Consider the following 288,358-nt stretch of genomic DNA (forward strand, 5'->3'; position numbering starts at 1 on the left):
CCTTCAATAGATGAATGGATAAAGAAGATATGGTCCAAATATACAATGGAATATCACCCAGCCATCAGAAAGGATGAATACCCGCCATTTGCATCAACATGGATAGAACTGGAAGGGATTATGCTGAGTGAAGTAAGTCAACCAGAGAAACACAATTATCATACGGTTTTCTTCTTTCTTTTTTTTTTAAGATTTTATTTATTTGACAGACAGAGATCACAAGTAGGCAGAGAGGCAGGCAGAGAGAGAGGGGGAAGCAGGCTCCCCAGAGAGCAGAGAGCCCGAAGCAGGGTTCGATCCCAAGACCCTGGGATCACGACCCAAGCCAAAGGAAGAGGCTTTAACCGACTGAGCCACCCAGGTGCCCCTTATCATACAGTTTTACTCATATGAGGAATGCAAGGAATAACATGGAGGACCATAGGGGAAGGGAGGGAAAACCGAATGGGAAGAAATCAGAGAGGGAAACAAGCCATGAGAGAATTTGGACTCTGGGAACCAAACTGATGGTTACAGAAGGGAAGGGAAATGGGGTAACAGGGTGATGGGTACTAAGAAGGGCACGTGTTGTGAAGAGCACTGGGTGTTATACACAACTAATGAATCATTGAACACTACATCGAAAACGAATGTTGTACTATATGTGGCTAACTGAACATAATAAATAAATAAATAAATATGATTTCTAAATGACAAACAAATAATGGGAACAGAAATTCAGATTTGTAAGATGAAATGTTCTCAAGATCTGTTTCACAGCAGTGTAAATACACTTAACACTACTGGACTTTATACTGAAAATGCTTAAAATGGAAAAATCAATGTTCAATTCTTTACAATTTTTTAAAAGTACATTCTGTATGATTCCATTTTTATATTTTACTCATTTATTTTAGAGAGAGAGTGTGTTGCATGAGTGTGGTGGGATAGGCAGGAGGGGAAAGAGAGAATCATGAACCCACACTGCACTGAACACAGACCCTACACTGGGCTTGATCCCACACCATGAGATCACATCCTGAGCCAAAATCAAAACTCAGTGGCTGCGCGCCTGGGTGGCTCAGTGGGTTAAGCCGCTGCCTTCGGCTCAGGTCATGATCCCAGGTCCTGGGTTCGAACCCCACATCGGGCTTTCTGCTCATCAGGGAGCCTGCTTCCTCCTCTCTCTCTGCCTGCTTCTCTGCTTACTTGTGATCTCTGTCTGTCAAATAAATAAATAAAATCCTTAAAAAAAAAAAACCCAGTGGCTTAACTGAGCTCCCATCCACCTCCATAGACATTGGCATTGTTTCATCCGCTGCTATTTCCACCACTGCTGTGTTGAACTCTGTTGAAAATGCATCTATGAAAACCTGTGCCAGAGTTTCCAGGGGTGAGTCCAAGTATAAGCCCTGCTAGGTGATGGGTGCACCTGTGGCCTAGGATGGATGCTGCTCACCATTCTCCCAGACGGGGTGTCCATCACCCTTCTCTCCAGGGGAACTGCAGGAGACCCCCCTGTGCTCAGGCACCTGAGGTCCACCTGACCCAAGAACTCACCTTCTCTAGCAGAGGACAGATGGGGCTTCCTTCTCTGGCTAAGAATATGAACCTTGATCCCAGGAAAGGAGAGCTCTGCTGGAACTCCTGGCCTAGTTAGGCAGCTGTGCCCACTGTGTATGTGACAGAGCCAGAGCAGCTGGGTGCATTGAGGGAATAAGGCCTTAAACCAGCCTTGTGTGGGGCAGTATGGGAGCAGCAGCCCCTGCTTCTTGGGTAGCAGTGATGTAGTGATGTGTGCAAAAGGAGGGAGGCCAGGGTGGAGCCTTCTTAGCCACATCACAGTCTCTCCCTTGGTCCTGAAACCAGCAGGAAGAGAGCACTGAAGACAGAGACTCCAGGGGGATTCCCATCCAGGGAAAGGGGGCCTGATGGAGGGCACTGAAGCTGCCAGCCCTGCCGACCACAGGCCATTGGCACAGGATCACCTTTGGCACTTCCTTAGCATGTTGTCTGTGTTCGTGTGTGGATAGTGATTGACCCATTGGTGCACTTCCAGAGTCAGACTAGAAACCTTCCAGTGCCTGCTCATGGGTCAGAGGACCCCATGCCCAGAGAAGCAGAGGATGTCCCTTTTTCTCCAGAGCTGGAGAAGGCAGCCACCACCCTGGGGCAGAACCTGGTTCAGGCATATATTCTTTCTGAAGCCCCCACTTTCAGTGGGCATTGCTGCACCTGAGAAAGGCCCCCTCAGCCCCAGAGTCAGGAGCCATAAGGGGCTGTCTCCCATCCTGGCCCAGGATCATGACTAGAAACAATCCTGTCTTTGAGAGGACAGGTCTCCTCCAGGAGCCAGAGAGAGGACTGGCCCCTCCCCCTTCCCAAGTCCAGGACGCCCAGGACCCTGCACGAGAAGGAGTCATGGAGAGCGTATGTGTCTTGTCAGCCCAGCAAGTGAAAGAACCAAACCCCAGTTCTCAGGTTCTAACAGAAACAGAATTTCAAATGTACTGCTTGGGGGCAGCCACCTCCCCCTCTTACATGGCCTTGAGGACCCCAGGAAAAGTCTTCCTTGCTCTCCTGCCCTCAGAGTGAGGAGCCGATCCCGTGTCCCAGGGTTCCCACCCTGTCCCACTGCTGAAGAAGAGCCACACATAGGGACCTTGTGTCAGGAGTGTGGTCTCCCAGGGGACTGGCAGCTGTGTGGAAGGGCTGAATGGCTCTGGGAAGAGGGATGCTCACTGGCAACACTGTGCACCATCCCCCACAGCACTCTGCAATCCAGGCTCTGTGCCCACCATAGGTCAATCACCAGCATCCCATATGTTCCTGCCACAGGAGTGATCACTCAGGATCACCGCATTGCACAGAGGTGGAGAGCGAGGCCCAGAGAGAGGAGGCAAATGACTCCAGTCACAGGGCTGCTCAGCAGAGGGGCTGGAAGGCCAGCCCTCCCGAGCCACCACTAGCCCAGCCAGGGACTCCCTGAGCCCAGAGTGAGCCCTCCCCTGCCTTCCCAGCCACACACCGGCCCCTGAGCTGGATGATGGGCTGTTCTTCTTGGCTCTGAGGCTGTTGCTGACCAGCTAGGAGAGGGAGTCCAGCTGACAGGACAGGCTATAGCTACAGGACAGAGTGATAGTCTGAGCTAGCACAAACCACATTCTGATCTTCTCCCGGAGCCTGCCTGGGAACTGGAGTATGGATACCCTAGCGGCCAGCACACAACAGGATCTGTACAGACCAGGAAGTCATGGCCCCCAGGGAGAGTCCATCTGCCCTCTCCCTGCTCCTGCCCCATATCACCTCTCTTCACTATGGGGCTCCAGGACCTGAAACCAGGCCCCATAGGGCTGGCTTGGCTCCAACTTGTAATGAGCTTGACGCGTCCTAGAGCAGCTGAATTTCCTAGGGCTTGAGGGAGGACTGGCTGCAGACAAGGACTGGGCTGGGGGAAATGCGGGCCCTCATGGAGGGTGAAGGAGGGGGCAGGGGCTAAGTCCTGGGACCACTGCTTATGTCTAAAAAGGGCTGAAATCCATGAGTATCCACAGGGTCCCTCATTACGGTAACAACACCCTCACACTTGGGCATCCTGGTGGTGGCCCCCTCCTCCCTGTCCTCCTTCCCACCCCTCTGACTCTAGCCAGGGCTGAATCCAGGGACAGGCTAGACCTCTGTCCCAGGGTACAACCAGGAAGACAAAGCAGAAGGAGGAGAGGAGAAGTAGAAGGGACAGACTGATCTTCTCCCTGCCCTGAGTCAGCCTCCATTGACATCTCCAAGTCCTCTGGCTCAACCCCACATTTAGCTGGACCCTGGAAGGGAGTCTAAATTCCAGACCAGCTGGATGGGGGGTATTCACTGACCTTTGCATCCCCAGATGTCCAACCCACCTGGCCTTGCACCCTGAGCCTTGCTTCCCAGGGTAGGCATGGTTCTGGTGCTCAGCAGACTTTGGGGCCACAGAGCACTTGGCAGTGGTGAGGGAACATGGGGGACCAGTCAGGTATGGAGCTATAGGTCATGTACACATCCACCATAAGGCTGGGTCATGGTACAGGTGCTATGTGCAGGTCTCCTATGCACACCTGGCCCTCTCGGAATGGAGGTCTGTATGCCTGGTGCACCTTTCCTCCACCTCCACCTACCCCTGGAGGAACGGTCAAGTTCAAACATTTCCATGTCCAACCCTTAGGGACAATTGAGAACCAGGGGTCAAGAGAGGCAGGGACTGGCCCAGGACAAAAGACGGATACAGAGTCCAAGGAGCAGAGCTTCCTTCCAGTCCTAGGCCAGCCCCAACTGTCCCATGAGGTTTTCTTGGAGGGTGAGAGCCCCTCAGATCCTCAGGGTAGCTATCCACCCCATCCCATGTGGGGACATGACCTCAGGCATCCCCAGACAGGTAGAGGCATATGTGCTTACACACACACGCACACACACCACTCTGACTGCCAAGCTAGGGATCAGAAGGGGAGTACACCCTGGGAACAAGGTGGGTGACAAGGGGGAAAGAAGAAAGAGCTTGGAGAAAGACGGGCCATGGGGTCAGGGGCATCAGGACTCCTGGCAAGGACCGAGATCCATAGCATGGGGAGGGGAGACAGAACAGGCTGATGGTCAAGTGGTCTGCAAGGGGCCCAGGGGTTTGCCAGGGCACTGGGTGAGGATAGGGTCTCGGGTCTGGTGTCCATCACCACCCTGGACTACTGGAAGTAGGAAGATACCCCTCAGTGTGGACAGGGCTACAATGCAAAAGGCCTCCCCTTACTCTTCTATCAATGGGGCCATAGAGACAGGGTGTCCCTAGGCTCCCACAGGCTTGTAGAAGAGCCTGACCTTGAATCTCCAGCCCTGGCCCACTATACTCCCAGTCTTGGGAAAGTGCTTTGTACTCCCTCGAGGTCCTTCTGAGCAGAGGACAGCCTGGAGGCTTGGGGGACTGAGGAAGTGGGCTTACAGAATGTGGCAGAGCACTAGAACCACTGGTCTGGGGATCAAGGTCAGGACCCTCCTTGTTGCAGCCTCAGGGTTCTCATTTGGAAGAGGTTCCAGAGTCAGTGCTCTGGTCAGGGTGAGAAGGCCTTAGGAAGGAACCAAGCACCAGCACAGGAGAGGGAAACAGGGACAAGGGAGGCTTCTGAGCTTCCTCATATCACCTCTGGAGCCCACAGATCCTGCTCCTGTGAGGCACACAAAAACAGAGCCAGAGACAAAGACAGAGACAGACACTGAACACAGGAGAGAGAGAGAACCAGGAGAAGTCACAGACTTTCCTCAATCAGCTTGGAAATTACATCTAAACATTTTGTCCCATTTTCACAGTCACACAGGCCATCCACCCTGGGGGGAGGGATTCCACAGGGATGTGTGACCAGGATTTGGGAATGCCCGAGAACCACTGTGGAGACTGCCCAGCATATGGGCACAGAAGAGGCCCTTGGACTGAAACCTAATGGAAGCCCCTGGAAGTCTGTGTCACCAAGGTCAGAATCTGTTCACTGCAACCTTCCCACAGGTGATGGGACACAGGCAGGAGGAGGGTGGCTTTGCCTGGATCCCAGAACAGGTCCAGGCCCCTCTGGGCTGTGTTCCATGCCCCACCCAGCCCTTGCATTGCCAAGTGTGTGCACTAGCCTCCTGTGATAGCGAGTATGGAAGATATATAGAGGTCCTACCCCTGATGGCATCCCTAGAAGTAGAAGCCAGAACACCCCCAATGTGCAGATAGGGAGACTGGGGAGGCTCTGAGAGCCACAGGGTTTGTCTGGAGACACAGTCCTGGGCAGGAGCAGGAGCCTGGTCTGAACCCAGCTCTGTGTCCTCACAGCGGGGACAACAGCTGCACCCAAGCCTCCCAGGGGCTGTGGGTAGACTGTGTGGGTGTCACTGTATAGATGGGGCATGGGCGGAGGGTGAGCCTTGAGCAGCTGGGGGAGGGGGGACCTCAGGGAGCTCTGGTGTGAGGAGGAAGTCGGGTAAGGAGCCCCCAGGCAGTGCTTACCTCACTTCCTGACAACAGAACCCAACAGAATTTGGAACCCACATAACCAGGCACCCACATTCCAGAGACAGCCCCCTGCCCAGCTCATTTCTTTGGAGATCCTCAAACAAACAAGATGTTCTTGTGTTGAACACCAAAGTCCAGAGGATGCAGGCAGGGGACAGCATGCCCAGCAAACACTTCCCCTTGCCCCGTAAGTCGTGTCAGGGCTCCCCGTCGCCTCTGGCCATTTGTCAGGAAGAACCAAAAGGTGACACTGGGAGGCTCAGAGTCAGCCAGCCCCACACCTTCTGATCAAACTGTGTAGTCCCGGGTCTACTCCCCGTGTGTGTGTGTGTGTGTGTGTGTGTGTGTGTGTAAAGAGAGCTCATGGAGGGTGTAGACACCCTGAGCAGGAGCAGGCTGATGAGGGGTCAGATGCCTGGTGGGCAGGTCATGTTCACACCCCAGGTTAAGCCTGGCTCGGTGGGTCGGGGGGTGGGGGCTGCACCCTTCTGCCCAGCGTTTATCCTGAGGGCCCTGTAGGGATGGGTTACTGATGCAGGTGCAGGGCTGGGCACACACAGGTGTGTGTGTGATCTGGGAGCAAGAGGGCACCCTCAGGGCCACCCAACGCCGGCCAATTCTCACTAGCGTTCTGCCCAAATCGGTCCCGATTTGGGCAGAATGCCTGTGAGAATTTGCCAGAAAACGCAAGGGGAACTCGCTTCGAGCGCCACACGTCTGCAGGGCCGCCCCCTGGCCCTGCCTGGCATCCCAGGTGGTCGCGTCCGAACCCCACCAGAAAGCCCTCCGGGAGTCAGGCGCGGGCGAGGTGACGCCTCCTGCCCCTCAGCCTCTGGCGTTCACCTCCCTAGTGCTGGCCGATGGTGCCTGGCCTGCCCATAGGCCAGTGCATGAACCCTCTCCTGCTTTCTCAGCCTTCCGTTTCCAGGGTCCTGTCCCCCAGGGCCTCCAGCTGGGGAACCCTGAGTCCCGCCTCAGAACTCCCCCTTCCGCTGCGGCACAAACGGTGTCTTCTGCGGGAAAACCCTCAGAGGGAGAGAAACATTCCTGCCCCCACTGAGCCCAGCCCAACCTTGGGCGCCGCAGCGGTCCAAGCATTGGAGGCAGACGCCTGGCCACAGCCCCTCCCTCAACTCTGCTCCGGGAGAGCTCCCCTGCGCCAGGGCCCCCAGGTGAGCCACGTCTCTCAGCGTGATTTCTGGTAGCAGCGACATGCCCCGAGTGGAAAAGTTCCCTCGGCCACAGCTAACAGGGCAGTCCGCAGGGCTGCCCAATGCCAGCCAATTCTCATGAACGTTCTCTCCATGTTGATCCCGATTTTGGAGCGGAAGTAACCTGGTCTCCCTTGTAAACCACCCCCACCGTCATTGGTCTCCCTGTCCAGAAACCCAGATTCTGCCACACTGCAGGATGCATTTCCTCATCTCAACCTCGATGGGAGCCCGCTCAGCACTGGCAGATCAGAGCCATTCCCCAAGGCCATAACCCTAACCCTATGTTGCGTTTTCAGGCTTCCTTCTACAGGACCTGTCTCGCAACCTCTCTGGCTTAGGAATCATGAAGTCACACCGTAGGAGTCCACCTGCCATCTAAAAGATAACCAGTCTGTTTGGAGCTGCACAGGGCCATCAGAGCCAGTGAAAAATTGTGTGTCCCCAGGAGTACTCCCCCAAGTTCTGCTGCCCTCTGGAACCTGATGCGCCGCCTGACCACCATCATCAACTCGGCTCCTCAGGGAACAAACCTCCAGACCAGCAGTTTGGGCAAGCCACACCCCTTCCTCAGCTCTCCTCAGGGACCCCTGTCAGCTCTAGGCAGACCTGGAACTCCCCTGCCTGCTGCAAAGCTCTGGGATCTCCTCTCCTTCTTCTCTATTGACATTGGCCCAAGGTTTTCTTTTTTTTTTTTTTTTTTGGCCCAAGACTTTCTTGACAAAGGGGGAAGGCTAGCTCCTGACTGCTTAACACCTCCTTTCCTCTTCTGCCCTATTTCTCTCCAATTACCTTTGTACCTGGGCAAACTGGAAGGAATATACCAATGGAACACGGACATGCTCTGACATCTGAATCTTCCTGGCAGCTTTCTGAGGGCTCCTTATGCAAACAGAATCTAGTGTAGCATAACACAGTGTGTTTGCAAATGATCCTCAAGAGAACAAGAGAGTGAAAATCACTCCATTTTTACCTCCCTCTTCATGAAGTTGAACATGGTCTTCTTTCCTTCTTGACTTCAATTCCAATTTGTTTCCATGCAGTGTTCGTTCCTTTGCTTCAGGAGTAGGATTTCATGATTCCTTGCCTGCACAGAACACCCAGAGCTCATCACAACGAATGCCCTCCCTAAGAGCCATTACTCATTGAACCCTTCCCCTCCACACCCCTGCTCTCTAGCCGCCGTCAGTTGGTGATCTAAGCTTGAGTCTCTTTCCTCATTGACCGATCTATCTCCCCTCACTATATTCATGTTTTCTTTTTTTTTCTTTTTTTTTTATTTATTTTCAGCATAACAGTATTCATTGTTTTTTGTACCACACCCAGTGCTCCATGCAGTCCATGCCCTCTCTAATACCTACCACCTGGTTCCCCCAACCTCCCACACCCTACCTCTTCAAACCCTTCAGATTGTTTTTCAGAGTCCATAGTCTCTCATTGTTCACCTCCCCTTCCAATTTCCCCCAACTTCCTTCTCCTAACTCCCCATGTCCTCCATGCTACTTGCTATGCTCCACAAATAAGTGAAACCATATGATAATTGACTCTCTCTGCTTGACTTATTTCACTCAGCATAATCTCTTCCAGTCCCGTCCATGTTACTACAAAAGTTGGGTATTCATCCTGTCTGATGGAGGCATAATACTCCATAGTGTATATGGACCACATCTTCCTTATGCATTCGTCCGTTGAAGGGCATCTTGGTTCTTTCCAGTTTGGCGACCGTGGCCATTGCTGCTATAAACGTTGGGGTACAGATGGCCCTTCTTTTCACTACATCTGTATCTTTGGGGTAAATACCCAGTAGTGCAATTGCAGGGTCATAGGGAGGTTCTCATTTTTAATTTCTTGAGGAATCTCCACACTGTTCTCCAAAGAGGCTGCACCAACTTGCATACCCACCAACAGTGTAAGAGGGTTCCCCTTTCTCCACATACCCTCCAACACATGTTATTTCCTGTTTTGCTAATTTTGGCCATTCTGACTGGTGTAAGGTGGTATCTCAATGTGGTTTTAATTTGAATCTCCCTGATGGCTAGTGATGATGAACATTTTTTCATGTGTCTGATAGCCATTTGTATGTCTTCATTGGAGAAGTGTCTGTTCATATCTTCTGCCCATTTTTTATATGATTTTTTTGTGTGTGTTGAGTTTGAGGAGTTCTTTATAGATCCTGGATATCAATCTTTTGTCTTTACTGTCATTTGCAAATATCTTCTCCCATTCCGTGGGTTGCCTCTTTGCTTTCTTGACTGTTTCCTTTGCTGTGCAGAAGCTTTTGATTTTGATGAAGTCCCAAAAGTTTATTTTGGCTTTTGTTTCCTTTGCCTTTGGAGACATATCTTGAAAGAAGTTGCTGTGGCTGATATCGAAGAGGTTACTGCCTATGTTCTCCTCTAGGATTCTGATGGATTCCTGTCTCACATTGAGGTCTTTTATCCATTTTGAGTTTATCTTTGTGTACGGTGTAAGAGAATGGTTGAGTTTCATTCTTCTACATATAGCTACCCAGTTTTCCCAGTACCATTTATTGAAGAGACTGTCTTTTTTCCACTGTATATTTTTTCCTGTTTTGTCGAAGATTAACTGACCATAGAGTTGAGGGTCCATATCTGGGCTCTCTACTCTGTTCCACTGGTCTATGTGTCTGTTTTTATGCCAGTACCATGCTGTCTTGGTGATCACAGCTTTGTAGTAAAGCTTGAAATCAGGTAACGTGATGCCCCCAGTTTTATTTTTGTTTTTCAACATTTCCTTAGCGATTCGGGGTCTCTTCTGGATCCATACAAATTTTTGGATTATTTGCTCCAGCTCTTTGAAGAATACCAGTGGAATTTTGATTGGAATGGCATTAAAAGTATAGATTGCTCTAGGCAGTATAGACATTTTAACAATGTTTATTCTTCCGATCCAAGAGCATGGAATGGTCTTCCATCTTTTTGTGTCTTCTTCAATTTCTTTTATGAGTGTTCTGTAGTTCCCCAAGTATAGATCCTTTACCTCTTTGGTTAGGTGTATTCCCAGGTATCTTATGGTTCTTGGTGCTATAGTAAATGGAATCAATTCTCTAATTTCCCTTTCTGTATTTTCATTGTTAGTGTATAAGAAAGCCACTGATTTCTGTACATTGACTTTTTATCCTGCCACATTACTGAATTGCTGTATGAGTTTTAGTAGTTTGGGGGTGGAGTCTTTTGGGTTTTCCATATAAGGAGTCATGTCATCTGCGAAGAGAGACAGTTTGACTTCTTCATTGCCAATTTGGATACCTTTTATTTCTCTTTGTTGTCTGATTGCTGTTGCTAGGACTTCTAATACTATGTTGAACAAGAGTGGTGAGAGTGGACATCCTTGTCGTGTTCCTGATCTCAACGGGAAGGCTGCAAGCTTTTTCCCATTGAGGATGATATTTGCTGTGGGTTTTTCATAGATAGATTTGATGAAGTTCAGGAATGTTCCCTCTATCCCTATACTTTGAAGCGTTTTAATCAGGAATGGATGCTGGATTCTGTCAAATGCTTTTTCTGCATCACTTGAGAGGACCATGTGGTTCTTCTCTCTTTTCTTATTAATTTGTTCTATCACATTGATTGATTTGCGAATGTTGAACCATCCTTGTAACACAGGAATGAATCCCACCTGGTCATGGTGGATAATCTTTTTAATGTGCTATTGGATCCTGTTTGCTAGGATCTTGTTGAGAATCTTAGCATCCATATTCATCAGTGATATTGGTCTGAAATTCTCCTTTTTCATAGGGTCTTTGCCTGGTTTGGGGATCAGGGTAATGCTGGCTTCATAGAAAGAGTCTGGAAGTTTTCCTTCTGCTTCAATTTTTTGAAACAGCTCCAGGAGAATAGGTGTTATTTCTTCTTTGGAAGTTTGGTAGAATTCCCCAGGGAATCCGTCAGGTCCTGGGCTCTTGTTTTTTGGGAGGTTTTTGATCACTGCTTCAATCTCGTTACTAGATATCGGTCTATTTAGGTTGTCGATTTCTTCCTGGTTCAATTTTGGGAGTTTATAGTTTTCCAGGAATGCATCCATTTCATCTAGGTTGCTTAGCTTATTGGCATATAACTGTTGATAATAACTTCTGATGATTGTTTCTACTTCCTTGGTGTTAGTTGTGATCTCTCCCTTTTCATTCATAATTTTATTAATTTGGGCTTTCTCTCTTTTCTTTTGGATTAGTGTGGCCAATGGTTTATTGATCTCATTGATTCTTTCAAAAAACCAGCTTCTAGTTTCATTGAAACGTTCTACTCTATCTCTGGTTTCTACCTCATTGATCTCAGCTCTAATCTTGATTATTTCCCTTCTTATGTGTGGAGTTGGTTTGATTTGTTGTTGATTCTCCAGTTCTTTAAGGTGTAGGACAGCTGCTGTGTTCTGGATTTTTCAATTTTTTTGAGGGAGGCTTGGATGGCTATGTATTTCCCCCTTAGGACAGCCTTTGCTGTATCCCATAGGTTTTGGACCGAAGTGTCTTCATTCTCATTGGTTTCCATGAATTGTTTAAGTTCTTCTTTGATCTCCTGGTTGATCCAAGCATTCTCAAGCAAGGTGGTCTTTAGCTTCCAGATGTTTGAGTTCCTTCTGAACTTCTCCTTGTGATTGAGCTCCAGTTTCAAAGCATTGTGATCTGAGAATATGCAGGGAATAATCTCAGTCTTTTGGTATTGGTTGAGTCCTGATTTGTGACCCAGTATGTGGTCTATTCTTGAGAAGGTTCCATATGCACTTGAGAAGAATGAGTATTCTGTTGTTTTAGGGTGGAATGTTCTGTATATATCTATGAGGTCCATCTGGTCCAATGTGTCATTCAATGCTCTTGTTTCTTTATTGATTTTCTGCTTCGATGATCTGTCTATTTCTGAGAGAGGCATGTTAAGATCTCCTACTATTAATGTATTTATATCAATATGACTCTTTATCTTGATTAAAAATATGGAACGCTTCATGAATTTGCGTGTCATCCTTGCACAGGGGCCATGCTAATCTTCTCTGTATCATTCCAATTTTAGTATATGTGCTGAAGCAAGCACTATGTTCATGTTTTCTTTCTGAAATTCCATAGAAGTCAAATGATAGGCTATTGGTCATTTCTTCTGATTTTGCTTAGCTAAATCCCCTCTAGATCCTTCCACATCCTTGCAAATGGTAAGATTTCATTCTTTCTGAACCTGGATCCTATTCCATTAAGAATATGTGGGAAATTAGATATCTACGCTCATATATATATATATATATATATATATATATATATATATATATATATATATCCCTCATCAGCGAAAGGACATTGGGAGCCTCTCCATCGTTTTGCTATGGTTGATAATGCTGGTGTCCATATCACCGTGCTTGTATCCCATTGAATGTGCATTTTTGTGCCCTTTAGGGAAGTACCTAGGAGGGCAACTGCTGGATCCTAGGGTTGTTCAGTTCTTAGCATTCAGAGGAACCACCATGCTCTTTTCCAGAGTGGCTGCAACAACATGCATGCCCACCAACAGGGCAGGAGGGTTCCACTGGAAGCAGAACATTCCCTGCCAGCAATTTCCTAAGGAGGAAACAGAAAACCTGGGGGATAACATGACTCACCCAGCGTCCGGCAAGCAGCCCCAAAAATTCACCCCAGGGTTCCTGACGCCATGCCCTGAGACGTCATCAGAATGCCCCTATCTAGTGGAATTCCCAAAGACTCTCCTCTGACTCCACCACCCATAAAACTGCGGAGAAAGGATGCCATGTCCAACTCTCTAGATGGTCCACTGAGTGGAATTAAAAAGTCAAGGTTCCCTTTTCAATCGTCCAAGACTCCTTGGAATCCTTTTGAATGTTCCCTCTGCCCTCATCAGAACTCTTTGGATAAAAAAGACAAATCCATTCGGATCCATCCCCGTGGACAAAGGAGAAGCCATCCTCCAAGCCTCTATCTGACCACAAACAGCCACCTCACTCTAGATGCCGGCTATTTCACCACAGCCTAGGACCCATGGAATCAACATTGTTCAATGAAGGAATGCATTCTAGGTTCCAAACACACACCGAGTCCATCTCATCTTCCTTTTCAAATCCAAGAGATTGCCTAGGAAAGAGATGTACCAAACACCTTTGTGAGCCAGAAATAAGCAGAGAAAAGGAGATCCCCTGCCAGGTGCTCCCTACAAGGAAACTCAGGAACCCTAGCACCCACTTCCAATTGCTGACAGCTGCATTTGTGTGACTTTTGGGCTCCACTGCAGATGAGAGAAAACCCAGGATGTTTGGGGTGAAAGAGAAGTTTTACCTCCAATGCTGGCGTGGATGTGCCATTGTGCCCCACGGGCCTGCTGTTTTCTCTGAATGCTGACGTCCTGGGACAAGCTGCATGATGGACTCAGATGCTCATTTCCAAACTTCAGGTCTTGTGGAGCCAGAGCGAAGAAGGGTTGTCAAGTGTGGAAATGTAGGAGCCTTCCACCTAAAGCCTGCACACCTGCTCCAATTCTTGGGAGAAGGAGAGACACATGCTTGTTTCTTAAGTGGTCATTCACTTCCTTCTCAAGCCGGCCAATGCCCTTGTCTTTTTGGAGAAGCAAATAGACTCTTCCAAACAGACACTCAACTCCTCGGTTCCCAAGGCACCATGGGTCGGGTTGGGTTCCCCCAGCTCCAGACCCCCACCGGGAGGACCCTCCTGAGCCATCCTGACACACATTCCCATCAACCTGGGGCAACGGGGCACAGAGCTGACTGAGTGGGGGCCTGGCTCCAGTGGTTCTTACCACCACTCTTGAGCCTGGGGAAACAGAGTCTTCAGCTCAACACCCCGTCCTGTAAAAACAAGCTGCAGGGCCTCCCGTTTCAGGGTCTCTCACCCAGCTCTTCCCCACTGCCCTCAGAGCCAGCAGGCTGCACAGGCTCTTCTGGTGTGTTTCCCACGGCAGCTCGCCACTGCCTCCAGTGGTCCCAAGCCGCATTGCCATGCCTTCCGGGGTCTCTTGCTCCACAGCTCACCACTCCCTCCAGTGGAGAAAACTAGCACTGCCGGCCCTTCCACAGACTCCTAATGCAGCTCACAAACCCTCCACAGCTCTGAAGCCACACTGACTCTGTCCCTCCAGATTGGGGACCTCTGGGCCACACCCTAGGAGTCCACCTGCCACCCAGGAGGAAACCGTGCCATTCAAAGCTGCACCTTTGAATGGAACCCTAGGAATGGAACAAACCTGCATGCCTCCCTGAGGACACCCCCAACCTCAATGGCCCCCCCTGCTCACAAACTCACAGCCTGACGTGCTTCCTCACCCCCATACTCAACTCAGCCCCCAGGGCTCCCACCTCAGCGCTGACATATCGGGCCTGAATACCCCTAAGCCCTAACCCAAACCCTAGGTTGTGTTTTCAGGCTTCCAAGCCTAGAGAATGGGCCCCCAAGCCCTCCAGATTGGAGACACCTGAGCCATACTCCAGGACTCTGTCTGCCACCCACAAGGAAACCGTGAAGATTGGAGCTGCGCAAAAAACTCAGAGCAGGAGAAACCTGCATGCCCCCCTAAAGCCACCCCAACCATCAGCGGACCCCGGCTTTAAAGCAGGCCCTTGACTCAGCCCTGAGGGAAGCCCGCCTCAGCGCTGGAATATTGGGCCTACCATGCCCCTAGGCCCTAACCCTACCCCTACATGGAGGTACAGGCTTCTGTGCCCAGAGTGCTGGCTCCAAACACTGCCAATTGGGGATGCCAGAGACTCACACCGGCACTCCTGCCAGCCTCCTATGGTGAAAAGGTGCCATTTGGAGCTGTGCAGAAACCTCAGAGTGGGAGAAACCTGCATGCCCCCTGAAGCCACCCCCAGCATCTGCGCTCCCCCTGGACCCAAACCGAGACTCTGACCTGCCGCCTGATGCCCACCCTCAATTCAGTCCATCAGGGAGTCCACCTCAACACTGGCAGATCAGCCTGCCATGCCCCTAGACCCTAACCCTAACCCTAGATAGTGTTTTCAGGCTTCCATCCCTAGAGGCCTGACCCTCAAGCCCCCCAGATTAAGGACCCCTGAGCGACACCCCAGGACTCCTCCTGCCACATGGGAGGAAACCTTGCCATTTGCAGCTTGCTGAACCCACAGAGTGGAAGAACCCTTCATGCCCTCCTAAAGCCACCCCCACTATCGGCGGCCCTCCTGGCCATAAAGCCAGATATGCCGCAGCACCAATGAATGCCCTCAACTCAGCCCTGAGGTGAGCCCACCTCAGCGCCGGCAGATCAGGCCCGTAATGCCCCTAGTCCCTAACCCTAGTTTGGGTTGTCAGGCTTACATTCTGAGGGGTCTGGCTCCCAAGCCCCCCAAATAAAGGACCCCTGAGTGATGCTCCAGGACTCTGCCAGCCACGCGGTAGGAAACTGTCCCTTTGAAGCTTCCCTGAACCCTCAGGGGGAGAAACCTGCATGCCCCCCTAAAGCCACCCCAACTGTCAGAAGCCCCCCCCCCATAAAGCCGGATTCTGCTGCACCACTGGATGCAAGCACTCAACTCAGCCCTGTGGGGAGCCCACCTCAGAGCTGGCAGATCAGGCCTGCCACGCCCCTATACCCTAACCCTAACCCAAGGTGGGGTGTACAGGCTTCTGTGCCCAGAGGGCTGGCTTCCAAACCCACCAGACTGGGGACACCAGAGACTTACGCCAGCATCTGCCAGCATCCGCCAGCCTCTTAGGGTGAAATGGTGCCATTTGGAGCTGTGCAGAGACCTCAGAGCGGGAGAAACCTGTAAGCCCCCCAAGGTGACTCCCAGCATCAGCAAACCCCCTGGACCCAAACCCAGACTCCAACCCACCTGAGGCCTGCCCTCCACTCAGCCCACAGCAGAGCATGACTCAGCACTGGGAGATCGGGCCTGCCGTGCCCCTAGGCACTAATCCTAACCCTAGTTTGGGTTTTCAGGCTTCCATCTCAAGAGGCCTGGCCCCCAAGCCCCCCAGATTAAGGACGCATGAGTGACAACCCTTAACTCCACCCGACACATGGGAGGAAATCTTGGCGTTTGGAACTGCGCCAAACCCTCAGAGGGGAAGAAACCTGCATGCACCGCTAAAGCCACCCCCACCAATGGTGGCCCCCCTGGACAAAAAGCCAAATTCCACTGCGCCGCCAGACACATGTCTTCAACTCAGCCCTGAGGGGAAACCGTTTCAGCACCAGCAGATCAGTTGTGCCATGTGCTAGGCTCTAAACCTAACCCAAGTATGGGTTTACAGGCTTCCATTCCGAGGTCCTGGCCAGCAAGCCAGATTCTGCCACGGTGCCAGTTTTAGGGGGGCATGCAGGTTTTAGGGGGCATGCAGGTTTTAGGGGGCATGCAGGTTTCCCCTCCGCTAAGGATTTGGGGCAGCTCCAAATGGCACAGGTTCCTACCATGTGGATGGTGGAGTCTTGGAGTGTCGCTCAGAGGTCCTTTAACTGGGGGGCTTGGGAACCAGAGGGCTTTCTGGCCATGTTGGCCCCTTGGAATGGAAGCCTGAAAATCCAAACTAGGGTTAGGGTTAGGACCTAAGGGCATTACAGGCCACATCTGCCAGCTCTGAGGCAGGCTCCCCTCAGGGATGATTTGAGGGCATTTGTCCAGCACCATGACATAATCCGGCTTTATGGCCAGGTGGACAGCCTATGGTGGGGGTGGCTTTAGGGGGGCATGCAGGTTTCTTCCCCTCTGAGGGTTTGGTGCAGCTCCAAGTGGCCCGGTTTCATATCGCATTGCCAGTGGAGTCTTGGAGTGCCACTCAGGGGTCCTTTATCCGGGGGGCTTTGGAGTCAGGGCCCTCGGAATGGAAGCCTGAAAACCAAAACTAGGGTTAGGGTTGGGGTCTAGGGGCATGGCACAACTAATCTTCTGGCAATGAGATGGGATCCCCTCAGGGCTGAGTAGAGGACATGTGTCCATCAGCGAAGCAGAATCCAGCTTTGTGGCCAGGTGGGCCGCTGATGGTGGTGGTGGCTTTAGGGGGGGATGCTGGTTTCTCCCCCTCTGAGGGCTCGGAGCAGCTCCAAACCACAAAGTGTCCCCCCAGCTATTAACCCAGATTCCGCAGCATTGCCGGACGCATGCCCTCAGCTCAGCCCTAAGGGAAGCCTGCCTCAGCACCAGCAGATCGGGCCTGTAATGCCCCTATGCCCTGACCCTAACCCTAATTTGGGTTTTCAGGCTTACATTCTGAGAGGCCTGGCTCCCATGACCCCCGGATGAAGGACCTCTGAGTGACACTCCAGGACTCCACCAGCCACCCAGGAGGAAACCGTGCCATGCAGAGCTGCAGAAAACCCTCAGACCTGGAGAAAGCTGCATGCCCACCCTGAGATCATCACCCACATTCGGCGCCACACTGTGCCACAAACTCAGAAGCTGACTCCCAGCAAGAATTCCTCCTTCAGCTCTGTCCCTGGAAAGCTACCTTGCACGTAGTTCCTTGGTGGAATCACTTGGGGCCGGCCCACTTTTCCGGATGATCAAGACACACACCTAGCGAGAAAGCACTCTAGACCACAGGCGCCAGCCCAAATCATCGCCCAACAAAAGAAAATTCTCATGAGCTTTCTGCCCAAATTGATTTGGGCAGAAAGCTTGTGAGAACTGGCTGGAAAACCCCCGGCAAAATCACTTCCTGCAGCACATGTCTGCAGGGCCTCTGCCTGGGCCTGGCCTGGGATCCCAGGGCAGCAGGAGGAAAGCACCAGGTGCATAAACTGGAGAAAGATGACACAGTGCACAGTTGGTGGTTTTCAAGTAACATTGTCTCCCCTGATCCTAGAAGCATTTCCCCAAACCTGGTGGAGGGGGGTGGTGAAAGTGCTATGTGCTCCACTCTTGAGAAGCCAGTCTGGGTTCTCACGGCTGTCCCCTGGCTTCAGAAGCTAGAACCCTCTTCAGAGCTCTGTGGAGGCAGAAGGGAAACAGAAGTGAAGTAGGAAGAAACGGCACGGGACAGACAGTGCCCTGCTTCAAAATGTTTGCAGACGACTGTAGTATGACCAGGTGTTTGTGAAAGCAAGGTTGGGTGGTATCCATATGCTGCAGAGAGTACCCCACTCAACTGTGTGTGTGTCTGGACACATAGGATAAGTGTCATATGCCCAAGCCTGAGAGATAACCCTGTGGAGGAACCATCTCCACCTCGCCCACCAGCCCTGCATGTCGCAGAGCGGAGGGGAAGGAAGGCATAAGGAGCATGCCACAGACTACTCTGTGAAGCAACGCTGGGGGAGACTGTCCCTCCACAGGGATGACTTCTCTTTCCTCTGGAAAGACACATTTTCTAACATGTCCTTGACAGCCAAAGGAAGGGGCCATGTCCCTGAAACTGAGAAACAGCATCCCCAAGAAGCTGCCCTTCCACCAGCTTCTTGCTGCCTGAAGACAGAAGCATTTCCCAGCATATATGAGGAAACATCGGGAAGAGGTCCTGCATTTCCCTCAGAGAAAGGAGTGTGCATGGAGTGCTGCTTTGACAGGCAGCTTCCTTTGGGAAGGAAGGAACGTTTTCCACAGGCCGTGGGGCAGCCTGAGGGAAGGGCCTACCTAAAGGGCTTCCCCAAGAGAAAGACGGAGCACTGCCAAGGTGCCAGTTTTCATTTACATCTCCTCCCCTGAAGCTGGAAGCATTTTCAGGACTGAGGCCGAGCGTGCTATGGGCTCAACTCTGAGAAACACTTCTGGATACCATGCAGCTTATGGCTGGAAGCTGGCTTCTGGAAGATAGCAGTGTTTGCAGACTTTTGTGTGGACACTGCAGGGAAATGGAAATGAAGTGATGTGGGAAGAAATGGCACTGGACAGAAAGTGCCCGGCTTCTAATGCTTTCCCAGACAACTGTAGCCCATTCAGGGGGTTGCGAAAGCAGGGGTGATGGGTCCATGATCAAAGGAGCAAGATTGATACAAAGCGAAGGTCAAGCAAAGCTTTATTTTGTGCCAGCACCGAGAATCAAACTGACCAGTCAGGGCTGCCTCTTACAGAGAGGGCGACCCCTCCCAGCCTCACAAACTAACTTTTATGGAGCAAAGGCCATGTGTGAACCTGGTCACACACAGGTGGCCAACTGAATTACAATTCACCCTATAGTAGCTATTTGAACTAGCCTATCACTCTGGTCAGAATTGGTGCCCAAAAGGTGCCCAAAAGGCAGGGCCCACATTCTTTGGTGGTTAGGGAGGTGCTTTACTGATTGGATGTCTCCACCTGCCTGCATTCTGGGCTCTCTTATCTCCCCCTGACCTGACACATCTTGGTATATGGACTCTGTTATCAGGGGCTGGTCGGCCATATTTTACTGGTTTCCCAGACTTGTTTCTAAGTAAGTTCCTCTGTGGGGGGGGCAGGGTCAATCTAAGTTTACTACATAAACAACAAAATGGCTATTTAACCGAGATGGAGTCACTCTGGCTACGTAGGCCCTTACAAAGGGCAAGTTCCAGGTAGTGCAGAGAGTACCCTAGTCAGCTTGTGGGGGTGGGGAAAGCCTAAGGTACTGCCATATTCCTACCCCCAAGCAGTAACACAGTGGAGGAACCGTCCTTCATGCCCACCTGTGCTACATGTTCCTTAGAGGGGCAAATGCATAAGGAGAGCGCCCCACACTCAACTCCATGCAGCAGTGCTATGGGGAGACCGTGCCTCCACACGGTTGCCTTCTCTTTCCTTGGGAGAGTGTCGTTTCACAAACTGGGTGGGACAGCATACAGAAAGGGTTGTTTACCTAAGGCTGAGAGACAACGCCACCCCCCAGCCCCCAAGAACCTGACCTTCTGCCAACGTCTTGCTGCCTGAAGACAGAAGCGTTTTGCAGAGCATGTGAGGAAGAAAGGAGAAGGGGCCATGCACGTCCCTTGGAGGCATGCGTGTGCCTGAAAGGCAGCTTTGAGCAGACATCTTGTTTCAAGAAAAGAACATTTTCCAGGCTCTCTGGGGCAGCAGGAGGAAAGTGCCAGGTGCTTAAACAGGAGAAAGGTGACATACTGGTTTTCAAGTAACACTGTCTCTCCTGATCCCAGAAGCATTTCCCCAAACCTGGGGATGGGGGAGGCGAAAATGTTATGGGCTCCACTCTGAGAAGCCAGTCTGGGTACAGCGCGACTCTCAGCTGACCCCTGGCTTCTGGAAGCTAGAACCCTTTTCACAGCTCTGTGGAGGCTGAAAGGAAACAGAAGTGTAGAAGGAAGAAATAGCATGGGACAGATAGTGTCCTCTTTCTAAATGTATTTCCAGATGACTGTTGAACAATCACGTGTTTGTGAAAGCAATGGTGGGGTCTGTATATTGTAGAGTATCCCACCCAGCTCTGTGTGGAAACATATGTTAGGTGGCATATACCAAACCCTCAGAGACAACTACTGTGGAGAAACCGTCCATCATGCCCACCTGCCCTATATGTTCCAGAGCAGAGGGGAAGGCATAAGGAGTATGCCACACACTCAACTGTATGAAACAACACTGGGAGAGACTCTCCCTCCACAGGGTTAACTTCTCTTTCCTTTGGAGAGTAGCGTTTTCCAAAGTGTGTGTGACAGCTTAAGGTAAGGGCTATGTATATAAAACTGAGAAACCAGGCCCCAATAACCCTGCCCTCCCACATACCTCTTGTGGCCTGAAGACAGAAGCATTTTCCAGAATGTGTGAGGAAGCACTGGGAAGGAGCCATGCACTTCCCTCAGAGGAATGAGTGTGCACGGGATGTACCTTTCGGCAGACATCTTGTTTTGAGAAGAGAGGAACTTTTTCCAATGGCTGTGCAGCAGCATGAGGAAAGTGTCAGCTGCTTCCCTAAGAGAATGGAGGAAAACTGTAAAGGTACCAGTTTTCATTAACATCTCCTTCCCTGAACCTGGCACCACTCTCAGAACTGGGGGGCGAAATTGCTATGTGTTCAACACTGACAAACAACTCTGTGCAAATTTCAACTGACAGCTGGCTTCAGGAAGATAGAAACTTTCTCAAACTTCTGTTGATGCTGAAGGGAAATGGTCAGGAAGTGAAGTAGGAAGAAATGGCACTGGGAAGAACCATCTTCCTTCTCACGTCTTTCCAGCACATCAGAGTGTTTGTGAAAACAAGGGAAAGTTCCATATACTGCAGTTTCTTTGTCTTCTGTGTGTGTGGAAGCGTTAAGTAAATGTCATACACCTAACACTGAGAGACCACTTTGTGGAGGAACTGTCCTTCAAGCCGACCTCCCCTGCATGTACCATAGGATGGGCGAAGCATAAGGAGAGTGCACAGACTCAACTCCAAGCAGCAACACTACAGAAAGACCATCTCTCCACATGGTTTCCTTCTCTTTCCTTAAGAGAGAAGTGTTTTCCAAACTGTGTGTGACAGCATAAGGAAAGGGCTGTTTACTTAAGGCTGAGAAAAAATGCCCCCAATAACATGCCCTTCCATGAAGCTCTTGCTGCCTGAGGACAGAAGCATATTCCAGAGTGTGTTAGGAAGTACTGGAAAGTGGCCATGCAATTCCTTCAAAGAAATGAGTGTGTGTGAAATACAGCTTTTGGCAGACGTCTTGTTTCAGGAAGAGAAGAATGTTTTCCAATGTCCGTGGGGGCAGCATGAGGAAAATGCCTGGTGCTTAATAAGATAAAAATGTCAAACTGTAGAGATACTGGCTTTCAAATAATATCTCCTCCCCTAATCCTAGAAGCATTTTCAAAACTTGGGAGGAAAGTACTATGTGCTCAACTCTGAGAAACAAGTCTGAGTCCGGTGCAACTTAAAGCTGACATCTGCCTTCTTGAAGAGAGAAGCATTTTCAAACTTCTATGTCAATGCTGCAGGGAAACAAATGAAATGATGTAGGAGAAACGGCACTTGGCAGAGAGTGCCTTGCTTCTAACATTTTTCCAGATGACTGCAGCACGTCCAGGGGGTTGTGAAAGCAAAGGAGAGTTCCGTATAGCGCAGAGAGTACCCTAATCAGCTGTGGGTGTGGAAGCCTGTGTTAAGTAGCATATATGGAGCACTGAGAGACAACCCTGTGGAGGAATGGTCCATCACTCCCACCTGCCGTGCATGTTCCAGAGGGGAGAGAAAGGCATAGGGAGAGTACCACAGAATGAAAGATGTGAATCACATATTTCACCATATACCACATACCACACTATGAAATAACACTGGAAGAGACCCATTTCTCCACAGGGTTAACTACTCTTTCCTTTGGAGAGTAGCATTTTCCAAACTGTGGCTTCTGGCTTCTGACTTCTGGATGATAGAACCTTTTTCAAAGTTTGTGGACACTGAAGGGAAATGGTAATGTTGTGAAGTAGGAAGAAACTGCACTGAATAGATTGCACCCCGCATTCTATCATCTTTCCAGATATCAACAACATGATCTGGTGTTTGTGAAAGCAAGGGAAGTTTCCATATACTGCAGAGTATATGGAGTTGGGAGTGTGAAAGGCTAGGTTATGTGCCATCAATATACCTACTACTGAGAGACAGCCCTGTTGAGGAACCATCTTTCACACCCACCTGTCCTGCACGTTCCAAAGAGTTGGCAAAGTCATATGGAGAGTACCACAGACTCTGCGAAACAACACTACAGAAAGACTGTCCCTCTACATGGTTACCTTCTCTTTCCTAAGGAGAGAAACATTTTCCAAACTGTGTGTGACAGCATAAGGATTATGTATGGGGCACTTCCCTTATGCCTTCATACATTCATGAGGAAAGTCCTCTGTCTTCATGATACCAGATGTTGGTTGAGACTTTTGTGCTACATGAACTTGTTTCTCTCATTCAAGTATATGTCACTTTCCTTTTGATTTCCCACACAATTTGGAAAACACTCCTGTCTTCCTGAATGCTTTTCATGGAAGTGCTCTTTTTCTACAGTGTTGCTACTCAGAGATATGTCCATGTCACTTTCCTTAGGCAATCACACACTTTTGGAAAGTGCTTCCATCTTCAGGAAAGAAATTATTCATTGAACTTTTCTTACACAGTGCTGTTTCTTAGATTTAAGTGAAGGGTCCATTGTTTGGGCTTCCAACAGAACATCTTCAAGAAGCAAGATATTAGTGGAAAGACACATTCTATCCACCCTTGTTTCCCAGAATTCAGTGCCTGGCACTATCTTTCTATATTCACACACACGTTTGAACTTGCTTCCACCTCCAGAAGAGAAGACATGAGTTGAAATTCAATTTCTCTCCTGCATTGTTGCTTAGAGTTACATTTAAGGCACTTTCCTTATGCTTCCGGATACTCCTTGGAAAACACTTCTCTACCTTCGTGAAACCAGAAAGTAGTCCCAAATTGCCTTCTATACAGACTGGGTCCTCTGAGTTAAGTATGTTGCACTTTTCCTTATATTTCACACACATTTTGGGAAGTACTTCTTGTGTCTGGAAAGAACTGGTTTGTTGAAGGACAGTTTCTCCAGTGTTTTCTTAGAGGTAGGTCTATATAGGGCCCTTTCCTTAAACTTCAACACACATATTTGAAAATGTTTATACCTTCCTGGATTAAGATCACAACAAACTTGTTTCTCAGAATGAAGTAAATGGCCCCTCCCTTAAGGTTTCATACACACTTTTGCAAACGTCCCCATCTTCATGACAGAAGATGTGAGTTGAAAGGAGGTTTCTCTACACTGTTCTCTCTGAGTGTTATGCATGTGGCACTTCCCTTATGCCTTCTCACATACATGTGGAAAGGCATCTGTCTTCATGGTATTAGATGTTAGTTGAGACTTCCGTGTTTCTCAGAGTCAAGTATATGTCACAAGTTTCCTTGTGCTTTCACACACAAATTGAAAAACACTCCTGTCTTCCTGAAAACTGCTCATGGAAGGCTTCTTTCCCTACAGTACTGCTTCTCAGAGTTATGTCCATGGCCTTTTCCTTAGGCTATCACATACTTGGAAAGTGCTTCCATCTTCAGAAAAGATGTTCTTTGAACTCCTTTTATTATAGTGCTGTTTCTTAGAGTTAAGTAAAGGGCACGCTGCTGGCACTTTCACCTGTACATTGAAAATCTGTTCATTCTTCATGAAACAAGATATTTGTGGAAAGACATATTCTATGCAGACTCGTTTCCCAGAGGTAAGTGCCTGGCACTATCTTTCTACTTTCACACACACATTTGACAATGCTTCCAACTTCAGGAGAAAAGACGTTAGTTGGAATTTGGTTTCTTGCCCCATTGTTGTTTGGAGTTACATATAGGGCACTTTCCTGTCACTTCCAGATGGCGTGGAAACGCTTCTCTACCTCCGTGAAACCAGAGTAGTACAAATATGCCTTCTATACAGACTGAGTTTTCTGAGTTGAGTATATTGCACTTTTCCTTTATGTTTCAGATACACTTTGGGAAGTACTTTCATCCTCTGGAAAGAAGTTGCATTGAAGGACAATGTCTCCACAGTAGTGTGGTTTCTTATAATTAAGTCTATATAGGGCCCTTTTCTTAAACTTCAACACACATATTTGAAAACCCTTGTTCGAAGATGCATTCACTCTACACAGCAAACTTGATTCTCAGAAAGAAGTAAATCACACACAATATTCCCAACACCTCTATCTTCATGACAGAAGATGTGAGTTGAAAGTAGGTTTCTCTACACTGTTTTCTCTTAGTGTCATGTATGGAGCACTACCCCATTATGCCTTCACATGTACATGTAGAAAGTCGTCTGTCTTCATGATACCATTTGTTGGTTGAGACTTCTGCGCTACACAAACTTATTCCTCACAGTCAAGTATATGTCACTTACCTTGTGCTTTCACACACAATTTGGAAAACACTCCTGTCTTCCTCAATGCTGTTCATGGAAGACTGCTTTCTCTACAGTGCTGCTTCTCATAGTTACGTTCATGGCATGTTCCTCAGGCCCTCACACACACTTTTGGAAAGTGCTTCCATCTTCGGGAAAGATGTTCATTGAACTCCTTTTCTTATACGTGCTATTTCGTAAAGTTAAATATAGGGCATGTTGTTTGGACTTCCGACAGTACCCTGGATATTACTTCTATCTTCATGAAACAAGAAGTTAGTGGAAAGATGCATTCTACGCACACTCATTTCCCAGAATTTAGTGCCTGACACTATCTTTCTACTTTCACACACACCTTTGAACATGCTCCTACCTTCAGGAGAGAAGACGTTAGTTGGAATTCAGTTTCACTCCCGTGTTGTTGCTTAGGGTTATGTTTAGGTCACTTTCCTTACACTTCCAGACATAACTTGGAAAATGCTTCTCTACCTTCATGAAACCAGAGAGCAGTTCAAATTTGAGATCTATACAGACTGGGCCCTCTCAGTTTTGTTTATTGCCCTTTTCATTATGTTTCAGACACATTTGGGAAGTACTTCTGTCCTCTGGAAAGAACATGTTAGTTGAAGGACGGTTTCTCCACTGTTGGTTCTTAGAGTTAAGTCTATATAAGGCCCTTTTCTTAAGCTTCAACATACCTATTCCAAATGATGGCACTGTGGTGATCTTCCATGAGGACTGAGTTGAGGACTGCATTAGGGTGAGTCTCCAGCTTTCAGTGTAGCCAGGTGTTGCTGAGGGTTATGGGTGAGGGTTCAATTTTTGCTAAAATCCTGCCCTGCCACTCCATTCTGGGGGTTGCCTATGGCATGGTCTTACTACTTCTGTACTACAACTTGAATAGTCTGACATTTGCTAGGGGACCCAAATCCATTGTGCCCTCAGACTGAAGGTTCAGGCCCCATCATTGCCACAGCCAGGGCTAGGATTATGGTTCCAGTCCATGGTTCCAAACAATAGGGGCCGAGTCAATGACAGTGAGAACATTTGCCTGGAGACTGAGTTGAGGATGACCTTGAGGGTGAAGCTCCTGCTTCTAGTTTGGTCTCATTGGGATGCTGCTAGTGATGATGAAGCTTAGGACTTTTCACTAGAATCATGCTCTCCCGAGAGAACCCAGAGACTGCATGTGGCACAGTTTGCTTCTGTGTTCTTGCCTTTCACAAATCCATTGTAACCTTGGAAGTAGGGTTCAGGAACTGTCAGCCCCAGATGCTGTTCTAGGATTAGGATATGTGAATGGGAGGCAGTTAGAGCCTATCTAATGGAAGTAAGGGGGCCTGCCCTGAGGGCTATGTTTGTGGCTAACATGAGGGTGAAGCTCCAGCTTCTGGTTTAGCCTCCTGGCGATGCTGATGCTGTTGGTCAGGATGAGATTTTTTAAAGAATCCAACCTCCTGCTCAAAAGCAGGGTTGCAAGATGCAGGGTTTCCTTCAGGTGCCTGCCTCAGTGGTCAGCCATTTTCCAGTTGTCCCAAATCCATTGAGCTCCCAGATTTTTTTTTTTTTGGTAGTTGCCTTCAGTGCCCTGACCAAGGCAAGAGTTAGACTCATGGTCTGGGAGGTAGTAGGAGTCTATCCAATGGCAGTGTGGAGACCTGCTGTGGGGCCTGAGTGGAGGATGAGCATTCCAGTGAAGCTCAGGGTTCACTGGGGCTGGGTCTCAGGGTATAGGCCTATTGTGGTGTTGGGGGTCAGGTTTTTGCCAGAATACTGCTGCTGTCTCAACTGTGATGTTGGCCCTTGGCCTGGCTTGTTTCTGAATTCTTCACAGAGGGGTCCTATGCCTGTCTTGCATCCCCAGTCCCATTGTTCCTCAGACTTCACATTCAGGCCAAGGTAGGGCCTGAGTCATGCCTAGGGTGAGGGTGAGAATCTGGGAGATGCTTGTTCCCTAAACCATGACATTGAGAGGATGTGCCTTAAGGACTGAGTTGAAGGATAGCACTAAGGAGAGCACCTGGCTTCCCACTTGGCCCCAGGGAGATGCTCCTTGTCTTTGTGAGTTTCAGGGTCTTCACTGGAAACACAGTCTATCTCCAACAACATCCTCCAGGGCTTGTAAGTTGCAGGGTTTTAGCCTTCTTTGTTCTTGCCTAATTAGCCTGGTGTTACCCAGTAGCCCAACTTCCATTCAGGCTTCACAAGTAGGATTCAGGTCTTGTCAGGGCCACAGATAGGTCTAGGGCTAGGGATATAGATCCATGAAGAGGTTAGGGGCCAGTGCAATGGTGGTGCACAGTCTTATTCTGAGGGCTGAGTGGAGGTCTGCATTGCACTGAGGCTCAGTCTTCAGGGTTCACCTCAGGAGGATGCTCATAGTGATGCTGAGGTTCAGGTTTGGGGCTTGAATTCTGTTGTCCAGCCACACCTGGGGGTTTCAAAGGGCAACGTTTCCTTCTAGGTTCTTTACTAAGGAGTCTGGCATTAGTCAGGTGAACCAAACTGATTGCACCCTGAGGACTAGGGTTTGGGGACCTTTAGTTCCACAGCCAGGGCTAGGGTTAGAGTTACGTATGATCTGGGAGATGGTGGGAATCTATCTGATGGGAGTGTTACAAACAGTCTGGGACATGGTGGGAGTATGTCCCGCACCAGTGTAGAGATCTGCCCTGAGGCCTGATTTGAGGGAAGCTTTAGGGGGAAGCCAGGGTTAGGGACCGATCTCCAGGGCTAGGCCCGTTGTGGGGTCCAGTGTCAGGTTTTTCTCAGAATTGTGCTATTAGTTCCAGCCTTGTAGTTGTCTGTGCATGTTCCTTTGACATTTTGGGAGGAATTGCCTGACAACATTCTTTTGTCCCACCTCCCTTCATTCCTCTGACTTTCAGTGGGAAGAAGCCTTCTACAGAGGCTCCTTTCTCAGACTTCCTTGTCTTCCTTGTCATTCACACACACTTTTGCAAAATCCTTCTAACTTCTGGAGATAAGATTCTGGTTCAAAGATGGATTCTCCACAGTGTTGTTTTTTAGAGTTAAGTGGATGGCACCTAGACTTCCACACACACATTGATAACATCTGTATCTTCATGAAACAAGCTGAAGTTGAAAAGTGTATTCTATTTTTTAATTAACATATAATGTATTATGTATTTCAGTGATACAGGTTTGTAAATCATTAGTCTTACACAATTCACAGCACCCTGCATAGCACATACCCTCCCTAATATCCATCACCAGGCACCCTATGCCTCTCCCCTCCCCTCCAGCAACCCTCAGCTTGTTTCCCAAGATTAAGAGTCTCTTGTGGTTTTCTCCCTCCCCAGTCCCATCTCATTTCATTTTCCCTCCCTTTTCCACACTCCAATCCTACCTCTCAAATTCCTCAAATCAGAGAGATCATATGATAATGTATTGTATCACATTGATTCATTTGCAGATGTTAAATCAACCGTGTAGCCCAGGAATGAATCCCACTTGGTCATAGTGAATAATCCTTTTGATGTACTGTTGGATCCTATTGGCTAATATTTTGGTGAGAATTTTCACATCTCTGTTCATCAAGGATATTGGTCTATAATTCTCTCTTTTGATGGGGTCTTTGTCTGGTTTTGGGATCAAGGTAATGCTGGGCTCATAAAAGGAGTTTGGCAGTTTTCCTTCCATTTCTATTTTTTTGGAAGAGTTTCAGGAGAATAGGTATTACTTCTTCTTTAAATATTTGGTAGAATTACCCTGGGAAGCCGTCTGGCCCTGGGCTCTTGTTTGTTGGGAGACTTTTTAAAATATTTTATTTATTTATTTATTTGACAGAGATCACAAGTAGGCAGAGAGGCAGGCAGAGAGAGAGAGGAGGAAGCAGACTCCCCACAGAGTAGAGAGCCCGATGTGGTGCTTGATCCCAGGACCCTGGGATCATGACCTGAGCCGAAGGCAGAGGCCTTAACTCCCTGAGCAACCCAGGCGCCCCTGCTGGGAGAGTTTTAATGACTGTTTCAATCTCCTTACTGGTTATGGGTCTGTTCAACTTTTCTATTTCTTCCTGGTTCAGTTGTGGTAGTTTATAAGTCTCTAGGAATGCAAAAATTGTCATATTTGTGGGCATATAGTTGCTCATAATATGTCCTTATAATTGTATTTCTTTGGTGTTGGTGGTGATCTCTCCTCTTTCATTCATGATTTTATTAACTTGGGTCCTTTCCCTTTTCTCTCTTTTTTTTTAAAGTCTGCCCAGGGGTTTATCAATCTTATTAATTCTTTCAAAGAACCAACTCCTAGTTTCGTTGATGTGTTCTACTGTTCTTTTGGTTTCTGGTTCATTGAGTTCTGCTCTGATCTTTATGATTTCTCTCCTTCTGCTGGGTTTAGGCTTTGTTGCTGTTTTCTCCAGCTCCTTTCGGTGTAGGGTTAGGCTGTGTACTTAAGACCTTTCTTGTTTCTTGAGAAAGGCTTGTATGGCTCTATATTTTCCTCACAGGACCGCCTTTTCTGTGTCCCACAGATTTTGAACAGTTGTGTTTTCATTATCATTTGTTTCCATGAATTTTTTCAATTCTTCTTTAATTTCCTGGTTGACCCATTCGTTCATTAGAAGTATGCTCTTTAGTCTCCATGTATTTGAGTTCTTTCCAACTTTCCTCTTGTGATTGAGTTCTAGCTTCAGAGCATTGTGGTCTGATCCACAATGGATCAGAGAATGATCCCAATCTTTTGGTACCAGTTGAGACCTGATTTGTGACCAGAATGTGATCTATTCTTCAGAATAGGTCTTGTTTTTTATCCATTCTGATGTCCTGTGTCTTTTGATTGGGGCATGTAACTATTGAAAGATATGAATTTAGTGCCATTGTATTGCCTGTAAGGTGATGTTACTGTATATTATCTTTGTTCCTTTCTGGTCTATGACTTTTGGGCTCTCTCTTTGCTTAGAAGACCCCTTTCAATATTTTCTGTAGGGCTAGTTTGGTGTTTGCAAATTCTTTTAGTTTTTATTTGTCCTGGAAGTTTTTTATGTCTCCTTCTATTTTCAATGATAGCCTAACTGGATATAGCATTATATATTCCCATATTAGGGAAATTCTCTATTATAATTTGCTCCAATATACCTTCTGCCTCTCTCTCTCTCTCTTTCTTCTTCTTCTGGGATCCCAATTTTTCTAATAATGTTTTGTCTTATGGTTTCACTTCTCTTCTGAATTCTTCCCTTGTGGTCCAGTAGTTGTTCATCTCTCTTTAACTCAGCTTCCTTATTCTCCATCCTTTGATCTTCTACATCATTAATTCTCTCTTATGCCTCATTTATCCTAGCAGTAAGAACCTCTGTTTTTTATTGCACTCCATTAATAGAGTTTTTAAAATTTCAACTTGGTTAAATTTTTGTTCTTTTATTTCTCCAGAAAGGGATTTTATTTCTCCACACAGGGATTCTCTAATACCTTCCATGCTTTTTTCTGAGCCCAGTGAGCATCTTGATAATTGTCATTCTGAACTCTAGTTCTGACATATTACTAATGTCCATATTGATTAGGCCCCTAGCCATTGGTACTGCCCCTTGTTCTTTTTTTTTTTTTTTTTTGGTTGTGAGTTTCTCCACCCTGTCATTTTATCCAGATAAGAATACATGAATGAGAGAACAAAATACTAAATGGGTGTCAAAGACTCCAGAAAAATATACGTTAACCAAATCAGAAGATACCTGAAACTGGGGGGAGAAGAAAGAGGGGAAAATTAAAAATTTTTTAAAAATTAGACTGGTGAATAGAACAGAGCCATCCACTTGATTTTGGGTGTATTCTTGTCTCTTAGAAGAAACTACCTCCCAAAATTTTAAAGAAAAACTTATATATAAACAAAAATAAGGGTAAATGCAATGAAGGGATGGAATATGACTGTAAAGATAAAAACTAAACAAGATTCTAAAAGAGGAATTGATAAGTTGGCTGGAAAAAGAAAAAAAAAGAGGAGAGAATGTGCTCAGGCTGGAGAGTAGAACAAAGCTCTGTGCTAGATTTATGGTGTATTTTGATCTATGAGAAGAAATTGTTTCCCTAAATTAAAAAAAAAAAACCTTTATGTATATAAAAAATAGGGTTAAATACAATAAAGGGATAAAATATGACTATAACAATGAAAATTTAAGATTTTTAAAAAGGGTATTGATAAGATAAAATAGTTTAAAAACATTAAAAGAGGAAAGAGGAAAAGTTAAAAAATGCAATAAGAGAAAAAAATAAAATTTAAAAAATTTAACTTTGAAATACTAAAGGATCATGGGGGAAAGGCCATGAATTCTTTGGGTTGCTTTCCCCTAGCTCTGGAGTTCAGCAGCTCTCATTGATCGGTGAACTTGGCTTGGATGGTTTTTGCTGATCTTCAGCGGGGGGGGGGGGGGGGGGGGGGTTGTTGCACTGATTCTCAAATGTCTTTGCCCAAGGAGGAACTGCACCACCCTTGCCAGGGGCCAGGCTAAGTAATCTGCTAGGGTTCACTCTCAGGAGCTTTTGTTCCCTGAACATTTTCCATAGAGCTTTGGAGGATGGGAATGAAAATGGCACCCTCCCAATCTCCAGCCCCATAGGAGCTGAGAGCTTGGGGCCCTGCTCCTCAGTGTGCCCTCAGAGAAAAGCAGTCACTCCCTTCTCCCTGGTCTCTGGCCGCACTCTGTGGTCACCTGGCCTGTGACCATGCATTTCTATCTCTAGCACATGGTCCCATTTGGAGTCTCCAAACCCAGCAGATTCCTGCCACATGCTTCTGCACCACTCCTCCCAGAGGAGGAAAGAGGGGGTCTCTCTGGGTCTGCCACTTGTGGGGTCCCTGCTCAAATAGCAGTGGCCTGACTGAACCTCAGATCATGGTTTAAGGTAACCCTGAGCTGAGAGCCCCTCCTTGGTTCCATCTCTGTAGCCAGCTTCCCCACTCTGATACCTGGGAGATCTGTCACACTCAGACACCCTAGGTCTTTCTGTAACCCCATGCATCCTGTGACCACACTGTCCCTGCGAGGGCTTCACCCCCACTTAGCCTCTGGAGCAATATCCCTCAGTGGAGCAGACTTCTAAAAGTTCTGATTTTGTGCTCTGCAGCTCCGCTGCTTGCCAGGAGCCAGCCCGTCCCCCCACAGCCTATCTTCCCATTGCTTCAGATTTACTAGTCCACACATCCTACCTTCCAGAAAGTGGTCAGTTTTCTGTTCCTAAAATTGCTGCTCTTCTTCTATTTCCTGTTGAGTTTGTAGGTGTTCAGAATGGTTTGATAACTATCTAGCTGAACTCCTGGAACCTAATAATATTTCAGTCTCCTATGCCTCTGACATCTTGCTTCCTCCTGGGTTTTCTGTAGAGTATTGTGTTATTTGTTAAGAGTGGAGGTTTGACTTCTTCCTTGCTGATTTGGATGTCTTTTATTTCCTTTTGTTGTCGGATTGGTAAGGCTAGGACTTCCAGTAATATCTTGAACAACAGTGATGAGAATGGACATCACTGTGTGTTCCTGACCTCAGTTTGTTCCCATTGAGGATGAAAAGAGTTTTCATATATGGCCTTTAAATACTATATTTCCTTTATCGCTACATTGTGAACATTTTTTTTATCAAGAATGGATGCTGTATTTTGTCAAATGGTTTTTCTGCATCTACTGAGGATTATATGTTTCTTATTCTTTCTTTTATTAGTGTGGTGTATCACTTTGATTGATTTTTGTATGTTGGGCCACCCCTACATCTCAGGAAAATAATCCCACTTGGTCATGGTGAACAATCATTTTAATGTATTATTGGGTCCTATTGGCTAGTATCTTGGTGATAATTTTTGTATCCATGTTCATCAGGGATATTGGTCTGTAATTCTTCTGGGTGGGATCTTTGGTTTTGGGATCAAGGTAACTCTGATATCACAGAATGAATTTGGAAGTTTTCCTTCCATCTCTACTCTTTGGAACAGTTTCAGAAAAATAGATATTAATTTTTTAAATATTTGGTAGAATTCCCCTGGGAAGCTGTATGGCCTTGGACTCTTGTTTTTTGGGAGATTTTTGATTACCACTTCAATTTCTTTGCTGGTTATGTGTTTGTTCAGGTTTCCTATTTTCTCCTGTTTCAGTTTTGGTAGTTTATATGTTTCTAGGAATGCATCCATTTTCCAGATTGTCTAATTCCTTGGCAAAAAGTTCTCAAGTACACAATCTAACCCTACATCTAAAGGAAATGGAGAAAGAACAGCAAAGAAAGCCTAAACCCAGCAGGAGAAGAGAAATCATAAAGATCAGAGCAGAAAACAATGGAATAGAAACAAAAAGAACAGTAGAACAAATCAATGAAACTAGGAGCTGGTTCATTGAAAGAATTAATAAGACTGATAAATCCCTGGCCAGACTTTTAAAAAGAGAGAGAAAAGGGAAAGGACCCAAATTAATAAAATCATGAATGAAAGAGGAGAGATCACAACCAACACCAAAGAAATGCAAACAATTATAAGAACATATTATGAGCAATTATATGCCTGAAAATGCTGAAAAAGCATTTGACAAAATACAACATCCTTTCTTGATCAAAACTCTTCAAAGTATAGGGGTAGAAGATACATATCTCAATACCATCAAAGCCATCTATGAAAAACCCACAGCAAATATCATTCTCAATGGGGAAAAACTGAGAGCTTTTCTGCTAAGGTCAGGAACATGGCAGGAATGTCTAATATCACCACTGTTATTCAACATAGTTCTAGAAGACCTAGCCTTGGCAATCAGACAACAAAAAGAAATTAAAGGCATCTGAATCAGCAAAGAAGTCAAACTCTCACTCTTTACAGATGATATGATACTTTGTGTGGAAAACCCAAAAGACTCCATTCCAAAACTGCTAGAACTCATACAGGAATTCATTAAAGTGGAGGATATAAAATAAATGCACAGGAATCAGAAGCATTTCTATACACCAACAGCAAGACAGAAGAAAGAGAAATTAAGGAGTCAATCCCATTTGCAATTGCACCCAAACCATAAGATACCTAGGAATAAACCTAACCAAAGAGGTAAAGAATCTGTACTCAGAAAACTATAAAGTACTCATGAAAGAAATTGAGGAAGACACAAAGAAATGGAAAAATGTTCCATGCTCATGGCTTGGAAAAACAAATACTGCAAAAATGTCTATGCTACCTTAAGCAATCTACACATTTAATGCAATCCCTATCAAAATACCACCAATTTTTTTTCAAAGAAATGGAACAAATAATCCTAAAATTTATATGGAAACAGAAAAGACCCCGAATAGCCAGAGGAATGTTGAAAAAGAAAGCCAAAGTTGGTGGCATCACAATTCCAGACTTCAAGCTCTATTACAAAGCTGTCACCATCAAGACAGCATGGTACTGGCACAAAAACAGACACATAGACCAACAGAACAGAACAGAGATCCCAGAAATAGACCTTCAACTCTATGGTCAACTAATCTTTGACAAAGCAGGAAAGAATGTCCAATGGAAAAAAGACAGTCTCTTCAACAAATGGCGTTGGGAAAATTGGACAACCATATGCAGAATGAAACTGGACCATTTCCCTACACCACACATAAAAATAGAGTCCAAATGGATGAAAGACCTCAGTGTGAGACAGGAATCCATCAAAATCCTTGAGGAGAACACAGGCAGCAACTTTTTCAACCTCAGTCACCGCAACTTCTTCCTAGAAACATTGCCAAAGGCAAGGGAAGCAAGGGGAAAATGAACTATTGGGACTTAATCAAGATCAAAAGCTTTTGCTTTTGCACAGCAAAGTAAATAGTCAACAAAACCAAAAGACAACTGAAAGAATGAGAGAAGATATTTGCAAATGACATATCAGATAAAGGGCTTGTATCCAAAATCTGTAAAGAATTTGTCAAACAACTCCCAAAGAACAAATAATCCAATTAAGAAATGGGCAGAAGACATGAACAGACATTTCTACAATGTCATCCAGATGGCCAATAGACACATGAAAAGATGCTCAACATCACTCGGCATCAGGGAAATACAAATAAAAACCACAATGAGATACTACCTCACACCAGTCAGAATGGCTAAAATTAACAAGTCAGGAAAGTACAGATGTTGGCGAGGGTGCAGAGAAAGGGAAACCCTCCTACACTGTTGGTGGGAATGCAAGCTGGTGCAACCACTCTGGAAAACAGCATGGAGGTTCCTCAAAATGTTGAAAATAGAACTACCCTATGACCCAGCAATCGCACTACTGGATATTTACCCTAAAGATACAAATGTAGTGATCTGAAGGGGCAGGTGCACCCAAATGTTTATAGCAGCAATGTCCACAATAGCCAAACTGTGGAAAGAACCTAGATTCCATCAACAGATGAATGGATAAAGAAGATGTGGTATATATACACAACGGAATACTATGCAGCCATCAAAAGAAATGAAATCTTGTCATTGGCAATGATATAATTGGAACTAGAGGGTATTATGCAGAGTGAAATAAGTCAATTGGAGAAAGAAAATTATCATATGATCTCTGATATGAGGAATTTGAGAGGCAGGGCGGGGGGTTGTGGTGGGTAGGAAGGAAAAAATGAAACAAGATGCAATCAGGAGGGAGACAAAACATAAGAAACTCTTAATCTCACAAAACAAACTGAGGGTGGGGGCTAGGGATACGGTGGCTTGGTTATGGACATTGGAGAGGATATGTGAAATGGCAGGTGCTGTGAAGTGTGTAGGCCTGATGATTCACAGACCTGTACCCCTGGAGCAAATAATACATTATATGTTAATTAAAAAAAAAAGACTCTACCCCAAAATTGCTAGAACTGTTACAGGAATTCAGCAAAGCCACAAGATATAAAATCAATACATTTCTATACACTAACAATGAAACAGGAGAATGAGAAATCAAGGAATCAATCCCATTTACAATTGTACCAAAAACCATAAGATACCTCAGAATAAACTGAACCAAACAGGTAAAAGAACTGTGCCCTCAAAACCAAAAAGCACTTAAGAAAGAAATTGAGAAAGGAACAAAGAAATGGAAAAATATTTCATTGTCTTGGACTGAAAGAACAAATATTGTTAAATTGTCTATACTACCCAAAGCAATCTACACATTCAAAGCAATCCCTATCAAAATACCATCAGCATTTCTCAAAGAGCTGGAAAAAATCCCAGAATTTGTAAGGAACCAAAAAAGACCATAAATAGCCAAAGAAATGTTGAGAAAGAAATACAAAGCTGAAGGCATCACAGTCCCAGACATCAAGCAATATTACAAAGCTGCAGTCAAGAAAGTATGGTACTGGCACAAAAACAGAAACAATAGATCAATGGAACAGAATAGAAAACCCAGAAATGCATTCTCAGCTCATGGTTAGCTAATCTTCAACAAAGCAGGAAAGAATATCCAAGAGCTGGGTGGGGGGAACAAGTCTCTTTAGCAAATGGTGTTGGGAAACCTGGACAGCCACATGTGGAAGAATTAAACTGGACCATTTTCTAACACCATACACAAAAATAAACTAAAAATGGATGAAAGACCTAAACGTGTGATAGGAATCTATCAAGATCCTAGAGGAGAACACAGGCAGTAACCTATTTGATGATGGCTGAAAAACTTCTTCTTAGGCATGTTTGCAGAGGAAAGGGAAACAAAAGTAAAAATGAACTATTGGGACTTCACCAGGGTAAAAATTTCTGCACAGCAAAGGAAGCAAACAACCTGACTAGAAGACAACCTATAGAATGGGAAAAGATATTCACAAATGACATATCAGATAAAGGTCTAGTATTCAAAATCTATAAAGAACTTATCAGACTCAACACCCAAAAAACCAAAAAAGTCCAGTCAAGAAATTGGCAGAACACATGGTTAGACACTTTTCCAAAGAACATACAAATGGCTTAGAGAATCATGAAAAAAATGTCCAACATCACTCATCACCATGGAACTATAAAAACAAAACCACAATGAGATACTACTTCACACTGGTCAGGAGGTCTAAAATTAACAACTCAGGAAACAACAGATGTTGGTGAGGATGCAGAGAAAAAGGAACCCTCTTACACTGTTGGTGGGAATGCAAACTGGTATAGCTACTCTGGAAGGTTCCTCAAAAAGTTAAAAATAGAGCTACCCTATGACTCAGGAATTGCATCATCAAGTATTTTTCCAAAGAATAGAAAAATTATGACTCAAAGAGGCATGTGCTCCCCAATGTTTATAGCAGGAATGTCCACAATTGCCAAAATATTGAAAAAGCCTAGATGGTCATCAACTGACAAATGGATAAAGAAGAATTGGGGTGTGTGTGTGTGTGTGTGTGTCATGGAATATTACTCAGCTATCAAAAAAAATGAAATCTTGCCATTTGCAATGATGAGGATGGAACCAGAGGGTATTATATTAAGCTAAATAAGTCTGTCAGAGAAAGACAAATACCATATGATTTCACTCATATGTGTAATTTAAGAAACAAAGCTAATGAACATAGGTGAAGGGAAGGAAAAATAAAATAAGATAGAGAGAGAGGCAAATAAAAGAGACCCTTACCTAAAGGAAACAAATTGAGAATTCCTAGATGGGAAGTGTGTTGAAGAAATAATAATTGGGTGATGGACATTAAGGAGGGCACTTGATATAATGAAATCTTATGTTATATGTAACTGATGAATCACTAAACTCTACCCTGAAAAAAATAATATACACTAACTAACTTTAATTAAACTTTTAATTGACCTTTTACAAGGTCAATTAGATTAGGCACTTATTTCCTGTGGGTTTATTTTTTTTTAAGACTTTATTCATTTATTTGACAAACAGAGATCACAAGCAGGCAGAGAGGCAGGCAGAGAGAGAAGAAGGGAAGCAGGCTCCCCACTGAGCAGAGAGCCCGATGGGGGCTCGATCCCAGGACCCTGGGATCATGACCTGAGCTGAAGGCAGAGGCTTTAACCCACTGAGCCACATAGGCGCCCCTTTCCTGTGGGTTTAAATAGGTTTATCTTCTATAATAAAGTTTGATTTCAGAGCTCCTTAATGGCATAACCATGGCATAGTATTAAAATGGTCATTTATAAAGGTGTTTTCAAATAATTTCAAACCTCAGAAAACTTGCAATGTCTAATATACCTTCATTCAGTGGTTATTGATGCACATTTGCTTCTTCACAGAAAATTCTCCAGTGTATTTTTCCCAGTTTAGTTACAATTTAACTCAATGATAGTATACAACTCACACATCAGGCTAACAACAATGTTGAAAATCTAATCCACAAACACACTTCAATACAAGTATTACCAAGTACAACAACTACATAAAAATATGAATCTTTCTTCATTCTGATTCTGAGACTATTCCTTATTTTCATAAATTTGATTAATTTCAGGAGTTCAGATTTCTTCAACCTCATCAGGCAGTTTCAGGCATCATTGTAGTCTTGATTTTAGAGGAAAAGTTTGCAGTGTTTTACCATTGATTATAATGTGAACTGTGACTTTGTTGTATGTGGCCTTTATCATGCTGAGGTATTCTACTTCTATGCACAATTTTTTGGTGGTTTATTATGAAAGGATTTCATATTTTGTCAAATTTATTTTTGCATCTACTGAGATGATATGATTTTATCTTTAATTCTATTAATGTGATGTATCATATTTATTGATTTGTATGTTTTGAACCATACTAGCCCCTCAGGAATAAATGCTACTTGGTCATGGTGTATAATCTTTTTAACGGTTTTTTTTAATTTGGTTTCTTAATATTTTCTGAGAATTTTTGTACCTATATTCATCAAGAATATTGATCTAAAACCTTTTTTTTTACTTCTAGAGTCCTTATCTAGATTGATAACAGTGTAATGTTGGCCTCATAGAAAGAGTTTGAAAGTGCTTCTATTCTTAAATTTTTTGTAAGGGTTTGAGAAGTTCTTCATTAAACATTTGGTAGAATTCACCAGCTGTTTAGTTCCAGGGTTTCTGTACAATTGGTGTTTTCAGAATATTATAGTACACCTTATAGTGGTGTATTAAGTGTAGCATGGTGTAGTGAAGACCTACACTTACTGAAATAAAATATTAAACATTATTTTTAAAACATCTTTCATATTGGGGCACCTGGGTGCCTCAGTGGATTAAAGCCTCTGCCTTATGCTCAGGTCATGATCCCAGGGTCCTAGGATTGAGCCCCACATCAGGCTCTCTGCTCAGGGGTGAGCCTGCTTCCCCCCTCTCACTCTGCCTGCCTCTCTGCCTACTTGTGATCTCTCTCTGTCAAATAAATAAATAAAATCTTTAAAAAAACCTCTTTCATATTAATGCCTTTACAGAGTGTGTTACATGCAACATTCATGAAGACCATATTTTTTGACTGAAATCATACTGCTTTTATGTTATCATATTTTATCACTCCTAGAAAACTACTTTAAACTTTGAAACAATCCATGTAACATGCACCATAGTGTGGTGAACATATATTTCATTTAATAATGCTATACGTACTCACATATACAACTAGCATTCCTTCCTTTTATACCTGGGCATTTGCAGAGTGTATTAAATTGACTTTTGTAGTGGGAGTAGAGTTCCTTGTTCCTTGGACATGGCTGTATTGAGATCAGATCACTTGGAATACCCAGGAAATTGGTCTGAGCATTGGAAGAAGGATTTCCATGGTTGGAGGGATATGGTATGGCAGGTACAAGGTGTGTGGAAGTGAATTGGGGGAGAGAAAGCTGCCATCCTGCAAAGCGGAGGGAATAATTTCCATGGGGAGAAAAAAGAGAGAGAGGGAGAGAGTGGCTGAGAGAGTGTGGTGTAAGATTCACACAAGAAGCTGGGGAGCTGTGGAAAACATTTGGTCAAATTAAGCATCTGTTTTAGTCCTGGGTGTTCTCTACAACTAGTGTTTTCAGAATATTATAATATATCTTATACTGGTGTACTAAGTGCAGTGGTATACTACTTCACTTGGTACACAGGTTTTTGCAGTGAGTGTAGCTCAAAGTCTGAGATTTTGGAAGTACACAAGTTTTGGCTGAACAGAGCTATAGCATGTACACCTGTAGAGAAGGATGGCTCTGGTCCAACAGTGTACACAAGGTGGTGTAGGGATCTCCTGGGTCACATAGAGAGAGATCATTCCCCTTCCTGGAGTACATTTGGAAGAGGGTATATTGCCTCTCCAAGGATGAAAGACCGTGCAGGCACCAGAAAACGGGCTCCCATTGGCAGGGCAAAGAGGCATGCACAGAGGGTGGATAACCTAATCATTGCTTTTTGTTGTCTGCACCATAGATTCTGCACACTGCACAGACATAGACTGTTTTTGTGGTTCAAAGGGCACTAATAAGAACACAGAAGGGCTTTCATCTGAGGAGGGAGCAGATCCAAGGAGTGCCAGGTCCTTTAAGATTTGGAGCTTTGAATCCCAGCCATGTACAAAAGATAAAAAGCAGGAGAGCTGTCCAGACAGGCATGCTGATGGCCCTCAACTTTTTGCAGGGCTTCCTGAAATGGAGATGTTAAATCCCCTGTCCATGGACAAGAGATTGGGGTAGCACTATTTTACCATTGCTACAAATACAGTTGGACTGCAGAGAACAACACAGCAACACCCAGTGAAGATAGAAGCCCCTTACATCAAACCCTGCCACCCATGCTTGGCAAATGTCTTTTTTTTTTTTAAACTGGAGAAAGATTGACTCAAAGCCAGCCCAGCAGACCTCTCCCCTAGAGGGGCAATACAGGCAGCATGCCATAAGCCCCATACAGTGCCTCACAGCATCCCCTTCAGTTCCAGTGGAAATAGGACAAGGCTGTATTTTTTTTTCTTTCTTTCTTTTCTCTCTCTCTTCCTCTTTGAATCGGGCTTATGCTTTCTGATTTGTTTGGTTTTCGTTCCATCTCCTTTTGGTTTTTTTCTTCTTTTTTGGATCAGTCTTCTTTTTTTTTTTTCTTTCCTTTTTTTTTTTTATAGGATCACCATTTTTATTTTATCTTATTTACTTTATTATTTTCTTTTCTTTTTTCTTTTTATTATTGTGTTATGTTAGTCACATAAGATACATCATTAGTTTTATGACGCTGTGTTCCAAGATTCATTGTTTATGTACAACACCCAATGTTCCATGTAATACATGCCCTCCTTAATACCCACCACCAGGCTCACCCATTCCCCCACTCCCTCCCCTCTAAAACCCTCAGTTTGTTTCTCAGAGTCCACAGACTCTCATGGTTCTTCTCCCCACTCTGATTTCCCCCAATTCACTTTTCCTTTCCTTCTCCTAATGTCCTCCATGTTATTCCTTATGTTCCACAGGTAAGTGAAACCATATGATAATTGACTCTCTCTGCTTGACTTATTTCACTCAGAATAATCTCCTCCAGCCCCACCCATGTTGCTGCAAAAGTTGGGTATTCATCCTTTCTGATGGCTGGGTAATATTCCATTGTATATATGGGCCACATCTTCTCTATCCATTCATCTGTTGAAGGGCATCTTGGTCCTTTCCACAATTTGACTGTTCTGGACATTGTTGCTATGACCATTGGGGTACAGATGGCCCTTCCTTTCACTACATTTGTATCTTTGGGGTAAATACCCAGTAGTGCAATTACAGGGTCATAGGATAGCTCTATTTTTAATTTTTTTGAAGAATCTCCACACTGTTTTCCAAAGTGGCTGCACCAACTTGCATTCCCACCAACAGTGTAAGAGGGTTCCCCTTTCTTCACATCCTCTTCAACATTTGTTGTTTCCTGTATTGTTAATCTTTGCCATTCTAACTGGTGTAAGGTGGTATCTCAGTGTGGTTTTGATTTAAATTTCCCTGATGGCTAAAGATGATGAACATTTTTTCATGTGTCTGGTAGCCACTTGTATGTGTTCTTTGGAGAAATGTCTGTTCATGTCTTCTGCCCATTTTTTGACATGATCATCTGCATATTTTCAAACCAAACTGCCCTGAAACAGGAGCTCAATCATAAGGGAAAAATAGGAAGAAATTAAAACACTTGAAAGTTAAAGAGCTTCCTGCTCAAGAATGATTGGGTCAACCAGGAAATCAAAGAAGAACTTAAACAATTCATCAAAACCAATGAGAATGAAAACACATCATTATGAAACCTATGTGATACTTCAAAGGTGGTCCTAAGCCTCACTCAAAAATGTAGAAAAATCCCAAATGTACAAGCTAACCTTACAACTAAAGGAGCTGGAGAAAGAACAGTAAATAAAATCTAAACCAAACAGGAGAAGAGAAAAAATAAAAATTAGAGAAGACCAATGAAATAGAAACACCAAAAACAGTAGAGCAGATCAATGAACTAGAAGCTGGTTCTTTGAAAAAATTAATAAGATTGATAAACTTCTAGCCAGATTTATCCAAAAGAAAAGAGAAAGGACCCAAATTAATAAAATCATGAATGAAAAGGGAGAGATCATGACTAACACCAAGGAAATAGAAATAATTATTAGAAATTATGAACAACAACTATATGCCAATAAATTAAGCAACCTGGAAGAAATGGATGCCTTCCCAGAAACTTATAAAATACCAAGACTGAAACAGGAAGAAACAGACAATCTGGATAGACCAATAACCAGGAACAAAATTGAAAGAGTATCAACCCCCCCCCCCAAAAAAAACCTCCCAAAAAACAAGAATCCTGGGCCAAATGACTTCCCAGGGGAATTCTACCAAACGTTTAAAGAAGAAATAATACTTATTCTTCTGAAGCTGGTTCAAAAAATAGAAGTGGTGGTGGGTATTAGGGAGGGCACATATTGCATGGAGCACTGGGTGTGGTGTAAAAACAATGAATACTGTTAGGCTGAAATTTAAAAAAAAAAATAGAAGTGGAAGGAAAACTTCCATACCTTCTCTATGAGGCCAGGATTACCATGATCTCAAAACCAGGCATAGACCCCATCAAAAGGGAGAATTACATACCAATATCCCTGGTTAACATAGATGTCAAAATACTCAAGATCCTAGCCATTGGATCCAACAGTACATGAAGGGATTATCCATCATGACCAGGTGTGATTTATTCCTGGGATCAAGGGTGGTACAACATTCACAAATCAATCAATGTGATAGAACACATTAATAAAAGAAAAGACAAGAACCACATTGTTCTATCAATTGATGCAAAAAAGCATTTGACAAAATACAGCATCCTTTCTGATTAAAACTCTTCAGAGTATAGGAATGTAGGGAACATTCCTCAACTTCATAAAATCCACAGTAAATATCATTCTCAATGGGGAAAAGCTGAGAGCCTTTCCCATAAGATCAGGAACATAACCAGGATGTCCATTCTCACCACTATTGTTCAACATAGTACTAGAAATCTTAGCAACAGCAATCAGAACACAAAATGAAAAAACAGTATTCAAATTGGCAAAGAAGTAGTCCAACTCTCTCTCTTTGCAGAAATATGATACTCTATGTGGAAAACTTAAAAGTCTTCACCCCCCAAGTTACTAGAACTCAAACAACAATTCAGTAATGTGGCAGGATAAAAAAAAGCAATGCACAGAAATCAGTTGTTTTTCTGTACAGTAATAATGTAACTGTAGAAAGAGAAATTAAGGAATTGATTCCATTTACAATAACACCAAAAACCATAATGTATCTAGGAATAAACCTAACTAAAAAGATAAAGGATCTGTACTCTAGAAACTACAGAACACTTAGGGGAAAAAATGAGGAAGACACAAAAAGATGGAAAAGTATTCCATGCTCAAGGGTTGGAAGAACAAACATGGTTAAAATGTCTATGCTATCAAAGCAATCTACATTTCCAACACCATCCCTATTAATATAAAATTGGCATTTTTCAAAGAGCTGGAACAAATAATTTTAAAATTTGTATGGAAACAGTAAAGACTATGAATTGTCAAGGGAATGTTGAAAAGGAAACCAAAGCTGGGGGCATCACATTGCCTGATTTTATGCTCTATTACAAAGCTGTAATCACCAAGACAGCATGTATTGGCACAAAAACAGACAAATGGATCAGCGGAACAGAGTATAGTGTCCAGAAATGGACCCTCAACTCTATGGTCAACTAATCTTCAACAAAGCAAGAAAAAATATTCAATGGGAAAAAAGACAGTTTCTTCAATAAATGGTGCTGGGGAAATTGGACAGCTATACATAGAAGAATGAAGCTCAACCTTTCTCTTACACCATATACAAAGATAAACTCAAAATGGATGAAAGATCTCAATGTGAGAAAGAAAACCATCAAAATCCTAGAGGAGAACACAGGCAGTAACATCTTCAAACTCAGCTGCAGAAAATTCTTGCTAGACATGTCTCCAAAGGCAAGGGAAACAAAAACAAAAATGAACTTTTAGGACTTCTTCAAGCAAAAAGCTTCTGCCTAACAAACGAAACAGTCAACAAAACTAAGAGACAACCCACTGGTTGGGAGAAGATATTTGTAAATAACATTACAGATAAAGGGTGGTATACAAAGTCTATAAAGAACTTCTCAGGGTAGTTCCAGTCTATAAAGAACTTCTATGGGTAGTTCCAGAATTCATGAGAATTCTGGAACACTGAAAAGAAATTTTAAAAATAAATAAAATAGTCATAATTCAAACTGCAAAAAAAAAGAACTTCTCAAACTCAGCACCCCAAAAACAAATAATCACATCAAAAAATGGGCAGAAGACATGAACAGACACTTCTCCAAAGAAGACATACAAATGGCTAAGAGACACATCAAAAAATGTTCAGCATCACTAGTCATCAGGGAAATTCAAATCAAAACCATATTGATAGAGGAAGAGGCAAGATGGCGGAGAAGTAGCAGGCTGAGACTACTTCAGGTAGCAGGAGATCAGATAGATAGCTTATCTAAAGATTGCAAACACCTACAAATCCAATGGGAGATCAAAGAGAAGAAGAACAACAATTCTAGAAACAGAAAGTCAACCACTTTCTGAAAGGTAGGACTGGTGGAGAAGTGAATCCAAAGCGTCAGGAAGATAGACCACAGGTGGAGGGGCCAGCTCCCGGCAAGCAGCGGAGGAACAGAGCACAAAATCAGGACTTTTAAAAGTCTGTTCCGCTGAGGGACATTGCTCCAGAGGCTAAACCGGGGTGAAGCCCACGCGGGGTCAGCGTGGCCTCAGGTCCCGCAGGGTCACAGAAGGATTGGGGGTGTCTGATGTCACAGAGCTTACAGGTATTAGAATGGGGAAGCCGGCTACAGAGACAGCCAAGGAGTGAGCTCTCAGCTCAGGGTTACCTTGAACTGGTCACAGGCTTAGTGAACTCAGAGCACGGCTGGAGGCCAGGGAGACGGGATTAATTGGGCACTGTTCTCTGAGGGCGCACTAAGGAGTGGGGCCCTGGGCTCTTGGCTCCTCTGGGCCAGAGACTGGGAGGCCGCCATTTTCATTCCCGTACTCCGGAACTCTACGGAAAGCGCTCAGGGAACAAAAGCTCCCGAAAGCAAACCTCAGCCCGGCCCCTGGTAAGGGTGGTGCAATTCCGCATGGGGCAAAGACACTTGAGAATCACTACAACAGGCCCCTCCCCCAGAAGATCAACAAGAAATCCAGCCAGGACCAAGTTCACCTACCAAGGAGTGCAGTTTCAATACCAAGGAGAGCAGCGGAATTCCAGAGGAGGAGAAAGCAAAGCACGGAACTCATGGCTTTCTCCCCATGATTCTTAGTCTTGCAGTTAATTTAATTTTTTTTCTTTTTCAATTTTTTTCTCTTCTTCTCCTAAATTTTTTTTAACTTTTACCCTTTTCTTTTTTAACATTTTTAACTAGTTTATCTAATATATATATATATTTTTCTTTTTTATATTCTTTCTTTATTCATTTTCTTTTTTTAATTGTTTCTTTTTTTGTTTTTTTGGAACCTCTTTTTATCCCCTTTCTCCCCCCTCACGATTTGGGATCTCTTCTGATTTGGTTAAAGCATATTATCCTGGGGTTGTTGCCACCCTTCTAGTATTTTACTTGCTCCTTCATATACTCTTATCTGGACAAAATGACAAGGCAGAAAAATTCACCACAAAAAAAAGAACAAGAGGCAGTACCGAAGGCTAGGGACCTAATCAATACAGACATTGGTAATATGTCAGATCTAGAGTTCAGAATGACGATTCTCAAGGTGCTAGCCGGGCTCGAAAAAGGCATGGAAGATATTAAAGAAACCCTCTCGGGAGATATAAAAGCCCTTTCTGGAGAAATAAAAGAACTAACATCTAACCAAGTTGAAATCAAAAAAGCTATTAATGAGGTGCAATCAAAAATGGAGGCTCTCACCTGCTAGTATAAATGAGGCAGAAGAAAGAATTAGTGATATAGAAGACCAAATGACAGAGAATAAAGAAGCTGAGCAAAAGAGGGACAAACAGCTACTGGACCACGAGGGGAGAATTCGAGAGATAAGTGACACCAACGATGAAACAACATTAGAATAATTGGGATTCCAGAAGAAGAAAGAGAGAGGGCAGCAGAAAGTATATTGGAGAGAATTATTGGAGAGAATTTCCCCAATATGGCAAAGGGAACAAGCATCAAAATCCAGGAGGTGCAGAGAAGCCCCCTCAAAATCAATAAGAATAGGTCCACACCCCATCACCTAATAGTAAAATTTACAAGTCTTAGTGACAAAGAGAAAATCCTGAAAGCATCCAGGGAAAAGAAGTCTGTAACATACAATGGTAAAAATATTAGATTGGCAGCAGACTTATCCACAGAGACCTGGCAGGCCAGAAAGAGCTGGCATGATATATTCAGAGCACTAAACGAGAAAAACATGCAGCCAAGAATACTATATCCGGCTAGGCTATCATTGAAAATAGAAGGAGAGATTAAAAGCTTCCAGGACAAACAAAAACTGAAAGAATTTGCAAAGACCAAACCAGCTCTACAGGAAATATTGAAAGGGGTCCCCTAAGCAAAGAGAGAGCCTAAAAGTAGTAGATCAGAAAGGAACAGAGACAATATACAGTAACAGTCACCTTACAGGCAATACAATGGCACTAAATTCATATCTCTCAATAGTTACCCTGAATGTAAATGGGCTAAATGTCCCAATCAAAAGACACAGGGTATCAGAATGGATAAAAAAAATAAAACCCATCTATATGTTGCCTACAAGAAACTCATTTTAAACCCAAAGACACCTCCAGATTTAAAATGAGGGGGTGGAAAAGAATTTACCATGCTAATGGACATCAGAAGAAAGCAGGAGTGGCAATCCTTAGATCAATTAGATTTTAAGCCAAAGACTATAATAAGAGATGAGGAAGGACACTATATCACACTCAAAGGATCTGTCCAACAAGAAGATCTAACAATTTTAAATATCTATGCTCTAATGTGGGAGCAGCCAACTATATAAACCAATTAATAACAAAATCAAAGAAACACATCAACAATAATACAATAATAGTAGGGGACTTTAACACTCCCCTCACTGAAATGGACAGATCATCCAAGCAAAAGATCAACAAGGAAATCAAGGCCTTAAATGACACACTGGACCAGATGGACATCACAGATATATTCAGAACATTTCATCCCAAAGCAACAGAATACACATTCTTCTCTAGTGCACATGGAATATTCTCCAGAATAGATCACATCCTCGGTCCTAAATCAGGTCTCAACCGGTATCAAAAGATTGGGATCATTCCCTGCATATTTTCAGACCACAATGCTCTGAAGCTAGAACTCAATCACAAGAGGAAATTTGGAAAGAACCCAAATACATGGAGACTAAACAGCATCCTTCTAAAGAATGAATGGGTCAACCAGGAAATCAAAGAAGAATTGAAAAAATTCATGGAAACAAATGATAATGAAAACACAACAGTTCAAAATCTGTGGAACACAACAAAGGCAGTCTTGAGAGGAAAATATATAGCGGTACAAGCCTTTCTCAAGAAACAAGAAAGGTCTCAAGTACACAACCTAACCCTACACCTAAAGGAGCTGGAGAAAGAACAAGAAAGAAACCCTAAACCCAGAGGAGAAGATAAATCATAAAGATCAGAGCAGAAATCAATGAAATAGAAACCAAAAAAAAAAAAACAATAGAACAAATCAACGAAACTAGGAGCTGGTTCTTTGAAAGAATTAATAAGATTGACAAACCCCTGGCCAGACTTATCAAAAAGAAAAGAGAAAGGACCCAAATAAATAAAATCATGAATGAAAGAGGAGAGATCACAACGAACACCAAAGAAATACAGACAATTTTAAGAACATACTATGAGCAACTCTACGCCAACAAATTTGACAATCTGGAAGAAATGGATGTATTCCTAGAGACATATAAACTACCACAACTGAACCAGGAAGAAATAGAAAGCCTGAACAGACCCATAACCAGTAAGGAGATTGAAACAGTCATCAAAAATCTCCAAACAAAAGCCCAGGGCCAGACGGCTTCCCGGGGGAATTCTACCAAACATTTAAAGAAGAACTAATTCCTATTCTCCTGAAACTGTTACAAAAAATAGAAATGGAAGGAAAACTTCTAAACTCATTTTATGAGGCCAGCATCACCTTGATCCCAAAACCAGACAAGGATCCCATCAAGAAAGAGAACTACAGACCAATATCCTTGATGAACACAGATGCAAAAATTCTCACCAAAATACTAGCCAATAGGATTCAACAGTACATTAAAAGGATTATTCACCACAACCAAGTGGGATTTATTCCAGGGCTGCAAGGTTGGTTCAACATCCGCAAATTAATCAATGTGATACAACACATTAATAAAAGAAAGAACAAGAACCATATGATACTCTCCATAGATGCTGAAAAAGCATTTGACAAAGTACAGCATCCCTTCCTGATCAAAACTCTTCAAAGTGTAGGGATAGAGGGCACAACCTCAATATATCAAAGCCATCTATGAAAAACCCACCACAAATATCATTCTTAATGGAGAAAAACTGAAAGCTTTTCCACTAAGGTCAGGAAATCGGCAGGGATGTCCATTATCACCACTGCTATTCAACACAGTACTAGAAGTCCTAGCCTCAGCAATCAGACAACAAAAGGAAATTAAAGGCATCCAAATCAGCAAAGAAGAAGTCAAACTATCACTCTTTGCAGATGATATGATACTATATGTGGAAAACCCAAAAGACTCCACTCCAAAACTGCTAGAACTTGTACAGGAATTCACTAAAGTGTCAGGATATAAAATCAATGCACAGAAATCTGTTGCATTTCTCTACACCAACAAGACAGAAGAAAGAGAAATGAAGGAGTCAATCCCATTTACAATTGCACCCAAAACTATAAGATACCTAGGAATAAACCTAACCAAAGAGGCTAAGAATCTATACTCAGAAAACTATAAAGTACTCATGAAAGAAATTGAGGAAGACACAAAGAAATGGAAAAATGTTCCATGCTCCTGGATTGGAAGAATAAATATTGTGAAAATGTCTATTCTACCTAAAGCAATCTACACATTTAATGCAATTCCTATCAAAATACCATCCATTTTTTTCAAAGAAATGGAACAAATAATCCTAAAATTATATGGAACCAGAAAAGACCTCGAATAGCCGAAGGAATATTGAAAAGAAAGCCAAAGTTGGTGGCATCACAATTCCGGACTTCAAGTTCTATTACAAAGCTGTCATCATCAAGACAGCATGGTACTGGCACAAAAACAGACACATAGATCAATGGAACAGAATAGAGAGCCCAGAAATGGACTCTCAACTCTATGGTCAACTAATCTTCAACAAAGCAGGAAGGAATGTCCAGTGGAAAAAAGACAGCCTCTTCAATAAATGGTATTGGGAAAATTGGACAGCTACATGCAGAAAAATGAAATTGGACCATTTCCTTACACCACACACTAAAATAGACTCAAAATGGATGAAGGACCTCAATATGAGAAAGGAATCCATCAAAATCCTTAAGGAGAACACAGGCAGCAACCTCTTCGACCTCAGCTGCAGCAACATCTTCCTAGGAACATCACCAAAGGCAAGGGAAGCAAGGGCAAAATGAACTATTGGGATTTTGTCAAGATCAAAAGCTTTTGCACAGTAAAGGAAACAGTCAACAAAACCAAAAGACATCCAATAGAATGGGAGAATATATTTGCAAACGACATATCAGATAAAGGGCTAGTGTCCAAAATCTATAAAGAACTTAGCAAACTCAACACCCAAAGAACAAATAATCCAATCAAGAAATGGGCAGAAGACATGAACAGACATTTCTGCAAAGAAGACATCCAGATGGCCAACATACACATGAAAAAGTGCTCCATATCACTCGGCATCAGGGAAATACAAATCAAAACCACAATGAGATATCACCTCACACCAGTCAGAATGGCTAAAATTAACAAGTCAGGAAATGACAGATGCTGGCGAGGATGTGGAGAAAGGGGAACCCTCCTATACTGTTGGTGGGAATGCAAGCTGGTGCAACCACTCTGGAAAACAGCATGGAGGTTCCTCAAAAAGTTGAAAATAGAACTACCCTATGACCCAGCAATTGCACTACTGGGTATTTACCCTAAAGATACAAACATAGTGATCCGAAGGGGCACGTGCACCCGAATGTTTATAGCAGCAATGTCTACAATAGCCAAACTATGGAAAGAACCTAGATGTCCATCAACAGATGAATGGATAAAGAAAATGTGGTATATATACACAATGGAATACTATGTAGCCATCAAAAGAAATGAAATCTTGCCATTTGTGACAATGTGGATGGAACTAGAGGGTATCATGCTTAGCGAAATAAGTCAATCGGAGAAAGGCAACTATCATATGATCTCCCTGATATGAGGAAATGGAGATGCAACATGGGGGGTTAAGGGGGTAGGAGAAGAATAAATGAAACAAGATGGGATTGGGAGGGAGACAAACCATAAGTGACTCTTAATCTCACAAAACAAATGGGGGTTGCTGGGGGGAGAGGGGTTGGGAGAGGGGGGGTGGTGTTATGGACATTGGGGAGGGTATGTGCTATGGTGAGTGCTGTGAAGTGTGTAAACCTGCCGATTCACAGACCTGTACCCCTGGGGATAAAAATATATGTTTATAAAAAATAAAAATAATAATTTAAAAAAATGTATTGATAATTAACTCCCTCTACTTGACTTATTTCACTCAGCATAATCTCCTTCATTCTTCTGTGTATGTTGCTACAAAAGTTGGGTATTCATCCTTTCTGATGGCAGAGGGGGTGACACACTATGAGAGACTGTGGACTCTGAGAAACAAACTGAGGGTTTTGGAGCAGAGGAGTGTGGGGGGTTGGGTGAGCCTGGCGCTGGGGGTTAAGGAGGGCACATATTGCATGGAGTACTGGGTGTGGTGCATAAACACTGAATCTTAGAACACTGAAAAAATAAAATAAAATTGTAAAAAACCAAATTGAGATACCACCTTACCACTTAGAATGACAAAAGTTAACAAGGCAGGAAACAACAAATTCTAGTGAGCATGTGGAGAAAGGGGAACCTTCTTACACTGTTGGTGGGAATTCAAGCTGGTATAGTCACTCCAGAAAACAGTATGGAAGTTCCTCAAGATGTTAAAAATAGAGCTACCCTATGACCCTGGAATTGCTCTACTGGGTATTTGCCCCAATTATACAGATGCAGTGAAAAGAAAGGCTCCTACACCCCAATGTTCATAGCAGCAATGTCCACAATAGCTCAACTATGGAAGGAACTGAGATGCCCTTCAGCAAATGAATGGATAAAGAAGATATGGTTCATTTATACAATAGAATATTACTCAGCCATCAGAAAAGATGAGTACCCACAATTTGCATCAACATGGATGGCACTAGAGGGGATTATGCTAAAAGTGACATAAATCAAGCAGATAAAGACAAATATCATATGGTTTTATTCATGTGGAACATAAGGACTAGCACAAAGGACATTAAGGGAAGGAAGGGAAAACTGAAAGGGGGGAGTCAGAGGGACAGACAAACCATGAGAGACTATGAAGACTGGGAAATAAACTGAAAGCTTTAGAGGGGAGGGGGGTGGGGAGATGGGGTAGCCCAGTGATGGGTATTAAGGAGGGTATATGTTGTAATGAGCACTGGATGTTATATACAAATAATGAATCTCTGAACACTATATCAAAAACTAATCATGTGCTCTATGATGATTAACATTACATAACAAGAACAAAAACTATTACCCTGATTCTAAAGAAAAAAAGGAAAGGAAAAAAAGAAGCTATAAACATTGGGGTAGAGATGGCCCTTCTTATCACTACATCTGTATCTTTGGGGTAAATACCCAGTAGTGCAATTGCAGGGTTATAGGGAAGCTCTACCCCAATGTTTTTTTTTTTTTTCTTTTTAAGAAAACTTTTACTTTCATCTAAGCAATTTTACATTTCAAAATGTCACCTTGAACTAATATAAAAGACTTTAAAGATAAGTGATTGTGACTAAGGCATGTTGGGGAACACCAGAGCTCTTTCCTTTCAAAGGTTGGGGCATCTTATGATGTATTTTGTACAGAATTTAATTAAAGACTTAAAACAACAGGGGATTAAGACTATTTGGTTCAAGCTGGAAAAGAGATAAAGCCTAAGAAAGCATAAACATAAAAGCATAAGAGGAAGCATAAGAAAATTGGGGATTATTTTCATGTTGAAAGGCAAAAGAGTACAACTTCCTTACTTGGGGTTCAATATGAGTGTTCAAGAGCTACATCTGCAAATAACTAGCTATTTGCCATGGTCGCCAAACTGTGGAAAGAACCAAGATGCCCTTCACAGACGAATGGCTAAGGAAGATGTGGTCCATATACACTATGGAGTATTATGCCTCCATCAGAAAGGATGAATACCCAACTTTTGTAGCAACATGGACGGGACTGGAAGAGATTATGCTGAGTGAAATAAGTCAAGCAGAGAGAGTCAATTATCATATGGTTTCACTTATTTGTGGAGCATGACAAATGGCATGGAGGACAAGGGGAGATGGAGAGGAGAAGGGAGTTGAGGGAAATTGGAAGGGGAGGTGAACCATGAGAGACTATGGACTCTGAGAAACAATCTGAGGGTTTTGAAGGGGTGGGGGGTGGGAGGTTGGGGGAACCAGGTGGTGGGTATTGGAGAGGGCACGGATTGCATGGAGCACTGGGTGTAGTGCAAAAACAGTGAATACTGTTACGCTGAAAAGAAATTTTTAAAAAATGCATTAAAAAAAAAGAAGTCTGATCCAAAGAAAAAAGAGAAAATGAAATGAAACTAACAAGCAAGCAAACAAAAAAACTATAAGCCTAATTCCAAAGGAAAAAGAAAAAGTACAAAAAAGTAAGTTAAAAAAAAAAAAATACGGCCTGAGCCTATTTCCACCAGAACTGAAGGGGATGCTTTGAAGCACTCGATGATTAGTAGACTTAGTGCATTTGGCCTGTTACCTGTTTTGCTCTTCTGGGAGAGAGGTCTGCTGTGCTGGCTCAGAATCAATCCTGCCCTTGTTAAAAACAAAACAAAAGGGTTGGGAGGCTGAGGGAGCCAGGTGGTGGGTATTATGGAGGGCACGCATTGCATGGAGCACTGGGTTTGGTGCATAAACAATGAATTCTGTTACACTGAAAAGAAATTAAAATAAATAAATAAATAAAATTTAAAACAAAACAAAACAGTTACCAAGAATGGGGTGGGGAGGCTTATGGAGGTAGATGTAAGCAACTCCCACCTCCACTGGGGGCCACTGTGTTGCTCTCTGATGTCTGATTGTGTTGATAGTGGGAGTAAAATGATGACATCCCCATCTCTCTTTCCTAGACAAAGGGTCTCACACACCCTGCTGTTCAGGAGGCACTCGCAGGAGATCGAAGGCTGTTAGTGTCAGTACTCAGTTGTCCTGCATTGTATATTTGGCAGAGTTGGGATTCAAAACTTCAAATCCTGTGCCACTCAGTTCCCCCCAGGTTTTCTTCTTGCCAGAACCTGACACCTCACTCTCAACACTTCTCTCCCAATCTCCCTTTTCTCTCTGTGGAAAGGGTTCCCTCTGTTCTGCAGCACAGCAGGTTTTCTCTCCCCCAAATCACTTCCATGTACCTCACACCTGCCTCCAACTGTGGAGATCCTTCTTCCAATCCTCAGGCCAATTTCCTGGGTGTTCCAAGTGATCTGGCTTCAATACAACTGTGTTTGAGGGACAAGAAAAGCCCAGAATCCCCCTACTTCTTCACCATCTTAACTCTTCTCTCCCAATATTAGATTGTTTTATACCATATTTTATGCCTATGGCTCATGAACAAATCCCCTAGTTCTTTCTTTCTTTCTTTTTGTTTTTTAAACAAATCCCCTACTTACATTCAGATATATTTTAAGATGTGCACTGGAAGTACAGCCAGAGGTATAGTTTTTAAAAAATCTCACAGCTCATCAACACTATTTACACTGTGCTATATATTCCTTTGTTTTTTTTTTTCATTTTAGCAAATATTTATTGAGTGGAAATTCTGTGCTAGTCTTTATTATTATAAACACTGAGAATACAGAATCTAACAAGATGGTCAAGGTACCTGCTCTTAAGGAGTTAACATTCTAGTTGGTGAACATATACAATAATAAAACAAATTTTTAAAACTAGTACAGTTAAGTACTGTAAAGATCATCTCACTGGAAGATAGAATTGAAAGTGATAGGTTCTACCGTACACAGAAGTGTGAGAGGACTACTTCTTACGCTCTTTTTCCTTCTTTATATTGGTGCACACTTGAGTCTGTAATGTTTCAGAAACAGCCTTCATTTTATAAAAATCTATTATTTCTTCTTCCAATTGTCTTCTCTCCTCCTCAAGTCTCATTGTCTCTTCTTGCTGGACTCTTTTAAGATGCTCAAACTTTTCCTGTAGCTGGGGAACAAATGTGCAGTTATGACTCAAAGCATTTTATTCCCAGGTGGCACATTCCCAGGAACATGCTTGTCTTTTCTACTGGTTATCAAACAGACTACATCAGAGTAGAGTTTGATATTAATAACAGTTTCAAAGTTTCATACTTAAAGTAAAAAATCAGGTATGGAATTTCTTTTAATTTTAAATGTGTCCCCATTGAACCAAATGGAATAAAACACAAAGTTATGGAAAACACTCAATTGTAGAAATTTTTCCTAATGAGGTAATATTTTTAACTCTACATTTTACCATAAATCTCTTTGACTAAAATTTGATAAATCCCTGTCCACTAAAAGTACATACATTAAAATATGACATGGATTATAAAATATTTCTTGACACTTAATTGATAAAGGCATTCTTTAGCATAATTATAGGAAGGAACAAAAACCTCATTCAGTTACTTTTTACTTGCTTCTGAGATCTTATTTAATCTGTGGTACTTAAAATGAGCCCAATTAACCATAGGAAGGAAATAATATCACCTTACTTTCCATTACAGAAAGGCCTGCGTCTTTAGCATGAATTTATTCAACATAAGGATTGCTTGTATGCATCAGAGGACATATTATTTTTAAAGTTATGGTTACTATGATGTAAAAGTATGAAGGACAGCCTTATTTTCAGTTTAACCTTTTGAAAAGCAAACAAACTAGGAGCTTAAACTGCCATAATATTAATTAGCTAATTTATATGGCTATGAAGAACACAAGAACATTGTTAATACTATGGGTTCTCAACTCTAGATGCCCATTAGAATCATTCAGTAAGCTTGCAAATCTCCCAGTGCACAGGTTGTACACAGATCAGTTGCATCACACTATCTGGAGTGGAAACCTGAATGTCACAGCTTTTAAAAATTCCTAGGTGATTTTAACGTGCAGCAAATTTTGAGATCCATGGTGTAAAAACAAAGATTACTTTTTCCTCTGCTGCAGTTGGATATCTCTTAGAATTATATTTTCATCCCTGAGAAGGAAATGAATATCGACACACAAGTAGAAAAGCTGGGGATGAGACAGTCTGGTATCTATAAATGAGGGCAAAATCAGAAAAAAAAGTTTCACCTAAACATGGAAGAGTGAGTCTTGGAAGGAAGATAGCAGTGGAATAGGAGGACCTGAGCTTACCTAATCCCACAAACACACCTAAATAACTATCTAAACATGCCAAAAATCAACCTCAAGAGTGACAGAACAAACTCCACAACTAAAGGGAGAGAGGAGGCCACTCGAAAAGGTAGGAGGTGTGGAGATGTGATTTTGGGGAGAAATGGATCACAGGTGCTGTGAAGGGCAGAGAGCTGTTGTCACAGAGAAATGGCATGAAACAGAGGACCACATAGGGGAACACACCAGGAGAACATTTCCCCAAAGCCATTGGTTTGGAAAGTAAGAGTGACTGAGCTTTGTGAGTTCTTGCAAACTGTGAGGCTTAAAGCCTGGAGTTTTAAAGGCCAGCAGGCTTGGTTGGGATAGAGCCCTGAGGGCACTGCCCTGCTCCTGGAGAGAGGATATACAGACAACCCAGGGGCATATTGCTTGGAAACAGCAATCTGAAGAACACCTGGGGCACATAGGTGAAAGATTATTTATTCTTCTCAGAGTGCATACCTGAGAGGCAGCATTCACTGAGACTTCTCTCCAGGAACAAAGGAGCTGGCTGGCACCATTTGCCTACAAGTTACTCAGCATAAACACAGAGCCACATGCTGGAACAGATACAGCACTGACCCTGGCTTCCTAAGTTCTTTACACCAAGCCCACCCCTCTGCATTCTGGCAGGACTGCTCTTCTTAGTCAAGCTTCCCTCAGTGTAGTGGGCCCCTCCCTCAGAACACCAGCACAAACTTCCCCCCATACCACGTCTCCCCACCGAGCACTTCAGGGCCTTAGTTCTGAAGGAAATAGTGTCTGGTCTCATTTCACAAGCAGACCAGAGCACATCTAGTTAAACCTCACCACATTCAGACCAGAGACCAAACACTGCCCACTCTTGGCAAGGAGTGCCCCTGCAGAGGAATGGCCTCATGGATAAATTATCCAAAACACAACAGCAGAGTGCACACAGGACATGCTGGAGACACTCTCTGAAGGCCAGGACTGGGCACTACATGATCTTTTCTTCATAAGACCATTACTTTCAGGAGCAAGAGACATAACTAGACCTTTCTAACACAGAGAAGAAGGTAGAGACTTGGTCAAAATACCAAAACAAAAGGATTTATCCCAAATGAAAGAACAAAGTAAAATCAAGTCATAGAGTGAAGCAAAAAAGATATAGGTAACATGCCTAATGGAGAATTTAAAGGACCAGTCATAAGGACACTCATTGGGCTTCAGAAAAGAATAGAAGACATCAATGAGACCCTTACCACAGAGATAAAAGAGTTTTAAAAAAAGGAAGAGAGGTAAGATGGCAGAGGAGTGGGGTGACCCTAAGCCTGCCTTGTCATTGGAACACAGCCAGATAAAGATTGGATTATTCTCTTTTTCTTTAAGATTTTATTCATTTATTTGACAGAGAGATCACAAGTAGGCGGGGGGGTGGGGAGCAGGCTCTCTGCTGAGCAGAGAGCCTGATGCAGCGGCTCCATCCCAGGACCCTGAGATCATGACCTGAGTCAAAGACAGTGGCTTAATCCACTGAGCCACCCAGGCGCCCCAAGATTGGATCATTCTAAACATCCACAGAAGGTAGGAACTGTGGAGAGTTGATCCATGGGAGAAAAGAGCAGAGGGTGCTCCCCAAGAAAGGGAGCCCTGACTGAAGAGGGAGTAGCAAGAGAGAAGAGGAGAAAGAGAAAAAGCATGGAAAAAGAGAGATGGAGGAGAAAAAAAGTGAAAAAACAGACAGGTGTCTTTCACACAGTGAAAATATGCACAAGAAAGCTATTGCTCAAAACCATTCATGGAGGGAAAAGAGAGGCTTACATTACCACCAGTTTTCTGTAGACAGCAGAACACAGATTCTGAGGTATGGGAAGTTTGCAACACACCCAGTTTCATGCTTGGGGAACTGAGTGGTGTCCTTGTGTGGGAGCAGAGCTTAGCTCCAGCAGCTGGCAGCCTCAGCTCCCCCTTGAGAAGCAGTTCCCCTGCCTGGAGTGCATTTGGGAGAGGTGACATGGCCTCTCTGTGGGCAAAGTTCCTGTGGGTGTCATTAAAGAGTCCTGCCCACCAGTATAGGAACAAAGATACTGGCTGAGAGGTACAGACGCTGACAGTTCTGACTGGGTATTGCAATTTACCATAAAATCTCGTACACTGCTTTCTGTGACAAGCCAACTCCAGCCACAGCTTGAGAACTTGAGTGCATTTGGGAGAGGTGACAGGGCCTCCCCACAGGCAATGGACCCTGAGGGCACTATTGAAAGATCTGGCCCATCAGCACAGGAACAGACACCAGCTGAGAGCTACAAACCTCAGTGCCGTGTGTGTTGCAATTCACCATAAGCTCCAAAGTGCTGCATGATCCTGCCACTATCTTCTGCTACAAGGCAGCAGTAGCCACAATATTGGGAAAACCTCCCCAGAGAATCAGTGTGGGTCGGCCTTTCCAGGGTCTCTGAAGTGTGGAGTTTTGAATCAGCAACTTTACAGGTAATACAATGGCACTAAATTCATGTCTTTCAGTAATTACTCTGAATGTAAATGGACTAAATGCTCCAATCAAAAGGCATAGGGTATCAGAATGAATAAAAAACAAAAGACCCATCACCATGATGTTTATAAGAGACTCATTTTAGACCCAAAGACACCTCCAGATTGAAACTGAAGGGGTGGGGAATCATTTATCATGCTAATGGACATCAAAAGAAACCTGGAGAAGCCATCCTTATAGGAGACAAACTAAATTTTAAACCAAGGACTGTTGGGGACCTGGGTAGTTCAGTCTGTTAACCCTCTGTCTTTGGCTCAAGTCATGATCCCAGGGTCCTGGGATCAAGCCCTGTATCAGGCTCCCTGCTCAGCACAGGAGTCTGCTTCTCCCTCTCCCTCTGTCCCTGTTCTTGTGCTCTCTCTCTCACTCACTCTCTCTAATAAGTAAATAAAAGATCTTAATAAAATAAATAAATAAATAAAAATTTTAAAATCTTTTAAACCAAAGACAGTAATAAGAGATGAAGAAGGACACTATATCATAATAAAGAGATCTACCCAAAAAGAAGATTTAACAATTGTAAAATATTTATGCCCCTAACTTAGGAGTAGCCAAATATATAAGTCAATTAATAACAAACATAACAGAACTCACTGATAATATTACAATAGTAGAAGACTTTAACACCACTCTTAGCAATGGACATATTATCTAAACAGAAAGTCAACAAGAAAACAAGGACTTTGAATGACACACTGGGCCAGATGGACTTCACAGATATATTCAGAGCATTTTATCCTAAAACAGCAGAATACATGTTCTTTTCTACTGCAGATGAGACATTCTCCAAAATAGATCACTTATTAGGTCACAAATCATGGCTGAATAAGTACAAAAAGACTGAAATTGGACCATGCACCTTTTCTAACCACAATATTATGAAACTAGAAATCAATCACAAGAAAAAATCTGGGAAGACCATGAATACATGGAGGTTAAGCAACTTTCTACTAAACAATGAATGGATAAAACAGGAAACAAAGATGAAATTTTAAAAATACATGGAAACAAATGATAATGAAAACACAACCATCAAAAACCTATGGGATGCACTTAGAGTGGTCCTAAGAGGGAAGGATAGAGTAATATGGGCCTACCTCAACAAGCAAATAAGGAAAATCTCAAATAAGGAACATAACCTTACACATAAGGAAGGTAGAAAAAGAACAAAAATTATTCCTAAAGCCAGAAGGAGGAAGGAGATAATGAAGATTAGAGCAGAAATAAATGATAAACAAAAACAGTAGAACAGATCAAGCAGAAATAAATGATATAGAAACAAAAACAGTAGAACAGATCAATGACATTAAGATCTAGTTCCTTGAAAAAATTAATACTATTGATAAACCCCTAGCCAGACTTATCAAAAAGTATAGAGACAGGACCTGGATAAATAAAATCACAAATGATGCAGGAGAAATAAGAACTGTAGGAACACGAACAATTATAAGAGAATATTATGAAAAATTATATGCCAACAAATTGGATAATTGAGAAGAAATGGATAAAGTCCATTTGGATATCAAAACTGAAGCAGGAATAAATAGAAAACCTGAACAGACCAACAGCCTGCAAAGAAATTGAATCAATAATCAGAAAACTCCCAACAAACAGACTTCCAGGACCAGATGATTTCCCAGGCAAATTTTACCAAACACTTAAAGAGGAGTTAATATCTTGTCTTCTCAGACTATTCTAAAACACAGAAGAGGAAGAAAAACTTTGAAATTCATTCTATGAGGCCAGCATTACTCTGATACCACAACAGATAAGGACTCTAATAAAAAAGAGAACTAAAAGCCAATATCCTTTATGAACACAGATGCAAAAATTATCAGTAAAATACTGGCAAAACAAATCCAACAATACATTAAGAATACCATTTACCACAATCAAGTGGGATTTATTACTGAGCTGCAAAGGTGGTTCAATATATACAAATCAATCAATGTGATACACTATAGTAGTAAAAGAAAGGATAAGAACCATATGACCTTTTCCATAGAGGCAGAAAAAGCAAATGAAAAAGTATATCAATTCATTAAAAAACCCCCAACAAAGTAGGATTAGAAGGAATGTAATTCAACATAATAAAGCCCATATATTTAAAACCTACCACTAATATAATCCTTAAGGGAGAAAACAGAGCTTTCCCTCTATAGTCAGGAACAAACAGGGATGTCCACTCTCACCACTCTTATTTAATATAGTACCAGAAGTCCTAGCCATAGCAATCAGACAACAACATACTCTATATGGAAAACCTGAAAGATCCCCCCAAAACTGCTAAAACTAATAAGAGAATTCAGTACATTCGCAGGATACAAAATCAATGTACACAAATCTGCTGCATGTCTACACACCAATAATGAAACATCAGAAGGAGAATTTTTTTAAAAATCTGATTTATAATTGCACCAAAATAATAAGATATCTAGGAGTAAGCCTAACAAAAGAGGTGAAAGATCTATACTCTGAAAATGATAAAATACTGATGAAATAAATTAAAAATGACCATTTTTAAGCATGGAATGGAAAAACACTCATGCTCATGTGTCTGGTTAAAAGCACTTAAAAAGAGCAAAAAATCTTAAGGTGCAACTGGTGGAATTGGATGGTCATGGGCACGGGCCTAAGCCCATGAACCCAGGGCAGCCACTGCCAGCAACCACCCATGAAGGAGAGAGTGCAGCAGAGCCTCCAGTTCCTGGTCCTTGAGCCCCCGGCTGTGCACTGCTTGTACCACTGCTCAGCTGGGACCACCCCGGCCCACATTTGAGGGAGTCTGGTGGGCATTCTCTAGAACCACACCCTTTTGCACTCCACACACTGAATGACTAGGATCTGGCTGTGCTCCCCTCCACATCCCATGCCTGAGAGACCTTGATGTGGGTGCTAGCTGGCAGTCTCTAGGACCGGCCAGGTTTCCAGAGGCTGGACACTCCCAGTCTATGCCTGAAGGAACTCAGCTTGATCTCTAGTCGGGATCTCTTAGCTGCTGCAGCCCCATGACTGAGCACACCTGGCATCGTGGGCCTAGTCCCCAGACAGCAGTCCCAGCAAAGGCAGCCAGCAGAAGTGGGCTCCCTGGACCAATATTTCTCATGGTTTTAGTGGTGCAGGGGTGCAGAGACAAGTGGGCACTTCAAGCAAACCCTGAGATGGTGACTGGGGACGTGCACTGCCTGTGGGAGGTCACACAGCTCAGTGGAGTTTGCAGAGGGGAAGTCTGTGTGTTCTGGACCACCGAGAGTGGAGTAGACTGAGGCTTCTCTCTGAGATGGAGGTCTGGGTGTAGTTTGCTTTACACTAAGCCTCCAAAAAGCCAAAAAGCCACAAAAAGCCGCCAAAGAACAAAAAACCTCCGGAGAACAAAAGCCTGAAAAACCGGTTTCACAGAGACCAGCCCCTTGATTGGGGGCAGGAGGACTCAACCCAAACAAGACTGACTGAAAAACAATGAGGCAGGACCCTCCCCTAGAAAGCAAACCAAAAGAATGAGAGGACAACCACCACAGGGGCCCATAAAACTGTAAAACCCCAACATCGGGAGAAAACAATATATTAAGCTCCTGGTATTGCCCTAAAACCTGTATATTTCATAGATACAACTTTTTTTTAAAATTCATTCTCATGATTCTTGCTCTTTTAATTTCTTTAACCTATGTGCCAGTACAACTAGAAGTTTAATACAACATACTCCATAATGTTTTAACTTGAACTTTTTCCATACATGTACCTGTGTTTTTTTTTCTTTTTTCTTTTTCTTTTAAATACATATAGATACAAGCTTCAAGATAATCCTTTATCCCTATTCAATACTACCCCTACATAGAAACCAGTTTTAATCTCCCTTTATCTCTGGAAAGCTGATTCCTTTAACAAAAATAACAAAATATACCAAGGAAGAGACAAAATAACCTTCCTCACCCACATCAAGGATTTATAACCACCCTCCTAGCTTTTTCTTCTGTCAGTGTTTCTGTGTATTTGTTTTGTTCTGGTATTATATAAATCTTATTCTTACAGTTCATTTTGACTGGGTTCTTGTCATTTACTTTTGTGGGACTTTTTGTTTGTCCGTTTTTGTTTATATATCTTACGTTGGGGGCTCATTTTGGCTGGGTTTTTCTTTTTTTCTCTCTCTTTCTCTCTCTTTTTTCTTTTTCTTTCTTCTGATTGCTCCAAAACTTTCCAGGGTGCACCTTGCCTGGATCATGGTTGATATATTCAGCCATACATTCCCTCAACCACCTCTCACTAAAATGACTAGGAGGAGGAACACCCAAGAGAGGAAAAATTCAGAGACTGTGCCGTCTCCCACAGAACTATTGCATATGGACATAAGCAGTATGTCAGAAAGGGAATTCAGGGTAACAATTATTCAGGCAATGGCTAGGTTGGAGAAAACCATTAGTGACAACATAGAATCTCTAAGGGCAGAAGTGAGAGCTACCAGGCCAGAAGTTTAAAATGCTATCAGTGAGATCCAATCTAATCTAAATATTCTAACAGCTAGGGTAACAGAGGCAGAAGATAGAATTAGTGATCTAGAGGACATACTGATAGAGAAAAAGGATCAGGAGGAGGCATGGAACAAACAGCTTAGAAGCCATGAAAACAGAATTAGGGAAATAAATGATGCCATGAAATGTTCCAATGTCAGAATAATTGGGATCCCTGAGGGAGTGGAAAAAGACAGAGACTAGAAGATATAGTTGAACAAATTCTGGATGAAAATTTTCCCAGTCTGGGGAATGGAACGAGCGTACATGTCCTAGAAGCAGAAAGAACACCCCCCAAGATAAACAAAACCAGAAAGACCTTGAGGCATTTAATTATGAAACTGACAAATTGAAATTTTAGATAAGAGTTTCTGAGCACAGTTGCGGGGAAGATTTTCCTTACATATAGAGGAAGGTCCATCAGAAAAACATCAGACTTCTCCACAGAAACCTGACAAACCAGAAAGGGCTGGCAAGACATATTCAGGGCACTAAATGGAAAGAACATGCACCCGATAATATTTTATCCAGCAAGGTTGACATTCAAAATGGATGGAGAGATAAAGAGCTTCCAAGACTGGCAAGGTTTAAAAGAGTAGGTGACCACCAAGCTGGCACTACAAGAAATATTAAGGGGGGGGGGGGTTCTATAAAAGAAGAAAGAACCCAATAGAGAACAGAAATTTACAGAGACAATCTATAGGAACAAGGACTTCACCAGCAACATGATGTCAACAAAAACGTATCTTTCAATAACCACTCTCAACATGAAGAGCCTAGATGCTCCCATAAAATGGCACAGGGTTGCAGATTGGATAAAATGAAAAGACTCACCCATATGCTATCTACAAGAGACCCCTTTGGAACGTAAAGATACATCCAGACTAAAAGTGAAGGGATGGAGAAGCATCTTTCATACCAACAGGCCTCAAAAGAAAGCTGGGGTAGCGATTCTCATATCAAATAAACCTGATTTTAAACTAGAGACTGTAGTCAGAGATACAGAAGGACACTACATCATCTTTAAAGGGTCTATTCACAGAGAAGATCTAACAATTGTAAATATAATGCTCCCAACATGGGAGCAGCCAACTACTTAAGCCAACTGTTAATCAAAATAAAGAGTCATATTGATATGAATACATTAATAGTAGGGGATCTTAACATACCGCTTTTGGTAACAGATCATCCAAGCTGAAAATCAATAAAGAAACAGCTTTGAATGACACATTAGACCAGATGGACTTCATAGATATATACAGAACATGCCACCCTAAAACAACAGAATACTCATTCTTCTTGAGTGTACAAGGAGCTTGTCCAGAATAGACCACATACTGGGTCACAAATCAGGGCTCAACTGATACCAAAAGATTGAGATTATTCCCTGCACATTCTTAGACCAAAATGCTTTGAAACTGGAATTCAACCACAAGAAAAAGTTTGGAAGGAATTCAAACACTTGGAAGCTAAAGACCACCCTGCTTAAGAATGTCTGGATCAACCAGAAAATCAAAGAGGAACTTCAACAATTCATGGAAACCAATGAGATTGAAGACATATTGGTCCAAAACCTACGGGATATGGCAAAGGCAGTCCTAAGGGAGAAATACACAGCCATCCAAGCCTCACTCAAAAAAACTGAAAAATCCAGAATACACCAGTTCTCTTTACACCTTAAAGAACTGGAAAATTAACAACAAAATAAGCCAACCCCACACATAAGAAGGGAATAATCAAGATTAGAGCAGAGATCAATGAGATAGACACTAGAGATACAGTAGAACACAACAACAAAACTAGAATCTGTTCTTTGAAAGAATCAATAAGATCAATAAACCACTGGCCAAAGTAATCCAAAAGAAAAGAGAGAGGGTCCAGATTAATAAAATTATGAATGAAAGGGCAGAGATCATGACTAACACCAAGGAAACACCAAGGAAATTATTATCAACAGTTATATGTCAACAAGTTAAGCAACCTAGGAGAAATGGATGCACACCTGGAAACTTATAAACTTCCAAGACTGAAACAGGAAGAAATTGACAACCTGAATAGACTAATATCTAATAACGAGATTGAAGCAGTGATAAAAACCTCTCAAAAAATAAGAGCCCAGGACCTGACAGATTCTCTGGGGAAGTCTAACAAACATTAAAAGAAGAAATAATACCCATTCTTCTGAAGCTGTTTAAAAAAATAGAAACAGAAGGAAAATTTGCAGACTCGATCTATGAAGCCAACATTACCCTGACCCCAAACCAAGCAAAGACTCCATCAAAAAGGAAAATTTCAGACCAATATCCCTGATGAATTTGAATGCCAAGATTCTCAACAAGATCCTAGCTAATAGGCTCCAACACTACATTAAAAACATTATCCACCATGACCAGGTGGGATTTATCCCTGGGATGCAAGGGTGGTTCAACATTCTCAAATCAATTGATGTGATAGAGCAAACCAATAAGAGAAGAGATAAGAACCACATGGTCGTCTCAATTGATGCAGAAAAAGCATTTGACAAAATACAGCATCCATTCCTGATTAAAACACTTCAGAGTATAGGGATAGAGGGAACATTCCTCAACTTTGTAAAATCTATCTATGAAAAACCCACAGAGAATATCATTCTCAATGGGGAAAAGCTGACAGTCTTCCCTTTGAGATCAGGAACACGACAAGGATGTTCACTCTCACCACTGTGGTTCAACATAGAACTAGAAGTCCTAGCAACAGCAATCGGACAACAAAAAGAAATAAAAGGTATTCAATTTGGCAAAGAAGAAGTCAAACTCTCTTCACAGATGACATGATACTTTATATGGAAAACCCAAAAGACTCTACCCCCATAACTATAGAACTCATACAGCAATTCAGTAATGTGGCAAGATACAAAATCAATGTACAGAAATCAGTTGCTTTCTTATACACTAACAATGAAAACACAGAAAGGGAAATTAGAGAATTGATCCCATTTACTATAGCACCAAGAACCATAAGATACCTGGGAATAAACCTAACCAAAGAGGTAAAGGATCTGTACTCAAGGAACTACAGAACACTCATGAAAGAAACTGAAGACACAAACTGATGGAAGACAATTCCATGCTCATTGATCAGAAGAATAAACATTGTTAAAATGTCTATGCTGCCTAGAGCAATCAATACTTTCAATGCCATGCCGATCAAAATTCCACCAACATTTTTTAAAGAGCTAGAACAAACAATCCTAAAATTTGTATGGAACCAGAGGAGACCACGAATTTCTAAGGAAATGTTGAAAGAGAAAAAACAAAACTGGGGGCATCACGTTGCCTGATTTCAAGCTTTATTACAAAGCTGGGATCACCAAGACAGCATGGTACTGGCACAAAAACAGGCACATAGACCAGTGGAAGAGAGTAGAGATCCCAGATATGGACCCACAACTCAGTGGTAAAATAATCTTTGACAAAGCAGGAAAAAATATTCAGTAAAAAAGACAGTCTCTTCAATAAATGGTGCTGGAAAAATTGGACAGCTATATATAGAAGAATGAAACTTGACCATTCTCTTATACCATACACAAAGATAAACTCAAAATGGATAAAAGACCTCAATGTGAGGCAGGAATCCATCCAAATCCTAGAGGAGAATATAGGCACAGCAACTTCTTTCAAGATATGTCACCAAAGGCAAAGGAAACAAAAGTGAAAATGAACTTTTGGGACTTCATCAAGATCAAAAGCTTCTGCACAGCAAAGGAAACAGTCCAAAAAACAAAGAGGCAACCCACAGAAAGGGAGAAGATATTTGCAATTGACACTACAGACAAAGGGTTGATAATCAAGATCTATAAAGAACTCCTCAAACTCAACACACACAAAACAGATAATCACAACAACAACAACCAAAAAAATGGGCAAAAGACATGAACAGACACTTCTCCAAAGAAGACATACAAATGTCTACCAGACCCATGAGAAAATGTTCATCATCACTAGCCATCAGGGAAATTCAAATCAAAACCACATTGATATATGACCTTATACCAGTTAGAATGGCAAAAATTAACAAGACAGTAAAAAAACGTGTGTTGGAGAGGATGTGGAGAAAGTGGAACCCTCTTACACTGTTGGTGGGAATGCAAGTTGGTGCAGCCACTTTGGAAAACAGTGTGGAGATTCCTTAAGAAATTAAAAATAGAGTTTCCCTATGACGCTTCAATTGCACTATTGGGTATTTGCCCCAAAGATACAGATGTAGTGAAAAGAAGGGCTATCTGTACCCCAGTGTTCATAGCAGCAAGGGCCACAGTTGCCAAACTGGAAAGAACCAAGATGCCCTTCAATGGATGAATGGATAAAGAAGATACAGTCCATATATACTATAGAGTGTTATGCCTCCATCAGAAAGGATGAATACTCAACTTTTGTATCAACATGGGTGGGACTGGAAAAGATTATGCTAAGTGAAATAAGTCAAGCAGAGAGAGTCAATTATCATAGGGTTTTGCTTGTTTGTGGAGCATAAGAAATAACATGGAGGACATGGGGAGATGGAGAGGAGAAGGGAGTTGAGGGAAATTGGTGGGGGAGATGAACCATGAGAGACTATGGATGTTTAATACAACATATTACATAGTAACTTTTTAACTTGAACTTTTTCATACATAGACTTTTTCCTTTCTTTTTCTTTCTTTTATATATATATAGATAGATAGATATAAGCTTTTTTTTCCTATTCAATATTACCTTTATATATACACCAGCTTTAATTTCCCTGTATCTCTGAAAAGTTGTGTTCTCTAACAAAGATAACAAGATACACCCAGGAAGAACTGAAATACACTTACTCACCCACACCAAGGGATTATAACCATCCCTCCACCTTTTTATTTTGGATTTTTTTTCTTTTGTTGGTCTTTTTGTTTCTCTGTTTCCTTTTGTTTCCATACTTTATAAATCTTACTCTGGGGTTCATTTGGTCTGGGGGTTTTGTTTGTTCTGTTTGGTTTTTTTCCTTTTTCTTTTCTTGGACTTTTGTTTGTTTGTTATGTTTTTGTACTTTATAAATCTTACTCTTGGGGCTCATTTTGGCTAGATCTCTTTTTCTTTCTTTTTTTTTTGGTCGTGACTTCTGATTACTCCAAAACTTCCCAGGGTGCCCGTTGCCTGAAGGGTGGTTGATATTTTCACCTATACAGCCCTCAACCACAACTCCATAGAATGATAAAAAGGAGGAATTTCCAACAAAGAAAAAACCCAGAGACAATGGTATCTCCAGCATATCTGATGGATATGGATGTAAGCAAGATATCAGAAATAGACCTTAGGGTAGCAGCTAGGAAGACAATAGTCAGGCTGGAGAAAAGTATTAATGGCAACATAGATTTGTTAAGGGCAGAAGTGAGAGAAGATGTGGCAGAATTTTAAAATGCTATCAATAAGATACAATCTAATCTAAATTCTCTAATAGTTAGGGTAAATGAAGTAGAAGAACGAATTAGTGATCTTGAACACAAACTAATAGAAAAGAAGGAGCAGGAGGAGGCCTGGAACAAACAACTTAGAATCCTTGAAAACAGAATTAGAGAAATAAAAGATGCCATGAAATGTTCCAATGTCAGAATTATTGGGATCCCTGAGTGGGGGGGGGAGAGAGAGAGAGAGGACTAGATGATATAGTTGAGCAAATTCTAGCTAAGAATTTCTCTAATCTGGGCAATAAAGCAATCCTGTCCTAAAGGCAGAGAGGATATGCCCCAAGATCAATGAAGGCAGATCAACCCCCAATCATGTAATCATAAAACTCACAAATACATTAATACAAGAATACATTAATTGTAGGTGACCTTAACACTCCACTCTCAGCAATGGACAGATCAACTAAGCAGAAAATCAACATAGAAACAAAAGCTTTGAATGACACATTGGACCAGATGGACCTCATATAAACATACAGAACATGCCACCCTAAAACAAAAGAATACTCATTCTTCTCAAGTGCACATGGAACTTTCTCCAGAATAGACCACATACTGGGTCACAAATCAGGGTTCAGCCAATACCAAAAAACTGAGATTTTTCCCTGCTTATTCTCAGACCACAATGCTTTGAAACTGGAACTCAACCACAAGAAAAGGTTTGGAAGAAATTCAAACACTTAGAACCTAAAAAACAGCCTGCTCAAGAATGTTTAGGTCAACCAGGAAATCAAAGATGAACTTAATCAATTAATGGAAACTAATGAGAATGAAGACACATCAGTCCAAAACCTATGGGACATGGCAAAGGAGGTCCTAAGATGGAAACACATAGCCATCCAAGCCTCAATCAAAAAAAAGAAATCCCAAACGCACATACTATATTTACACTATGAAGGAATCAACAACAAATTAGACCTACCCCACGCATGAGAAGAGAAATAAGATTAGAGCAGAGATCAATGAATTAGGAACCAGAGATACAGTAGAACACATTAATGAAACTAGAAACTGCTTCTTTTAAAGAATAAGATCAATAAACCAATAGCCAAGCTTATCCAAAAGAAAAAACAAAGGACCCAAAATAATAAAATTATGGATAAAAGGGGGAGATCATGACTAACACTGAGGAAATAGAAACAATCATCAGAAATTATTATCAACAGCTATACATCAGTAAGTTAATCAATCTAGAAATTGATACATTCCTGGAAACCTATAAAATTCCATGACTGAAACAAGAAGAAATAAACAACCTGAATAGGCCAATAACCAGCAATGAGATTGAAGCAGTGATCAAAAATCTCCCCCAAAACAAGAATCCAGGACCTGATGGATTGCCTGGAAAATTCTACCAAATATTCAAAGAAGAAATAATACCTATCTCCTGAAACTGTTTCAAAAATAGAAACAGAAGGAAAACTGGCTTTCTATGAAGCCAGTATTACCTTGATCCCCAAACCAGGCAATGATCCCATCAAAAATGATAATTTCAGAACAATATCCCTGGTAAATATGGATGCCAAGATTTTCAACAAGATACTCACTAATAAGACCCAATAGCACATTAAAAGGATTTATCCATCACAACAAGGTGGGATTTATCCCTGGGATGCAAGGGTTGTTCAACATTAGAAAATCAATCCATGTGATAAAATACATAAATGAGATAAAAGAGAAGAACCACATGGTCTTCTCAGTTGATGCAAAAAAACATTTGACAAAAATATAGCATCCATTCCTGATTAAAACTCTTCAGAGAATAGGGATAGAGGGAACATTCCTCAACTTCATAAAATCCCTCTATGGAAAACCCACAGTAAATATCATTCTCAATGGGGAAATGCTGAGAGCCTTTCCCTTAAGATGAAGAACATGACAAGGATGCTCACTCTCACCACTATTGTTCAACATAGTACTAGAAGTCCAAGCAACAGCAATCAGACAACAACAACAACAAAAACAACAAAATTTATTCAAATTGACAAAGAAGAAGTCAAAGTCTCTCTCTTTGCAGATGACATGATACTTAATGTGGAAAATCCAAAAGACTCCATCCCCAAATTATTAGAACTCATAGAGCAATTCAGCAATGTGACAGGATACAAAATCAATGTACAGAAACCCGCTGCATTTCTATACACTAACAATGTAACTGAAGAAGGAGAAATTAAAAAATCGATCCCTTTTACAATACCACCAAAACCATAATATACCTAGGAATAAACCTAACCAAAGATATAAAGGATCTGTACCCTAGAAACTACAGAACACTTATGAAAGAAACTGAAGAAGACACAAAAAGATGGAAAAACATTCCATGCTCATGAATTGGAAGAATAAACATTGTTAAAATGTCTATGCTACCCAAATCAATCTATACATTCAATGTGATCACTATCAAAATACCATTAGCATTTTTCACAGAGCTGGAATAAACAACCCTAAAATTTGTATGGAACCAGAAAAGACCCTGAATTGCCAGGGATTATTGGAAAAGAAAACCAAAGCTGGGGGCATCACAATGCCTCACTTCAAGCTATATTAGAAAGCTGCAATCATCAAGACAGCATGGCAGTGGCACAAAAACAGACATGTAGATCAATGGAACAGAAGAGAGAGCCCAGTAATGGACCCTGAACTCTATGGTCAAGTAATCTTGGACAAAGAAAGAAAGAAAAAATAACCAATGGAAAAAAGACAGTCTCTTCAATAAATGGTACTAGGAAAACTGAACAGCCATATGCAAAAGAATGAAACTAGACCATTCTCTTACAACATACACAAAGATAAACTGAAAATGAATGAAAGACCTCAATGTGAGACAGAAATCCATCAAAATCCTAGAGGAGAAGATAGGCAGTAACCTCCTTGACACTGGATACAACAACTTCTTTCAAGACATGTCTCTAAAGATAAGGGAAAGAAAAGCAAAAATGAACATTTAGGACTTCATCAAGATCAAAAGCTTTTGCACAGCAGAGGAACAGTCAACAAAACTAAGAGGCAATCCACTGAATGGGAGAAGATATTTGTAAATGACATTTCAGATAAAGGGCTGATATCCAAGATCTATAAAGAACTTCTCAAACTCAACACTTACAAAAGAAATAATCCCATCAAGAAATGGGCAGAAGACATAAAGAAACACTTCTGCAAAGAAGATATACAAATGACTAACTGACGCATGAAAAAATGTTCAACATCATTAGCCATCAGGAAAATACAAATCAAAAACACAATGAGATACCATCTTATAGCAGTTAGAATCACAAAAATTAACATGACAGAAAACAAGTTTTGGCAAGGTTGTGGAGAAATGGAAACCCTCTTGCACTGTTGGTGTGGATGTAAGCTGTTATACCCACTCTGAAAAACAGTGTAGAGGTTCCTCAAGACATTAACAATAGAGCTATCCTATGACCCAGCAACTGCACTACTAGGTAGTAACCCCAAAGATACAGATGTAGGAAATAGGGGCCATATGCACCCCAATGTCCATAGCAGCAATGTTCACAATAGCCCAACTGTGGAATGAACTGACATGCCGTTCAAAAGAAAAAAGGATAAAGAAGATGTGGCGCATATATACAATGGAATACTACTCAGCCATTAGAAAGGATAAGTACTCACCATTTGCATGGACATGGATGGAACTGAAAAGGATTATGTTAGCTGAAATAGGTCAAGCAGAGAAAGACAATAATCATATGGTTTCACTCATAGGTGAACATAAGGAATAGTGTGGAGGACCACAGGGGAAGGGAGGGAAAACTGAATGGGAAGAAATCAGAGAGGGAGACAAACCATGAGAGACTCTGGACTCCAGGAAATAAACTGAGTGTTGCAGAAGGGAGAGTGTGGGAGGATGGGGTAGCCTGGTGATGTGTACTAAGGAGGGCATGTGTTGTGATGAGCACTGGATTTTATATGTGACTAATGAGTCGAATACTACATCAAAAACTAATGATGTGGGGGCGCCTGGGTGGCTCAGTGGGTTAAGCCGCTGCCTTCGGCTCAGGTCATGATCCCAGGTCCTGGGTTCGAGCCCCACATCGGGCTTTCTGCTCAGCGGGGAGCCTGCTTCCTCCTCTCTCTCTCTGCCTGCTTCTCTGCCTACTTGTGATTTCTCTCTGTCAAATAAATAAATAAATCTTTAAAAAAAAAAAAACTAATGATGTACTACATGTTGGCTAACTGAACATAAAAATAATTCCTCAAACCTAAAAAGAGGGAGACAGAGAGAGAAATACAAATCAAAACCACAGTGAGATACTATCTCACACCATTCAGAATGACTAAATATAACAACAATGGAAAAATTTAATGGCAACATAAAAAAATAGTAAAACTTGACCACTTTCTTACACCATACACAAAAATAAATTAAAAATGGATGAAAAATCTCAGTATGACATAGAAAACCATTAAAATCCTAGTGAAGAATGCAGACAGTAACCTCTGACATCAGCCATAGCAACTTATTTCTAGTTATGTCTCTTGAGGCCAGGGAAACAAAAGCAAAATATTTGCACTTAGCAAGATAAAAAGCTTCATACAGTGAAGAAATAACAAGACTAAAAGGCAACTGACAGAATAGGAGAAGATATTTGCCAATGACTTATCTAATAAAGTGTTAGTATCCAAAATAAGCGACCAACTTATAAAACTCAACACCTCCCCCCCCAAAAGCACAAATAATCCAGTTATAAAATGTGCAAAAGACATGAATAGACATTTTTCCAAAGAAAACATATGGGATGGCCAACAGACATATGAAAAGATGCTCAACATCACTCAGCATCAGGAAAAAAAATCAAAACTACAATGAGGTATCACCTCATAATTGTGAGAATGACGAAAATTAACAACACAGGAAACAAGAGGTGCTGGTGAGGATGCAGAGAGAGGGGAAACTTCTTGTACTGCTGGTGGAAATGCAAACTGGTGCAGCCACTCTGGAAAACAGTATGGAGGTTTCTCAAAAAGAAAAAATTGTAACTACCCTACAGCAATTGCACTACCTAGGCATTTACCCAAAGGACATGAAATATAGTCTCAAAGGGTTACATATACCCTGATGTTTGTAGTAGAATATTTAACAATAGCCAAAATCAGAGATAGCCCAAATGTCCATCCATTGATGAGTGGATAAAGAAGAAGTGGTATGTATATACAATACAGTACTACTCAGCCATCAAAAAGAATGAAATCTTGCCATTAGCAACAACATGGATAGAGCAAGGATGTATTATGCTAAGTGAAATAATTAACTCAGAAAAAGACCAGTACTATATGATCTCTCTCATATGTGCAATCTAAGAAAGAAATCATATGAACATATGGGGGGGGGAGGGAGTGAGGGAAACAAGTCATAAATGACTTTTAATGATAGAGAACAAACTGAAGGTTAATAGAGGGAGGCGGTTGGGAGTTAGGCCAGATGGGTGATGGCTATTAAAGAGAGCACTTGTAATGAATTCTGGATGTTTTATGTAAGTAACAAATAACTGAATCCAGAAACCAGTATTGCACTCTGTGTTAACTAACAAAAGAAAGAAAGAAAGAAAGAAAGAAAGAAAGAAAGAAAGAAAGAGACTCTTAATTATGGAGAGCAAACTGATGGTTACCAGAGGGAAAGGACTGATGGAAATTAAGGGCTGTAGTTGTCATGATGAGCCCAGCATGGCATATGGAAGTGTTGAATCACTATATTGTATACTTGAAACTAATATAACACTGTATGTCAACTAACTGAAATTAAAATTAAAAAGATTTTAAAAATGAAAAGAAAGCTGAACTAATCTCTAGTAATGTGGTAGATGTACAAACTTATCAATTTTTAAGTATTTAAAATTATAAAGTTGTAATTTTGAATTCTAATATATCTGCTAGATGTGCTTAAAAGCTTATTTTATCTCTGTGAGCCTCCACTTCCCATGTCAGCTAATCCTAGTTTCTGTCTGCTTATTCGGTTTTCAGTGATTAAGTTGTGCCTTTTCTGGAGAAAGCCTAGTGGGCCTGCTACCTGTCACTTTGTTCTGTATGGATGCTTTTACAGTCCTGGTCATTTTATTTCTGTCAGAATTTTTTCCTATAGCCATTCATTAATCTCTGTTAAGAATTTTGCCAACTCTGGGTCCGCTCTGGGCTGCCGGCTCTGAGCGCAGCAGCCCTGGCAGCTCCTCCTTGGCGGCCCTCTGCCACTGCCATCGCTGTGGCCGGCAAAGGGAGATTTAACCCGAAGGCCAGAAAGACCAGGGAACCTGCTGCAGAGGAAGGCTTTTGGGGTTCCAGCGTCTGCACCTTCAGAAGCTGCGCTGAAGCCTTGAAGTGCAGCCTCTGCGATGTGAGGGAAGGTACCTCCACCAGAAGATCTACGGGAAACCCAGCCAGGACCAAGTTCACCTACCAAGGAGAACGGCGGAATTCCAGAGGAGAAGAAAGCAAAGCACGGAACTCATGGCTTTCTCCCCATGATTTTTTAGCCTTGCAGTTAATTTAACTTTTTTTTCTTTTTCAATTTTTTTTTCTTTTTCTCTTCTTCTGCTAAATTTTTTTAACTTTTACCGTTTTCTTTTTTTAACGTTTTTTAAATAGTTTATCTAATATATATATATTTTTTCCTCTTTTTATATTTTTTCTTTATTGGCTTTCTTTTTTTTAATAGTTTTTTTTTCTTTCTTTCTGAACCCCTTTTTATCGCCTTTCTCCCCCCTCACAATTCGGGATCTCTTCTGATTTGGCTAAAGCATATTTTCCTGGGGTTGTTGCCACCCTTTTAGTATTTTACTTCCTCCTTCATAAACTCTTATCTGGACAAAATGACAAGGCGGAAAAATTCACAACAAAAAAAAGAACAAGAGGCAGTACCAAAGGCTAGGGACCTAATCAATACAGACATTGGTAATATGTCAGATATAGAGTTCAGAATGACGATTCTCAAGGTTCTAGCCGGGCTTGAAAAAGGCATGGAAGATATTAAAGCAACCCTCTCGGGAGATATAAAAGCCCTTTCTGGAGAAATAAAAGAACTAACATCTAACCAAGTTGAAATCAAAAAAGCTATTAATGAAGTGCAATCAAAAATGGAGGCTCTCACTGCTAGGATAAATGAGGCAGAAGAAAGAATTAGCGATATAGAAGACCAAATGACAGAGAATAAAGAAGGTGAGCAAAAGAGGGACAAACAGCTACTGGACCACGAGGGGAGAATTCGAGAGATAAGTGACACCATAAAACGAAACAACATTAGAATAATTGGGATTCCAGAAGAAGAGGAAACAGAGAGGGGAGCAGAAGGTATATTGGAGAGAATTATTGGAGAGAATTTCCCCAATATGGCAAAGGGAACAAGCATCAAAATTCAGGAGGTTCAGAGAACCCCCCTCAAAATCAATAAGAATAGGTCTACACCCCGTCACCTAATAGTAAAATTGACAAGGCTTAGTGACAAAGAAAAGATCCTGAAAGCAGCCCGGGAAAAGAAGTCTGTAATGTACAATGGTAAAAATATTAGATTGGCAGCAGACTTATCCACAGAGACCTGGCAGGCCAGAAAGAGCTGGCATGATATATTCAGAGTACTAAATGAGAAAAACATGCAGCCAAGAATACTATATCCAGCTAGGCTATCATTGAAAATAGACGGAGAGATTAAAAGCTTCCAGGACAAACAAAAACTGAAAGAATTTGCAAATACCAAACCAGCTCTACAGGAAATATTGAAAGGGGTCCTCTAAGCAAAGAGAGACCCTCAAAGTAGTAGATCAGAAAGAAACAGAGACAATATACAATAACAGTCACCTTACAGGCAATACAATGGCACTAAATTCATATCTCTCAATACTTACCCTGAATGTTAATGGGCTAAATGCCCCAATCAAAAGACACAGGGTATCAGAATGGATAAAAAAACAAAAACCATCTATATGTTGCCTAGAAGAAACTCATCTTACACCCGAAGACACCTCCAGGTTTAAAGTGAGGGGGTGGAAAAGAATTTACCATGCTAATGGACATCAGAAGAAAGCAGGAGTGGCAATCCTTATATCAGATCAATTAGATTTTAAGCCAAAGACTATAATAAGAGATGAGGAAGGACACTATATCATACTCAAAGGAACTGTCCAACAAGAAGATCTAACAATTTTAAATATCTATGCCCCTAACGTGGGAGCAGCCAACTATATAAACCAATTAATAACAAAATCAAAGAAACACATCGACAATAATACAATAATAGTAGGGGATTTTAACACTCCCCTCACTGAAATGGACAGATCATCCAAGCAAAAGATCAACAAGGAATAAAGGCCTTAAATGACACACTGGACCAGATGGACATCACAGATATATTCAGAACATTTCATCCCAAAGCAACAGAATACACATTCTTCTCTAATGCACATGGAACATTCTCCAGAATAGATCACATTCTTGGTCCTAAATCAAGTCTCAACCGGTATCAAAAGATTGGGATCATTCCCTGCATATTTTCAGACCACAATGCTCTAAAGCTAGAACTCAATAACAAGAGGAAATTTGGAAAGAACCCAAATACATGGAGACTAAACAGCATCCTTCTAAAGAATGAATGGGTCAACCAGGAAATCAAAGAAGAATTGAAAAAATTTATGGAAACAAATGATAATGAAAACACAACAGTTCAGAATCTGTGGGACACAACAAAGGCAGTCCTGAGAGGAAAATATATAGCGGTACAAGCCTTTCTCAAGAAACAAGAAAGGTCTCAGGTACACAACCTAACCCTACACCTCAAGGAGCTGGAGAAAGAACAAGAAAGAAACCCTAAACCCAGCAGGAGAAGAGAAATCATAAAGATCAGAGCAGAAATCAATGAAATAGAAACCAAAAAAAACAATAGAACAAATCAACGAAACTAGGAGCTGGTTCTTTGAAAGAATTAATAAGATTGATAAACCCCTGGCCAGACTTATCAAAAAGAAAAGAGAGAGGACCCAAATAAATAAAATCATGAATGAAAGAGGAGAGATCACAACGAACACCAAAGAAATACAGACAATTATAAGAACATACTATGAGCAACTCTACGCCAACAAATTTGACAATCTGGAAGAAATGGATGCATTCCTAGAGACATATAAACTACCACAACTGAACCAGGAAGAAATAGAAAGCCTGAACCGACCCATAACCAGTAAGGAGATTGAAACAGTCATCAAAAATCTCCAAACAAACAAAAGCCCAGGGCCAGACGGCTTCCCGGGGGAATTCTACCAAACATTTAAAGAAGAACTAATTCCTATTCTCCTGAAACTGTTCCAAAAAATAGCAATAGAAGGAAAACTTCCAAACTCATTTTATGAGGCCAGCATCACCTTGATCCCAAAACCAGACAAGGATCCCAACAAAAAAGAGAACTACAGACCAATATCCTTGATGAACACAGATGCAAAAATTCTCGCCAAAATACTAGCCAATAGGATTCAACAGTACATTAAAAGGATTATTCACCACGACCAAGTGGGATTTATTCCAGGACTACAAGGTTGGTTCAACATCCGCAAATCAATCAATGTGATACAACACATTAATAAAAGAAAGAACAAGAACCATATGATACTCTCCATAGATGCTGAAAAAGCATTTGACAAAGTACAGCATCCCTTCCTGATCAAAACTCTTCAAAGTGTAGGGATAGACGGCACATACCTCAATATTATCAAAGCCATCTATGAAAAACCCACCGCAAATATCATTCTCAATGGAGAAAAACTGAAAGCTTTTCCGCTAAGGTCAGGAACACGGCAGGGATGTCCGTTATCACCACTGCTATTCAACATAGTACTAGAAGTCCTAGCCTCAGCAATCAGACAACAAAAGGAAATTAAAGGCATCCAAATCGGCAAAGAAGAAGTCAAACTATCACTCTTCGCAGATGATATGATACTCTATGTGGAAAACCCAAAAGACTCCACTCCAAAACTGCTAGAACTTGTACAGGAATTCAGTAACGTGTCAGGATATAAAATCAATGCACAGAAATCAGTTGCATTTCTCTACACCAACAACAAGACAGAAGAAAGAGAAATTAAGGAGTCCATCCCATTTACAATTGCACCCAAAACTATAAGATACCTAGGAATAAACCTAACCAAAGAGACTAAGAATCTATACTCAGAAAACTATAAAGTACTCATGAAAGAAATTGAGGAAGACACAAAGAAATGGAAAAATGTTCCATGCTCCTGGATTGGAAGAATAAATATTGTGAAAATGTCTATGCTACCTAAAGCAATCTACACATTTAATGCAATTCCTATCAAAGTACCATCCATTTTTTTCAAAGAAATGGAACAAATAATCCTAAAATTTATATGGAACCAGAAAAGACCTCGAATAGCCAAAGGAATATTGAAAAAGAAAGCCAAAGTTGGTGGCATCACAATTCCGGACTTCAAGCTCTATTACAAAGCTGTCATCATCAAGACAGCATGGTACTGGCACAAAAACAGACACATAGATCAATGGAACAGAATAGAGAGCCCAGAAATGGACCCTCAACTCTATGGTCAACTCATCTTCGACAAAGCAGGAAAGAATGTCCAATGGAACAAAGACAGCCTCTTCAATAAATGGTGTTGGGAAAATTGGACAGCCACATGCAGAAAAATGACATTGGATCATTTCCTTACACCACACACGAAAATAGACTCAAAATGGATGAAGGATCTCAATGTGAGAAAGGAATCCATCAAAATCCTCGAGGAGAACACAGGCAGCAACCTCTTCGACGTCAGCCGCAGCAACATCTTCCTAGGAACATCACCAAAGGCAAGGGAAGCAAGGGCAAAAATGAACTTTTGGGATTTTATCAAGATCAAAAGCTTTTGCACAGCAAAGGAAACAGTTAAAAAAACCAAAAGACAACTGACAGAATGGGAGAAGATATTTGCAAATGACATATCAGATAAAGGGCTAGTGTCCAAAATCTATAAAGAACTTAGCAAACTCAACACCCAAAGAACAAATAATCCAATCAAGAAATGGGCAGAGGACATGAACAGACATTTCTGCAAAGAAGACATCCAGATGGCCAACAGACACATGAAAAAGTGCTCCATATCACTCGGCATCAGGGAAATACAAATCAAAACCACCATGAGATATCACCTCCCACCAGTCAGAATGGCTAAAATTAACAAGTCAGGAAATGACAGATGCTGGCGAGGATGCAGAGAAAGGGGAACCCTCCTACACTGTTGGTGGGAATGCAAGCTGGTGCAACCACTCTGGAAAACAGCATGGAGGTTCCTCAAAATGTTGAAAATAGAACTACCCTATGACCCTGCAATTGCACTGCTGGGTATTTACCCTAAAGATACAAACATAGTGATCCGAAGGGGCACGTGCACCTGAATGTTTATAGCAGCAATGTCTACAATAGCCAAACTATGGAAAGAACCTAGATGTCCATCTACAGACGAATGGATAAAGAAGATGTGGTATATATACACAATGGATTACTATGCAGCCATCAAAAGAAATGAAATCTTGCCATTTGCGACGATGTGGATGGAACTAGAGGGTATCATGCTTAGCGAAATAAGTCAATCGGAGAAAGACAACTATCATATGATCTCCCTGATATGAGGGAGAGGAGATGCAACATGGGGGGTCGAGGGGGTAGGAGAAGAGTAAATGAAACAAGATGGGATTGGAAGGGAGACAAACCATAAGTGACTCTTAATCTCACAAAACAAACTGAGGGTTGATGGGGGGAGGGGGTTGGGAGAGGGGGTGGGGTTATGGATATCGGGGAGGGTATGTGCTATGGTGAGTGTTGTGAAGTGTGTAAACCTGGCGATTCGCAGACCTGTACCCCTGGGGATAAAAATATATGTTTATAAAGCTGGAAAAAAAAAAGAAAAAAAAAAAAGAAAGAAAGGATGAATCCCCAAGTTTTGTAGCAACATGGACGGGACTGGAAGAGATTATGCTGAGTGAAATAAGTCAAGCAGAGAGAGTCAATTATCATATGGTTTCACTTATTTGTGGAGCATAACAAATAGCATGGAGGACAAGGGGAGATGGAGAGGAGAAGGGAGTTGAGGGAAATTGGAAGGGGAGGTGAACCATGAGAGACTATGGACTCTGAAAAACGATCTGAGAATTTTGAAGGGGTGAGGGGTGGGAGGTTGGGGGCACCAGGTGGTGGGTATTGTAGAGGGCACGGATTGCATGGAGCACTGGGTGTGGTGCAAAAATAATGAATACTGTTATGCTGAAAAAAATAAAAAAATTAAAAAAAAAAAAAGAATTTTGCCAACTCCTCAGTTTGCACAACCAATTTTTGTATGGTTTTTCTTGAGGGAAGATATAACTGAAGAACTGGAGAAAAACAGATGTACACAAATAAGGTAGGGGAAAAAACAGAGGATTTAAATTATTGATTTGGTTTTTGGTCACTTTGTACTCTGGGTTTAAGTTATCCTAAGATCCAGCTATACTGTCTGTTCTTAGATTCCATAGGAAACCCTTGAATACTTCTAAATTTTACCTTTATCTTTAAGATAACAGAATTTTTATTACTTATAGTTCAATTAACCATGATTGAGACATCTGGTATACAGCACCTAGTCACTATCTTGCTTCTATTGAAAAAGTTCAATTTACCTATTTCTGCTCTAAACTAAATTCTTAAGTTAAAACCACATTCACTTGAGAGAATGATATTTTTGATTCCAAATATATTTTTGTTAAAAAGGCATTGGTGCAAATAATCAAAATTATATAAGTAGTCTTTTTTTAATTTCTTTGGAAACATAAAGAAATGAAATGAAACTCACATGATTCATCAACTAAAAGTTCTTGAGGTCTTATGTTAGTGAATATTTATCCACTTACTTATAAAAGGGAAGAAAATTTTCTAATGCAGTAGCACTGTTAGAGAGTAATGACTCTTCACGGAAGTCAGTAGCTTGAATTTGCTATAAATTAAAATTTATTCTTGAAAATTCAAATTATAAGATAAAATAAAGGTAAATAGGTCATACAAAATTGTTTTCATTTTTTAAAAAAGAGAATTAGATATTCTAGAATAAAATAAAATTGCTGATTCTAATTTTTAAAGCTTGTATTCAAACCTATAACATAAATAGCTATCTTTTTTTAAATTTCTTTTCAGCATAACAGTATTCATTGTTTTTGCACCACACCCAGTACTCCATCCAATACCTGCCCTCCTTAATACCCACCACCTGGCTCCCCCAACCTCCCACCCCCCACCCCTTCAAAACCCTCAGATTGTTTCTCAGAGTCCATAGTCTCTCATGGTTCACCTCCCCTTCCAATTTCCCTCAACTCCCTTCTCTCCATCTCCCCATGTCCTCCATGCTATTTGTTATGCTCCACAAATAAGTGAAATCATATGATAATTGACTCTCTCTGCTTGACTTATTTCACTCAGCATAATCTCTTCCAGTCCCATCCATGTTACTACAAAAGTTGGGTATTCATCCTTTCTGATGGAGGCATAATACTCCATAGTGTATATGGACCACATCTTCCTTATGCATTCGTCCGTTGAAGGGCATCTTGGTTCTTTCCACAGTTTGGCGACCGTGGCCATTGCTGCTATAAACATTGGGGTCAGATGGCCCTTCTTTTCACTACATCTGTATCTTTGGGGTAAATACCCGGTAGTGCAATTGCAGGGTCATAGGGAAGCTCTATTTTTAATTTCTTGAGGAATCTCCACACTGTGCTCCAAAGTGGCTGCATGAACTTGCATTCCCACCAACAGTGTAAGAGGGTTCCCCTTTCTCCACATCCTCTCCAACGCACGTTGTTTTCTGTCTTGCTAATTTTGGCCATTCTAACTGGTGTAAGGTGGTATCTCAATGTGGTTTTAATTTGAATCTCCCTGATGGCTAGTGATGATGAACATTTCTTCATGTGTCTGATAGCCATTTGTATGTCTTCATTGGAGAGGTGTCTGTTCACGTCTTCTGCCCATTTTTTGAAAAGACAGTCTCTTCAATAAATGGTGCTGGGAAAACTGGACAGCTATATGTGGAAGAATGAAACACGATCATTCTCTTACAGCGTACACAAAGATAAACTCAAGATGGATAAAAGACCTCAACGTGAGGCAGGAATCCATCAGAATCCTAGAGGAGAACATAGGCAGTAACCTCTTTGATATCAGCCACAGCAACTTCTTTCAAGATCTGTCTCCAAAGGCAAAGGAAACGAAAGTGAAAATGAACTTTTGGGACTTCATCAAGATCAACAGCTTCTGCTCAGCAAAGGAAACAGTCAAGAAAACAAAGAGGCAACCCACGGAATGGGAGAAGATATTTGCAAATGACAGTGCAGACAAAAGGTTGATATCCAGGATCTATAAAGAACTTCTCAAACTCAACACACACAGAACAGATAATCATATCGTAAATAGCTATCTTTTGAAAAATAGAAAATATTCTCTAAAATCATCAAATACACCTAAAAAATACACCTGAGATTAATACACCTAAAAATGAATACAAATTATACCAGATTAGCATACTTGCCTCTTTTTCAGATTCTTTAAATGTTGTTTCTTTCTCCTTTACTCGCTGCATAAACTTTTGTTTCAGTTCTTCTTCTTCCCTCTGACATTGATCATAGAACTTTTGTCTTTTGGCTTCATAGATCTCCTGAAAACTATAAAAAATAATTTATTACTATCATATTAAAATGGTAATATAAATAAACCTGTAAAAATATATATTGTATGTTAAGTCCCATGTAAGGACATTTACCAACATTTTCTTCATGTATAGAAATAGAAATTTTTATGTCACGAGATGTAAAAAAGTGAGTTTTAGTATTGAAGGATATATAGACTGTATGTCTGAAGAGGAGTAGAAGTTTAAAACGTTGTATTAGTGATTTCTTGTTATCATCATTTTTCAATATATCATACTACTTCACATCTTTTGATAATAAAATTTGGGGAAACCTCTACTTTATAAGGTTCTTATTTAAAATAAATCTGGGCAGGGATGCCTGGGTGGGACAGTCAGTTAAGCATCTGCCTTTGGCTCAGGTCATGATCCTAGGGTTCTGGGACTGAGTCCCACATTGGACTCCTTGCTCAGCAGGGAGTCTGCTTCTCTCTCTGCCTATCACCCCCCCCCAATTTTGCTCTCTCTGTCTCTCACTCACTGACAAATAAATTTTAAAAGTCTTCTAAAAATAAAAAAAAATAAAGCCAGGGGTGCCTGGGTGGCTCAGTGGGTTAAAGCCTCTGCCTTCGGCTCAGGTCATGATCCCAGAGTCCTGTGATCGAGTCCCACATCGGGCTCTCTGCTCAGCAGGGAGCCTGCTTCCTCCTCTTTCTCTCTGTCTCCCTCTCTGCCTACTTGTGATCTCTGTCTGTCAAATAAATAAAATCTTTTAAATAAATTAATTAATTAATTAATTAATTAAAGCCAGGCATCATCATCATCACCATCATTGCTAAAATAATCAAAATAATATGGTAGTAGCACAAAAACAGATACATAGATAAACGGAACATTATAGAGAGCCCAAAAACAGACCCAGGTTTATATGGTCAATTAATATATGACAAGAGAGGCAATAATATACAATGGGGGAAAGATAGTCCCTTCAATAGCTGGTACTGAAAAACTGAACAGCTACATGCAAGAGCATGAAACTGGACCAGTTTCTTATACCATACACAAAAAGAACCTCAAAATTAATTAAATACCAAAATGTGAAACCTGAAACCATAAAAGTCCCAGGAGAAAAAATAAGCAGTAATCTCCTGGATGTTGGCTAACATTTTTTTACCAACATTTTCTAGCTATGACTCCTCAGGCAAAAGAAACAAAAGCAAACATAAACTATTGTGGCTACACCAAAATAAAAGGTTTTTGTACAGTGGAGGAAACCATCAACAAAACAAAAAGGCAACCTAATGGATGGGAAAAAATCATTTGCAAATGATATATCTGATAAAAGGTTAATAACCAAAATATATAAAGAACTTATATGACTCAACACTAAAAAAATAATAAACTGATAAAAAATGGGCAAAGAACATGAATAAACTTTTTTCCAATGAAAATATACTGATGGCCAGAAAACATGAAAAAATGCTCAACATTATTATCATTAGGGAGATGCAAATCAGATCACAATGAGATATCACCTTACAACTGTCAGAATTGTTAGAATCAAAAAGACAAAAATTTTAAAATGTTGGTAAAGATGTGGCAAAGAGGAACCCTCATGCACTGTTGGCTAGAATGTAAATTAGTGTAGCCACTGTGGAAAAAAGTATGGAGGTTCCTTTAAAAATTAAAAATAGGGGCACCTGGGTGGCTCAGTGGGTTAAAGCCTCTGCCTTCGGCTCAGGTCATGATCCCAGGGTCCTGGGATCGAGCCCCACATCAGGCTCTCTGCTCAGAGGGGAGCCTGCTTCCCACTCCCTCTCTGTCTGTTTCTCTCCTACTTGTGATCTCTCTCTCTCTCTGTCAAATAAATAAATAAAATCTTTTAAAAAATTAAAAATAGAAATGCCATACATTCCAGGAATTCCACTACTGGTTATTTATCCAAAGAAAGTGAAATATTAATTTTAAAAAATAGATGAAATATATGAATTTTTGTGTTTATTTCAGCATTATTTACCATAGCCAAGATATGGAGGCAAACTAATTTTCCATCAATAGGAGAATGGATAAATAAAATGTGGTGTGTGTATGTGTGTGTGTGTGTGTGTGTGTGTACAGAATATTACTCAACCTTAAAAAAAATCTTGCTATTTGTGACATGAATGGACCTAAGGGTACTATGTTAAGGGAAATGTCAGACACAGAAAGAAAAATACCATATAATTTCATTTATATGTGGAAACTAAAAAACAAAACAAATGAATAAATAAACAAATAAGAAAAGGAGAAACAAAAGAATGAATCCAGAAAACAAACTGGTGATTGCCAAGGGGAAGGATAATGGGAGATTGACAAAAATAGGTGAAAGGGAGTGGGAGGTACAGGCCTCTGGTTATGGTATAAAAAGTCATGGGATGAAAGGTACAGCATAGGAAATATAGTCAGTGGTATCATAATAGTGTTGTATGGTGACAAATGGTGGCTATACTTGTAAGCATAGCATAATGTATAAAGTTTTCAAATAATTATGTGTACACTTGAGAATAATGTAATATTGGGTATCAACTATACTTCATTTTTAAAAATTGACTTTGAGTGAAAAAAATCTGGTTTGCACATCTTTATTAAAAAGTCCATCTCTTCTCCCAAAATAAAAGTATAAAAATTAAGTCATATATCTTTCAAAATTTAATTCAAAGACAGTCAGTTCAATTTTGTTTGTCTTCAAAGTACCTAAAAAATCAATATACCTGCTCATTCCACACTGTCATCCTTTGCAGTACAAATCCTATTCCTCTTAAATATAACTAAATACACCTGCTCTTAAACTATTTTCATTTGACTTCTACAATATTACTGTTGCTTTTCCTCTTTCCTTCATCCAACATTCAATGCCCTTTGCCATCCTTCTCAATATCCTTTGCCAATCTTTATTAATCTTTGCCAATTTTGAAAATCTCCTTCATGAACATCTATTTCATATAAAATACAAAAATGAAAACAATAATATTTTTCTTTTGGAAACACATTTCAGCATATATTCATAGTGAATACTCATATTTGAGCATATAAGTGGTCCCTTGAATTACATTGCTGCTAATAACTCTATCCATCTGTGATGATTAATAAACATATAATTCAGGATGACCCAGAATGTGAAATGTACAGTTATTCTCATTCCCAAATGATTGAATCTCATGGTTGTAAGGGATTTCTAAATTACCCATTAGCTTGTTCTGACAAGATCTTCTCCACTCACCTAAGTGGCTTGTTGTCTGGACCCACATCAGTAAAGCCCATTTTCTTCAGTTTGCAGCACCTATAGCGTTCATAATGCTGAATGTGCGTTTGTTCTTTCAGGTCTTCCATATTTTTACAAAGAAGCATATCCCGGAGCTTGACAAAATCACAGTGATTTTCATTTTCCACTAGGCAGAAAAATAAGAAAACAACACCACCCATTACCAATCCTTGACACCCAATAAGTATTCCTGAGTGAACATATGCATGAAAAGCACATTTAAAATAACAGCTAAGTGATTTTTATAATTAATAGATATAATTCTTTGTAACTGTAACTATGATTATATGGTATATGTCTATTATAGGCAGAGTTTATTTTTGGATAAGGACATTTGCTTTATATTTATTAGCCAATGAATAAATAAGGAACTGAATTAACGTTCATATTAGTGTACAGTGTAGTTTTTGTTAATTAGTTACGGTGTAGTTAATTAGTGTACAGTGTAGTTTTTTGTTAATGATTGTTAGCATTTTACAAACTGCACCCAAGGTATTTCACAGAGCCCTAACAAAGACTGTTATATAATTTCACTAAAGTAAATAATTTCATTAATGTAAATCCTGTTACCATGAGGGCATTAAAATTATGCATGATTTAGTTCTCAAATAGTATATATATCCCATATTCATGAAACCAAATTAGCAATATTTAAAATCAATCAACAAATTTACATGGCTCTCTCCTGTGTTTGTCATATCCAGACTACTGAGCATTATATATATTTTATTGTGCATGATATTGCAACCAAATTTAATATTCATTAAGATATATTGTTTATAAGTATGTTTCATATATTTAATTTTTAAGAAACCAATTAATAAAATAATATTTTGGAAACTTAGTACAAGTGGAGATAATCTAATCCCCAATAATTTGTATTACAACTATATAAACCAGAGAATAAATGACTGCCTGTTATACTATTTCAACCATCACAATGTTAGATAGCTAATAAATATTTAAGCATAATGTTTCCAAAGGTAAATTACCTTTCTTTACTTTAAAAATAGTTTACCATCCTTTTTGTCTAGTAACCTCTCAAAAATGCTTTATAAATTAAGCAGTAATTAATTTATGCAACAGGTTTTAAACACTGTTATTTATGTTTCAATGTTGTTCAAAGTTCTTTTGTTCATGTCACTTTCCAACATTCTGAATGTAATTCTGTATGCATAGAGAGATAGCATGCATATGTCAGATTGGGGTAAATGAAGAGGTTCTAACAAACATCTGTGAATATTTTTCTAAAGTACCACTTAGGAAACTCCTATGAGAATAAATTATAGTCAAAGTAAGAATTCACTTAAATGGAAAAGAATTTGTGCTCTTCATGAGTAACCCTTCATTTATTCTTTAGCAACAACTACCAATATTGACTCAAGTTATAATATTTTAAGACTATGAGAACACACACACACACACACACACACACACACTTTCCAGAGCAAACCTGCTCACTTTCATCACATTTACCTTGTAAAACTCCCCAAGGGTACTGACGGCCTCTGACCATTCTTTTTCCAACTTTAACTTCATCCATACTCCCTACTACAGCAAAAGGTAGTTGTCCCTAAAAGTAAGAACAATTTCAGTTATGTTCCCTTATAACAATATGGCCTACTCTGTTATTTTTTCCTGTTATGGAAATCAATAGAGACAAGAATATCATAGTAAGTTTATTCAAACAAGGCATTACCCAGTCTTGGATTTTAAGACTTGGTAGTATATATATGCAAATTAATTTTTGCAAGCATTATCATCCAGCCATGCACACAACTGAGTAGAGCCTAAAGTATCTACTGAGTAGAGCCTAAAGCAAGGGATTCTGCTGTGGGAAATACAAATAAATATTTTTACTAGACACAATTTTTTCCACATTATCCTTACCATGAAACACAAGTATGTGGAGGAAATAATATGTAAACAACTTTTAAGTCCAGTATACAAGTTAAAATGGAAAGTATTAAGAAAAAACTATAATAATTAGTTAATGGATATACAGAGTATATTAATAAATATACTATATATGTCTAGTGAATTCTAAATAAAATTAAAAGGTCACTCCAGGAAGTGAGAGTCAGAGGGATCTGAAAATTAATGTGAAACCAAAGGGAGATTGGGGGAAATGATAAGCAAAGTAAGAAGAATAACCATAGGTAAAATAAGGTTTTGAGCCATATGTAAAGATGGCAGAAATATGCAAGAATAATTCATGATCTGTCAGAATTACATAGATTGACTTAATAGAAGGGTTGATATACAAGAAATGTTAAATATAAAAATCATTAAACATCATGTTGAGTATTAAATAATTAACAGTATTTATTAATCAATTTTGGTTTAAAAAAAGTATTCCCTATGAATTCCTAGAGGTAAAATTAGAAAGGTCAAAATCTTTAAGACAAAATCTAAAGAAAATATAACACAGAAGAATAAATAAAAATTTTGTGAACATTGGGGTAGAGATGGCCCTTCTTTTCACTACATCTGTATCTTTGGGGTAAATACCCAGCAGTGCAATTGCAGGGTCATAGGGAAGCTCTATTTTTAACTTCTTAAGGAATCTACACACTGTTTTCCAAAGTGGCTACAGCAACTTGCATTCCCACCAACAGTGAAAGAGGGTTCCCCTTTCTCCACATCCCCTCCAAACTTGTTGTTTACTGTCTTGTTGATTTTTGCCATTCTAACTGGTGTAAGGTGATATCTCAATGTGGTTTTGAGTTGAATCTCCATGACGGCTAATGATGATGAACATTTTTCGCATGTCTGATAGCCACTTGTATATGTTCTTTTTGAAATGTCTGTTCATGTCTTCTCCCCATTTTTTGACGTGATTATCTGTTTTGTGTGTGTTGAGTTTGAGGAGTTCGTTATAGATCTTTGATATCAGCCTTTTGTCTGTAGTGTCATTTATGAATATCTTCTTCCATTCCGTGGGTTGCCTCTTTGTTTTTTGGACTATTTACTTTGCTGTGCAGAAGCTTTTGATCTTGATGAAGTCCCAAAAGTTCATTTTTGCTTTTGTTTCCTTTGTCATTGGAGACATGTCTTGAAAGAAGTTGCTGTGGCTGATGTCAAAGAGGTTACCGCCTATGTTCTCCTCTAGGATTTTGATAGATTCCTGCCTCACATTGAGGTCTTTTATCCATTTTGAGTTTATCTTTGTGCATGGTATAAGAGAAAGAAACAGATAAGTCAAAATAAACAGATAATCACATCCAAAAATGGGCAGAAGACATGAACAGACACTTCTCCAAAGAAGGCATACAAATGGCTAACAAACCCATGAAAAAATGTTCACCATCATTAGCCATCAGGGAGATTCAAATCAAAACCACATTGAGATAGCACCTTACACCAGTTAGAATGACCAAAATTTAAGACAGTAAACAAGTGTTGGAGAGGATGTGGAGAAGGAGGAACCCTCATATACTGTTTGTGGGAATGCAAGTTGGTGCAGCCACTTTGGAAAACAGTGTGGAGATTTCTTAAGAAATTAAAAATAGAACTACCTTATGACCTGAAATTGCATTGCTAGGTATTTACCCCAGATGTAGTGAAAAGAAGGGCCATCTCTTCCCCCACTGTTCATAGAAGCAATGGCCACAGTTGCCAAACTATGGAAAGAGATGCCCTTCAACAAACGAATGGATAAAGAAGATATGGTCCATATATACAATGGAATATTATGCCTCCATCAGAAAGGATGGATACCCAACTTTTGTATCAACATGGATGGGACTGGAGATTATGCTGAGTGAAATAAGTCAAGCAGAGAGAGTCAATTATCATATGGTTTCACTTACTTGTTGAGCATAAGGAATAACATGGAGGACATTGGGAGGAGAGAAGTGAGTTGGGGGAAATCAGAGGGGAAGAAGAACCATGAGAGACTGTGGACCACGAACCATGAGAAACAAACTGAGGGTTTTGGAGGGGGCAGTTAGGTGAGCCCGTGGTGGGTATTAAGGAGGGCACATATTGCATGCATTACTGGACGTGGTGCATAAACAATGAATCTTGGAACAGTGAAAAAATAAAATATAATAAAATATAAAAAGATACTGTAGACTTTTTAAATAGTTTTACTCTTTTTTAAGTTTTTATTCAAATTTCAGTTAGTTAACAAGTAGTGTAATATTAGTTTCAGGTGTACAACGTAGTGATTCAACACTTCCATACAACACTCAGTGTTCTTCACAATGCACTCCCTAATCCCCATCACCTATTTAACCCATTCCCACAACCCATCTCTCCTCTGATAACTATCAGTTTATCAACAGTTAAGAGTCTGTTCCTTTCTCTCTCTCTTTCTTTCTCTATCTTTTTCCTTTGCTCATTTGTCTAACCCTAAGAAACAAGACAAATGAGCAAAGGAAAAAAAATTCCACATATGAGTGAAATCATACGGTATTTGTCTTTTTCTGACTAACTTATTTCCCTTGGCATTATACTCTCTAGCTCTATCCATGTCATTGCAAATAGCAAGATTTCATTCTTCTTATGGCTGAATAATATTCCACTGTACATATGAACCACATCTTCTTTATCCATTCATCTATTGCTGGACACATGGGCTGCTTCCATAATTTGGCTATTGTAAATAATGCTGCTATAAACATAGAGGTGCATGTATCCCTTTGAATTAGTGGTGTGTGTTTTGTTTTTTTTTTTAATTTGGAGGGTAAATACCAAATAGTGCAACTACTAGATCATAGGGTAGCTCTATTTTTTAACTTTCTGAGGAATTTACATATTGTTTTTCCTGTTTTGCTTCTTATACTCTAGTTTTCTTTATTTCCATTTACATTTTAATGTTTTTTCATGCCTCCACTTTTATTTTTTTTATTTTTTTTTATTTCTTTTCAGCGTAACAGTATTCATTGTTTTTGCACCACACCCAGTGCTCCATGCAATACGTGCCCTCCCTAATACCCACCACCTGGTTCCCCTAACCTCCCACCCCCACCCCTTCAAAACCCTCAGATTGCTTTTCAGAGTCCATAGTCTCTCACGGTTCACCTCCCCTTCCAATTTCCCTCAACTCCCTTCTCCTCTCCATCTCCCCATGTCCTCCATGCTATTTGTTATGCTCCACATATAAGTGAAACCATATGATAATCCATTTTTAATCTGCCTGTGTCTTTAGGTCTGAAGTGAATCTCTTGTAGAAAACATATGGGTCTTGCTTTTTTATATGTTCAGTAATTCTATGTCTTTGGATTAAAGTATTTAAAATATTTACCTTTAGCGTTATTAATGATAGATACTTATTGCCAGTTATTAATTGTTTTATAATTGTTTTTATAGTTCTTCTCTGCTTCCTTCATCCATCTCTTGCATTCTTCCTTTGTGGTTAAATGTTTTTCTCTAGTGTTATTCTTCTATTTTTTTTTCTTTTTAATATCTACTTTAGATTTTTGGTTTTTTTCTATTAGTTTTATATATAATATCATGTGTATAGTAGCTTATATTAAGTTGATGATCACTTAAGTTTGAACCCATCTTAAAATAACTAAATTTCTATTCCCCCTCCCCACATTTTAAATATATTATGTCATTTTTTACATTATTTTATCTTATAAATTCTTGACTTCATATTTGTGGATAAGATGATATGGGTTTTTGTTTTGTTTTGTTTAAATTCAAGTTAGTTAACATATAGTGTATTATTAGTTTCAGGGGTAGAATTCAGTGATTCATCAGTTGCATATAACACTCAATGCTCATTACATCAAGTGTCCTCCTTAATGCCCAACACCCAATTACCGCATCACCCAATCACTTCCCCTCCAGCAACTCTCAATTCATTCCATAGAGTTAAGACTCACATCTGTCATTTCCTGGCTTGTTAATTTTATCCATTCTGACCAGTGTGAGGTGGTATCTTATTGTGGTTTTGATTTCTATTTCCCTGATGCCATGTGATGTTCAGCATTTTTTCATATGCCTGTTGGACATTTGTATATCTTCTTTGGAGAAATGTCTGCTCATATCTTCTGCCCATTTCATGGCTGGATTATTTGTTTTTTGGATGTTGAGTTTTATAAGTTCTTTATAGTTTTTGGATACTATAGTTTCCAAACTATAGTTTTGGATACTTTGGATACTAAGCCTTTATCTGATATGTCATTTGCAAATATCTCCTCCAATTACATAGGTTGCTTTTTAGTTTTGTTGATTCTTTACTTTGCTGTGTAAAAGCTTTTTATCCTGATGAAGTCCCAAAAGTTTATTTTTGCTCATGTTTCCTTTGCCTTTGGAGACATGACTAGGAAGAAGTTCCTGGGGCCAGGGTGAAAGAGGTTGCTACTTGTGTTCTCCTCCATGATTTTGATGGATTCCTGTGTCACACTTAGGTCTTTCATCCATTTTGAATTATTAAAAAAGTATTTATTTATTCATTTAATTTGTTTATTTATTTTACAGAAAAAGAGAGAGAGAGCACAGGCAGGGGGAGTAGGAGAGAGAGAAACAGACTCCCCACCAAGCCAGGAGCTTGAGCAGGGCTCAATCCCAGGAATCTGGGATTACAACCTGAGACAAAGGCAGATGCTCAACTGACTGAGCCAGCCAGATGCTCCTGAATTTATTTTTGTGTATGGTGTAAGAAATTTGTCCAGTTTCATCCTCTTACATGGTACTTGTCTGATTTCTCCAACACCATTTGTTGAAAGACTATCTTTTTTCCATTGGATATTCTTTCCTGTTTTGTCAAAGGTTAGTTGACCATAGTGTTGAGAGTCCATTTATGGGTTCTTTATTCTGTTCCACTGATCTATATGTCTGTTTATGTGTCAGTACCATCCTGTCTTGATGATTACAGTTTTGTAATATAGCTTGAAGTCTAGAAATGTGATGTTTCCAGCTTTGCATTTCTTTTTCACCATTATTTGGACTATTTGGGGTCTTTTGTAGTTCCATACAAATTTTAGAATTGTTTGTTCCACGCATGCTATGACTTTTAAGTACAGAAGAAAGAATTGAAATTTAAGTCTCACTACAAGGTTGATCTCTTCAAATATGATTTGAGGAGAAGTTAAGATGACAGAAGAGTAGGGGGAACATAAACTTCCCTCATCCCTTGGACACAGCTAGATAATTATCAAAACAATCTGAGCACCCAATAAATCAACCTGAAGGCTGAAAGAACAAAAATGCAAGTCTACAAGTAGAAAGGCAAGCACCTTCTGGAAGGTAGGAGGTGCAGAGAATGGATTTGGGGGAGATAAGACCTTTGAGGGCTGAGGAGAGGAGGGAGCCCTGCTTACCAAGACTCCACATGGTATTATAAGCAACAGAGCATAAAATCTGAAGTTTTATAAGTCAGCCACCACCAGTCATGACTGGCTTAAAGGCACTTTAGTGGGGAAGGAGGGCAGGGACTGGGAAATGGACAGCATGGTCTGAGAATGCCCTGTGTCACAAGAAGAATGAGTCGTGCCAACAAGCTACACTGTTTCTAGGCATAGGAGGAGGGAATCCAGCTGAGGGTAGTGATACCAGATCCCAGTTCTCTTCTTCTTGGCACAAGCTCTAAATTGCTGTGCAGTAACATGACCACTTTCTTGGGATGGGCCAGAAGATGGCTAAAGAGCCATGAGACCCTGACCCAGAGGACTAGCTTGGGTCTTCACCCTAGAAGTCCCTAAAATCTTAATTTTGAAACCCAGCCACACACCTGAGATAAACAACACAGACACAGGCAGGGTGAAGGCATGGATCTGAAGAAAGGCAGGTTCAAGAGGGGGTGATTGCACTTCTGTGAAGGCTTCCTGAAGAGTGGTGGATGTAAACTCTCAGCTCCAGGGCTAGAGAGCATGGTTCTATAATTTTCACCCACCCATCAGTGCTAAAATTCTTAAGGGAGCAAACCTCCATCTAACAGAGGTTGGAGCAGCATACACCAAGCCCACCCTCTGCACCTTGCAAGTATATCTCCACTTAGGCAAGCCCACCTGAGAATCAGCATGAGGCCTCTCCCCCATAAGACAAGCAGAAACAACTCATACACAAGTGTACTGATCATAGAGTACTACAAAGCCTCATCTCTAGAGGAAATAGAATCTACTTTCCTTCTTATTTCTCTTTTAATTATTTTATTCCCTTTTTAATTGTTTATTATTTTTAGCAATATATAAAATATATAAACACATTTATATATTTTATAATATATATTTTATATATAATATATATTGTATATTTTATATATTTTAAAAATATATTTATATATAAAAGAAAGATTATATATATATTATCCTTCTCTTTTATTTTCTTGTTTTTTTTTTTGAGATCTAGCTTCTTCTTCTCTTTGGGGGGGAATCTAGCTTTTTTTTTTTAAGGGTTTCAAACATTGTCTGACTTTATTTTCTTTCTTTTTTAAATTTTTTTAATTTATTTTCAACTTAACAGTATTCATTGTTTTTGCACCACACCCAGTGCTCCATGCAATCTGTGCCCTCTCCGATACCCACTACCTGGTTCCCCCAACCTTCCACCCCCCACCCCTTCAAAACCCTCAGATTGTTTTTCAGAGTCCATAGTCTCTCATGGTTCAGCTCCCCTTCCAATTTCCCTCAACTCCCTTCTCCTCTCTAAGTCCCCTTGTCCTCCATGCTATTTGTTATGCTCCACAAATACGTGAAACCATATGATAATTGACTCTCTCTGCTTGACTTATTTCACTCAGCAGAATCTAGCTTTTTTTAACAAACAGACCAAAACACAACCAGGATCTAGTTTGTTTTCTTTTCTTTTTTTTTTTTTTTTTGAAAAATGGAAAAAATGATAAGGCAGAGGAATTCATACCAAAAAAAAGAACAGGAAGTAGAACAAGTGGCCAGGGATTGAATCAATACAGATATAAAAAAGATGTCTGGATGAGAATTTAAAAACAACAATTATAAGGATCTTAGTTGGCCTTGAAAAAAATCAGAAGAAAATAAAGAATCTCTTAATGTAGAGATTTAAATTAATGTAATGTACATTAAATTTAATGTAAATGAATTAAAATCTATTAAGACCAAAATTAAAATACTAAAACGGAGATGCAAACCCAAATGCAGGTCATAAAATGGAGGATAGATGAGTAGAGGAATAATTCAGCTATATAGAAGATAAAATTATAAAATAATAAAGCTGAAAACAAGAGGGAAAGAAAGGTAATGGATCATGAAGGTAGGCTTAGGGAAATCAGAAACTTATTAAACTGTATTAACATTTGTTTCATAGGAGTCCCAGAAAATGAAGAGAGAGAAAAAAGGGCAGATGGTTTATTTGAACAAATTATAGATAAAAACTTCCCTAATATGGGGAAGAATGCAGACATCAAAATCCAAGAAGCACAGAGAACTCCCATTAATTCAACATCACCAATGCATATCACAGTCAAATTCACAAAATACACAGACAAGGAAAGATTCTTGAAAGCAGCAAGGGGGGGAAAGGCCTTACTCTACAAGAGAAGGAAGATCAGGTTTACTGCAGATTTGTTCACAGAAACTTGGCAGGCCAGAAGAAAGGATATACTCAACATGCTGAATGGGGAAAATAGAGAACAAGGAATTCTTTATCCAGCAGTACTGTCATTCAGAATGAGGGAGAGATGAAGAGTTTTTCAGACAAACAAAAACTAAAGGAGTTCATGACCACTAAACCAGGCCTGCAAGAAATTTTAAGGGAGACTCTTTGAGTGGAGAAAAAAAGACCAAAAGCAACAGACTAGAAAAGACCACAGAACATGATGAAAACCGCAAACTTTACAAGTAGCACCATGACAATAAATTCAAATCTTTCAATAATCACTCAGAATGTAAATGAGAACAAAATGTGCCAATCAAAAGACATAGGATGTCAGAATGGATTTTTTAAAAACAAGATCCATTGCCTACAAGAGATTCATTTTAGACCTAAAGATACCTGCATATTGAAAAATGGGGGGATGGAGGCCAGCCATATTTGTATATGACAAATTAGATTTTCAAATAGAGACTATAAGAAGAGATGAATGAGGGCTTTATATCATAATTAAGGGGTCTATGCATCAAGATGATTTTGCAATAGTGAATATTTATGCCCCCAACTTGGGAGCACCCAAATGTATACATCAGTTAATAACAGATGTAAAGAGACTCATTTATAATAACACAATAACAGTAGAGGACTTTAAAACTCCACTTACAGTAATGGACAAATTATCTAGGCAGATGATCAACAAGGGAACAGGAACTTTGAGTGACACACTGGACCAGATGGACTTAACAGATATATTCAGAACACTTCATCCTAAAGCAGCAGAATACATATTCTTCTTGAGTTCACATGGAATTTTCTACAGAATAGATCATATACTAGGTCACAAATCAGCCCTCAACAAGTACAAAAAGATTGAGATCATATCATGCATATTTCAAGACCAAAATAATATAAAACTGGAAGTCAACCACAAGAAAAAATGTGAAAAGATCTCAAATACATGGAGGTTAAAAAACATCCTACCAAATAATAAATGGGTTGGGCACCTGGGTGGTTCAGTGGGTTATGTGTCTGACTTCAGCTCAGGTCATGATCTCAGGGTCCTGGGATCAAGCCACACATTGAGCTCCCCATCAGCGAGGAGTCTGTGTGACCCTCTTCCCCTGCCCCAGCCCTCACTTGTGCTCTCTCCCACTGTCTCTCTCTCTCTCTCTCTCTCAAGTAAAGAAATGAAATATTTTTAAATGAATGGTTTAACCAAAAATTAAAGAAGAATTTTTTAAAAACATGGAAACAAATGACAATGAAACCACAAGAGCTGCAGATCTTTAGGATGCAGCAAAGGGAGTCCTAAGAGGGACGTTCATTGCAGTGCAGACCTAACTAGAAAAGCAAAAGTCTCAAACACAAAACGTAAAGTTAAACCTAAAGGAGCTAGAAATGGAACAGGAAATAAAGTCTAAAACCAGCAGAAGAAGGAAAATAAGATTACAGCAGAAATACATGATATAGAAACACACGAACAAAAGAGTAGAAAGATATTTAAAACCTAAGAGCTGGTTTTTCAAAATAATTAACAAAATTGATAAATACCTAGTCAGATATTCAAAAAGAAAGGTAAAGGACGCAAATAGATAAAATCACGAATGAAAGAGGAGACATCACAACCAACACCACAGAAATACAAATAATTATAAAAGAATGCTATGAAAAATGATCTGCCAACAAATTAGGCAATCTGGAAGACATGGATAAATCCCTAGAAACATAGAAACTACCAAAACTAAAGCAAAAAGAAATAGAAAATCTCAACACACCCATAACCAGGAAAGAAACTGAAGCAGTAATCAAACATTTCTCAACAAACACAAGTACAGTGCTAAATGGTTTCCCAAGGAAATGCTACCAAGCATTTAAAGAATTAATACATATTCTTCTGAAACTGCTTTACAAAACTAGAAATGTCAGGAAAACTTACAAACTCATTCTACAAGGCCAGCATTACCTTGATCCCCAAACAAAGACCCCACTAGAAGAGAGATTTACAGATGAATATCTCTGATAAACATGGATGCGAAAATTCTCATCAAGATACTAGTTAATAGGATCCAACAGTACAATAAAAGGATTATTCACCATGACCGCATGGGATTTATTCCTGGGCTGCAGGGGTAGTTCAACATCCACAGATCAGTCAATGTGATACACCACATTAATAAAAGAAAGGATAAGAACCATATGATCTTCTCAGAAGATGCATAAAAAGCATTTGGCAAAATACAGCATCCTTTCCTGATAAAAACACTCCATAAAGTAAGTACAGAGGGAACATACTTTGACATCATAATGGCCATATATGAAAGACCCACAGCTAATATCATCTTCAATTGGGAAAAAATGAGAGCCTTTCCCCCCTATAGTTAGGACCAAGACAAGAATGTCCACTCTACCAATTACCATATAACTCAATACAGGAAGTCTTAGCCTCAGCCATCAGACAACAAAAAGATGTGAAAGGCATCTAAATTGGCAAGAAAGAAGTCAAATTTTTACAATTTGCAGAGGATGTGATAGCCTATCTGGAAAAAAAAAAATTCCACCAAAATATTGCTGAACTCACACAGGAATTCAGCAAAATCGCAGGATAGGAAATCAAAGTGCAGAAATCAGTTCCTTTTTTTAATTTAAATTCAATTCACATAAACAATAGCACAGAGGACCATAGGGTAAGGGAGGGAAATCTGAAGGGGGAGAAATCAGAGAGGGAGATGAACCATGAGAGATTATGGACCCTGGAAAACAAACCAAGGATTTCAGAGATATGGGTGGAGGGGGTTACAGGGTGATGAGTATTAAGGAGGGCACAGGTTATGATGAGCACTGGGTGTTATACATAACTGATTAATCTGTTGTACACTACATCAGAAACTGATGTGTACTATACAGTGGCTAACTGAACATAATAAAAAAATCAATTAATTCAACTAATAAATTATTGAATACTACATCTGAAACTAATGATGTACTCTATGTTAGCTAATTGAATTTAAATTAAAAAAATAAATTCAATTAACAAATATTGTATTGGTTTCAAAGTAGAGTTCAGTGATTCATCAGTTGTGTATAACACCCGTGGCTCATTACATCAGGTGCCTTTCTTAATGCCCATCACCCAGTTACTCCATCCCCTCCCACTTTCTCCCCTCCAGCAACCTTCAGTTTCTTATCTTTGATTACGTCTTTTAGGGTTTGTCTCCCTCTCTGATTTCATCTGGTTTTATTTTTTCTTCTATTCCCCTATGATCCTCTGTTTTGTTTCTTAAATTCCACATATCAGTGAGATCATATGATAATTGTCTTTCTCTGACTGACTTATTTTGCTTAGCATAATACCAGCACCCCTGTCCTATTCCTGACCTTAAAGGAAAAACCCTCAGTTTTTCCCTGTTGAGGATGATATTTGCTGGGGTTTTTTTGTATATGGCTTTTATGATATTGAGGTATGTTCCCTCTATCCTTACACTGTGGAGAGTTTTAATAAAGAAAGAATGGTTATTTTGCCAAATTGTTTTTATACATAAATTGAGAGGATTGGTTCTTGTCCTTTCTTTTATTACTATAGTGTATCACATTGATTATTTTTGGACGTTGAACCACCCCTGCAGCTCAAGAATAAATCACACTTGGTCATGATGAATAATCCTTTTAATGTACTGTTGGATCCTATTAGCTAGTATCTTGATGAGAATTTTTGCACCCATGTTCATCAAGGATATTGGTCTGTAATTCTCCTTTTTATTGGGGTCTTTGTCTGGTTTTGGAGTCAAGGTAATGCTGGCCTCATAGAATGAGTTTGTAAGTTTTCCTGACATTTCTATTTTGTGAAGCAGTTTCAGAGGAATAGTATTAATTCTTCTGTAAATTTTTGGTAGAATTTGCCTGGGAAGACATTTGACCCTGGATTCTTGTTTTTTGGGAAATTTTTCATTGTTTCTTACATTTCTTTGCTGGTTATGGGTGTGTTCAGGTTTTCTATTTCTTCCTAGTTCAGTTTTGGTAGTTTATAAATTTCTAGGAATTTATCCATATCTTCAAGATTGCCTAATTTATCAGCATATAGTTGCTCATAATGCTTTTATAATTACTTACATTTTTGGTGTGTTGGTTGTGATTTCTCCTCTTTCATTCATGATTTTATTTGTTTGGGTCCCCTCTCTTCTTTTTTTGAAAAGTCTGGCCAGTAGTTTATTGATCTTATTAATTCTTTCAAAGAATGAACCCTTACCTTCGTTGATCTGTTCTACTCTTCATTTGGTTTCTGTTTCATTAATTTCTGTTCTACTGTTTATTAATTCTCTTCTGCTGATTTAGGCTTTATCTGCCATTCTTTCTCCAGCCTCTTAGTTGTAAGGTTAGGTTGTGTATTTGAGACCTTGCTTATTTCTTGAGAAAGACTTGTATTGCTATTTTATTCTCTCTTAGGACAGCCTTTACTGCCACCCAAAGGTTCTTTTTGTTGTTGTTGTTGTTGTTTGATTGTTTTTTGTTTGTTTGTTTGTTTGTTTTTTGCAGCTGGACCCTTGGCACCAGAAGATAACACCCCCTGGGGCTCCCCCCCCACACACATGCCTCACCAAGACAGTGAAAAAACATTAAGAGTAGTGGTATTTCACTGGTGGTGCACAAGGCCAATGGAACACACCCTGCCCTCTCACAGGGACAAAGGGACACCGGGGCATCCCATTTATCTTCCAAAGATTTTGACATTGGAATGTTTCATGGCATCCTTTATTTCCCTAATTCTGTTTTTGTAGCTTCTAAGCTGTTTGTTCCAGGCTTCCTCCTGATCCTTTTTCTCTATCAGTTTGTCCTCCAGATCACTAATTCTATCTTCTGTCTCAGTTACCCTAGCTTTTAGAGAATTTAGATTAGATTGGAACTCATTGAGAACATTGTGAACATCATCCCTAGTGGCTTTCACTTCTTCCCTAATCAATTCCATTTTGTAATCAAAGGCTTTCTCCAACCTAGCTATTGCCTGGATAATTGTTAGGCTGAATTCCCTTTCCAACATACTGTCTATGTCCATATCCAATAGCTCTGATGCAGAAGGCGCAGTCTCTGAATTATTCTTCTGTTGGGCATTCCTCCTCCTAGTCTCCTAGTCATTTTGGTGAGAGATGGTTGAACGAATGTGCAGCTGAATGTATCGACCATGGTGCAGGCAGGGTGCACCCTGGAATGCTTCTGAGCAATCAAGAGTCCCCACCAAAAGGAAAGAAAAAAGAAAAAAAGAGAGAGAGAGAGGGAGAGACAAGATGGCGGGGAAGTAGGAGGCGCCGTTTCAACCTGTACCCTAAAGTGAGCTGATTACCTACCAAAGAACTCTGATTCACCCACGAAATCAGCCTGAGATCAGAATTATACATGTCTGGATCTCTACAGGGGCAGAAGATGCCAGTGGGCAGGTAAAGTGGAGTGGGAAGGTCGGACTGATATCGGAAGATAAACAAAATGGGGAGGGAGCCCCCAGAGGCAACCGACTAGAAAGTAATACCCCAATATGAGAGTGCCCTGTGTCTGGGGACCATCATTAATTTGGAGTCTGGTTGAAAGTACTCAAAAAGAGCAAAGGATCACGGGGGGAAATTGTGGGAATTGGGGCGGCTAGGGACAGGGGCTTAAGTCCCCGGATCCGGGACAGCCTCCCCTGGCGCTAAGCCAGAGAGAGTGCAGCGGAGAAACCAGGTCTTGGGCCCTGAGCCACCAGCGCGCCCGAGAACGCTTGGGGTCCATCTCCTGTGAGGGGCTGGGAGCCTCACCAGATGGCAGAATGTCACGCTGTCCTAACAGAGCCTGAGATGCGAGTGCCCCACACCCTCCCCTGAGAGAGGTGCATGCAAGCCCGGCACTCTTAGATCCGGAAAGACCAGGCACTCCCAGCCCAGGCCAGCAGGAAAATCTCAGTGTGGGATTGCTGCTTGGAACCTCTCTGGCGGTCTGGAGCTGCCCAGACAGCCACTGCTGCCCTGGTTTTGGGTACAGCAGAAGATCCTGCGTCCCCAGGAACTGCGACTCAGAACCTGCTCTGCCAGCAGCCAAGGGGGAATTTATATGGGCTCTGCAGCACCCACAGGGGAGCAGACTGGGGCTTCTCTCTGAGAGGAAGGTCGGGGTGCAGTTTGCTTTCCTCTAAACCTACAAAAACCATCAAAAGCTGTCACAGCAAGAGAAAAGAATTGAACAAACATAAAAACCTCCAGAGAACAAAAGCCTGAAAAAACCGGTTTCCTCAGAGCCCACCCCCTTGAGGGGGGCAAGAGGACTTAACTCAGAGAACATCATTGACTGAAAACCCACGTGGCAGGCCCCTCCCCCAGAAAACCAACCAGGAAAGAAAAAAAAAAAAAAGACTACAAGAAAACAACCACCACTACTTCATAGATACAACTTTTATTTTTAACTCGTTCCCACTATTCTGGTTCATTTTTTTTATATAGATAATTTTTTAACCTACTTACCATCACAGTGAGATGTCCAGTACATCAAATTCCATAATAACCTTCTAACCTGGACTTTTTCATACATACACCTGTGTTTTTCTTTTGCTTTTCTATTTTTTTAATTTTTTTTTAAATTTTAGTTTAGTTTAGTCTAGTTTATTCCTTTTTTATTTTTATTTTCTAATATTCATATAGAGTTAAACTTCAAGGTAATCCCCTTTCCCCAATCAATGCTACCCCTATAGGTAAACCAATTTTTAATCCCCCTTTATCCTAGAAAAGTTGAGTCCTTTAACAAAGATATCAAATACATCCAGGAAGAATCAAAATAACCTTTCTCTCCCACACTGAGAATTTATAACCACTCTCCCATCTTTTTCTTCCACCAGTGTTTCTGTGTATTTGTGTTTGTCCTGATAGTATATAAATCTTATACTTGGGGTTCTTTTTGATGAGGTTCTTCCTTATTTTGCTTATATATAAATATATTTTTTCTCTTGTCATATACTTTTATCAGTCTTTTTGTTTGTCTGTTTTTGTTTGTATACTTCATAAATCTTACCTTGGGGCCCATTTGGGCTGAACCTTCTCTTTTATCTTCCCTTTTTTCCCTGTCTCTCTATCTCTCTCTTTTTTTTCTTTTTCTTTTCTTTTTTCTCTCGTTTGCGTGGGGAATCCTGATTGCTCAGAAGCGTTCCAGGGTGCACCTTGACTGCACCACGGCCGATACATCCAGCTACATCCGTTCAGTCATCTCTCACCAAAATGACTAGGAGGAGGAATGCCCAACAGAAGGAAAATACAGAGGATGGGCCTTCTGCAACGGAGCTAATGGCTATCAACATAGACAATATGTCGGAACGAGAATTCAGGCTAACAATTATTCAGGCAATAGCTAGGTTGGAGAAAGCCATGGATGACCAAATGGAATTGATTAGGGCATAACTGAAAGCCACCAGGGAGGATGTTCACAATGTTAGGGCAGAACTGAAAGCCACCGGGGATGAGGTTCACAATGCTCTCAATGAGTTCCAATCTAATCTAAATTCTCTAAAAGCTAGAGAAACTGAGATAGAAGATAGAATTAGTGATCAGGAGGACAAAAAGATAGAAAGTATCAGGAGGAAGCCTGGAACAAACAGCTTAGAAGCCACGAAAACAGAATCAGGGAAATAAATGATGCCATGAAACGTTCCAACGTCAGAATTATTGGAATCCCTGAAGGGGAGGAGAAAGAAAGAAGTCTAGAAGATATAGTGGAACAAGTTCTTCATGAAAATTTTCCCAATCTCGAGAATGAACCAGGGTTCATGTACTAGAGGCAGAACGGTCACCCCCCAAGATTATAGATTCCAAAAAAACATCAAGGCACCTGATAGTAAAAATGAGAAATCATAATTGTAGATAAAATCTCTTGAAAGCAACTAGGACAAAGAGGCTCCTTACGTACAGAGGAAAGCCCATCAGAATAACGTCAGACCTGTCCACAGAGACCTGGCAAGACAGAAAGGGCTGGCAAGATATATTCATGGCACTAAATGAGAAGAACATGCAGCCAAGAGTACTTTATCCAGCAAGACTGACATTCAAAATAGATGGAGAGATAAAGAGTTTCCAAGACCACCAAGACTTAAAAGACTATGCAACCACCAAACCGACACTGTAGGAAATATTAAGGGGGGGGTTCTATAAAAGAGGAAAAATCCTAACAATAGCATTGAACAGAAATATAGAGACAATCTACAGAAAGAAAGACTTCAAAGGTAACACGATGTCAACAAAAATGTATCTATCAATAATCACTCTCAATGTGAATGGCCTAAATGCACCCATAAAATGACACAGGGTTGCAGATTGGATAAAACAACAGGACCCATCCATATGTTGTCTACAAGAGACCCATTTTGAACCTAAAGATACACCCAGACTTAAAGTGAAGGGATGGAGAAGCATCTTTCATGACAATGGGCCTCAAAAGAAGGCTGGGGTAGCAATTCTCATATCAGATAAATTAGATTTTAAACTAAAGACTGTGTTCAGAGATACAGAAGGACACTACATCATTCTTAAAGGGACTATCCACCAAGATGATCTAACAATTGTAAATATCTATGCTCCCAATATGGGAGCAGCCAATTACATAAGAAAACTATTAATCAAGATAAAGAGTCATATTGATATGAATACATTAATAGTAGATCTTAACACGCCTCTTTCAGAAATAGATCATCGAAGCAGAAAATCAATAAAGAAACAAGAGCATTGAATGACACATTGGACCAGATGGACCTCATAGATATATACAGAACATTCCACCCTAAAACAACAGAATACTCATTCTTCTCAAGTGCACATGGAACCTTCTCAAGAATAGACCACATACTGGGTCACAAATCAGGACTCAACCAATACCAAAAGACTGAGATTATTCCCTGCATATTCTTAGATCACAATGCTTCGAAACTGGAGCTCAATCACAAGGAAAAGTTTGGAAGGAACTCAAACACCTGGAAGCTAAAGACCACCTTGCTTAAGAATGCTTGGATCAACCAGGAGATCAAAGAAGAACTTAAACAATTCATGGAAACCAATGAGAATGAAGACACTTTGGTCCAATACCTATGGGATACAGCAAAGGTGGTCCTAAGGGGGAAATACATAGCCATCCAAGCCTCCCTCAAAAAAATTGAAAAATCCAGAATACACCAGCTGTCTCTCCACCTTAAAGAACTGGAGAATCAACAACAAATCAAACCAACTCCACACGTAAGAAGGGAAATAATAAAGATTAGAGCTGAGATCAATGAGGTAGAAACCAGAGATAGAGTAGAACGTATCAATGAAACTAGAAGCTGGTTTTTTGAAAGAATCAATAAGATCAATAAACCATTGGCCACACTAATCCAGAAGAAAAGAGAGAAAGCCCAAATTAATAAAATTATGAATGAAAAGGGAGAGATCACAACTAACACCAAGGAAGTAGAAACAATCATCAGAAGTTATTATCAACAGTTGTATGCCATAAGCTAAGCAACCTAGATGAAATGGATGCATTCCTGGAAAACTATAAACTCCCAAAATTGAACCAGGAAGAAATTGACAACCTGAATAGACCAATATCTAGTAATGAGATTAAAGCAGTGATCAAAAACCTCCCAAAAAACAAGAGCCCAGGACCTGACGGATTCCCTGGGGAATTCTACCAAACTTCCAAAGAAGAAATAACACCTATTCTCCTGGAGCTGTTTCAAAAAATTGAAGCAGAAGGAAAACTTCCAGACTCTTTCTATGAAGCCAGCATTACCCTGATCCCCAAACCAGGCAAAGACCCTACGAAAAAGGAGAATTTCAGACCAATATCACTGATGAATATGGATGCTAAGATTCTCAATAAGATCCTAGCAAACAGGATCCAACAGCACATTAAAAAGATTATCCACCATGACCAGGTGGGATTCATTCCTGGGTTACAAGGATGGTTCAACATTCGCAAATCAATCAATGTGATAGAACAAATTAATAAGAAAAGAGAGAAGAACCACATGGTTCTCAGAATTGATGCAGAAAAAACATTTGACAAAACCCAGAATCCGTTCCTGATTAAAACGCTTCAAAGTATAGGGATAGAGGGAACATTCCTGAACTTCATCAAATCTATCTATGAAAGACACACAGCAAATATCATCCTCAATGGGAAAAACCTTGCAGCCTTCCTGTTGAGATCAGGAACACGACAAGGATGCCCACTCTCATCACTCTTGTTCAACATAGTATTAGAAGTCCTAGCAACAGCAATCAGACAACAAAGAGAAATAAAAGGTATCCAAATTGGCAATGAAGAAGTCAAACTCTCTCTCTTTGCAGATGACATGCCTCCTTATATGGAAAACCCAAAAGACTCCACCCCCAAACTACTAGAACTCATACAGCAATTCAGTAATGTGGCAGGATACAAAGTCAATGTACAGAAATCAGTGGCTTTCTTTTTTTTAAGATTTTATTTATTTATTTGACAGACAGAGATCACAAGTAGGCAGAGAGGCAGTTAGAGAGAGGAGGAAGCAGGCTCCCTGCTGAGAAGAGAGCCTGAAGTGGGGCCTGATCCCAGGACCATGGGATCATGACCTGAGCCAAAGGCAGAGGCTTCAACCCACTGAGCCACCCAGGCGCCCCAATCAGTGGCTTTCTTATACACTAACAATGAAAATACAGAAAGGGAAATTAGAGAATCGATTCCATTTACTATAGCACCAAGAACCATAAGATATCTGGGAATAAACTGAACCAAAGAGGTAAAGGATCTGTACTTGAGGAACTACAGAACACTCATGAAAAAAACTGAGGAAGACACAAAAAGATGGAAGACCATTCCATGCTCTTGGGTTGGAAGAATAAACATTGTTAAAATGTCTCTACTGCCTAGAGCAATCTATACTTTTATTGCCATTCCGATCAAAATTCCACCGGTATTTTTCAAAGAGCTAGAGCAAATAATCCTAAAATTTGTATGGAATCAGAAGAGACCCCGAATCACTAAGGAAATGTTGAAAAACAAAAATAAAACTGGTGTCATGACGTTACCTGATTTTAAGCTTTACTACAAAGCTGGGATCACCAAGACAGCATGGTACTGGCATAAAAACAGACACATAGACCAGTGGGACAGAGTAGAGAGCCCAGATATGGACCCTCAGCTCTATGGTCAAATAATCTTCAACAAAGCAGGAAAAAATATACAGTGGAAAAAAGACAGTCTCTTCAATAAAGGGTGCTGGGAATACTGGGTAGCTATATGTAGAAGAATGAAACTCGACCATTCTCTTACAGCGTACACAAAGATAAACTCAAAATGGATAAAAGACCTCAACGTGAGGCAGGAATCCATCAGAATCCTAGAGGAGAACATAGGCAGTAATCTCTTCGATATCAGCCACAGCAACTTCTTTCAAGATATGTCTCCAAAGGCAAAGGAAACAAAAGCCAAAATAAACTTTTGGGACTTCATCAAAATCAAAAGCTTCTGCACAGCAAAGGAAACAGTCAAGAAAACAAAGAGGCAACCCACGGAATGGGAGAAGACATTTGCAAATGACAGGACAGACAAAAGGTTGATATTCAGGATCTACAAAGAACTCCTCAAACTCAACACACACAAAACAGACAATCATATAAAAAAATGGGCAGAAGATATGAACAGACACTTCTACAATGAAGACATACAAATGGCTATCAGACACATGAAAAAATGTTCATCATCACTAGCCATCCGGGAGATTCAAATTAAAACCACATTGAGATACCACCTTACACCAGTTAGAATGGCCAAAATTAGCAAGACAGGAAACAACTTGCGTTAGAGAGGATGTGGAGAAAGGGGAACCCTCTTACACTGTTGGTGGGAATGCAAGTTCATGCAGCCACTTTGGAGCACAGTGTGGAGATTCCTCAAGAAATTAAAAATAGAGCTTCCCTATGACCCTGCAATTGCACTACCGGGTATTTACCCCAAAGATACAGATGTAGTGAAAAGAAGGGCCATCTGTACCCCAATGTTTATAGCAGCAATGGCCACGGTCACCAAACTGTGGAAAGAACCAAGATGCCCTTCAACAGACGAATGCATAAGGAAGATGTGGTCCATATACACTATGGAGTATGATGCCTCTATCAGAAAGGATGAATACCCAACTTTTGTAGCAACATGGACAGGACTGGAAGAGAATATGCTGAGTGAAATAAGTCAAGCAGAGAGAGTCAATTATCATATGGTTTCACTTATTTGTGGAGCATAACAACATGGAGGACATGGGGAGATGGAGAGGAGAAGGGAGTTGAGGGAAATTGGAGGGGGAGGTGAACCATGAGAGACTATGTACTCTGAAAAACAATCTGAGGGTTTTGAAGAGGTGGGGGGTGGGAGGTTGGGGGAACCAGGTGGTGGGTATTAGAGAGGGCACGGATTACATGGAGCACTGGGTGTGGTGCAAAAACAATGAATACTGTTACGCTGAAAAGAAATAAAAAATTAAAAAGAGAGAGATAGAGAGAGAAAGGAAAAAAAAAAGGAAAGATAAAAGAGGAGGCCCAGCCCAAATGGGCCCTAAGGTAAGATTTATGAAGTATACAAACAAAACCAGACAAACAAAAAGACCAATAAAAGGAGATGACAAGAGAAAAAATAAATTTAAAAAAAATTTTTTAAACGATCTTATCAAAAATAACCCCAAGTATAAGATTTATATACTACCAGGACAAAAACAAATAAACAGAAAGACTGACAGAAGAAAAAGATGGGAGAGTGGTTATAAATTCTCAGTGTGGGCAAGAAAGGTTATTTTGATTCTTCCTGGATGTATCTTGATATCTTTGTTAAAGGACTCAACTTTACCGAGATAAAGGGGGATTAAACCTGGTTTACCTGTAGGAGTAGGCTTGATTGAGGAATGGGGCTTACCTTGAAGCTTATCTCTATATGAATATTTTTTAAAAATAAAATAAAATAAAAAATAGAAAAGCAAAAGAAAAACATAGGTATATGTATCAAAAAGTTCAGGTTAAAAGGTTATTATGGAATTTGATGTACTGAACATCTCATTGTGATGGTAAATAGGTTAAAAAGTTATATATATTAAAAAATGAGGGTTGCCTGGGTGGCTCAGTGGGTTAAGCCTCTGTCTTCAGCTCAGGTCCTGATCCCAGGATCCTGGGATCGAGCCCCACATCAGGCTCTCTGCTCAGCAGGGAGCCTGCTTCCCCCTTTCTCTCTGCCTGCCTCTCTGCCTACTTGTGATCTCTCTGTCAAATAAATAAATAAAATCTTTAAAAAAAATGAAAAGAACCAGGATAGTGTGAACGAATTAAAAATAAAAGTTGTATCTATGAAGTAGTGGTAGTTGTCCTGTGTTTTTGTTTTGTTTTGTTTTGTTTTGTTTTTTGGTTGGCTTTCTGGGCATGGGGCCTGCTGTTTGGGTTTACAGGCAATGTCCCTAGAGTTAAGTCCTCCTTCACCCATCAAAGGGGTGGGCTCTAAGGAAACCAGTTTTTCAGGCTTTTGTTCTCTGGAGGTTTGTTTGTTTGTTTGTTCCTTTGGACAGTTTTAGGAGGTTTAGAGGGAAGCAAACTGCACCCAGACCTCCCCCTCAGAGAGAAGCCTCAGTTCTTTCCCATCTGGGGGCTCCAGAACACATAAATTCCCCCTCTGCCACTGGCAGAGCACGTTCCCAGTCATGGTCTCTGGGGTCATAGAACTCCCACTTGTACCCAAAACCATGAGAAATACTATCTGTGGTTGTCTGGGCAGCTCCAGACCACCAGAGATGTCCCAAGCAGTGATAGCGCACTAAGATTTTCATGCTGGCCCGGGCTGGGAGTGCTCAGACTCTCCAGGTCCTAGAGAGCACTGGCTGGTGCCTGCCTGCACCTCTTTCAGGGGAGGGTGCAAGGTGCGAGGCTATGGTTCCTGGGACTGGAAAGGCTCCCTCACCCTCATGGGCACCGCCACCCAGGCACTCAGGCACGCTGGCAGCTCAGGGACCTAGACATGGCTTCTTCGCTGTAGCTCAGCACCAGCGGTGGCTATCCTGGGTCAGCGGGCTTAAGGCCCTGTCTCTAACCACCCAATTCCCCCAATTTCCCCCTATGATCCTTTGCTCTTTTTGAGTGCTTTCAACTAGACCCCAAGTTAATGCTGGTCCCCAATCACAGGGTACTCTTGTATTGGGGTATTACTTTCCAGTGGGTTGCCTCTGGTGGCTCCCTCCCCATTTTGTTTATCTTCCAATATCAGTCCAATGTTCCCACTCCGCTTTACCTGCCTACTGGGATCTTCTGCCCCCATAGAGATCCAGAAGCATATAATTCTAATCTCAGGCTGATTTCATGGGTGGTCAGAGTTCTTTGGTAGGTAATCAGCTCACTTTAGGGGACAGGTTGAAATGGCGCCTCCTCCTACTTCTCTGCCATCTTGTCTCCCACCCCCTCCCAAAGGTTTGAACCATTCTGTTTTCATTTGTTTCCATGAGTTTTTTTTTTAATTCCTCTTTAATTTCTTGGCTGACCCATTCATTCCTTAGCAGGTTTCTCTCTAACCTCCAAGTATTTGAGTTCCATTCCGATTTCCTTTTGTGATTCCTTTCAAGTTTTGAAGCACTGTAGTCTGAATATATGCAGGGAATAACTCCCATCTTTTGGTATTGGTTGAGAACTGATTTGTGAGTCATTATGTGACCTATTCTGGAGAATGTTCCATGTGCACTCGAGAAGAATGTGCATTATGTTGCTTTAAGATGAATGCTCTGAATATATCTGTGAAGTCTATCTGGGCCCATGTGTCATTCAAAGCCTAGTTTTCTTTTAATCTTCTGCTTAGATAATCTGACCATTGCTGTGACTGAGGTGCTAAAAAAAAAAAAAAGTCCCTTCTACTATTGTATTATTATCAATGTGTCTCTTTAATCTTGTTATTAAGTGGTTTATATAATTGGTTGTTCTCATGTTAGAGGTATAAATATTTACAATTGTTATATCTTCTTGTTGGATAGACCAAGATAGAGTGTCCTTCATCTCTTATTACAGTCTTTGATTTAAAATCTAATTTGTCTAATATAAGGATTGCTACTGCAGGTTTTTTTTTTTAAATCCATTACCATGATAAATATTTTTCTACCCCTCACTTTCAATCTGGATCTATAAGACTCTAAAATCAGTCTTTTGTATACAGCAGGTGTATAGGTCTTGCTTTTTTGTCCAATCTGATAACGTGTGTCTTGACTGGAGCATCTAGCTGATTCACATTTAGAGTAACTATTGAAAGATATTAATTTAGTGCCATTGTATTACCTGTACAGTCAATGTTTCTGTATATTGACTGTCCTTTTCTGGTCTATATTACTTTTGGGCTCTCTCTTCACTAAAGATCCCTTTTAATATTTCCTGCTGGGCTAGCTTAGTGATCACAAATTCTTTTAGTTTCTCTTTGTCCTAGAAGCACCTTTTCTCTCTTTTTTTGAATGGCAGCCTTGCTGGACAAAGTATTCTTGGTTGCATGTTTTTCTCATTTAGCACCTGAATATATCATACCACTCCTTTCTGGCCTGCCAGGTCGCTATGGATAATTCTGCTGCCAGGCTTATGTGTCTACCCTTTTAGGTTAAGGACCTCTTGCCCCCAGCCACTTTCAGGAGTTTCTATCTCTGAAATCTGCAAGCTTCACTACTATATGTTGAGGTATTCACTATTTTTACAGAATTTGACAGGGGTCCTCTCTACTTCCTGGACTTGAATGCCTATTTCCTTCCCCAGATTAAGGAAGTTCTCCACCATGATTTGTTCAAATGTACCTCCTGCCCCTCCCTCTTTCCTCTTCTCCTGGGACCCCAATTATTCTAATATTGTTTTGCTTTATGAAATCACTTATCTCTCAATTTCTCCCCCTTATGACCCAGTAGTTGATTACCTCTCTTTTTCTCAGTTTCTTTATTCACCATCATTTTGTCTTCTAAAACACTAAATCTCTATTCTGCAACATTTATTCTAGTAGCTCGAGCCTCCATTTTTTATTTCATCTCATTATTAGCATTTTTTAATTTCAACATGATTAGATTTTAGGTCTCTTACCTCCCCAGAAAGGGATTTTCTACTGTCTTCTATGGTTTTTTTAAGGCCAGCCAGTATCTTTATAATCATTATTTTGAACTCTAGTTCCACGATCTTACTTATATCCATACTAATTAAGTCCCTGACAGTCAGTATTGTCTTTAGTTCTTTTGGGGGGGAGCGATTTCTTGCATGAGAGAAAAAAGCAGTAAAATAGCAACAATGACCCCAGAGAAATACACACTAAACAAATCATAAGGGACCAAAAACCAAAAAGAGAGAGAGAGAATATAATCAGACAGCTGAACAGAACAGAACAATAAATAGATTCTGTATGTATTTTGGCCTGTTTGTTAGAAGAAACTAGATCCTAAAATTGTAAAGAAAGAAATACTTATACATACATAAAAATAACATTATATATATAAAGAAGATGTAGTCTATATATACAATGGAACATTACTTAACCATCAGAAAGGATGAATACCCAACTTTTGCAACTACATGGGTGGGACTGAAGGAGATTATGCTGAGTGAAAGAAGTCAAACACAGAAAGACAATTATCATATGATTTCACTTACTTGTGGAACATAAGGAATAACATGGAGGACATTAGGAGAAGGAAGGGAAAAATGAAGGAGAGGGGGAAATCAGAGTGGGAGAGGAACCATGAAAATCTATGGACTATAGGAAAGAAACTGATGGTTTTCAGAGGGGAGAGGTATGAGGGGATGGGTTAGCCCAGTGATGGGTATTAAGGAGGGCATGTATGGTGTGGAGCACTGGGTGTTATATGCAAGCAATGAATCATGGAACACTACATCAAAAACCTATGATTACCATATGGTGACTAACATAATAAAATTTAAATTTTAATTAACTAATAAATTAATAAAATTTGTAAACATCTTTAAAATAAAATTATATACAATGAAAGGATAGAATGGAACTGTAAAAATTAAAATTAAAATTTTTTTAAAAGTTGATAAAATAGAGGAGTCAAGATGGCGGAGAAGTAGCAGGCTGAGACTACTTCAGGTAGTGGGAGATCAGCTAAATAGCTTATCTAAAGATTGCAAACACCTACAAATCCAACGGGAGATCGAAGAGAAGAAGAACAGCAATTCTAGAAACGGAAAATCAACTACTATCTGAAAGGTAGGACTGGTGGAGAAGTGAATCCAAAGCGACTGGAAGATAGACCGCGGGGGGAGGGGCTGGCTCCCGGTGAGCGGCGGAGCAACGGAGCACAAAATCAGGACATTTAAAAGTCTGTTCCGCTGAGGGACATTGCTCCAGAGGCTTAACTGGGGTGAAGCCCAGGCGGGGTCCGCGTGGCCTCAGGTCCCACAGGGTCACAGAAGGATCGGGGGTGTCTGAGTGTCACAGGGCTTACCAGTATTAGAACAGGGAAGCTGGCTACAGAGACAGAGCCAAGGAGTAAGCTCTAAACTCGGGGTTCCCTTGAGACGGTCGCAGGCTCGGTCAGCTCGGAGCGCGGCCGGAGGCCAGGGTGACGGGAGTAATTGGGCGCTGTTCTCTGAGGGCGCACTGAGGAGTGGGGCACCGGGCTCTCGGCTCCTCCGGGCTGGACACCGGGAAGCCGCCATCTTCATTCCCGTCTTCCAGAACTCTATGGAAAGCGCTCAGGGAACAAAAGTTCCCGAAAGCAAACCCAGCAAACCTGAGCAGATTACTCAGCCCGGCCCCGGGTAAGGGCGGTGCAAATCCACCTGGGGCAAAGGCACTTGAGAATCACTACAACAGGCCCCTCCCCCAGAAGATCAATGAGAAACCCAGCCAGGACCAAGTTCACCTACCAAGGAGTGCAGATTCAATACCAAGGAGAGCGGCGGAATTCCAGAGGAGAAGAAAGCAAAGCATAGAACTCATGGCTTTCTCCCCATGATTCTTTAGCCTTGCAGTTAATTTAATTTTTTTTCTTTTTCCATTTTTTTTCTCTTCTTCTGCTAAATTTTTTTAACTTTTACCGTTTTCTTTTTTAACGTTTTTTAAATAGTTTATCTAATATATATATATTTTTTTTTTCCTTTTTATATTTTTTATCGGCTTTCATTTTTTAATAGTTTCTTTTTTTTTTTTTCTTTCTGAACCCCTTTTTATCCCCTTTCTCCCCCCTCACGATTTGGGATCTCTTCTGATTTGGCTAAAGCATATTTTCCTGGGGTTGTTGCCACCCTTTTAGTATTTTACTTGCTCCTTCATATACTCTTATCTGGACAAAATGACAAGGCGGAAAAATACACAACAAAAAAAAGAACAAGAAGCAGTACCAAAGGCTAGGGACCTAATCAATACAGACATTGGTAATATGTCAGATATAGAGTTCAGAATGATGATTCTCAAGGTTCTAGCTGGGCTCAAAAAAGGCATGGAAGATATTAAAGCAACCCTCGCGGGAGATATAAAAGCCCTTTCTGGAGAAATAAAAGAACTAAAATCTAACCAAGTTGAAATCAAAAAAGCTATTAATGAGGTGCAATCAAAAATGGAGGCTCTCACTGCTAGGATAAATGAGGCAGAAGAAAGAATTAGCGATATAGAAGACCAAATGACAGAGAATAAAGAAGCTGAGCAAAAGAGGGACAAACAGCTACTGGACCACGAGGGGAGAATTCGAGAGATAAGTGACACCAAAGATGAAACAACATTAGAATAATTGGGATTCCAGAAGAAGAAAGAGAGAGGGCAGCAGAAAGTATATTGGAGAGAATTATTGGAGAGAATTTCCCCAATATGGCAAAGGGAACAAGCATCAAAATCCAGGAGGTGCAGAGAAGCCCCCTCAAAATCAATAAGAATAGTCCACACCCCATCACCTAATAGTAAAATTTACAAGTCGTAGTGACAAAGAAAAGATCCTGAAAGCAGCCTGGGAAAAGAAGTCTGTAACGTACAATGGTAAAAATATTAGATTGGCAGCAGACTTATCCACAGAGACCTGGCAGGCCAGAAAGAGCTGGCATGATATATTCAGAGTACTAAATGAGAAAAACATGCAGCCAAGAATACTATATCCAGCTAGGCTATCATTGAAAATAGAAGGAGAGATTAAAAGCTTCCAGGACAAACAAAAACTGAACGAATTTGCAAATACCAAACCAGCTCTACAGGAAATATTGAAAGGGGTCCTCTAAGCAAAGAGAGACCCTCAAAGTAGTAGATCAGAAAGAAACAGAGACAATATACAATAACAGTCACCTTACAGGCAATACAATGGCACTAAATTCATATCTCTCAATAGATACCCTGAATGTAAATGGGCTAAATGTCCCAATCAAAAGACACAGGGTATCAGAATGGATAAAAAAACAAAACCCATCTATATGTTGCCTACAAGAAACTCATCTTACACCCGAAGACACCTCCAGGTTTAAAGTGAGGGGGTGGAAAAGAATTTACCATGCTAATGGACATCAGAAGAAAGCAGGAGTGGCAATCCTTATATCAGATCAATTAGATGTTAAGCCAAAGACTATAATAAGAGATGAGGAAGGTACTATATCATACTCAAAGGAACTGTCCAACAAGAAGATCTAACAATTTTAAATATCTATGCCCCTAACGTGGGAGCAGCCAACTATATAAACCAATTAATAACAAAATCAAAGAAACACATCGACAATAATACAATAATAGTAGGGGATTTTAACACTCCCCTCACTGAAATGGACAGATCATCCAAGCAAAAGATCAACAAGGAAATAAAGGCCTTAAATGACACACTGGACCAGATGGACATCACAGATATATTCAGAACATTTAATCCCAAAGCAACAGAATACACATTCTTCTCTAATGCACATGGAACATTCCCCAGAATAGATCACATTCTTGGTCCTAAATCAAGTCGCAACCGGTATCAAAAGATTGGGATCATTCCCTGCATATTTTCAGACCACAATGCTCTAAAGCTAGAACTCAATAACAAGAGGAAATTTGGAAAGAACCCAAATACATGGAGACTAAACAGCATCCTTCTAAAGAATGAATGGGTCAACCAGGAAATCAAAGAAGAATTGAAAAAATTTATGGAAACAAATGATAATGAAAACACAACAGTTCAGAATCTGTGGGACACAACAAAGGCAGTCCTGAGAGGAAAATATATAGCGGTACAAGCCTTTCTCAAGAAACAAGAAAGGTCTCAGGGACACAACCTAACCCTACACCTAAAGGAGCTGGAGAAAGAACAAGAAAGAAACCCTAAACCCAGCAGGAGAAGAGAAATCATAAAGATCAGAGCAGAAATCAATGAAATAGAAACCAAAAAAACAATAGAACAAATCAACGAAACTAGGAGCTGGTTCTTTGAAAGAATTAATAAGATTGATAAACCCCTGGCCAGACTTATCAAAAAGAAAAGAGAGAGGACCCAAATAAATAAAATCATGAATGAAAGAGGAGAGATCACAACGAACACCAAAGAAATACAGACAATTATAAGAACATACTATGAGCAACTCTACGCCAACAAATTTGACAATCTGGAAGAAATGGATGCATTCCTAGAGACATATAAACTACCACAACTGAACCAGGAAGAAATAGAAAGCCTGAACAGACCCATAACCAGTAAGGAGATTGAAACAGTCATCAAAAATCTCCAAACAAACAAAAGCCCAGGGCCAGACGGCTTCCCGGGGGAATTCTACCAAACATTTAAAGAAGAACTAATTCCTATTCTCCTGAAACTGTTCCAAAAAATAGCAATAGAAGGAAAACTTCCAAACTCATTTTATGAGGCCAGCATCACCTTGATCCCAAAACCAGACAAGGATCCCATCAAAAAAGAGAACTACAGACCAATATCCTTGATGAACACAGATGCAAAAATTCTCGCCAAAATACTAGCCAATAGGATTCAACAGTACATTAAAAGGATTATTCACCACGACCAAGTGGGATTTATTCCAGGACTACAAGGTTGGTTCAACATCCGCAAATCAATCAATGTGATACAACACATTAATAAAAGAAAGAACAAGAACCATATGATACTCTCCATAGATGCTGAAAAAGCATTTGACAAAGTACAGCATCCCTTCCTGATCAAAACTCTTCAAAGTGTAGGGATAGACGGCACATACCTCAATATTATCAAAGCCATCTATGAAAAACCCACCGCAAATATCATTCTCAATGGAGAAAAACTGAAAGCTTTTCCGCTAAGGTCAGGAACACGGCAGGGATGTCCGTTATCACCACTGCTATTCAACATAGTACTAGAAGTCCTAGCCTCAGCAATCAGACAACAAAAGGAAATTAAAGGCATCCAAATCGGCAAAGAAGAAGTCAAACTATCACTCTTCGCAGATGATATGATACTCTATGTGGAAAACCCAAAAGACTCCACTCCAAAACTGCTAGAACTTGTACAGGAATTCAGTAACGTGTCAGGATATAAAATCAATGCACAGAAATCAGTTGCATTTCTCTACACCAACAACAAGACAGAAGAAAGAGAAATTAAGGAGTCCATCCCATTTACAATTGCACCCAAAACTATAAGATACCTAGGAATAAACCTAACCAAAGAGACTAAGAATCTATACTCAGAAAACTATAAAGTACTCATGAAAGAAATTGAGGAAGACACAAAGAAATGGAAAAATGTTCCATGCTCCTGGATTGGAAGAATAAATATTGTGAAAATGTCTATGCTACCTAAAGCAATCTACACATTTAATGCAATTCCTATCAAAGTACCATCCATTTTTTTCAAAGAAATGGAACAAATAATCCTAAAATTTATATGGAACCAGAAAAGACCTCGAATAGCCAAAGGAATATTGAAAAAGAAAGCCAAAGTTGGTGGCATCACAATTCCGGACTTCAAGCTCTATTACAAAGCTGTCATCATCAAGACAGCATGGTACTGGCACAAAAACAGACACATAGATCAATGGAACAGAATAGAGAGCCCAGAAATGGACCCTCAACTCTATGGTCAACTCATCTTCGACAAAGCAGGAAAGAATGTCCAATGGAACAAAGACAGCCTCTTCAATAAATGGTGTTGGGAAAATTGGACAGCCACATGCAGAAAAATGACATTGGATCATTTCCTTACACCACACACGAAAATAGACTCAAAATGGATGAAGGATCTCAATGTGAGAAAGGAATCCATCAAAATCCTCGAGGAGAACACAGGCAGCAACCTCTTCGACGTCAGCCGCAGCAACATCTTCCTAGGAACATCACCAAAGGCAAGGGAAGCAAGGGCAAAAATGAACTATTGGGATTTTATCAAGATCAAAAGCTTTTGCACAGCAAAGGAAACAGTTAACAAAACCAAAAGACAACTGACAGAATGGGAGAAGATATTTGCAAATGACATATCAGATAAAGGGCTAGTGTCCAAAATCTATAAAGAACTTAGCAAACTCAACACCCAAAGAACAAATAATCCAATCAAGAAATGGGCAGAGGACATGAACAGACATTTCTGCAAAGAAGACATCCAGATGGCCAACAGACACATGAAAAAGTGCTCCATATCACTCGGCATCAGGGATATACAAATCAAAACCACAATGAGATATCACCTCACACCAGTCAGAATGGCTAAAATTAACAAGTCAGGAAATGACAGATGCTGGGGAGGATGCGGAGAAAGGGGAACCCTCCTATACTGTTGGTGGGAATGCAAGCTGGTGCAACCACTCTGGAAAACAGCATGGAGGTTCCTCAAAAAGTTGAAAATAGAACTACCCTATGACCCAGCAATTGCACTGCTGGGTATTTACTCTAAAGATACAAACGTAGTGATCCGAAGGGGCACGTGCACCCGAATGTTTATAGCAGCAATGTCTACAATAGCCAAACTATGGAAAGAACCTAGATGTCCATCAATAGACGAATGGATAAAGAAGATGTGGTATATATACACAATGGAATACTATGCAGCCATCAAAAGAAATGAAATCTTGCCATTTGCAATGACGTGGATGGAACTAGAGGGTATCATGCTTAGCGAAATAAGTCAATCAGAGAAAGACAACTATCATATGATCTCCCTGATATGAAGGAGAGGATATGCAACATGCGGGGTTAAGGGGGCAGGAGAAGAATAAATGTAACAAGATGGGATTGGGAGGGAGATAAACCATAAGTGACTCTTCATCTCACAAAACAATCTGAGGGTTGATGGGGGGAGGGGGGTGGGGAGAGGGGGCGTGGGGTTATGGATATTGGGGAGGGTATGTGCTATGGTGAGTGCTGTGAAGTGTGTAAACCTGGCAATTCGCAGACCTGTACCCCTGGGGATAAAAATATATGTTTATAAAAAATAAAATTTTTTTTAAAAAAAAGTTGATAAAATAAGAAATTAGTCAAAAAGGAAAAAATATTAAAATTGAAAGACTAAAGAATCATGAGACAAAAACACAAATTTTACATACAATTTTCCCCCAGTGCTACAGTTTTGCAGTACTGTGTGACCCATAAACTTAATATTAGGGATTTTTTTTTTTTTTTCGGAAAGGGGGCAAGATGGTGGCAGAGTAAGAGACCTCATTTCATCTGGTCCCTCAAATTTAGCTGGATATCTATCAAGCCATTCTGAATACACAAGAATTCAACCTGAGATGTAAGATTTATCTGGGTCTCCACAATAGAAAAATGACTACTTTTTGCAAGGTAGAAGGTGAGGAACCTTGCATCTTTGGGCAAACTATCCAAAGATAAGCAGAGCAGGGAGGCAGCCTCCATAAGCCAACTGCCAGAAAGTTATATAACACCGGAGCAAAAAAAAAAAAAAAAAAAAATCAGGACCCTTAGAAATCTGCTCTACTGAGAGGTACTGCCTTCTAAAAAGGGCATGGGGGTGAATAGGGCAGAATTCAAAGAGGATCCTTGTGCTTTCAGGATTCCAGGAGTCTCATATAGAATGGGGGAGCCTGAACTGATAGAGTGCCCAAGCAGTGGAGTGGGGGGACTGGTTATGGTCAGCAAGCCCAGAAGGCATTTTAGCTCCAGTCACCATAAACCACAAGCTGAGGAGACTGCACTCTGCCTGACCACCCAGAAAAGGACTGGGTCTGTCTAAATTCCTAGGGGAGATATAGAACATCCTGCACCCATGACAAGGACAGCTCTCAGGGCAGAGTGGCTCATGAAGTGATGCTGGGGCAGTACCCAGTGTGACCTGGGAGCTGTGGAAGAGGGTGCATATGCAAGCCTACAACTACTAGCAATTGCAAAGTCACAAAGCATAGAGACGCTCATGGGTCCCCCACAATTCCTATGGGAGAGGGACAGTGGATATGAATTACATGAGTCTGTGGAGGTTGGTAGTGCAGAGGTGGAGATGAATTGACCTGGGGGACTTATTGGGGATGGTGGTGTACCACATTTAGGCTCTGGGCTAGAGATACCCACACCACCATATTAGCTCTGACCCTTTAAAAAGCAGAAAGACACCAGGGAGGAAAAGCCTCACAACCAACCAGCTCAGGTTAAGCCCATACTCCTGACAAAGTGCCTGAGAAGCTCATTAGCAGGCCCTTCCCCCCAGAAGACGGACTGGAAGAACAGGTGAAAAATAAGCTTATTTCCTACAGGACTATAAAACTCCAAGGCGAGGGGGAAATAAAATAGGGAACTCCAGGTCTTCCTTAATGACTTGGTTATATTTCAGGTTAAAATTTTATATTGCTTTTTTTGTTTCTTTTCTTATTTTCTTTTTTTAACCCTGTTCCTATTTCAAATAGGGTCCTATTTTCCAACCAGTGTTTTTAAGTTGTTTCTCAACTTTTTTTTCACATATAGATTTATGCCCCATACTAGCCCATTTTTCACTCTATTCATTTTGAGTGTTCTCTCTCTCTCTCTCTCTCTCTCTCTCTCTCTCTCTCTATATATATATATATATATATATATATATATAAATGAAATGAATATATATAATGAAATATATATATTTGAAATATATATAATGAAATATATATATAATGAATATATATATAATGAAAATTTTCTGTAAGAAAAAAATTTTTCTATAAGAAAAAGTCTTTTCTAAAATGAAAAAGAAATGAGAATATATTGTCTTCTAAAACGCAAACTGAAAATCAAGGAGGAACCGACAAATCATCCTGATGTGTCCACCCTGAGAAGTTATAATCTCTCTCCAGGCCTCCCCCTTCTTTTTCTTTTTTCTTTTTTTCTTTCTTTTTTATTGATTTGGACCATCTTGGCTTTGGTGGCATATCTGTAGTAGCTTTTGACTACTTCACATTATTTCTAAGGTGGATTTTGCTTGGAGCATGGTTGACATTATGGACTCTGCCCATTCCCTCAAACATCCCTCAACAGAATGACTAGGAGGAGGAACTCCCAACAAAGGAAAGAACCAGAGACAATGTCCTCTGACATAGATTTAATGGAAATGGATTTAAGCGAGATGTCAGAGATAGACTTCAGAATAGCAATCATGAAGTCAATAGCTAAGCTTGAAAAAAGCTTGAGTGACAATATAGACTCTCTAAGGGCAGAAATGAGATCTAATCAGGATGAACTTAGAAATGCTATGAATGAGATGTCCTCTAAACTGGATACGCTAACAGCTATGGTAAATGAGGCAGAAGAACAAATTAGAGATCTAGAAGATGAGCTGACAGAAAAGAAGGAAGCTGAGGAATATAGAGATATGCACTAGTAGCCCATGGAAATAGACTTAGAGAGACCAGTGACACTACAAAATGTCCCAATGTCAGAATTACTGGGATCCCCAAGGGGTAGAGAGAGAGGGCAAGAAGTATAATTAAGTAAATCATAGTTGAGAACTCCCCTGATCTGAAAACAAGCATTCATGTCTAAGAGGCAGAGAGGACTCCTCCAAAGCCAACAGTAATAGACCAACACCCTGACATACAACAGTGAAGCTTGCGAATCTTAGAGCCAGAGAAGCTATCCTGAAAGAAGCTAGGGGAAAGAGATTTCTTACTCTCAGAGAGAGGAACAACAGAATAACGTCAGACCTTACTACAGAGACCTGGCAAGCCAGAAAGGGCAGGCAACTTATTCAGGGTAATAAATGAGAGGAAAATGCATCCAAGTATACTTTATCCAGCAAATCTGTCATTCAGAATGGACGGAGAGACAAGGAGTTTCTGAGACCAACAGAAACTGAAAAAATATGTGACCACCAAGGCAATCCTGCAAGAAATATTAATGGGGGTTCTATGAAAAAAAGAAATACCCCAAGAGTAGTATAGACTAGAAATTTACAGAGACAATCTATAGAAACAGGGACTTTACAGGCAATAGGATGGCACTAAATTCATATCTTTCAATAGTTACTCTAAAAGTAAATGAGCCAAATGCTCCCATCAAGAGACACAGAGTTTCAAATTCGATGAAAAAACAGGAACCATCCATATCCTGAATTCAAGAGACTCATCTTGAACCTAAAGACACCTCCAGACTGAAAGTGATGGGATGGAGAACCATCTATCATGCCAAGAGACTTCAAAAACAAAACAAAACAAACCTGGTGTAGCAATTCTCATATCAGATGAATTAGATTTTAAACCAAATAGTGAATGGTGACTAACATAACACAATTAGGGGGGAAAAGGGCAAAAAATAAAATAAAATAAATAGTGTAGCAAGAGATGTAGAGGGACACTATATCATACTTAAAGGGGCTATCCAACAAGAAAATCTAACAACTGTAAATATCTATGCCCCAACATGGAAGCAGCCAACTACATAAGCCAATTGTCAACCAAAATAATGAATAATATTGATAATAATACATTAATAGTAGGAGACCTCGACACTCCGCTCACAGCAATAGACAAATCATCTAAGCAGAAGATCAACAAAGAGACAAGAGTTTTGAAGGACACATTGGACCAGATGGACATTGTAGATATATAGAGAGCATTCCACAAAACAACAGAATACTTATTCTTCTCGAATACACACAGATCTTTCTCCATAACATATCACATACTGGATGATGAATCTTGTTGCAACCAGTACCAAAAGACGGGGGTTATTTCCTATAAATTTTCAGACCACAATGCTTTGAAACTGGAACTCAACCACAAGGAAAAATTTGGAAGTTATGCAAACACTTGGAGGTTAAAAATCATCCTGCTAAAGGATAAATGGGTCAACCAGGAAATGAAATATGAATTTAAACAATTCATGCAAACCAGTGAAAATGAAAACACAATAATTCAGAACTTATGGGATACTCCAAAGGTGGTCCTTAGAGGGAAGTACATAGCCATCCATGCCACTCTCAAAAAAAATAGGAAATTCCCAAATGCACAAGCTAACCTTACACCTAAAGTATCTGGAGAAAGAACAGCAAATAAAGCCTAAACCAAGCAGGAGGAGAGAAATTAATAAAGATTAAAGCAGAAATCAATGAAATAGAAACTAGAAGAACAGTAGAAGAGATAAACAAAACTAAAAGCTGGTTTGTTGAAAGAATTACTAAGATTGATAAAACTGGCCAGACTTATCAAAAAGAAAAGAAAAAGGACCCAAATAAATAAAATCATGAATGAAAGGGGAGAAATCACGACTAATAGCAAGAAAATAGAGACAATTATTAGAACTTATTACCAGCAGCTATATGCCAACAAACTAGGCAATCTGGGGAAAAAATGGATGCATTCCTGGAAACTTATAAACTACCAAGACTGAAACAGGAAAGGTAGAACATCTGAACAGACCAGTAACCAGCAAGGAAGTTGAAACAGTAATCAAAAACCTCCTCAAACCAAGAGTCCAGGGTCAGATGTCTTCCCAGGAGAATTCCACCAAACATTTAAAGAAAAAAATCATACCTATTCTGTTGACACTGTTCCAAAAAATAGAAATGGAAAGAAAACTTCCAAACTTATTCTATGAGGCCAGCATTAATTTGATTCCCAAACAAGGCAAAGGCCCCATCAAAAAGGATAAACATGGACCAATATCCCTGATGAACATGGACGCCAAAATACTCACCAAGGTCCTAGCCAATAGGGTCCAACAGTATATTAAAAGGATTATTCACCACGACCATGTGAGACTTATTCCTGGGATGCAAGGGCGGTTCAACATTTGCAAGTCAATCAACATAATAGACCAAATTAATAAAAACAAGAACCAGAGGATTCTCTCAACTGACACAGAAAAATCATTTGAGGAAAATGCAGCATTCTTTCTTGATTAAAACTCTTCAGAGTGTAGGGATAGAGGGAATACACTTTACTATCATAAAAGCCATCCATGAAAAGCTCACAGTGAATATCATTCTCAATGGGGAAAAAAATGAGAGCATTTCTCTTAAGGTCAGGAACATGACAGGGATGTCCACTCTCACCACTATTGTTCAACATAGAAGTCCTAGTCTAAGCAATCAGACAACAAAAAGAAATAAAAGCATTCAAATTGGCAAAGAAGAAGTCTTACTCTCTCTCTGCAGATGACATGATACTTTATGTGGAAAACCCAAAAAACTCCACTAGAACTCACACAGTAATTCAGCAATGTGGCAGGATACAAAATCAATGCACAGAAATCAGTGCATTTCTATACACTAAACATGCAACTGAAGAAAGAGATATTTGAGAATCGATCCCATTTACAATAGCAACCTCAAGATACTTAGGAATAAACCTAACGAAAGATGTAAAGGATCTGTACTCTAGAAACTACAGAACACTTATGAAAGTATTTTAGACACAAAGAGATGGAAAAAGATTTCAGTCTCATGGATTGGAAGAATAAACATTGTGAAAATGTCTATGCTGTCCACAGCAATCTACGCTTTCAATACAATCACTATCAAAATACATTTGGCAAGTTTTCACAGAGTTGGAACAAACAATCCTAAAATTTGTATGGAACCAGAAAAGACCCTGAATTGCCAGGGAATTGTTGAAAAAGAAAGCTAAAGCTGGGGGCATCACGATGCTTGACTTCAAGTTATATAATAATGCTGTGATCATCAAGATAGCATGGTATTGCCGCAAAAACAGACACATAGATTAATGGAACAGAATAAAGTCTCCAGAAATGGTCCCTCAAGTCTATGGTCAACTAATCTTCAATAAATCTGGAAAGAATATCAAATGGAAAAAAAATAGTCTCTTGAATAAATGGTTCTGGGAAAATTCGACAGCTATGTACAGAAGAATGAAACTTGACCATTCCCTTGCATCATACACAAAGATAAACTCAAAATGGATGGCAGATCTCAATGTGAGATGAATCTATCAAAATCCTAGAGGAGGACATAGGCAGTAATATCTTCACACGAAAAGGAGAAGACATCGCGAATGAAGATAGGGCTGGTATCCAAGATCTATAAGGAACTTCTCAAACTCAACACCCAAAACCCAAATAATCCAGTCAAGAAATGGGCAAAAGACTGAAGAGACACTTCTCCAAAGACATACAAATGACTAGCAAATGCATGAAAAAATGTTCAACATCACTAGCCATCAGGGAAATTCAAACCAAAACCACAATGAGATACAAGTTTACACCAGTTAGAATGGCAATTAACAAGACAGGAAGCAAAAAGTGTTGACGAAGATGTGGAGCAAGGGGAATATTCTTACACTGTGGGTGGGAATTTAAGCTGGTATAGTCACTCTGGAAAACAGTATGAAGTTTCCTCAAGACATTAAAAATAGAGCTACCCTACAACCCACCAACTGCACTACTAGGTATTTACCCCAAATATAGAGATGTAGTGAAAAGAAGGGGAACATTCATCCCAATGTTCATAGCAACAATGTCCACAATAGCCCAACTGTGGAAGGAACTGACATGCTTTTCAATTGAGGAATAGATAAAGAAGATGTGGCACATATATACCATGGAATGTTACTCAGCCATCAGAAAGGACAAATACCCACCATTTGCATCAACATGGATAGAACTGGAGGAGATTAAGTTACGTGAAATAAGTCAAGCAGAGAAAGACAATTATCATATGGTTTCACTCATATGTGGAACATAAGTAATAGTGCAGAGGCCCACAGCAGAAGGAAGGGAAAACTGAGTGGGAAGAAATCAGAAAGGAGAAAAAACTATGAGCGACTCTGGACTCTGGGAAATAAACTGAGGCTTACAGAAGGGAGGGGTGGGGGGATGGGGTAGCCCGGTGATGTGTATTAATGAGGGCATGTGCTGTGATGAGCACTGTGTATTATATGCGAATAAAGAATCACTTTGATGAACATTACATCAAAAACTTTGATAGGGGAAATTGGAAGGGGAGGTGAACAATGAGAGACTATGGACTCTGAAAAACAATCTGAAGGGTTTGAAGAGGTGGGGGGTGGGAGGTTGGGGGAACCAGGTGGTGGGTATTAGAGAGGGCACGGATTGCATGGAGCACTGGGTGTGGTACAAAAACAATGAATACTGTTATGCTGAAAATAAATTTTAAAAATGATTAAAAAAAACCTTTGATATACTATATTGCTTAATTGTACATAATAAAAAAATGTTTAATTATAAAAATAAAAACATTTTTTCTAATTTTAAAAAAAAAACCTCTTGGTATTAGGATGTTCCAGCTGATCTTCCAGGGGAGGCATTTGTTGTACTTGTTCTCAGGTGTCTGCCTCCTCAGAATTGCACCGTCCTTGCTAGGGGGCTGGGCTCAGTGTGAATGCCTCCAGATTGTTCTATGTGGCTTTTGTTCCCTGAAAGATTTCTGAACTTTTAGAGGATAAATATCAAAATGTCAGTCTCTCAATCTCCAGCCCCAGATCTTAAATACTGCACCCCCCCCCCATTCTTCAATAAGTCCTCACAAAAAACCAGTCAGTCACTCTTGTCTCCCTGGTTTCCATCCTGTGTTCACCCAGGCTGTGACCAAGCATCTTTATCTCGGGCTCCTAACCCCATTTTGAGTCTCCAAACATTACAGTCTCCAGTGGCATGCACTGCACCACTCCTCCCAGGGGTTAGAGAAAGGGGTTAGTTCTGCCTCTTGCTGGGCCCTTGCTTGGAAAGTGGTTGCCTGACCAGACCAAGGTTCATAGTTTATAGCAACACAGAGCTGAAAGCCCATTTCTGGCCCCTCTGTTTGCAGCTGGCTTCCCTACTCCAGTGTTTGGAAACTCTGCAACCCTCAGGTACCCCTTTTCTTTTTGTGATGCCAGGGATCCTGAGACTACATTGTTCCACTTAGGATTCTGCCTGCTTTGCCACCTGAGTGCCTTTCAGACCAGAACATCCATCACTGGAGCAGATGTCTAGAAGTTTTGATTTTGCACTCCACTGCTATATCACTTTGCAATAGCCAGCTTATGGAGGCTCCCTCCCCCTACCCCCATGGTTTAATCTTCAGATATATGGCCTAGGATTCCTTGCAAAAATAGTTGCTTTTCTATTTGGAGAATTTCAGCAATTCTTTTCTCAGAGCTCCAGTTGAGTTCATAGGTGTTCAGAAAGATTTTATAGGTATCTAGCTGAATTCCAGGGGCCAGAGAAAACTAGGGTCCACTACTCCTCTGCCATCTTTTTCTAAAATCTGTTATGCTTCTGTACACCTATAATGAAGCAGCATATAAAGAAACCAAGGAATTGATCCCATTTGCAATTGCACCAGAAACAGTAAGATACCTAGGAATATATATAACTGAAGAAGCAAAAAGTCTACACTCTGAAAACAATAGAACACTTATGAAAGAAATTGAAGAGGACACAAATAAATGGAACAAATTTCGTGCTAATGGTTTTGAACAGCAAACATTGTTAAAATGTCTATACTAACCAAAGCAATCTACGCATTTAATGCAATCCCTATCAAAATACTATCAGCATTTTTCACAGAGCTAAAACAAACAATCCTATAATTTGTATAGAACCAGAAAAAAACCCAAATAGCCAAACAATTGTGAAAAAGAAAAACAAAACTGGAGGCATCACTATTCTGGATTTCAAGCTATGTTACAAAACTGTAGCCATCAAGACAGTAAGGTACTGGAGCACCTGGGTGACTTAGTCTGTTAAGTGTATGCCTTCAGCTTAAGTCATGATGCCAGGGTCCTGAGTTCAAGCCCTGCATCAGGAACCATGCCTAGTGAGGAGCTTGTTCCACCTTCTCCCTCTGCAGTTCCCCTTGCTTGTATTCTCTCTCTGTCAAATAAAGAAGTAAAATCTAAAAACAAAAAGACACTATGGTACTGAAACAAAAACAGCCACATAGATCAATGGAACCAAACAGAAAAACCATGAATGAATTCTCAAATCTATGGTCAACTAATCTTCAATAAATCAGGAAAGAACATCCAAAGGGAAAAAGACAGTCTCTTCAACAATGGTGTTGGGGAAACTGGGGAGCAACATGCAAAAGGATGAAATTGGACCCCTTGCTTACATCATAAAACAAAAATAAATTCAAAAGGGATGAAATACCTAAATGTGAGATAGGAATCTGTCAAAATCCTAGAGGCAAACACAAGCTGAAACCTCTTTGACCTCAACCTTGCAACTTTTTATTAGACATATCACTTGAAGCAAAGTAAACAAAAGCAAAAGTGAATTATTGAGACTTCACCAAGATAAAAAGCCTCTGAAGAGGAAAGGAAACCATCAACAAAACTGAAAGGTAACCAATGGAATGGGAGAAGATATTTGCAAATTTCATATCTGATAAAGGGTTAGCATCCAAAGCCTATAAAAGACTTATCAAATCAACAACAACAACAGCAAAAATAATAATCCAGTTAAGAAATGGGCAGAAGACCTAAATAGACACTTTCCCAAAGAACATACAAATGACTAACAGGCACATGAAAAGATGGTCAACATAACTTATCATCAAGGAAATGCAATTCAAAACCATGATGATATACTTCCTCACACTTGCCAGAATGGCTAAAATTGGCAACACAAGAAACAAGAGGTGTTGGCAAAGATGTGGAAAAGGGGGAACATTCTTGCACTGTTGTTGGAAATGCAAACAGGTGCAGTCATTCTGGAGAACTCTACAGAGGTTCCTTAAAAAGTTAAAAATAAAACTGCCTTAAGATCCAATAATTGCAATACTAGGTATTTACTCAAAGGATACAAAAGTACTGATGTTTGTACAAGCATTATCAACAATAGCCAAATTATGGAAAGAGCCCAAATGTCTATTGAATGTCCATTGAATGATGAATGAATAGAGAAGATGTGATATATATATATATATATATATATATGTATATATATATATATACATATATATATATATATAAACTCAGGCATCTAAAATGGAATCTTAACATTTGCAATGACGTGGAGGGAAATAGAGGGTACTATGTTAAGTGAAATAAGTCAGTCAGAGAAAGACAAATAGCATATTATTTCACTCATGTGGAATTTAAGAAACAAAACATGAACAGAGGGGAAGGGAAGGAAAAATGAAATAAGATGAAATCAGAGATGGAAAAGAACTATGAGACTCTTAACTATAGGAAAAAAACAGGATTGTTGGAGGGAGATGGGGAGGGGGTTAGGGTACTGAAATAGATTATGTTGAGTGAAATAAGTCAAGCAGAGAGTGTCAATCAACATATGGTTTCGCTTATTTGTGGGGCATAAGGAATAACACGGAGGACATGAGGAGCTGGAGAGGAGAAGGGAGTTGGGAAATTGGAGGGGGGGATCAGCCGTGAGAGATTGTGGACACTGAGAAAAAAATCTGAGGGTTTTGGAGGGGAGAGGGTTGGGAAGTTGGGTGAGCCTGGTGGTGGGTATTATGGAGGGCATGTATTGCATGGAGCACTAGGTGTGGTGCATAAACAATGAATTCAGGAATTCGCTGAAAAGAAATTTTTTTAAAAAAGAAAAAAATGGATCTTTGTTTCCATTTTCCAGATCCTTATAAAGGGGAGGTGAACCATGAGAGACTATGGACTCTGAAAAACAATCTGAGGGTTTTGAAGGGGTGGGGGGTGGGAAGTTGGGGGAACCAGGTGGTGGGTATTAGAGAGGGCATGGATTGCATGGAGCACTGGGTGTGGTGCAAAAAACAATGAATACTGTTACACTGAAAAGAAATTTTTTTAAAAAATGGATATAAGCAAACATTTCTCCTGGGAAGATATGCTAATAGAAAATAAGTACATGAAAAGACCAAATATCATTAATTCTCTTCATATTATATGTCCATAACAGAGAACAATTATCTATAGAGAGAAGTCAATTAGTGGTTGCCTAGGGTTGTTGAGGAGGAGATCTGACAGGTAGCAGAGGAGAAGAGAAGCAAGAGAGCAAGAAAGAAAGGGAGGAAGGAAGTAAAAGGAAGGAAGGAAGGAAGGGAAGAAAGAAGAAGAAGAAGAAGAAGAGGAAGAAGAAGGAGGAGGAGGAAGAGGAAGGAGAAGGAGAAGAAAGAAAAGAAAGAAAGGAAGGAAGGAAGGAAGGTAGGAAGGAAGGAAGGAAGGAAGGAAGGAAGGGGAGGGGATTGAAGGGAAAGAAAGAAAGAGATTTCCCACAATAGATTTAAAGTCTCGGGGTGCCAGGGTGGCTCAGTGGGTTAAAGCCTCTGCCTTTGGCTCATGTCACGATCCCAGGGTCCTGGGATCAAGCCCCACATCGGGCTCTCTGCTCATCCGGGAGCCTGCTTCCTCCTCTCTCTCTCTCTCTGCCTGCCACTCTGCCTACTTCTGATCTCTGTCTGTCAAATAAATAAATAAAGGGAGGAGTCAAGATGGCGGAGAAGTAGCAGGCTGAGACTACTTCGGGTAGCGGGAGATCAGCTAAATAGCTTATCTAAAGATTGCAAACACCTACAAATCCAATGGGAGATTGAAGAGAAGAAGAACAGCAATTCCAGAAACAGAAAATCAACCACTTTCTGCAAGGTAGGACTGGCGGAGAAGTGAATCCAAAGCGACGGGAAGATAGACCGCGGGGGGAGGGGCTGGCTCCCGGCGAGCGGCGGAGCAACGGAGCAAAATCAGGACTTTTAAAAGTCTGTTCCACTGAGGGACATCACTCCAGAGGCTTAACTGGGGTGAAGCCCAGGCGGGGTAAGCGCGGCCTCAGGTCCCGCAGGGTCGCAGAAGGATCGGGGGTGTCTCAGTGTCGCAGAGCTTACCGGTATTAGAACGGGGAAGCCGGCTGCAGAGACAGAGCCGAGGAGTGACTCTCAGCTCAGGGTTGCCTTGAACCGGTCGCAGGCTCGGTCAGCTCGGAGCGTGGCCGGAGGCCAGGGTGACGGGAGTCATTTGGCGCTGTTCTCTGAGGGCGCACTGAGGAGTGGGGCCCCGGGCTCTCGGCTCCTCCGGGCCGGAGACCGGGAGGCCGCCATCTTCGTTCCCGTCCTCCGGACTCTACGGAAAGCGCTCAGGGAACAAAAGCTCCCGAAAGCGAACCCGAGCGGATGACTCAGCGCGGCCCCGGGTAAGGGCGGTGCAACTCCACCTGGGGCAAAGACGCTTGAGAATCACTACAACGGGCCCCTCCCCCAGAAGATCTACGGGAAACCCAGCCAGGACCAAGTTCACCTACCAAGGAGAATGGCGGAATTCCAGAGGAGAAGAAAGCAAAGCACGGAACTCATGGCTTTCTCCCCATGATTTTTTAGCCTTGCAGTTAATTTAATTTTTTTTTCTTTTTCAATTTTTTTTTCTTTTTCTCTTCTTCTGCTAAATTTTTTTTAACTTCTACCATTTTCTTTTTTTTAACGTTTTTTAAATAGTTTATCTAATATATATATATTTTTTCCTCTTTTTATATTTATTCTTTATCGGCTTTCTTTTTTTTAATAGTTTTTTTTTCTTTCTTTCTGAACCCCTTTTTATCCCCTTTCTCCCCCCCTCACAATTCAGGACCTCTTCTGATTTGGCTAAAGCATATTTTCCTGGGGTTGTTGCCACCCTTTTAGTATTTTACTTCCTCCTTCATAAACTCTTATCTGGACAAAATGACAAGGTGGAAAAATTCACAACAAAAAAAAAGAACAAGAGGCAATACCAAAGGCTAGGGACCTAATCAATACAGACATTGGTAATATGTCAGATATAGAGTTCAGAATGACGATTCTCAAGGTTCTAGCCGGGCTTGAAAAAGGCATGGAAGATATTAAAGCAACCCTCGCGGGAGATATAAAAGCCCTTTCTGGAGAAATAAAAGAACTAAAATCTAACCAAGTTGAAATCAAAAAAGCTATTAATGAGGTGCAATCAAAAATGGAGGCTCTCACTGCTAGGATAAATGAGGCAGAAGAAAGAATTAGTGATATAGAAGACCAAATGACAGAGAATAAAGAAGCGGAGCAAAAGAGGGACAAACAGCTACTGGACCACGAGGGGAGAATTCGAGAGATAAGTGACACCATAAGACGAAACAACATTAGAATAATTGGGATTCCAGAAGAAGAGGAAACAGAGAGGGGAGCAGAAGGTATATTGGAGAGAATTATTGGAGAGAATTTCCCCAATATGGCAAAGGAAACAAGCATCAAAATCCAGGAGGTTCAGAGAACCCCCCTCAAAATCAATAAGAATAGGTCTACACCCCGTCACCTAATAGTAAAATTGACAAGTCTTAGTGACAAAGAAAAGATCCTGAAAGCAGCCCGGGAAAAGAAGTCTGTAACGTACAATGGTAAAAATATTAGATTGGCAGCAGACTTATCCACAGAGACCTGGCAGGCCAGAAAGAGCTGGCATGATATATTCAGAGTACTAAACGAGAAAAACATGCAGCCAAGAATACTATATCCAGCTAGGCTATCATTGAAAATAGATGGAGAGATTAAGAGCTTCCAGGACAAACAAAAACTGAAAGAATTTGCAAATACCAAACCAGCTCTACAGGAAATATTGAAAGGGGTCCTCTAAGCAAAGAGAGACCCTCAAAGTAGTAGATCAGAAAGAAACAGAGACAATATACAATAACAGTCACCTTACAGGCAATACAATGGCACTAAATTCATATCTCTCAATACTTACCCTGAATGTTAATGGGCTAAATGCCCCAATCAAAAGACACAGGGTATCAGAATGGATAAAAAAACAAAAACCATCTATATGTTGCCTACAAGAAACTCATCTTACACCCGAAGACACCTCCAGGTTTAAAGTGAGGGGGTGGAAAAGAATTTACCATGCTAATGGACATCAGAAGAAAGCAGGAGTGGCAATCCTTATATCAGATCAATTAGATGTTAAGCCAAAGACTATAATAAGAGATGAGGAAGGACACTATATCATACTCAAAGGAACTGTCCAACAAGAAGATCTAACAATTTTAAATATCTATGCCCCTAACGTGGGAGCAGCCAACTATATAAACCAATTAATAACAAAATCAAAGAAACACATCGACAATAATACAATAATAGTAGGGGATTTTAACACTCCCCTCACTGAAATGGACAGATCATCCAAGCAAAAGATCAACAAGGAAATAAAGGCCTTAAATGACACACTGGACCAGATGGACATCACAGATATATTCAGAACATTTCATCCCAAAGCAACAGAATACACATTCTTCTCTAGTGCACATGGAACGTTCTCCAGAATAGATCACATTCTTGGTCCTAAATCAAGTCTCAACCGGTATCAAAAGATTGGGATCATTCCCTGCATATTTTCAGACCACAATGCTCTAAAGCTAGAACTCAATAACAAGAGGAAATTTGGAAAGAACCCAAATACATGGAGACTAAACAGCATCCTTTTAAAGAATGAATGGGTCAACCAGGAAATCAAAGAAGAATTGAAAAAATTTATGGAAACAAATGATAATGAAAACACAACAGTTCAGAATCTGTGGGACACAACAAAGGCAGTCCTGAGAGGAAAATATATAGTGGTACAAGCCTTTCTCAAGAAACAAGAAAGGTCTCAGGGACACAACCTAACCCTACACCTAAAGGAGCTGGAGAAAGAACAAGAAAGAAACCCTAAACCCAGCAGGAGAAGAGAAATCATAAAGATCAGAGCAGAAATCAATGAAATAGAAACCAAAAAAACAATAGAACAAATCAACGAAACTAGGAGCTGGTTCTTTGAAAGAATTAATAAGATTGATAAACCCCTGGCCAGACTTATCAAAAAGAAAAGAGAGAGGACCCAAATAAATAAAATCATGAATGAAAGAGGAGAGATCACAACGAACACCAAAGAAATACAGACAATTATAAGAACATACTATGAGCAACTCTACGCCAACAAATTTGACAATCTGGAAGAAATGGATGCATTCCTAGAGACATATAAACTACCACAACTGAACCAGGAAGAAATAGAAAGCCTGAACAGACCCATAACCAGTAAGGAGATTGAAACAGTCATCAAAAATCTCCAAACAAACAAAAGCCCAGGGCCAGACGGCTTCCCGGGGGAATTCTACCAAACATTTAAAGAAGAACTAATTCCTATTCTCCTGAAACTGTTCCAAAAAATAGCAATAGAAGGAAAACTTCCAAACTCATTTTATGAGGCCAGCATCACCTTGATCCCAAAACCAGACAAGGATCCCATCAAAAAAGAGAACTACAGACCAATATCCTTGATGAACACAGATGCAAAAATTCTCGCCAAAATACTAGCCAATAGGATTCAACAGTACGTTAAAAGGATTATTCACCACAACCAAGTGGGATTTATTCCAGGGCTGCAAGGCTGGTTCAACATCCGCAAATCAATCAATGTGATACAACACATTAATAAAAGAAAGAACAAGAACCATATGATACTCTCCATTGATGCTGAAAAAGCATTTGACAAAGTACTGCATCCCTTCCTGATCAAAACTCTTCAAAGTGCAGGGATAGACGGCACATACCTCAATATTATCAAAGCCATCTATGAAAAACCCACCGCAAATATCATTCTCAATGGAGAAAAACTGAAAGCTTTTCCGCTAAGGTCAGGAACACGGCAGGGATGTCCGTTATCACCACTGCTATTCAACATAGTACTAGAAGTCCTAGCCTCAGCAATCAGACAACAAAAGGAAATTAAAGGCATCCAAATCGGCAAAGAAGAAGTCAAACTATCACTCTTCGCAGATGATATGATACTCTATGTGGAAAACCCAAAAGACTCCACTCCAAAACTGCTAGAACTTGTACAGGAATTCACTAAAGTGTCAGGATATAAAATCAATGCACAGAAATCAGTTGCATTTCTCTACACCAACAAGACAGAAGTAAGAGAAATTAAGGAGTCCATCCCATTTACAATTGCACCCAAAACTATAAGATACCTAGGAATCAACCTAACCAAAGAGACTAAGAATCTATACTCAGAAAACTATAAAGTACTCATGAAAGAAATTGAGGAAGACACAAAGAAATGGAAAAATGTTCCATGCTCCTGGATTGGAAGAATAAATATTGTGAAAATGTCTATGCTACCTAAAGCAATCTACACATTTAATGCAATTCCTATCAAAGTACCATCCATTTTTTTCAAAGAAATGGAACAAATAATCCTAAAATTTATATGGAACCAGAAAAGACCTCGAATAGCCAAAGGAATATTGAAAAAGAAAGCCAAAGTTGGTGGCATCACAATTCCGGACTTCAAGCTCTATTACAAAGCTGTCATCATCAAGACAGCATGGTACTGGCACAAAAACAGACACATAGATCAATGGAACAGAATAGAGAGCCCAGAAATGGACCCTCAACTCTATGGTCAACTCATCTTCGACAAAGCAGGAAAGAATGTCCAATGGAACAAAGACAGCCTCTTCAATAAATGGTGTTGGGAAAATTGGACAGCCACATGCAGAAAAATGACATTGGATCATTTCCTTACACCACACACGAAAATAGACTCAAAATGGATGAAGGATCTCAATGTGAGAAAGGAATCCATCAAAATCCTCGAGGAGAACACAGGCAGCAACCTCTTCGACGTCAGCCGCAGCAACATCTTCCTAGGAACATCACCAAAGGCAAGGGAAGCAAGGGCAAAAATGAACTATTGGGATTTTATCAAGATCAAAAGCTTTTGCACAGCAAAGGAAACAGTTAACAAAACCAAAAGACAACTGACAGAATGGGAGAAGATATTTGCAAATGACATATCAGATAAAGGGCTAGTGTCCAAAATCTATAAAGAACTTAGCAAACTCAACACCCAAAGAACAAATAATCCAATCAAGAAATGGGCAGAGGACATGAACAGACATTTCTGCAAAGAAGACATCCAGATGGCCAACAGACACATGAAAAAGTGCTCCATATCACTCGGCATCAGGGAAATACAAATCAAAACCACCATGAGATATCACCTCACACCAGTCAGAATGGCTAAAATTAACAAGTCAAGAAATGACAGATGCTGGCGAGGATGCGAAGAAAGGGGAACCCTCCTACACTGTTGGTGGGAATGCAAGCTGGTGCAACCACTCTGGAAAACAGCATGGAGGTTCCTCAAAATGTTGAAAATAGAACTACCCTATGACCCAGCAATTGCACTGCTGGGTATTTACCCTAAAGATACAAACATAGTGATCCGAAGGGGCACATGCACCTGAATGTTTATAGCAGCAATGTCTACAATAGCCAAACTATGGAAAGAACCTAGATGTCCATCTACAGACGAATGGATAAAGAAGATGTGGTATATATACACAATGGAATACTATGCAGCCATCAAAAGAAATGAAATCTTGCCATTTGCGACGACGTGGATGGAACTAGAGGGTATCATGCTTAGCGAAATAAGTCAATCGGAGAAAGACAACTATCATATGATCTCCCTGATATGAGGGAGAGGAGATGCAACATGGGGGGTCGAGGGGGTAGGAGAAGACTAAATGAAACAAGATGGGATTGGGAGGGAGACAAACCATAAGTGACTCTTAATCTCACAAAACAAACTGAGGGTTGATGGGGGGAGGGGTTTGGGAGAGGGGGTGGGGTTATGGATATCGGGGACGGTATGTGCTATGGTGAGTGTTGTGAAGTGTGTAAACCTGGCGATTCGCAGACCTGTACCCCTGGGGATAAAAATATATGTTTATAAAGCTGTAAAAAAAAAAAAAAGAAAAAGAAAGAAAGGATGAATCCCCAAGTTTTGTAGCAACATGGACGGGACTGGAAGAGATTATGCTGAGTGAAATAAGTCAAGCAGAGAGAGTGTATTATCATATGGTTTCACTTATTTGTGGAGCATAACAAATAGCATGGAGGACAAGGGGAGATGGAGAGGAGAAGGGAGTTGAGGGAAATTGGAAGGGGAGGTGAACCATGAGAGACTATGGACTCTGAAAAACGATCTGAGAATTTTGAAGGGGTGAGGGGTGGGAGGTTGGGGGCACCAGGTGGTGGGTATTGTAGAGGGCACGGATTGCATGGAGCACTGGGTGTGGTGCAAAAATAATGAATACTGTTATGCTGAAAAAAATAAAAAAATTTAAAAAATAAATAAATAAATAAATAACCTTTTAAAAAAATAAAATAAAATAAAGTCTCTTTGGGGTGTGTGTGTGTGTGTGTGTGTGTGTGTGTGTGTGTGTGTGTGTTTGCTTGTTTGTTTTTTGCAAGCAAGATGGTGGAGAAGTCGGGGACTGTATTTCAACCAGTCCCTGAATTGAGCTGGATATCTACCAGACAATTCTGAACAACTCCTGAACATTCTTAGATGTAAGAATATATATATCCAGATTTATACCAACAGACTATCTCTGGCAGCTGGTTTCAAGGTATGAAGCAGGGAGATATTATTCTGTGTAAGCCATGTTATGGGGAAGGTGAAATAACACAGGAGCACAAGTGTCCCACACTGGGGCCCAGGCACAGGCTCACAGAGCAGTAGTGGCATGGAAAGGACTTAGGGCAGCCCCTCAGACTGAAACCTGGAGCTGTGGGGGCATGTGAATTAACTGGGGGAGGTTGGTGGTTTTAGAAGCATGAAGGACAAAGACATGTCTGGACATGGAAGCAAGGGCTGGGAGGGCTTCTGTGTGGCGTACAACCCAGGATGCTGAGGTTTTTAGCAGCACAGACAAAAACAAAGTCAGTATGGCCTGGAGGGCTCTCTGGAGAACAGACTACAATCTCTCTGTTCTGAGACAGAAGTTTGAATACAGTCAATTCTGTGTTGTATGTGCTTGGTAGAGACACGGAAAGCCACCAGGAAAAGCCACCAGAAAACAAAAGCCCCCCAAAACTTGTTTTTCCTGACCAACTCTCCCCCAACAAGGAACACGGGAACTCTGCCCAAACAGCACTGCCTGAGTAACATCACGGCAGACCCCTCCTCCAGATAACAAGCTGGAAGAACAAGAGGCCGACAACCCTAAGGTCTCTAAAAACAGGTGCATCTTGCTTGGGTTGTGATCAACAGTTTGGTCTCTATACATTCCCTCAACCACTCCTCACCAGAATGACTAGGAGGAGAAACCCCCAACACGGGAAAAATTCAGAGACTGACATCTGCCACAGAACTAAAGGATACGGCTATAAGCACAGTATCAGAAATAGAATTCAAGGTAACCAGAAGATGGCTACCCAGAAATAGAATTCGGGGTAACCAGAAGATGGGTGGAGAAAACAATTAGTGGCAACATAGATTCTCTAAGGGCAGAAGTGAGAGCTGATCTAGCAGAACCTTAAAATATTATTAATGAGATCCAATCTAATCTAGACACTCAAACAGCTAGAGCAAATGAGGTAGAAAAGGAATTAGTGATCTAAAAGACAAGCTGATAGAAAGGAGTAGGAGGAGGCCAGGAACAAGCAGCTTAGAAGCCATGAAAACAGAATTAGAGAAATAAATTATGCCATGAAACATTCCAATGTCAGAATTATTGGGATCCTCGAAGGGCTGGAGAGAGAGAGAGGACTAGGTGATACAGTTGAGCAAATCCTAGCTGAGAACTTCCCTAGTCTAGGGAATGAAACAAGCATTCACGTCTTAGAGGCAGAGAGAATATCAATCCCCAAGATCGAGGAGAGCAGACCAACCTCCAGGCATGTAATACTGAAACTCACGAATCTTAAAACCAGGAAAACCATCTTAAGGGTAGCTAGGGGGAAGAGATTGTTAGGCAGGGGGAGGAACATTGGAATAATGTCAGCCCTGTCCACAGAGACCTGGAAAGCCAGAAAGGCAAGACACAGTCAGGGTTCTAAATGAGAAGAACATGCAACCAAGAATACTTGATCTGGCAAGGCTGTCATTTAGAATGATGGAGAGATAAAGAGCTTCCAAGGCCGTCAAAAACTGAAAGAATATGTGGCCATTAATCTGGCCAGGCAAGAAATATTAAGGAGGGTTCTATAAAAGCAGAAAGACCCCAAGAGTGATACAGAACAGAGATATATGGAGACAATCTGTAGAAACAAGGACTTCACATAACATGATGACAATAAAATCATATCTTTCAATAATCACTCTCAATGTGAACAGCCTAAATGATCCCATGAAATGGCACAGGGTTGAAGATTGGATGAAAAGACATGACCCATCCATATGCTTTCTACAAAAGACACATTTTCAACCTAAAGATACATCCAGACCGAAAGTGAAGGGATGGAGAACCATCTTTCATGTCAACGGGCTGCAAAAGAAATCTGGGGTACTGATTCTCATATCAGACAAATAAGATTTTAAGCTAAAGACTGTAGACAGAGATATACAAGGACACAACATCATGCTTAAAGGATCTATCCAACAAGAGGATCTAACAGTTGTAAATATCTATGCTCCCAATATGGGAGCAGTCAACTACATAAGCCAACTGTTAACCAAAATAAAGAGGCATATTGATAAGAATACATTAATTGTAGAGGATCTTAACACACCATTCTCAGCAATAGACAAATCAACCAAGCAGAGAATCAAAAGAAACAAGAGCTTTGAATGACACATTGGACCAGATGGACCTCATAGATATATGCAGAACATTCCACCCTAAAACAACAGAATATTCATTCTTCTCTAGCTCACATGGAACTTTCTCCAGAATAGACCACCTACTGGGTCACAAATCAGGGCTAAACCAATACCAAAAGATAGAAATTATTCCCTACATATTCTTAGACCGCAATGCTTTGAAACTGGAACTTCAATCACAAGAAAAAGTTTGTAAGAAATTCAAACACTTGGAAGCTAAAAACTATTCTGCTCAAGAATGTTTGGATCACCCAGGAAACCAAAGAAGAACTTAAACAATTCCTGGAAACCAATGAGAATGAAAACCCTTCATTCCAAAACCTATGGAATAGGGCAAAGGCAGTCCTAAGGGGGAAATACATAGCCATCCAAGCTGAAAGAAAGAAAGAAAGAAAGAAAGAAAGAAAGAAAGAAAGAAAGAAAGAAAGAAAGAAAGACAAAAGAGAAAAAGAAAAATCCTGAATACACAAACTGTCTTTACACCTGAAAAAATGGGAGAATCAACAACAAATTAAACCAACCCATGCATAAGAAGGGAAATAATTAAGATTAGAGCAGAGATCAATCAGTTAGAAACATTCCATGCTCATGGACTGGAAGAAGAAATTGTTAAATGTCTATACTGCCCAGAGCAATCTAATTTCAATGCCATCCTGATCAAAATACCATTGGCATTTTTCAAAGTGCTGGAACAAACAATCCTAAAATTTGTATGGAACAGAAAGATTCTGAATCTCCAAAAAATGTTAAAATAGAAAAACAAGGATGGGGGCATCATGTTGCCTTATTTCAAGCTATATTACAAAGTTTACCACCAAGACATCATGGTATTGACACAAAAACAGACACATAGACCAATGGAAGAGTATAGAGTCCAGTTATGGACTCTCAACTCTATGGTCAACTAATACTCAACAAAGCAGGAAAAAATATGGAATGGAAAAAATATAGTTGCTTCAATAAATGATGCTGGGAAAATTGGAAAACTATGTACAGAAGAATGAAACTCAACCATTCTCTTACACCATACACAAAGATAAACTCAAAATGGATGAAAGACCTCAATGTGAGACAGGAATCCATCAAAATCCTACAGGAGAACATAGCCAGTAAGCTCATTGACATCAGTCTCAGCAACTTCTTTCAAGACACATCTCCAAAGGCAAGGGAAACAAAAGTGAAAATAAACTTTTGGGACTTCATCAAGATGAAAGGCTTCCACACAGCAAAAGAAACAGTCAGCAAAACAAAGAGGTAACCCCAGAATGGGAGAAGATATTTGCAGACAAAGGGCTGATTTCCAAGATCTATAAAAAATTTCTCAAACTAAACACACAAAACACAGATATGTCAAAAATGGGCAGAAGAAATGAACAGACACTTGTCTAATGAAGACATGCAAATGGCTAACAGACACATGAAAAAATGTTCATCATCATTAGCCATCAGGGAAATTCAAATCAAAACCACATTGAGATACCACTTTACATCAGTTAGAATGGCAAAAATTGGCAAGGCAAGAAACAACAAATGTTGGAGAGGATATGGAGAAAAGGGAACCATTTTATACTGTTGGTGAGAATGCAAGTTGGTGCAGCCACTTTGGAAAACAGTGTGGAGGTTCCTCAAAAAATTAAAAATAGAGCTACCCTATGACCCTGGAATTGCACTATTGGGTATTTACCCTGAAGATACAGATGTAGTGAAAAGAAGGGCCACATGCACCCCCGATGCTTATAGCAGCAATGTCCACAGTAGCCAAACTGTGGAAAGATCTGAGATGCCCTTCAACAGATAAATATAAGGAAGATGTGGTCCATATATATAGTGGACTATTACTCAGCCATCAGAAAAGACTTTTGCATCAACATGGACGGGACTGGAGGAGATTATGAGAAATAAGTCAAGCAGAGAAAGCCAAGGATCACATGGTTTCACTAACTTATGCAAAATAAGGAATAACATCGAGGACATTAAAAGAAGGAAAGGAAAAGCGAATTAGGGGAAATCGGAGGGGGAGATGAACCATGAGAGACTGTGGACTCCGACAAACAAACTGAGGGTTTTGGAGGGGGCAGAGAAGGGATGGGTGAACCTGGTGGTGTATTAAGGAAGGCAGGTATTACAAGGAGAACTGGGTTTTATATAAACAATGAATCTTGGAACACTACATCAAAACCTAATGATGTATGGATACAAACATAACACAATAAAAATTTAAAAAAATAAAATAAAATCTTACATTCATTGAGGAGTTCACCTGAGCAGTAGTTTCATCATCTTTTGGAAACTGATATATCTGGATGCCATTGCTAACCAATTCACTCATTATTTTACACTTGAATTTCTGTAAATCATTTTTAGAAATTGTATCTGCTTTGGCAATCAATGGTACAATGTTCACCTGTAAATAAAGAGCCAAACAAAATCTCACCATTGAGGATTTGTTGTTATTCCTGGAATTTTTATGTCAAAACCTCATAATCTCTCACAGTAAATTTTTACAACTAGATAATCACTGGCTACTACCATACCTTTGTCACAAAATGGCTGTCCAAAATCATTAGTATTTTGAATATTAATCTTTTATCAGAATTCAGGTTTAGAAGTTCCAAATTTATTTTCTCAAACTTTCTTAAACTTTCCACACATTTGGAGTTATTAAAATGTACATAGTAGAATAAGATAGTCAAATTAATTCATATTCAATTTGATTTCTTAAACTGAGTACTGAAAGTCAGGAGTAACTTTCATCAATACTGCACACTAAATTAATTTTGTCTTTCATTTTCATCACCTTCTCCATAAATCCATGTCTTTGTAGATATATTTGTTTTTGGTTTTCAAAGGCCACCTAAAAATAGTATACTTTTTTTGTTACTATACCTTGAAGACTGAATGTGTGTGTGTGTGTGTGTGTGTGTGTGTGTGTGTGTGTGTGTGTAATATATTGCTCACAAATATCATTTGATATTTGTAAAAAGGTATTATTTCTATATTGCACATTTGAGGTTGAAATTTTATTCATAAACTTTTCTTTGTAGTTCTGCAATATGATCACTCCTGTCTCCATGCAGTTACATTTTAATAATTAAACTTTGTAGAAATTTAAAATATGCAAAACTAGAAAATATCTGTTTTTACTGTGAAAGTATCTTATCAAATCATAGATATACAATGTCAAGTTCTGTGATATTGTAAGTGTGCATAAAAGTCAGTTCTAGGTATATTGTTTTTGTTTTAGATTCTTCAAAGTGCATTTTTAAAAAATCCTTGTACAAATCTAGGGCCTCAATATAACACTGATGTTCAAATTTTAGAATCTTCCACAGTAAAAAGCAGACAACTACTAAGATGGGTTCAAGTTTAACATAAATATCTTGGGTCATATTGCTGAGAAAGTTATCTTCTAATGATAGCAAAACCTTAACACATAACAAGTAGAAATTTCCATGTTAATAATCCCTTAAGTGTTCATATTTGAGGGATGAAAGTCACTTATTGCAGAAGAGAACTGAGCAACCTAGAAGAGAAGATGGCAGACACACACACACACCATTGCTCACCCTTTTATGTAATGTTCCTGTAAAAAAAAAGAAAAGTAATTTTCTATATCTGGAAATTGTTTGATGATAACAGCTACCCATAAAATTAAAAATAAAACTATGGGGGCACCTGTGTGGCTCAGTGGGTTAAGCCGCTGCCTTTGGCTCAGGTCATGATCTCAGGGTCCTGGGATTGAGTCCTGCATCAGGCTCTCTGCTCAGCTGGGAGCTTGCTTCTCTCTCTCTCTCTCTCTCTCTCTGCCTGCCTCTCCATCTACTTATGATCTCTCTCTGTCAAATAAATAAATAAAATCTTTTTTAAAAATAAATAAATAAAACTATGTGTCCCTAGTGATTGAATACCCTAGTGATCAAGAAATTGAGCCATTTCTTGATTTTACCTAGAAATCTAACTTCTTTCAACAACATGGTGACATATAAGATTAGGTACAGGATAGGTGAGCCTGTTGGTGGGTATTAGGAGGGTACATATTGCATGGAGCACTGGGTGTGGTGTATAAACAATGAATCTTGAAACATTGGAAAAAATAAAGTTAAATTAAGATGTTAAAAAAAAATCAGGTACAAAATTTCTTTCCAGTTTGAACAATACACAGCACAAGTCAGGCCTTCTTTGATAAAAATTTTACTTTTTCTCTCCTCAACTTAATAAAATGTAGAAAAAAAACTCATGATATAAAAGTTTCTTTCACATGTATATTTATCCTCTACTGGAAAAAATATATACATACATATTACATCCTGAATCCTCTGTGATAGGACCACTAACCAGTATCATGAAAACTTCATGACTCACACAATCAGGAGTAACAGGTAAATGTTAATGGGATAGTTTTATAGTACTGTAGAATGAAATCAATTTCAAAAATACAGAAAAACTGCCACAACCTCTATGAGTTTAATCATAAAAAAACCTGTAAATTTTTATTTAAAAAATTTTTAAACTTTATCTTATTTTCCTAATACACACCTAATTAATTAAATGTTTAATTAAATGTTTAATTTAAACTAATTTAAATTAATCAAATGTTTCTGGAAAGCTAAGGTTGAAATTTATCAAATGCTAGTATGTGTTCAATGTATCATCCCTCCCCAGTGCATATGTTGAGGCCCTAACCCCAAGTATCTCAGAAAAGACTCTTTAAAGAGGTGATCAAGTGAAAATAAGGTCATTAGAATAGGCCCTAATCCAACGTGACTGGTGTGTTTATAAGAATAGGAAACATAGGGTGCCTGGGTGGCTCAGTAGGTTAAGCCTCTGCCTTCAGCTCAGGTCATGATCTCAGGGTCCTGGGATCAAGTCCTGCATTGGGCTCTCTGCTCAGTGGGGAGCCTGCTTCCCCCCACCCCCGCCTGCCTCTCTGCCTACTTGTGATCGCTCTCTGTCAAATAAATAAATAAAATCTTTTTTAAAAAAATAGGAAACATGGACATAAAGAAACATCAGATATGTGTAGAGGAAAGACCATGTGGGGATGCAGTGAGAAGGCAACCATCTATCACTAAAAAAAAATAAATGAATAAAAATAAAGGTTTTAGAAGAAAAAGAAAACCTTGGTGACATCTTCATCTTGGACTTCTAATTCCCATAACTGTGTGAAAATTAATTTCTGTTATTTGAACTACTACGTTTGTGGTGTTTCCCTTGGAAACTCAGAGCAATGCTTTAATGATTAACAGAAAAAAAATATATTTGGGGAAGCCTGGATGGCTAAGCATGTCCCTTCAGCTCAAGTCATGATCCCAGGATCCTGAGATCAAGCCCCCCATCCGGATCCCTGCTCAGAGGAAAGCCTCCTTCTCCCTCTCCCTCTGCCTGCTGCTCCCCTTGCTCATACTCTCTCCGTCTCTCTGTCAAATCAATAAATAAAACCTCTTTTAAAAGAAAAAATATGGGGTGCCTGTGTGGCTCAGTGGGTTAAAGCCTCTGCCTTCAGCTCGGGTCATGATCTCGGGGTCCTTGGATCAAGACTTGCATTGGGCTCTTTGCTCCATGGGGAGCCTGCTTCCCCCCCCCACCTGCCTCTCTGCCTACTTGTGATCTCTGTCAAATAAATAAATAAAAATATTTTTTAAAAAAAGAAAAGAAAAATTATATTTTAATGTATTAAAATTAACAAGTTCTTATATGTAAATACCTTCAAGTTATATATTATCAAAAAAATAATTATCAAATCTTGGTAGGTTGATGGATTTATCTAACACACCTTACTGTCAATGTTCTTCATAGTTAATAGATCAAGGGACTTCAGGGAATGTCCTGTAGGTGAAATGAAGTAAAGACACACGTGTATACGGGAATCATGGTAATCAATGAAGGAACGTTTAATTTTCAATTCTTCTTGAAGATAGGCCTCAAATTGAGCATCTACATAGTCAACCACAGGTTGATAGCTGAAAAAAAGATCATTTCAACAGATTAAAATGACAGATTAATAACACCTATAGTCTGTCTTTTCACCATTTAATAAATTGTTAATATGGGGGAGCTTGGGATGATGGTGGAGTAGGACACTGGGCTCACCCCATCCCATGTTTACAAATAGAAATCATCCACATCCAAGTCAACAAATCAGAGAGAGATCCAAAGATTGGCAAAACAAATTCCACAACTAAATATAGAGAAGCTGCATCTGGGGCGCCTGAGTGGCTCAGTAGGTTAAACCTTAGGTTCAGGTCATGATCCCAGGGTTCTGGAATGGAGCCCCACAATGGGGTCCCTGCTTAGTAGGAAAACAGCTTATTCCTCTCTCTCTCCCTCTGTCCCTCCCTCTGCTTGTCCTCTCTCTCTTAGATGAATAAATAAAATCTTAAGAAGAAGAAGGAAGAGGAGGAGGAGGAGGGGGAAGAGGAGGAGGAGAGGAAGGAGGAGAAGAAGGAAAAGGAGAAGGAGAGGGAGAAGGAGAAGGGAAAGAATCTGCATCTGAAAGTTTAGGAAGGTCAGAAAGGTGGAGGAAAAATGCCCACAGAAAGGAAAGAGCTGCATGTGAAGAGAGGGGAGAGAAATAGGTCCTTGCACCAGGGAGCTCACACAAGGAAGACAAATTCCCATGTCTTTTGGTTTTAAAAACCAGAAGGGTGGGGGGAGGAATCAAGATGGCATATAAGTAGCAGGCTGAGATGACATCAGGTAGCAGGATTTCAGCTAGATATTTATCAAACCATTCCAAACACCTACAAATCCAACAGGAGATTGAAGAGAAGAGCAGCAATTCTAGAAACAGAAAATCAACCACTTTCTGAAAGGTAGGACCTGTCGAGAAGTGAATCCAAAGTGACAAGAAGATAGACCGCAGGGGAAGGGGCCGGCTTCTGGCAAGTGGCAGAGTAACAGAGCACAAAATCAGAACTTTTAGAAGTCTGCTCCACTGAGGAACATCATTCCAGAGGCTAAGCGGGGGTGGAGCCCTTGTGGGGACAGCGTGCTCTCAGGTCCCACGGGTTCACAGAAGGATCAGGGGTGTCTGAGTGTAGCAGAGCTTGCAGGTATTAGAGGGGGGAAGCCAGATACAGAGATGGAGCAGAGGAGTGAGCTCTCAGCTTGGGGTTACCTTAAACTGTGATCCGTGGCACAGTTGGGCCACTGCTCTTTGAGCAGGGACCCCACAAGTGGCATATCCAGGGAAGAGCGATAGGGATCTGCTAGGTTTGGAGACCCCAAATGGGGCTGTGTGCCAGAGACAGAAAAGCTCAGTCACAGGCTGGGTGAGCTCAGAGAACTGCTGGAGACCAGAGAGATGGAGTGATTGAGCGCTTTTCTCCAAGGGCACACTGAGGAGAGGGCCCTGAGCTCTCGGCTCCTCTGGGCTGGAGACTGGGCAGCCACCATCTTCATTCCCATCCTCCAGAGCTCTACAGAAAGTGTTCAGGGAACAAAAGCTCCCAAGAGCAAACCGGAGCAAGTTACTTAGCCCAGCCCCTGGCAAGGGCAAGCAATTCCGCCTGGGCAAAGACACTTAAGAATCACTATAACAGGACCCTCCCCGAGAAGATCAGCAAGAAATCCAGCCAAGACCAAGATCACTGATCAGGGAAAACAGCAGAATTCCAGAGGAGGGGAAAGCAAATCATGGAATTCATGGTTTTTCCCCATGATTCTTTAGTCTTGCAAAGTTAATTAAATTTTTTAAAAATTTTTTCTTATTGTAATTTTTTAACCTTTACCTTTCCCTCTTTTAACATTTTTAACTCATTTATCTTAACAATACCTTTCTTTTAAAAAATCATTTCGAACCTTTGTTATTATAGTCATATTTTATCCTTCATTGTATCTGACTCTATCTTTTGTATACACATAGGGTTTTTTCTTCTAAAAACTTTTGGGATACAACTTCTTCTAATAGATCAAAATATACCCTAAATCTAGCACAGGCTTTGTTCTGGTCTCCAGCCTGAGCAAATTCTCTCCACTTTCTTTTTCTTTCTTTTCCCAACCAACTTATCAACTCCTTTTTTAGAATTTTTTAAAATTTTCATCTTTACAGTCATATTTCATCACTTTGTTATGTTTACACTTATTTTTTATAAATATGTGTGTGTGTGTGTGTGTGTGTGTGTGTGTTTCTTTATTTAAAATTTTGGGAGGTAGTTTCTTCTAAGAGACCAAAATACTCCCAAAATCAAGTGGGCAGCTCTGTCCTACTCAGCAGTCTAATACATATTTTTTCTTTTCTCTTTTTCTTTTTCTTTTTTTGATTTTTAAACTTCTTTTTACCCCCTTTCTTCTCCCCACAATTTGGGGTCTCTTCTGATTTGGTTAACACATATTTTTCTGGGGTCTTTGCCACCGCTTTAGTATTTTATTCTCTCGTTCATACAGTCTTTTTTTTTTCTTTTAACTTCTTTTAGCAGAGTGTACATTTTTTTAATTTATTAATTTTTTTTATTTTTTTATAAACATATAATGTATTTTTATCCCCAGGGGTACAGGTCTGTGAATCACCAGGTTTACACACTTCACATCACTCCCCAATGTCCATAACCCCACCCCTCCTCCCGTCCCCACTTCCACCCACAACCCTCAGTTTGTTTTGTGAGATTAAGAGCCACTTATGGTTTGTCTCCCTCCTGATCCCATCTTGTTTCATTTATTCTTTTCCTACCCCTAAGCCCCCCATGTTGCATCTCCACTTCCTCATATCAGGGAGATCATATGATAGTTGTCTTTCTCTGATTGACTTATTTTGCTAAGCATAATACCCTCTAGTTCCATCCACATCGTCACAAATGGCAAGATTTCATTTCTTTTGATGGCTGCATAGTATTCCATTGTATATCTATACCACTTCTTCTTTTTCCATTCATCTGTTGATGGACATCTAGGTTCTTTCCATAGTTTGGTTATTGTGGACATTGCTGCTATAAACATTCGGGTGCATGTGCCCCTTTGGATCACTACGTTTGTATCTTTACAAACGTGGTTTGTAAAGTTTATTTAGAGTAAATACCCAGTAGTGGGATTGCTGGGTCATAGGGCAGCTCTATTTTCAACTTTTTGAAGAACCTCCATGCTGTTTTCCAACATAGTACTAGAAGTCCTAGCCTCAGCAATCAGACAACAAAAGGAAATTAAAGTCATCCAAATTGGCAAAGAAGAAGTCAAATTATCATTCTTTGCAGATGACATGATACTATATGTGGAAAACCCAAAAGACTACACTCCAAAACTGCTAGAACTTGTACAGGAATTCAGTAAAGTTGTCAGGATATAAAATCAATGCACAGAAATCAGTTGCATGTCTCTACACCAACCACAAGACAGAAGAAAAAGAAATTAAGGAGTCAATCCTATTTACAATTGCACCCAAAACCATAAGATACCTAGGAATAAACCTAACCAAAGAGGCAAAGAATCTATTCTCAGAAAACTATAAAGAACTCATGAAACAAATTGAGGAAAACACAAAGAAATGGAAAAATGTTCCATGCTCCTGGATTGGAAGAACAAATATTGTGAGAATGTCTATGCTACCTAAAGCAATCTACACATTTAATGCAATCCCTATCATATATTCTTATCTGGATAAAATGACAAGGCAGAAAAACTCACCACAAAAAAAAAAAAAAAAAAAAAAAAAAAAAAAGAACAGGAGACAGTACCAAAGAACTAGGGATCTAATCAATATGGACGCTGGTAATATGTCAGATCTAGAGATCAGAATGATGATTCCCAAGGTGCTAGCTGGGATCGAAAAAGGCATGGAGGATATTAGAGAAACCCTATCTGGAGAAATAAAAGCCATTTCTGGAGAAATAAAAGAATAAAATCTACCGAGCTGAAATCAAAAAAGTTATTAATGAGGTGCCATCAAAAATGGAGGCTCTTACTGCTAGGAAATGAGACAGAAGAGAGAATTAATGATATGGAAGACCAAAGATGGAGAATATAGAAGCTGAGCAAAAGAGAGACAAAAATCTACTGGACCGCGAGGGAAGAATTTGAGAGATAAGCGATACCATAAGATGAAACAATAATAGAATAACTGTGATTCCAGAAGAAGAAGAAAGAGAGAGGGGGCAGAGGTATATTGGAGTGAATTATTGTAGAGAATTATCCTAATATGGCAAATAGAACAGCATCAAAATCCAGGAGGCACAGAGAACGCCCTCAAAAATCAATAAGAATAGGTCCACACCCCGTCATCTAATAGTAAAACTTGCAAGTCTTAGTGACAAAGAGAAAGTCCTGAAAGTAGATCAGGGCAAGAAGTCTGGGAGAAATATTAGATTGGCAGCAGACTTATCCACAGAGACCTGGCAGACCAGAAAGAACTGGCATATTCAGAGCACTAAATGAGAAAAACATGCAGCCAGGAATACTATATCCAGCTAGGTTATCATTGAAACTAGAAGGAGAGATAAAAAGTTTCCAGGACAAACAAAAACTATAAGAGTTTGTAAACACCAAACCAGCCGTCCAGGAAATATTGAAAGGGGTCTTCTAAGCAAAGAGAGAGTCTAAAAGTAGTAGATCTGGAAGGAACAGAGACAATATACAGTAATAGTCACCTTACAGGCAATACAATCACACTAAATTCATATCTTTTAATAGTTGCCCTGAATGTAAATGGGCTAAATGCCCCAATCAAAAGGCACAGGGAATCAGAATGGATAAAAAAAACCAAAACCCATCAATATTCTCTCTACAAGAAACTCATTCTATTTTTTTAAAGATTTTATTTATTTATTTGACAAAGCAAGAGATCACAAGTAGGCAAGAGGCAGGCAGAGAGAGAGGGGGAAGCAGGCTCCCTGCTGAGCAGAGAACCTGATGCGGGGCTCAATCCCAGGACCCTGGGACCATGACCTGAGCTGAAGGCAGAGGCCTTAACCCACTGAGCCACCCAGGCGCCCCAAGAAACTCATTTTAAACTCATTTATACACCTCCAGATTTAAAGTGAGGGGGTGGAAAACAATGTAACATGCTAATGGACATCAAAAGAAAGCTGGGGTGGCAATCCTTATATCAGATCAATTAGATTTTAAGCCAAAGATTATAATAAGAGATGAGGAAGGACACTATATCATACTTAAGGGGTCTGTCCAACAAAAAGATCTAACAATTTTAAATATCTATGCCCCTAACATGGGAGCAGCCAACTGTATAAGCCAATTAATAAAATCAAAGAAACACATCGACAATAATACAATTATGGTAGGGGATTTTAACACACCCCTCACTGAAATGGACAGATCACCCAAGCAAAAGATCAACTAGGACATAAAGACCTTAAATGACACATGGGACCAGATGGACATCACAGATACATTCAGAACATTCCATCCCAAGGCAACAGAATACACATTCTTCTCTAGTGCACGTGGAACATTCTCCAGAATAGATCATATCCTGGGTCACAAACTGGGTCTCAACCGGGACCAAAAGATAGGGATCATTCCCTGCATATTTCAGACCACAATGTTGTGAAGCTAGAACTCAATCACAAGAGGAAATTTGGAAAGAACGCAAATACATGGAGGCTAAAGAGCATCCTATTAAAGAATGAATGGCTCCACCAGGAAATTAAAGAAGAATTTAAAAAATTCATGGAAACAAATGATAATGAAAACACAACTTTCAAAATCTATGGGACACAGGAAAGGCAGTCCTGAGAGGAAAATATATAGCAATACAAGCCTTTCTCAAGAAACAAGAAAGGTCTGAAATACACAACCTAACCCTACACCTAAAGGAGTGGAGAAAGAACAACAAATAAAGCCCAAACCCAGCAGGAGAAGAGAACTAATAAATACCAGAGCAGAAATCAATGAAATAGAATCCAAAAAAACAATAGAACAAATCAATGAAACTAGAAGCTCATTCTTTGAAAGAATTACTAAGATTGATAAACCCCTGGCCAGACTTATCAAAAGGAAAAGAGAAAGGATCCAAATAAATAAAATCATGAATGAAAGAGGAGAGATCACAATCAATACCAAAGAAATACAAACAATTATAAGAACATATTTTGAGCAACTATACGCCAACAAATTTGACAATCTGGAAGAAATGGATGCATTCCTAGGGATATATTAACTACCACAACTGAACCAGAAAGAAATAGAAAACCTGAACATACCCATAACCAGTAAGGAGATTGAAGCAGTCATCAAAAATCTCCCAACAAACAACATCCCAGGGCCAGGCAGCTTCCCAGGGGAATTCTACCAAGCATTTAAAGAAGAATTAATTCCTATTCTCCTGAAACTGTTCCAAAAAATAGAAATGGAAGGAAAACTGTCAACTCGTTTTATGAGGCCACCATTACCTTGATCCCAAAACCAAAGAAACCATCAAGAAAGAGAATTACAGACCAATATCCTTGATGAACAGAGATGAGAAAATTCTAGCCAATACAACCCAACAGTACATTAAAAGGATTATTCACCATGACCAAGTGGGATTTATTACTGGGCTGCAAGGTTGGTTCAACATTGGCAAATCAATCAATATGATAAAATACATTAATAAAAGAAAAAACAAGAACCATATGATACACTCAATAGATGCTGAAAAAGCATTTGATAAAGTACAACATCCTTTCTTGATCAAAACTCTTCAAAGTGTAGGGATAGAGGGCACAAACCTCAATATCATCAAAGCCATCTATGAAAAACCCACTGTGAATATCATTCTCAATGGAGAAAAACTGAGAGCTTTTCTGCTAAGGTCAGAAACATAGCAGGGATGTCCATTATCATCACTGTTATTCAACATAGTACTAAAAGACCTAGCCTCAGTCATCAAACAAGAAGAAATTAAAGGCACCCGAATCAGCAAAAAAGAAGTCAAACTATCATGCTTTGCAGATGATATGATACTTTATGTGGAAAACCCAAAAGACTCCACTCCAAATCTGCTAGAACTGGTACAGGAACTCAGTAAAGTGTCAGGATATAAAATCAATGGACAGAAATCTGTTGCATTTCTATACACCAACAAGACAGAAGAATGAGAAATTAGGGAGTCAGTTCCATTTACAATTGCACCCAAAGCCATAAGATACCTAGGAATAAACCTAACCAAAGAGGCAAAGAATCTACTCAGAAAACTATAAAGTACTCATGAAAGAAATTGAGGAAGACACAAAGAAATGGAAAAACATTCCATGCTCATGGATTGGAAGAACAAAAAAATGCGAAAATGTCTATGCTACCTTAAGCAATCTACACATTTAATGCAATCCCTATCAAAATACCATCCTTTTTTTTTTTCAAAGAAATGGAATAAATAATCCTAAAATTTATATGGAACCAGAAAAGACCCCGAATAGCCAGAAGAATGTTGAAAAAGAAAGCCACAGTTGGTGGCATCACAATTCCAGATTTCAAGCTCTATTACAATACTGTCGTCATCAAGACAGCATGGTATTGGCACAAAAATAGACACATAGATAAGTGGAACAGAATAGAAATCCCAGAAATAGACCCTCAACTCTATGGTTAACTAATCTTCAACAAAGCAGGAAAGAATGTCCAATGGAAAAGACAGTCTCTTCAACAAATGGTGTTGGGAAAATTGGACAGCCATATGCAGAAAAATGAAACTGGACCATTTCCGTACACCACACACAAAAATAAACTCAAAATGGATGAAAGACCTCAATGTGAGAAAGGAATCCATCAAAATCCTTGAGGAAAACACAGGCAGCAACCTCTTTGACTTCAGTCATTGCAACTTCTTCCTAGAAGCATCGCCAAAGGCAAGGGAAGCAAGAGAAAAATGAACTATTGGGACTTCACCAAGATCAAAAGCTTTTGCACAGTAAAGGAAACAGTCAACAAAACCAAAAGACAACTGACAGAATGGGAGAAGATATTTGCAAATGACATATCAGATAAAGGGCTAGTATCCAAAATCGATAAAGAACTTATCAAATTCAACACCCAAAGAACAAATAATCCAATCAAGAAATGGGCAGAGGACATGAACAGACATTTCTACAAAGAAGACATCCAGTAGCCAACAGATACATGAAAAAGTGCTCCACATCACTCAGCATCAGTGAAATACAAATCAAAACCACAATGAGATACCATCTCACACCAGTCAGAATGGCTAAAATTAACAAGTCAGGAAACTACAGATGCTGGCAAGGTTGCAGAGAAAGGGGAACCCTCCTAAACTGTTGGTGGGAATGCAAGATAGTACAGCCACTCTGAAAAATAGCATGGAGGTTCCTCAAAAATTGGAAATTAGAGCTACCCTATGACTGAGCAATCGCACTACTGGGTATTTACCCTAAAGATAAAAATGTAGTGATCTGAAGGGGCACATTCACCTGAATGTTTGTAGCAGCAATGTCCACAATAGCCAAACTATGGAAAGAACCTAGATGTCCATCAACAAATAAACAGATAAAGAAGATATAATGTATATATACACAATGGAATACTATGCAGCCATCAAAAGAAATGAAATCTTGCCATTTGCGATGACATGGATGGAACTAGAGGGTGTTATGCTGAATGAAATAAGTCAATCAGAGAAAGACAATTATCATATCATCTCCCTGATATGAGGAAGTTGAGAGGCAAGGTGGGGATGGGGGGTAGGAAGGAAAAAATGAAACAAGATGGGATAGGGAAGGAGAAAAACCATAAGAGATTCTTAATCTTACAAAACAAACAGGGTTGCTGGGGGAGGAGGGTAGGGAGAGGGTGGTTAGGTTATGGACAATGGGGAAGCTATGTTCTATGGTGAGTGCTGTGAAGTGTGTATACCTGGTGATTCACAGACCTGTACCCCTGGGGCTAATGATAAATTATATGTTAATTTTAAAAATTAATTTAAAAAAAAAACAGAGAGGCTGAATTCCATGAATTTGTATAACCATTGGGATTTGGAACCTGGAGCTTTAAATGCCAGCTGACTCAGCACTGGGCAAGCCCAGAGGATTAGTAATAGCTGTAATAGCTGTGTCACACTACCATTAAGAGAAAACAGCCTGTGCATGGAGGTAATAATAAAATGGCAGTCTACACAATGCTGGGGGCAAACTGGAGACACACCTGTTTATACTGTTTTCAAAGTATGTTTGAGACTTCGCTGAAAATGAGAGAGTTGGCAGGTGCCACTTTCCACTCCCATTTCCCAACATAAGCACAGGACCATCTGCAGGACCTTGGGCTGCATAGACACTAGTAAACTAACTTGTCAGCAAAATGCCAGGCCCACAAGTTCTCCTAAGGACTCCAACACACCAATGCTGCGAGTCTCAGCCCTGGGCTCAGAGATTTCATTAAGCTGCATATGAGCCCTGCCCAGCTGCTGGGTGCACAGCCACCATTGCACACCTAACTCAGCTATGCCCACATATCACCACAAACTGTGCCCAGAAACCCATACCCTCTCCTACTGAAGCCCAGCCTCCAACTGTCCCAAAACTTCAAGGGATCCAACATAAGAATATTTGCATAAAGAAAATTTTGCTAAAGCTTCTTCCCCACCTTCAAGTTCTCCAGCAGGTGAAACTCCTAAGAGATGCCTTGCCTAGGTCCCACTAACACTACAGAGAACAAGCACGGTCCACAATAAGCAGACAGTCAGTGCAGGTGACTAACTGAAGGGAAAAGTGCACAGACACAAAAGCAGGATGTAAGTAGCACATACAGGACACACTACTGAAGTGCAGTTTCCAGTACACAAGGGACATTGCACAGGACGTCTTCTTCATAAAGTCACTACTTTCAAGAGGAGAAGACATAGCTGACATTCTTAACACACGCCAATAGACACAAAGAGGCAGACAAAGTGAGTAGGCAGAGAAACCTACCCAAATTGAAAGAATGGGACAAGGCCACAACCCATTCAAAGAAAAACAAAAGAAACATGCCTAATAGATAAGGATCATGAGGACTCACTGGAACTGAAAGTGTGGAAGACATGAGCAAGGACCTTAAGAAAGAGATAAGGAACAAACAGCAGAGACAATAAGCACAATATAATTGTTTATTTCCTTTCATTGTATTTTATTGTATTTTACATTGGATATATATGTTTTTCATTCTTTCCTATTTTGGAATCTAGTTTCCTTTAACAAGTAGGCCAAAATAGCAAGATCTAGTTCTTTGTTTTGTTTCTAGCTTGACTTTTTCTTATTTTGTTTTGTTTTTCTATTCTTCAGTGTTTTTTTTCTGTTGTTGTTGTTGTTAAGGCTATCTTTTCTGTATATTTCTGATAGTCCTTTCTGGACAAAATGACAAAACAGAGAAAATCCTCCAAAAGGAAGAACAAGAACTTGTACTCACTGTGAGATTTAATCAACATGGATATAAGTAAGAGGTCTGAGATAGAAGTTAAAGCTATTATAAAGATACTAGCTGGGCTTGGAAAAAAGTATAGAAGACCCAAGAGAATTCCTTACTGTAGAAATAAAAGAACAAAAATCTGCTCAGGACAAAACTAAAAATAGCATTACTGAGATGTAGTTAAAAATGGGGGCTCTAAAAGCAAGGATAAATGAGACAAAAGAGTCAGTGACAGAAGATAAAATGCTGGAAAATAAAGAAGCTGAAAAGATGAGAGAAAGAAAACTACTGTATCACAAAGGGAGACTTAGAGAAATAAGCAAATCCATAAAGTGAAATAATATCTGGATAATAGGGGGTCCCAGAAAATGAATAGAGGGAGACACGGGCAGAATATTTATTCGAACAAATTAAAGCTGAGAACTTCCCTAATCTGGGAAAGAAAAGAGGTATTCAACCCCAGGAGGCACAGAGAAACCCCTTCAAAATCCATAAAAATAGGTCAGTACCTCTACATATAATAGTAAAGCTTACAAATTTCAGAGACAAATAGAAAATCATGAAAAGAACTCAGGACAAGAGGTCCTCAACCTATAAGGGTCGGCACATAAGGCTGGAAGCAGACCTATCCACAAAGACCCAGCAGGCCAGAAAAGACTGGCATCATATTTTCAATGTGCTAAATGGGAAAATATGCAACCAAGAATACTTTATCCAGCAAAGCTATCATTCAGAATAGAAACAGAGCTAAAGAGTTTCAAAGACAAACAAAAACAAGGAATTTGTGAATACTAAACCAACCCTATGAGAAATATTAAAGGGGACACTTTGAGCAAAAAGAGAGACCAGAATTAAAGATATCAAAGAACATGATCTACAGAAACAACAGCTTTATAGATAATACAATGGCATTAAATTCATATCTCTCAGTAATGACCCTGACCATAAATGCAATAAATGCTCCAATAAAAAGGCATAGGGTATCACATTGGATAAGGGGGTAAATGCAAGACCCATCAAAATGCTTCTTACAAGAGACTCATTTTAGACATATAGACACTTCCAGAATGAAAATGAGGTGGTGGAGAACCATTTATCATACTAACGGACATCAAAAGAAAGCTGCAGTAGACATCCTTATACTGGACAAACAATATTTTAAAATAAAGACTATAATAAGAGATGAAGAAGGACAATATATCATAAAAGTATCTATCCAACAAGATCTAACAATTGTAAGTTGTTATGACCCTAACTAGATAGCATCCAAATATATAAACCAATTAAAAACAAATCTAAAGTTCATTATAGTAATACAATGATACTAAGGGACTTTAATACCCCACTCACAGCAATGGACAGATAATATAGATCATCTAAGCAGAAGATCAACAATTGAATGACACAAAGGACCAGATGGATTAAAAGATATATTCAGATAGTTCATTCTAAAGTAGCAGACACACATTCTTCTCAAGTGCACGTGGAACATTCTCCAGAATAGGTAACATACTGAGTCACAAATCAGGACTCAACCAGTACAAAAAATTAAAATCATACAATGAATATTCTCAGACCACAATTTAAAACTTGAAATCAACTACAAGAAAAACATGGAAGAGCATCCTACTAAAGAATGAATGGGCCAACCAGGAAATTAAAGAAGAAATTTTTTAAATAAATGGAAATAAATGAAAATGAAAACCCAACATTTCAGAATTCTTGGGATACAGCAATGGTGGTTCTAGGAGGGAAGCATATAGCAATACAGGCCTTTCTTGAGAAACAAAAAGAGTCTGAAACAGATAACCTAACTTTACACTTGAAGGAGCTGGAAAAAGAACAGCAAATAAAGCCTAAATCAGGCAGAAGAATAGAAATAAGAAAGATTAGAGCAGAAATCAATGACAAAGAAATTAAAAAAAAAAAAACAACAGTAGACCACACCAATGAAATTAAGAGCTTGTTCTGCAAAAAAATTAACGACATTGATACACCCCCATCCAGATTTATCAAACAGAAAAGGGGAAAGACCAAAATAAATAAAATCATGAATGAAAGAGAAGAGATTAAAACCAACATCAAAGAAATACAATTCTAAGGCAATATTATGAGTAATTCCATGCCAACAAATTAGACAATGTGGAAGAAATGGATGCATTCCTCAAAACATATAACTACCAAAACTGAAACAGGAAGAAATAGAACAGACCTGAACAGACCCATATCCAGCAAAGAAATTAAATGAGTAATCAAAAATTTCCCAACAAATAAGAGTACAGGGCCAGATGGCCTCCCAGAGAAATTCTACCAAACATTTAAAGAACTAAAGATCGTAATTAGAGATATAGAAGGACACCATATCATGCCTAAAGAGTCTATCCCACAGGAGGATCTAACAATCAATTGTAAATATTTATGTCCCTAACATGGGAGCAACAAACTACATAAGCCAGCTGTTAACTAAAATAATGAATTATGTTGATAATAGTACATTAATAATAGGAGACCTCAACACTCCACTCTCAGCAATAGACAGATCCTCTAAGTAGAAAAATCAACAAAGAAACAAGAGCTTTGAATGACACAGTGGACCAGATTGACCCCACAGATATATGCAGAATATTCCACCCTAAAACAACAAAATACTCATTCTTCCTGAATACACATAATACTTTCTCCAGAAAAGACCACATACTGGGTCACAAATCATGTTTCAACTGATACCAAAAGATTGAGGTTATTACCTGCATATTCTCAGACCACAGTGCTTTGAAACTGGAACTCAATCACAAGAAAAAAAAATTGGAACTAATGCAAACATTTGGAAGCTAAAAACTATCCAGCTTAAGAATGATTGGGTCATAATTTGAATCTCCCTGATGGATTCTGTTACGCTGAAAAGAAATTAAAAAAAAAAAAATGACAATAGGGTGGTGGGGTTATGGACATTGGGGAGGTTATGTGATATGGTGAGTGCTGTGAAGTGTGTAAACCTGGCGATTCACAGACCTGTACCCCTGAGGCTAATAATACATTATATATTTATAAAAAATAAAAATAAAATAAAAACAAAAATAAATAGAAAAAAAGAATGATTGGGTCAAAAAATAAATAAAAATTTAAAAAAAAAGAATCATTGGGTCAACCAGGAAATCAAAAAAACACTTAAACAATTAATGGAAACCACAGAGAACAAGAACACCTTGGTCCAAAACCTATGGGATACTGCACAGGAGGTCCCAAGGAGAAAATACATAACCATCCAAGCCTCATTCAAAAAAAAAAAAAAGAAGAAGAAGAAGAAGAAGAAGAATCCTGAATTCACAAATTACCTTTACACCATAAAGAACTGGAGAATCAACAGCAAATTAAGCCTACCCCATGGATAAGAAGAGAAATAATTAAGATTGGAGAGAAATCAATGAATTAGAAACCAGAAAAACAGTAGAGCAGATCAATGAAACCAGAAGCTGGTCCTTTAAAAGAATTAGTAAGATCGATAAACCACTGGCCAGACATACCCAAAAGAAAAGAGAGAAGACCCAAATTGATAAAATCACAAATGAAAGAGGAGAGATTACTACTAACACCAAGGAAGAAAAAACAATAATCAGAAATTATTACCAACTACTATATGGCAATAAATTAAGTAACCTGAAAGAAATTGATGCCTTCCTGGAAACCTATAAACTTCCAAGACAGAAACAAGAAGAAACTGACAACCTGAATAGACCAATAACTAGTAACAAAACTGAAGCAGTTATTAAAAGCCTCCCAAAAAAACAAGAGGCCAGGACCTGATGGATTTCCTGGGGAATTCTACCAAACATTCAAAGAAGAAATAATACCTACTCTCTTGAAGCTGTTTCAAAAAAATAGAAACAGAAGGAAAACTTCCAGACTCATTCTATGAGGCCAGCATTACCTTGATCCCAAAACCAGGCAAAGATCCCATCAAAATGGAGAATTACAGAGCAATATCCCTGATGAATATGGATGCCAAAATTCTCAGCAAGATCTTAGCCAATAGGATCCAACAGTACATTAAAAGGATTACCCTCCACAACCAGGGGGGATTTATCCCTGGGAGGCAAGGGTGGTTCAACATTGGCAAATGAATTTCTGTGATAGAACAAATTAATAAGAGAAGAGACAAGAACCACACAGTCCTCTCAATTGATGCAAAAAAATACAGCATCCGTTCCTGATTAAAACTCTTCAGAGTATAGGGATAGAAGAAATATTCCTCAATTTCATAAAATCCAACTATGAAAAGTGCATAGTGAATACCATCTCCATGGGGAAATGCTGAGAACCTTTCCCTTAAGATCAAGGAAATGACAAGGATGCCCATTCTCGCCACTATTATTCAACATTAGAACTGGAAGTCCTAGCCACAGCAATCAGAAAGCAAAAAGAAATAAAAGGTATTCAAATTGGCAAAGAAGAAGTCAAATTCTCTCTCTTCACAGATGACATGATGCTCTATATGGAAAACCCAAAAGACTCCACCCCCATACCTACAGAACTCATACAACAATTCAGTAATGTGTCAGGATACAAAATCAATGTACAGAAATCAGTTGTTCTCTTATACACTAACAATGAAAATATAGAAAGGGAAATTAGAGAATTGATCCCATTTACTATAGCACCAAGAACCATCAGCTACCTGGGAATAAACCTAACCAAAGAGATAAAGGATCTGCCCTTGAGGAACTACAGAACATTCATGAAAGAAATTGAAGAAGACACAAAAAGATGGAAAAGCTCGTGGTTCGGAAGAATAAACATTGTTAAAATGTCTATACTGCCTAGAGCAATCTGTACGTTCAGGGCCATCCCAATCAAAATTCCACTGGTGTTTTTCAAAGTGCTGGAACAAACAATCTTAAAATCTGTATGGAACCATAAGAGACCCCAAATTGCAAAGAAAAACAAAACTGGGGACATCACATTGCCTGATTTCAAGCTTTATTACAAAGCTGTGATCACCAAGACAGCATAGGACTGGAACAAAAACAGACACATAGACCAGTGGAACAGAGTAGAGATCCCAGGTATGGACCTGCAATTCTATGGTCAAGTAATCTTTGACAAAGCAGGAAAAAATATCCAGTGGAAAAAAGACAGTCTCTTCAATAAATGGTGCTGTGAAAATTGGACAGCTATGTATAGAAGAATGAAACTTGACCATTCTCTCACACCATAAAGATAAACTTGAAATGGATAAAAGACCTCAGTGTGAGTCAGGAATCTATCAAAATCCTATAGGAGAACACAGGCAGTAACCTCTTCAACATCAGCCACAGCAACTTCTTTCAAGACATGTCTCCAATGACAAAGGAAACAAAAACAAAAATGAACTTTTGGGACTTCATCAAGATCAAAAGCTTCTGCACAGCAGAGGAAACAGTCCACAAAACAAAGAGACAACCCATGGAATGGGAGAAGATATTTGCAAATGACACTACAAACAAAGGGCTGATATCCAAGATCTATAAAGAACTCAAACTCAACACACACAAAACAGATAATCACGTCAAAAAATGGGCAGAAGACATGAAAAGACACTTCACAAAGAACACAGAAAAGTGGCTACCAGATACATGAAAAAATGTTCATCATCATTAGCCATCAGGGAGATTCAAATCAAAACCACATTGCAATACCACCTTACACCAGTTAGAATGGAAAAATTAGCAAGACAGGAAACAAGTGTTGGAGAGGATATGGAGAAAGGGGAACCCTCTTACACTGTTGGTGGAAATGCAAGTTGGTGCAGCCACTTTGGAAAACAGTGTGGAGATTCCTTAAGAAGTTAAAAATAGAGCTACCCTATGACTCTGCAATTGCACTACTGGGTATTTACCCCAAAGATACAGATGTAGTGAGCAGAAGGGCTTTATGTACTCCAATGTTCATAGCAGCAATGTCCACAATTGCCAAACTGTGGGGGAGAGCCGAGATGCCCTTCAACAGATGAATGGATAAAGAAAATGTGGTCCATACATACAATGGACTATTACTCAGCCATTAGAAAGGATGAATACCCAACTTTTGTATCAGCATGGATGGGACTGGAGGAGATAATGCTGAGTGAAATAAGTTAAGCAGAGAGAGTCAACTATCATATGGTTTCATTTACTTGTGGAACATAAGGAATAACACAGAGAACATTATGAGAAGGAGAGGAAAAGTGAATTGAGGAAATCAGAGGGGGAGATGAACGATGAGAGATTGTGGACTCTGAGAAACAAACATGGGTTTTGGAGGGGAGAAGGTGGGGGGTTATGGGAGCCTGGTTCTGGGTATTAAGGAGGGCACATATTGCATGGAGCATTGGGTGTGTTACATAAGCAGTGAATCTTGGAACTCTGAAAAGGTAAAATTACATATTTTTAAAAAGATAAAAACAGAACGGGAGACAGACCATAAAAAACTCTTAACTCTATGGGGAAAAAATGAGGTTTGATAAAGGAGCAGTGGGTGAGGGGGATGGTCATTAATGAGGGCACTGGATGTCATGAGCACTTGGTGTTATATTCAACTGATGAATCACTAAATTCTACATCTGAAACTAATTTTTAAAATACTCATTCAATATGGGTACATGCGGAATGCCTGAGTAGCTCAGTTGGTTAAGCTGCTGCCTTTAGCTCAGGTCATGATCCCAGGGTCCTGGGATCGAGCCCCGCATCAGGTTCCTTGCTTGGCGGGGAGCCTGCTTCTCTCTCTGCATCTGCCTATCACTCTGCCTGCTTGTGTGCTCTCTCTCCCCCCCAACACATAAATTTTTAAAAATATGGGTACATGAATCCTTATGTTATAGCATCATTATCAACAACAGCTAATCTACAGAAAGAGCTTAAATATCCATCACTGAGAAGAGGAAAGTGTACAGAAGAGTAGAGGATCCCCATTTCATCTGGTCCCTCATATTCAGCTAGCTGTCTAACAAATCATTCTGAACACCTGTGAATTCAACCTGAGACCTAAGAAAAGAATTGCTGAAATTCTTGAAATATAAAAGCGAACAATTTTTGAAGTAGGAGGTGAGATTCGAATCTGAGGGGATAGATCAGAAGATAAACCATGGGGGAACAGACCCTCTGTAAAGTTACTGCCAGAAATTGATATAGCAGTGAAGTGCAAAATCGGATCTTTTGGAAGTCTGCTCCTGTGAAGGACCTCCCAGCCTTAATGATGCTCAGAGTGTGAAGTGTGACAGAATCCTATGTGGGACAGTGTAGCCTCAGGATCCCTGGGGTCACAGAAAGAATGGGTATGCCTGAGTGTGGCAGAGTTTCCAAACATTGGAGTGGGGAAGCCTGCCACAATTAGCAAGACCCAGAATGGCCTCTTACCTAGGTGTTGACATGAACCATGAACCATGACAGGATTGGGTCCTGTCCAAGGAGGGGACCAGTGGACTTTGGGGCCACAATGAGACATCTCTTCCTCTCATCCCTTCCTCCCATGGGAGGTTTGGTGCAAATGTGCACTACAGGAGTCTATGGAATTTGGTGAACATGGAAGGGGCTGACTGCCTTTCCCTGAGGGACACTGAAGAGAGGGGGCTGTGACTGTTCACACCAGAGCTGGAAATCAGGCACCACCATGGTTTTTTTTAACTTTTATTTCATCATCTAAAAGAATTTGAAAAGCCTTCAGGGAACAAAAGCCACATAGAGCAACACAAAGTAGCTTACACTGAGACCGGCCCCCTGGCAAGGTTTGGTGCAACTATGCCAGGCAAAGACATCTGAGAAGCAGTGCAACAGGCACCTCCTCCAGAAGATCAACAGAATCAAGTTTATAAATCACTCAGAACTCAAAAACTTCTGCACTAGGTATAAATAGCATATAGAATTGGAGGTTTTTCACATGAGTCTTTAGACTTTCAATTTAAATTTTTTTTCTTTTTTTCCTTTTCAAATAGTTTCTTATTTTATCAACTCTTTGCTTTTAAGTCTTTTTTAATTTTCATTTTTACATTTATATTTTATAGATATATTCTTCATTTTTTGCTTCCTTCACTGTATTCAATTTTATTATTGAATATATATAAGTTCTGCTTTCTTTACAATTTTGAGATTTAGTGTCTTCTAAAAAACAGACCAGGGTTCCTGGGTGGCTCAGTGGGTTAGACCTCTGCCTTCAACTCAGGTCATGATCTTGGGGTCCTGGGATCAATCCCTGCACTGGGCTATCTACTCAGCAGGGATCCTGCTCCCCCCACCCCGCCTGCCTCTCTGCTTACTTGTGATCTCTGTCAAATAAATAAATAAAATCTTTTTTAAAAATAAAAAATAAATTAAAAAACAGACCAAAATACACCCAGGACCAATTGGATCACACTGTTTTGTCCAAGTATATTATTTCTTTTTTCCCTTTTTCATTTTCTTTTCATTTTTGGATTCTGACCTTTTCAGATGTGTCTAGTGTGTATTTCACTTGGGTCATAGTTGATATTTTTCATTTTGTCTTCTTGTTCATTCATTCCTCTCTGGGCAAAATGACTAGAGGAGGAATTCACAACAAAAGAAAAAAAACAGAGATAATGTTCTCTGCCAAATATCTAATTGATATGGACATAAGTAAAATGTCAGAGCACACATTCGGGATAACAATTATAAAGTTACTAGCTTGGCTTGAAAGAGGCATAAAAGACACTAGAGAATCTCTTAATGCAGAAATAAAATCTAATCAGGTCGAAATTAAAAATGCTTTAACTGACATGCAGTTTAAAATGGATGCTTTAACAGGATAAATGAAACAGAAGAGTCAGTGACACAGAAGAAGAGAAGATGGATAGGAAGAAGGCTGAGGGAATGAGAGAAAAACAACTAATGGACCATGAGGGAGGGCTTCAAGAAATCAGTGATACCATAAAGTGAAACGATACTAGAATAACTGGGGTCCCAAAGGAAGAACAGACAGACGAGGAAGAGAGAAAGAGGGTATATTAGAGCAAATCATAGCTGAAAACTTCTCTAAACTGGGGAAGGAAACAGGTATTCAAGTCCAGGAGATATAGAGAACTCCCCCCATAAAAATCAATAAAAATAGATCAACACCCAAACATATAATAATGAATCTTGCAAATTTCAGAGATGAAGAGAAAATCTTGAAGGCAGCTAGAGACAAGAACTCTTTAACCTACAAGGAAAGGAGCATTAGACTGACAGCAGACCTACCAACAGAGACCTGGCAGGCCAGAAAGGATTCACATGATATATTCTGGGTACTAAATAAGAAAAACCTGAAGCCAAGAATATTTTATCTCTCGATGCTGTCATTGTTAATGTAAGGAGAGATAAACAGCTCCCAGGAAAAACTAAAACTAAAAGAATTTGTGATCACTAAACCAGCCCTGCAGGAAATATTAAAGGGTATCCTGCAAGCGAACAGAGAGCCCAAAAGTATCATAGACCAGAAAGAAGCAGAAACAATTATTCAGAAACAGGACCTTTACAGGTAATACAATTGCACCAAATTCATATCTTTCAATAATTACTCCGAATGTAAATAGGCTAAAAGCTCCAATCTAAAGACAGGATATCAAAATAAATAAAAAAGCAAGACCAGTTGATATGTTCTTTATAAGACACTCACTTTAGACTAAAGACACCTCCAAATTGGAAGTGAGGGGGTGGATAACCATTTATCATGCTAATGGACCTCAAAGAAAACTGGGGTAACAATCCTTATATCAGACAAATTAGATTTTAAACCAAAGACAGTAATAAGAGATTAGGAGGGACACTGTATCATACTTTTTTTTTAAGATTTTATTTATTTATTTGACAGATAGAGATCACAAGTAGGCAGAGAGGCAGGCAGAGAGAGAGAGAAGGGGAAGCAGGCTCCCCGCTGCGCAGAGAGCCCGATGCGGGGCTCGATCCCAGGACCCTGGGATCATGACCTGAGCTGAAGGCAGAGGCTTTAACCCACTGAGCCACCCAGGCGCCCCCACTGTATCATACTTAAAGGGTCTATCCAACAAGAAAAACTAACAATTATAAATATTTATGCTCCTAACTTGGGTGTAGCCAAATATGTAAACCAATTAATAACAAAATTAAAGAAATACATTGATAATAATAAATAATAGTAGGGGACTTTATCACCCCACTCACTGCAAAGGTCAGATCATCAAAGCAGAAGATCAACAAGGAAACAAAGGCTTTTAATGACACACTGGATCAGATGGACTTCACAGATATATTCAGAGCACTTGATCCTAAAGCAAAAAAAAAAAAAACAAAAAAAAAACAAAAAAATTCTTCTCAAGTGCACATAGAACATCCACCAAAATAGGCCACATCACTGGGTCACAAATCAGGTCTCAACCAGTAGCAAAATATTGGATCATTCCCTGCATATTTTCAGACCACAGTACTTTGAAAATTGAAGTAAATCACAAGAGGAAATTTGGAAGGAACTCAAATATTTGGAGGTTAGACAGCATCCTACTAAAGAATGAATGGGTCACCAGGAAATTAAGAAGAATTAAACAATTCATGGAAACAGATGAAAATGAAAACAAAACTGTTCAAAACTTGGGATGCAGCAAAGGAGGCCCAAAGAAGGGATTATGTAGCAATACAAGACTTTCTCAAAAAATTGGAAATGTCAAATACACAAGCTAACCATACACCTAAAGGAGCTGGAGCTGGAACAGCAAATAAAGCCTAAATCCAGCAGGAGAGGAGAATTAATAAACATTAGAACAGAAATCAATTAAATACAAAACGAAAGAACACTAGAACAGATTAATGAAACTAAAAGCTGATTCTTAGAAAGAATTAACAACATCGATAAACCTCCTAGACAGACTTATCCAAAATAAAAAAGAAAGGACCCAAATTAATAAAATCATGAATGAAAGAGGAGAGATGACAACCAACACCAAGGAAAAACAGAAAAATTGAAGAACATATCATGAGCAACTATATGCCAATGAATTATGCAATCTGGAAGAAATGGATACATTTCTAGGAACTTATAAACTACCCAAACTGAAACAGGAAGAAATAGAAAACCTGAACAAACCCATAACTATCAAGTAAATTGAACCAGTAATCAAAAATCTCCCAACAAACTAGAGTCCAGGGCCGAATGGGTTCCCAGGGGAATTCTACCAAACATCTAAAGAACTAATGCTTATTATTCTAACCTGTTTGAAAAGTTGGAAAGGAGGAGACAGAAAATATGGCAGAGGAGTAGAGAACCCTATTTCGACCAGACCCCTTAATTTAGCTGGATATCTACCAAACCATTCTGAACATCCACGAAATCAGCCTGAGATGTAAAAATACATATCTGGATCTCTACAAACAGAATATAGCCGGTCTCGAGGTGTGAGGCAGGGAGCCATGATTCTGCCTGCAGATACCAGAAGATACACATAAGAGGCAGGGAGCCACCATAAGCTGGCGCCGGGAAGGTGATATAAAAACCAGAATGCAAAAGTGTCCTGCACTGGGGACTGGGAAGACTCACAGACCCAAAGAGGCAGGGAAAGGACTTTAATGTAGCCTCCATAGAAGATCCAGGAGTTGCAGCTACACACACGTGAACTAGGGGAAGCTCAAGATTTTAGAAGCACAAAGGGCAGAGACACACCCGGCCCTGAGTTCCACCTCTGGGAGTGCTGCTGTGGGGCACATAACCAAAGAGGCTGTGTGTCTCTCTGTGTGTCTCAGCAGCCCAGACAGAAATGCAGACACCATGGCCTGGAGAGCTCAGTGAAGAGCAGACTGATTTCTCTGCTCTGGGACAGAGGTTTGGATGTGGTCACATCTGCTCTGACTCTTGGAAGAGACACAGAAAGCCACCAGGGAAAGTTGCCAGAAAACAAACCCCCCTCCCAAAAAAGTTTTCACTGAACCCACCCCACTGACAGGGGGCAGGGCAACTGCCCAAGCAGGATTGCCTGAGTAACAGTGTGGCAGGACCCTTCCCCAGAAGATAGGCTGGAAGAACAAGAGGATGACAACCCTAAGGTCCCTATAAAACAGGTGCATCTTGCTTAGGTTGTCGTTAATACTTTGGACTCTGTATATTACATCAACCACCCCCAACAGAATGACTAAAAGGAGGAACCCCCACAAGGAAAAGAATCAGAGACTGTGACCTCTGCCACAGACCTAATGGATATAGATATAAGCAAGATGTCAGAAATAGACATAGAAAAGAAGGAAACTGAGGAGTTCTGGGAAAAAAAAAAAAAAAAAACAGATTAAATCCCAACTGATCAGACTAAGAGAGATTAATGACACCATGAAATATTCCAATGTCAAAATTATTGGGATCCCTGAGGGGGTAGAGAAAGAGAAGGGTCTAGAAAATATATTTGAGAAAATCCTAGCTGAGAACTTCCCTAATCTGGGGAAGAAAACAAGTGGAGAGGCAGAGAGGACCCCTTCCAAGATCAATGAGAACAGACTGACACCCAAAAATATACTAGTACAATTTGCAAACCTTAGATCTAAGGAAACAATCACAAAAGCAGACGGGGCAAGAGATTTCTTACACACAGAGGGAGGAATATCAAAATAACGTCAGACCTGTTCACAGAGACTTGGCAAGACAGAAGGGTATGGCAAGACTTATTAAGCATACTAAATGAGAAGAACATTTATCAAGGATACTTTATCCAGCAAGGATTTCAGTGAGAATGGATGAAGAGACAAGGAGTTTCCAAGACCGGCAGAAACTGAAAGACTATGTGACCATTAAGCCAGTCCTGCAAGGAATATTAAGAGGGAAGAACTGTAAAAGAAGAAAGACACCAAGAGTGATATAGAACAGAAATTTACAGATACAATCGATAGAAACAAGAACTTCACAGACAACATGATGAAAATAAAATCATATCTTTCAATAGTCACTCTCAATGTGAACAGCTTAAATTATTCCATGAAATGGCACAGGTTTGCAGATTGGATGAAAAGACATGACCTATCCATATTGGGTCTACAAGAGACTTATTTTGAACCTAAAGATACATCCAGACTGAAAGTGAGTAGATGGAGAACCACCTTTCATACCAATGGACCACAAAAGAAATCTAGGGTAGCAATTCTTATATCAGACAAATTATATTTTAAGTTAAAAACTAGTAAGAGATACAAAAGGACATTATATAATTCTTCAAGGATCTATCCAACAAGAAGATCAAACAATTATAAATATCTATGCCCCCAACATGGGAGCAGCCAACTACATAAGCCAGTTGTTAACCAAAATAATGAATCAGGTTGTTAATAATACTTTAATAGTAGGAGACCTCAACATTCCACTCTCAGCAATAGACAGATCACCTAAGCAGAAGATCAACAAAGAAACAAGACCTTTGAAGCATACACTGGCCCAGATGGACTTCGTAGATATAGACAAAACATTCCACCCTAAAAAAACAGAATACTCATTCTTCTCAAATACACATGGAACTTACTCCACAATAAACCACATACTGGATCACAAACCAGGTCTTAACTGATACCAAAAGACAGGGATTATTCCCTGCATATTCTCAGACAACAATGCTTTGAAACTGGAACTCAATCACAAGAAAAATACTGCAAGGAACGCAAACACTTGGAAGCTAAAGACCATCCTGCTTAAGAATATTTGGATAAACCAGGAAATTAAAGAAGAACTTAAACAATTCGTGGGAACAAATGAGAACAAAAACACCTTGGTCCAAAAATCTATGGGATATGGTAAAGAAGGTCCTAAGGGACCATACATACATAGCCATACAAGCATCACTCAAAAAAATAAAAAATCCTGAATACACAAGATAACCATACACATTAAAGAACTGGAGGAAAAAACAAAAAATAAAGCCTATGCCAAGCAGAAGAGAAATAATAAAGATTAGAGCAGAGATCAATGAATTAGAAACCAGAAAAACAGTAGAGCACATCAACAAAACTAGAAACTTTTTCTTTGAAAAATTAATAAAATCAACAAACCACTGGCCAGACTTATCCAAAAGGAAAGAGAAAGGACCAAAATTAATAAAATCATGAATGAAAGGGGAAAGATCACAACTAACACCAAGAAAATGGAAACAATCAGAAATTATTATCAACTAATATATGCCAATAAATTAAGCACTCTGGAAGAAATGGATCCTTTCATGGAAACCTATAAACTACCAAGACTGAAACAGGAAGAAACTGACAATCAGAATAGAACAATAACCAGGAACGAAATTGAAGCAGTGATCAAGAACCTCCCAAAAAACAAGAGTCCAAGGCGTGATGGATTTCCAGGGGAATTCTACCAAACATTAAAAGAAGAAATAACACCTATTCTCCTAAAGCTGATTCAAAAAATAAAAACGGAAGGAAAACTCCAAACTCATTCTATGAGGCCAGCATTACCTTGACCCCCAAACCAGAATTTCACACCAATATCTCTGGCAAATATGGATGCCAAAATTCTCAACAAGATCCTAGCTAACAGGATCCAACAGTATATTAAAAGGATTATCCACCAAGACCAGGTGGGATTTATCCCTTGGAGACAAGGGTGATTCAACATTCACAAATCAATTTATGTGATAGAACAAATTAATAACAGAAGAGACAAGAACCACATGGTCCTCTCAACTGATGCAAAAAAAAAATGCATTTGACAAAATACAGCATCTTTTCCTGATTAAAACTCTTCAGAGTTTAGTGATAGAGGGAATATTCTTCAATTTCATTAAAAAAACACCTATGAAAAGTCTATAGTGAATATCATTCTCCATGGGGGAATGCTGAGAGCATTTCCCTTAAGATCAGGAACATGACAAGGATGCCATTCTCTCCACTATCATTCAACATAGAACTGGAAGTCCTAGCAACAGCAATCAAACAACAAAAAGAAGTAAAAGGTATTCAAATTGGCAAAGAAGTCAAACTCTCTCTTTGCAGATGACATGATACTATATGTGGAAAACCCACAAAACTCCACCCTCAAATTACTAGAACTCATACAGCAATTCAGTATGTGGCAGGATACAAAATCAATGTACAGAAATCAGTTACTTTCTTATACACTAACAATGTAACTGTAGAAAGACAAATCAGGGAATTGAATCCATTCACAGTAACACCAAAAACTATAAGATACTTTGGAATAAACCTAACCAAAGAGATAAAGGATCTGTACTCTAGAAACTACAGAACACTTTTGAAGGAAATTGAAGAAGACACAAAAAAATGAATAAACATTCCATCATCATGGATTGGAAGAATAAATATTGTTAAATGTCTATGCTGACCAGAGAAATCTATACTTACAATGCTATCACAATCAAAATACAATTGACATTTTTCAAAGTGTTGGACCCAACAATCCTAAAATTTGTATGGAACCAGAAAAGACCTTGAATCACCAAGGAAATTTTGAAAAAGAAAAACAAAGCTGGGGGCATCACGTTGCCTGATTTCAAACTATATTACAAAGCTGTAATCACCAAGACAGCATGGCACTGTCACAAAAACAGACACAGAGATCAAAGGAACAGAATAAAGAGCCCAGATATGGACCCTCAACTCTTTGACTAACTAATCTTCGATAAAGCAAGAAAGAATATCCAATGGAGAAAAGACAGTCTCTTCAATAAATGGTGATGGGAAAATTGGACAGCTACATAAAGAAAAATAAATCTGGACCACTCTCTTACACCATACACAAGGACACACTCAAAATGGATGAAAGTCCTCAATGTGAGACAGGAACTCATCAAAATCCTAGAGGAGAACATAGGCAGTAACCTTGGCCACAGCACTGTGGCCACAGCAACTTCTTTCAAGACACATCTTTAAAACCAATGGAAACAAAAGTGTTTGGGGGGACTTCACCAAGATAAAAACCTTCAGCATAGCAAAGGAAACAGTCAACAAAACTAAAAGGCCATCTATGGAATGAGAGAAGATATTTGCAAATGACATAACAGATAAATGGCTCGCATCCAAACCCTATAAAGAATTTCTCAAACTCAACACCCAAAAAGCAAATAATCCAGTCAAGAAATGGGCAGAAGACATGAATAGACACTTCTCCGAAGAAGACATAAAAATTGCCAACAGACACATGAAAAATGTTCTACATCACTTGGTATCAGGGAAATACAAATCAAAACCACAATGAGATACCACCTCATATCAGTTAGAATGGCTAAAATTAGCAAGTCAGGAAACAACCAATTTTGGTGAGGATTCAGAGAAAGGGGAGCCCTCTTGCACTTTTGGTGGGAATGCAACCTGTTACAGCCACTCTGGAAAACAGCATGGAGGTTCCTGATATAATTAAAATAGATCTACCTTATGACCCAGTAATTTCACTACTAGGTATTTACCCCAAAGATATAAGTTATTGATCCAAAGGGGCCCCTGTACCCCAATGTTTATAGCAGCAATGTCTACAATAGCCAAACTATAGAAAGAGTAAAGATGTTCACAGACAGATGAATAAAGAAGATGTGATACATGTATACAATGGAATATTACTCAGCCATCAGAAAGGATGAATACTTACCATTTACATCAACATTGATGTAATTGGAGGATATTATGCTGAGTGAAATAAGTCAATCAGAGAAGGACAATTATCATATGGTTTCACTCATATATGGAACATAAGAAACAATGCAGAAGATCATAGGGGAAGAGAGGAAAAACTGAATGGGAAGTCATCAGATAGAGAGAAAAAGCAGGAGAGACTCTTAACTATAGGAAACAAACTGAGGGTTTCTGGAGGGGAGATAGGTGAGAGTAACGGGGTGATTGGGTGATGGGCATTAAGGAGGACATGTGATGTGATAAGCACTGGTTGTTATATGCAACTGATGAATTATTGAACTCTACATCTGAAACCAATGATTTACTATATGTGGTTAATTGAATTTTAATAAAAAATAAATAAAAATAAATAAATACCCACAAATGATGAATGGATAAAGTTGTGATGTGATTATATATATATATATATATATATATATACATATATACATATACTCAGCCATCAAAAAGAATGATTTCTTGCCCTTTGCAATGATGTGAATGGAACTAGAGTGTATTATGCTAAGTGAAATAAGTCAGTCAGAGAAAAACAAATACCGTATGATTCCACTCATATTTTGAACTTAAGAAACAAAGCAGATGAACATATGGGAAGGAAAAAAAAGAGAAAAGATGGACATATGGCCAGGAAGAAAAGAGAAAGGGAGCAAATCATGAGACTCTTAAAGAAAGAGAACAAATTGAGGTTTGGTGGAAGGAAGTGGGTAGGGGATGGGCTAAATGGTTAATGAGTATTAAGGAGGGTACTTCTTATGATGAGCACTGGGTGTTGCATGTAAGTGATGAATCACTAAATTCCACTCCTGAAACCAGTATTACACTATTTGTGAACTTCTTAGAATTTAAATAAAATTTTAAAAAAGAAAAAGGGAGTGTTGAATCACATATTGGAATCTTCAACCTATACGACACTGTGTATTAACTAACTAGAATTAAAAACTTAGAAGCTTTTTAATCAGGAACAGATGCTGGATTTTGTCAAATGCTTTTTCTGCATCAATTGAGAGGACCATGTGGTTCTTCTCTCTTATTAATTTGTTCTATCACATTGATTGACTGATTTGCAAATGTTGAACCATCCTTGTAGCCCAGGAATGAATCCCACCTGGTCATGGTGGATAATCTTTTTAATGTGCTGTTGGATCCTGTTTGCTAGGATCTTGTTGAGAATCTTAGCATCTATATTCATCAGTGATATTGGTCTGAAATTCTCCTTTTTGGTAGGGTCTTTGCCTGCTTTGGGGATCAGGGTAATGCTGGCTTCATAGAAAGAGTCTGGAAGTTTTCCTTCTGCTTCAATTTTTTGAAACAGCTTCAGTAGAATAGGTGTTATTTCTTCTTTGAAAGTTTGGTAGAATTCCCCAGGGAATCCGTCAGGTCCTGGGCTCTTGTTTTTTGGGAGGTTTTTGATCACTGCTTCAATCTCGTTACTAGATATCGGTCTATTCAGGTTGTCGATTTCTTCCTGGTTCAATTTTGGGAGTTTATAGTTTTCCAGGAATGCATCCATTTCATCTAGGTTGCTTAGCTTATTGGCATATAATTGTTGATAATAACTTCTGATGATTGTTTCTGCTTCCTTGGTGTTAGTTATGATCTCTCCCTTTTCATTCATAATTTTATTAATTTGGGCTTTCTCTCTTTTCTTTTGGATTAGTGTGGCCAATGATTTATCGATTCAAAGTATAGGGATAGAGGGAACATTCCTGAACTTCACCAAATCTATCTATGAAAAACCCACGGGAAATATCATCCACAATGGGAAAAAGCTTGCAGCCTTCTCATTGAGATCAGGAACATGACAAGGATGCCCACTCTCACCACTCTTGTTCAACATAGTATTAGAAGTCCTAGCAACAGCAATCAGACAACAAAGAGAAATAAAAGTATCCAAATTGGCAACGAAGAAGTCAAACTCTCTCTCTTTGCAGATGACATGATTCCTTATATGGAAAACCCAAAAGACTCCACCCCCAAACTATTAGAACTCATACAGCAATTCAAAAGTGGCAGGATACAAAGTCAATGTACAGAAATCAGTGGCTTTCTTATACACTAACAATGAAAATACAGAAATGGAAGTTAGAGAATCGATTCCATTTACTATAGCACCAAGAACCATAAGATACCTGGGAATAAACCTAACCAAAGAGGTAAAGGATCTGTACTCGAGGAACTACAGAACACTCATAAAAGAAATTGAAGAAGACACAAAAAGATGGAAGACCATTCCATGCTCTTGGATCGGAAGAATAAACATTGTTAAAATGTCTATACTGCCTAGAGCAATCTATACTTTTAATGCCATTCCAATCAAAATTCCACTGGTATTCTTCAAAGAACTGGAGCAAATAATCCAAAAATTTGTATGGAATCAGAAGAGACCCCGAATCGCTAAGGAAATGTTGAAAAACAAAAATAAAACTGGGGGCATCATGTTACTTGATTTCAAGCTTTACTACAAAGCTGTGATCACCAAGACAGCATGGTACTGGCATAAAAACAGACACATAGACCAGTGGAACAGAGTAGAGAGCCCAGATATGGACCCTCAACTCTATGGTCAAATAATCTTCGACAAAGCAGGAAAAAATATACAGTGGAAAAAAGACAGTCTCTTTAATAAATGGTGCTGGGAAAACTGGGCAGCTATATGTAGAAGAATGAAACTCAACCATTCTCTTACACCATACACAAAGATAAACTCGAAATGGATAAAAGACCTCAACATGAGACAGGAATCCATCAGAATCCTAGAGGAGAACATAGGCAGTAATCCCTTTAATATCAGCCACAGCAACTTCTTTCAAGATATGTCTCCAAAGGCAAAGGAAACAAAAGCCAAAATAAACTTTTGGGACTTCATCAAAATCAAAAGCTTCTGCACAGCAAAGGAAATAGTCAACAAAACAAAGAGGCAACCCACGGAATGGGAGAAGATATTTGCAAATGACAGTACAGACAAAAGATTGATATCCAGGATCTATAAAGAACTCCTCAAACTCAACACACACAAAACAGATAATCATATCAAAAAATGGGCAGAAGATATGAACAGACACTTCTCCAATGAAGACATACAAATGGCTATCAGACGCATGAAAAAATATTCATCACCACTAGCCAGCAGGGAGATTCAAATTAAAACTACATTGAGATACCACCTTACGCCAGTTAGAATGGCCAAACTTAGCAAGACAGGAAACAACATGTGTTGGAGGGAATGTGGAGAAAGGGGAACCCTCTTACACTGTTGGTGGGAATGTAAGTTGGTGCAGCCACTTTGGAGAACAGTGTGGAGATTACTCAAGAAATTAAAAATAGAGCTTCCCTATGACCCTGCAATTGCACTACCAGGTATTTACCCCAAAGATACAGATGTAGTGAAAAGAAGGGCCATCTGTACCCCAATGTTTATAGCTGCAATGGCCACAGTCGCCAAACTGTGGAAAGAACCAAGATGCCCTTCAATGGATGAATGGATAAGGAAGATGTGGTCCATATACACTATGGAGTATTATGCCTCCATCAGAAAGGATGAATACCCAACTTTTGTAGCAACATGGACGGGACTGGAAGAGATTATGCTGAGTGAAATAAGTCAAGCAGAGAGAGTCAATTATCATATGGTTTCACTTATTTGTGGAGCATAACAAATAACATGGAGGACATGGGGAGATGGAGAGGAGAAGGGAGTTGAGGGAAATTGGAATGGGAGGTGAACCATGAGAGACTATGGACTCTGAAAAACAACCTGAGGATTTTGAAGGGGCGGAAGGCAGGAGTTTGGGGGAGCCAGGTGGTGGATATTAAGGAAGGTACGTATTGCATGGAGCACTGGGTGTGGTGCAAAAACAATGAATACTGTTACACTGAAAAGAAATAATAAAATAATATAATATAATATAATATAATATAATATTTTTAAAAATTAAAAAAAAAACTTAGACACACAGAAATTTTTTAATTAAATTCACTGTCTTTTGTCTGTAGTGTCATTTGTGAATATCTTCTCCCATTCCGTGGGTTGCCTCTTTGTTTTATGGACTTTCCTTTGCTGTGCAGAAGCCTTTGATATTGATGAAGTCCCAAAAGTTCATTTTCACTTTCATTTCCTTTGCCTTCAGTGACATGTCTTAAAGAAGTTACTGTAACTGATGTCAAAGAGGTTATTGCCTATGTTTTCCTCTAGGATTTTGATAGATTCCTGCTTCACGTTGAGGTCTTTTATCCATTTTGAGTTTATCTTTGTGTATGATGTAAGAGAATGGCCAAGCTTCATTCTTCTATACATAACTGTCCAAGTTTCCCAGCACCATTTATTGAAGAGACTGTCTTTTTTCCACTGGATATTTTTTCCTGCTTTGTCAAAGATTATTTGACCATAGAGTTGCGGGTCCATAATTGGAATCTTTATTCTGTTCCACTGGTCTATGCGTCTGTTTTTATGCCAGTACCATGCTGCCTTGGTGATCACAGCTTTGAGGTAAAGCTTGAAATCAAGCAATGTGATGCCCCCAGTTTTGTTTTTCTTTGCAATTCGGGGTCTCTTCTGGTTCCATACAAATTTTAAGATTGTTTGTTCCAGCACTTTGAAAAATGCTGGTGGAATTTTGATAGGGGTGGCATTGAAAGTACAGATTGCTCTAGGCAGTATAGACATTTTAACAATATTTACTCTTCTGATCCATGAGCATGAAATGCTTTTCCATCTTTTTGTGTCTTCTTCAATTTCTTTCATGAATGTTCTGTAGTTCCTCGAGGGCAGATCCTTCACCTCTTGGGTTAGGTTTATTCCCAGGTATCTTATGGTTCTTGGTGCTATTCTCTAATTCCCTTTCTATATTTTCATTATTAGTGTATAAGAGAGCAACTGATTTCTGTACATTGATTTTGTATCCTGACACATTACTGAATTGCTGTATGAGTTCTATAGTTATGGGGGTGGAGTCTTTTGGGTTTCCCATATAGAGTATCACGTCATCTGTGAAGAGAGAGAGTTTGACTTCTTCTTTGCCAATTTGAATACCTTTTATTTCTGATATCCAAGATCTATGAAGAACTCCTCAAACTCAATACTCAAAAAAACAGATAATCACATCAAAAAATGAGAAGACATGAACAGACACTTCTCCAATGAAGACATATGAATGGCTAACAGACACATGAGAAAATGTTCATCATCACTAGCCATCAGGGAGATTCAAATTAAAACCACATTGAGATACCACCTTACACCAGTTAGAATGGCCAAAATTAGCAAGACAGGAAGGATGTGGAGAAAGGGAAACCCTCTTACACTGTTAGTGGGAATATAAGTCGGTGCAGCCACTTTGGAAAACAGTACAGAGATTCCTCAAGAAATTAAAAATAGAGCTTCCCTATGACTCTGCAATTGCACTATTGGATATTTACCCCAAAGATACAGATGTAGTGAAAGGAAGGGCCATCTGTACTCCAATGTTCATAGCAGCAATGGCCACAGTCACCAAACTGTGGAAGAGCCAAGATGCTCTTCAACAGACCAATGGATAAAGAACATATGGTCCATTTATACAATGGAATATCATGTCTCCATCAGTAAGGATGAATACTCAACTTTTGTATCAACTTGGATGGGACTGGAGGAGATTATGCTGAATGAAATAAGTCAAGCAGAGAGAGTCAACTATCATATGATTTCACTTACTTGTGGAGCCAAGGAATAACATGGAGGACATTGGGAGAAGGAGAGGAAAAATGAGTTGGGGGAAATCGGTGGGGGAGATGAACCATGAGAGACTGTGGGCACTGAGGAACAAACTGAGGGCTTGGGGGGGGGTGAGGGGTTGGGTGAGCCTGGTGGTGGGTATTAAGGAGGGCACATATTGCATGGAGCACTGGGTGTGATGCATAAACAATGAATCTTGGAACACTGAAAAAATAAAGCTAAAAAAAAAAGAAAGAAAGAAAGAAATACTCAGGGTCTCCAGAGGTATAGAAGGATATCCGAGCAGAGGAAGGCAGACAAAGGAAGGAGCCCAGCCTTTTCAAGGAACCATGAGGCCTATGAATGGCTGAGCCATGGTAAGGGACAAAGGACTCTGGATTTCTCAGTGAATTGCTCTGCTGGGCACATGGGCAATGAGGGGCAGCCTCACTAAAGACTACCTGAGCTTCTTCAAAGCCCTGGCCTATAGACCTCCAGAAATTCATGTGAGCATCAAGAGCTTGTGTATTTTTCTTTGGTGTACATATGTATTTGCACATGTGTATATAACTATAGTAACTAAATGTTGGCATTTGCAAAAATAAGAAAAATAAAATAAAGTAAATTCACTGTCTTCTGTGAGCACAAGTTATGGTACCCCAAAACAATTACAATAGTAACATCAAAATCTCTGATCATAGATCACCATAACAAATACAATAATGAAAATTTTTGAATATTGCCAAAAATTACCAAATGTGACACAGAGTCACAAAGTCACCAAATGCTGTTGGAAAAACCATCATGATAGACTTGCTTCACAAACAGTTGCCACAAACCTTCCATCTGTAAAACAAACAAAAACAGGAAAAAATATCCAGTGGAAAGAAGACAGTTTCTTCATTAAATGGTGCTGGGAAAATTGGACAGCTATGTGTAGAAGAATGAAACTCGAACATTCTCTTACACCATACTCAAAGACAAACTCAAAATGGATAAAAGACCTCAACGTGAGGCAGGAATCTATCAAAATCCTAGAGGAGAACATAGGCAGCAATCTCTTCCACATCAGCCACAGGAATTTCATTCAGGATATGTCTCCAAAGGCAAAGGAAACAAAAGCAAAAATGAACTTTTGGGACTTCATCAAGATCAAAAGCTTCTGCACAGCAGAGGAAACAGTCAACAAAACAAAGAGGCAACCCATGGAATGGGAGAAGATATTCGCAAATGACAGTACAGACAAAGGACTGATACCCAAGATCTGTAAAGAACTCCTCAAACGCAACACCCAAAAAAAACAGATAATCATGTCAAAAAAAATGGGCAGAAGACATGAACAGACATTTCTCCAAAGAAGACATACGAATGGCTAACAGACACATGAAAAAATGTTCATCATCACTAGCCATCAGGGAGATTCAAATCAAACCACATTGAGATACTACCTGACACCAGTGAGAATGGCCAAAATTAACAAGACAGTAAACAACAAGTGTTGGAGAGGATATGGAGAAAGGGGAACCCTCTTACACTGTTGGTGGGAATGCAAGTTGGTGCAGCCACTTTGGAAAAGTGAGTTTCCTAAGAAATTAAAAATAGAGCTTCCCTATGTCCCTGTAATTGCACTATTGGGTATTTACCCCAAAGATACAGATGTAATGAAAGGAAGGGCTAACTGTACCCCAATGTTCATAGCAGCAAGGGCCACAGTTGCCAAACTGTGGAAAGAGCCAAGATGCCCTTCAACGGACAAATGGGTAAAGAAGATATGGTCCATATATTCTATGGAGTATTATGCCTCCATCAGAAAGGATGAATACCCAGCTTTTGTATCAGCATGGATGGGACTGGAGGAGATTATAATGAGTGAAAAGTCAAGCAGAGAGAGTCAATTATCATATGGTTTTGCTTGTTTGTGGAGCATAAGGAATAACATGGAAGACATGGGGAGATAGAGAGAAGTGAGTTGGGGGGAATAGGAGGGAGAGGCAAGCCATGAGATACTGTGGACTCAGAAACAAACTGACGGTTTTGGAGGGGAGGGGGCTGAGGGGTTGGGTGAGACTGGTGGTGGGTATTATGGAGGGCATGTATTGCATGGAGCACTGGGTGTAGTGTATAAACAATAAATTCTGGAACACTGAAAAGAAATTTTTAAAAAAGAAACATAAAAAAACATATCTGGTAAGAACAATTAAGTGAAGAGTAGTAAAATGAGGTGTTCTTGTACAAATAATGAGGTTAAATAAGTAATCAAAAGTCTACCAACATAGGGGCTCAGTGGGTTAAGCCTCTGCCTTCAGCTCAGGTCATGATCTCAAGGTCCTGGGATCGAGTTCAGCATCAGGCAATCTGCTTGGTGGGGAGCCTGCTTCCTCCTCTCTCTCTCTTCTCTCTGCCTGCCTCTCTGCCTACTTGTGATCTCTGCCAAATAAATAAATAAAATCTTTTTTTTAATCTATCAACATAGAGAAACTCAGGACCATATGGCTTCAATATTGAATTCTAATAAACACTTAAGGAAGAATTAACACCAATACTTAAACTCTTCCACAAATTTAAAGGGAAAATTTTAAACTCATTTGAATGGTCAGAATTATCCTGATACTAATACTAATACTAATACTAATAATGAGAAGAAATGACAGGCCAATATCCCTATTGAACACAGATGCAAAGTCTTCAATGAAATACTTAGCAAATGAATTCAACATCAAATTAAAAGGATCATACACAAAGACAAAGAGGGATTTATCTTCAGAATGCAAGGATTATTCAACATAAGCAAATTGATTTATAAATGCCACATTGCAAAATGAAAATCAAATAACCAATAGTTGCAGAAAAGTATTTGATAAAATTCAACACCTTTTCATGATTAAAAAAAAAACTCATGAAACTAGGTATAGAAAGAATTTATCTCAACACAATAAAGGCCTTTTATGAAAAGCATCTAAATTGTTGACATTATACACTGGTTAAGTGAACATAATAAAAAAATTAAATTCAAATCCAAGCAGCTTGCACCCTAAAAAAAAAAAAGATAAAAAATAAACTGCTGACTTTATAGGCATTGAATTATTTGTTGTGTTCTTATCTTTTTAATTTTTATAAAACCAGTAATAATGTCTGCTTTTTTATTCCTGAGATTAGTGATATTTGACTCCTCATTTCTTTTGCTTGCTCAGTCTGGTTAAAGTTTTTCACTCTTCTCAACCTTTATAAATAACCAGCAAAGTTAATTTGCTGATTTAAATGGTTTTCTGAACTTTTTTTCTGTTTTCATCAATTTCTGCTGTAGTATAATTTTTCATTCTTTTTCTTGCTTTAGGGTAAATTTTTTTTTATTTGTCTAGTTTCTTAACATGGAAATTACAATACTTGGGAATATCTTTTTTTTTTCCTAATATAAGTATTTTATGCTATAAATTGTCCTCTAAGCAATACTTTTGCAGCATCCTGTAGGTTTTTTTTAATTGTGGTAAGAACAATTAACAGGAGGTCTACTTGCATAACAAATACTGTTAAATCTTCTCTTGTCCAGAAGATCTCAAGAACTTGTTCATCTTGCATAATTAAAATGTTATATCCATTGAACAATAACTCTTAATTCCTCCTTCTCAGACACTGGAAAACATTTTACATTCTTCTATGAGTTTGATGAGAGTTTGTGATCAAGAAAAATGTCTGAGGTCATAATTTACATAGAAAGGTGTTTACATAGGATGTTTGGGGGTTTTTGTTTTTGTTTTTGTTTTTAGGATGTTTCAGAATTATCTACTAACCTGTTCATAAAGGTGTATGCATTTTTAATTACACATAATATAATTTAAATAAGTTTGTTCTGTATTATTTCAAACATATCTTAATTATTACAAAAATTCAGTAGTTGTATGACAACAAAAGGTCTGAGACGACACTTACTAAACCTGCAGTAGTGTCTGTTGTTGGAAAAAGAAAAGGCCCAAAGTATTTATGTTTGGCTAAGTGGGTTTTCATTTCATCTGGTGCATTTCAATTTTTACAGAAATGAATTTATTTATAACTTGGATAAGTGATAGAAAACAAGTAATCCAGCAAGTAAATTTAAAGATTTTATTCATTCACTTATTTATTTATTTATTTATTTATTTATTTGTTTGTTTATGAGAGAGAGAGAAGGTGAGAGCACAAGCGGGGGTGGGGGGGCAAAGGGAGAGGGAAAAGCAGGCTCTACACTGAGCACGGAGCCCAATATGGGGCTTGATCCCAGGGATCATGATTTGAGCTGAAGGCAGATGCTTAACTGACTGAGCTACCCAGGCATCCCAAACACAAGTAAATAAATGAAAAAGATCCATTTTAGAAATTAAGAATCAATCTTATCTTATAAAGAAGGAAGAGTGGATTCCATGGTGAGACCCAAAAAGATATGTCTGAGTTCTAATCCATAAAACTAGTAAATTTAATTTTATTGAAAATAAAGAGTGTTTGTACAAATAAGATCATCCTGGATAATCTAGATACACCTTATATCAAATAACAAATGTCCTTAAAAGAGATGCAAGGGGAGCAAAGAGGGCTATGTGAAGATAGAGGCAGATGGGAGAGAGATAGCCAGAGGAAATATCAACAAAGAAACTAAATTCCTTGAAATAAGAAAATCTTTTATAATTAAAATAAGAAAACACTAACCTGGCTTCTTTGTTTATTTGATCACCATATCCCACTGTCTTCACAACAGTTAATTTCAATTGAACATTACTTTCTTGAAGTTCATATGTCTGAATTTTAAGTCCAACATTTGAATAAAAATGTGAGGATTTTTTGTCTTTCAAATTAGTATTGAATAATGTGTCAATGAGTGTTGATTTTCCAATCCCAGTTTCCCCTGTAACAAACATAGATGCATTATCTAGGGGCATAAGATGGATGAGAGGAAGTAACACTCTTAACCCCTAAAGTGGTTTAAAGGGTCTCTAATATTTCAATGACTATAATTTCCTTTAAAATATACTTGCTTCTCTTGGCCCTCTCAGTCATTAATATAATATAGAAAATATATACACAAAGATAATCCAATTTTGAAGAGCAATGAAACATTTAAAGAAAAAAAAGTCAAGGTAGTATGACTAACATGATGAAAACAAATACAGATCAACAGACATGGTCTTGAATTAACAGCACCAGTGTTATACTACTTAAGATAAGTTGAAATGAGCATTAAATAAAATTAATTAATAATTCAGATGAAGAGTCAGACACTTACCCACACAGAGAATATTAAAAGAGAATCCTTGTTGGATAGATCGATTCACCAACTGATGAGGCAAACATTCAAAACCAAAATGACCAAGCATTGTTAAACAACGGACAGTATCTCCTTTGGGCTTAAAAAATAAAAATAAAATATTTTAATTAGAATTAGTAATATCATTTGAAAATATAATTTCAATATGTTAAGGAAATTAGAATTATCATTTGGTTATCATAACTCAGACAACATTCAAATGAAGTAAATTTGTAAGCAAATAAGTCTTTGTCCAGACACATAGATTTTTGCTTTCAACTTAAAAAATAGTAAATCTGGAGGAGGAAGAAGAAGATGGTGGTAAAGTAGGAAGACCCTAGGCTCATCTTGTCTCACCAACACAAATAGATAACTATAAAAATCATCCTAAATACCCCAGAAATCATTTGAAGAATGACAGAACAACTCCACACTAAAGGGAGAAAAGAGGCCTCATCAAAGAAGATAGAAAGTGTGGAGAAGTGATAAAGGGGAGAAAAAAAGACCATGGGTGCTGGGATATGAAGGGAGCCAGAGTTGCAAAGAAATGCTGAGAGAGAGGGGAGCACACAGGAGCACACACAAGGAGAATGTTTTGCAAAAGATATGGGCTTGGAAAACTAGAAGGACTGAGTTTCATGATTTCTTGCAACCAGCGGGGCTTAAAGCCTGCAGTTTTAAAGGTAAGCTGCCTTGGCTGGGATAGACCTCCAAGGGCATGGTGCTGCTCCTGGAAAGAAGGCAGGCAAACAACACAGGGGCAGATCCCATGGAAACAGGGCACTGAGGACTGCCTGGGGCACATGGGGGGATATTGTTCCCTCTTCTCCAGGCACATACCAAAGAGGCATTGTTCCCAGATACATCTCTGGGGAAAAAAGAGCTCTCTGGCGACATTTCCCTCATCTGCCCACAGCATAAACACAGAGTCACTGGAAACAGCACAGTGCCAAAACTGGCTGCCTAACTTTCTTACACAAAGCCCCATCCCTTGAACTCTGGTGGACTATCCTTCTCAATCAAGCTTTCCTCAAGCACAGTGTGACAGGCCCCACTTCCAAAAGACCAGCACAAATCCCTGCCCACACCTTGTCTCCTGACCGAGAGTTGTGTAGGGCTTCAGTTGTAGTGGAAGTAGTATCAGGTCTCATTTACCAAGCAGACCAGAACACAACTAGTTAAAACCATTCTGTCCAGAGACCACGCACTGCCCAATGCAGGCAAGAACAGCCTCTGCAGACCAGTGGTATGAAGAACAGAGCAACAGTACGTGCGTGCAGCACAAATCAGAAACACTCGTTGAAGCATCAGGCCCTGGACACTATATGACCTCTTCCACATAAATCCATACAGGGGTCCTGAGAGTATCAGGAACAAGAAAAATAATGGGTCTTTCTAACACACACGCACACAAAAAAAGAAGACAAAGACTTAAACAAAATGCCAAATGGAGGAATTCATCCAAAATGAAAGAACAAGATAAGGTTACAACAAGGGATCTAAGCAAAGCAGATATAAGTAACATGTCTGATTGAGAATTTAAAGCAACAATCACAAGGATACTCTCTGGGCTTAAAAAAAAAGAATAGAAGAGATCAGTGAGACCCCTACTGCAGAGAGAAAAGAGTTTTTAAAAGAATCAGTCAGAAATGAAGAGTGGAGTAAATGAGATTGGAAACAGGACTGATGCAATGAACAGCAGGCTGGAAGAAGCAGAGGAATGAATTACTGACAGAGAAGACAAAGTAACAGAAATTAAAGAAGCTGAACAGCATAGAGAAAGTATAACATAAGAATAGACTTATGGAATTCAGTGACTCCATCAAATCTAGTAACATGCATATTACAGGAGTCCCAGAAGAAGGAAAGAGAGGAAAAGGGGCAGAAATTTTATTTAAAGAAATAGTAGCTTAGAAGTCAAACTCTTACTCTTTGCAGATAACATGATACTTTATGTGGAAAACCCAAAGGACTCCACCCCAAAATTACTAGAACTCATACAGGAGTTCAGGAATGTGACAGGATATAAAATCAATGCACAGAATGCATTTCTATACACCGACAATCAGACATAAGAAAGAGAAATTAAGGAGTTGATATAATTTACAATTGCAACAAAAACACTAAGATATCTAGGAATAAATCTAACAGGGGAGCCTGGGTGGCTCAGTGGGTTAAAGCCTCTACCTTCAGCTCAGGTCATGATCCTGGAGTCCTGGGATGGAGCCCCACATTGGGCTCTCTGCTCAGCAGGGAGCCTACTTCCCCCTCTCTCTCTGCCTGCCTCTCTGCCTACTTGTGATCTGTGTCTGTCAAATAAATAAAATCTTTTAAAAAAATCTAACCAAAGAGGCAAAGGATTTGTAGTCAGAAAACTACAGAACATTCATGAAAGAAATTAAGGAAGACACAAAGAAATGGGAAAATGTCCCATGCTCGTGGATTGAAAGAACAAATATTGATAAAATGCCTATGCTACCTAGAGCAATCTATACATTCAATGCCATCCCTATCAAAATACCATCAACTTTTTTCACAGAACTGGAATAAATAATCCTAAAACTTGTATAGAACTAGAAAAGACCCTGAATAGCCAAAGGAATATTGAAAAAGAAAACCAAGCTGGTAGCATCACAATTTTGGACTTCAAGCTCTCTTACAAAGGTGCAATCATCAAGACAGTATGGTTCTGGCACAAAAACAGATGTATAGACCAATGGAACAAAATAGAGAACTCAGATTTAGAAGAAGTCCAAGATGGCAGAAGAGTAGGCAACCTTAATTTTGTCTGGTCCGAGGAATTCAGCTAGGTAACTATCAAACCATTCTGAACACCTGCAAACTCAACTGGAGATAGAAGAAAAGAATAGCTACAGCTCTACAAATAGACAAGCAACCATTTCCCACAAGGTAGGAGGTGCAGAGAAGTGAATCCAAAGTGATATATGGGATGAGAGACTGCAGAAGGAGGGATCCTCTGTCAGCAGACTACCGGCTAGTGATAGAGCTGTGGAGCACAAAATTGGAACTTTCAGAAGTCTTCTCTGGTGAGGAATGTCACTCAGGCAGCCTAGCAGGAGATGGAACTCTCACTGGGACAGTGTGGTCTCAGTGTCTTTGGGGTCACAGGAAGACCGGGGGTGCCTGAGTGTGGCAGAGCTCCCAGGAATCAGAGCAGGACAGCTGACTGCAAAGAATGAGACCAGGAGTGGGCTCTCAGCTCAGGGCTGCCATAACTGTGACCCAAGACACTGTTGGGCCACTGATCTCCAAGCAGGGGCCCAAAATGCAGCAGAACCAGGGAGATGCCCATATCTCTACTGGAGGCTCGGGAGCATGCCACAGGAGACTTCTGGGTTTGGATACTCCAAACGGGGTCATGTGCCTGAAATAGAAATGCTTAGTCATAGGCCAGGTGAGCACCAAGTGTGGTCAGAGAGCAGGGAGACAGGCATGACTGACTGCTTTTCTCTGAGGGCTCATAGAGGAGTGGGGCCCCAAATTTTTTAATCCAGAACCAGAGACTTGGAGGCTGCCATTTTCACTCTTGTCCTCTAAAGCTTCGTGGAAAGCCTTCAGGGAACAAAATCCACATACAGCAAGCATAGAAGATTACTTACCCTGGCCCCAGACAAGGTGGAGCAATTCTGCACAGGGCAAAGACATTTGAGAATCAAAGAAACAGGCCCCTCCCCTAGAAGATGCAAGTCTGTGGATTTTAGTACAGGTAGAGATGGAGACAGATGGATCTGGAGCACATGTTAAGGGGGGCAGACTGCAACACTGTGGCTCTGGGTTGGGCCAGAGATTCACACATGACCACGTTTTCTCTGACCTTCTAAAGAGAAGCAGAAAGAACAAAAGCCAAAGAACAAAAGAACAAAAGCCATACAGTCAACCAGATCACATTAAACCTATCCCCCTGACAAGGGGTGGGGTAACTCCATCCAGGCAAAGATGCATGAGCCCAGCAGTAGGGCCCTCCCCCAGAAGACAGACTGGAAGAACAAGTGAATGATTATCTCATTTCCCACAGGACTGTAAAACTCTAACACCACAGGAAAATACTATAGGAAGTTCCAGGTGTTTCCTCACAACTCGCTTATACTTCAGGCTAAAATTTTACTTTCTTTTTTAGTTTCTTTTCTTATTCTTTTTTTTTTAACCCAGCTCTCATTTCAAATAGATTCACATTTCCCAACCTATGTTTTTAAGTCACTTTTTAACTTTTATTTTCTTTTTCATAAATGTGTTTTATAGATCTATACTCCATATTAGCCTGGTTTTTTTTTCACTCTATTCAATTTTATCTTGATATATATGTAAGTTCTGATTTCTTTGCAATTTTGGAGTATAGTGTCTTCTAATACAGAGACCAAAAAAATCAAGCAGGAACAGGCAAATCACCCTTCTGTGTCCACCCTGAGAGATCAAAATCTCTCTCTCCGACCCCCCTTCTTTTTTTCTCTCTCTCTCTTTTATCTTTCTCTCTCTTTTTTTTTTTTTTTTTTTTTTTTTTTTTTTTTTTTTTTTTGTCTTGGATCATCTTGGCTGTGATGGTGTATCTGTGGTAGCTTTTGACCACTTTTTTTTTTTGTAAGTGCATTTTGCTTGGATCATGTTTGATACTTTGGACTCTGTATATTCCCACAACTATCCCTCAACAGAATGACTAGGAGAAGGATCTCCCAACAAAGAAAACAACCAGAGACAATGTCCTCTGCCACAGATCTAATGGACAGGGACACAAGCAAGATGTCAAAGATAGCCTTCAGGGTAGCAATTATGAAGTCAATAGCTAGGCTTGAGGAAAGCATTGCCAACAATATAGAATCTCTAGGGGCAGAAATGAGATCTAATCAGGATGAACTTAAAAATACTATGAATGAGATGCACTCTAAAATGGATACATTAACAGCCAGGGTAAATGAGGCAGAAGAATGAGATTGTGATCTAGAAGATGAGCTGACAGAAAGGAAGGAAACCAAGGAAGATAGGGATAAGCAGCTAGAAGCACATGAGAACAGATTTAGATCAATGATGCCATTAAATCTTCCAATGTCCAAATTATTGGGATCTCTGAGGGGGTGGAGAGAGAGGACTAGAGGGTATATTTGAGCAAATGATAGCTGAAAACTTCCCTAATCTGGAAACAAGCATTCATGTCCAAGAGGTATAAAGGATCCCTCCCAAGATCAATAAAAATAGACTAACACCCTGGCATATGATAGTGAAACTTGCACATCTTAGAGCCAAGGAAGCTATCCTGAGAGGAGATAGGGGAAGAGAGTTCTAACATAAAGAGGGAGGATTATCAGATTAACATCAGCCCTATCCATAGAGACCTGGCAAGCCAGAAAGGGCTGGCAAGACATATTCAGGGTACTAATGAGAAGAACATGCAGCCAGGAATACTTAATCCAGCAAGGCTGTCATTCAGAATGGACAGAGAGATAAAGAGCTTCCAGGATGGGCAAAAACTGAAAGAATATGTGACCACCGAGCCCGACCTGCAAGTAATATTAAAGGGGAAGAACTATAAAAGAAGTCAGACTCCAAGAGTAATATAGACTAGAAATTTACAGAGACAACCTATAGAAACAGGGTCTTTACAGGCAATATGATGGCACTAAAAACATATCTTTCAAAAGTTAAACTCAAAGTGAATGCCCTAAATGCACCCATGAAATGGCACAGGGTTTCAGATTAGATTCAAAAGACAGGACCCATCCATATCCTGTCTACAAGAGACTCAGTTGAACCTAAGTACACCTTCAGATTAAAAGTGAGGGGATAGGGACGCCTGGGTGGCTCAGTTGGTTAGGCGGCTGCCTTCGGCTCGGGTCATGATCCCAGCATCCTGGGATCGAGTCCCACATCGGGCTCCTTGCTTGGCGGGGAGCCTGCTTCTCCCTCTGCCTGCCATTCTGTCTGCCTGTGCTCGCTCGCTCTCCTCTCTCTCTCTCTGACAAATAAATAAAATCTTAAAAAAAAAAAAAAAGAAAAGTGAGGGGATAGAGAAACATTTATCAGACCAACGGACCTAAAAGAAAGCTGGGGTAGCAATTCCTATATCAGATAAATTAGATTATAAACCAAATAGTTTAATAAGAGATGTAGAGGGACACTATATCATATACTATATATATATATATATATATATACTATATCATATACATATACTATATCATATACTATATCATATACTTAAAGGGGCTACCCAACAAGAAAACCTAACAATTGTAAATATCTATGTCCCCAATATGACAGTAGCCAACTACATAAACTATCTACCAAAATAAAGAATCACATTGATAATAATACATTACTAGTAGGAGACCTCAATAATCCACTCACAGCAATGGACAGATCATGTAAGCAGAAGATCAACAAAGAGACAAGAGCTTTGAAGGATTCATTGGACCAGAGGGACTTCATAGATATACACAGAACATTCTACCTTAAAACAACAGAACACTGATTCTTCTCGAGTGTAAATGGAATTTTCTCCAGAATAGACCACATATTGGGTCACAAATCAGGCCTCAACTGACACAAAAATATTGAGATTATTCCTTGCATATTTTCAGACCACAATGCATTGAAACTAGAACTCAACCACAAGGAAAAATTTGGAAGGAATGCAAATACTTCAAGGTTAAAAATGCTAAAGAATGAATGGGTCAACCAGGAAATTAAAAAGGAACTTAAACAATTCATAGAAACTAATGAGAATGAAAACACATTGGTCCAAAACCTATGGCATACTTCCAAGGAGATCCTAAAGGGGAAATACATAGCCATCAGAACCTCTCTCAAAAAAAAGTAGAAAAATTCCAAATGCACAAGCTAACTTTACACCTAAAGGACCTAGAGAAAGAACAGCAAATAAAGCCTTAAACCAAGGAGGAGATGAGAAATAAGAAAGATTAGAGCAGAAATCAATGAAATAGAAATAGGAAAAGCAGATCAACAAAACTAGAAGTTGGTTCTTGGAAAGAATTAGTAAGATCAATAAACCTCTGGCCAGAATTATTAAAAAGAAAAGAGAAAGGACCCAAATTAATAAAATCATGAATGAAAGGGGAGATATCACAACCAACACCAAGGAAATACAAACAATTATTAGAAATTATTATCGGCTGGGGCGCCTGGGTGGCTCAGTGGGTTAAAGCTTCTGCCTTCAGCTCAGGTCATGATCCCAGGTTCTGGGATTGAGCCCTGCATTGGCTCTCTGCTCAGCAGGAAGCCTGCTTCCCCCCTCTCTCTGCCTGCCTCTCTGCCTACTTGTGATCTCTGTCAAATAAATAAAGAAAATCTTTTTTTAAAAAAAGAATTATTATCAGCAACTTATGGCAACAAATTAAGCAACCTGGAAGAAATGGATGCCTTCCTGGAAACTTATAAACTATCAAGACTGAAACAGGAAGAAATAGACAATCTGAATAAACCAATTACCAGTAATGAAATTGAAACAGTAATCAAAAACCTCCCAAAAAACAAAAGAGAAACAAAAGCAAAAATGAACTTTTGGGACTTCATCAGGATTAAAATCTTTTGCACAGCAAAGGAAACAGTCAACAAAACTAAGAGGCAACCCACAGAATAGGCGAAGATATTTGTAAATGACATATAAGATAAAGGGCTAGCATCTAAGATCTATAAAGAACTTTTCAAACTTAACACCCAAAAATCATCATCATCATCATCATCATCATCATCATCCAATTAAGAAATGGGCAGAAGACATGAACAGACACTTCTGCAAAGAAGACATACAAATGGCTAAGAGACACATGAAAAAATGTTCAACATCACTAGTCATCAGGGAAATAAAATCAAAACCACAATGAGATACCACCTTATAACTGTTAGAATGGCAAAAATTAACAAGACAAGAAACAAGTGTTGGTAAAGATGTGGAGAAAGGGGAACCCTCTTGCACTTTGGGTGGGAAGGCAAGCTGATACAATCACTCTGGAAAACAATATGGAGGTTCTTCAAGACGTTAAATATAGAGCTACCTATGACCCAGAAATTGCGATACTACATATTTACCCAAAAGATACAGATGTACTGAAAAAAAGGGGCCCATGCACCCCAATGTTCATAGCAGAAATGTTAACAATACCCAACTGTAGAAGGAACTGCCCTTAAACAGATGAATGGATAAAGAAAATATGATTCATGAATACAATGGAGTATTACTCAGCTATCACAAAGGATGGATACCCACCATTTTATTGACATGGGTGGAACTAGAGGGGATTATGTTAAGTGAAATAAGTCAAGCAGAGAAAGACAATTATATGGTTTCACTCATATGTGGAACTTAGGGAATGGTGTGGAGGACCACGGGAGAAGGGAGGGAAAATTGAATGGGAAGATATCAGAGAGAGAGACAAACCATGAGATACTCTGCACTCTGAAAACAAAACTAAGGGTTAGAGAAGGGAGGGGGTAGGGATGGGATAACCGGGTGATGGGTATCAAGGAGGGCATGTGTGGTGATGAGCACCTGGATGTTATATGCAACTAATGAATCACTGAACACTACCTCAAAAACTAATGATGTACTATATTCTGGCTAATTGAAAATAATAATTAAAAGATAATAATTTTTTAAAAAATGCTTTTGCACAGAAAACAGCCAACAAAACCAAAAGACAACCAACAGAATGGGAGAAGATGTTTGCAAATGACATATCGGATAAAGGGCTAGTATCCAAAATCTAGAAAGAACTTATCAAACTCAACACCTGAAGAACAAATATTACAATCAAGAAATGGGCAGAAGACATGAACAGACATTTCTGCAAAGGAGACATCCAAATGGCCAACAGACACATGAAAAAGTGCTCAAAATCTTTTGGCATCAGGGAAATACAAATCAAAACCACAATGAGATACCACCTTATACTTGTCAGAATAGCTGAAATTAACAAGTCAGGAAATGACAGGTGTTGGCGAGGATGCAGAGAAAGGGGAACCCTCCTACGCCATTGGGAATGCAAGCTGGTGTAGCCACCCTGGAAAACAGTATGGAGTTTCCTCAAAAAGTTTAAAATAGAGCTACCCTATGACCCAGCAATTGTACTACTGAGTATTTTCCCTAAAGATACAAATGTAGTGATCCGAAGGGGCACATGTACCCGAATGGTTATAGCAGCAATGTCCACAATAGCCAAACTAAGGAAAGAGCCCAGCTGTGTCCTTTGACAGATGAATGAAGATGTGTTTTTTATATATACATATATACAAAATACTATATATGATATATAGCATATATCTATATACTTATATAATATATATAAATATATATAAAGGACTATTAGCCATCAAAAAATTGAAATTTTGCCATTTGCAATGACATGGATAGAACCAGAGGTTATTATGCCAAGTAAAATAAGTCAATCAGAGAAAGACAATTACCATATGATATCACTAATATGCAGAATTTAGGAAACAAGAGAATCATAAGGGAAGAGAAGAAATAAAACAATGTGAAACCAGAGAGGGAGACAAACCTAAGAGGGTCTTTTTTTTTTAAAGATTTTATTTATTTGACAGAGAGAGATCACAAGTAGAGAGAGAGAGAGAGAGAGAGAGGAGGAAGCAGGCTCACTGCCTAGCAGAGAGCCCGATGTGGGACTCAATCCCAGGACCCTGAGATCATGACCTGAGCCAAAGGCAGAGGCTTAACCCACTGAGCCACCCAGGCAGCCCAAGAGGCTCTTAATCTTAGGAAACAAACTGAGGGTTGTTGGAGGGTAAGGAAATGGGGGGATGGGGTGGCAGGGTGATGGACACTGGGGAAGAAATGTGTCACGGTGAGCACTGTGTCTTATGTAAGACTGATGAACCACAGACCTGTACCCTGAAACAAACAACAGATTATATGTTGATTTAAAATATTTTTTAAAGATCCTAGAGGAGAACACAGGCAGTAACCTCTTTAACGTTAGGTAGCAGCTTCTTTCTAGATATGAGGCAAGAGAAACAAAAGCAAAAATAAACTATTGGGCTTCATCAAAATAAAAAGCTTCTGCAGAGCAAAGGAAACAATCAACAAAATGAAAAGGCAACATATGGAATAAGAGAAGATAATTGCAAATGACATAGCTGATGAAGGGTTAGGATCCAAAATGTGTAAGGAACGTAAAAACTCATGCCTGAAATACAAACAATCCAGTTAAAATTAGGCAGAAGACATGAATGGAATTTTTCCAAAGAAGACATCCAGATGACCAACAGGCATGTGAAAAGATGTTCAACATCACTCATCAATAGGCAAATACAAATTAAAACTACAATGAGATATCATCTCACACCTAGCAGAATGGCTAAAACTAAAAACATAGGAAACAAAAAGTGAGGGTGTGGAGAAAGGAGAACCTCTTACACTGTTGGTGGAATATAAACTGGCGAAATCACTCTGGTAAACTTTATGGGAATTCTCAAAAAATTAAAAATAGAGCTACCCTATGACCCAACAATTACACTGCTAGGTAGTTACACAAATAATACCAAAATACTGATTTGAAGGGATATACGTCCCCCAGTGTTTAGAGCAACGCTATCAACAATAGTCAAATAATAGAAAGAGCACAAGTGTCCACCAACTGATGAATGGATAAAAAAGTGGTATACACAATGGAATATTACTCAACCATTAAAGAGAATGAAATCTTGCAATTTGCAATGACATGGAAAGAGTTAAAGTGTATTATACTAAGTGAAATAAGTCAGTTCAGAGAAAGACAAATACCACATTTCACTCATATGTGGAATTTAATAAACAAATGAACATAAGGGGGTAAAAAGAGAGGCAAACCAAAAAACAGACTCTTAACTAGAGAAGAAGCTGATTATTACCAGAGGGAATTGGATAGGAGGATGTGGTAAATAGGTGATGGGGACTAAGGAGCTCACCTTTTTTGATGAGCACCAAGTGTTGTATTACTGAATCACTAAATTCTACATGTGAGACTAATATTACACTGTATGTTAACTAACTGGAATTTAAATAATAATTTGGAGGAGAAAATATGTGGTATATGTATATGCAATGGAATATTACTTGACCCTGAAAAAGAATGAGGTGTTGTCATTTGCAACAGCATGAATGGACCTAGATGGTATAAAGCTAGGTGAAATAAGTCACTTAGAGAAAAACATGTACCATATTGTTTTTCTTATATTTGGAATTTAAGAAACAAAGCACACAAAGAAAAAAGGACAAACAAAAAAATAGACTCTTAAATACAGTGAAGAAACGTGTTTCTCAGAAAAAAGATGGGGGGTATGGGGAAATAGATAAAAGAGACTAAGAGTACATTTATCATTATGAGTAGTGAGTAATGTATTGAATTTTTGAATCATATTGTTTATCTGAAACTAATATAACACTGCATCTTTTTTTTACTCTTTTTTTTATTTTTTTAATAACATAAAATGTATTATTAGCCCCAGAGGTACAGGTCTGTGAATTGCCAGGTTTACACACTTCACAGGACTCACCATAGTGCATGCCTTCCCCAATGTCCATAACCCAACCACCCTCTCCCTACCCCTGCCCTGGCAACCTTCTGTTTGTTTTGTGAGATTAAGAGTCTCTTATCGTTTGTCTCCCTCCTGATCCCATCTTGTTTCGTTTATTCCTTTCCTACTCCCCAAGCCCCTCATGTTGCCTCTCAACTTCCTTATATCAGGGAGATCATAATTGTCTTTCTCTGATTGACTTATTTCACTCAGCATAATACCCTCTAGTTCCATCCATGTCATTGCAAATGGCAAGATTTCATTTCTTTTAATGGCTGCATAGTATTTCATTGTGTGTGTATACATATACATACATACATTTTATATATATATATATATAACCTCTTCTTTATCCATTCACCTGTTGATGGACATCTAGGTTCTTTCCATATTTTGGCTATTGTGGACATTGCTGCTATAAACATTTGGGTGCACATGCCCCTTCGGATCACTACATTTGTATCTTTAGGAATAATACTGCATCTTAATTATACTGCATCTTAATTACACTAATATAACACTGCATTTTAATTACACTTAATTAAGTGAGTCTACTCAAGCTTTAAATTCCAATACTGGAGAGAGAGTAAAAAAAAAAAAAAAAAACTAGGCATCCTCATGTACTGATGGTTGTAGTACAAACTGACAAAATATCTTTATGGAGTGATTTGATAATTACTATCAAATTTTATATTGTGTATATTTTCTGACCCAACAATTCCATTTCTAGCACAGTATTCAAAAATATACATGAAAAAGTATGTAGAAGTATATTAAAAACAGCATTACATGGAATTGGGAAGAAGAAAGAAGGAGAAGAAGGAAGAGGAGGAGGTGGGGTAAGAAAAGAAAAAAATAGCAGGAGTTACCTTATCACTACCTGGAGGGGACTGGTTATTGAAGAAAAGTACATTTATAACAGCTCTGTACTAGAAAGTACAGAGCTATTAAGAAGAATAAGGTTGATCTGTATACTGATATGAAAGTCGTCCAGAGATTAGTTATTGCTGGTTAAAAAAAAAAAAAAACTAGAATGAGAGAAGTGTCTTCTCTTTCTTATTGTTTGAGCATGATAATTTTATTATTCAAATGAGAGAATAAACTAGTTGCCAGTTGTAAAAGGATTCAAAAAAAGACCCTGTAAGATTACTTTCTAAAAGATATATAGCAAGCATTTATATATCAGATTTAAGTTTGACTATTGGCCTTTCAGATCCCTTCTATTTCTAAAATTTTATTATTTTAATATCATGTAAACAAAGGAGTGTTCACCATGGTTTAATGCAAAGGGGCGATCAAAGAAAATATGGAATGGACATAAGTCAGTGGTTTGGTTTCTGAAACAAAACTTTGACAGTGAACTTACACTGTTGGTGGGAATGCAAGTTGGTGCAGCCTCTTCGGAGAACAGTGTGGAGATTCCTCAAGAAATTAAAAATAGAGCTTCCCTATGACCCTGCAATTGCACTACTGGGTATTTACCCCAAAGATACAGATGTAGTGAAAAGAAGGGCCATCTGTACCCCAATGTTTATAGCAGCAATGGCCACGGTTGCCAAACTGTGGAAAGAACCAAGATGCCCTTCAACGGACGAATGGATAAGGAAGATGTGGTCCATATACACTATGGAGTATTATGCCTTCATCAGAAAGGCTGAATACCCAATTTTTGTAGCAACATGGACGGGACTGGAAGAGATTATGCTGAGTGAAATAAGTCAAGCAGAGAGAGTCAATTATCATATGGTTTCACTATTTGTGGAGCATAACAAATAGCATGGAGGACATGGGGAGTTAGGAGAAGGGAGTTGGGGGAAATTGGAAGGGGAGGTGAACAATGAGAGACTAGAGACTCTGAAAAATAATCTGAAGGGTTTGAAGAGGTGGGGGGTGGGAGGTTGGGGGAATCAGGTGGTGGGTATTAGAGAGGGCACAGATTACATGGAGCACTGGGTGTGGTACAAAAACAATGAATACTGTTATGTTGAAAATAAATTTAAAAAATGATTTTTAAAAAAGCAGTGAAGATGAAAGGTGGATCAAGTGTGATTTTAAAAGTGTGACTGATACAGAAATAAAATCAAATAAGACATTCACTCCAAAGGAGTACCACTGAGAAGGAAAAGAAAAAAAATTGTAGTTTGGATCTAGAAAAACCTGCATGTTTAGAGGAAGAGAAAACACCAAGAAGAGAGCCATTAGTTGTTAAGACAATGGGGGCGGGGGAATGAAAGGGAAGAAATGAGAGAGGGAGACAAACCATATGATACTCTTGACTCCAGGAAACAAACTGAGGGTTGCAGAATGGGAAATGGGTAGGGGGATGAGGTAACTGGGTGGTGGGCATTAAAGAGGACACATGATATGATGAGCACTGGGTGTTATACTGAACTAACGAATCATTGAACATTATATCAAAAACCTTGGCTAACTGAATTTAAATTTTTAAAAAAGACATAAACAAATATATTTAACATAGATCAATATTCATGTATATATTTGAAATTCTGCTCAAAAAGAATTCAAAACTGAGTTTTCACCCATTCAGTCATACTACTCTTCTTTTTTAGTTAAATTTTTATGTGAATTATTATATATTATCCCTAGTACAGAGATCATCTTAAAATGAAACTTGGTTCAATCTCCCACTGAGCAAAGAAATAAGCAAGGAGTTGCCCAACCATTTCCTAGAATAATTCATTTAAAAGTTATTTATTATCAGCACATAAAGTTCCACAAATACCTGCATCAAAGTAAGGCTATTCTTCTCACCTAATAGGAAGTTCTGGAGTTTTAATTTGTTATTCTTTGGTGTTAAATAGGAATACTCTTTTTCACTACTGAAAAGATCTGTAAACTCAAGAAACAGGCAATGGTTATTCAAACCATTATTGGTATTTAACTCCAATCAATATAAAAGTTAATTCACGTGCAAACATGACAAACGTGAGCCTTTATCATCTATGTCTATATCATTTTACTGAGTCAATATTTTAAATTTATTCAATCTCATTAAAGTACAAAATGGAAAGTTCTATTTGAAAGATATACTCAACTATATCTTCATCATGGGGTATTTGTGTGGGCATACACATTGTTTTTTCTGCCATACCAAGCTGAAAGAGCTGAAAATGAAGAAATAAAAATTGTATTAAAATTACTTTAAAATTAAATTACTTTAGAAGGCTATATTCCTATAATATAATTTAGATCAATAAGGAAGTCTAATAGGACATTATCCCAGGTTTTGGCTTTCAGTCCACACAACTGACCTATTTTAAATTGTGGCTGTTTTTCTAGACAGGTTTCTATATAATAAATAATATGTAGCATTTAACTTACAATGTATACAGATACATTAAATCATAAACGTGCAAAATCATCCAAAGAAAGTAAACTCTCTTCTGAAATCAAGACAACAGAGAACATTCTTCTTTAAAGTACTATGTGGTTAGGGTTAGAATAATAAAATAAAATAAAATAAAATAAAGTACTATGTGGGTGTGAAATAGGTAACTTTGCTTTAAAAAATGCTTAAAAGAATCAGGAAAACACATAATTACTTAACTTTCAAAAATAGCTTACCAGGGAAGACTAGGGTGTTACAGTGTACTTATTCAAGGAGAAGTGGAAAAGAAGAGCTTATAAAATCTAAACAAGTCCCTTAGACATTTAATTAAATTAATAATTGTCATTTATGATGCTCTTTATGCACCTAGCATTGTGCTGAGTGCTTATGCACTTCAGCTCCTTTAGTCCTCATAGTAAATAGATATATACATATTTTTGTTGCCATATGCCAAGAGAGAAAATTCAGATTCAGAAAAATTCAAGGAACTTACTTGTCCAAGATTTCAATTATGCAGCAGACATAGGTCTAAACAGATCCAACGCTGGGGTTCCTTCTACTGTCCCCAGTTATGGACCAAGTAGTTGCTGTGTTTGCAACACTGTGGAAAAGGGAGGAAAGATACAAAAAGAGCATGTTGTGCTGATTTCTAAACAGAACTGCCTGAGAAGGACATGCCACCCTACTTTTGAGTACAGCACAAAGATATGAGGAATGAGGCATGATTTAAAAGGAACTATTATACACAAGTATACCAAAAAGAAAGGCAAGCAGAATGAAAGAATGCCTCTGTACCATGGTTTCTTCACTCGATGCATCCTGAGGATTATTCCTCTTTTGTGTATATATTGACCTCGATTTTTTTCCTTTGTAACAAATAATGTCCTCTAATAAAGATAGTGTTCTGTTTTATGGTATGGTTTACTCTAGTATATATGAAAGTTCTATATTATTTAGCAGAACTTTAATGATGGGTAGTGCAGTGATTTCCAGGTTTTAATTACAATCAACAATAAACATCTAAACCACAACAAGAATTACTTCTTAACTTCTTCTACTTATCCTCTCAGAATTTGAAATATTACTATAAATTCAAGAGTTCTGAGTTTTAGTTATGCAGATGAAAAAGTTCTGGAGATCTACTAAATACCATGGTAACTATAGTTAATAATACTGCATTGCATACTTGAAATTTGCTAAAACTTTGCTAAAAGAGTAGATCTTAAGTGTTCATCCATGCCCCCACACACATGCATACAATGGTCTACCTATGTGAGGTAATGGTAGATTTATTGGGATAATCACTTCACAATGTATAGGTATATCAAAATATCACATTGTATATCTAAAATATATATAGTTTTTATGTGTCAGTCACATCTTAACAAAGCTGTAAAAAAGAGAAAAATATTTTCAGAGAGAGTATCTCTAACTGCTGACTTTTTGGCAAGCCTGTACAAGATGTCTTGAAAACTAGAGATACAAGTTATCTTGTATTTTAAAACCTAATTAACTATGCCTTAAACAAATTGGAGTTTATTTATGTCACATAAGTCTTGAGCAAAAATTCCCAAAGTACATTCCCTGTGACTCTGGAGATCACTGATACTTTTTCAAGGAATCCATAAGAACAAACTTTTTGTAGGGACACCTGGGTGGCTCAGTGTGTTGGGCTGCTGCCTTCGGCTCAGGTCATGATCTCGGGGTCCTGGGATTGAGTCCCACATTGGGCTTTTTGCTCAGCGGGGAGCCTGCTTCCCTCTTTCTCTCTCTCTGCCTCCCTCTCTGCCTACTTGTGATCTCTCTCTGTCAAATAAATAAATAAAATTTTTTTTAAAAAAAGAACAAAATTTAAAATAAAATTTAAAAAAAGAACAAAATTTTTTCTAATAATATGAAGGTAATTTGCTTTTTCCAATGTGTTGACATTTGCACTGATGGTTCAAAAACAATGGTAGGTAAAACTGGTGCTGCTTTAATCTGGTAGTGGCACCAAATTGTATTATTAGTCATCATGTTAGTCACTTCACACATTCATGCAAAAAGAAAAAAGAAGGTGAGTACCCATAAATATTTATACTATGCAAGTGTGATGGATGTCTTAGGTAAAATACGTTATGTGATTGTGAGAAATAATAACTCCTTTTGCCAAGGAACGCCAATTTCCATTGAAAAAACAACTGACAACATTAGTTTTCAGGCTTTGTTATTTCTGGGACAGTTTCTTGAAAACGAATAAAATGTGCTTTGTAACATGAAGGAAAATAACTGGAAATAATATGTTGCAAGTGGTAAAATTTTAGTCTTTTGGTTTCTAGAGAACTCCTATCCCCCAACATTTTCCTGACAGATTCCTAATGCTTACAAACTTGCCCTAAAAGATTAGTGGTGATATAAACAAATATAAAATTTTTATGTTGAATAATGAAGTATGTCAGCATTAAATAGACTAAGGTTCCCAACTATTGACATTTGAGGCTGTATGATTCTTTGTTGTGAAAGGGCTGTAAGATGTTTAGCAGCATCTCTGGCCTGTACTTAGTAGATGACAACAACAAGCCTAGAGTGTGACAACCAAACCTGTTTCCAGATATTGCCAAATATTTCCTAAAGGGTAAAATCACCCTCAGCCAAGAAACACTGGGTTGAATAATGTAAACAAATATTTTCCAAATGACCAATGCATTACATTACAAAGTTATACATGAGTTCAAGATCCATTTGGAGAGTGAGATAGAACAACAGATTTTAATGTAATAAAACAAAAAGTTCTTTAATATTGTTTCAGATTCTACATTGCAACTTATCTTATCACATTTGGTAGAGTATCAAAGAACAACATTAACAATTATGTGAGAAAATTACTTAAGGATTCCTTTTTCTCCAACTACATATGTGTATGAAACCAGATTTTCTTCAGAAATATCAACCAAGACAACACATTTCAAGAGATTGAATGTAGAAGCAGATACGGTAATTGAACTGTCTTTTAACTTTTTGCTTTTTATATTAAGTGAGAATATAGTTACATTATGATGTAAAATTTACCATATTAAGTTCAGCAGTATTCAGTAAATTCACATTTATCTCCAGAACTCTTCCTTTTCTCAAAGTGATTATACTCATTAAATAGCAACTGACCATCCCCTTCACCCTCCCCTCAGTTCCTGGCAATCTTTGTACTTACTATGAATGTCAGAATTTGGATACTCTAGGTATTCCATATAAGTGGAATTATATAATATTTGCCCTTTTGTAACTGAATTATTTCACTTAGCATAATATCTTCAAGATTCACCCACGTTGTAGCATGTGTCAGAATTTTCTCCCTTTTTTAAATTTTTTTTTAAATTCAATTTAGTTAACATATAGTGTATTATTACTTTCATGGGTAGAATTTAGTGATTCATCAGTTGCATATAACACTGGTGCTTATTCCATAAAATTTTCACCCTTTTAAAGGCTGAATGATAGTCCATAGTATGCATATACCCCCATTTTGCTTATCCATTCATCTGTCAATGGACACCAGGTCTCTTCCACTTTTTGGCTATTGTAAATAATGTTGCAATGCAAATATTTCTTTGAGACCCTGATTTCAATTTTGTGTGGGTATATGCCCCAGAGTAGAATTTCTGGATCAGATTGTGATTCTGTTTAATTTTTTAAGAAACTGCTTAACTGTTTTCCACAGCATGTGTACAGTTTTATATTCCCACTAGTAATGCACAAATGCTTCCTTTTCTCCACATCATTCCCAACATTTGCATTTTGTTTTTTATGTAGTAGTATTCCTAGTAGGTGTGAAGTAGCATCTTGTAGTTTTGATTTTCATTTCCCTAATAATTGATGATGTTGAATACCTCTTCATGTGCTTATTGGCTATTTGTATACCTTGTTTGAAGAAATATCTATTCAAGCCTTTTGCCCACTTTTTAATGTGGTTGTCTCTTATTTGTTGTTGACTTGTAGGAGTTTTTATATTCTGGATATTAACATCTTATCAGACATATAATGATTTGCAAATAATTTGTCACATTTTGTTAATTGTCTTTTCACTCTATACTAGTGTCCTTTGATCTATAGAAGTGTTAAATATTCATGAGATCCAATTTATTTTTTTTTCTTTTGTTGCCTGCGCTTTTGATGTCAACTGCAAGAAATCATGGCCAAGAGCATGTCATGAAGTTGTACTCCTATGGTTTCTTCTAAGAGTTTTATAATTTTAGCTCTCACATTTAGATCTTTGATCCATTTTGAGTTATTTTTGTATATGGTGAAAGGTTAGGGTCCAACTTTATCCTTTGGGATATGAGCATCCATATTTCCCAACAGTATTTGTTGAAAAAATCCATTCTTTCTTCATTGAGTGTGCTTGGGACTGTAGTTGAAAAATCATTTGATTATATATGTGAGAGGTTATTTCTGGGCTTCCTATTCTATTTCATGGGTCTAGATATTTGTCTTTATGCCAATGACACACTGTTTTGATTACTGCAGCTTTGAAATGAGTTTTGATATCAGAAAGTGGGAGGCTTCCAACCTTTCCTTCTTTTCAAGATTTTTTTACCTTTATAGGACCCCTGAAGACTCTTCATGAATTTTAGAACAACCTTTCCTATTTTGGGAAACATTTTTGAATTCTGATAGGATTACATTGAATCTGGAGGTCATTTTGAAGAATACTTACATCTTAACAATATTAAGTTTTCCAATTTATGAACAGAGATGTTTATGTTTGTCTTTTTTAAAAATTTTTAACCAGCTTTCTTTAATTAAGCCAAACATTTAAGAGATTTGAAAAATTACAATTCTCAACAAATTTCCTTTGTTTGAGAATATATTGTTTAGGAGCTTACAAGGAAGATGGCAAAGTAAGAGGACTCTAAACCCACCTCATCCCACGGATATGACTAGATAACTCTTGCATCAGAGCAAACAAAACAGAAAAAGGACCCAAACACTGACTGAACAAATTCCACAACTAAATGTAGGGGAAAAAAAAGAGAGAGAGAGAAAGTGGGAAGGGTGAGGACTAGGTGAGGACACAAATACAAATAGATCTGACCACCAGAGGGAGGGAGCTATGGGCAAGAGATGAGAGAAAAAACTACTAGCACACCAGGGAGCTTGCAAAGGGAAGAAAAATCCCCATAGCATCTGGCTTTGAAAATAAGAGCGGCCAAATTTCTGGTGCTCATAACCAGCAGGACTTAAAGCCTGGAACTTTCAAAATCGGCAGAATTGGCTCTGAGACAGCCTGAAGGATGATAGGAGGCTGAACCCCTTACCTTAAGGAAACAGCATAACAAACAGCCCACAAATATACAGGAGGAAAACTAATCTCAGAGTTCACTGGGGGGCTTCTCCAGAAATAAAGGATCTAAAAGTTGGCATTTCCCTCCCCTACTCCTCATCAAAAACACACAGCCATCTGCCAGAACCAGCAAGGCTCCAGAATTCACTACCAAACTTGCTTACACCATGCTCTAGCCTCTACCAACAGACCTGTCTCAGACTTGGGAGCTGTGGATCCTCTCCCCCAGATAATCTGTGCAAACCTTGACAATACCGTATCTCCCAACATGCCACAGGGGATGTATACACCTTGTTATAACTGCACTCCTCACCTGTGTATGTTTTGCAGTGTCCCTGGGGGAGGAGGACCAGCACCACCTAGTTAAAAATGCACATCCCACCCACTGCTTTCAAGAGCAACAGACTTAGCTGACTTTCCTAACACAGAGAAACATTGAGAGGAAGATGAAATGAGGAGTAACATGTCACAAATGAAAGAACAGGACAACCACAGAAAGAGACCTAAGCAAAACAGATACAAGTAACATGACTGATAGAGAATTTAAAGTAATTATCATAAACATAGTCACTGGACTTAAGGAAAGACTAGAATAAATCAGTGATATCCTTAACAAAGAAATAGAAAACATAAAAAAAGAGCCATCAAAGATGAAGGACACAATAAATGAAATTAAAAATACATTTGATGATGAGGTACCTGGGTGGCTCAGTCACTTAAGTGTCTGCCTTCAGCTCAGGTCATGATCCCAGGGTCCTGGGATTGAGCCCTACACTGGGCTCCCTGATCAGTGGAGAGTCTGTTTCTCCCTCTGTCCCTCTCCCTGTTTGTGTGTATGCTTGTGCTCTCTCACTCTCTCTCTTCAAATAAATAAAATCTTTAAAAAAAAATACACTTGACAGCAGGGCACCTGGATGGCTGAGTCAGTTAAGTGTCTAACTCTTGGTTTCAGCTCAGGTCATGATCTCATGTGTTGTAGGGACTAGCCCACATTGGGCTCTGTTCAGTGGGAAGTCTGCTTGAAGATTTTCTCCTTCTGCTTCTCCTCTCATCCATTCACTTTCTTTCTCTCTCTCTCCCAAAATAAATAAATAATTTTTTAAAAAATACACTTGGGGTACCTGGGTGGCTCAGTCGGCTAAGCAGCTGTCTTTGGCTCAGGGATCATGATCAAGCCCCACATCAGGCTCCCTGCTCAGTGGGGAGCCTGCTTCTCCTTCTCCCCCTACTTGTGCTGTCTCTTGCTCTCTCTTTCTCTCTCTCTCAAATAAATAAATAAAATCTTTTAAAAACATTTGGTGGAATAAATAGGCTAGAAGAAGCAGAGAGAAAAAATAATAAACTAGAAGACACAGTAATGAAGCTGAACAAAAGAGAGAAAAAAGAATTATGCAAAATGAGAATAAAGTTAGGGAACTCAGTGACTCCAACAAGCATAATAATATTCACATTATGGGGATCCCAGAAAGAAAAGAGAGACAAAAGGGGGAAGAAGTTTTATTTGAAGAAATAACAGCTGAAAGCTTCCCTAATCTGGGGTAGGAAACAAATATCTAGATCTAGGAGGCTCAGAGATGACCCAATAAATTCAACACAAGCATTTCCACAAGATATATTGTAATTAAAATAGGCATGTGCTGTGATGAACACTGGATGTTATATGCAACTGATGAATCATTGAACATTACATCAAAAAGTTATGATGTAATATATGCTGGCTAACTGAACATTATAAAAAAATAAAATAGCAAAATGTAGTGAAAGAAGAAAAAATTAAAAGCAGCAATATGAAAGACAGTTGCATACAAGGGAAACCTCATAAGGCTATCAGTGGATTTTTTTCAACAGAATCTTTGCAAGCCAAAAGGGAGTAGCATGATACATTCAAAGTGCTGAATGGGGAAAATCTGCAGCCAAGACTGCTCTATTCAATAAGGCTATCATTCAGAATAGAAGGAGACTTAAAGAGCTTCCCAGATAAACAAAAGTCTTTCAGGAGAAAGAAAAAGTGGCAGCATAAAAATAGGAAATACAAAAACAATAAAAATGAATGTTTCTATAAAAAACAGTCAAGGAACTCATAAAATAAAAGTATATAAAAAATATGACACCATATACATAAAACATGGGGAGGAGAGGAATGAGAGTGGGTTCAAACTTAAACAACAATCAACTTAACATGCATAAGGTGGTATATACAAACCTAATGGTAACCACAAATCAAAAATCACTAAGATATGCAAAGAAAAAGAAAGAAACTAAATATATTACTAAAGGAAACCAGCAAACCATGAAAGAGAAAAAGAGAAGAAAGGATCACAGAAAAACGTCATAACTAACCACAAAACAAGCAATAAAATAGCAATAAATTCATACTTATCAATACTTACTTTGAATGCAAATGGACTAAATGCCCCAAACAAAAGATAAAGGAAGATTGAATGGATTAAAAAAAAAATAAGACCCATGTATATGCTGCCTAGAGAACACTCATTTTAGACCTAAAGACACCTACGGTTGAAAAGGTGGAAACAGAGAAATATTTACCATGCAAAAGGATGTCAAAAGAAAGTCATAGTAGCAGTACAAATTGTACTGTACAATCAGGCAAAATTGATTTTAAAACAAAGAGTGTTAAAAGAGACAAAGGAGGACACCATACAATAATAAAGGGCTCTGGGTTTATGCTTAGGGGGTGGAGTAGGGAATGGCACCAACCAGCTGCATCTTGCCATTTGCAATGTTGTGGATGGAACTAGAGGGGATTATGCTAAGCAAAATAAGTCAAAGAGGGGTGCCTGGGTGGCTCAGTGGGTTAAGCCGCTGCCTTCGGCTCAGGTCATGATCCCAGGTCCTGGGTTCGAGCCCCACATCAGGCTTTCTGCTCAGTGGGGAGCCTGCTTCCTCCTCTCTCTCTGCCTGCCTCTCTGCTTACTTGTGATTTCTCTCTGTCAAATAAATAAATAAAATCTTTAAAAAAAAATAAGTCAAAGAAAGAAAGACAAATACCATATGATTTCACTCATATGTGGAATTTAAGGAACAAAACATGAATATAGGGGAAGGGAAGGAGAAATAAAATAAGAGGAAAGCAGAAAGGGAGGCAAACCATGAAAGACTCTTAACTATAGGGAACAAAAAGGGTTGCTGGAGGGGAGGCTGGTGGGGTAACCGGGTGATAGGTGTTAAGGAGGGTACTTGAAGTAATGAATACTGGGCAGTGTACACAACTGATGAATCACTGAAATCTACCTCTGAAATTAATAATACAGTGCATGTTAATTAAATTAAATTTTAATTTTAAAAAATAAAATAAACTAGAATTTAAGCTCCACTGGTTATGAGAACTCATGAAATTCAGCCCCTCTCACCTTCTAAACAAATAGCTTTGGGAAACATTCTCCTTGCATGTGCTCCCTTCTCTGTTGTCCTTCTCCACGACCATGGCTCCCTCCCCTTCTCAGCACCTACAATCTGTTTCACCCTTAAACCATATCTCTGTACTTCCTACCTTTTTTGATGTTGCCTTTTCTCTCCCCTTAGCTGTGGAGTTTGTTCTGTCAGTCTTCAGGTCAATTTCTGAGGTATCAGGATGATTTGATAGTTATCTAGTTGTGTTTGTGGGACAAGGGGAGCCGAGGGTTCTCCTACTCCTCTACCATCTTCCTCTCCTCTAAACAAGTTTAATATAAAAAATTATTAAGCTATCTTCTCCTCTCCATATCCCCAATGGAGAGGAAAAGGGAGCTGGGGGAAATTGGAGGGGGAGACGAACCATGAGAGACTGTGGACTCTGAAAAACAATTTGAGGGTTTGGGAGGGGCAGGTGTAGGAGATTGGGTGATCCTGCTGATGGGTATTATGGAGGGCACATATTGCATGGAGCACTGGGTGTGGTGCATAAACAATGAATTCTGGAACACTGAAAAGAAATTTAAAAAATAAAAAAAATTTTTTAAAGAAATTATTAAGCTATCATGGGAGATGTAAAAAGACAGAAAGAGAGCTCTAGAACATATTCTAGGACTGAGGAGTATACCCAAGAAAGGATACATGGTTAAAGATTGGATAAAAAGACTGGACCTATCTATATGCTGTCTACAAGAGACTCATTCTGAACCTAAAGAAACATCCAGACTGAAAGTGAAGGGATTGAGAACCATCTGTCATGCCAACAGACCACAAAAGAAAGCTGGGGTAGCAATTCTTGTATCAGACAAATTAGATTTGAAGGTAAAGACTGTGGTTAGAGATACAGAAGGACACTACATCATTCTTAAAGGGTCTATCCAACAAGAAGATCTAGCAACTACAAATATCTATAACCCCAACATGGGAGCAACAAACTAAATAAGCCAATTGTTAATCAAAATAAAGAGAGATATTGATAATAATACACTATTTGTAGGGGATCTGAACACTCCACTCTCAGCAACAGACAGATCATCTAAGAAGAATAAGGAAAGAAAAGAGAGCTTTGAATGACACACTGGACAAGGTGGACCTCATAGATACATAGATAACATTCCACCCTAAAACAACAGAATACTCATTCTTCTCGAATACACAAGGAACTTTCTCCAGAATAGACCACATACTGGGTCACAAATCAGGTCTCAACCAATACCAAAAGACTGAGATTATTCCCAGTAGTCTCAGACCATAATGTTTGAAACTGGAACTCAATCATAAGAAAAAAGTACGAAGAAATTCTAACACTTGGAATCTAAAGAATATCCTGCTCAAGAATGTTTGGGTTAGCCAGGAAATCAAAGAAGAACTTAAACAATTCATGGAAACCAATGAGAACTCGGTCCAAAACCTATGGGATGTCGCAAAGGTGGTCTTAAGGGGGAAATACATAGCCATCCAAGCCTCACTCAAAAAAAAAAAAAAAAAAAAACCAGAAAAGTCCTGAATATACAAACTGTCTTTACACTATGAAGAACTGGAGAATCAACAACAAGTTGGGTCTATCCCACACACAAGAAGAGAAATAATTAATATTAGAGCAGAAAGAGCAGAGATCAATGAATAAGAAGCCAGAGATACAGTAGAACACATCAAGAAAACTAGAAGCTGGTTCTTGGAAAGAATAAGCAAGATCGATAAACCACTGGTCAGATAAATCCAAAAGAAAAGAGAAAGGACCCAAATTAACAAAATTATGAATCAAAAGGGAGAGATCACAACTAACACCAAGGAAATAGAAACAATAATCAGAAATCATTATCAATAGCTATATGCCAATAAGTTAATCAATCTAGAAGAAATGGATGCAGTCCTGGAAACCTATAAACTCCTAAGACTGAAACAGGAAGAAATTGACAATCTGAATAGACCAATAACTAGTAACAAGATTGAAGCAGTGATCAAAAACCCCTAAAAAACATGAGACAGGACCTGATGGATTCCATGGGGAATTCTACCATTCAAAGAAGAAATAATACCTATTCTCCTGAAGCTATTTCAAAAAATAGAAACAGAAGAAGAACTTCCAAACTCTTTCTATGAGGCCAGCATTATTACCTTGCTCCCCAAACCAGGCAAAGACCCATCAAAAAGGAGAATTTCACACCAATATCCCTGGTAAATCTGGATGCCAAGATTCTCAATAAGATCCTAGCCAATAGGATCCAACAGTACATTAAAAAGATTATCTACCATGACCAGATGTGATTTATCCCTGGGATGCAAGGGTGGTTCAACATTCTCAAATCAATCAATGTGATAGAAGACATCAATAAGAGAAGAGAGAAGAACTACATGGTCCTCTCAATTGATGCAGAAAAAGCATTTGACTAAATACAGCCTTTCCTGATCAAAACACTTTAGAGTATAGGGATAGAGGCAACATTCCTCAACTTCCTAAAATCCATCTGAAAAACCCACGGCGAATATCATTCTCAATGGGGAAAAGCCGAGAGTATTTCCCTTAAGAACAGGAACAGAACAAGGATGCCCACTCTCACCACTATTGTTCAACATAGTACTAGAAGTCCTAACAACAGCAATCAGACAACAAAAAGAAATAAAATGTACTCAAATTGGCAAAGAAGTAGTCAAACTCTCTCCCTTTGCAGATGGCATAACACTTTATATGAAAAACCCAAGATTCCACCCCCCAAATTACTAGAACTTATACAATTCAGTACTGTGGCAGTATAAAAAAAATCAATGCACAGATCAATGATCAAATTGATCAAAATCAAATTGATAAATTTGATCAAATTGATCAAAATCAATGCTTTCTTATACACTAACAATGAAATTATAGAAAGAGAAATTGGAGATTTGATTCCATTGACATAGCACCAAAAAACAAGATACCTTGGAATAAACCTAACCAAGGAGATAAAGGATCTATAATCTAGGAACTATAGAACACTTATGAAAGAAATTAAAGAAGACACAAAAACATGGAAAAATATTCCATGCTCATGGATCAGAAGAACAAACATTGTAAAAATGTCTATACTGCTCAGAGCAATCTATACTTTCAACAGCATCCTGATCAAAATACCTTGGGCATTTTTTCAAAGTGCTGGAACAAAAAATCTTAAATTTTGCACGAAACCAGAAAAGAACCTGAATCACCAAGGAAATGTTGAAAAAGAAAAACAAAGATTGGGGCATCACGTTGCCTGATTTCAAGCTTTACTACAAAGCTGTGATCACCAAGACAGCATGGTACTGGCACAAAAACAGACACATAGACCAGTGGAACAGAGTAGAGAGCCCAAATATGGACCGGCAACTCTATGGTCAAATAATCTTTGGCAAAGCAGGAAAAAATATCCAGTGGAAAAAAGATAATCCCTTCAATAAATGGTGTTGGGAAAATTGGACAGCTATATACAGAAGGATGAAACTTGACCATTCTCTTACACCATACACAAAGATAAATTCAAAATGGATGAAAGACCTCAATGTGAGACAGGATTCCATCAAAATCTTAGAGGGGAACATAGGCTGAAACCACCTCCATATCAACCACAGCACATCTCCAAAGGCAAAGGAAACAAAAGTGACAATGAACTTTTGGGACTTCACCATGATAGAAAGCTTCTGCACAATAAAGGAAACAGTCAACAAAGAGGCAACCCACGGAATGGGAGAAGATATTTCCAAATGACACTACAGACAAAGGACTAATATCCATGATCTATAAAGAACTTCTCAAACTCAACACCCAAAAAAAACAAATAAAAATGGGCAGAAGACATGAACAGACACTTCTCCAAAGACATACAAATGGCTAACAGACACATGAAAAAATGTTCATCATCAGCCATCAGGGAAATTCAAAAATTCAAAATTCAAATAAAAATTTTTGAATTTAAATTTCAAAATTCAAAAATACATTGAAATACCACAATGTGAGCTCAGAGCACAGCCAGAGACCAGGGAGACAGGAGTGATTGACTGCTTTTCTCTGAGGGCACACTGAGGAGTGGGGCCCCAAGCTCTTGGCTCCTCTGGGCTGGGGATTGGGGGCCACCATTTTCATTCCTGTCCTCCAGAGTTTACAGAAAGTGTTCAGGGGAAAAAAGCTCTGAGAGCGAACCTTAGCAGATTATTTAGCCTGGCCCTTGGCAATGGCAGTGCAATTCCGCCTCAGGCAAAGACATTTGAGAATCACTGCAACAGGCCCCTCCCCAAGTAGATCAGCAAGAACATCCCACCAAGACCAAGCTCACTGCTCAAGGAGAACAGTGGAACTCCAGAGATAGGGGAAAGCAACACATGGAATTCATGGCTTTTTCCTCTCCTCTTTTAACATTTTTAAACTAGTTTTATCTTAACAATACCTTTCTTTAAAAAAATCTTTATAAACCTTCATTGTTATAGTCATATTTTATCCCTTCATTGTATTTAACCTTATTTTTTATATACATATAGGGTTTTTTTTTTTTCTAAAAAATTTTGGGATACAATTTCTTCTAATAGATCAAAATATACCCTAATCTAGCACATGGCTTTGTTCTAGTCTCCAGCCTGAGAATATTCCCTCCTTCTTTTTTTTTTCTTTTTCCAACCAACTTATCTTATCAATTCTTTTTTTAGAATTTTAAAAAAATTTTCACCTTTACAGTCATATTCCATCACTTCATCATGTTTACCCTTATTTTTGTGTATATATATGTTAAGTATATATATAAATATATACATAAGTTTTGTATATATATAAGTTATCCTTTATTTAAAATTTTGGGAGGTAATTTATTCTAAGAGAAAAAATACACCCAAAATCAATTGGGTGGATCTGTTCTATTCACCAGTTTTATATATATATTATATATATATTACATATATTTTTTTTAAATTTCTTTTTTCCCCCATTCTTCTCCACCTGGCTTTGGATGTCTTTTGATTTGGTTAATGTATATTTTTCTGGGATCTTTGCCACCCTATTAGTATTTTATTCTCTCGTACATATATTCTTATCTGGATAAAATGACAAGGTGGAAAAACTCACCACAAAAAAAAAGAAGCGGCAGTACTGATGGCTAGGGACCTAATCAATACAGAACTAGAGTTCAGAACTATGATTCTCAAGGTGCTAGCTGGGCTTGAAAAAGGCATGGAAGATAATAGAGAAATGCTTTCTGGAGAAATAAAATTCCTTTCTGGAGAAATAAAAGAACCAAAATCTAACCAAGTTGAAATTTTAAAAAAAGCTATTAATGAGGTGCAATCAAAAATGGAGGCTCTTACTGCCAGGATAGATGAGGTAGAAGAGAGAATTAGTGATATAGAAGACCAAATGACAGAGAATAAAGAACCTGAGCAAAAGAAAGACAACTGCTAGACCAGGAGGGGAGAATTTGAGAGATAAGTGATACCATAAGATGAAACATTATTACAAAAATTGGGATCCCAGAAGAAGAAGGAATGGCATAAAGTATATTGGAGTAAATTACAGTAGAGAATTTCCCTAATATGGCAAAGGGAACAAGCATCAAAATCCAGGAGGTGCAGAGAATTCCTCTCAAAATCAATAAGAATAGGTCTACACCCTGTCATCTAATAGTAAAACTTGCAAGTCTTACTGACAAAGAGAAAATCCTGAAAGCAGGTCAGGACAAGAAGTCTGGGAGAAATATTAGATTGGCAGCAGACTTATCCACAGAGACCTGGCAGGCCAGAAAGAACTGGCATGATATATTCAGAGCACTAAATGAGATAAACATGCAGCCAAGAATACTATATCCAGCTAGGTTATCATTGAAACTAGAAGGAGAGATTAAAAGTTTCCAGGACAAAAAAAAAAAAAAAAAAAAAAACTAAAACAGTTTGTAAACACCAAACAAGCCATCCAGGAAATATTGAAAGGGGCCTTCTAAGCAAAAAGAGAGCCTAAAAGTAGTAGATCAGAAAGGAACAGAGACAATATACAGTAATAGTCATCTCACAGGCAATACAATGGCACCAAATTCATATCTTTCAATACTTACCCTGAATGTAAATGGGCTAAATGCCCCAATCAAAAGACACAGGGTATCAGAATGGATAAAAAAAACAAAACCCATCAATATGCTGTCTACAAGAAACTCATTTTAAACTCATTTATACACCTCCAGATTTAAAGTGAGGGGGTGGAAAACAATTTACCATGCTAATGAACATCAAAAGAAAGCTGGGGTGGCAATCCTTATATCAGATCAATTAGATTTTAAGCCAAAGACTATAATAAGAGATGAGGAAGGACACTATATCATATTCAAAGGGTCTGTCCAACAAGAAGACCTAACAATTTTAAATATCTATGCCCCTAACATGGGAGCAGCCAACTACATAAACCAACTAACAACAAATCAAAGAAACACATCGACAGTAATACAATAATAGTAGGGGACGTTAACACTCCCCTCACTGAAATGGACAGATCATCAGCAAAAGATAAACTAGGACATAAAGGCCTTAAATGACACACTGGACCAGATGGACATCACAGATATATTCAGAACATTCCATCCCAAAGCAACAGAATACACATTCTTCTCTAGTGCACATGGAACAGTCTCCAGAATCAATCACATCCTGGGTCACAAATCAGGTCTCAACCAGTACCAAAAGATTGGGATCATTCCCTTCATATTTCAGACCACAATGCTCTGAAACTAGAATTCAATCACAATGGAAAGTTGGAAGGAACCCAAATAAATAAAATCATGAATGAAAGAGGACAGATCACAACCAACATCAAAGAAATACAATTATAAGAACATATTATGAGCAACTATATGCCAACAAATTTGAAAATCTGGAAGAAATGGATGCATTCCGGGGCACCTGGGTGGCTCAGTGGGTTAAAGCCTCTGCCTTCGGCTCAGGGCATGATCTCAGGGTCCTGGGATCGAGCCCCACATCGGGCTCTCTGCTCAGCGGGGAGCCTGCTTCCTCCTCTCTCTCTCTCTGCCTGCCTCTCTGCCTACTTGTGACCTCTGTCTGTCAAATAAATAAATAAAATCTAAAAAAAAAAAAAAAAGAAATGGATGCATTCCTAGAGATATGTTAACTACCACAAATGAACCAGGAAAAAATAGAAAACCTGAACAGACCCATAACCAGTAAGGAGATTGAAGCAGTCATCAAAAATCTCCCAACAAACAACATCCCAGGGCCAGGCAGCTTCTCAGGGGAATTCTACCAAGCATTTAAAGAAGAATTAATTCCTATTCTTCTGAAACTGTTCCAAAAAATAGAAATGGAAGGAAAACTGTCAACTCATTTTATGAGGCCAGTATTACCTTGATCCCAAAACCAGACAAAGACCCCGTCAAGAAAGAGAATTACAGACCAATATCCTTGATGAACAGAGATGTGAAAATTCTCACCAAAATACTAGCCAATAGGATCCAACAGTACATTAAAAGGATTATTCACCACGACCAAGTGGGATTTATTGCTGAGCTGCAAGTTTGGTTCAACATCCACAAATCAATCAATGTGATACAATACATTAATAAAAGAAAGAACAAGAACCATTATGATACTCTCAATAGATGGTGAAAAAGCATTTGACAAAGTACAACATCCTTTCTTGATAAAAACTTTTCAGAGTGTTGGTTAGAGGATACATATCTCAATATCATCAAAGCCATCTATAAAAAACCCACAGCAAATATGATTCTCAATGGAGAAAAACAGAGAGCTTTTCCTCTAAGATCAGGAACACAGCAGAAGTGTTCACTATCACCACTGCTATTCAACATAGTACTGGAAGATCTAGTCTCAGCAATCAGACAACAAAAAGAAATTAAAGGCATCCGATTCAGCAAAGAAGAAGTCAAACTATCACGCTTTGCAGATAATATGATACTTTATGTGGAAAACCCAGAAGACTCCACTCCAAAACTGCTAAAACTCATACAGGAATTCACTAAGGTGGCAGGATATAAAAATCAATGCACAGAAATCAGCTGCATCTCTCTACACCAACAGCAAGACAGAATAACGAGAAATTAAGGAGTCAATCCCATTTATAATTGCACCCAAAACCATAAGATACCTAGAAATAAACCTAACCAAAGAGGCAAAGAATCTATACTTGGAAAACTATAAAGTACTCATGAAAGAAATTGAGGAAGACACAAAGAAATGGAAAAACGTTCCATGTTCATGGATTGGAAGAACAAATATTGTGAAAATGTGCTACCTAAAGCAATCTACACATTTAATGCAATCCCTATCAAAATGCCATCAATTTTTTTCAAGGAAATGGAACAAATAATCTTAAAATTTATATGGAACCAGAAAAGACCCTGAATAGCCAGAAAAATATTGAAAAAGAAAGCCAGAGTTGGTGGCATCACAATTCCAGACTTCAAGCTCTATTACAAAGCTGTCATCATCAAGATAGTATGGTACTGGCACAAAAACAGACACATAGATCAATAGAACAGAATAGAGAGCCAAGAAATAGACCTTCAACTCTATGGTCAACTAATCTTCGACAAAGCAGGAAAGAATGTCCAATGGAAAAAAGACAGTCTCTTCAACAAATGGTGTTGGGAAAATTGGACAACTACATGTAGAAGCATGAAACTGGACCATTTCCTTATACCCCATCCAAAAATAGACTCCAAATGGATGAAAGTAGTATGTGAAGGGGCACGTTCACCCGAATGTTTATAGCAGCAATGTCCACAATAGCCAAACTATGGAAAGAACCTAGATGTCCATCAACAGACGAATGGATAAAGAAGATGTAGTATATATACACAATGGAATACTATGCAGCCATCAAAAGAAATGAAATCTTGCGGGGCACCTGGGTGGCTCAGTGGGTTAAAGCCTCTGTCTTCGGCTCGGGACATGATCCTAGGGTCCTGGGATCGAGCCCCACATTGGGCTCTCTGCTCAGTAGGGAGCCTGCTTCCTCCTTTCTCTCTCTCTGCCTGTCTCTCTGCCTACTTGTGATCTCTGTCTGTCAAATAAATAAAATCTTAAAAAAAAAAAAAAAGAAATGAAATCTTGCCATTTGCCATGACATGAATGGAACTAGAGGGTATTACACTAAGCGAAATAAGTCGATCAGAGAAAGACAATTATCATATGATCTCCCTGATATGAGGAATTTGAGAGGCGGAGTGGGGAGTTTGTGGGGAAGGGAAGGAAAAAATGAAAGAAGATGGGATCGGGAGGGAGACAAATCATAACAGACTCTTAATCTGGGGCACCTGGGTGGCTCAGTGGGTTAAGCCTCTACCGAGGACTCAGGTCATGATCTCAGGGGCCTGGGATTGAACCCTGCATCTGGCTCTCCGCTCAGCAGGGAGCCTGTTTCCCCTCTCTCTCTCCCTCTCTCTCTGCCTGCTTCTCTGCCTACTTGTGATCTCTGTCTGTCAAATAAATAAATAAAATCTTTTTTAAAAGAGAGAGAGAGACTTTAATCTTACAAAACAGACTGAGGGGTGCTGGGGGGAGGGGAGGTGGAGAGGGTAGTTGGTAGTTAGAGATATGATGAGTGCTGTGAATTGTGTAAGCCTGACGATTCACAGACCTGTACCCCTGGGGCAAATAATACATTATATGTTAATAAAAATAATCAATAAGAAAAGGAAAATTTGAACAGGCCAATCACTAGCAAAGAAACTGAATCAGTAATCAAATCTCCCAACAAACAAAAATCTAGGAACAGACAGTGACACAGGAGAATTCTATTAAACATTTAAAGAAAATTTTTTTCTATTCTGTTAGTCACCAATACCTATTCTTCTCAAACTATCCCAAAAAATAGAAAGGAAGGAAAACTCCCAAATACATTCTGTGAGGTCAGCATTAGCCTGATGCCAAAACAGAAAAATTACCACTATAAAAAGAGAACTACAGGACAATATCTCTGATGAAAACAGATTTAAAAATCCTTCACAAAATACAGAATCCAACATACATTAAAAAAATCATTAACTACAATCAAGTGGGATTTACTCCCAGTGTGCAAGGGTAGTTCAATGTTCATGAATCAATCAACATGATATATCCCATCAACAAGAGAAAGAATAAAACCATATGATCATTTCAACAGACACAGAAAAAGCATTTGCCAAATTACATCCATTCATGACAAAAACCCTCAACAAAGTAAGTTTAGAAGGAACATACCTCAGTATAAGTAAAGACCATATATGACAAACCCACAATGAACATTATACTCAATGGTGAAAATTTGAGAGTTTTTCCACTAAGGTCAGGAACAAGACAAGGATGTCCACTCTCACAAGTTTTATTCAACATAGTACTGTGTAACCGTCCCTCAGAACAATGTACTGCTTAAAATATAACCCAAGAGAAATTATACTAGTCACCAAGCATGCTTAGATATAGTCTTAAGAAAAACATGTACTAGCAACAGACCTCTGGGGGAGAAGATGATATATGTCCTTGAAGCCCAGCAGCTGGGATCACCTGGACCACTCAAGGTGGAATGCCACCTGCTTCATTTTTCTGTTACCTCCCCTTCCCTGGAGAGAACCTGCAGTGAGTCAGACAATCCCTTTTGTTTGGGTTTGCTCAACAATCGGTCATGTACTATGTGACCAGACATATCTTGCCTTTCTTCTTACTTACCTACAAGACTCATGGTTAATGTGTAACCTACTTTGGCTTCTTGGTGGGTTGCTACCTACCTTCCAATAAATATGAGACTGAGGGGTTGTTCGGGGCAACAGTCTTCTCTACTGTCGACCCCTGCACCCTTTCTCTTGTGCCTCATTCTTCTCCTGTGCATGGTCAGGAAGTGGCAGTACTGAAAATCCTAACCACAGCAATCAGACAACAAAAAGAAATAAAAGGCATCCAAATTGGTAAAGAAGTAAAACATTCCCTTTTGGAAAAAACCTGAAAGACTCCACCAAAAAACTACTAGAACTGACAAATGAATTCAATAATGTCCCAGGATACAAAGTCAATATAAAGAAATCTGTTGCACTTCTATACATTGATAATGAAGCAGCAGAAAGAGAAATAAAGAAAACAATCCGATTTACAACTGCACTGAAAATAATAAAATATCTAGGAACAAATTTAACCAAGAAGATTAAAGATCTGCTCTCTGAAAACTATAGAACATTGATGAAAGAAATTGAGATTCCATGCTCATGAATTGGAAAAACAAATATTGTTAAAATATCAATATCACCCAAAGCAATCTACACCTTTAATGCAATCCTTATCAAAATACCAACAGCATTTTTCACAGAACTAGAACAAACAACCTAAAAGTTTAATGGAACCACAAAAGATCCTGAATAGAGAAAGCAATTTTGAGAAAGAAAACCAAAACTGGAGGGGTCACAATTCCACATCTCAAGTTATATTACAAACCTGTCAAAATCAAAACAGTTTATACTGATATGAAAGTAGACACAAAATTCAATGGAACCAAAAAGAAAATCTAGAAATAAACCCGCAATTGTCTGGTCAGCTTATCTTTGACAAAGTAGGAAAGAATATCCAATGGGAAAAATACAGTCTCTTCAACAAATGATGTTGGGAAAACTGGACAACATCCAAAAGAATAGAACCGGATCACTTTCTTACATCATGACAAAAATAAGTTCAACATGGATAAAAGACCTAAATGTGTGGCCTGAAGCCATAAAAAAACCTAGAAGAGAGCACAGGTAGTAATTTCCCTAACATTGGCTGTCGCAACATTTTTCTAGGTATGTCTCCTAAAGCAAGGGAAACAAAAGCAAAAAATAAACTATTAAGACTACATCAAAATAAAAAGCTGCACAGTAAAAGAAACAATCAACAAAACTAGAAAGCAACATTCTGAATGAGAAGATATTTGCAAATAATATATCTGATAAAACTTTAGTGTCCAAAATATACAAAGAATTTATACAACTCAAAACCCAAAGAACAAATAATCCAATTTAAAAATGGGCAGAAGACATGAATAGACATTTCTCCAAAGAAGACATCCAGATGGCCAACAGGCACATGAAAAGATGCTCAATGTCACTCATCATCAGGAAAATACAAATCAAAACTACAAAGAGATATCACCTCAGACTTGATAGAATGGCTAAAATAAAAAACACAAGAAACAAGTGTTGGGGAGGATGTGGAGAAAAAGGACCCCTCTTACACTGTTAGGGGGAATGCAAAGTGGTAAACGTAAGGACCTACTTAGCTGGCGGGAGCCATTTTGTGTTTATGCAGGGAACTTGGATTGACTCTGCCCCTCCCAGAGGAACTTACTTGCAAAGCCCAGATAGGAGGGCAGGTCAGGCAGGACAGGTGGTGACATCCAATCAGTGGGGCGCATATACCTACTAGGGTAAATTGAAATTCAATCGGCCACCAGTGTGTAACCTAGCCTGACTGTGCAGTTTTCTCTGTGTCTTGCAGACCTAGCATGACTGTGCAGTTTTCTCTGTGTATTGCAATCTCATTGGCCACCTGTGTATAGCCAGGCTCAACTACCTCTATAAAAGTTAGTCTGTGAGGTGGGGAAGGGTTGCCTCTTTGTAAGAGATGGCCCCGACCAGTTGGTTTGATTCTCCATGCTTGGCGTGAAATAAAGCTTTGCTTGACCTTTGCTTTGCATCAGTCTCGCTCCTTTGATTACCCTAACAGTAAAGCCACCGTGGAAAAGAGTATGGAGGTTCCTCAAAAAGTTAAAAACAGAACTACTTTGCAGTCAAGGAATGACACTATTGGGTATTTACCCAAATGATACAAAAACTCTAATTCAAATGGAGATATGCACCCCTTTATTTATAACAGCTTTATCTAATAGCCAAATATGGAAACAACCCAAGTGTCCATGACTGATGAATGGATAAAGAAGTAGTATATATATGTGTGTGTATGTCTGTTTTACATATATATAAAATAGAATAAACATTATATATATAATGCACAGTACAATTTTATTCTGTATGTACAATACAGTATATGTTCATATATATGAATATATACACACACATATATATGTGTACATATATGAATAGTACAGAATACTCAACCATCAAAAAGAATGAAATCTTGCCATTTGCAACCACTTGATTGCAAGTAGAGGGTATTACGCCAAGTGAAGTAAGTCAGTCAGAGAAAGACAAATACCATATAATTTCACTTATATGTGGAATTTAAGAAACAAAACAGACAAGCAAGGGGGGTGGGGCGGGAAGAGATAAACCAAGAAAAAGACCGAACTATAGATAACAAACTACTGGTTACCAGCTGGGAGGGGGGTGGGTCGGAGGGTGGAACTGGTGAAGAGGATAAGAACACACCTATCCCGGATAAGCACTGAGTAATATACGGAATTGTCCAATCATTACATTTTACACCTGAAACTAATATAAACTAACTATACTAGGATTAAACTTGAAACTAATAGAAACTGGGATTAAACTTGAATTTCGTTTATTTTAAAAAGGCTTTGTGCAGGTGCAAAGGACATTACTGTATTTCATGACCCATTCAAGTGTGCAGTTGAGGCGCTGCCACCAAACCTCCATGTGGAAGCGGTTCATCTGCCGCGTTGACGTGCTGGAAGCAAACGTGCAGAGGAAAAGCACGGGCTCCGGATGCCTTCCAGGCAACGAGTCTGTGCAGTTCACATCGCAGCTGGCGAGTGTCCCGACGCGGCGGGCCGCACAGTCCCTACCTCTCACACGGTTTCGAGGGTGAAGGAGACCGGCATCGCCGGATCCACCCCTGCGGTCGGGGTCGCGCCGGAGAGCGTTTTGAACCCCGGCTAAGCCGACCGTGAGCCACGCTGACAGAACGCTGCTCTTCTCCTCGGGGGACCGGCGTTACAACAGAAAACCGCATTCGGCCATCATCATTGCGCTCGAGTCTCTCCCTACGAGGAGCGGGCAGGGGACTAGGAACCGGCGCGAACCCGGTCCTCGGATCCTCTGACCGGTAAGGGAGGTGGGCGGGCCTTGGCCGACTCGCCCCCACCCCGCGGTCCGGCGGCGGAGCCCTAGGAGCGCGGGGCGGAGGTCCGGGCCCCCGGGAGCGCCGCTGCCGTGGCAGCCCACGGGCGAGCGTGTGGGAGCTCCGAGTCCAGCATGCGGGAAGCCGGCCGCCCTGGGCGCCGCCGGCGCATGCGTGTGGCGCAGCCCAAGCCCGCGCGGCGCGGTCGCCATCGCGGGGAGGCTTCGGTCGGGGCCGAGCTGGCGCGGGCGGCCGGTCCAGCCCCAGAGGCCCCGCCGCTGGGCGTCCTTGGCTCGGACAGTCGGGCCCTCCGCACCGAGTCCCGCCCAGGTCGGCCCGGCGGCGGCCGCGGCGTCAGGGGGCGGAGCCGCCCAGAGCGCCCTTTGTCTGTGGAGGCCGGTGAGTGCGGCGTGCCGCGGGCCGGGAGGCGGGCGAGGGGGCCAGGGCGGGCCGCGGCCCGGGGGTGCGCGCGTCGCGCTCGTCCCCCGCGTTCGACCCGGAGTCCCCGGCCGCGCCCGCAGCCGTCGCCGAGACCCGCATCCCCTCAGCCCGGGGTCGTGAACGGATTCTCCTCCGGTGCATTCTGCAGCCGGTTTCCGTGTGGGCGAGGGCGTTACCGTTCCGGGAAGTTTCTCCCCGTCTCCAGATCATGAACACATTCGCCTTTATTTGTTTCTACGGCTTTTAAAGGATTTTTAAATATCTTTTTTACATGTCTACCAATATTTGGGGGGTATTTATTTTGTTGTAAGTTGTTGGGTAGGAATATGCCTCTTTCCCGGTCGTCCTGCCGTTAGGAATTGAGTCAGTTTCCCACTGAGTTGAAGTGACTTTTGTTGTGTTCCGCAGGCGCGGATATTCCGCAAACTCGGACCCGCTTCCCGACGGTAGCTTCCACCGCCCTGGCAGTTTCCGCACTGACACCGTTCTGCTTTATGTTTAAAATACGTTTTCGTAGGCGGCAGCGCAAGTCCCCCTTATGCCCTTTGACACAATGGTCTGTTTCTCGTGATGTATTTGAAATTGTGAAACTTGAAAAAAATCATAATTCTTTGAGAGACGGGTTTGATCGTGGTACGTAGATGCTCAGTCGATAGTTGCTAGACGGGGAATGTTTGTCGAGAGTCGCTGTGTTGCCTTTGCATGGTGCTCGGTTGCCATCAGGACAGTAGCACGCTTCCTTAGAAGTGCCCTCAAAGCCTTCATGATCTTAACGCTGCACCCTGTTTCGCCTTCCACCCTTGCACTTCATGCTGTAGCCGTGCCATGACACAAACCGTCTGGGAAAAACTCATTAGATTATGTCAAAATGTTAAATTTCTGTATTCAAAAAGAACAAAGGGCTAAAAACAAGACACATGAAAATATTTGCAATATGTGTAAGAGACAAAGGATTAATGTCCATAATATGTAAAGAGCCTCTGTTAATAGCCAAAAAAAAAAAAAGAGAGAGAGAGAGAGAGAGAAAAAAAAAAGAAAAATGGGCAAAGGATACCCATAGGCCATGTATAGAAGAAATACAGGTAACCAGGGTGTCTGGATGGCTCAGTGGGTTAAGCGTCTCCCTTTGGCTCAGGTCCTGATCCCAGGGTTCTGGAATTGAATCCTGCATGGATGGGGCTGAGCAGGAAGCCTGCTTTTCCCTCTGCCCCTTCCCCTGCTTGTGCTCTCTCTCTGGCACTCTCTCTTTCTCTCAAATAAATTATTCAATTAAAAAAAATACCGGTAACCAAAACACACGCACAAAATTTTTTTTAATGCTTAACCTTGTAAGTAACCATAGAATGCAAATAAAGACAAAGATATTTTTCACCCAGTAGCCTAGCAATATATAAAAATATTGATAATACAAGGTGTTGAGGAAAGTGCCCAGGGAAGGGCACCTTTGAATGGGAATTTGACAATTCGGGGTGCCTGGGTGGCTCAGTTGGTTAAGCGACTGCCTTCAGCTCAGGTCATGATCCTGGAGTCCCGGGATCGAGTCCCGCATCAGGCTCCCAGCTCCACGGGGAGTCTGCTTCTCCCTCTGACCTTCTCCTCGCTCATGCTCTCTCTCACTGTCCCTCTCTCTCTCTCTCTCTCTCTCTCTCAAATAAATAAATAAAATATTTTAAAAATAAAAATTAAAAAAAAAGGAATTTGACAATTCGTACCAAGATGTTAAATGAGCTCACTCAGGCTCAGAAATTTCATTCTGGACTCAGTCTTGCAGAAATACTTGCACAGGTACACAAGGAGGTGTGTAAAAAGATGTTTATTACAATATTATTTGCAATTGTGAGAAATGGGTACAGCGTAAATGTTCACTAGCAATATGGTTAAATATATTATGATAGATCCATATGGCAGAATACTGTACTGCTATAAAATAGAATAAGGTAATTTATTTTGAAGTTAACAAACAAGGAAAGATCTCTAAGACATTTAGGGAATAAATGATGCTGCAGAACAGTGGCACATAATATGTTGTTATGTTACGTAGGGATGTGGTTATATATGTTCATAAATGGCCAAAAAAGGGTGTACATCAAATGACTGATGGTGGATTACTTCCAGGGAGGAAAGTAGAATAAAAGAGGTGTTGAAGGTCACTCAGTCTTACTCATATACTCCCAAGTGTTGTGTACTTATGTCTTCATGTAGCATGTGTAAAAAACGTATGAACATGTATAACTGTGTAAGGAAAAAAACAAAACAAAACCCTCACACATACTTAGGACCTACACAGGGGAGAAGAAAACATTTTATGATGGAGAAGATTTTTAAATTAACTTTTTTTTTTTAAGCATCAAAGAATGAAAGACAAACGATAACATGGAGACTACATTTGTTATTTATGTTATCACCAGGGAGTTGCTGTTTATGTCTGTGTGCAGGGATCCCCAAGACCACCCTCAGGTTCAGTGATTTGCTAAAAGAACTCATAGAACTCAGCAAAATTGTTATACTTACAGTAGCATGAGTATTACAGTGAAAAGAGATTAAAATCTGCAACAAAAAAAGCAGGTATAGCAGAGTCAGGGAAAGACCAGGTACAAAGCTTTCAGTTGTCTTCTCTCAGTAAGAGTCATGCAGATAGAGTTTAATTCTCCCAGAAGTGATGTGTAATGACATACATACAGTATTGCCAGCCAGAGAATCTCATGCAAACTTTGGCATCCAGAGTATTTATTGGAAGTTGGTCATATAGGCATAGCTGACCACCTGTTTTATTGATCTTCAATCTCCAGTCCCTCCAGAGGTCAAGGTGATCCTACGTGTTCCAAGAATGCCACTATAAATCCTATTTTAGCATAAACTTTCTGACCTGTCCCAAAGCCTCAGGTAACCAGAGATACTTGAACAGGCAGGGTGTTGCAAGGCATTATAAGTTATTTTTCAGGAACCAGACCAGGCTCAAACCTCTCCTTAAAATGTGCAGAGTTTGGATGACCCAGACCCAACTCATTTAATCTTTTCCTGCACAATATAGTTTGTAAAAAGAATTCTTACAAATCAATAAGAAAAAGGCAAAATAATAGAAAGGTGGACAAATGACACAAAGGGTAATTTATAAAAGATAAAATATGAAAGCTAAAAATATGAAGTTCTGCCTCCCATGTTATCTAAGAATTAGATTATATACTATTTATTATATTTTACTATTTTTATTCTATTTTTAAAAAATAATGCTTATTATTCTTGGCTAATGGTCACTCTCATATTGTTGATGAATTAGTAAAATGATACAGCCTTCCTCAATAGTGTTTTACCTTTGTTTTGATCCAGCAGTTCCACTTCTAGGAATTTATCCTAAAGAAATATTCAGACAAAATTATGCCAAAACTGTACAATGTTTGCTGTTGTCTATAACAATGGAAGAAGGGTGGAAGGGAAGAAGGGAAAAGAAGGCTCCCAAAAAGTTTATGAAGTTGTTAAATAAATTTTGGGTATTGCATGCAGTTGATTATACTGTAACACTATTTTTTAATTTTATTATTTTTATTTTTTATTTTGTTTATATATTTTCATACATATAAATATATATTTATTTATTTATTGTTAGTTTTTAATTCCAGTATACTTAACATATAGTGTTGCATTAACTTCAGGTGCACAGTAAGTGATCTAGCAATCCTATGTATTACTCAGTGCTCACCATGATAAGTGTACTCTTTAATCCCCATCTCCTATTTCACCTATGCCCCCACCAACCTTATCCCCATTATTCACCTCCCCTTTGGCAACAATCAGTTTGTTCTCTGTATTTAAGAGTCTCTTTCTTGGTTTGTCTTTCTCTTTTTTTTTCCTTTGTTCATTTGTTTTGTTTCTTAAATTACACGTAAGAATAAAAATCATATGGCATGTGTATTTCTCTGACAGATTTATCTCGCTTAGCATGATATTCTCTAGCTCCATCCATGCTGTTGGAAATGGCAAGATTTCATTCTTTTTGAAATGGCTGAGTAATATTCCATTCTGCGTGCATGAGTGTGTATATAGAAAATATATAAATATATTAAAATTTTATAAATATATAAAATATATTTTAAAATGTGGCACATACATATGTGCCACTTTTTTTAATAATTTGTTTTTGTTTTTTTCTATGTGGAAAGTGACTTTTTTTTAATTTACATTTCATTAACATATAATGCAGTATTGGTTTTGGGAGTAGAATTTAGTGATTCATCCTTACATATAATACCCAGTGCTCCTCACAAGTGCCCTCTTTAATACCCATCACCCATGCAACCCATCCATTAACCCTCAGTTTGTTTTCTGTCTTTAAAAGTCACTTATGGCTTGCTTCCCTCTCTTTTTTTCTTTTCCCCTTCCCATATGTTCATCTGTTTTCTTTCTTAAAGTCCATGTATGAGAAATCATATGGTATTTGTCCTTCTCTGACTGACTTATTTCACTTAGCATAATACACCATAGCTCCATCTTCATCATTGCAAAATGGCAAGGTTTCATTCTTTTTGATGGCTGACTCATATTCCTGTGTGTGTGTGTGTGTGTGTGTGTGTGTGTGTGTGTACACACCATATCTTTATCCATTCATCAGTTGTTGGACTTTTGGGCTCTCTCCATAGTTTGGCTGTTGTTGATAATGCTGCTATAAACATTGGGGTACATGTACCCCTTCAAATCTGTATTTTTGTATCCTTTGGGTAAATACCTAGTAGTGCAATTGCTAAGTCATATTTAGAAAAATGTTGATACAGTCAGTGTTAGAGACATTACTGCCTATGCTCTCTAATAGGATTTGTTATGGTTTTGGGTCTCATTTAGGTCTTTAGTCCATTTATAATTCATATTTGTATATGGCATAAGAAGGTAGTCCAGTTGCATTCTCTTGCACTGATTTCCCATCATCATTTGTTGAAGAGACTATATAACCCTAATTTTTTTAATGATATTTAGTTTTGTTTTCTGTCCTGAAGTGATATGTACAATATCGTCAATTAAAATAATTAAAACCCACATTTCGAAAAAGAAAGTTATATATATGTGTGTGTGTATATATATATATACACACACACACCATATTATAAAATGTGTGTATCTTTGCATAGAAAAAGTCTGCAAGTATATATATCCCCCACAAAAGTAACTGGTTATCTCTGGGTGATGGTAGGATTTTCTTTCTGCTTTTCTATATTTACAAAAAATTTTGTTTTAATATTTGTCAAAAAATAAAATGAAGGTATTTCCAAAGTGGAGAAGGGGTGTGGAGAGAGATCACTCTGGCTCTGGTGTGAGAAAAATATTGGACTAAAGTTAAGGACTAGTTCGATGAGTGTGGCAGTAGTCAAAGTGAAAGGTGATAGTGGCTTGAATCAAGGTAGTGGAAGTGAAGATGGGGAATTCACTACATATTTAAGGGAAAGAAAGAGAGGTCGGGAATGACATTCAGGTTTCAGGCTTGCTGATGCTATTCATTAAGATAGGGAATTTAATAGAGTAAGAATAATATGTAACATATAAATATGGCTACCACGGGCCACATTCTAAATGGTTTCAGAATATTCACTCACTTAATCCTCACAACAAACATATGAGGTAAGTACTATTATTATTAGTTTGCACATGAGGAAAGTGAACCATATAGAAAGGTTGAGTAACTTACACAACCGAACTCACACAGCAAGTTAAGTTGTGGAGCTGGGAAATCAAACCCAGTCAGTCTGGCAATAGAGTTGGTATTCTTACGTACTTTACTCCGTTGCAAAATATATGACAAGAGGCTTGAGAGAGAATGAGTTTTGGACATGTTAGGTTTGAGAAATCTGAGAGACATCTGCCTAGGGATGTCGAGAAATGTGGTTGGGTCTGCGTGTGGCTATGTAGCTCAGAAGAGATGATCAGTGAAACCATGGCAGTAGGTAAAGCTGAAGGAAGCCACTGGAGTGTAAATAGAAGAGAATAAATGCAAATACTAACAAATGGACCTAATTGCATTACAAGTGAATGACATAACCACACAGAAAGAAATGGCAAAGAAAAAGACTAATCCAAATAACTTCAGGAAACACTATCTTGGTTGGATACTATATAACTAAAGACAAAGAGAACTCTACATAAATGCTGTAATCAAGTTAATAAATGTGTTTCTCACAGGGATATGAGTTAATTCTGAAACTATGTATATACTAAAATTGAACAAATAAATAAATGAACTAAGAGTCCACAATTTTTTTATGGTTGAAGAAGTTACCGATGAGGAAAGGAGGAAGACTAAAATGAGCCCTTGAGGTATTAGATTGGAATCAGAGGTGTTAGTATGAACTCATGGCATTTGAGACATAGAAGATCACAATAGAAGTATGTATATGTATGATTAATATGCATACATATATATCTCTCCTATCTCTGCTAGAGGACCTAGAAGCAATGATACCCCAGTACCAGTGAACACACCTAGCACCCAGATCTTTGTTTCTAAGCATTTCTCCAATAAAAGGAACTGTTTCTTTGGACGGGTAGTTGATTTCCAGGGCCAGGAGGGATAATACAAGAGCCTAAAACATCTGATGGTGCCAGGAAGTGCTCAGAATAGGATAGAGGCTGGTCAAAATAATGTAGGAGACTTCTACTGGCCAAATCCGAAACAATTTATACAATAAGTAATGATAATACTGGAGTTCATAAATCAAAATAAATATTCATGAGTTCATAGAGATATAAATTAGTAAATAAATGATAAGACATAAGGAGCAGCTTTTCCTTACAGAAAAAATTCCAATTAATAAATTAGTGGGAAAGAGAGAAATAGGGAAATCACCATTAGGCAAACACCATATTACTAATTGTTTAGGACAAGATACACTGATGGATGCTAAAATTAGTGGGTTTGATATATGATCACACTCATATGTGGAATTCAAGAAAGAAAATAGATGAACATATGTAAGGGGAGAAAGGAAAAAAGGAGAGAGGGAAAGCAAGCCATAAGTGACTCTTAAAGACAAAAAACAAACTGAAGTTTGATGGAGGTATGTGGGTGGGGGATGGGCTAGGTGGGGGATGAGTATTAAAAAGGGCAGTTAATGTGAGGAGCACTGGGTGTTGTATGTAAGTAATGATCACTGAATCCTACTCCAGAAACCAATATTGCATATATGTTAACTTAAGAAAATTTTAAATAAATAAAACTTAAGGCAAGCTATAAAAATAAAATTAGTGGGTTTGAGAAAAATCCAGATATTTGTATAATCTTCAAGTATTTCCCCAAAGATATTTATTAGCTACGAAGGGAAAGATAGTAGCTTCACAATGGATTAGTGGGGTAAACGCCACCTTAACCTAGTGATAAAGGTTAACATTATCATTAATGAGGCATATCAGCATCATAAACCCATTAATATCATGCACTAAGAAAGAGATAAAATCACTTCTGTGATATTCCTTCCAAAAATACTTAACTTCTTTCCAATCATGAGAAAACAGACAAACCCAAATCAAGGAACCCTACAAAATAACTCCTCAGTATTCTTCATAGTAAGCTCATGAAAGACAGAAAGGCTGAGGAACTTACAGATTGGAGAAGACAAAGGGGAAAAAAAGCAACTAAATGCCATATGAGATCCTGGATCAGAGAAAAAATATTAGTGGAGAAACCAGTAAATTTTGATTAGCTTGATTTAATAGTATTGTGCCAATTTAAATTCCTGGTTTTGATCATTGTACCCTGGTCATATAAAACATTAACATTAAGACAAGTAGGGTGAATGGTATGTGGGAATTGTGTCCTGCTTTTGCAACTTTACTGTAAGCCTAAAATTGGTTCAAAATTAAAAATTAAAAAATAGAAAACACCAGAATCCTTTCATTTACTCACTTAGCAAATATTATTGAGTACCTACTTTGAGCCACATACAGAGAGCATTCAAAGTAGAATAATAAATAAGACAGAATATGTTCCTGCCTTCATGGAAGCTAACATCACACAAGGGTGAGGTATAAATAAAAATGACTATACAAATAATTACAATGATAAGAAAGTGCTAGCAAAAACAGAAAGGTGTAAATGAGGAACCTCACTTGGTCTGTGATATAAAAATCTTCCTTGATTTAAGCTGAGATCTGAAGGAAGGGTAGGTATTGTCTGGAGAGGAGGGGCAAGGGAGATATACCATACATGGCACACTTAAGGACTTAAAAGCAGAACAGTGTAAATGAATCCTCAAAAACAAGCAGGAGAGTGGCTTGAGAAGTCAGGGAGAAGGTCATAGATTTTTTATGGCTTTATACTCCAACCTAAGAACTGTAGGGAGGTACTAAGGAATTTCAAAGTGAGGTACTGATGTGATCAGGTTTGTATACTTTACAAATAAAGAGGACTTTACCTCACCTGTGGAGGGAACAAAAATAGATACTGGAAAATCCTAAGGAACAATAATATGTAAACGGTAAGCAGAGGAAAAGGGACTAGCGCATAGCTCACTGAGAAAGACTGGACATAAAGCAAAGCACAGTTGTCAGCAGTGTCAGATACTCATCAGAGCCCAAAAAGCAATGAACTCCAATGCTTGAACATAAGGGGTTTTGGTATTCCTAACCAGAGCAATTTTAGTGCTGTGCTGATGCCAGAACAGAAGAAAGGTCACAGATAATTGAAAAATAAGTCAGTAATGGAGAAGTAGAGACAAGTATTGACAATCCTTTGAAGAGTTGTAGCTTTGAAAAAAGAATGAATGGTAGTTAGAAATGGGCACATAACCAGTGAAAGTTTAATGTTGGGAGATATAGTAAAAGGTTTTAAATTATGGCAGGAAGGAGTCAATAAAAACAACAGATAAAGATGAAGATAGAAGAATGAGAAGTTATGTACTAGATTCAGGTCTGTAGGAGGCTGGAGAGAATGGTCTGATTCCAGGGAAGAAATACTTTTTAATGCAATCCATGGACCAAGAATAACCTCCTCCCGAGAGATGCTATTTCATAATGTCTGGGATAAGACCAGTGAATCTGCTTTTCAGCAAATGGTATGATTCAAGTGATCTTCAGACCACACTTTGGTAAATACTGCTTTTTCCTATTTTTCCCTTACATTGAGCCACTCCTGCCTTCACTTCCTTACCCATCCATCCAATCCAGAACCTAAGGTCTCCTGATTCATAGTGTAGTGTTTTATAAGGTAAGAAAGACTTCAAAAGTGCTGTGGTCCTAGAAGTAGGTGCCTGAAGTAGAATGAAGATGAAAATCATTGGCATTGAAGAAATTAAGGAAATGAGAGGCTCTGATAGTTGTTCTGAATCCCTGCTTGCATCAGAATCATTTGTGAGGCACTTAAAAAAATGTGTAGAGGCCAGACTTAACCTCAACAGATTCTGGTTTAGTATCTCTTGGGTAGAGCCTGGACATGTATACATTTACATACGTATAACTTAAAATCTGGGTTGAGTCTAATGCATGGCCCAGATTGAGAACTACTACATTTGTTTTCCATATGGTTGATAAAGTTCACTTAGATTTTTGGAAGAGCTTGGAGGAAAAAGCGTGTTAAGCCCAAAGTCATTCTTCATCTGAATTGATTACAATTCTGGTATTCCTTAGGCAATCAAGGGAATTGTTACTTTCCAAGCCATCATGGTTAGTTATTTGAAAAAAGCCTGTGGTAATCCCACAGGCTTCTCTGGAAAAGTCTATGTGTGTATTGTATGAAAAATTGCACACAGTTTGGGGGTGGGAAGTGGTTGGTTTTTAGGAGTTTTGTGTGTGTATCTTTCCAATACAGGAATTAAAAGGGAAATTATGAGAAAAGGGGAATCAGATTTTAAAATGGTAGAGAACAAGTACTGAGAAGGAAACATAGAGAATGAGTACTAAAAAGAACTTCAGGGATGCCTGGGTGGCTCAGTGGGTTAAGCCGCTGCCTTCGGCTCAGGTCGTGATCCCAGGGTCCTGGACTCGAGTCCCACATCGGGCTCCTTGCTCGGTGGGGAGCCTGCTTCTCTCTCTGCCTCTGCCTGCCGCTCTGCCTGCTTGTGCTCTCCCTCTCTCTCTCTCTCTGACAAATAAATAAATAAATAAAATCTTTTAAAAAAAAAAAAGAACTTCAGAGTATACTAGAAGGAATCTAGGGCTGTGAACCAGATCTTCAGTTTCAGAATCCTTCATTAAATCAAAAAACTGAGAACTAAATCAGTGTTTCCAAAGGTGTGTTCTCTGGAGCCCTAGTCTCATCAGATGCCATAAAAAATTCTCGAATAACAAAATTTCCATAGAATATACAATATATTTGATATGCTCCTCATCTCCTTGGGCTCACACATATGAAGGAGAAACCCTGTTCTCCCTAACTTGGTAAATGCAGTTTTGTTTTGTTTTTTGGTTGTTGTAAATAGGTGGTTTTGAAGTAATCTGACGTTTCAAATGTCAGAGTATTCACATAGATTCAGTCTGGCTCTTCGGAGATTAGGACCTTTTTAGCGTTTTTCCTTAGTGAAATAGGACCTGCTTCTTGAAGTGCTTTTAAATTACTCCTGAAAGGTCTTCCCCTTACTCAACTGTTTGTAAAATTGTGGATTCATGCCATATCTTGAGCGGTGAATGGCTTCCTCATCTAATAGGACTATTCCACTGGAACTGTGATTTTCTCATTTTAAAAAAATTGCTTCTCAAGAATGACTTCATTCTTCAGTTCCATTACTAACTTTTGAGAGAACTTTTTCAGGCCCAGTTTTGTGCACAGAAAAGAATGTATTGTTCCATGTTTATTAGCAGTTCAATACATTTTACTCTGTTGTTAATGTTAGTAAAATTCTTTCTGAAAATCTTTCACCATGCAAGGACTACATGTTTTCTGAGAAGAGGGTGGATAAGAACTGAGGCCAAAGGTTGTTTTAGCTCATCTGTACATCTCTGCTTTTTGTAATGTGTGAATTTGAGAAATTCTAAAAATGCTTTTTGATTGTTTTTAAAGAACTCCACACTGTAGTGTGCCCTGTCTTTATGAACAGGTAGTTTATATGTTTCTTTACAGATTCTCTAGGTCCCTAGGTGACTGAGGCTGCTGGATTTCTTTTGTTGACTGGTGCATCTCATTACAGGTTCTCAATCTGATATTGTATCTTACAAGATCCCTGGTGAGAGAGATTTGAATATCATAGTAAAGTCTGTACATGAAGGATTGATGCCTTTAGGGGAAGAAAAAGTAATAGCCATCTTCAGGAGCGCCCACATCTCTCTTGCATGAACAAAGCAAGATTCTGAGAGTGGCTGCCCCTGAGAAGCAGCAATCAATCTTGTGGGTAACCATTGGCTTCTGAGGCTCTCATCAGAGATGAGGCACCTTTAATATCTCCATAAGGTTCTGGAAAATCAGCTTTCAGGGAATGACAAGGACCCTGAAGCTATTAGTACTAGTGTATCTACTGACTGTCCTAGAAGAGAGCAAAGCTTTGATGACATTACAACCTAAGAACTGCAGAGAGGTGTAGTAATCCTGGTGGAGGACTGAATCTAGGTACTCAAAAAAGAGGTGAACATTCTGAAAAATGAGAAGAGTGAATTCTCCTTTGTATATTATTAGAACATCTTAGAGAGTAAAGGAGAAATCTCTGGAGTTTGAGTTTGGGGATAAATTCAAGATTAGGCCCTCAACATATGTTTTCTGTATCAACTCATCTCATTGGTCTCATCTCCTACTTAGAATCATTTAGAGACTTTAGAATTTAAAATGCTGTTTCCCAGGCCCATCCTAGACCAATTTGGATAATACCCGAATTACCCAAATCTCTGGGCTAGAGGGGTAATGGGTATTAAGGAGGGCACTTGTTACAATGAACGCTGGGTGTTGTATTCAAGTGATGAATCACTTATTTCCACTCCTGAAACAAATATTTCTCTATATGTTAACTAACTAAAATTTAAATTTAAAAACAAAAACAAAAAGCAAATCTCTGGGAATAGGGGATGAGCACTAGCATTTTTTAAAAATCTCCCAGGTGTGTAGTCAGGGCGAAGCACCACTGAGCTTTCTTGAGCTTCTCATATGCCACAATAAGAGAAAGTCCTACATTGATTCCTCAATAAGTTATCCAGACTTTGAGCTTATGTCTTAGAAGGCTTCTCTCTAAACTGTCTGCCATTCTGACAAGAAACAAAAATTGCAAGAGTTAGTTTCAGCATTAATATATATTTACCAGATGCTCCTTTTTTCTTTTTCCCAGTTATGCCCTCTCACAATGCTATACTTTCCCAAGGGGGGAACATGGAGGAGAAAGAAATGAGTAATGGATCACAGATAGTCAGGTCTCAGGTAAGTTCAGTTTTACTCTCTGAACTGCTGTTATAGTTCTGAGAATACGGGCACTTTTATTTTTCAATTTTCAGAAGTGAATCCAGAGCACTTCAGACTCTTGGGACAGATGATAATTTCTATAGGATGGTTCTCATTCACCTTATATACCCTTTATAGCTCTTCTATCCTCTCAGCATTTTTAGCAGATCATGAGCTCACTTCTCTGCTAGGTATTATAAAAGAAGCAAAAGAAACTATAGACTATCTTTTAATCACCCATCACTTAAACAACTCACCAGACTTAACAACACACGCATTCTCTCTGTAAACAATCGATGCCCAGGTCACAATGACTGCTTGGAGCTAATGGCATTATTAAATATGCCTGAGGACATCTGCCAGGAGCTAATGTTTATCAAGAATCTGTTGTACCTCTTGCAAAACCTGTTTAAACCTCTTGTTACTGTTCTATAATTTAAGTATTATGTAAGCTGATGAGGTATAATTATGACAAGGAGTTGTTTCTGTGAAAAGTAGTTGAATGCTTTGGAAAGACCTTATAAATGTCCGTCACTTTTTTTTTAAATTACTGTCACATTATGTGTAAACGAACTGTGACACACTGAGGGAAAATCATAAAAATCTTAGAGGATTCTACACCTATATAATTTCCCAAGTGTCACTTGTTGCATTTTACTGAAACAGAAACTGACTGATGCATTATGGGTATGGACACTTAATCATTAAAATCACTCTCAGAAAAGGCTCAGTTTCACATCAAAAGATGAGCACATAAATGTACAATTATATATTTCAAATTTAAATGTTTAAGGTGCCTTCTATGGATCTCAAGTTTAACCAGCTTTTTAGCTTAATACACCAGATACCAATATCAGTTGCTTTAGATAGGAGGACTTCTATTGTTCCAAATTATATGAGATAAACATTATCTGTTGGTAGCCAATAAACTCATCAGAGGAGGTATTTACACACCTAAATCACACAACATTCAAAAAAGTATAATGTTGGGTGCTACTAAGAATGGAAAATACAACAAATACAAGAGGTACTCAGAGAAAGGAGAAATCTGATTGCAACTAGAAGGATAAGGGTAGACTTCCTAAAGAAGATGGAGTTTGAATTTGTGCTGATATTGGTTAGATTTGAAGATTAAATAAGACAGGGCCAGGGCACCTGGATGGCTCAGTTGTTAAGCATCTGCCTTCAGCTCAGGTCATGATCCCAGGGTCCTGGGATCGAGCCCCGCATCAGGCTTCCTGCCCAGCCGGGAAGCCTGCTTCTCCCTCTCCCGCTTCCCCTGCTTGAGCTCCCTCTCTTGCTGTCTCTTTGCCAAATAAATAAATAAAATATTAAAAAAAAAAAAAAAGACAGGGCCGTTGCAGACAGGAAATGAGACTCCTACAAGAGCAGGGACAATAAGACTATTAGCCAGAATTGAACATTTACTTGATAAGTTACTGCTTTGGGATCCTTGGGTTGCGGGGAATAGAATTATTCAGTTTACTCTTTTTTTTTTTTTCATTTATTCTTATTTTTATTTTTGTTTTTTATTTTTTTATAAACATATAATGTATTTTTATCCCCAGGGGTACAGGTCTGTGAATCACCAGGTTTACACACAAAACAGCACTCGCCATAGCACATACCCTCCCCAATGTCCACAACCCCACCCCCCCTCTCCTGACCCCTATTCCCACAGCAACCCTCAGTTTTTTTTTGTTTTTTTGTTTTGTTTTCTTTTGTTTTGTTTTGTTTTCAGCATAACAGTATTCCTTGTTTTTGCACCACACCCAGTGCTCCATGCAATCCGTGCCCTCTCTAATACCCACCACCTGGTTCCCCCAATCTCCCACCCCCTGCTGCTTCAAACCCCTCAGATTGTTTTTCAGAGTCCAAGTCTCTCTTATTTATAAGGCTCCCCACAGACAGAACTAGAAAGACATCAAGAACTGAAGTGATATATCTGCTTCTTGGCATTCTAGCCCAAGGGGTTTTAATTCTCCAGAACCCCTTATTATGTTAAGAAAGAAGATGGTTCATTCAACAAGTTTTGTTTGTTTGTTTGTTTGTTTGTTTGTTTGTTTGTTTTTGAGCAGCTACAATGTGCCAGAAATTGTGCTTGGCATCAGATATACACCAACAGGCAGAATAGATAATCCTAAATCCAAGTTTCTTATAGTGTAACAGAAACAGTCACTCAGCAAATAAAGTAAAAATTGCAAATTGAGATGTTTATTATACAAAATAAGAATAAGGTGCTGTAAATGTACATTAGGGAATCAAGGAAGGTACTCTCTAAGGAAGTGAAATTTAAGGTGAGATATGAAGGATATATAAAAGTTATAAAAACTAAGAGAAAAAAAGCATTTTAGGCACGTGATAAACGTGTAAAAACCATGGATATATTTAAGAAGTTAAAAGGCCACCATTGTTGAAATGAAGGGAGGGAGAGAGTGACTTGAGATAAACTTGGGGAAGAATGCAGGGCCTACGTACACAGGGCTTTGTGGCCCTGAAGAAAAGCTTCGATTTTATTCCAAATGCACTAGAAAGCCTTGGAAGAGAGGTAAACAGGATAGTAAAATAATAATTAACTGAATTCTACTTTAAAAGTCACTCAGGGGGGCACCTGGGTGGCTCAGTGGGTTAAGCCCCTGCCTTCGGCTCAGGTCATGATCTCAGGCTCCTGGGATCAAGCCCCACATCAGGCTCTCTGCTCAGCGGGGAGCCTGCTTCCCCCTCTCTCTCTGCTTGCCTCTCTGCCTACTTGTGATCTCTCCCTCTGTCAAATAAATAAATAGAGTATTGTAAAAATAAATAAATAAATAAAAGTCACTCAGGTGTGGCATGCCTATGTGACTCACTTGATTAAGTGCCCAACTCTTGGTTCTGGCTCAGGTCGTGATCTTGCGTTCGTGGGATCAAGGCCTTCATTGGGCTCTGCTTAGCCTGGAGTCTCCTTCAGATTCTCTCTCCCTCTCCCTCCTGCTCTCTCTCTCAAATAAATAAATTAAATCTTTAAAGAAAAATCACCCAGGTGTGTGGTATATGACAAGTGAATTTGTGAGGAGCAAGAAAGGAAGGAGGAGAAATCCACTTAGGAAGCTACTGCCATATTGTATATGATAGAAAATAACAGCTTAAAACTAGAAGGTGAAGAAAAGTAGGTAGATTTGAGGGCTTTGCTTTGAAAACTGCAGAGATTAGCAAGAGTGGTAAAGACAAAGGGGAAAAAAAGGTGATTTCAAAAAGATGTAGCCCAGGAAGTGGCAGGGTAATGGTGAATCAGATCATGTCACTGCTCTGCTCAAAATGCATGGCTCCCATTTCAGTCAGATTAAAAGTCAAAGTCTTTATGATGGCCTAAACAGTCTTACGGAATCTGGGCCTGTTACCACTCTAACTTAATCATTTACTTTTCTACCCCTTGCTCCTTCCACTCTAACCACAGTGGCTACATTCTTCTTCCTTGAACACACCACACACACTGTTGCCTTAGGGCCCTTGTACTGCTAACTTTGCAAGTCTTTTATCAAATGTCACCTCTCTAGTAACATCTTTCCTGACCACCCTATGTAAAATTGCAATGCCTCACCCCTCACATTGTCAGAACCTCTTACTCTACTCTTCTTTTATCTTCTAACATAATGTATAATTTACCCAGTTATCATATTTTTTGTCTACTTTCCACTGCTAGAATATAAGTTTCATAAGGGTGGGGAATGTTAGTCTTTTTCTTTCCCCACTTGTATATCTCAAGCACCATGATTGTCACTTAGGAAGTACTGAGGATTTGTTGAACAAATGGGAATTAGTGTATTACAAAGACTGCATCCCAAACCAGTGGTGAAATTTAGTTTATTCAATAATTGATGTTGACATTTCTGGGGAACCATCTGGAAAAAGGTAAAGTTGAATCCATAGCTCATACTTTACATTAGGATGATCTTCAAATGGAGCAAACATTTAAATGTGAAAAATTAAGCCATAAAAATTTTGTAAGAGGGGCACCTGAGTGGCTTAGTCAGTTAAATGTCTGCCTTTGCCTCAGGTCATGATCCCAGTGCCCTGGGATTGAGTACCGCATCGGGCTCCCTGCTCAGCAGGAGAATCTGCTTCTCCCTTTCCCTCTGCTCCTACCACCACTCGTGCTCGCTTTCTGTCTCTCTCTTTCTCTTTCTCTCTCAAATAAATAAAAATCTTTCAAAAAATTTTTTTTCAAGAAAAAAATGGAAGATGTAAGAACACATACCATAAAACTAGAAGAAAATAAAGGTGATAAGCTCCTTGGCGTCAGTCTTAGTGATATTTTGGGGATCTGACTCCAGAAGCAATGGCTACAAAAGCAAAAATAAACAAATGGGACTCCACCAAACTGAAAGGCTTCTTTCTGCACAGGGATATAAACCATCAACGAAATAAAAAAGGAACCTATTGAGTGGGAGAAGATATTTGCAATCACATATCAAATAAAGGGTTAATATCCAGAACATATAAAGAACTCATATAGGTCAGTAACAAAAAAAGCAAGCAATCTGATTTAAAAAATGAGCAGAGGATCTGAATAGACGTTTTTCTAAAGAAGATATACAGAAGGCCAATGAAAAGATGCTCAACATCACTAATCATCAGGGAAATGCAAGCCAAAACCACAATGAGATATTACCTCACGCCTATAAGAATGACTATTATCAAAAAGACAAAAGTTAACAAGTATTGGCAAGGCTGTAGAGTTGTTGGTGAGATTGTTGGTGGGAATGTAAATTATGTAGCCACTGTGGATAACAGTGCTGAGATGGCTCAAAAATCTAAAAGTAGAACTACCATACAATCCTGTAATTCCGCTTCTAGGTATATGTATGAAGAAGACAAAAACACAAATTCAAAAAGGTATATGCACCCCTGTGTTCTTTGCAGCATCATTTATAATAGCCAAGATGTAGAATCAACCTAAATGTCCATCAGTGGATGAATGGATAAAGAAGATGCAGTGTATGTGTGTGTACACAATGGAATACTATTTGGCCATAAAAAGGAATGCACTCTGAGAGAAGTTAAGATGGTAGAGTAGTAGGGGGACCCTGAGCTTGCCTCAGCCCTCAAACACAGCTAGATCAAATCATTGTGAGCAACCAGGAAATCAATCTGGGGATTAAGAAAACAATCTGGATAATTGGAGGGAGTGAACATGGGAGATGTGAGATTCAGAGCCAGGAATTGGTGGAGAAGAAAAGGGGGGGGGACCCTTTTTGTGGAGCAAAGTAAGGGACAGAGGGTAAGTGGGAGAGAGAACATGTAGGGTTTGCACAATACAACATAGGTCATCCCCTGGGTTGCACTAGAAGAAATCACCCCCCATCCTGGAGTACATTTAGAATAGGATATTTTGCCTCTCTAAGGACAAAGGGCCCACAGAGCAGACATTCACCAGCAAAGACAGAAGCATGGGCAGACCTGGTCACAGCTTTTCACTGTGCATTGCAATAGACTCCAGCCATGGTGCACACATCATGTGACTGACTTTCTGGTACACAACAGTGCAAGGTGTACCAAGAGCCTCTCCTCCAGGGGAGGGGAGCAGGTTAGAGCCTTGCCAGGCCCTTTAAGATTTGGAGTTTTGAATCCCAACCACCAGCCAGACCTAAAAAAAAAAAAAAAACAAAAACAAAAACAAAAACAAAAAAAAACCAGGAGAACTGACACCAGGCATGCCAACGGCTGGGCACAGACAAGTTAAGGGCAGCAATCTGACCAAAGCCTAGAACACAGGAGATTGTTGCCTTTTCCGTAAGGGCCTCCTGAACAGTGGCAGCCCCAGGCTACCCTCCCCAGACAGAGAGGAAGGCACCATCTTCCACCACCCCACTCCCTGCCGACAGTACCATCAGACTTCAGAGAGAAACCCAGCGCCTCCAATGGCGGCTAGATTCCTTACACCAAAGCCTGTCCCCTGCTCCTGGCAGGGGTATCTTTGCAAAGGCAAGTCTAACTGTGAGCCAGTGCAGCTGGCCTCTCCCTCAGACCAACACAGGCACTCCTGAATGTACCAGGTCTGATGGAGTCCTCCAAAGCATCAGCATCAGTTCTGGTGGAACTGGGATCAGGCTTTCTTTCTTTTTCCTTTTTTTTTGGGGGGGGGGGGGGATTTTATTTTTTTTTTTATAATCTTTATTTTGTGTTTGGATTTAGGCTCATAGTTTTTTACTGTTTGCTTCCTTTTCTTGTTTTTTAGATCAGACTTATTTTTTCTTTTTCTTTTCTTTTTCCCTTCTTTCTTTCTTTATCTTTGGTACAGTTTTTTTATTTGTTTCTTTTTATGTTCCTTTTCCTTTCCTCCTTTATTGGATTAGACTCTTTTTTTCTAGACTTATCTTTTTTTTAAGATTTTATTTATTTATTTGACAGAGAGAGACAGGGAGAGAAGGAACAGAAGCAAGGGGAGTGGGAGAGGGAGAAGCAGACTTACCTTAAAAAACAAATCAAAGCACACCCAACTGAAGAGCCAGACACTCCCTACTGCAAGCAAGGAGGAACTCTGTAGAGGACTGACCTGAGGGAAAGAGCAGCCAAAACACAACAGCAGAATGCACAGAGCATACACCAAAAACACTTCCAGAAGCACCAGGTTGTGGACAGTGTAGGACCCCCTTCTTAATACAGTATTACTCTCAGGAGCAGGAAACATAATAAGCTTTCATAACACACAAAAGACAGAAACCTGGACGTAACTACAAAATGGAGGAATTCTCCCCAAAAGAAAGATCAAGAAGAAATCGCAGCCAGGGATTTGCTCAAAACAGAAATAAACAATAGAGCTGAACAAGAATTTAGAACAACAGTCATAAAAATACTAGCTGGGCTTGAAAGAAGCATAGAAGATACCAGAGAAACCCTGGCTGAAGAGATAAAAGACCTAGAAAATAGGCCAAAATAAAAAATGCTGTAACGGACATGCAAAACTGACTGGATGTAATAACAATGAGGATGAAAGAAGAGGACCAATAGGTGATAAAGAAGATAAAATTATGGAAAATAATGAAGCTCAAAAGAAGAGGGAAAGAAAACTATTAGATCACTAAGATAGACTTAGAGAACTCAGCAATTCCACAAAGCACAATAATATCTGTATCATAGGAGTTCCAAAAGAAGAAGAGCAGGAAAGAGGGGCAGAAGGCTTATTTGAACAAATTATAGCTGAAAAATTCCCTAATCTGGGGAAGGAAACAGGCATTCAAGTCCAGGAGGCACAGAGAACTCCCCTCAAAAATCAACAAACATGGGTCCACACCAAGACCTATCATGGTGAAACTTGCAAAATACAAAGATAATGAGAATTCCAAAACAGCTGGAGACAAAAGGTCCTTAACCAAATGACTTAACAACAGATCTGACCACAGAAACTTGGCAGACCAGAAAAGAATGGCATGATATATTCAGTGTGCTAAATGGGAAAAATATACAGCCAAGAATACTTTATCCAGCAAGATTAATTTACTCAGACTAGAAGGAGAGATAAAAAATTTCCAAGACAAGCAAAAACTGAAGTTGTTCAAGAACACTAAACCAGCTCTGCAAGAAATACTAAACGGGACTCTTTGAGCACAAGAGAGAGACCAAAAGCAACAAAGACTAGAAGGAAAGAGAAATCTACAAGAACAATGACTTTTACAGGTAATACAGTAGCACTAAATTCATATCTATCAGTAATTACTCTGAATATAAATGGACTAAATGCTCCAATCAAAAGACATAGGGATTCAAAAAGGATTAAAAAAAAAAAGACCCATTACTGTGCTGCTTACGAGAGACTCATTTTAGACTGAAAGTCACCTCCAGATTAAAAGTGGAAGGGTAGAGAACCATCTGTCACCCTAATGGACATCAAAAGAAAGCTGGAGTAGTAATCCTTATATCAGACAAACTAGATTTTAAACCAGACTGTAATAAGAGATGCAGAAGGGCACTGTATCATAACAAAGGGGTACATCCAACAAGAAGATAAAACCATTATAAATATTTATGCACCCAACTTTGAAGAAGCCAAATATATAAATCAGTTAATAACAAGCCTAGGGGCACCTGGGTGCCTCAGTGGGTTAAGCCTCTGCCTTCAGCTCAGGTCATGATCTCAGGGTCCTGGGATCAAGTCCTGCATCAGGCTTCCTGCTCATCAGGAAACCTGCTTCCCCCTCCCTCTCTGCCTGCCTCTCTGCCTACTTGTGATCTCTCTCTCTCTGTGTGTCAAATAAATAAATAAAATCTTAAAAAATAATAAGTTTAAAGAAACTCATTGATAATAATACAATAATAGGGGACTTTAACACCCCATTAACAGCAATGGAGAGATCATCTAAGCAGATCAACAAAGAGACAAGAGCTTTGAAAAACACACTGGACCAGGGAGTATTTCATCCTAAAGCAGCAGAATACACATTCTTTTTTTTTTTAAGATTTTTATTTATTTATTTATTTATTTATTTATTTATTTATTTGACAGAGAAAGAGAGATCACAAGTAGGCAGAGAGTCAGGCAGAGAGAGAAGGGGAAGCAGGCTCCCTGCTGAGCAGAGAGCCCAATACGGGGCTCGATCCCAGGACCCTGAGATCACGACCTGAGCTGAAGGCAGAGGCTTAACCCACTGAGCCACCCAGGCGTCCCTACACATTCTTTTTGAGTGCATATGGAACATTCTCCAGAATAGATGGTATACTGGGTCACAAATCAGGCGTCAATCCATACAAAAAGGTTGAGATAATACCAGACATATTTTCAGACCACTATGAAACTTGAAGTCAACCCCCGCCCCCAAAAAATTTGGAAAGACCACAAATACATGGAGGTCAAGGAACATCCTACTTAAGAATGAATGGGTTAGGGGCGCCTGGGTGGCTCAGTGGGTTAAATCCTCTGCCTTCAGCTCCGGTCATGATCCCAGGGTCCTGGGATCGAGCCCCACATCCAGCTCTCCGCTTGGTGGGGAGTCTGCTTCCCCCTCTCTCTCTCTGCCTGCCTCTCTGCCTACTTGTGATCTCTCTCTCTGTCAAATAAATAATAAAATCTTAAAAAAAAAAAAAAGCAAAGGAAAAAAAATTAAAAAAAAAGAATGAATGGGTTAACCAAGAAATTAAAGAAGAAATTTTTAAAATACATGGGAACAAATGAAAATGAATACACAATAGTCCCAAATCTTTGGGATGTAGCAAAGGCATCCCTGAGAGGGAAGTATATAGCAATCCAGGTCTTTCTCAAGAAACAAAAAAAGTCTCAAATACATAACCTAACCTTACACCTAAAGAAGCTGGAGAAAATACAGCAAATAAAGCCTAAGTCCAGCAGAAGGAAAATAATTAAGATTAGAGCAGAAATAAATTATAGTGAAATAAAAAAAGAATAGGACAGATCAATGAAACTAGGAGCTGATTCTTTGAAAGAATTAACAAAATTGATAAACCCCTAGCCACACTTACCAAAAAGAAAAGAGAAGTACCCAAATAAAGTCATGAATGAAAGAAGAGAGATCACAACCAACACAGCAGAAATACAAACAATTGTAAGAGAATAATATGAAAAGTTATATGTCAACAAATGGGGCAATCTCAAAGAAATGTGGATACATTCCTAGAAACATATGAACACCAAAAGTGAAACAGGAAGATATAGAAAACCTGAACAGGCCCATAACCAGCAAAGAAATTGAAGCAGTAATCAAAACTCTCCCAACAAACAAGTGTCCAGGGCCAGACCACGTCCCAGGGGAATTCTACCCAACATTTAAAGAAGAAGTAATCTATTCCCTGAAGCTGTTTCACAAAATACAAATGGAAGGAAAACTTCCAATCTCATTCTATGAGTCCAGCATTACCTTGATTCCAAAACTAGACAAAGACCTCACTAAAAAAGAGAATTACAGGCCAATAGCCCTGATGAACATGTACACAAAAGTTCTCAATAAGATGCTAGCAATAGGATTCGACAGTACATTAAAAGAATTATTCACCACAACCAAATGGGATTTATCTCTGGGCTACAGGGGTGGTACAACATCTGTAAATCAATCAACTTGATACACCACATTAATAAAAGAAAGGATAAGAACCATATGATTCCCCTCAGTAAATGCAGAAAAAGCATTTGACAAAATACAGCATTCTTTCTTGATAAAAACCCTTGAGAAAGTAGAGGTAGAAAGAACATACCTCAACATCGTAAAAGCTATATACAAAAGACCCACAGCAAATACCATCCTCAATGGGTAAAAACTGAGAGCTTTCCCCCTAAGGTCAGAAATACGACAGCGATATCCACTCTCACCTCTATTCAACATAGTATTGGAAATCCTAACCTCAGCAATAGGACAACAAAAAGAAATAAAAGTCATCCAAATCACCCAAGAAAAAACCAACCTTTCACTCTTCACAGACAACATGACACTCTATAAAAAACCCAAGAGACTCCACCAAAAAAGTGCTAGAACTGATACAGGAATTCAGTAAATTAGCAAGATACAAAATCAATACACAGAAGTCAGTTGCATTTCTATATACCAACAATTAAGCAGCAGAAAGAGAAATCAAGCAATTGATCCCATTTACAATCACACCCAAAACCATAAGATACCTAGGAATAAACCTAACCAAAGAGGTAAAAAGATCTGTACTCTGAAAACTATGGAACACTTATGAATCATGAAACTGAGGAAGACACAAAGAAATGGAAAAACATTCTATGCTATGGACTGGAAGAACAAATACTGTTAAAATGTCTAGGTTACAAGAAGATGTTGTTTATATATACAGTGGGATATTACTCAGCCTCAGAAAGGATGAATACCCATGATTTCCACTGATATGGATGGAACCAGAAGGAATTATGTGAAGTGAAATAAGTCAAGCAGAGAAAGACAATTATCATATGGTTTCACTCATATGTGGAACATAAGGAATAGTGCAGTGGACCACAGGGGAAGGGAGGGAAAACTGAATGGGAAGAAATCAAAGAGGGAGACAAACCATGGAGACTCTGGACTCCAGGAACCAAACTGAGTGTTACAGAAGTGAGTGGGGTAAGGAGATAGGGTAAGTGAGTGATAGGTATTAAGGAGGGGACATGTGGTGATGAGCACTGAGTATTATACAGAACTAATGAATTATTGAACACTGCATCTCAAAAACCTAAGATGTACTATATGTTAGCTAATTGAATGTAATAAAAAAATGGAAAAAATGTTTATGCTACCCAAAGCAATCCATATATTCAAAGCGATCCCTATCAAAATACTATCAACAGTTTTCAAAGAGCCAGAACAAACATCCCTAAAATTTGTATGGAATCAGAAAAGACCCTGAATAGCTAAAGTAATGTTGAAAAAGAAAATCAAAGCTGAGCATCACAATGCTGGATTTTAAATTCTGTTACAAAGCTGTAATCATCTAGGCAGTATGATACTAGCACAAAAACAGACACATAGTTTAGTGGAAAAGAACAGAGAAACAGAAATGGACCCAAAACTGTATGGCCAGCTAATCTTCAACAAAAGAGAAAAGAATAGCCAATGGAAAAAAGACCATCTCTTCAACAAATTGTGTTGGGAAAATGGACAGCAACATGCAGAAGAATGAAACCAAACCACTTTCTTATACCATACACTAAAATAAATTCAAAATGGATGAAAATGTGATAAAGGAAACCATCAAAATCCTAGAGAAGAACACAGGCAGCAACCTCTTTGACCTCAGCTGTAGCAACTTCTTACTCAACATCACCACAGGAAAGGGAAATGCAAAAAAAGTGAACTATTGAGAGTTCATCAAGATAAAAAGCTTCTGCACAGTAAAGGAAACAATCCACAAAACTAAAAGGCAGCCTACAGAATATGAGAAGATATTTGCAAACAATGTACCTGATAAAGGGTTAATATCCAAAATCTAAATCTATAAAGAACCTATCATGGCACCTGGGTGGCTCAGTGGGTTAAAGCCTCTGCCTTCGGCTCAGGTCATGATCCCAGGGTCCTGGGATCGAGCCCCACATTGGGTTCTCTGCTCCGCAGGGAGCCTGCTTCTTTCTCTCTCTCTGCCTGCCTCTCTGCCTACTTGTGATCTCTGTCTGTCAAATAAATAAATAAAATCTTTTTAAAAAAGAAAAAAGAACCTATCAAATTCAACACCCAAAAAAAAAAACAGATAACCCAATTAAGAAATGGACAGAAGATATGAATAGACACTTTTCCAAAAAAGACATCCTGATGGCTAATGGACACATGAAAATATGCTCAACATCGCTCATCATCAGGGAAATACAAATCAAAACCATGATGAGATACCACCTCACAACTGTCAGGATGGGTAAGATAAACAGCACAAGAAACAACAGGTGTTGGTGAGGATGTGGAGAAAGGGGAACACTTTTGCACTCTTGGTCAAAATATAAACTGGTGAAGCCACTCTGGTTAATACTATGGAGGTTCCTCAAAATGTTAAAAATAGAACTGCCCTGCAATCCAGCAGTTACACTACTAGGTACCCAAAGAATACAAAAATAGAGACTTGAAGGGACATATGCACCCCAATGCTTATAGCAGCATTATCAGCAATAGTCAAACTATGGAGAGATCCCCAATGACCATTGACTGATGAGTGGATTAAGAAGATGTGGTATAGGGGCGCCTGGGTGGCTCAGTGTGTTAAAGCCTCTGCCTTCAACTCAGGTCATGATCCTGGGGTCCTGGGATCGAGCCCCGCATCGGGCTCTCTGGGCAGCGGGGAGCCTGCTTCCCCTTCTCTCTCTCTCTGCCTGCCTCTCTGCCTGCTTGTGATCTCTGTCAAATAAATAAATAAAATCTTAAAAAAAAAAGATGTGATATAAAATCAATGCACAGAAATCAGTTGCTTTCTTATACACTAGCAATAAAATATAGAAAGGGAAATTAAAGAATTGATTCCATTTACTGTAGCACCAAGAACCATAAGATACCTGGGAGTAAACCTAACCAAAGAGGTAAAGGATCTGTACTCGAGGAACTATAGAACACTCATGAAAGAAATTGAAGTTGACACAAAAAGATGGAAAAACATTCCATTTTCATGGATCAGAAGAAGAAACATTGTTAAAATGTCAATACTTCCCAGAGCAATGTATACTTTCAATGCATCCCAATCAAAATTCCACCAGCATTCTTTGAAGTGCTGGAAAAAACGATCCTAAAATTTGTATGGAACCAGAAAGACGCTGAATTGCTAAGGAACTGTTGAAAAAGAAAAAACTGGGGGCATCACGTTGCCTGATTTCAAGCTATATTACAAAGCTGTTATCACCAAGACAGCATGGTACTGGAACAAAAACAGACACATAGACCAATGGAACAGAGTAGAGTCCAGATATGGATCCTCAACTCTGTGGGCAAGTAATCTTTGACAAAGCAGGAAAAAATAACCAGTGGAAAAAAGACAGTCTCTTCAATAAATGGTGCTGAGAAAACTGGACAGCTATATATAGAAAAATGAAACTTGACCATTCTCTCACACCATACACAAAGATAGACTCGAAATGAATGAAAGACCTCAATGTGAGGCAGGAATCTATCAAAATCCTAGAGGAGAACATAGGCAGTAACCTCTTCGACATCAGCCACAGCAACTTCTTTCAAGACATATCTCCAAAGGCAAAGGAAACAAAAGCGAAAATGAACTTTGGAGACTTCATCAAGATCAAACACAGCAGAGGAAACAGTCCACAAAACAAAGAGGCAACCCATGGAATGGAAGAAGATATTCGCAAATGACAGACAAAGGACTGATATCCAAGATCTGTAAAGAACTCCTCAAATTCAACACCCAAAAAACAAGTAAGGATGTCAAAACATGGGCAGAAGACATGAACAGACACTTCTCCAAAGAAGACATACAAATGGCTAAAAGACCCATGAAAAAATGCTCATCATCATTAGCCATCATAGAGATTCAAATCAAAACCACATTGAGATACCACCTTATACCAGTGAGAATGACCAAAATTAGTAAGACAGTAAACAACAACTGTTGGAGAGGATGTGGAGAAAGGGGGACCCTCTTACACTGTTGGTGGGAATGCAAGTTGGTGCAGCCACTTTGGAAAACAGTGTGGAGATTCCTTAAGAAATTAAAAATAGCACTACTACAATTAGTAGTACAAGTAATACAAGTTAGTAGTACAGTAGTAATACAATTAATAGTATAAGTAATGGTACTACTACAATTGCACTACTGGGTATTTACCCCAAAGATACAGATGTAGCAAAAAGAAGGGCTATATGTACTCCGATGTTCATAGTTAAGTAAAAAAACAATGTATACAATACCTTGTCTTTGAGGCTAAAAAAAAAAAAAATGGGAGGAAATGAGAAGCCATATATTTGTGTAAAGAATTCTCAGGAAATACACTGAAAACTACAAATACTTATTAGACATAAGAGCTGGATAGAGAGGAAAGAAGCCCAAACAATTTTTTTATGAAGTACTTTTTTGTATGTTTTTATATTAATATATATTAATATTCTAATTAAAAATATAATTCAAATAAGGATATTTTTTAAAAGAAGGAAAGAAGAGAAGAAACTGGTAACCCAAGGGCGAGATCATTAGAAGATATAGAAGGAGAGAAAAAGCCCTGATTCAAACAACCAAAAAGGAACTACAAATGCAGAAACTAAAGAATGTAGACTATAAATTCCTAGTTTTCCTCACCCTGGTACTACCCTCAAGAAGCATGGGGAAAGTAGAATGGAAATTAGAAATAAAAGTCACAAGAGGGAAAATATTAGTTTATGCAGAAAAGACATCTTTGCAGAATGATGGAAAGAGCATAGGCTTTAGAATAAGATTGAAGAATTCCAGTTCTTGCTATTTACTAACCATATGTCTTTGGGTAAATTATTTAATTACTTCCAGCCTTGGTGATTAATTTCTAAATTCCTATGTCACTTAATTGAAATATATTTTAGAAAGATATGTTATCAAAGAATGAAAATTGATTTAAGTAAAATGCCATTACTATACTTAAATATTGACTGTTAACTTATGGGGGAAAGCCCTTATTTGTAACACCACACTCATTTTTTTTAAGATTTTATTTATTTATTTGACAGAGAGAGATCACAAGTAGGCAGAGAGGCAGGTAGAGAGAGAAGGGGAACCAGGCTCCCTGCTCAGGAGAGCCCGATGCAGGGCTCGATCCCAGGACCCTGAGACCATGACCCAAGCCGAAGGCGGAGGCTTAACCCACTGAGCCACCCAGGTGCCCTAATGTCACACTCATTCTGAAGAGTTGAGTTATTATGCCCATGAAATTGGTGGTATTTTGGAGGGATTAGGTAGTAAGGGAAGAGGGGGTGGTATATATTGGTTGTATGTTTCGGCGTTTATATGTGGGTGTCTCTTAGAGCAAAAGGATTGTTAAAAAGCATTAAGAAAATTTAGAGGTAACCCTTTTTTATTTGAATTTCCTAACTGTAATGAGGAAGTCTCTTTTACTGATCCCCACATTCATCATAAGTCTTCTACTCTCAATCTGTTTGCCCTTGTTGCTTTTTTTTATTTTTTTAACCACTGGAATATCCCCTCTCCAATTCTGTCAAGAGTTTAAAAATCTGTTAAGGTTACACAAAATCCACCAACGTGACACCTCCTTACAGTAATTCAACCAATCCTGTATTCTTTTATTTCTGAAATCTTACAGCATAAATTTCCCATATGGTTTTTTTAAATTGTTTAGATGATGACAGTCTTTCCCTTGCAAAAACTGTAAAAAGCTTAAAAGTAAGCATAATTTCGTACGTGTTTTTACGTCTGACTTGAAAGATAATAGACATATACTAATTGTTGTTTCAAAAATTTTGACCTAGATTACTCAGAGAACCCTAAAGATTGTCACCACAACGGCTCAGACATCCTAACCTTTTCCACTGCTACACCTTTTCCCCTTCCCCTAAGGGCCCCTGTAAAAACTGGTTTCTGGCTAAGCAGAGATATACTTGATATTTTCAGGGCTCACTGACATTCGAGGATGTGGCTGTGAACTTCACCAGAGAAGAGTGGAACCAACTGTACCCTGCTCAGAAGATCCTTTACCGAGATGTGATGCTGGAGAACTACAGGAATCTGGTAGCACTGGGTAAGGATGTTGTCCCTGTAAAACTAGAAACCATTCTAAATGGGTTTATTCCCTTAAGCAGTGAAAATTTCCAAATCTTTTGTGAATATAGTTCAGGCCAGCACAGAATGCTAATCAGTGCCCGAGATAGGACCTTTGTTTCTTGCTGTTTCTCCTCAGGTAAAAAGTCTTGACTTTGTTGAGCTTGAGATGGGTAGCTTTATTTTGCTGCCTCGGAAGTTTCCCCTTTCTAAATCCAGAGGCTCCAAAGACCAAAAAGGTTGGAAATGAATTCTAATAAGAGAAATTTTTATTCCTAGTACAAACTTCTGTGACATACATTTTTTCCATGAATAGGGCACCAACTTTATAAGCCAGAGGTGATCTCTCAGTTGGAGAAAGAGGAACAGCGGGGTATGGAAAGCTACAGCACACTGGACGCTCACACAGGTGAGGAGCAAGCATTTGGGTATTTGCTGCTCAGTGAAGAGAAGCAGTCACTTCTGAAACATTCAACTGACTGTGCTCCAAGTCTTTGCCTCTGGGGTTTACAGAATACTGAGACCTTTTTAAAAATTCAGTTTATGTTTGACTTTGTTCCAAACTGGAAATGGCCCTCTTATTTTTTTCCAATTATACAGATAATACATACTTATCATTAAAAAATTCACACAACACAAAAGTTAGTGTGAAGGTATTAACTCTAACGTTCATGAATACTTTGATGTTGCAGATCTCCACATAGAATTTTCTGTTTCTTCATTCCTTTCCCTTTTGTTATCAAACTCTTTAAACTTGTCTAAAACCCATAGCCTCAATTTTGATTCTCTTGATTACCTTTGTGACATGACTCCTGTCCTATCTGTACTATTAAAGTGGTTTTCTTGGAGATTATTACCAACTTCCTTCAGTCAAATCCGGTGGCTAAAAAAAAAAAAGTTATTGTCTCCTCTAATCTTGTTGTATTGGATTGTGTTGACTTTACTTTTTTAGAAATTTTCTTTCACTCCGGCTTGCGATGTACATGATTCTTGCCTTTTGTAGTCTGTGTCCAGGATCTCTATCTGCTCCTACACTGCTTTCTCTCCCTTTTTATTCTTCTAAATGTATGTATTCCTACAGGCTTAGTGGTCTGCTCTGTAGTATATTCCTTTTAAGTAACCCTTCTATGGCATTTTCCCATTTCTGTATTTTTAGCCTCAATATTTCACCCACATAATCTTCCCAGATTTTAGATTATATTTTTGTTTATGAATGTCATAGTATCATCTTAATTAAATATTTCAAAACCTGGATCTGTTGATGTTATACTGTTTAAAGCATCCATGAAATAAGAGAGTTATTAACTAAAAAATAAAAACAAAAACAAAACCTTAGCTCCCTCTTGTTGGCATACCACCTAAAATGTTCTGCCTGGTTGTATCAGTAAGTAGTTCACTTCTAAATGTATGCCAGATACTGAGTTAGGTATTTTACACTGTAGTTTTTTATCCTGGACTCAGCTACCCCATCTCTACGTAGTTTCCACCCTGATTCTTTGCTCTGGCGCAGTGTTTTCCCATTTGGACTTGGTTTTCTGCCATTCGGACCTCAGCTTCTTTCTCAGGGTGGCTTTGACTTGGCTGTCCTTCTTGCTTTTAGTGCTCCAGGTCATCTTGGGTGAGAAACCTGCTCCTCTTTCAGCTTCACTTTACCTGAATTTTGGTCTGACCAGTGCTGGCATTCTGTGGGTAGAAGCTAATAAAACATTTTCTCAAGAACCCCCGAACACTTTCTCCAACAGTAGTAGGTGACGTTATTTCTATGAATCTCCACACCCTGAAACCTGGGAAGTAGGAAACTAAAGGAAGAAGATGAAAAACGCCCTGGGCACCCGGGTGACTCAGTGGGTTAAGCATCTGCTTTCAGCTCAGGTCATGGTCCTGGAGTCCCAGGATCGAATCTGCATTGGGCTCCCCACTCAGTGGGTAGTCTGCTTCTCCCTCTCACCTTCTCCCCTCTCATGCTCTCTCTCTCTCTTGCCCTCATTCTCTCCCACAAATAAATAAATAAAATCTTAAAAAAAATAAAAGAAAATAAAATGAAAATGAAAAACTCTTTTCCCAGCTGAGTTGCCAGCATAGGCACTTACAGCAGAAGGCAAATCTATTGTTTCCCTCAGGTGTTTTTTCCTTCAGGTATTTTTTTCCCACAGGCAAGTCCATTTGTAGGATTCATGCTATTTCCCATATATCCCTATCCACAGACCCCCAGCTAGAGAAAATAATTGCTAACTTAAGAAAGTTTCCAGAACTTACTTTGTGGATTCCTAAGGCTCTTGGTTCACAGGTCAGGTTGAACAAATGATTTCCTCATATCCGCCTTGTCAGGAACAAGCAGCCTGGCAGTCTCCTTCAAGGAGACAGCTTGCATTTTGGCATTATCCTGTAAGACACAGGGACACAGTCACTGGTTCCTCTTATAAGGCTGAGGTAAGACATTTCTACTGATGGCCTCATGTAACTCTGGCTTGCCCTCTGGGGTGCTGCTTGCCTTATTGGCATCTGTTGATGCCTGTTTACCTAGAAACCTCCTCCTCACTGAGGTAAGACCTAGTAAATGTTTGATTTAGCAACAAAGAGGTTAGCAATTATGTTAATTAATAAGAGAAATAACATGGGGTGCCTGGGTGGCTTAGTCATTCAGCATCTGCCTTCGGCTCAGGTCATGATCCCAGTGTCCTGGGATCAAACCCCACATCGAGCCCTGCATCGGGCTCCTTGCTCAGTGAGAAGCGTGCTTCTCCCCATTCCCACTCCCCCCACTTGTGTTCCCTCTCTTGCTGTGTCTCTCTTTGTCAAATAAATAAAATCTTTAAAAAAAAATAAGAGAAGGGCGCCTTGGGTGGCTCAGTGGGTTAAGCCACTGCCTTCGGCTCAGGTCATGATCTCAGGGTCCTGGGATCGAGTCCCGCATCGGGCTCTCTGCTCAGCAGGGAGCCTGCTTCCTCCTCTCTCTCTGCCTGCCTCTCCGTCTACTTGTGATCTCTCTCTGTCAAATAAATAAATAAAATCTTAAAAAAAAAGAGAGAGAAATAACAGGGGAATGATTAGAAGAACAATCAGTTAGTACATTTTTGAATGAACAGGAGATAAAAAGGTGGACCTTGTAAGTATACAGTATTCTTACAAGAAGCTCGAATGAGAAAGGGAGACAATAGAGGATAATGGGAGAATAGAAGGTGGTGTCAAAAGAGGATTGTTCAAAGCAAGAATGATTTTAGGGGCGTCTGGGTGGCTCAGTGGGTTAAAGCCTCTGCCTTCAGCTCAGGTCATGGTCTCAGGGTCTTGGGATCGAGTCCTGCATCAGGCTCTCTGCTCAACAGGGAGCCTGCTTCCTCCTCTCTCCCTGCCTGCCTCTCTGCCTACTTGTAATCTCTGTCTATCAAATAAATAAATAAAATCTTTTTAAAAAAAGAATGATTTTAGCTTGTTTATAATACTGAAGAAAAGGGGTTAAAAGAAGGAATAAGTAGAAAATAAATACAAAATACAGAGCAAGGTTCTAGAAGAGATGGGAGTGGGATTGGGAAGGAGATTAGGGTGATTTTGTATGTAATAAGTTTGTTGGTGGGAGATTTGGGGGAATTCACACATGGTTATTTCTACTTTCTTGGTGCAGTTGAAGGCAGGGTCCCCTGTTGAATGTAAAGGAATGGTGGGGCATAAGGACAGAACTTGAGGAGCACTTGCTCTAGCCTGTTAAGTTCAATGGAAGCTGACCAAAGATGAATCAAGAGATTACCAAGCAGCTTTGAGGATCCAGATGAGATTTTGCCCCATGCATTTGTGGTTTCCAGTGTCCGTGCATATGCCATTTCTCCTATTTTATTCTGCACTAGAAAGGCTTTGTAGAGTTCAGGCCAAGGGCCTGCTAGATGAATGGAACTAAAGGAAGAAAAATGAGAGTTTGTTAATTCAGGTGATTTGACATAGATTCCAGGAAGTGACAAGAAGTAAAGTAAGGCCTGGAGAGGACTGGAAACTAGGAAACAGTGGATGGGTTAAAGCAGTGGTGTTCCAGATGAGATCAGAAAGCAAGTAGCATGTGAATAAGGTCATTGTATACTTCCCCGGCAAGAGAGTGTGACAGTGAGTTTGAGACTCTTTATATGGATCTGAGTTCAGAGTATAACTGTATTAACCAAGTGAATAACTGTTGAAGTGGAGTGAAGATAAAAGCACAAACATCTACCCAGTTAGAAAATAAGATGGAAGAGAAGAACCCATTTAGTAGTAACCAAAAAAATAAAACACCTAGAAATAAACTTTTTTTTTGCTTTTGATAGGAAATCTTTGATTGCTCAGTCAAGACATTTATGGTGTTGGTTGGCTTCTAGTCATCACTATGCACAAAATAAATATAAGTAACAGGAAGCACTGCATGTTTAGAGTCCTTAAGAACAAAACCCACCTGAACTGTCCCATGTGACAAATGACTTATATACAGGGATGTTCATATTGGGGGAAACAACAAGGCTATAAACTACCTAAATGTTGACCAATAAAGGTTAAACAAATTATGGTATGCACATACATTCGATTACTGTATCACCATTATAAAGAAGGTGGATGGGACACCTGGGTGGCTCAGTTCGTTGAGCAACTACCTTCAGCTCAGGTCATGATCCCAGGGTCCTGGGATTGAGCCTCGAATCAGCTCCCTGCTCCACGGGGGAGCCTGCTTCTCCTCATCCATTCCCACCGCTTATTTCTCTCTCTCTCTCTTTCTCTTTCTCTCTAAGCAAAATAAACCCAGGCATTTTCCAGGAAAGTGGGCACTCTATACATGAAGCAGAGTCTATTGTTTCTGAGTCACCAGGTCTCAGGGAAAGAAGGCAGACCCAGTGTTACAAAGGCCCACATGGAAACAAGCTAGGCAGAGTATTTCCCTGCCTTCGCCCAATCTCCATACAGCCAAAAATAATCACCTTGTGACTCACACACATTCCAATGTTTGCTTGAAATAAAGGCCTGCCATCAGGATACAGGGTTCAAATGGAAGAGAAATTCAGAACGATTAGGGAGAAAAATTAAATGCACTAGGAATAAATCTTTAACAAGAAATGGTGCAATATCTGCATGAGGAAAACTTTAAAACACTCTGACAGACACAAAAATAAACTTGAATAAATGGAGATCCCAAGGGGCGCCTGGGTGGCTCAGTGGGTTAAAGTCTCTGCCTTCAACTCAGGTCATGATCTCAGGGTCCTGGGATCAAGCCCCGCATTGGGCTCTCTGATCAGAGAGGAGCCTGCTTCCCTTTCTCTCTCTCTGCATGCCTCTCTGCCTACTTGTGATCTCTCTCTCTCTCTCTCTGTTAAATAAAATAAATAAAAATTTAAAAAAAAAATAAATGGAGATACCAAGATGTCAGTGTCCCTAATATACATGTACTATAATCCCATAAAAAGTGTCTTCAGGATTTTAGAGGGATCTAGATAAGCTCATTCTAAATTTCATATTAGTTATATGTTGGCTAATTGGACATATAAAAAAATGAAATAGAAAAGAAAAAAACCCAAAACAAAAATAATCTGGAAAACGTAGAGAAAAACAAGAGGAATTGTCTCAATTAGATAATATTCAGTAAAATTTTATTAGAACAGGGCAGACCAACTGAACAGAATAGGACATCCAGAAATAGATTTAGATGTATGCAGGAGTTCAGTAGACAATAAAGGCGTTATTTCAAATCAGGAGGGGAAAGGTGGACATCTTAAGAAAATGGTATTGAGCCAACTGGTATTTAAAAGGTAGACTTTTTTTTTAATTTGAGTATAACTGACACACAATATTACATTAGTTTCAGGTACACAACATAGTGATTCATATTTGTACTATGCTCACCACACGTATAGTTATAAAAAGTAGATTTTTTAATGAATAGTGAATAGCCATCTGGAAAGAGATAAAATTAGATCCATAACTCACCCCTTAAAGCAAGATACCTCAAAGGAATCAGAGGCTTTAAATGTAAAACATGAAACCATAAGAGACCTGGAAGAAAACACAGGAGAAATCTTTCATAACCTTGAAATAGAGAAATCATTTCTGAGTATGTTTCAAAATCTAGAAGCCATAAAGAAAAAGATTTATACATTCGACAGACACAAATCCCTGAACTCTGCATGGTGTAGAACAATAAGCAGAGTAAAAAGGCAAGTGGCAATAAAGGGAAATATTTGCAACTTCTATCGAAAGGGCTAAGCTCCCATTAATAAAATGCTCCTCCAACTCAGGAAGAGGCCAACAGCCTAATAGAGTACACACATCTCTGAACAGTTCCTAGATAAAGGAATACAAATACATTTAATGTAAGAAAAAATGTTCAGCCTCGCTCATAAGAGAAACACAAACTGAAAATACAGATTACCTTTTCTCATCTCTCAGTTTAGCAAAAGTCCAAAAAGTTGCCCACACTGTTGAAAACTCTGTAGGGAAGAAAGCACTCTCATACATTGCTAGTATAAGATGAATCACCCAGTCAGCATAAGGGTTAGGGTTAGGGTATGTATGAGAGTGCTTTCTTCCCTACAGATTATCACAGGGGGTTCCCTTTCCAGACAACCCTGTTTGGTATTAGAGACTGTTTGGATGAATAGACATTGTCTACAGTCACATGTTTTTGTAAACGATTTTATGGGAACTGAGCCACACTCACTCTGTCACTCATATTGTATGTGGCTGCTTTCACTCTATGACAGCAGAGTTGATTAAACAATAAAGCCCGTATGACCCAAAACTTTAAATATTTACTATGACCCTTTACAGAAAAAGCTTACCGACCTGTCAAAGCAGTAGTTTTTAATTATTATCAGCATCCTCATTAAGAAATTTTTATTGCAACCCATAAGATCTGTATAATCTATACAATTGAGACAGTCTTACCAAAAAACATTTATCCTTCTATGTCTGATGAACTGATAGTTTCTAACCTTTTTTAGCCTGTTTTCTCTCAGTTGTAATGTATTATTCTATCCACTAAATTAATATTATAACCCACTATAAATCATGGCACTTTTTTTTTAATTAACAAAAGAGAACTAGAAATACTATAGTACTTTACACATAGAAAGGATAAACTTGGGTCACCTGGGTGGCTCGGTTAGTTAAGCATCTGCCTTCGGCTCAGGTCATGATTCTGGAGTCCTGGGATCAAGCCCACATCAGGCTCCCTGCTCTTGGGGAGCCTGCTTCTCCCTCTCCTGCCTGCTCGTGCTGTCTTGCTCATAAATACATACATACATACACACACATATACATACATACCTACAATCTTTTAAAAAAAGATAAAATTTTAAAATGTTTTCCTCCCTCCCTTTCTCCCTAATTCTTTCCTTTTCTCCCTTCTCTCCTTCTTCCCCTTCCTCTCTCCTTTCTTGTTTCCTTTCTTCTGACTTCTAAATAGCTTATTTCAAAAGGCATTGGATGAGGCTAAGCAGGGTAAGTTGTCTACTAGGTGAAGTATGGCAGTAGTGCAGAAGGCCTTCCAAGATGTTGTGGCTGCCCAGTGGCATCACAATATGCTTATTCTAAGATCCTATCTAGAAGGTATCCCTGCCTAGATGCAAAGGATGTCAGAGGTCTAGGTACCCTAGAAATCTAATTTTATTAAAGGCTCATAACCCCAAGAGTTGATCCAGGGAATATGGAGTCAGTGGGGACAAATAGTTACCATATTGAGACTACAGTAGTTCTATGCAAATCCCCTGTTTTTCTTGATGTAGAGCCCCTGGGCTCCTGCAAGAATAATGAAAGCCTGGAAATCCCACAATAAGCTAAAGAACCTTAGTCTGTAGCTATGACCAAGATATTGCACTTACTTAATTTAGAACTTGGGCACAAACAGAATGCATGTCATTCTCACAGTGTAGGCACAGGAAGCTCTTCTGCTTCCGTGTCTGAAAACACTTTCTTCCCAACTAGCACCTTTTCCATAATCTCAGACAACAGAGGCATAGGCAATATAAGATGTGATAGGAAATCGATTCAGGAGAAGTATAAAGTAAGACTTGGGAGCTTCAGTGAATGGTTGGGTTTCTAGCCAGGTAAGGCCAAACCAGGAGGAAAGTAGACAGTGGATAATGAGTGAAAGGCACCAAAACATCATCTCAAATACACAGCTTGATGAAAGTATTCATCCTCATCAATGCCCACCCCCCTTTCAAGGTAAGTTGCAGTCATGTCTGCTAACATGGGGGTTTGGGCTAAGTAAGGAGCTAGAGCAAATGGATTAGAGTTTGTTCTTCACAAATGTTCTTCACAGATAGCCCAAGATAATCACTGTCTCAACCTGGAGTCTAGACTCTGTACCCTGGCATCCCAATGGGACATAGATAGATAGCCCTGTGATTGAATATCTGATGGGCCTTGAGGGTATCCAGAGTAGGGGAACAGTGTCTATATGGTCCATGCATTGTCACTCCTCCTGGTATCAATAGATGACAAGTCTGCCAACCAGTAGCAATTTTCCCTTTTCACTCAGAAGTAAGACATGGAAAGCAGGCCATCAACAAAGGTGGCCATGAGTATGTTGATCAAGCTGCCATGCTTCCAGGAATAAACAGGTTTTGGAAGCTAGGCCTTAGGGGATGAAGGCCCTGAATTGTACTCCTAGGCAGAAGGAGTTGTTTCCAAACTCCAGCCAACCATTCTAAACATTTTGGAGCCAAAGTCCCTAGGCAGACAAAAGTGTTTTGGCTGAAAATAAAGTGGCTCAGTTGATAATTTGGTTGAAAACGTCAATTGGTTTAAAACAAATATTTTAAATCACTGTTTTTTCCACATATAATTTTAGACCAGAGTAAGTTCTGTTTATGTATCTTTTTGTATATCTTTAAGCATATTGATCTGTTTTTAACGATTTTCTTTTTCTTTCTACAACTTCTATTTCCTGTTCAGCCAACTAACCTTTCTTGCCATGCTGTTTGTAATAACAGTAAGTCCAGTGAAGATGTGAATTGATTAAACATAATTTGATTTATCCATAAAAGTGGATATTTTACAACCTTTAAAAATTATGGAAATGTATTGTTGACATGGAAATGTGTTCCTGATATGCAGTAATGAAAAAAAAAAAAATCACAGACCTAGGTGGCTCAGTTAAGCTCCGGACTCTTGATTTTGGCTCATGTCATGATTTCAGGATTGTGAGACCAAGCCCCACATCAGGCTCCACACTGCTTAAGATTCTCCCTCTGCCCCTCCCTCACTTTCTCCCTCTCTTTTAAAAAAAAAAAAAAAAAGGCAAAATACAAAAGAGTATTATGGTGTAATTCCATTTTATTTTTCCAGGATAGTTTCTGGCATAATTATTAATGGTGCTCCCTTTTACTGTTAAGTGTCCTCATTAGGATGATAATCATATGTCCCAACTACAGGGGAAAACACTCTTTCAGCTTTTATATGCATTCCCTGTGGTTGAAAGACCAAGACTAGCGCATGACTTACATTTGAGAAAACTAAAACCGTCCAAGGTCCAAGAGCAGCTGACTGATAAAATGGCTTTTATAGGTGAGCCAGGAGAAACTTGAGTTAGGATCTGTCTGCACTTTGCAAGACTGTCAAGCCAAGGTATCATGGGTGTTTACGAGTCATCCAACATCTTTGATCTTGTCCAATAGGATTCATTGCTGTAGGGATGGTCCCAAGGTACTATCCAAATAAAGATTTATCTGTCCAGATCATGGAAATGAGAGGAGAAAGAGAGGTCCAGCTAAAACCTCCCAAGAATCATGAGTTCCTATTTAATCTTCTGCCAAGGTGAGAATGTGAAGCTGCTCAGTCATACAAAAATTGGCCTTTTAATCTCTTCCTCCACACAGCTTCTACCCTCAAACTCTTGTTAGACGGGAACTAAACAGGGGCACCTGGGTGACTTGGTCGGCTAAGTGTCCAACTGTTGATTCTGGATCAGGTCATGATCTCAGGGTCATAAGACTGAGCCCAACAACAGGTTCTGTGCTGGTGTGGAGCCTGCTTAAGATCCTCTCTCTCCCTCTGTGCCCCCCGCAACAAAAAAAGAAGGGAACTAAACAACAGTGAGTGAAGAAAGAGGTAGCCAGGGAAATAATTAAAGTGGGAACAAGAAATGAGAGCACAGCAGCAGGGGAAAAACGAGCAGGAAGAGAGTAGGATGCAGAAAGAGGCAGGTGGTGGGGAGAAAGGAAGAATATGACTCTTAACAGCCAAGGGGAAGGAAAGGGAATTAATTTTGGAGTTTTGATTATTAAACAGGTGACTGAACACTTTAATTACTGATTAGAGACTGTGTTTGTAACTTAATGTAACAGTAGGAGTATTTGTTATCTAAAAATTAGGGGGAACCATGGAACCTGCCCAGATCTTCATCCAGAAGCATAATAAGAATGCCCCCATTAAATTAAGTTTAAAGAAGTAGTAGGGGACTGGGCGCCTGGGTGGCTCAGTGGGTTAAGCCGCTGCCTTCGGCTCAGGTCATGATCTCAGAGTCCTGGGATCGAGACCCGCATCGGGCTCTCTGCTCAGCAGGGAGCCTGCTTCCTCCTCTCTCTCTCTCTCTCTCTCTCTGCCTGCCTCTCTGCCTGCTTGTGATCTCTGTCTGTCAAATAAATAAATAAAATCTTTAAAAAAAAAAAAAAGAAGTAGTAAGGGACTGAAATGAAATTTTGTTTTTATCACAATTCATGCTTGTTTAGAATATGATTTACATTTATATTTGTATGAACATAGAAAAAAATCTGGCAAGACAGGCTCCAAACTATTAAAAATAATGACCTCTAAGGGGCTGAAATTCTTCCTTATTGCATTTCCACATTATCCGAATGTGTTATTATAAGCAAGTATTCATTGTGTCATTTTAAGCAAAAGATAAAAATATGAAGGAATACTTTTTAAATAAACAGGGTCACTGGCACTACAATAGAATAATCCACAGATGAAATTTATAAGGTGGAGTACTTGGACCTGTCTTCCCCAAGTATAGTCTTTCCTCTAATATCTCCCACCTCTAAGCACAGAACTTTCTCTGAGATTTCTCGTTCTCCTTTCCATTACCTTTCAGCTATAGATACTCCTGGATGATCTCTTCTTATGATTACCGTACATGTTTTAAATTTCCCCCTGCTCACTGCTTTCCATCATCCTTTTATAGTCTCCCTTGTTACATGGCCATATTTTAAAACGTATGCCACATACATCTTGTCCACATTACTATATATTTCCTGTGGTAATTCATTGTGCAACAGTTTCTTTTTCAAAACAGAGGAGATGGCAAAGTATTTGTATGTTCTGCATTTCTTTTAGATGGGGAGAGTAGACCTGAAATCAAAAAAGCGACTCCAAACCAGAATATTTCTGATGAAAAACAAAATCATGACATGATAATGGAGAGACTAACAGGTGATAGTTTCTGGTACTCCATCTTGGGAGGACTCTGGGATTTTGATTACCAGTTAGAGTTTAACCAAGAAAACCAGCAGAGATACTTAGCACAAATATCTTTCACCCACAAAAAGATCACACAGGAGAGAAGCCATGACTGTGATAGATTTCGAGAAAACTATAACTTGAATGCAAACCCTATTACGCATCAGAGAATTCCTTCAATTAAAATACCCCTTAATTCTGACACACAAGGAAATAGCATCAAACATAATCCAGACTTGATTTACTATCAGGGAAACTATGTAAGAAATAATCCTTATGAATATAATGAGTGTGGAAAAATCTTCAATCAACATATTCTTCTTACTAACCATATTCATACTGAAGAGAAACCCAGTGAATGTGGGAAGGTTTTCAGCCACAACTCATCTCTTACTCAACCTCAGATAGTCCTTACAGGAGAGAAGCCCTATAAGTGTGATGAATGTGGGAAAAGATTCAGCCAGAGGATACATCTTATTCAACATCAGAGAATTCACACAGGAGAAAAACCTTTTATATGCAATGAATGTGGAAAAGCCTTCCGTCAGCATTCATCCTTTACTCAACATCTGAGAATTCATACTGGAGAGAAGCCCTATAAATGCAATCAATGTGGTAAAGCCTTTAGCCGTATCACATCCCTTACTGAACATCATAGACTTCATACTGGAGAGAAACCTTATGAATGTAGTTTTTGTGGGAAAGCCTTCAGCCAGAGGACACATCTTAATCAGCATGAGAGAACTCATACAGGAGAGAAACCCTATAAATGTAATGAATGTGAGAAAGCCTTTAGCCAGAGTGCACACCTTAATCAACATAGGAAAATCCATACTCGGGAGAAATTATGTGAATATAATAAATGTGAGAAAACCTTAAGTCCCAGTCCTTCACTTAACCAGCAGCACATAACTCATGGCGGGGGAATCATATGAATTTATAAATCTGGGAAAACTTTTGGTCAGATCTTTTCATCCCTTTCAATATCAAATTATTTACAGAGGTGAGAAAACTTAAACTTTTAATGCATAGAAACTAAATAAATTTAGGTCTTAAATTAGTAGTGTATTCCAAGGAGCACTTATAAATAGTGAAAATAACTTATTTTATAAATAAGATTATATTAAGAGTCACATTCCAAATCTGATATAAAGCTTTTTTCAATGACCAGGAATCTTGTAGGCAATAATCTGTAATTATTCACCTGTAACTTTTATGATATAAAGTTTTTAAATTATGTAAACATTGATTAAGGCAATGATGTAGTGTAACCAGTCACATAAACTTGAAATAAACATAAAGGCAATATTTCTCAAACTTTCATCATTTGTGTGTTTCGTTTACAGTTTTTATCATATTGTGTTTACTTAATATTTTCCTTTAAAGGGACTAAGAATTTTTAACCTTGTCCTAGGAAATAGTATTTGTGGAAATTATGAGTTTTATATGTCAATTATATCTGTTCTAAAATAAATAGATATTTATCAAAATATATATAACTTCCAAATTAAAAATATCTATTTGACGTACCACCTAAATCTGTACCTTTATTTGAGAAACAATGTGACAGGATATGATGGTGTTTATTTGTTTGTTTTTTAGCAACTTTTGCATTTTCATCAAACAAGTCCTAGGATCACTTTAAGAAGAGTCTTGGGGGAGACCGAGGGTCATAGTGATGGACTTTAAAAAATGATTCAGAGAAGTCTACTTTTCTATCCTGTTGTTCTAGTTTAAATTTCCTTATAGCAAACAGATTGTTTTCACTAAAATGGGTATTTCTGCTATATTTGTGGGTTTGGAGAGAGAGAAGTTTCTTCTTGTTGTTTTGTGTTGCTTTTTTTTTTTTCTATAATGACCAGGGGCTGAGAGTGCCTGCATCTCCCTGCACATCTGTGAAAGACAAGAAGTATGAGACTATCCCAGATGTTGAGCTGTGGTGCCATCATGAGGATAAGAACCAGGGAAGAGCCTAACTGGCTTATATAAACAACTAAGGAAGTATTACTAATTGGCTTAATAATTCATTTTATTTATTGAAATGTGTGTATATAACACCTTTCTCCAAAAAGAATTTAAGGTGGTTGAACTTTATTTTTATGAATACTGCCCTGTTTAACAGGCTATCACCTTTTGATGTTACAAAGCATTATAAATGTAAACTGTCATAAGCCACAAACAGCTGCACCTTTGGGGCTGCTTCAGTTGCTTGGTTTTCTGTTTTTCTGTCTCCTAAGTCATGGCTTGAAGAAGCCATGAAGCCTAGGTAGGATTGCATTTCCCCTTGCTTCCTCACCTTTTTTCTTCTAACATAGCTCTTAGCTCAAAGGCTTCTCTGACTTTTTCCCTCTGAAAGACTAGATTTTATAAAGTTCTTGGGGCAAAGTTGAATGCTTAAAGATTTTAAAAACCAAAACACTAAAAACAAAGAAAGTAACGAACTTGTTTTGTCACAAACTTTTCAAAGTACATTTATGCCCCATGCATCAGTGGATGTGGGATAGTTAATAAAATCCTGAGTTACTATAGTCAAGAAGGATTTTTAATAGTATTTTGTGTTCAAATGTCTGTGTAGTAGGGGTCCACTTTCAGGTCAGATCTGTTCTGGAAACAGCCACCAAAATGAGCTACACTTAACATTCATTTTCCATAAAGAGGGCACCCAGATTTCAGAAAGAGAGTGAGCCAAGGTGAAATCTCAGACAGTGGAGGTATGTATTAAAAGAAGTAATGGTTAATTACAATTGGTAAAGGCTTTGAACAAAGTTTAATTTTGCAACCAGAAAAAAAAAAAAAAGACCTATCCACAAAGAGTGTTAAGGATTCCAATACAAGGCAGTGTATCAACACAGGTAAAAACAATGGGATTTTCAGGAGAGTTTCAGCAGAACTTAGATAATCCTTGAAAAGAACTGTCTGGACTTATCCAGACCACAGTTGCCCCAAGATTTTCACCAATTCATCATAATAAATAAGCATTAAAAATTAGAAGCTTATTAAATTTCTTTGGGTCATAAATGATGATGCTTATCTTAGTTGTACAGTAAACTATATCATTCTGGGATCAATTTCTTTTCATGTCCTTTGTTCTTATCAAAATGTTGCAAGTTAAAGAGTGAACTCTTAGTATATTGATTATGTATTGTTCTTGGAGTAGAGAAGCCAGAGGAATAGTACTCATTCAAAAACCTGTTAGTTATTACTTATTTCTGTCTAGGAGGGCAAGACATTACCCTTTCACATATCTTAGTTCATTTGGTCCATCTAACTATGTCCATTGGTCCTTTATGAAAAGAGATATTAAAGCTTATACATAATAATAAACTATTAATACAGGATTTCTCTTTAGAAATGTCACTAGAACATGGGTCACCTACTGGTACAGTGAATAAAAATAGTGCCTGGAGCAGTATTTTATAACATATGAAAAATATTTGTTGAATATATTAAAGTTAATAAAGCAAAAGGTTGCTGCTCACATTAAAATCTGTGTAACTTTCTCAGAACTTCAGAATGTTAAAGGATCATCAGGTTGATAGATCCTCTTATGTCCAAAGGCCTTGCAGGCTTGGAGAAATATATTTGTTACTATTTATATTTTGATTAGTGTTTATTAGTTTTAGAAACACATTCTTTAAGCAGCCAGTATTCCTCTAATTATTCACAGCTGTGAAACTAATAAATAAAAACTTATGAATTTCAAAATTAGATATACCCACTCTTTTTAAGCACTGATTTCAATTTAAACACATCGAAGTGTTTCATTAAAATCACAAGCCTAAAAAATAAATAAATAAATAAAACAAAAAGTCACAAGCCTAAAATTTAAGATTGTATCAAATGTTTTAAATAACTTAAGAAACAGGGAAAAGGGGGCATCTGGATGGCTCAATCAGGCATTTACCTTTGGCTCAGATCAGGATCCCCGGGTCCTGGGATCAAGCCTCAAATCAGGCTCCCTGCTCAGTGGGGATTCCTCTTCTCCCTCTCCTGCTCCCCCTGTTTGTGCTCTCTCTCACTCTCATTCTGTCAAATAAATAAAAAAGAAGAAAGAAAAAAGAAACAAGTAAAAAAGGGGCACCTGGGTAGCTCAGTTGGTGAACCCTTTGCCTTCAGCTCAGGTCATAATCCTGGACTGGTGGGACAGAGCCCCACATTGGGCTCCCCACTCAGCAGGGAATCTGCTTCTCCATGACCCTCCTCTTGCTTGTGCTCTCTCTCTCTCTCTCTCTTTCTCTCAAACTAATAAAATCTGTTTTTAAAAAAAAAAGGTAAAATGTAACCTTAGTATTAATTATACCAAAACCATTAAAATGCTACCTACATTGACTTAATTTTTTTTCTTATCCTTATTTGAATACTTTCCCAGGGTTTCAGTTTTTCATTTGTTCGTAGGTTTAGGTTGTTCTTTCCAGGTACTATTTGAATACCTTCCTTAGGTTCTAGTAATCTTCTCTAACCCAAATAAGAATAATACTGTCAGACAAATTAAGTTGCAATTTATGGATTAATACCTGGCTGATTCTTAGGTCATCCATAAAACATATGTGCAAAGACTCTTCTTGGATCTCCTTTTATAACAAAATATTATTTATTATATCATGGAGCATTTTAAGACCTTTTTGTACAGATATGAAATTTTGACTCTTGAACTTTCCCAAAACCATCTATCCCATTGTCCTGTCATTTTGGTATAGGAATTTTATTGACTAGCATTATTTAAAGCTTCTTTTAAAATTCTCTTATACATTACCAGGAGAAATGGCACAACCTCTCTGGAAGGGCATTTGGCAGTATAGAGCAAACCCATTCTAGAAATTCACACTGAAGATACACCACTAATAATAATAAAATACATATGTCCAAAGTTGGTTATTAAAGCACTGGAGGAAAAAACTAAATGTTTACATAAGAAATATTTCTCAACAAACTATGGTACATCCACATAGTAACGTTCTATGCATCTGAAAAAGAATAAGCTAATCTGGAGTGAATGATACTTTCAGAATATGTTAAATGAAACAAGTGTGGAAAAGCGTACATAGAATGTTACTTTTTGTAAGAAAGAAAAAGAATGCACATGTATTTGATTATCTTTGCAAAAATAAATACAAGAAGGACTAACCAGAAACAAATAGGTCACCTATGGGAACAAGAACAGGGTTAAAGGGATTGGAAAGGAATGAAACTTCTCTGAATATATCTTTTTATATTTTTGAGTTTTGAACCATTTTAATGACTTGCAGATTCAAAAATGAAGATTAAATTTAAAATGATAGGTTTCTCCCTATCCTTGAATACAATACTGTATACAAATACGAATGAACCTAATTGTATAGAATATTGATAATAACCACACAGAAAAAAATCATCCCAATAAATTTTTAACACAGTGCTGTCATTGTAGGCAGTAAAGACAAAAAAAATTCAAAAAGCAATCTCAAATATACTTAGCAAGTTTGTTGTTAGTGGTGATATTATTTCTACAATTACAAAAGTATCTAGTGTGTACTGTAGCATTTGGAAAGTCAATCATTGATGTTGCTGGAGTGGGGACCAAGGTTTTCACTGTGGGAGAAAGGGGATAAAAACAAATAGTGGGGAAAGAAGAGGCACATTGTTTTTTAGAGGTTTCTGTTGTATGCCTGTATGCATGCACACAGGCTTCTCTATGTGTATTTGAATATACAGATAGCTACATCCTCTACAATATTCTGGAAGCAAAAAAATTCCTGTAGCAAAGCACTCACCTAACACCTAGATCTTGATTTCTAAATACCATTCCCCACTGAAACTTCTTGGAGAATTTGCTTATCCAATAACTGAGATAGGTAAAGTACAGGTAAGCCTGGATCACACTTTTTTGCCAGAAAGCAAGAAATTCACAAGAAATTCACAAAAACTAATGGAGGCAAGTTCAGAAAGACACAGACATCAAAGTAACAAGGTTCCCACTGGCTAATTTTGGAAAAATGCGGACTTCAAAATGAATGGGAGGAATAAAACAGTAAATTTAAAAATCCATTAGTCCATACAAATACAAAAAGTCAAAAATTTTAAAGGGGTGAATGCAAAAAAAATGAATCTATCTCAAAAACATACTTAGTGAAAGAAGCTAGACTTAAAATAGATACCATAGGATTCCACTTATGTGAAGCTCTAGAAGAAACAGTGTTAATGTATAGTGATAGGAATTAGGTCAGTGGTTGCTTCCGGAGGAGATGGCTTGACTAGGAAGGGACATGAGGAAATTTATGGAAATGTTCTCTCTTCACAGTGGTCTGAGTGTGTGTGTGTGTGTGTGTGTGTGTGTGTGTGTGTGCATTCATCAAAACTGATGAATACTTAAGTTACATATGCATCTCACTGTATGTGGACTACATCTCAAGCAAAAAATAACGTTTAAATGTGATGTGGGGGAAAAGGAAAGCTCTTTTTTATAAAATCATGCTAACTAAAAAATGTAGCAGGTGTAAGAGATAGAAAAATTACTAGTTCATAACCACCTTGGCAATAATTGAGAACCATGAATGAATGCTAAAACTCTTGGCTGAAAGTTTGTTTGGAGAACAATATATTCACACAATCTCAAAAGCATCTCCCCAGCAATGACTAATTATTAATTTTAATTATTAAGTATTAATATTAATCACTAATTATTAATTACAAAGGATTACAATGGAGAGATCTGGCAGACCCTACCTACCTCAATCAAAGATTAATATCAAAAATGGCTTCACTTATAATGGAATCTTTAAAAAAATGAATAAGCAAACAGAAAGTAGAATCAGACCTAGAAATACAGAGAATAAACTGATGCTTGCCAGAAGGGAGGACAGTAGAAGGAAGGACAAAATGGGTGGAGGGGAGTAGATGGTACTGGTTTCCAGTTATGGAATGAATAAGTCACAGGAATAAAAGGTACAGCACAAGGAAAATAATCAATGATATCATAACAGTGCTGGAGGGTGACAGGTGGTAGCTACACTTGTAGTAAGCACATCATGGAAGGTATGGAGTTCTTGAATCACTGTGTTGCACACCTGAAGCTAATGTAACAATATGTGTCAACTATACTCTAATTAATTAAATTTTTAAAGTAAAAAAAGTGGGACACACTGAAATCATGTAACTAGTGATAATAGTGTTCTGAGAAGGACATATCATATGTAATGTTCCTGCAAATAACATTAGCCTGAATTCACACATCAGGAACCATCAAGCAAAGTCAAATTGGGAGTTATTTTGCAGAAGAGTTGGCTTACACATTTTAAATGTCAGTGTCGTAAAAAAAGAAAAGAAAACCGCAAGGAAAGTACACGACAACTAAATGCAATGCATGATCGTTGGTTAAATCCTGGATCAATTTTTATAAACTCTATAAAGAACATCATTGGGATCATTAAGAAATTGTGGCTATGGACTCATAATATTGTATCAATGTGAAATTTTATAATTTCCCTGTGGTGATATATGAGGATGCAGACACATGATAAATGGAGTATTTATGGTTGAAGTGTAATTGTCTGCAAGAAACTCTCAAATGGTTTCCAAAAAATATATGTCTCACACACATGTGTATGTATCTGTATATACACACATATATATCAAGTGATTGTGTGTGTTTATGTATAAAATATAATAGCAAGAGAGGAAAAAAGCATGCAAAATCTTAACAATTGATGAATATTTGAGTGAAATGTCCATGGATTTGAGTGAAGGGTTTATGGCTGCTCATTGTACTATTACAATTTTTCTGTGGGTTTGAATTTTTTAATAAAAAACTTATTTTAAAAAACAACATTCATTGAACCTTTAAAAAGGCCCAAACTTTATAAAAAAGAATTAGGGGATGAAAGAAATGGTATTCTAATGTAGGAAGAATTTGAACATTTTATTGAACTGAGAATTTATAAGTTAGAGCAAAACCCCATAAGAATACACCTCCTGATAATGACATTTTGAATATAGCATGATAGCCCAATCAGCTACAAGATCACTGACACTCCTGACTACCACTCTTTTCTTCCTCTACATCACAGTCTTTTGATACTTCATCCTACACAACTATATACAACCACACATTTACATTTTACATAAATATAATGCTATAGTTTAGAGCATGCTGTCGTCTCGTAAGATGAAACCTAGAAAGTCTAGATTGCCAAGATATGAGAGATGGATGACGTGGAAGGAGCTCAAATAAGACAGAAGGACAGACATGCAAGGCAAGAATGATTTGTCTCCGAGGCCCACATGGCCATGTAAAAAATGAAGTTTAAAATATTCAGTAGGACTGAAAGGTAGAGAAATTGAGCATCATCTAGGGGGGATAAACCTTAACAACTTTTAAAACCTTAGAAGTAAATCACATTGAACAGCCTCCTCATTGTCTCATCTCTCAAATGCCAGTATACCAAAGGGCCCGCTGATTCACTGAAGGCAGACACCTGAGAATTACCTTAGATTTCTCTATCTCACCCTCCACTTCACATACAATCAGGTATGAAGTCCTCCCTGAAATAACTAGATTCAAATCCTTGACCATGTTCCCGGTGGGACTCCTGAAACAGGACCGCAGATGCATTCCTGTGGTACAAAATCATTCGTTCAAGAGGTTTAAGTATATTAATATTATTACAACTTTATTTGAGATATAGTGTTTTCCCTTGGATCCTTGAGTAACAAAAAGGACAAAAGCCAGCCTGGTTAGCTGTGGCAGACGTTATTAGTCCATTCCCTAAGATCTGTTCCTTTCGTCCCAAAATAATAGAATCCCTGATTTTTAACTGTGCACTTAGCCTCTCAGAATAAATTTCTCAGCCACCCTTGTGGCTACATGTGACCACATGACTGAGTTTTGGCAAATTAAATATAGGTAGAAGTGTGACTAAATTCCTAGAAGAGTCCTTAAAGGAAAGTATGCTCTTTTTCCCTTTCTCTGTTCCTACTGACTAGAATATAGATGGGCTAGCTGCATCCTGGCTTATGATGTAGAAACTATAGGTTGAGAATGGAAAATCAGCAATACAGAAGGAGCAGAGTTACTGGTAATCATAAGGTTGCCATTCCAGCTTTTCGCTGTGTAAATGTGGATGAGAGAAATAAACTTGTCTCCTTTAAGTCACTGTTTTGAGAATCATGCATTTGTAGACAACTTCATTTTACCAAATACCATAGATCTTTTTAAAGTTGTTGTCATCATGATGCCTGTGGTCATGAAGTCAGTAGACAGTTTGATGATGTAAGCCAGATGTCAGCAACCCTTTCTCTAAAGGGATAGATAATAAAGATTTTTACACTTTGGGGACATACAGTTCTTTGTTGGAGTTACTCAAATCTCCCACCATAGCACTAAGGCAGCCATAGAAAATAAAATCATGAATGGCCAGGGCTGTATTCCTGTAAAACTTTATTTTCAAAAACATGTGTAGGTATCTTAAGTATAGAGAGCAAATGGGTGTTTGCCAGAGGGGAGGTGTGTGAGGGGGTGGGTGGAATAGATGAAAGGGACTAGGAGTACTAAGTAACATATAGGATTCTTTAGTTAGGAGGAGTCAAGATGGCGGAGAAGTAGCAGGCTGAGACGACATCAGGTAGCAGGAGATCAGCTAGACAGCTTATCAAAACATTCTGAACGCCTACAAATCCAACAGATCGAAGAGAAGAAGAGCAACAATCCTAGAAACAGAAAATCAACCACTTTCTGAAAGGTAGGAGTGGCGGCGAAGTGAATCCAAAGAGACAGGAAGAGGGACCGCGGGGGGAGGGGCTGGCAAGCGGCAGAGCAACGGAGCACAAAATCAGAACTTTTAAAAGTCTGCTCCACTGAGGGACATCCCTCCAGAGGCTAAGCTGGGGTGAAGCCCACTCGGGGACAGCATGGTCTCAGGTCCCATGGGGTCACAGAAGGATTGGGGGTGTCTGAGTGTTACAGAGCTCACAGGTATTAGAGCAGGAAAGCCAGCTACAGAGACGGAGCCAAGGAGTGAACTCTCAACTCGGGGTTACCTTAAATTGTGGTCTGTGGCACAGGCCGCTGCTCTGTGAGGAGAGACCCCACAAGATCCGGGGAGACCCCCCCCCCCCCGAAGAGCACAGGGACCTGCGGGGTTTGGAGACTCCAGGCGGGGCTCTGTGCCAGAGACAGAGACGCTTGGTCACAGGCTGGGTGAGCTTGGAGCGCAGCTGAAGGCCAGGGAGACGGGAGTGATTGAGCGCTTTTCTCTGAGGGCGCACTGAGGAGTGGGGCCCCGAACTCTTGGCTCCTCCGGGCTGGAGATTGGGAGGCCGCCATTTTCATTCCTGTCCTCCGGAACTCTATGGAAAGCGTTCAGGGAATAAAAGCTCCCGAAAGTGAATCCGAGCAGATTACTTAGCCTGGCCCCTGGTAAGGGCAGTATAATTCCACCTCTGGCAAAGACACTTGAGAATCACTACAACAGGCCCCTCCCCCAGAAGATCAGCAAGAAATCCAGCCAAGACCAAGTTCACTTACCAAGGAGAACAGCGGAATTCCAGAGGAGGAGAAAGCAAAGCATGGAATTCATGGTTCTCTCCCCATGATTCTTTAGTCTTGCAAAGTAAATTAATGTTTTTTTAATTTTATTTTTTCTTCTGCTAAATTTTTTTAACTTTTACCCTTTCCTCTTTTAACATTTTTTAACTAGTTTATCTTAACAATACCTTTCATTTTTAAAAAAATCTTTTTTGAACCTTCATTATTATACTCATATTTTATCCTTCATTGTATCTAACTTTTTTTTTTGTATACACATAGGGTTTTTTTCTTCTAAAAAAATTTGGGATACAACTTCTTCTAATAGATCAAAATATACCCTAAATCTAGCACAAGGCTTTGTTCTAGTCTCCATCCTGAGAGAATTCTCTCCACTTTCTTTTTCTTTATTCTCCTAACCAACTTATCTTATAAACTCCTTTTTTAGAAATAAAAAAAAATTCATCTTTATAGTCATATTCATCCCTTCATTGTGTTTACCCTTATATATGTTTTTCATTCTTTAAAATTTTGAGAGGTAGTTTCTTCTAAGAGACCAAAATACTCCCAAAATTAAGTGCGTGGCCCTGTTCTATTCATGAGTCTAATATATATTTTTTTCTTTTTTATATTTTTCCTTTATTTCTTTTTTAATTTTTTTTCCTGAACTTCTTTTTACCCCCTTTCTTCTCCCCACTATTTGGTGTCTCTTCTGATTTGGTTAAAGCACATTTTCCTGGGGTCTTTGCCACCCTTTTAGTATTTTATTCACTCCTTCATATATTCTTATCTGGATAAAATGACAAGGCAGAAAAACTCACCATAAAAAAAAAAGAACAAGAGGCAGTACTGAAGGCTAGGGACTTAATCAGTATGGACATTGCTAATATGTCACACCTAGAGTTCAGAATGACGATTCTCAAGGTGCTAGCTGGGCTCAAAAAAGCCATGGAAGATATTAGAGAAACCCTGTCTGGAGAAATAAAGGCCATTTCGAGAAATAAAAGAATGAAAATCTAACCAAGTTGAAATTTAAAAACCTATTAATGAGGTGCAGTCAAAAATGGAGGCTCTTACTGCTAGGATAAATGAGGCAGAAGAGGGAATTAGTGATATAGAAGACCAAATGACAGAAAATAAAGAACCTGAGCAAAAGAGAGACAAACACCTACCGGACCATGAGGGGAGAATTCGAGAGATAAGTGATACCATAAGACAAAACAACATTAGAATAATTGGGATTCCAGAAGAAGAAGAGAGAGAGAGAGGAGCAGAAGTTATATTGGAGAGAACTATTGTAGAGAATTTCCCTAATATGGCAAAGGGAACAAGCATCAAAATCCAGGAGGTGCAGAGAACCCCCCTCAAAATCAATAAGAATAGGTCCACACCCCGTCACCTAATGGTAAAATTTACAAGTCTTAGTGACAAAGAGAAAATCCTGAAAGCAGCCCGAGACAAGAAGTCCGTAACTTATAATGGTAAAAATATTAGATTGGCAGCAAAATTATCCACAGAGACCTGGCAGGCCAGAAAGAACTGGCATGATATATTCAGAGAACTAAATGAGAAAAATATGCAACCAAGAATACTTTATCCAGCTAGGCTATCATTGAAACCAGAAGGACAGATAAAAAGCTTCCATGACAAGCAAAAACTAAAAGAGTTTGTAAACACCAAACCAGCTCTACAAGAAATATGGAAAGGGGTCCTCTAAGCAAAGAGAGAGCCTAAAAGTAGTAGATCAGAAGGAACAGAGACAATATCAGTAATAGTCAACTTAAAGGCAATAAAATGGCACTAAATTCGTATCTCTCAATAGTTACCCTGAATGTAAATGGGCTAAATGCCCCAATCAAAAGACACAGGGTATCAGAATGGATTTAAAAAAAAATCAATATGCTGTCTATAAGAAACTCACTTTAGACCCGAAGACACCTCTAGATTTAAAGTGAGGGGTTGGAAAATAATTTACCATGCTAATGGACAAAAGAAAGCTGGGGTGGCAATCCTTATATCAGATCAATTAGATTTTAAGCCAAAGACTATAATAAGAGATGAGGAAGTAAACTATATCATATTCCAAGGGTCTGTCCAACAAGAAGACCTAACAATTTTAAATATCTATGCCCCTAACATGGGAGCAGCCAACTACATAAACCAATTAATAACAAAATCAAAGAAACACATCGACAATCATACAATAATAGTAGGGGACTTTAACACGCCCCTCACTGAAATGGACAGATCATCCAAGCAAAAGATAAACTAGGACATAAAGGCCTGAAATGATACACTGGGCCAGATGGATATCACAGATATATTCAGAACATTCCATCCCAAAGCAACAGAATACACATTCTTCTCTAGTGCACATGGAACATTCTCCAGAATAGATCACATCTTGTGTCATAAATCAAGTCTCAACCAGTATCAAAAGATTGGGATCATTCCCTGCATATTTTCAGACCACAATGGTCTGAAGCTAGAACTCAATCAAAGAGGAAATTTGGAAAGAACCCAAATACATGGAGGCTAAAGAGCATCCTTCTAAAGAATTAATGGGTCCACCAGGAAATTAAAGAAGAACTGAAAAAATTCATGGAAACAAATGATAACAAAAACACATGTTTCAAAATCTGTGGGACACAGCAAAGGCAGTCCTAAGAGGAAAATACATAGTGATACGAGACTTTCTCAAGAAACAATAAGGTCTCAAATACACAACCTAACCCTACACCTAAAGGAGCTGGAGAAAGAACAACAAAGAAAACTTAAACCCAACAGGAGAAGAGAAATCATAAAGACGAGAGCAGAAATCAATGAAATAGAAACCAAAAAAATAAATAAATAAATAAATAAATAAATAGAACAAATCAACGAAACTAGGGCTAGTTCTTTGAAAGAATAAGATTGCTAAACCCCACGCCAGACTTATCAAAAGGAAAAGAGAAAGGACCCAAATAAATAAAATGATGAATGAAAGAGGAGAGATCACAATCAACACCAAAGAAATACAAACAATTATAAGAACATATTATGGGGGCACCTGGGTGGCTCAGTGGGTTAAGCCCCTGCCTTCGGCTCAGGTCATGATCCCAGGTCCTGGGTTCGAGCCCCGCATCGGGCTTTCTGCTCAGCAGGGAGCCTGCTTCCTCCTCTCTCTCTGCCTGCCTCTCTGCCTACTTGTGATTTCTCTCTGTCAAATAAATAAATAAAAATCTTAAAAAAAAAAAAGAACATATTATGAACATCTATATGCCAGCAAATTTGACAATCTGGAAGAAATGGATGCATTCCTAAAGACATATAAACTACCACAACTGAACCAGGAAGAAATAGAAAACTTGAACAGACCCATAACCAGTAAGGAGATTGAAGCAGTCATCAAAAATCTCCCAATAGGGGGAGTCGAGACGATGGCGGAGAAGTGGCAGGCTGAGACTACTTCGGGTAGCGGGAGATCACCTAAATAGCTTATCTAAAGATTGCGGGCACCTACAAATCCAATGGGAGATTGAAGAGAAGAACAGCAATTCCAGAAACAGAAAATCAGCCGCTTTCTGCAGGGTAGGACTGGCGGAGAAGTGAATCCAAAGCGACGGGAAGATGGACCGCGGGGGGAGGGGCTGGCTCCCGGCGAGCGGCAGAGCAACGGAGCAAAATCAGGACTTTTAAAAGTCTGTTCCGCTGAGGGACATCGCTCCAGAGGCTTGACTGGGGTGAAGCCCAGGCGGGGTAAGCGAGGCCTCAGGTCCCGCAGGGTCGCAGAAGGATCGGGGGTGTCTCAGTGTCGCAGAGCTTACCGGTGTTCGAACGGGGAAGCCGGCTGCAGAGACAGAGCCGAGGAGTGACTCTCAGCTCGGGGTTGCCTTGAACCGGTCGCAGGCTCGGTCAGCTCGGAGCACGGCCGGAGGCCAGGGTGACGGGAGTCATTTGGCGCTGTTCTCTGGGGGCGCACTGAGGAGTGGGGCCCCGGGCTCTCGGCTCCTCCGGGCCGGAGACCGGGAGGCTGCCATCTTTATTCCCGTCCTCCGGACTCTACGGAAAGCGCTCAGGGAACAAAAGCTCCCGAAAGCGAACCCGAGCGGATGACTCAGCGCGGCCCGGGGGTAAGGGCGGTGCAACTCCGCCTGGGGCAAAGACACTTGAGAATCACTACAACGGGCCCCTCCCCCAGAAGATCTACGGGAAACCCAGCCAGGACCAAGTTCACCTACCAAGGAGAACGGCGGAATTCCAGAGGAGAAGAAAGCAAAGCACGGAACTCATGGCTTTCTCCCCATGATTTTTTAGCCTTGCAGTTAATTTTTTTTTTCTTTTTCAATTTTTTTTTCTTTTTCTCTTCTTCTGCTAAATTTTTTTTAACTTTTACCGTTTTCTTTTTTTAACGTTTTTTAAGTAGTTTATCTAATATATATATATTTTTTCCTCTTTTTATATTTTTTCTTTATCGGCTTTCTTTTTTTTAATAGTTTTTTTTTCTTTCTTTCTGAACCCCTTTTTATCCCCTTTCTCCCCCCTCACAATTCAGGATCTCTTCTGATTTGGCTAAAGCATATTTTCCTGGGGTTGTTGCCACCCTTTTAGTATTTTACTTGCTCCTTCATAAACTCTTATCTGGACAAAATGACAAGGCGGAAAAATTCACAACAAAAAAAAGAACAAGAGGCAATACCAAAGGCTAGGGACCTAATCAATACAGACATTGGTAATATGTCAGATATAGAGTTCAGAATGATGATTCTCAAGGTTCTAGCCGGGCTTGAAAAAGGCATGGAAGATATTAAAGCAACCCTCTCGGGAGATATAAAAGCCCTTTCTGGAGAAATAAAAGAACTAAAATCTAACCAAGTTGAAATCAAAAAAGCTATTAATGAGGTGCAATCAAAAATGGAGGCTCTCACTGCTAGGATAAATGAGGCAGAAGAAAGAATTAGCAATATAGAAGACCAAATGACAGAGAATAAAGAAGCTGAGCAAAAGAGGGACAAACAGCTACTGGACCACGAGGGGAGAATTCGAGAGATAAGTGACACCATAAGACGAAACAACATTAGAATAATAGGGATTCCAGAAGAAGAGGAAACAGAGAGGGGAGCAGAAGGTATATTGGAGAGAATTATTGGAGAGAATTTCCCCAATATGGCAAAGGGAACAAGCATCAAAATTCAGGAGGTTCAGAGAACCCCCTTCAAAATCAATAAGAATAGGTCTACACCCCGTCACCTAATAGTAAAATTGACAAGTCTTAGTGACAAAGAAAAGATCTTGAAAGCAGCCCAGGAAAAGAAGTCTGTAACGTACAATGGTAAAAATATTAGATTGGCAGCAGACTTATCCACAGAGACCTGGCAGGCCAGAAAGAGCTGGCATGATATATTCAGAGTACTAAATGAGAAAAACATGCAGCCAAGAATACTATATCCAGCTAGGCTATCATTGAAAATAGACGGAGAGATTAAAAGCTTCCAAGACAAACAAAAACTGAAAGAATTTGCAAATACCAAACCAGCTCTACAGGAAATATTGAAAGGGGTCCTCTAAGCAAAGAGAGACCCTCAAAGTAGTAGATCAGAAAGAAACAGAGACAATATACAATAACAGTCACCTTACAGGCAATACAATGGCACTAAATTCATATCTCTCAATACTTACCCTGAATGTTAATGGGCTAAATGCCCCAATCAAAAGACACAGGGTATCAGAATGGATAAAAAAACAAAAACCATCTATATCTTGCCTACAAGAAACTCATCTTACACCCGAAGACACCTCCAGGTTTAAAGTGAGGGGGTGGAAAAGAATTTACCATGCTAATGGACATCAGAAGAAAGCAGGAGTGGCAATCCTTATATCAGATCAATTAGATTTTAAGCCAAAGATTATAATAAGAGATGAGGAAGGACACTATATCATACTCAAAGGAACTGTACAACAAGAAGATCTAACAATTTTAAATATCCATGCCCCTAACGTGGGAGCAGCCAACTATATAAACCAATTAATAACAAAATCAAAGAAACACATCGACAAGAATACAATAATAGTAGGGGATTTTAACACTCCCCTCACTGAAATGGACAGATCATCCAAGCAAAAGATCAACAAGGAAATCAAGGCCTTAAATGACACACTGGACCAGATGGACATCACAGATATATTCAGAACATTTCATCCCAAAGCAACAGAATACACATTCTTCTCTAGTGCACACGGAACATTCTCCAGAATAGATCACATTCTTGGTCCTAAATCAAGTCTCAACCGGTATCAAAAGATTGGAATCATTCCCTGCATATTTTCAGACCACAATGCTCTAAAGCTAGAACTCAATAACAAGAGGAAATTTGGAAAGAACCCAAATACATGGAGACTAAACAGCATCCTTCTAAAGAATGAATGGGTCAACCAGGAAATCAAAGAAGAATTGAAAAAATTTATGGAAACAAATGATAATGAAAACACAACAGTTCAGAATCTGTGGGACACAACAAAGGCAGTCCTGAGAGGAAAATATATAGCGGTACAAGCCTTTCTCAAGAAACAAGAAAGGTCTCAGGTACACAACCTAACCCTACACCTAAAGGAGCTGGAGAAAGAACAAGAAAGAAACCCTAAACCCAGCAGGAGAAGAGAAATCATAAAGATCAGAGCAGAAATCAATGAAATAGAAACCAAAAAAACAATAGAACAAATCAACGAAACTAGGAGCTGGTTCTTTGAAAGAATTAATAAGATTGATAAACCCCTGGCCAGACTTATCAAAAAGAAAAGAGAGAGGACCCAAATAAATAAAATCATGAATGAAAGAGGAGAGATCACAACGAACACCAAAGAAATACAGACAATTATAAGAACATACTATGAGCAACTCTACGCCAACAAATTTGACAATCTGGAAGAAATGGATGCATTCCTAGAGACATATAAACTACCACAACTGAACCAGGAAGAAATAGAAAGCCTGAACAGACCCATAACCAGTAAGGAGATTGAAACAGTCATCAAAAATCTCCAAACAAACAAAAGCCCAGGGCCAGACGGCTTCCCGGGGGAATTCTACCAAACATTTAAAGAAGAACTAATTCCTATTCTCCTGAAACTGTTCCAAAAAATAGCAATAGAAGGAAAACTTCCAAACTCATTTTATGAGGCCAGCATCACCTTGATCCCAAAACCAGACAAGGATCCCAACAAAAAAGAGAACTACAGACCAATATCCTTGATGAACACAGATGCAAAAATTCTCGCCAAAATACTAGCCAATAGGATTCAACAGTACGTTAAAAGGATTATTCACCACGACCAAGTGGGATTTATTCCAGGGCTGCAAGGCTGGTTCAACATCCGCAAATCAATCAATGTGATACAACACATTCATAAAAGAAAGAACAAGAACCATATGATACTCTCCATAGATGCTGAAAAAGCATTTGACAAAGTACAGCATCCCTTCCTGATCAAAACTCTTCAAAGTGTAGGGATAGAGGGCACATACCTCAATATTATCAAAGCCATCTATGAAAAACCCACCGCAAATATCATTCTCAATGGAGAAAAACTGAAAGCTTTTCCGCTAAGGTCAGGAACATGGCAGGGATGTCCGTTATCACCACTGCTATTCAACATAGTACTAGAAGTCCTAGCCTCAGCAATCAGACAACAAAAGGAAATTAAAGGCATCCAAATCGGCAAAGAAGAAGTCAAACTATCACTCTTCGCAGGTGATATGATACTCTATGTGGAAAACCCAAAAGACTCCACTCCAAAACTGCTAGAACTTGTACAGGAATTCAGTAAAGTGTCAGGATATAAAATCAATGCACAGAAATCAGTTGCATTTCTCTACACCAACAACAAGACAGAAGAAAGAGAAATTAAGGAGTCCATCCCATTTACAATTGCACCCAAAACTATAAGATATCCTAGGAATAAACCTAACCAAAGAGACTAAGAATCTATACTCAGAAAACTATAAAGTACTCATGAAAGAAATTGAGGAAGACACAAAGAAATGGAAAAATGTTCCATGCTCCTGGATTGGAAGAATAAATATTGTGAAAATGTCTATGCTACCTAAAGCAATCTACACATTTAATGCAATTCCTATCAAAGTACCATCCATTTTTTTCAAAGAAATGGAACAAATAATCCTAAAATTTATATGGAACCAGAAAAGACCTCGAATAGCCAAAGGAATATTGAAAAAGAAAGCCAAAGTTGGTGGCATCACAATTCCGGACTTCAAGCTCTATTACAAAGCTGTCATCATCAAGACAGCATGGTACTGGCACAAAAACAGACACATAGATCAATGGAACAGAATAGAGAGCCCAGAAATAGACCCTCAACTCTATGGTCAACTCATCTTCGACAAAGCAGGAAAGAATGTCCAATGGAACAAAGACAGCCTCTTCAATAAATGGTGTTGGGAAAATTGGACAGCCACATGCAGAAAAATGACATTGGATCATTTCCTTACACCACACACGAAAATAGACTCAAAATGGATGAAGGATCTCAATGTGAGAAAGGAATCCATCAAAATCCTCGAGGAGAACACAGGCAGCAACCTCTTCGACGTCAGCCGCAGCAACATCTTCCTAGGAACATCACCAAAGGCAAGGGAAGCAAGGGCAAAAATGAACTTTTGGGATTTTATCAAGATCAAAAGCTTTTGCACAGCAAAGGAAACAGTGAACAAAACCAAAAGACAACTGACAGAATGGGAGAAGATATTTGCAAATGACATATCAGATAAAGGGCTAGTGTCCAAAATCTATAAAGAACTTAGCAAACTCAACACCCAAAGAACAAATAATCCAATCAAGAAATGGGCAGAGGACATGAACAGACATTTCTGCAAAGAAGACATCTAGATGGCCAACAGACACATGAAAAAGTGCTCCATATCACTCGGCATCAGGGAAATACAAATCAAAACCACCATGAGATATCACCTCACACCAGTCAGAATGGCTAAAATTAACAAGTCAGGAAATGACAGATGCTGGCGAGGATGCGGAGAAAGGGGAACCCTCCTACACTGTTGGTGGGAATGCAAGCTGGTGCAACCACTCTGGAAAACAGCATGGAGGTTCCTCAAAATGTTGAAAATAGAACTACCCTATGACCCTGCAATTGCACTGCTGGGTATTTACCCTAAAGATACAAACGTAGTGATCCGAAGGGGCACATGTACCCGAATGTTTATAGCAGCAATGTCTACAATAGCCAAACTATGGAAAGAACCTAGATGTCCATCAACAGACGAATGGATAAAGAAGATGTGGTATATATACACAATGGAATACTATGCAGCCATCAAAAGAAATGAAATCTTGCCATTTGCGACGACGTGGATGGAACTAGAGGGTATCATGCTTAGCGAAATAAGTCAATCGGAGAAAGACAACTATCATATGATCTCCCTGATATGAGGGAGAGGAGATGCAACATGGGGGGTTGAGGGGGTAGGAGAAGAGTAAATGAAACAAGATGGGATTGGGAGGGAGACAAACCATAAGTGACTCTTAATCTCACAAAACAAACTGAGGGTTGATGGGGGGAGGGGGTTGGGAGAGGGGGTGGGGTTATGGATATTGGGGAGGGTATGTGCTATGGTGAGTGTTGTGAAGTGTGTAAACCTGGCGATTCGCAGACCTGTACCCCTGGGGATAAAAATATATGTTTATAAAGCTGTAAAAAAAAAAAAAAAGAACGAAAGGATGAATCCCCAAGTTTTGTAGCAACATGGACGGGACTGGAAGAGATTATGCTGAGTGAAATAAGTCAAGCAGAGAGAGTCAATTATCATATGGTTTCACTTATTTGTGGAGCATAACAAATCGCATGGAGGACAAGGGGAGATGGAGAGGAGAAGGGAGTTGAGGGAAATTGGAAGGGGAGGTGAACCATGAGAGACTATGGACTCTGAAAAACGATCTGAGAATTTTGAAGGGGTGGGGGGTGGGAGGTTGGGGGCACCAGGTGGTGGGTATTGTAGAGGGCACGGATTGCATGGAGCACTGGGTGTGGTGCAAAAATAATGAATACTGTTATGCTGAAAAAAATAAAAAAATTTAAAAAAAAAAAAAAACCCACAATGAGATACCACCTCCACCAGTCAGAATGGCTAAAATTAACAAGTCAGGAAATGACAGATGCTGGCGAGGATGCGGAGAAAGGGGAACCCTCCTACACTGTTGGTGGGAATGCAAGCTGGTGCAGCCACTCTGGAAAACAGCATGGAGATTCCTCAAAAAGATGAAAATAGAGCTACCCTACGACCAGCAATTGCACTACTAGGTATTTACCCTAAAGATACAAACGTAGTGATCCGAAGGGGCACGTGCACCTGAATGTTTATAGCAGCAATGTCCACAATAGCCAGACTATGGAAAGAACCTAGATGTCCATCAACAGATGAATGGATAAAGAAGATGTGGTATATATACACAATGGAATACTATGCAGCCATCAAAAGAAATAAAATCTTGCCATTTGCAACAACGTGGTTGGAACTAGAGGGTATTATGCTTAGCGAAATAAGTCAATCAGAGAAAGACAACTATCATATGATCTCCCTAATATGAGGAAGGGGGATGCAACATGGGGTGTTTGGGGGTTAGGAAAAGAATAAATGAAACAAGATGGGACTGAGAGGGAGATAAACCATAAGAGTCTCTTAATCTCACAAAACAAACTGAGGGTTGCCAGGGGAAGGGGGGAGGGGGAGGGTGGCGGAGTTATGGACATTGGGTAGGGTATGTGCTATGGTGAGTGCTGTGAAGTGTATAAACCTGGCGATTCACAGACCTGTACCCTGGGGCTAATAATACATTATATGTTAATAAAAAATTTAAAAATTAATAAAGAATTGTTTAGTATACATTGTACACCTGACGCTAATATGACACTGTGTACTCATTACATTGGAATTAATTTTTAAAGCCTGCAGTAGGCCAGATACAGCTTATAGGTTACAGTTTGCTGACCCCTAGTCTTAATGGTACATTTGAAAATGCTTATTCTATCAAAGTCTGCTACCTTCACAACATTTCAGGGGCGCCCGGTGGCTCAGTTGGTTGAGCAGCTGCCTTTGGCTCGGGTCATGATTCCAGGGTCCTGGGATCAGCCCCTGCATCGGGCTCCCTGCTCAGTGGAGAGCCTGCTTCTCTCTCTCCCCCTCTCCCTGCCGCTCTGCTTACTTGTGCTCTCTCTCTAGCTCTCTGTCAAATAAACAAAATATTTAAAAATTTTTTTCATAATTTCACACACACCAGCTTATTAAGTTCCTTGGGCTGACATATCAAACTACCACAAACTAAGTAGTTTAAAGCAACAGAAATGTATCCTCTGAGTTCTGGAGGCTAAAGTACAAAATCAAGATTTCAGCAGGGCCATGTTCTTTCTGAAGACTTCAGGGGAAAATCTTTCTTCTTCCTAGATTCTCCAGGCTCCCAGAAACCCTTGGCTTATGTCAGCTGCATCATGTCAGTCTCTTCCTCAATCTTTGCATGGCCCTTTTCTCCGTGTATCTCTGTCTCCTCACTTCTTATAACATTGGTTTTAGCACCTGTCATAATTCCAATATGATATTATCTCAAGATCCTTAACTAATTACATCTGCAAAGACCCTATTTCAAAATGAAGTCACATTCTCAGGTTCTGGGTAGACATGAATTTTGGTCAGACATTATTCCACACACTACAATCCCCTCATCACAATAACAACTCACATCCCATGACAAATAGGGCAGGCGTATTACCAAGAGGAAGGCAAGGAGTGAACCTGAAAACAGGCCCTTTGTCTGAAAATGTTTGCCCTTAGAGCAGTTTTATCTTCTTACGATTTCTTGTAACATACTATCAGCTAACATAATCACCAAAATGTTTCCAAATAGATCTGAACATTCCAATATCCTTAGAAATAAAGGTATTTTATTGATTCCATTTATTGGTGTCACTCTTATATTCAGGATCATATAGTTAGATGAGCACATTTGTTATATAAGTCTAATATTTTCATCTGCGAGAAACATGAAACCAAAATATTTTAATACAAAGGATAAAGGGGTATCCGGGTGGCTCAGTGGGTTAAAGCTTCTGCCTTCAGCTCAGGTCATGATCCCAGGGTCCTGGGATCGACCCCACATTGGGCTCTCTACTCAGCAGGGAGCTTGCTTCCCCCTCTCTCTCTGTCTGCCTCTCTGCTTACTTGTGATTTCTCTCTCTGTCAAATAAACAAATGAAATCTTTAAAAAAAAATACAAAGGATAAAGAAAGTCTTCAGTGGAAGAAGGAAATGAACAATGGCTAAGAAAGGCAGAAGACAGATCTAACACAGATCTAATAAAATCTCAGCTTTTTATTTTTTTTTTGCAGAAACTGACGAACTAATCCTAAAATTCATATAGAAACACAAAGAGCAAGAATAGACAAAATATTCTTGAAAAAAACAAAGGTAGAGGACTCACACTTATTGATTTCAAAAATTACTACAAGGCTATCATAATCTAGACACAATGGTACTGGCATAGATTAGACATATAGATCAATAGAACACAATTGAGAGTCCATAAATAAACCCTTACATTTATGATGGTCAATCAATTTTTTTTATTTTATTTATTTTTTCAGTGTTCCAAGATTCATTGTTTATGCACCACACCCAGTGCTCCATGCAATACATACGTTCCTTAATAAGGGTGTCATGACAATTCAATAAGGAAAGAAGAATTTTTTTAACAAATGATGCTGGAACAACTGGAGTCCACATACAAAAGAATAAAGTTAGACTCTTTTCTTACACCATAAAAAAAAACTCAAAAAGGATCAAAGACCTACTAAATATAAGATCTGTAAATATAATTTTTTTAAAAAATGGTAAATAAACAAAAAATCTACTTAGTATTAAATCTTCATAACCTTGAACAAGCAAAGTCTTCCTAGATGCAATACCACAACTACAATGACAAAAGAAAAAATAGACAAATCAGACTTTATCAAAATGTAAAAAAAATTTGTGCTGCCAAGGAAATCATCAAGAAGTAGAAAGACAAGACACATACTGGAAAGAAATATCTGCAAATCACATCTGATGGAGATTCATATTTAGAATACGTAAAGATCTAGTAGGCCATTTGTGGAAAACTTGCAATAAAAAGACAACCTAATTGGGGCACCTGGGTGGCTCAGTCAGTTAAGTGTCTGCCTTTGGCTCAGCTCATGGATCCCAGGGTCCTGGGATAGAGTCCTGCATCAGACTCCCTGCTCACCAGGAGTCTGCTCCTCCCTGTCCCTCTGCTCCCTCCCCACTGGCTCAGGCTCTCATTTGTTCTCTCTCTCTCTCTCTCTCAAATAAAAATATTTTTGAAAAGACAACCTAATTAAAAAAAAAGACAACCTAATTGAAAATGAGCAAAAAATCTGAATAGACACTTCTCCAGGAAGACATAAAAATGTCCAGTAAACACATGAAAAGATACTCAACATCATTAACCATTGAGGAAATGCAAATCAAAATGCAAATCAAAAAGATGAGATACCACTTCAAAACCTCTTATATGGCTACAACCAAAATAATAGCAAGTGTTGGGGAGGACAGTGGGAGAAATTGAAATGTTCAGGCACTGCTGTTAGAAATGTAAATTGGTGCAGCTGCTTTGGAAGAGTCTGGCAGTTCTTCAAAACGATAAATGTGGAGTTACATCTGACAGGTAATTCTCCTAGGTATATCCCCAAGAAAAATAAAAACATGTATCTGTACAAAATTTACATTCATAGCATTATTCATAATAGGCCAAAAGCAGAAACAGCCCAAATATCCAATAACTAATGAATGGATAAACAAAATGTGCTATATACATAAAGCAGAATAGTATTCAATGATAAAAAGGAAATAAGTACTGATCTATAGCACAATATGGATGGATCTAGAGAACATTATCCTAATAAAAAGAGACACTTAGACCAGTAGAACAGAATGGAATTCCTAGAAGTATATGACACATAGGCAACAAATTTTCAATGAAGTTGCCAGAGTATACAATGGGGAAATATAACCTCTTCAATAAATGGTGTTAGGGAAACTAAGTGAACATATGTACAGAATAAAATTGGGGATGCCTGGGTGGCTCAGTCAGTTAAGCCGCTGCCTTCTGCTCAGGTCATGATCCCAGAGTCCTGAGATAGAGTCCAGCATCAGGCTTCTTGCTCAGCGGGGAACCTGCTTCTCTCTCTCCCCCCCCCCCCCGCCTGCCTCTCTGCCTTCTTGCTCTCTCTCTCTCTCTCTCTGATAATAAATAAATAAATAAATAAATAAATAAATAAAATCTTTGAATGGTTATTTTACACCAGACTACAGTGTGTAAAAAATAGCAGCACAAAATGGATTAGAAACTTAAGCATATGACCCCAAATCATAAAATTTCTAGAAGATAACATAACAGAGAATCTCCTTGACATGGTCTTGTCAACAGTTTTTTTTTTTAAATGACACCAAAAGCCCAGAAAACAAAAGCAAAAGTAAACAAGTCGACTCATTAACTTTGCAGAGCAAAGGGATAAAAATAATAATAATAATAATTAAAAAGTAACCTAGAAATGGGAGATAGTATTTTCAAATCATGTATCCAATAACAGGTTAATATCCAAAATATATAAGAATCTCCTACAAGTAAATAGCAAAGTAACAAATAACTCAAATTTTAATGGGCAAAGGAAAATGGGATGGAGAGGGTTCAAGATGGCAGCACAGAAAGATCCTGATTCACCTCCTTTCATTGATAAAAGAAACCTAAAACTACACATGGAACAAAGGAAGCCTAAAGCCAGCAGAAGGAAGGAAATAATAAAAATTAGAGCAGAAATAAATGTTATAGAAACCAAAAAATCAATAGAACAGATCAATGAAACCACCAGCTGCCCCTTTGGAAAAAAAATAAAATTGATAAACCTCTAGCCAGACTTATCAAAAAGAGAAGAGAAAGGACCCAAATAAATAAAATCACAAATGCAAGTGGATAAACAACAACCACCACAGACATACAAACAAGTACAAGAGAATATTATGAGAAACAATATGCTACAAACTGGACAACCTGGAAGAAATGGATAAATTCCTAAAAACATAAAAACTACCAAAATTGAGAGGCACCTGGGTGGCTCAGTGGGTTAAAGCCTCTGCCTTCGGCTCAGGTCATGATCCCAGAGTCCTGGGATCAAGCCCCACATCAGGCTCTCTGCTCAGCGGGGAGCCTGCTTCCTCCTCTCTCTCTGCCTGCCTTTCTGCCTGCTTGTGATCTCTGTCTGTCAAATTAAAAAAAAACTACCAAAATTGAAATAAGAAGAAACAAAATTTGAACAGACTGGTAACCAGTTAAGAAATTGAATCAGTGGGGCGCCTGGGTGGCTCAGTGGTTAAGCCGCTGCCTTCGGCTCAGGTCATGATCTCAGGGTCCTGGGATCGAGCCCCGCATCGGGCTCTCTGCTCTGCGGGGAGCCTGCTTCCTCCCCTCTCTCTGCCTGCCTCTCTTTCTGCTTGTGATCTCTCTCTCTCTGTCAAATAAATAAATAAAATCTTTTTTAAAAAAAAAAGAGAAATTGAATCAGTAATCAAAAACTCCCAACTAACAAAAGTCCAGGACCAGATGGCTTCATGGGCGAATTCTACCACACATTTAAAGGTGAGTTAATGCCTATTCTTCTAAAACTATCCCAAAAAATTGAAAAGGAAGGAAAACTTCCAAATATATTCTGTAGGCCATCATTACCCTGATAACAAAACCAGATAAAGATACCACTAAAAAAGAGAACTACAGACCAATATCTGTGATGAACATAGTTGCAAATGTTCTCAATAAAATACTGGCAAACTGAATCCAGCAATACATGTAAAGCATTCACCATGATCGGGTGGGACTTATTCCTGAACTACAAGTGTGGTTCAATTATTAACAAAGCAATCAACATGATACATCACATTAATAAAAGAAAAGATAAGAACCATATGATCCTCTCATTAGATGTGGAAAAGGCATTTGACAAAGTACAACATCCATTTATGATCAAAAACCCTCAAGGAAATAGGTTTAGAGGGAACATACCTCCACAGAATAAAGGTCATATATGAAAAACCCATGGCTAATATCATCCTCAATGGGAAAAAAGCTGAGA

The 288,358-nt window shown here is 39.3% G+C and overlaps 2 protein-coding genes and 1 non-coding gene across 4 annotated transcripts; 1 reads left to right on the top strand and 2 right to left on the bottom strand.

The window, feature by feature from the left end:
- Positions 1-12,144: 12,144 nt before the first annotated feature.
- On the bottom strand, positions 12,145-12,248 carry LOC125091207 (U6 spliceosomal RNA). Its single transcript, XR_007124608.1, has one exon. It is a non-coding gene; the product is annotated as a U6 spliceosomal RNA (small nuclear RNA).
- Positions 12,249-54,472: 42,224 nt separating this feature from the next.
- On the bottom strand, positions 54,473-199,218 carry SEPTIN14 (septin 14). Of its 2 annotated transcripts, none has more exons than XM_047714576.1 (10): positions 199,122-199,218; positions 198,336-198,404; positions 183,718-183,838; positions 183,144-183,339; positions 145,639-145,825; positions 142,126-142,269; positions 87,916-88,012; positions 86,398-86,566; positions 83,043-83,175; positions 54,473-54,810 (listed from the first exon to the last, which is right to left on the bottom strand). In XM_047714576.1, the coding sequence occupies exons 2-10, from the start codon at positions 198,387-198,389 to the stop codon at positions 54,631-54,633; spliced, it is 1,281 nt and encodes a 426-aa protein (XP_047570532.1). In that variant the 5' UTR covers positions 198,390-198,404; positions 199,122-199,218; the 3' UTR covers positions 54,473-54,630. The 2 variants fall into 2 exon arrangements, with proteins under 2 accessions (XP_047570532.1, XP_047570531.1); XM_047714575.1 differs by having other exon boundaries at positions 142,108-142,269.
- Positions 199,219-221,442: 22,224 nt separating this feature from the next.
- On the top strand, positions 221,443-263,008 carry ZNF713 (zinc finger protein 713). Its single transcript, XM_047714308.1, has 5 exons — positions 221,443-221,753; positions 234,014-234,102; positions 250,126-250,252; positions 250,589-250,681; positions 261,556-263,008. Exons 1-5 carry the CDS (start codon positions 221,489-221,491, stop codon positions 262,611-262,613), a joined length of 1,632 nt encoding a protein of 543 aa, XP_047570264.1. The 5' UTR covers positions 221,443-221,488; the 3' UTR covers positions 262,614-263,008.
- The last annotated feature ends 25,350 nt before the right edge of the window (positions 263,009-288,358 follow it).

This window comes from Lutra lutra, chromosome 18 (assembly GCF_902655055.1).
Source record: "Lutra lutra chromosome 18, mLutLut1.2, whole genome shotgun sequence".
NCBI classification, from domain to species: domain Eukaryota; kingdom Metazoa; phylum Chordata; class Mammalia; order Carnivora; family Mustelidae; genus Lutra; species Lutra lutra.

What these genes read in the sequence shown, in the direction of transcription:
- SEPTIN14 (XM_047714575.1), bottom strand. Translation starts at nt 198,389, where the DNA reads ATGGCAGAAAAAACAATGTGTATGCCCACACAAATACCCCATGATGAA. An exon ending in TTTTAATATTCTCTGTGTGG is followed by an intron (nt 183,340 to 183,717) that starts GTAAGTGTCTGA and finishes TGTTTGTTACAG; the next exon opens with GGGAAACTGGGATTGGAAAA. An exon ending in CCCTTGGGGAGTTTTACAAG is followed by an intron (nt 86,567 to 87,915) that starts GTAAATGTGATG and finishes TTTTCTGCCTAG; the next exon opens with TGGAAAATGAAAATCACTGT.
- ZNF713 (XM_047714308.1), top strand. Translation starts at nt 221,489, where the DNA reads ATGCGGGAAGCCGGCCGCCCTGGGCGCCGCCGGCGCATGCGTGTGGCG. An exon ending in CCCTTTGTCTGTGGAGGCCG is followed by an intron (nt 221,754 to 234,013) that starts GTGAGTGCGGCG and finishes TCTTTTTCCCAG; the next exon opens with TTATGCCCTCTCACAATGCT. An exon ending in CAGGAATCTGGTAGCACTGG is followed by an intron (nt 250,253 to 250,588) that starts GTAAGGATGTTG and finishes TTCCATGAATAG; the next exon opens with GGCACCAACTTTATAAGCCA.